The sequence below is a fragment of the Natrix helvetica genome (genome assembly GCF_964273705.1).
Source record: "Natrix helvetica genome assembly, chromosome: 6".
Lineage (NCBI taxonomy): Eukaryota > Metazoa > Chordata > Lepidosauria > Squamata > Natricidae > Natrix > Natrix helvetica.
Genome location: NC_138553.1, coordinates 84066073 through 84351253, shown reverse-complemented (window position 1 = coordinate 84351253; position 285181 = coordinate 84066073). Strand labels below are relative to the sequence as shown.

General features: G+C 43.4%; 10 protein-coding genes across 27 annotated transcripts in view; 7 read left to right on the top strand and 3 right to left on the bottom strand.

Annotated features, from left to right (window-relative positions):
- Positions 1-36396, top strand: part of FAM107B (family with sequence similarity 107 member B) — a 363543-nt gene extending 327147 nt beyond the window's left edge. Inside the window, exon 4 of the transcript XR_014175716.1 lies at positions 36106-36396. The gene's annotated coding sequence lies outside the window, so the exon portion shown is untranslated. The remainder of the gene's footprint in view (positions 1-36105) is intronic.
- Positions 1-61050, top strand: part of FRMD4A (FERM domain containing 4A) — a 336245-nt gene extending 275195 nt beyond the window's left edge. For 8 of the 9 annotated variants that reach the window (XM_081957227.1, XM_081957229.1, XM_081957226.1 and 5 more), the window contains exons 9-23: positions 221-286; positions 873-930; positions 2015-2101; positions 9006-9082; positions 14029-14167; positions 20571-20712; positions 32284-32417; positions 36500-36622; positions 40236-40464; positions 42860-42916; positions 45789-46026; positions 46618-46779; positions 47449-48308; positions 52658-52757; positions 56569-61050. In XM_081957227.1, coding sequence (XP_081813353.1) covers positions 221-286; positions 873-930; positions 2015-2101; positions 9006-9082; positions 14029-14167; positions 20571-20712; positions 32284-32417; positions 36500-36622; positions 40236-40464; positions 42860-42916; positions 45789-46026; positions 46618-46779; positions 47449-48308; positions 52658-52757; positions 56569-56671 — 2575 coding nt within the window. In that variant the 3' untranslated portion in view covers positions 56672-61050. Of the gene's footprint in view, positions 1-220; positions 287-872; positions 931-2014; positions 2102-9005; positions 9083-14028; positions 14168-20570; positions 20713-32283; positions 32418-36499; positions 36623-40235; positions 40465-42859; positions 42917-45788; positions 46027-46617; positions 46780-47448; positions 48309-52657; positions 52758-54047; positions 54123-56568 lie in introns of all 9 variants that reach the window. The other variant, XM_081957225.1, reaches the window with a different exon arrangement.
- Positions 61051-65584: 4534 nt separating this feature from the next.
- On the bottom strand, positions 65585-81611 carry PRPF18 (pre-mRNA processing factor 18). The gene is made up of 10 exons (XM_081957369.1): positions 81478-81611; positions 80764-80841; positions 76615-76719; positions 75436-75549; positions 71582-71728; positions 69981-70049; positions 69551-69691; positions 69362-69433; positions 68252-68407; positions 65585-67549 (listed from the first exon to the last, which is right to left on the bottom strand). Exons 1-10 carry the CDS (start codon positions 81541-81543, stop codon positions 67469-67471), a joined length of 1029 nt encoding a protein of 342 aa, XP_081813495.1. The 5' UTR covers positions 81544-81611; the 3' UTR covers positions 65585-67468.
- A 5905-nt stretch (positions 81612-87516) lies between these two features.
- Positions 87517-119661, top strand: BEND7 (BEN domain containing 7). 3 transcript variants are annotated; one of them, XM_081956893.1, is made up of 9 exons: positions 87517-87984; positions 91857-91940; positions 101663-101965; positions 104751-104882; positions 106513-106760; positions 110382-110607; positions 114000-114119; positions 117955-118002; positions 119116-119661. In XM_081956893.1, the coding sequence occupies exons 1-9, from the start codon at positions 87924-87926 to the stop codon at positions 119157-119159; spliced, it is 1266 nt and encodes a 421-aa protein (XP_081813019.1). In that variant the 5' UTR covers positions 87517-87923; the 3' UTR covers positions 119160-119661. The 3 variants fall into 3 exon arrangements, with proteins under 3 accessions (XP_081813019.1, XP_081813018.1, XP_081813017.1); XM_081956892.1 differs by having other exon boundaries at positions 87518-87984; positions 106516-106760; positions 117952-118002; XM_081956891.1 differs by having other exon boundaries at positions 87518-87984; positions 117952-118002.
- Positions 119662-136778: 17117 nt separating this feature from the next.
- SEPHS1 (selenophosphate synthetase 1) lies at positions 136779-155237 on the top strand. 2 transcript variants are annotated; one of them, XM_081957569.1, is made up of 9 exons: positions 136779-137086; positions 142503-142759; positions 144436-144539; positions 145757-145864; positions 146225-146379; positions 147295-147385; positions 148123-148222; positions 149402-149614; positions 151938-155237. In XM_081957569.1, exons 2-9 carry the CDS (start codon positions 142567-142569, stop codon positions 152150-152152), a joined length of 1179 nt encoding a protein of 392 aa, XP_081813695.1. In that variant the 5' UTR covers positions 136779-137086; positions 142503-142566; the 3' UTR covers positions 152153-155237. The 2 variants fall into 2 exon arrangements, with proteins under 2 accessions (XP_081813695.1, XP_081813696.1); XM_081957570.1 differs by lacking the exon at positions 136779-137086 and adding an exon at positions 137524-138381.
- Positions 155238-158453: 3216 nt separating this feature from the next.
- PHYH (phytanoyl-CoA 2-hydroxylase) lies at positions 158454-173272 on the top strand. The gene is made up of 10 exons (XM_081957573.1): positions 158454-158563; positions 158594-158699; positions 161548-161594; positions 163677-163787; positions 165914-166076; positions 167621-167702; positions 168445-168626; positions 169909-170058; positions 170810-170941; positions 172320-173272. The coding sequence occupies exons 2-10, from the start codon at positions 158619-158621 to the stop codon at positions 172371-172373; spliced, it is 1002 nt and encodes a 333-aa protein (XP_081813699.1). The 5' UTR covers positions 158454-158563; positions 158594-158618; the 3' UTR covers positions 172374-173272.
- A 1821-nt stretch (positions 173273-175093) lies between these two features.
- On the top strand, positions 175094-186268 carry UCMA (upper zone of growth plate and cartilage matrix associated). Of its 4 annotated transcripts, XM_081958651.1 has the most exons (6): positions 175094-175199; positions 179597-179653; positions 179812-179931; positions 182221-182271; positions 183462-183525; positions 185444-186268. In XM_081958651.1, the coding sequence occupies exons 1-5, from the start codon at positions 175115-175117 to the stop codon at positions 183503-183505; spliced, it is 357 nt and encodes a 118-aa protein (XP_081814777.1). In that variant the 5' UTR covers positions 175094-175114; the 3' UTR covers positions 183506-183525; positions 185444-186268. The 4 variants fall into 4 exon arrangements, with proteins under 4 accessions (XP_081814777.1, XP_081814776.1, XP_081814779.1 ...); XM_081958650.1 differs by lacking the exon at positions 183462-183525; XM_081958652.1 differs by lacking the exons at positions 175094-175199; positions 183462-183525 and adding an exon at positions 178525-178711.
- Positions 186269-187391: 1123 nt separating this feature from the next.
- Positions 187392-212181, bottom strand: MCM10 (minichromosome maintenance 10 replication initiation factor). The gene is made up of 20 exons (XM_081957537.1): positions 212069-212181; positions 210959-211008; positions 210100-210414; positions 209270-209374; positions 208524-208661; positions 206934-207105; positions 206070-206235; positions 205139-205306; positions 203773-203889; positions 203056-203255; positions 202295-202395; positions 201738-201842; positions 200887-201004; positions 197334-197562; positions 195645-195783; positions 193482-193600; positions 191000-191113; positions 189974-190119; positions 189317-189359; positions 187392-188259 (listed from the first exon to the last, which is right to left on the bottom strand). The coding sequence occupies exons 2-20, from the start codon at positions 210963-210965 to the stop codon at positions 188176-188178; spliced, it is 2586 nt and encodes an 861-aa protein (XP_081813663.1). The 5' UTR covers positions 210966-211008; positions 212069-212181; the 3' UTR covers positions 187392-188175.
- A 2438-nt stretch (positions 212182-214619) lies between these two features.
- OPTN (optineurin) lies at positions 214620-237372 on the bottom strand. Of its 4 annotated transcripts, none has more exons than XM_081957551.1 (14): positions 237049-237372; positions 232414-232594; positions 231026-231228; positions 230043-230210; positions 227957-228030; positions 226389-226535; positions 224956-225040; positions 223726-223841; positions 222576-222725; positions 221295-221388; positions 219997-220155; positions 218683-218813; positions 216826-216881; positions 214620-215912 (listed from the first exon to the last, which is right to left on the bottom strand). In XM_081957551.1, the coding sequence occupies exons 2-14, from the start codon at positions 232577-232579 to the stop codon at positions 215788-215790; spliced, it is 1674 nt and encodes a 557-aa protein (XP_081813677.1). In that variant the 5' UTR covers positions 232580-232594; positions 237049-237372; the 3' UTR covers positions 214620-215787. The 4 variants fall into 4 exon arrangements, with proteins under 4 accessions (XP_081813677.1, XP_081813676.1, XP_081813678.1 ...); XM_081957550.1 differs by having other exon boundaries at positions 227951-228030; positions 237049-237275; XM_081957552.1 differs by lacking the exon at positions 230043-230210 and having other exon boundaries at positions 227951-228030.
- Positions 237373-255315: 17943 nt separating this feature from the next.
- CCDC3 (coiled-coil domain containing 3) lies at positions 255316-281979 on the top strand. The gene is made up of 3 exons (XM_081957578.1): positions 255316-255771; positions 258496-258670; positions 280522-281979. Exons 1-3 carry the CDS (start codon positions 255395-255397, stop codon positions 280795-280797), a joined length of 828 nt encoding a protein of 275 aa, XP_081813704.1. The 5' UTR covers positions 255316-255394; the 3' UTR covers positions 280798-281979.
- The last annotated feature ends 3202 nt before the right edge of the window (positions 281980-285181 follow it).

The following is a 285181-nucleotide window of genomic DNA, read 5'->3' as shown; positions in this document are numbered from 1 at the left end:
CTGCTAATCCAAGACCAATGCAAGCGCAGAAGTGCCCACACCTTCATTCTCACAGGGGGCTTAAGTACGCAGCTGCAAATGCTCCTCTCTGCTATATTCAGTCGATCACAGAGATCTTTGCGACCTCCCGATCACTGAGGAGCTGCTATCTCCTACTTTCAGCTCTGACTGCTAAATTAAATCCTGGTTATCCCCCCCTCACCCCCTCTTTTTTTCCAAGTGAGGATCGGGTGATTGAGCATTACAAGAAGCTGAATGGACAGACCAGAGGCCAAGCGATTGTCAAGTAAGTCACAAACGGGAATATTGGACAGAAAACTTTGGCCGGTATGAATTCTTCATCTCATGGTGACCTTGGTCTCTCCTGGGTCAGTTTCCACCCATTAGTCCTTGTCTGGCCTTTGGAGAATAGTTTGGCTCCCTCTTCTTTGTGGCAGCCCTTCAAATATTGGAAGACTGTTATCTTGTCCCCCCTGGTCCTTCTCTTCCCTAGACTAGACATGCCCGGCTCCTGCAACCGTTCATCGTATGTTTTAGCCGCCAGTCCCCTCATCATCTTCTCTGCACTCTTTCCAGAGTCTTGACATTTTGTCTGTGTCCTCGGGAGTGGTGCAAATCGTATGTTTTAGCCTCCAGTCCCCTCATCATCTTGGTTGCTCTTCTCTGCACTTTTTCTAAAGTAAAGCATAATGATGTTTAAGTGACATGAATTCCAATTTTTGTGGGGGTTTAAATGATGCAAGGTTGTATTGCAAAGATGGGTCTGGAAGGGTTGCCCAGGTGCCAGTGTGGAGTTTTTTGTTTTTTGTTTTTTTGCATTAACTGCCATGCAGTTTGAGTCTTTGACCTCACATTTTATGTTTCTTTTCTAGTTACATGAGCATCGTAGAGTCCCTTCCAACCTACGGAGTCCATTATTATGCAGTCAAGGTGCGTGAGCTCTGAAAAGTGTAATTTAATTCATGAATGGTTTGACCGTGAACACCTGCAATCATTATTTATGGGGTTCTATTCTGGGTGCTGTTTTGTGTTCAGAATAATAAACGGCCTCCGTGACTTGGTAGGGAAGTAGATCAAATTGCAAAAACCAGATCCCTGAAATGCACAAGAGCATGAAGCGCATGGCATCATGTAGGAGAGAGAGATTCAGCACCCCCTCTGCATTTGAAAGACAAAGGCCACATTTCTCAAGAGAGCAAAGTCCACACTTTGGACAGAGGAGCCCCTGATCAAGGCAGGAAACCCCTGCACCAGTGATGGCGAACCGCCACACAGAAATGTTGTGTGGGTCCATGAATGCTCGGCAGGGTCGCACTCTGGAGAAGCCCAACTTCTGGGTTCTAGCGCACATGCACACCCAACAATCAGCTGGCTGGTGTGCATGTGCACACTGGCTTTCGGCACTGCCACACGTGTGCAAAGGACAGCAGATTGTCGCGCACGCATGCATGCCAGAAACCTGGAAGACAAACAGGCAAGGCCATGCGTGCCAAGCAACATGGCTCCACCTGCCACTTGGGCCACATATGTCAATGGTTTGCCGTCACGGCCCTGTGCCATTTCAGACAAATAGTTGCCCAGTCGCTTCTTTAAAAACCGCCAGTGTGGAAGCATTCACAACTTCTGGTGGCCAGCTGTTCCACTGGTTCATTGTCCTCGCTGTCAGGAAATGCCTCCTTAGTTCAACCCTGTTTCCCTGGAAATAACCTCTCCCTGGATAATAAGCCCAATTGGGCTTTTGAGTGCATGCATTCAAATAATCCTTCCCCCGAAAATAAGCCCTCCCTGAAACAATTGCAACCCAGCAGCAGCCATGAGGGGACCCCACTCTCCGCCTCCTGCACCTCAAAAATAATAAGCCCTCCCCGAAAATAAGGCCAAGCGCTTATTCCGGGGGGAGGTCAAAAGAAAATAAGACCCTGTCTTACTTTCAGGGAAAGTTCTTTCGGTAGGTTAAATAGTGAAATGTAAAAGTAACTAGGTCATTGATTCTGTTTCTTCCCCATCCTTCTAGGATAAGCAGGGGATCCCATGGTGGCTGGGACTCAGCTACAAAGGAATCTTCCAATATGACTATCACGACAAAGTGAAGCCAAGGAAGGTAAGTCGCATCCTATGATGGCGAAACCTCTTGGTTTACAGAAGCGTTGCAGATCTCCAGGGAAAGTGCAGGCCATTTTAAACCTAGTGACGGATCTTCTTCGGAGAGCAGCTCTTGTTCTCAATGGCAAACGTATTTGCAAGGAAATTGCAAGAGATAATGGCACATTTTTTGTCCCGTGGAATAGCTGAGTTTTTGCATTCTACAATGCCATCGGCACCGAATCAGAATTATGATGGTTATTTATTGCTCCAACCATTTGGTCAGGACCCTGCCTTAAAAGAAATTAGGAAGGTGGGAAGAAAAAGGAAATCTGCGATCGTAGCTGCTTTGCCATATATACATTTATACTCTAGGCTGTTGTGTTGATGTTAGTGACTCTTTCTCTGATGGGTTGATCAACCTTGATTCCACAGGAATCGTGGATGGAGGATGGAGATCTTTCTCAGCGGTCCCAAAGGTGCTTTTTTTTCAAGAGGTAACTGGACTTTCTTGGTGTTTCCTTGAAGATGTTTTGCTTCTTATCCAAGAAGCTTCTTCAGCTCTAAGTAGATGGTGGGGAATGGAATCCAATCCAGTCTTCTCTTCTCCTCTCCCCTCCTTTTCTCTTCTCTTCTCTTTGATTCTACTCTACTCTAAATCCTTCCATTCTGCACCATTCAGCCAGAACTGAAGAAGCTTCTTGGATGAGAAGCAAAATATTTTCAAGGGGAGGGGGGAAATCCAAGGAAGTCCAGTTGCCTTTTGAAAAGAACCTTTGGGACCCAGTAGAAAAGTTCCCAGAAGCTCCCTAAACAGCCAAAACTGGCCTTATGTGTGCCTAGATAATAATTAATAAAGTGTCCTTCAGTAGAGCGTTAAGCAGAGCTTCCTCTATGTCAAGCGCTCCCCTCTAGTGTCCGGTTTCATATATTTAGCAAATGATTATTTCAAAGAAAAACCGATGTGCAAATGATTAGCCTTCATACCTATCAACGGCTTTCTCCTCCATGGATTTCTTTAATTGGCTTTCAGTCTGTCCTCTTTGGGCCAAACGTGAACTTCAGGTTGCTGAAACTGGGTAGATAAAGGGTGCCACCCTGGATCGAGCTTCACTTCTTCTGACCTCCACACATTTGACCAGAGGTTTGGTAGAGAGTCTCTGTCGTTGCCCTCCATTGGCCAGCGGAGCTGGCAGCAGATTTGGACAGTGAGGAGGTTGGGGAGGAACCTGGGCCAGTCCTGGAGTCTGGGGAAGGCTCTGATGAGGGCTCTGCATCGGAGGCAGAGAGGGGGCCAGGGCCATCTGACAGTTATCAGCTGCCTTCGGAGTCAGACATCAGTAAGGCAGAAGAACAGCTGGAGCCTGTTCCCAGTGTGCGCATGCGCAGAGCTGCCAAACAAAGGAAAGGAGCTAAAGAACAGGGGTCGACTTGGGAGTAAGGCCACAGGTGGACGATGAATGGCCCCTCCCAGAGGGAATAAAAGAGGAGCGAAAGGGGAGTGGACTTTGCAGGAGACAATTACTTTGCTTAGTTAGTGTGAAGATTTGTTCGCAACTCTCAGAGACTCCTTGCCAAGTATATTCTTGTACAGCCGTTGCGTTTGGAAGATATCTGCCTGGCAGCTCTCCAAGCCTGATAAGGTCTGTGGTCATAAATTCACCCATGAAAGACTGTTTGTCGGGACTTTGCTGGAGGTGAATGAGAGGAATTCGCATGAGCTTCATAAAAAGGGCTTTTGTCGGGACCAGGAGTCTGCTTCGTGCTTTTTTGAGGAAGCCTGGGTCAGAAAAGTCTCTTTGCCCGATCCCAAGACTAGCTTTATCTGCCTAATCTGGAACCCTGTTTTGATTAGATGATTCAGAGATCTACCCTTCAAGCAGATGCTATCCGGGCCCTGATCTAGAACCACATCTGGAGTCCAGACCGATGTATTTGCACACAGCCAACCTGGGGAGACGATTCAGCTCTTGCTTTTCCCCGTGTGGTAGAGCTGAATCATTTTCTAAGGGCTTCCTAAGACTAGGACATTGTGTTCTTCTCATGTTGAGGTCTTAGTGGACAGCAGCCACATCAGATGAAACCACAACTAAAGCCACTGCTCTTGTCCGGCCCAATGTGCTTGTCCCAGAGGAGAATTGATTACAGGGGGATGACCACTTCCTGGTTGTGTAACCCAGAGAGCTGCCCTGCTCCAGTTTGAGTTTCTAATTTTATAAGATGACTGGGAGGAGGAAGTGATCTCACATCTGTCTCTGGGAATCTCTCCATAGATTTAAAAGAGGCTGAATCTGTCCAGTTTATGAGTGTTCAGACCGAGGCTTCCCAAGAGCCTGAAGCAAACTCCTGGTCCCGACAAAACCCCCTTTTATTCATTGACTGTGAATTCTGCTCCTTCACATCCAGCAAAGTCTTTCAAGGGAGGATTTATAGTCACAGACCTTATCTGGCTTGGAGAGCTGCCAGGCTGATATCTGCAGAACTTGGCAAGGAGTCTTGGAGAGTCACGAACCAATGAAGCGAACTGATTGTCTCCTGCAAACTCCGCTCCCCTTTCGCTCCTCTTTTATTTCCTCTGGGAGGGACCATTCACCCTCCACCTGTGGCCTTACTCCCAAGTCGACCCCTATTCTTTAGCTGCTCCCTTCGTCTAGCAACTCTGTGCATGCGCACACTGGGAACAGGCTCCAGCTGTTCTTCTGCCCCACTGATGTCTGACTCCGAAGGCAGCTGATAACTGGCATACGGCCCTGGCCCCCTCTCTGCCTCTGACACAGAGCCCTCCTCAGAGCCTTCCCCAGACTCCAGGACTGGCCCAGGTTCCTCCCCAACCTCCTCACTGTCTGAATCTCCTGACAGCTCCATTGGCTGCTGGTGGGGCCATAATAATGAGCCCCTGAACCAGACATAACAGAGTATAGAGCATACCAATCAAAAGAAGAGATATTTGTTAAACTATGGGGTCCTTGCTGGTCCCTTGGTTGTTTTCTTGCAGGTGTTTCACGACCCAACTAGGTAACATCATCAGTTTACTCTTCATTTTGTCCAGCATTCATCGTAAAGACTCAGAATAAAACTGTGTCAGATTTTTTTTTTTAAAAAATGCTTTGGGCAGGCCTTTTATGGTATGCCATACATCACTGTTCAGGTAATTAAATATCTAGTAAATGAGGTTTTACAGCCTGAGGGGGGGGAACACAAGTACAAGGGGAAGTTGTACATGTTCTTCATATGTTTTCGTTTCCAGTCACCTAATTTTAGCCTCCGGTCTCCTAGGTCTGAGCTCATCCTGAATCCTGTTATATTACCCCTCCAAAAAAAACCAAGACTTCCAGAAAAATAATTCAGAAACCTTTGTTTTAATATCATTACTCATAAAACGAGTTCTCCCTCTTTATCTCCCTCCTTAGCCCCTCACTAAATTGGCTTTGGTTTCTGCATGGTAGGAAAACTGCCTTTAGCTGCACTAAGCACGGTTTAGTCTCAACCTTATCCATGTGTTTCATTTTTCCCCCCAGGGCCTTTGGGACAGAGAAGGGAATCTGTTAATGATAGCCTAGCAACAGAGGTTGTTTTTCCCTGCTGGTTTGTGACTACACAGTGGAAGATTGTGGCTTCCTTGTCCTGCAAGTTAAGAGCAAACCATAACAAAAATTGCAGATATCTGGAGCTTTAAAGGGGGGCATTTCTCTGCATGGCAAGAGACAACTCACTTTTTAGTCTTCTTTATCATCTAGGAAGATTCTCCATCCTCCAGCTCATGGTTGTCCTCAAAGGTCTTTTTTCAAGAGGCAACTGGACTTTCTTGTTTTTCTTTGAAGATGTTTCGCTTCTCATCCAAGAAGCTTCTTCAGCTCTGAGTAGATGGTGGAGTATGGAATCCAATCCAGTCTTCTCTTTCTTCTCTTCTCTTTGATTCTCCTCTCCTCTCCTCTATTCTAAATCCTTCCATTCTCCACCATTCAGCCAGAACTGAAGAACGTAACACGTAACACCTCTCCTGCGCGAGCTGCACTGGCTACCTGTGGCCTTTCGGGTGCGTTTCAAGGTACTGATCACCATCTTTAAAGCGCTTCATGGCATAGGACCTAGTTATCTGCAGGATCGCATCCTTCCACACACGTCCCTGCGACCTATCCGCTCACACAGAGAGGGACTCCTCCTGGTGCCGTCTGCTAGGCAATGCCAGCGGGCGACACCTAGGAGTAGGTCCTTCTCTGTGATGGGCCCAACCCTCTGGAATGACCTCCCCCCCCCGACATTCGAACTACCACCGACCTCCGTTCCTTCCGTCAGAAATTAAAGACTCACCTATTTCAATCAGCTGGCCTGGCACTCTCTTAGTTTACCTCCCGGGATATATCTTAATTGGGTTTGGGTTTTAATTGGGGTGTTTTTAGGGTTTTTTATAGTCTATTTATTTCTTGTACAGCCTTATCTCCTCCATCCAAATGTATTTAATTGTTTTATATTACTATTGTATTTTTATCTGCATTTGACTGTACACCGCCCCGAGTCCCTTTCTGGGAGAGGGGGCGGTTTAGAAATCCAAGAAATAAATAAAATAAATAAATGAGGAGCGAAACGCCTTCAGAGAAAAACAAGAAAGTCCCGTTGCCTCTTGGAAAAAAAGCACCTTTGGGTTTTCTTCCTTATCCTGTACAGATTTCTTTAATTAACTTTCACTCTGTCCCACTTGGGCCAAACGTGAACTTTGGGTTGCCCAAACTGGGTAGATAATGGGTGCCCATCCTGCCTTCTCCTGGCCTTTACATATTTGACCCAGGTGTCTGGAAGAGAATCCGTTGGCCCAATTCCAAGACCAGCTTTCTCTGCATGATCTGGAAGCCTGTTTTGATTAGATGGTTCAGAGATCTAGTGTCCAAGCACATGGTATCTTGGCACTGATCTGGAGCCCTGGCACATGCATTGCGCACAACCCTCAGCCAGGGAGAAAAATCAGTGGTGCAATTCAAACTTTTTTACTACCGGTTCTGTGGGCGTGGCTTGATGGGCGTGGCAGGGGAAGGATACTGTAAAATCTCCATTCCCACCCTCCTCTGGGGCCAGCCAGAGGTGGCATTTGCCAGTTCTCCGAACTACTCAAAATTTCCGCTACCGGTTCTCCAGAATCTGTCAGAACCTGCTGGGTTTCACTCCTGGAGAAAATCCAACTCTTGCTCCCCTCCCATGTGGCTCTGATTCTGCGTGACAAGAGAAAACTCACTTGGTGTCTTCCCTTCTGCTCCTCTTTCACACACTGAAACTGGAAACTTTTACAGACGCAATCCTCTTGCATGTTTTGAATTCCAAAGAAAAGAGAGCGGCAAGAGACCTTGGTGGTTAGATTAGATTAGATCCTCTCTCCTGAAACCCACCGAGCAAAAGCCAAACCACCCTTGTGTTTTGGAAAAAAAATGTAAATGATTTCAGCTCCTACGCCATTCCGATATTTTCTCTAAGAGGCTGCTTGGAAGGTTGCCTTTCAATCGTCCCTAAACTAAGAAGAAAGGGGAAAGGAGAGGAAGTAAGGGAGGGGTAGGAAGAGTAGGAGAGAGGGTAGGAAGGGGAAGAAGAGAGGAGGAGTGGGGGAGAGGGAGAGGAAGAAGTAAAGGGAAAGGAGAGAAGGAAAGAAGGTAGAGAAGGGAGGTTGGGAGGACAGAAGAAGTAGTAACGTTGTTGTAAACTAAGATGGATGTACGGGGTGGCAGGGAAGCGACCCCGATTATATTTTTAAAATGTTTAAATGAATTGTGATAAATGTTAAAGGATAACACATATCAATAGTACTTAAAAAGTTTTTCATTTTTTATTCTCTTACATACCATTGTAAGTATACATTCACATAATTGTTATTCTTCTTTACATTTATCATTCTTATACATTTGTTATTCCATTTAATAGGTTATAATATACAGTTTGAGTTGCTTCATTTACCATCCCTTCCGCCTGTTGTAACACCATCTTCTTTTCCCTTTCTTTTCTTCCTCCCTCCCTTCTCTACTTCCTTCCTTCCTCCTCTCCTTCCCCTTCCTTCTTCCCTTCCCTCTCCCCTACTCCCACTATTCCTCTTCCCCTTCGTACACTCTCTCCTTCTCTTTCTCTCCCTTCCACCCTCCTCTCCTTACCTCTATCTTCCTTCCCTCCTCTTCCTCTCATTCTCTCCTCCTCTCTCTCTTTCTTTTTCTCTTGTTGTAGGTGTCTCTTTCAAATCTCATATATCAATAGCACTTAGGAGAATGTATATTTGTGAATGTATATATGAGAAAGGAAAATAAAACTTTTGAAAAGAAAATTCTTCGGGAAACTACGAATGATTTCCGCTTTGAGAAAGAGGAGGTGAAGGGATCCAAAGACAGTCCTGGTGGGCTTCTGCCTTCTGCCTTTTTAGACTCCGCTGGAAGTAAAGTAAAACTTCACTTCCGCCCCATGGATTTCAAATCAGAACAGAGCTGGAAGGGACCTTGGAGGTCTTCTAGACAACCCCCCCCCTGCTCAAGGAGACCCTAGAGCCCCATTTCAGACAGTCGGGTTGTTTCTTGCGTCCTTCAAGAGTGGAATTGGGCTTCACGCAGGGAGATTTCCCTCCCTCTGCGTCTCCCGTGGGAATCTCCGAAGGGGCGCAAGATCCGGAGCTGTCCGGTGCCTGAAACTGGAGCAAGGCAGAAACGAAGCCGGCTCCTCCTTCGCTTGCCTCCGCTCGGGGAAAGCCGGCGGGGGGAGCCCGAAGCGCTGCCAAGGAAGGCGGGGAAGCAGCGCTGGCTCGCCCGCCCACCGGCCCGCGTGGGAACCAGGCTCCCCCAGCCAAGGGGCGGCCCCGCCTGGCTCTGCCCGCCCCTCCGGAGCGCAGCGCAGCCGGGGCAGGGCAGGACAAGGGCGGCCCCGCTCAACCCCTCTTCTCTCTCTCTCTCTCTCCCTGGTAGATCTTCCAATGGCGCCAGCTGGAGAACCTCTATTTCCGCGAGAAGAAGTTCTCCGTGGAGGTGCATGACCCACGCAGGTGAGGAGAAGGCGCACGGCCGGCAGCGGGTGGGAAGGAGACGGGGCAGCAGGCGGCGGGGGGGGACACAACCCGGCTGAGTTGCCTGGCCCAGCCACTCACGCGTGGGTGGGAAAGTTTTGCGTGTCACGCGTGGGAATTGGGGGTGGGGGTGGGGAAGGGGTTGAGCTATTGCAGCCCGGGAGGGAGAAGGCGGCGGGGAAAGGAAGAGTTTCGGGGTAAGCTTAATGGGGAAAAGCCCACCCGCTCATTCCACCCCCAGCAGCCCCCAGGCAGCGTAGACCGCGGGCGCCCGGTTGCAAATGGACTTTTTTTTAAAAAAATCAAAGCCCTCTCTAATCTTTTGGCCATTGCTGGCGGGATTGTCCCAGTTTATTCCGGGACAAAAGCTTGCAGGACGGTAATTCCGGACTAGCTAAAGATAATGGGGAAAGTATTTAAAACCTCTTGCGAGAATATCCACGCGATGTTTTCTGCCCCCTTGGTGCATCGGTGGACTCATTCTGCTTGCTGAAGCCGTGGCCAGGAATGGGTTTTAGTCCTGAGAGTTGGGGCAACCCTAAATGCGGTTTGTTTGTTTGTTTGTCTTTAAAAAACCCGGTAATTTTCCACAAGTGATTTCAATCCCGTGGTCTCCACCATGCATGCATTTTTTTCCTCTTTAAATTGCATTTTGAATGTATTGCCTACAACAGTAATGTGGAAGCGCTATTCCTATAAGCCATGTGCTCCTTATCTTTAATTTAATTGCTATTATTTAGCATGTGTTATTATTCTAATACCATGCCCTTTTATATCTGTGCTAGCTTTTATTCTTCATCGGGGTTTAATTTTGGTCCAGATAACATAAATAGCAGCTCCACTTTTGGCCAGATAATGCAATAAAAATGCATATGGGATTGTGGTTTTTTTTTTTTTTCAGTCTCTATTTTTTTGCTCTTTGCACTTCCTCTCAAATTATTACAAGGTAGTCCTCGGTTTACAATCCCAATTGAGCCCCAGATTTCTGTCGTTCAGCGTGACAGCTTGGTGAGTTTTGTCTCATTTTACGTCCTTCTGGCTGCAATTGTTAAGCGAATCCCTGCAGTTGTTAAGTTAGTAACGCAAGGTTGTTAAGTGAATCTGGCTTCCCCATTGACTTTGCTTGTCAGAAGGTTGCAAAAGGGGATCATGTGACCCCGGGACACTGCGACCGTCATAAGTATGAGTCAGCTGCCCAGCGTCTGAATTTCAATCACGTGATCATAGGAATGCTGTGTTGGTCGTAACTGGTGAAAAACGTTAAGTCAGAACTTAATTTATTGAGTTCGTGACTTAAGAAACAAGTCAATTGTTTTCAGTGCCGTTGCAAACTTTGAACGGTCACTAAACGAATGTCTGTAAATCAAGGATTTCATTCCCCAGTTTGAGTAGCCGCTTCTACTACAGGTTTCCACCTTGGTGCAAACTGGTTCATAAGCATAAAATCTCCTTCTTTCAAAATCTGAGAATTGCTTATCAGAGCCCGCCAAGGGGAGCATTCGATGTTGACGTCCAGAATGTTTTCGGTTCGTTTTTCAGCCCAAAGAAAGAGTCTTTTGTGTGGCTGTGTGTTCCTTACCGGTTGTCAACTTGTAATGTGTTTCACAGCTGCTTGTGTGAAGCGGGGGGTTCTGTGTATCGTGGTGTGGGGCCGCCCCAGGTTTCTGCAAAAGGCTGGGGATTAAAACTCGGTGAGAAGCAATTGTTGTAGATCCGGTGCACTTTTAATTATACTCTTGTTATGACTAAGCTCTCTGTTGAGTTTGGCCAGAGTCCACGCGGAGACATTCCTGTGTGTAAACTCGGTGTAATGAATCAGCGTAGAGAATGGACAAGGGAGTTTCTGCATTTAGGCCCGTCGAGCTGGGATTTGGGGCGATTGCTTTTGACTTTTGGGGTTTTTTTCTTGACTTCAGAAAAAATACCAAGAACTCTCAAAACATTTCCGGTCTTCTCCCACGGAAGGAATCCACTGATTTATTTGTGCTTTGCTAGCTGTGCTTTAATAGTTCTTGCTGCCTATTGTCTTCCTGGTAGATTGCAAGTAGTCTGATCACAATGGAGCCTTCTGTTGCTAAGTGAGGCTTTTGTCAAGTGAGATTGGCCCCATTTTACGACCTTTTTGCTACCACCGTTGTTAAGCGAATCACTCCAATGGTTAAATCAGCAACACGGTCGTTAAACGAATCTGGTTTCCCTGCTGACTTTAAAGTTGATATAGTTAATTCTCAATTTATGAGCACGATTGAGTCCAAAATTTCCTTTGCTGAATGAGACAGCTGTCATGTGAATTTTGCCCCGTTTTACGACTTTCCTTGCCACCGTTGTTAAGTGAATCTGCAGCCGCTAAGTTAGTGACACGGTTGTTAAGTGAACCCAGATTCCCCATTGACTTTGCTCATCAGACGGTCCCAAAAGAGGATCACGTGACCCCAGGACACTGCAACCGTCATAAATGTGAGTCAGATAAAATCCGATGGATTTCACAACCCCTGGGTTTTGGCCCAATAAGAATATAGCATTTAGGATTTCAGCTCCTTCTGCCAAAAGAAGAGTTACGCAAATGAACAAGGCATGGGGACTCATTTGCATGAATTAATCAGCTCAATTTTTTCTTGGAAGGTGGCATGCTTTCCCTTGGCACAGCATTTTTTCATCTTCCTTTTAAAACTCACCCTCCAACTCCCTTTTTTTTTTTACGATTCTGTCATCTTTTAAAGCGGGGTATTGTCGGGGCAACTGAATGGAGCTGAGCATTTACCGGCCGGATGCCCTTCCGGACGCCTATCCAGAGTTCACAGCAGATTTTTTTTTCCTTTGCGTCCTGAGACAGAAAACATCTGCCACTGCCTAGGATTGGACTTACAACCTTCTGAATGGGAGGCAATGGTCTTCACCACTAGACCTCTTAAATCCCATCCTCTGATTTTTTAAGATGGTGGACTTCAACTCCCAGAATCCCCCAGCCAGCTGGCTGGGGGATTCTGGGAGTTGAAGTCCACCCATCTTAAGAGTTACTAACCGTGAGAAACACTGCTTTCTCCAGGTTGCATTTAACAATGTGCAGACAATTTATCTTTGCTTAATCATCGTAAGAACATTTGCACAGGGTGGCAAGTACACAACCTTCGAGAGGGCAGTAGCTAAATTTATTTGGGCCTGTGATAAGAATTCCAAAAATGCCATCCCCCCCCCCCCGTGCCCTTCTCCAGCAACCATGGGCAGAATCCACAGGAAACGAAACACGTCAGGAAGGGCGAAGCACTGAAGCCAAACGTTGCATTGTGTTTCTTCCCTTCACTCGGATACAAGCAAGCGATTTATTTTGTGTGCTCTGTGCTGTTTGAGGCGGCTTGATTTTAAATTTCCCGTGTCTGTGGAGCCTCTTCTGTGCGTGGGAAAAACACGCCGCATGGATGCGAACTGACTTTTAAAAGAGAATTACGGTATCTAGGAATTAAATTGAATGTATTGTCCACATTGGAGGAGAAAAAGAATATGCAAATAAATGCTCATTAACGCATCCATCAAATTACCGGTCATACCGCGAATGATGGGACCAAAATTTTCGTTGTTAAGTGAGACAGTTAAGCGTATTGTGCCTCGTTTTAGGACTTTTCTTGCCGCTACTGTTAAATGAACCATTGCCATTGTTACGTGAGTAACACGGTTGTTAAGTGAATCTTGACTTTGCTTGTCAGAAGGTTGACCCCCCCCCTGTCAAGACACTTGCGACCGTCATAAATGTGACTAACTTGCCAAGCGTCTGAATTTTGATTACGTGAGCGTGGGGATACTGCAACGGTCGTAAGTGTGAAACACAGTCATAAATCCCTTTTTTTCAGTCCCATTGTAACTTCTTAACGGTCACTAAATGAACTGTTGTAAGTTGAGGACTACCTGGTCAAAGGAAAAGAAATAGACACTTTCAACCATCCTGACCGTCACAAAAAATTCCTCAACTTTTTGAATTTCTACATTTATAATTTTCTCTGAAATGTCCTTGCCTAAGCAGGGGGCTGGACTAGATGACCTCCAATGGTCCCTTCCAACTCCATTATTGTGAGTTGGGAGGGACCTTAGAGATCTTCTAGTCCAACCCTCTGCATAGACAGGAAAACCTACACCATTTCAGACAAATTTATATCATACTCCATTAGAAATGTACCCTTTACATCATCCACACTGGGAAATTAAATCTTTTGGGGTTTATTATAGCTAAGTAGGAATACCTTGAGCAAGTATTTCCTTCCATTTCAAGGGTATTATTTTGGGAAAGCAGTGATATTTCCCAGCAAAAGAATTTCTGGCCTTGGCAAACTTCACAATGTTAAATATTCCAAACAAAAATGGTTCCTTTTGGGGAAATGCAACACCTTAATTTGGCAACCACAATAATAACCAAAAACGTGGCCTACTTAGAATCTTGGCATTTTCCATGTCATTTCAATGATCCAGGGGGAGGGAAAAAAATCCATATTCTGTGTCAAGAAGACATTTCATTGTGCAGCATTTTAAATGTCCACCTTGCTTTTTAAGGATACCAGATTATATTCATATCCACATAGAACGTGTTGACGTAATTAATCCAATAATTAAAAAGAAGAAGAAAAGATTAGCCAGGGTGTATCTGCCAATTAGGAAATCTGGATCCAGCAGGAGCATACTTCAGATTCTAGGCTCTTAGCCAAAAGGGATAGTATTTTAAGATGGAATTGCTCAATGGCTCCGAGATGGAAGGCAAGCTATTGCAACCATGCTGTTTTTAAAATTATCTCTTGCAAAGTATTTCCACCTAGATGCACGAAAGGCTTAGGAGACGGATCTAGGAGCCAACATGGAAGGTTTGGGGAACACTGTCCTACTGTAAGGAAGACTCACAGGTCACTTTCTCCGTTGACGCTGCTCTTCTCTTCTCCTTCTAGGGCGTCGGTGACCAGGAGGACGTTCGGACATAGTGGAATTGCTGTGCACACTTGGTACGCCTGTCCTGCCTTGATCAAGTCCATCTGGGCTATGGCCATCAGCCAACACCAGTTTTACCTGGACAGGAAGCAAAGCAAGGTAAGGACCGTCAGCGGCCGAGGGAAGAGAAGGGTCCAATGTAGACTTTTGTGTAGACCTTCTTCCAACCAGACATCCTGGGAAGAAAACGGAATAAGGAGAAAAGAAGGGATGTAGAAGGACCTCTTCAGAGCAATACATTTCATTCAAAGGCATTAACGGATGCTTCTTCCTTTTAGTCTGAAAAAGTGTGATTATGTTCCTCGTGGTTTTTGGATACAGTGGCCTAACATGGATGTTCTGATGATGTTGTTGTCCATTCAGTCGTGTCCGACTCTTGGCGATTCTGTGAGCCAGGTTTTTCCACATCTTCCGATCTTGCACTGCTTCTTTGAGTTGTTCTTTGGTGATGAGGAAGAGGAGGAAGAGGAGGAAGAGGTGGTGGTGGAGGAGGAGCAGGAGGAGGTGGTTATCCATTCGATCATGTTCCACTGTTGGTGATTCTATGGGCTAGGTCTCTCCACATCTTCCAATCTTCCACTATTTCTTTGAGTTGTTCTTTGGTGGTGGTGGTGGTGATGATGATGATGATGATGATGATGATAATGAGGAGGAGGAGGGAGGTGGTTATCCATTCAATCATGCTCAACTCTTGGTGATTCTGTGGTCCAGGTCTCTCCACGTCTTCCAATCTTCCACTATTTCTTTGAGTTGTTCTATGTTCTGGTTTTGATGGTGTTTAGCCATCGTGGTCTTTGCTGGTCTGGTTTCCTTTGACCGCTTCCTCTTCCCAACATAATTACTTTCTCCAGTCAATTCCCCCGCGTGACATGGCCAAAGTGAGACTCGGTTCTGTGATTTTTTATGGCCGTTCTTCTATTCCTTCTTATGTAACTCACGAGTTGTCAGAACCAAGATGAACTTCCAAATACACGTAGTTGAAATTTGTTCCCTCAACTCTTGAGTCTTGATTCATAGCCAAGGGGCTGCAGGTTCTGTGAGAAATGCGTGTAGCAATACCTGTAGTTTGCAGAACGTGGTGATCTCTTCAATCTACGAATTGGATCATAGTCTATTGGACTTTTCCAGGCCATAAATTGGATCAAATTGTCTAATTGATCTTTTTAAGTCAGAGTGCACTAGAAATCACGTTTCTTGGTATTTCAGGAGTCTAGGGATCAATTGCGCTCATTGTTCCAATGAAGAAAAGTGACCATTTCCATAAAAATAAGCCAAAATCATCCGTAAGTTCCAGAAATCATGGTTTATGGACAAATCGAACGGTTGTGTTCTATGCCCAATGTAGCATTTCTGATAGGCCAGATTCAGGATGAAGATTCTGGCTTTTCACTCAAATAGAATTTCCTATTACATTTACTAATAGAGAATTAGGGATGAGACTTGATCACGCGGTGGCTCAGTGGCTGAAATGCTGAGCTTGTCGATCCAAAAGGTGGGCAGTTCAGCGGTTCGAATCCCTAGTTCAAACTTCAGTTGAACCACACCTCTACCTCAGAACAAACCACGATCACCTAGAGTCAAGATGGTGACCTATGCCATGCATGCCAGAAAAATCAGAAAATGGCTGAAAAACGGCCTGAATCGACTGCTCTTCTTTCCTAGCAGGAGTTCTGCATATAATGGCGTGCTATTATGGCATCCCAAAGGCGCCTTTTCAAAACGCAGGTGGGCTTTCCGTGATGATGAGGTTTCACTCCTCATCCAAGAAGCTTCTTCAGTTTGGGGTGAATGGTGGAGGATGGACAAACTGAAGAAGCTTCTTGGGTGAGAAGCGAAACCTCTTCAAGGAAAAAAAACACCATTTTTTCTCCATTTGCCTCTTGAAAAAAAGCACCTTTTGGGACAACCGTGACCTGGATGACTGAGAATCTGCACCGACATTTAGTGTTATGAAGCCTTCTCTGTCTCTTCTTTGCTCTAAGAAAAGATTTAAAGAGAAGTTGAATCACTCTTCACGTGGTCATTCAGACCCTCACGGGAAATGTAAGCAAGCGTCACCTCTGAATCTTGCTAAATTGTTTGGCTAATCCTGTTTATACCAGGATCTCCCTACTTGTTTAGAGTCTTCTAAACAATGTGAGCATTTATCTTTCTGCTGAACCTGATTTTCCTCGGCTGCTGAGGCATCGTGTTTAATTTTATGGGACTGGGCTGAGACCCCTCCTTCCTGCCCTGGAGATCCTGCAAAGATCCTGTGGCTCAACACAATCACACGGAGTGATGTTTCTTTCCTTCAGAGGTGGCCTTGCCCGTGCGTTTTGATGGATCTTCTTGGCACACTCTGGAAGCTTCTTCAGTTTTTTTTTAAGAAATGCAGCCAAACAAATTCAGCAGGGTGGCCTCTGTCTCCAAAATTATTTAGGAAATGTCTATTGGAGATGCAGCCCCTCGGCTTATGGGTGGGCTGAAAAATGTGCAGTGTATTTACAGAATAACAGAGTTGGAAGGGACCTTGGAGGTCTTCTAGTCCAAACCTCTGCTCAGGCAGGAAACCCTATACCCCCTCCCCCCCAAATGATGGTCAAGAGTGTCCAGCCTTAAAGCTCATTTATGGAAACATAAATTTGCAATCAAGTCATGATGACCTACAGTCTCATAAACGTCTTCCTTGGTTATCTGAAGTTCCAGTGTTTGGATTTCTCCTTTATAAGAAGCTCAGCTGTTTTTTTTAATAATAGTTGTCCTGATATTTGTTTAGTCCAAGCAAAATAAACCTCTGAATTTTTTTTTCAATAGTAATTCAGAGGAATGAGGACTTTTACTGTAACAAAGAATCTAATTATCAAATGTAGATTATTTATTTGTTGTTGTTAGTTGCGAAGTCGTGTCCGATCCATCGTGACCTCATGGACAACGTTCCTCCAGGGCTTCGTGTCCTCTACCATCCTCTGGAGTCCATTGAAGCTCATGCCGATTGCTTCGGTGACTCCATCCAGCCACCTCCTTCTCTGCCGTCCCCTTCTTCTTCTTTTGTCCTCAATCATTCCCAGCATGAGGCTCTTCTCCAGGGAGTCCTTCCTTCTCTTTAAGTAGCCAAAGGATTTGAGTTTCCTCTTCAGGATCTGGCCTTCTAAAGAGCAGTCAGGGTGGATCTCCTCTAGGACTGACCGGTTGGATGGCCTTGCAGTCCAAGGGACTCAATGCAGGAGTCTTCTCCAGCACCAGAGTTCAAAGGCCTCCATTCTTTGGTCCAACCTTCACAGCCATCCTTTGCAACTGGAAAAACCATAGCCTTGACTATGCACACTTTTGTTGGCAGGGTGATGTCTCTGCTTTTTAGGATGCTGTCTAGATTTGCCATCGCTTTCCTCCCCAGGAACAAGCATATTTTAATTTCTTGGCTGAAGTCCCCATCTGCGGTGATCTTGGAGCCCAGGAAAATAAAACCTGTCACTACCTCCATTTCTTCCCCATCTATTTGCCAGGAATTGAGAGGGCCAGATGCCATGATCTTATTATCATGATGCCATGATCTTATTATTTATAGCGGACAAATTTATAACTGGCAAATTCAGACTTTAAAGGCTTATTACAATCAATTATGAATATCTTGAACTGACTGGTTTAATTATTTGTGTATTTACTTACTTCCTTGAACTTGTTGAGTTTACTTTAGAATATGAAGTCAAAAGATCACAGATATCTAATAAAGCATTGCACCTAACATTGCCATTTTATATTCAAAATCATTGATATTTGTTCTTTTTGTAGTAAATGTATATACAGGTTTTTTTTTCACCTTTGGCTTTCAGAAGTTCATTTTCAGACTCCTGTTTTTAGGAAATAAAGATGTTCTTAAGGCTAACTCAGAAATAGTGTGAGTTTTATATAAGAACTGCCTATTATAAGCTTTTTTCTTATTGGAGACATAACTTTTAAGTATGAATAGTCCATCCGAAATGACTCAAACAATGAGGACTAGGAATCCTTTGTAGCTTTTTAAAATAAAGCTGGCTGGAAGCTCATTTTTTTAATGAAATCCTTCAAAACGGGGCTTGGCATACTTGGCTTTAAATATTTTAAATGTTTTTTGAATGAGCAAAGTCTGGAAAAGGCACGGACAATGAGATTTATAGGCGACCCCCTATTGAAAGAAACCATTTTGCCCTGAAAAATAATTGAAATCGCTTATTGGTGGGAATCAGATTTCAAAAGCTTCTCCTAAACCACCATCAATCAAAATGACTCCGTCATCCGGTTAATAATGAATCAATCCACGTGGGAAGGAAATTCCTGTCCTTTTCAGTGGCTGTTTTCATCAAAGCGTGTGTTTATAATTGAGACCTGGAATTTGTTTTGCAGTGTAGGTATTTGTTTAGCCCAAGCAAAATAAATCTTTAGCACCACCGATGGTTTTTTTCCCAGCAGGAATTTAGAGGGGTGAAAACTTTTGCTGTAACAAAGAACCTATAAGTAATGATCAAAGCAGTAATTATTTATGGCTGATTGAAACACCAACAGCTCTTGTTCATAAATCAGCAGTTGTTAGAAATAGTTCTTGAATTCAGTGGCCTTTGGAGTCCGTGATTGGGTTGATCTCTTAATCACGTGATTAAAAATGTTGGATGTTGCAATGATCACAAGGCATTTTTCCCCCCAGGGCTTTTGTAGCTTCAAACAGTCATGAAACAAACGGTTGTAAGTTGTGCACTACATGTAGTGCCTAAACCCCATTCCTTAGCGAGGGGAAATGCAGTCGTCCTTGTTCAGTTGTTGGCTTACAGTCTTGGGATGCTGCTTTCTCTCTTTCCTTCCTTCCTTCCTTCTTTTCTTTCTTTCATTCATACATTCATATATAAAATTTATTGACCACCCATCTTTCTCTCTCCTTCCTTTCTTCTTTCCTCCTTCCTTTTTTTCCTTCTTCCTTTCTTTCTATTATTAATTCCCAGAATACTTTTCCTTTGTCATTTTAAACCCAAGTCAAATGCCTTCTCTTCTGGAGGCAGGGTCCACGTTTGGCAGGAAATCTTCCTCTCCTCTTAACCCAGGGGATTCCTTGTCAGGCGAAGATAAATAGCGAAAGCAGGAAGCAGCGTATGTTTTGGCAACGGAGGTAGCCCTTATTTTTTTATGACAGGAGTGAATGGATTCTATGAAGTGAGACCCTCAGGATCCATTATCTGAGCTGGGGCGAATGCCTCACTTTTACGTTGGGCTCGTATCCCGTTTCGCGTTCCAGAACGAAGAGCAAAACAATTACCAATGGCACAGCAGAGTCAACCCTGCAGCACGCAAAACACCGGGAAGACTAAGAAAGACTTCTGTCTCACTTCTGCCATTTTTTAAAAAGCAAAATCTGCTTCTGCAAAATTTAAGCATTGTACCTCTGCGGACGAAAAGTTCAGTGAAGACGAGACCAAAATATTCCCAAAACCTGCATATTCCTGCCTTGCAAGCACATTTGAGAATTCAGCTTTCCTCTAATTGGAAGGAAGCCAGAGGGAACATTATGGGATTTACTCCTAAGTAAATATAGAGGAGGTGTTTATTGTTATTTTTTTTCCAATGCCATTCTATCAAATCACCCAGGAAGATCTTTGCAGCAAATGTGACATTATGATCCAATTCAGGTCATTATGCTCTCTCACCTTTTGTAGATCCAAATGTTTTCACTTACTCCAGGACAGGGCTGGGTTCCGGCCAGTTCTAACCTCTTCTATAGAAGAGGTTCCACAAATCTACAGGGCCATTTAGAACCGGTTCCAGCTCCCTCCCCCCGCCCGTCTGCACATCATCAAGATGAAGAGCAAGAGGAGGAATTCTGGGAGTTGAAGTCCACAAGTCTTAAAGCTGTCAAGTTTGAACACTGCTGGGTTTTTTTTTCCTAAAGGGTTAGGGGTGCAAAGGTCTTGTAACTTGACAGTTTTAAGACTTGCACACTTCATTGCCAGAGCTCCTGAGACAACATGACTGGAGAAGGAATTCTGGGAGTTGAAGTCCACAAGTTTTAAAGCTGTCAAGTTTGAACACCCCTGGTTTTTTTTCCTAAAGTGTTAGGGGTGCAAGGGTCTTGTAACTTGACAGCTTTGCGTGCTTCAAATGCCAGAGTTTCTGAGCCCACATTTTGGTTGTGAGCACAACCAAACTGGAGTTGGGCATGAGTGTAGATCAATTATGTCATTGATGAATGTAGACTTTCGTGTGATTTTGGGAGTGTAATCCTTGGAATAGGAGCCTGATGAGATTGTTAAGGAGTCACCCACACCATCATCATGATTTAATCACCTCAGGTCTTTCAACATCTCATGTATTTAGCACCAGGGTCATACAGAAGACCCTCCCTAGTTATTTGTGTGAGGTTCTTCCTCCTTTTGACAAATTGTTGTGTGTAGGTGATAAGATGTTGGTGCTGAAACCTTCTGATGACCTACGGAAGGAAATATCCAAGAGAAGGTTTCTGTTTCTTAGTCATGGATGTCTTCATTTCCTTTCTCCTCAGTCCAAAATCCACGCCACCAGAAGCCTGAGTGAAATCGCCATTGACTTGACGGAAACTGGGACTCTGAAGACCTCCAAACTAGCCAACATGGGCAGCAAAGGGAAGATTATCAGCGGCAGCAGTGGGAGTCTTTTGTCATCAGGTCAGTCCTCAAACCCTTTGTAATCGTGCCCACAAGGAATTAGAAAATTAAATAAATAAGAAAATTAGAATAACAGGGTTGGAAGGGACCTTGGAGGTCTTCTAGTCCAACCCACTGCCTAAACAGGAAACCCTTCAGACAAATGGTTACCCAACGTCTTCTATAAAACATCCAGTGTTGGAGCATTCACAACTTCTGGAGGCAACTTCTGTTCCACTGATTAATTGTTCTAACTGTCAGGAAATTTCTCCTTAGTTCTAAGTTGCTTCTCTTTTTGATTAGTTGCTAATCAAGAGAGAACTGGAGTGATAGCTGCCCTTCTCAGTCTCCATCACTCCTCCTGAGGGCTTTATGAACAGTTGGGAGCAACAAACTGAGTATCTGTGTAGTGTCCTACATTTAGTTCTCGTTAGCTACAGGAACTGCACTTCTGTCTCTCTTAAAACACAGCCAAGAAGTTATGTTGGCTGAGGCAGATGATAATTTCCATTCCACTCTTCAGAGAACGAGCTGTCATAGCAGCCATCAAATATTTAAGGGTTCTGATGAGAGCTGCAGTTTGAGAGGGGAACAAATTGTCACGGGAGATGGCATAAGGGCTCTGTCAAGTTGAAGTCCAGCACGACAAACAGTCGTTGAGAGCATTCAACCGGTTTCTTGAATTAAACCAGGGTTGTCCCGGATGGCTCGAACGGTGTGTTTCTACCCTCAGTGCCGCTGTCTAAATATTGAGCGTGGAAAAGCAATTTAGTGAAATTCTATACCAGTCATGGGACTTCATTTGTGAGTTGGGAGTGAGTGGCTTTGGACAGTCCAAGTATAAAATGTTCAGCGTAAGGGGAAGTGAGATTAGAAACCAGTTAAGAATTCCCTTTTGGCAAAGGGCTTCCAAGCAGGGATCAAAACAAACTGGAATAAAACTCTTTCGCCTTCGGATTAAGCTTTTAGCTTGTTATTTAGCCCTCCAAGCACGGAAGAAGGATTTACTACATCCAGGTTACAAGGTAAATTGCTGTGAGAGAGCGTGTGGTCCAAATGGCACTTTCTACGAGGGAAAGAGAAGAGTTGTGGCTGTTTACACAGCAGTCATGATAAACTAGAGCAGGGGTGTCCAAACTTGGCAACTTTAAGACTTGTGGACTTCAACTCCCAGAATTCCCCAGCCAGCAGAGCTGGCTGGGGAATTCTGGGAGTTGAAGTCCACAAGTCTTAAAGTTGCCAAGTTTGGACACCCCTGAACTAGAGCGTGTCCCAGTGTTTGTGGCAGCTGGGCTCATGTTCTGCCCTCTTGTGAGATCCCTGTTTGGGCATCTCTTATGTCCCAAAAGCAGGGGAAGGAAAAGCGGACCAGACCAACAGCTAAAAATCCATTTATTTTCACAGTGGCTAAGAAAGTCTCCGCTAAAGAGCAAATGAAGAGCTAAATACTCTCTTGCAATGGGCAACTTAAAAACTGTAGATTTGGGCTTGTTTGAAGAAAATGCCCATCTGGGCTCATTTCCAAGGGGGGAGAAAAGACACTGGAAACATGGAGGCTGTTTGGAAAGATGGTTTAATGGTGGAGAGGACCTCATGGTTTGAGGTCCTGGGCAAAAGAAAAAGCACATGGGGGTGTGTGAGAGAGAGGGGGATTTATACCCTGGAGCTTCCTGTTCCTGTGTAAGAAATGTATTTTGATTGGTTGTCAGATTCCCATGGGGCCATGCAGGGGTAACCTTCTGGTGTCTTGAGTCCTAGGCTTGGTTGACTCTTGCTGGGTGATGTAATCTTCCCAGGGGCCATGTAATGAGATGGGTAGAGGGCTAATTCTACCCTTGTTGGATCTTGGGTGTGGGCATTTGCTTATGAATAGACCTAGCTGTCTATCTCTTAAGTGCGGACATCTGCTGTCGGCTATTGAGGAGGGTGGGGGCTATTAGGAGTGAGTCCGCTTCCTACCTAAAAAAAATGTTTCTCCGTTTCTCATCCGGGGAAATATAATATTCTGCCTTTTTAATATTTCATTCTTCTAGAGCGGGGTGGGTGCTAACTTCCTACAGGCGGTTGGTCTGAGCTCCGAGACGTTTCGTCACCATTTGAGGAGACGTCATCCGTTTGCTCTGAGTTGGGCTCGTCTCTCCGAGCACTGGCCTTTAAACACCTTTTTTATGTGATGCAAACTGGTGAATGTTGTTTGTACCTTCCGAACCATGAATCAGAGGTATCGTGTTTGTGCATATCGCGACTCATGTTTGTGACGGTCGCAGCGTCCTGGGGTCAAGTGATCCCATTTGGCAACCTTCTGACAAGCAAGGTCAATGGGGAAGCCGGGTTCGCTCAACAGCCATGCTACTAATGTAACCATTGCAGTGATTCACTTAACAACGGTGGCAAGGAAAGTCGTAAAATGATGCAAAAATGGAAATGTTGGGCTTGATTGTGGTCATAAGTCAAGGACTACCTTACTATGTTTCTCCCCGTCCTTAGTGGTAGTGCCTGCATCTATGTCCAGTCTTTTTTTTCTAAGCCCTCTTAAGACGTGTTTGTCAGTTCAAAGCAGGAGTAGCCAATGGCCACCAAAGCACATATTACACTGCCGAGAAGATTGTCTGCCAGAAGTCGAGGCGGCTGAGCGAATGTGCTTCTTGTTTAACCACTAAAATCCTTATTTGGAAATCTCCTCTGGTTTTCATTAAAATTTTGAGATTCCCTCTGGAGTTTTGGTGCCCGAGTTAGATCTTCAGCCCAGGAAATATACGTTTGGGTATCAGTAGGAAGAAAACTAAGCATTGATTCTACTAGCTCTCCGAAATATAATTTAAGGGGAAAGAACAGTGTGTTCTTTTGGGAGAATAATGAATGGCCATAAACCTTGGTCAATTACTTTTGTTTTTATTCAGTCCATTGTTATTCTGTGTCCAGGATAACTATGCGTAGCGTTCTTCTTCTTCTTTTTAAGAAAAGGAAGCATTAAAATACAAACCTAAACATTCTATAACTGAAACGTTAATTTAAAAACGGGAGTGGTGTTTGGCTCCATCTGGAAGAATTCAGGTTGCTGAAACCGAGAGAGAGAAATACAATCGAGGCAGTTCTGGAAACTGGGAGGAAACATTTTGTGGTAACTAGGATACAACAAGCCCTTGCCGTTAGTTGGCTCGTGTTGGAAGTTGTAAACATTGGAACACTCTCTCTAAAAAGGAAACACTGCAGGCCCATCGGTCGTTGGCTGCAGCGTCAAAAGAGGGATTAGCTGTTATGGTCAAGATGTTAGCCACGCACTCTTGCTCTGGTTGGAGAGGAAAGCAGGAGGTCGGACATGGGGAAAACGATGGAGCAGCTACCAAAGATAGATGTTCTATCTGCTTGGCTTCCAGATGTGGCAGTTGAAGGATGTTGTTTTGGATCGGCCATATCCTGCCAAGTCTGGGTGGTGGGTTTTGGGTGGCAGGAAATACTTGGCCTTGGTGATATGATGGCAGATGGGTAGAAAGATCCTAGCAAAGACCTGGGTGTTTGTTTGTTTTTTAAGATGTCCATTACAACCAATGTCTACGGAGATTCTCAATCTTCCAAGTCACGGTTGTCCCAAAGGTGTTTTTTTTCCAAAAGGCAACTGGACTTTCCTGGTTTTTTTTCTTGGAAAACGTTTTGCTTCTCACCTAAGAAGCTTCTTCAGAAGTGAGGAATCTTCTTGGATCACTTTATTGTTCATATGTACACTGAGAGCTTAGACAAATTCATTGTGTGTCCAACCACACTTGGCCAATAAATTATTCTATTCTATTCTACTCTACTCTCTATTCTCTGTTCTGTTCTGTTCTGTTCTATTCTATTTATTCCATTCCACTCTCCATATTTTCTATTCTATTCTACTCTACTCTCTATTCCATTCCATTCCACTCTCAATATTTTCTATTCTACTTTACTCTACCTTACTCTATTCTCTATTCTATTTTCTATTCTATTCTTTTCTGTTCTGTTCTTTTCTATTTTCTATTTTCTATTCTATTTTCTATTCTTTTCTACTCCATTCCATTCTAAAGATCATTGACCAGTTAGCTCAAAGTAATCTGCATTCCAGTTTGTTCTCCTTAGGGGCCTATCAAGAGAAGTATTTTCCCCCCCTCTTCCTTCAGGATTGCTGCAAACAATCTGTGGTTTGTTTGCAAGCTGATCGGGGCCTTTCCGTTTGTTTATTTTGACATCCCCTCCCCTTGATTGTTTAAACAAGATAAGGGAAGCCCAGGAAGTGCCTTTAGGAATGTGGTGTTCTGTTGATTGAATTCCAGGCATTGATAAAATTCACCTTAGCTGCCCCCTTTTCCCAAGCAGACCCTAATTTGGTAAGCTTAAAATCTTATAATTGGTGACTTATTAGATTTTTATCCTGACGTTGGTTCAGGAACCCAAAGTAGAAGGAGTCATTTTTTCTCTTGTTTATACATTTAAAATAAAGGGGATTGACAGATGTGAAAATGCAAACCAAACACCTTGCCCTTCTATTGCCATTGTGATGAAACTCATGAAGGTAGGATTTCATTTAAAAAACTAGAGATTTGGAGGAAAATAACAAAGTCAATTCTAGACAGCAGACTAAAAAGCAGAGACATCTCCCTGCCAAAAAAAAGTGCATATAGCCAAGGCGATGGTTTTCCCAGTTGCAATGGATGGCTGTGAAAGTTGGACCATAAGGAAGGCTGAGTGCCAAAGAATGGAGGCCTTTGGACTCTGGGGCTGGAGAAGAAGACTCCTGCATTGAGTCCCTTGGACTGCAAGGCCATCCAACCGGTCAGTCCTAGAGGAGATCAACCCTGACTGCTCTTTAGAAGGCCAGATCCTGAAGAGGAAACTCAAATCCTTTGGCCACCTCATGAGAAGGAAGGAGAAGAGCCTCAGGCTGGGAACGATGGAGGGCAAAAGAAGAAGAAGGGGACAGCAGAGAAGGAGGTGGTTGGATGGAGTCACTGAAGCAGTCAGCATGAGCTTCAATGGACTCCAGAGGATGGAAGAAGACAGGAGGGGCTGGAGGAACATTGTCCATGGGGTCACGATGGGTCAGACACGACTTCGCAACAAACAAAGGAAAGGAACAGGGCACAAATGTCATTTACAGCTCACATTGTGAGGTAGATAAAAATATGGTGTTAATCTCTGCTCATCTGGATGTTGATTGCTGGGAAGGAGGTGTTGTTGGTCCTTTTGCTTCCTTTTTAGCCTTTTGGTTGTCTCTTTTTGAATAGTGTGTAGACATTGTTTATCTCTGTGTGTCTGTTGATGGCTGATGTCTCTGAATGCCAGGCTTCCAGGAATTCTTTCTGAGGTTTTTGGATTTGGCTTGGGCTAATTAATACATGCTCACTGTTTCCCAGTTGAACCTATGGTCATGGGTTGTGCTATTAATGTGTTTGCCATTTTAGTGAATCAGTTTTAGAAAAGGCTAAAGTCTTCTTTTTAATTATTCTTTCTAGAGTTGGGTAGAGCTAAACTGAATAAAGGATAATAATTCTTTCTTCCATATTCTCCCGATATTCCCTCCTCTTCTTTTCTTGACTCCAGTCCAAGTTGAGAGAAACACAGCTGCTTCTAGAAAAAGATTAGAATCTCGTCATCAAATTATTTAAAGACATGGGACTGGATTCCCAGACATAAATCCATCGCTTGAATGACAGCGTGCATAATGGGACTTTAAAATTATTTCACACATATATTTTTTTGCTAGGGTGTAAGTTTTGCACGAAGTGGTGGAAAACAGTAGATCAGGGATGCAAATATGCAACCATCTGTTGTAAAAAAATAAGAGAATGGGGAATTTACTCGAAATTTATACATTTTGAATGGCAAATTTGTGTTTTCCAGCCAAGGCTGGGTACATCTGAAGCCTAAATTTGTCTCGTGAGCTTTGCACAAAGCAACCTGATCTGAAGCCTCAAAGAAGATTTAACAAATACGGTGTAAACCTGTGTGAACGTTTGCAGAGAGCAGCATTTGTAATAAAAGGATCTGTCCAACTTTAATTCTATCGCCAGTCGTATTTTACTCAAAGACAGATGTTGTTTTCAGTGCCCTTTGTATAGAAAAGCTCCCACATAGGAGAATGAGAAAAAAAGATACACAGCTGGTCCTTGAAATACAGCCCCAATTTGAGCTCAAAATTTCTGTCACTAGGTGAAACAGTGAAGTGACTTTTGCTCCATTTTATGACCTTTCTTGTCACTGTTACTAAGGGAGTTGCTGCAGGTGATCCTTGATTCACAACCACAATTAAGTCCCATTTTTGTCATGAAGCGAGACAGTCGTTAAATGAGTTTTGCCATTTTGTGACCTTTCTTGTCAATGTTGTTTAACGGTCGTTAAGTGAATCTGGATTCCACCCGTTGGCTTTGCTTGTCAGGAAGTCACAAAAGGGGATCACCTGACCCCGGGACACTGCGACCGTCATAAATATGAATCAATGGTCAAGCATCTGAATTTTGATCCCCTGACCCTGGGTATATTGCAACGGTCGTAAGTGTGAAAAACAGTCATAAGTCCCTTTTTTCAGTGCTGTTTTAACTTCAAAGGGTCACTAAACGAACTGTTGTTAAGTCGAGGACTCCCTGTGCAATATGTCGTGTTTTGGGCTAAAAGCAAACGCAACTAAATGCAAACAACTCAACAATCGCCCCAATCTTCTGAAGACCGAAAGTTCCCCCCAGCTGGTCGCACACATAGTTAAAATACTTTTGGTGGGTTTCTTTGCAAGGAAGCCTCACTTAACATTTCAGCTGGCTCGAAGGATCCCGATGGGAATTTCCTCCTGGGTGTTATCCAATGGGCGATCGTTTCTCACCGCCAAATCTTGGACGTGAACTTCCTGAAACATGGGAAGCCCTTCGCTTGATGAATAACACCGGTTGTGCACCGTCGCCAAGGCTGCAGACAAGCACAAGAGAGAGAAATAATATGCGTATCCTGTGCTGACTAAGTCCAGATGGTCTCTCCGCCCTTATCTTGGCCCTCCCCTGCGTAGGAAATCCTATTTGTGAGTCAAGAGTTGTAAGATACGGGCTCTTGGTGGTGACATTTCATGCGTCGGTGACTTCCTGGGGCAGTCAATCATCGCAAAACCATCCAGTAGTGGTCCCTCCAACAAAGGTTTCTGGATTGAGGTCCCACTTTCTCAGGCCTTGGTCATAAGGCCACACTTGGAATGCGGCATCCAGTTTTGGTCACCACGATATAAAAAAGATATTGAGACTCTAGAAGGACTGTAGAGAAGAGCAACAAAGATCATTAGGGGACTTAAACATATGAAGAACGGTTGCACGAATTGGGGACATCTGGTCTAATGAAAAGCAGGACCAGGGGTGACATGATAGCAGTCGTCCAATATTTGAGGGGCTGCCCCAAAGATGAAGGGGTCAACCTAGTCTCCAAAGCAGGGGTCACCAACCTTTCAGACCTCAGGGACCATAAATTTTAAATCCCGCAGACCACTGGTATGATTTTTTAAAAAAAGATGAATAGTATTTAGTGCAATATAAAAAATGCAAATAATTTTTCTGCGGACCACCAAGATTTTCTCACAAACCACAGTGGTCCGCAAACCACGAGTTGGTGATCACTGCTCCAAGACACCCAAAGGCAAGACAAGAAGCAATGGGTGGAAACTCATCAAGGAGAGAAGCTACCTAGAACTAAGGAGAAAATTCCAAACGAGTTAGAACAATTAATCCGTGGACTCAGAAATTGTAAATGCTCCATCACTGGAAGCTTTTATGAAGAGATTGGACAACCATGTGCCTGAAATGGTAGACGGTCTCCTGCCTGAGCAAGGGAGATTGGACTGGAAGACCTCCAAGGTCCCTTCCAACTCTGTTATTCTGTTATGCTGTTTTCCTTCCTTCCTTCCTTTCTTCCTTCTTTCCTTCCTTCTCCATCACTGGAGGTTTTTAAGAAGAGATTGGACAACCATGTGCCTGAAATGGTAGAGGGTCTCCTGCTTGAGCAGGGGGTTGGACTGGAAGACCTCCAAGGTCCTGTCCAACTCTGCACGGGATGCACCTGGATTGCTGCATTAATTGTGCATGGCGTGAGATGTGTGTAACACACATTTTTAAATAACAACTTCATTGAAGAGGCCAGGGTGGGTTGCACATCTGGACTCTAGTGACGTCATCTGCCTGATGCTGGGATATTTCCCTTCTTTCTGAGCTATTGTTCTGTCCACTTCCCCGGAGACACATTTCTTTCATCTGCTCTTCAAACCTCTCATCCCATCTGATATTCTTTCTTCAGTAGCCCTTAGCTCCTGCGAGGAGAGAGAGAGAGTGAGAGAGTAAAAAATCAACAGTGAAATTAGGGATGGGTTGATGGCAAAATGAGTAGCAAAAAAAATCTCTCCATTTTAAGAAAGTTTACGGGGAATATAAACATCAGTTTTCTTTAAGCAGAAAAATGAAGTATTTATTATAAATATTCCTCCCCTTGAAGTCTATCTAATTATCTATCCATCCATCCATCCATCCACCTACTTACCATTTATCTATCTATCTATCTATCCATCCATCCATCCACCCATCCACCCACCTATCATCTATCTATCCATCCATCTATCCAACTATCAATGATGAATTCGTATGATGGACTACAAACCAATTGATAAATGAGGCCTTCCAATAATTAGAACTAATATACAGATTATTCTGTGTATTTTGTAGCAACATATCAACAGAAGGTTTGACCAGCCTTGTCCTATTTGAGTTTATCTTGGAAAGTTGTCATTGTACAAATCATGTTGCTATCATGAACCACATCTGTGTTTTTCAGAGTGAAGGGAATATGTTTTCCATCTAACCATCTCTAAAAAAATAATTAAATGGCAGACAGCGATGGTTCAAATTTATTCAGGAATGCATTCAGATGTCTAAAAATTGCCGTGGTTGGGGGAAGGGGATGTTGGGAAGTTAGAACAATATTTCTCAACCTTGGTAACTTTAAGAAGTGTGGAACTTCAATTCCCAGAATTCCCCAGCCTGCACGAGTAGCTGGGGAATTCTGGGAATTGAAATCCATTCATCTTAAAATTGCCAAGAGTGAAAAATTGTTCTTCAGAGAATGAACTGACAGATCAAATTTTGCGAATGCCTATGCCTATCGATTTGTGTGTGTGTGTGTGTGAGTCCACTTGTGTCATGCTCTCAAATGTGCCTTTGCACAATGAAAAGATGCCTTCCTTTCAGTATTATAATATCATTAAGCATTTGCAACTGATGAGGGTGTTTTAATATGAAATCCTTCTGTTGGGCAAGCCTAACGGAGCGCAACAGACGAAAAGTAATAACTTCTCTTTTTTTTCAAACTGTTTTTATTTATTTATTGTTACATATTTTAACTTCTTTTCTGAACATAATGTTGTCCTGGTTTTCCCTCCCTTTACATCTTCTATTATGCATATTACATTTTACATCATATTTCCATTTTACACTTCAGTCACCTTATTTTTTGCTCCATATTCTCCCGCTTAATTTAATTTTTTTCTTAATATATAAACAATATCCTTTTGCCTCTCAAAGTTAATCAAATTTAACATATCATTTCCATCTATTATTCTGTTTTACTATTAATAACACGTATCCTCAAGTTTAATTTTATATAGTAAACATTTCATTTAATTACTTATCCACAAGTAGTAATTTTAATCTTTATCCCACGCATTTTATTGAATACATATCATTGGCTCTATTTACTAGCTTTCATTCTATTCTACTAGTATATCCTTTTCTTTCTTTCCTCCTTTAAACCATTTTCTCTTAGTCTCTCAGGAGCTTCATTTCTCTCATATTCTCTTCTCTCCATCCATTTGCCTAGTTTTTTCAAAAGTAATAACTTCTGAACATGGAGTGGGAAGATTTAGAGGCTGTGAGTAAGAGAGTAGTAAAGAAGTATATTTAGAGATGAAACCACTAGCACGGTCAACTTCCTCTTGCTGATGTCAGTTTGGCAGAAAGTTGCAAAACATTTCGATGTCAAAGGATCACAACTCCATCTTGCTGGATTCTGACCTTCCTGAAGGACTGCTGATGGCCGTCCGGTTGTCCTGTTTCCTATTTTGAGCTTGCCGGAAGCACTGCTACCTCCGAGTGGAATGTCCCTATGTTTGCTTCATCCCTGTCCTGCACAACTCCGAAAACAAAATGTTTTTATGTCGGGGAATGCACATGTGGCCTCCCTCAAGGATCTCACATTCCTGTTGTGGGAATGCTTGAAGGTGCCAGCTGGATTTCCATGTGGACCACATCCAACGGGAGTGTCTTCCTACACTCCACAGTGTCCCTAATCATGGAAATGCAACTTATATACAAGGCCTGCTTCGGTTATCGCAATGGGGTGTGCGGTAAACCCAGTTTGAGTCAAGAGACATGATTGACTGGCTTGTGACCAGTCAATCAGAATAGAACTGGAAGGGACCTTGGAGGTCTTCTAGTCCAACCCCCTGCTCAAGCAGGAGTCCTGTACCATTTCAGACAGGTGGTTGTCCAATTTCTTCTTAAAGCCTCCAATGATGGAGCGACCACAACTTCTGAAGGCAACTTCTGTTCCAATCTTTTCTTAACTAAGTTTCACGTTGCTTCTCTCCTTGATTAGTTTCCATCCCTTGTTTCTTGTCCTGCCTTCAGGTGCTTTGGAAAATAAGTTGAGCCCCTCTTCTTTGGGGCAGCCCCTTAAATCCTGGAAGACTGCTATCATGTCACCCCCTGGTCCTTCTCTTCTCTAGACTGGCCATATCCAATTCAATGCTCAGTGCTAAAATACGAGATGAAGCTGCAAACGCCTAATGCCGCTTAGCCAAAGTTACTAATGAGAAATTGTAGAGAAGCATCTTATAATGGTTGGCCTGCTTTAGGAGTCTTTGTGACCAAGATAAATCCGTATCTTGCACATGCCTAATGTCAGGGTTCCAAAAAACACCCCCAGCGAAATAAAACTCCAAGGCTTGAGTTCTGGAGTTCCACTTTATTAGAGATGTCATATCGGCACATCTGGGAAAACCTGAATCTGAAAACTTCCAGGTTTGACAAAAGAGAATATCTTCTCCTAGAAATTCACCTACAAGGATCGGGGGATGAAGCAGAGCAACTGACCATGGGGTTAATCCATTCATTGGCGATTCTGTTGGCCAGGTCTCGCCACGTCTTCTGACCTTGCACTGCTTCTTTGAGTTGTTCTGTGCTCTGGTTGGTGTCAGCTTTGTTGGTGTCCAATCATCGTGGCCTTTGGTGGCCTGGTTTCCTTTCATTGGTAACTCTTCCCAGCATAATTGATTTCTCCTGTGAATTCCCCTGCACGACATGGACAAAGTACGTGAGGCTTTTGTGGTTTTTTGCCTCCCAGTGACATGCCTGGTGTTGTGCGCTCCAGTGCTCGCTTGTTGTGTTGGTCACCTCTGCTGTCCAAAGAAGACACAGGACTGCCTTCTCCGGCATCACAGCTCAAATGAGTTGATGCAATACCTGTCCAGTTTGGGTGTCCCATTTCCTGTCCAGAAACTGCCCACCTGGCTGCAGAGGTGTCTCAGCTGCCCTAATGCCCTCGTTGTTTCCCCCACAGGTTCTCAAGAGTCCGACAGCTCCCAGTCTGCTAAAAAAGACATGCTGGCCGCCTTAAAATCCAGACAAGAAGCCCTGGAGGAGACGCTGCGCCAACGCCTGGAAGAACTGAAGAAGCTGTGTCTCCGGGAAGCGGTAGGCGGCAGAGAGGCCTCCTTTGAAAGAATGGCGTTGGAAATTTATCACATTATGAAAATAAGGATGGCAGGAAAATAGGGAAGGGGAAGAGATGGAGAAGAGAGGCATAGGTACAGAGGGGAAGGGAAGGAGAGAAAGGGAAGGGAAGGAAAAAGGAAAGGAAAAAGGGAGGGAGAGAGGAAAGGAAAGAAGAAAAGGAAAGAAGTAAAAAGAGAGGGAGGGAGGAAAGGAAAGAAGGAATGGAAAAGGGAAGGGATGAGAAGGGAAGGGAAGGAAAAAGTTGAGGGAGAAAGGAAAGGAAAGGTCCAACTTTTTCAGCACAGTAACCACAGAATAAAATTACAACCTCATTTTTTTAACTTCACCACTTTAACAAATACTAGCCATGTCTATAACAGCCATTTCTGCACTAATCAGCTAAAACTCAAATGTCATAAGAGCAATGTTGCTCTTATCAAATCATTCAAATAAAATAATGTAAAATAAAATCAGCCCTTCCTTTCCAGAAGACGGAGGAACGAATCAGCTTGGGAATCCCTTGCGTGTTGAGTTAAAATAGGCAATTTAAAAAACAGTGTGGGAAATGAAGCTTTTCACCCCACCCGTTGGGCTCAAACCGGTTCATCTATAAATAGGGAGGCCAAAGGCCAGATTTGACTCTTTAATATACTGCAGGCTTGGATTTAATTGAAATAGATCCAGTTTTATTAGCTGGCTGCAGATGAGCTGATGTTTGTTTATTTATCTGATTTATACTCCGCCTTTCTCCTGAAGGGGCCGGCAGGTGAGAAAATGCTTGAGTTAAAACAGAAAGGAAAATTGGCTAAACTGACAACGCATGGAAAAACAGTTAGACGATCCTTAATTAAAGATGCATTTCACTAAATTGCAATCATTAAATTCCATTACGCTTGCAGACCGACGTAATTACAAGCTTGTTTATATTTGTTTTAAAGGATCGTCCGGCTCATTTAAATTTGGTTTCCGCATGAGACTCAGCAAGTTGTCTACGTTATGAACATGAAATCTATTTGTTTCATCTTGCATAATTTTTTTTCCTAAAAGAGAAACCAGCAAAGATCAGCCAGCTCTTGATTCCTGAAAATCTTGTTTGGTCCTTTCTGAGATTTTCATGGATGAAGCATACATTTTCCCTGACTGGTTACATGTAGTTCTCGATTTACGACCGCAATTTGAGCCCAACATTTCTGTTGCTAAGCGAGATGGTTATTAAGTGAGTTTGGCCCCATTTTATAACCTCTCTTGCTGCCGTTGTTAAGCAAATCGCAATTCGTTCAGTTAGTACCCCGGTTAAGGAAATGTCAGAAGGTCGCAAAAGGGCATCGTGTATACCCGGGACACTGCAACTGTCAAAAGTACATGCCAGTTGCCAAGCCTCTTAATCACATGACCCCTCCCCCAAGGATGCTGCCACAGTCTTAAGTGTGAAACCCTTAAGACTAAGTTGCTTTTTTTCGGTGCCGTTGTAACTTTGAACGGTCACTAAATGAACTGTTGTAAATCGAGGACTAGCTGTATTATCTGTTTCAAAGGGGATTTGACATTTCCCAGAGCCTGAAATTCTATACTTGTAGTGCATTGTGTGACGTTCGTTGCACCTTTAAACACAACACTATCCAAATACAGAAACTTTCTGTTGGTTTTTTTCCCCCCCTAAATCTTTTCTAACCCTGAGCAAAATAATGGATGGAAATTAAAAATAAAAACGAGGAAGTCACTAGAAATACTTGACCAGTTCAAGCTCACAGGGTCATTTCTTTCTTCTTTCTTTCTTTCTTTCTTTCTTTCTTTCTTTCTTTCTTTCTTTCTTTCTTTCTTTTCTTAAATCCTCCTTGGGTTGTAGAGTGTGACAGTGTGAGTCCAGGGGTAAGAGGTCAGCAGAGGTCATCTGAAGGGGAGGCCTTAACATATTTTTTTAAACAACCCTCCTCTTGCATGTCAGTAAATTAATCCTCTAATCCCGCTCTCAACTTCTCTTGTTACTCAGCCATAAATCACTCCGAAGACATCGCTTTTCCTGTGGGAATCGCTGGCTCAGAAGGGGGCTATTAAGTCTGGACCCCCCCGACTATTTGCAAGAGCCAAGCATCGGCTTTCTTAAATTACAGGAGCCTGGATGCTAACAAGCCTTGCATTGTTCCCCCCTCCCCTTTGCCTCTTTTTTAAAAGGCTTCGCAGGACCCTAGCACACACAAAGAGCCCAAGTTCAAGATGAATTGATTTCCTCGCAGCCAGCCCAATAATCTTCCATGCCTGTTTCTGAAACTCTTTTCACCAGAATGTGAAAAGAGCTTGTGCGTTTTAAGAGTTTGAAGGAGTCTAGTGGTTGTTGTTGTTGTTGTTTTTGTTCATCTCAATGATCATCACGTAGAAAAATTAAAAAGTGTAAATATAGACTGTTACCCACAATAGGGGGGGGGTGGAGGAATGGATTTGGTTTTGAGAGCAATGTAAATTGTTTTAAACTGGCAGATTAACTGAGAGGGGGGTTGGGGGGGGGAGGGGCATGATAGCAATGTTCCAGTACTTGTGGGGCTGCCCCAAAGAAGAGGGGGGTCCACTTATTTCCCAAAGCCCCTAAAGGCAGGACAAGAAGCAATGGATGGAAACTAATCAAGGAGAGAAGCAAACTGGAATTAAGGAGGGATTTCCTAAGAGTAAGAACAATTTACCAGTGGAACAGCTTGCCACCAGATGCTGTAGGTGCTCCATCCCTGGAGGTTTTTAAGAAGAGACTGGACTGCCACTTGTCTGAAATGGTGTAGGGTCTCCTGCTTGAGCAAGGGGTTGGACTAGAAGACCTCCAGGGTCCCTCCCAGCTCTATTCTGATGGATTGATTTTATTTGGTCCTCTTTCTATTCCCCTATTCTCTCTCTACTAGTAAATGATTCATCTCTCATGGAAGAAGTGGTTGGCACCTCTGTATTGTTCTCGTAACCCGTCAGCCTGGTCTCCATCTCTTTGCTTGTGATCCTGCCCAACCTCCCTCTGTGCCAACGTCATTTGGAATTTAGCCCTTGATCAAATCAGACACAGAGCCAATGGTTTTACCCTGAATGAAAGAGCCCATGGCAGACAAATGTATGAAGCTATTGTTTTACCAGAGAGACCTATCCCAAAAATGCTCAAGAGGGTTAGGAAAGATATAAATTCTTTTTGAAGTATAATGTAGATGTAAAGTTACAGAGGTATGTACATCTCCACCATCGTTTCTGAGACTGCAAACAATTGATTTAAGCCAAGAGGGAATCAAGAATGCGGGAGCTGGAGTTAAATGAAATCATATAAATTTGACAGACAGACAGACAGACAAATGGGTAGTTAGATATGACAGAGAAAGAGAGAGAGACTTAGAACAACTTTGTCACTTTGAATGTACTCTATAATCGGCATACATTAAAATGAAATTTTGTTCCATGCAGCTCTCGAAGGGAGGGAGGGAGGGAGGGAGGGAGGGAGGGAGGGAGGGAGGGAGGAAGGAAAGATTGAGGGAGGGAGGAGAAAGATGGGTGGTCAATTAATTTTATATATTAAAAAAAGAAGGAAGGAAGGAACAAAGGAAGGAACGAAGAAAGGAAAGAAAGGTGGGTGGGTAGTCAATACATTTTATATAAGAAAGAAAGAGAGAGAGAAACAATGAAGGAAAGAAGGGAAGAAAGAAAGGAAAGAAAGGAAAGAAAGAAAGAAAGAAAGAAAGAAAGAAAGAAAGAAAGAAAGAAAGAAAGAAAGAAAGAAAGAAAGTAGGTACAATTATAGTTTATTTCAGTTGGGTCTTTCAATTGAGAGTTTAAGTCAAGCACAAAGGAGTGGGTCTTTCATCATTCAGTTCTACCCACCGTCTTGCCCCCCTCCCAGCTCAGCCCAGGAATGACCCTGCAGTACCTTGGATCTGGGCGGGAAGGTTACCACCATATCCCTCCCCCTTTCACAAATACATTGGTGGATTCCTGAAGGGTACCAGCAGGGATCCAATGTTCTTGAGCTCATTAACATCCATTAGAGGCAGATTCACAAAGATCTTTGCTAATTAACTCCTGGCTTTGCTGTGTGATTTCAGGAACTTACTGGAAAGTTGCCAAGGGAGTATCCCCTCAACCCCGGGGAGGAGCCCCCAATTGTGAGAAGAAGAATCGGTACTTCTTTTAAACTGGATGAACAGAAAATGCTGCCCAAGGGAGAGGTAATGGCCCACTCTGCGTTACCGTGTCCAAATATTTGCTTGCTACCAGGCTCTGGAAGGTCCAGTCATCCTCTCATCTGTCCTTTTCTGTCCTCCTTCTGTCCATCCATTTATTGCTATACTAAGCGTTCATATTGGCTGGTGAGGGAGCCCAAGCTGACATGAAGCCCAACCCCAAAACAGTTCTTGTTGATCAATCGTGAACAATCCTTGGTGGTCAAGCTCACCTCCTTCTGCTGTTGGCTGAAGGACCAGCCTCACCATCTACCATCCAACGTTCTAGATTAGGAGATGTGGATTTAGCAACCCTTCTCCCTACCTTGGTCAAATCGTGACTGCCCCAAAGGTGCTTTTCCAAAACGCAACTGGACTTTCTTGGCCTATTCTTTTTTCCTTGAAGAGATCTCACTTCTCATCCAAGAAGCCTCTTCCAGTTCTTCAGAAGGTTTTTCAACAAAAAAAACTCCAAGAAATTCCATTTGCCTCTTGGAAAAGCAGCTTTTGGGACAATTATGACCTGGATGATTGAGAATCTCCACAGAAATTTACCCTTGCTTTTAATTTGACTCTTTCTGTGCACTCTGCTTGAGCTACTCTTAATAATCCTAACCCTGAAAAATGCAGCAGATGAGCTAACTGATAGGTGGATCACGGCATGCTGATATTAAAATAAAATCTCTTTTTACAACCCTGTAAATCCCTTAATTCGCAGTAGAGGCAGGGCGACTGGATAAGAGCTGAGCATTTACCAGCCAGATGCCCTTCCCGATGCCTATGGGGAGTTCAAAGCAATTTTTTTTTCTTTGCATCCTAGGAGGGATGCTTTTGTTAAAAGAATTGCATCTAAAGAACTGAGTCTCTGACAATCATATCTTCTATTGTGAATGCGTTCTGGATTTTCAGTCTGCTGGAGAATTCCTTCTTTTTTGTAGAAGTTTGTTTTTTTTTCAATTTTAAAATACATATACATTCCATCTTTCCTTAAGCCATGTTTCTTCTGGGCACAAATATCTGTGCAACATTCTTCCATAAATTATAATGCATTATACAATTAAATCTTGTAAGTCTCTTCATTTCCTTCTTAACATATTTTCTAACATATCTTCTAATATATACACAATAATAACACTGATTATAGTTACTTTCATCATATTCATGCTAACAATTATCATTTTATTCTTATCTCAATACATTGTCTATTCTTCTTTTTATCTTCTTCTTTTATTTCCAATTTCCTTTTTTATTCTTTAACCATTGATAAATTACCTCCCATATCATATAATAGAATCAGATTGTTCTTTCTCCTTAATTGCCAATGTTAGTCTATTCATTTCTGCACATTCTGATATTTTCCTAATCCCCTTCTCTTCATTAAGAATCTCTTCACATTTCCAATATTGCGCAAATACAATTCTAGCTGCAGTTAATATATGGATAATTAAATATGTCTTCTCTTTATTACAGGTTTCAGGTAATATCCACAACAAAAATGTTTCTGGTTTTAACTCAATACTCCGTTTTATCCTCCTTCCCAACAATATCTGTATTAGTCTAGTACTTCTTTGCTTCTGCACAGGTCCACCACATACGGTAGTAAGATCCAGGTAACTGGTGACATTTCCAGCATTTAGCTGATTTTAAACCTCTTTGCCAACCTCGCCAATGGAAAATGGCATCTACAAAGCATCTTATAGAAATTCTCTTCGGAGAATTTCTTCGGAAAAGAAAATTCTTTTCTTTTGAAGGTGTCTCTATCTGCATTAAGGATAGTAGAGCTTTTTTCTCCTGGGATACACATGAATTAAAAAAAGATTTGAAAGAAGTTGATGCTTATATTGTGGGCCTGCCTTTTTAAGACTTCAATCCTGTACCGTTTGCATGTGTGTGTTTTAATTAATTCTGATAAACCACACACATTGCCAAGGCAATAAAATGTTGCTTTGTTTCACATGAAGGAGTATGAGATGGATGGCTTTAGCCTCACAGACATTACATTTTTTAGCTGCACCTCAAACTGGGATTGTAAGTGGGATTGTAACAAACCCATATCCGTTTTTGCAGAATCACATAAGGCTGGTGGGGTTTTTTAAACTTTTTATTTGCTTGGAACGTGCAATGGTTGTAAAGCTTTTTAAAAGCCCTTTTAGAAGTTTTGGACTCTTAGAACTGGGGTGTGAACTTCATCTACAGTTCAAAGATCAAATGCACTTTAAAAAAAAATAAAGCTTGAGTGGTGCTTTTAATCCTTTGGTGCTTTTCATCCTTCGCTTTCTGTGGATGTGGGAGATTTTTTGGGAGGGAGGTAGAACAGAAGTGTAGGAGCGGATGGGAAGGAGGAAACTGGCTGTAGCATTTAGGCATTGTGTGAAATGCATATTTAATCAGCTCACTGTTGACAGAGATTATAAAATCTTCAAAGCAAAACTTTAAGCACCGGCAAATAATAGCCTTTTGGCCAATCGCAACAAGAGAAGAGCTGTAGTCCCGGACTTAAAATAGGGCTGAGTCATCCTAAACATCAAAAGAGCTTTTTGAGATGAGCCAAAGAGAGCCATATTACCTTGATGAAGGATGAAGTCAAACAAAGTCCCTTCTTTTCAGCTGCACATGGATAAACTGAAATAGGAAATATCTCTTTGATGTGCGAAAATTAGTTTCACGTCTTCCAAAACCCACCGCGTGATTAGGAATGAGGGAATCGTTCCCAATCGAGGAGTGAAGCAACCTTAGAACTAAGGAGAAATTTCCTAAAGACCCTCCCCTCCCCCCTCCTGGAGGCCCCCTGGAGGCTTCAGGAGCTTCCCTGAAGCCTCCGGACCACAAAAAAACGGCCCTATGGGCAAACCGGGAGTTCGGGAACAGACTTCTGGTTTGCTCGTAGGGTCAGTTTAAGCCCTCCGGAGGCTTCAGGGATGCCTCCTGAAGGTCCCTGAAGCCTCCGGAGGGCCTCCGGGGGGGAGGGCAGTGGAGGCTGTTTTCACCCTCCCCAGGCTCCTATAAAGCCTCTGGAGCCTGGGGAGGGCGAAAAAAGCATGCAAAAAATGGGGGGGAGCGCCTCTCTTGCGCACATGTGCACTGGGGGGGTCGCGTGTTGCATTATGGGTGTGGCACGCCCGCACACAACCCCCCTGCGCTCCCCCCACTTATGGCACGCGAGCCAAAAAAGGTTCACCATCGCTGGTATATACCATTCCAGACAGATGGTTGTCCAGTCTCTTCTTAAAAGTCTCCAGTGATGGAACTCCTACAACTTCTGGTGGGGAGGTGGTCCACTGGTTAATTCTTCTAAATGTTAGGAAGTTTCTCATTAATTCTGGGTGGCTTCTCTTCTTGATTAGTTTCCATCCGTTGTTTCTTGTCCTGCCTTCAGGTGCTTTGGAGAACAGTTCGACTCCCTCTTCTTTGTGGCAACCCCTGAGATATTGAAACATGGCTATCATGTCATCCCTTTGTCCTTCTTTTCATTAAACCAGGCATAGTTTATATATGATACATGACAGAAGTTTAAAGAAAAGTTCTCTGATAGAGGACAGCCCTGTTTCCCTGTTGATCCACTGGCCCTGTGGGAGACCTTGAGAAATTGGACCATTGACAGTTCTTTCCTCTTGGACAGGAAGCTGAGCTGGAGCGCTTGGAAAGAGAATTTGCCATCCAGTCCCAGATCACGGAAGCTGCTCGACGCCTGGCCAGCGAGCCCAACGTCAGCAAGAAGCTGAAGAAGCAGAGAAAGACCTCCTACCTGAATGCCCTGAAGAAGCTCCAGGAGATCGAAAACTCCATCAACGAGTACCGCATCCGATCGGGGAAGAAGCCAACCCAAAGGGCTTCGCTGATCATTGACGGTAAAGACAGTTGGCCTTCTGTGATCTCCTGAGACTTCCTTTAGAGGGAATGGGGGGGTTAGAGGTTGGTAGATCCCATGGGTCTTGTAGGCCCTTACAATACAATGCAATAGCAGAGTTGGAAGGGACCTTGGAGGTCTTCTAGTCCAACCCCCTGCCTAGGCAGGAAACCCTTATACCATTTCAGGTCGCTTGACGAAATAATGGAGAAACCTCCTAGCTGGAGATTCTCAAAAGTAGGAGTGATGGAAGTCCACCAGATGACCATCTCACGTTCATGGCCCAGCACCTCTTCAAACCCTCTGCAACTAGCCACATGGGTATTAAATTCAGGAAATGACTATAGGAAGCAGGGCTCTAAGGCAATTGCGGATTGCAAGTCTTTTTATGGGTTTGCAGCAGAGGTGAAATGTAAATTTTTTTGCCAATGGTTCTCTGAGCTTGGTGGACGTGGCTTGGGGGGGGTGTCATGTGACTGGGTGGGCGTGGCCAACTTTTTTTAATTTTTAAAGCATTTATTACTACCTATTCGCCAGAACCGGTAGTAAAAAAAATGCTTTAAGAAGTGGAAAAAAAGGTTCAGCTGTGCCATGCAAGTGTGAGAACCTTTCATTTCACTTTTGAAAGCATTTTTAACTCTCTCTTTTTTTTTTTGCTTTTTAAAACATTTTTTCCCCGAAGTGGCCGGGAAAAAAAATGCTTTAAAAAGCTGTGAGCCCCGCGATTGTTGGAAGCGTTTTTTAAAGAAAACTTTTAAAGCTTTTTTTTCCTGCCAGTTCAGGCAAATAGGCAGGGGAAAAAAATGCTTTAAAAAGCAGTGGAAAAGCTTCCGAAGATCACACAGCTCACAGCTCAGACACGCAGTTCTGAGAAGCTTTTTTTTTTTACTCCCGGTTCGCAGAACCAATGACAATTGTCCCTATCGGTTGGCACGAAGCAGTGCGAACCGGTAGCTTTTCACCCCTGGTTTGCAGTCTCACACAAGCAGCTCCAAAGATAAATGGGATTATGACAAACAAAGCCAGGAATGGGATTTCACTGAGCTTAAAAATTCCTCCCTTCTGAAAGATTTCTGTGGAAGAACATTTTTCACCAGGTTTGTGCCAAGAGTTGATGTAATTGCGACACGGGATGAGAGGAGTTATCATTACAACATACACACAAAACGCCAGTGATAAGACTCCATTTTGGACTCTTCAAAATTTTGTCTTAAGATCCCCCCCCCCCCCCCGTTAAAAGGGGGCACTGATTTACAAACCTGTTAAAAATTCACTTCGTCCTTGACTTACAACAATTGGAACTGCTGAGTGATGTAGTCATTAAATGCTCACACCTGATTTTAAGTGAACTGCATGGTTATTAAACAAACCCGCGTTCCTCCGTGGACTTTGCTCGTCAGAGGGCCCCCCCCCGCAAAGGTTGTAAATAATGTTGCTGTGACTTTGTCATGTTGTGCAACCCTCCTAAATCCATGCCGGTTGCTAAACACGCAAATTATCTGATTATCTGACTGCAGTGATCATAAGAGCGAGAACTGGTCGTAAGTAAACCTTTTTCAGTGCCACGTAAGTTCAAACAGTCACTAAACGAATTGTCCTAAGTCAGGGGTTACTTGTGGTCAAATCTTCCATATATATAAAAACGGCTGTGTGTGTGTGTGTGTGTGTGTATGTTCCAGCATAACTCTGGAACCCCTCAAGCAATTTCAACCAAACTTGGTGCACGGATGACTTACTCTCTGGAAACAAATACTGTGGAGGTATGATACTCCTAAAACCCCTCAGGGAGGGGGGGGTGTTCTGTTAAGATACAGCCTGTTATGCCTTAAAAGGGCTTCTACTGTACTGCCATAAAATGGCTTCTACTGTGCAGCACAGTGGAGTTGCCATGGTAACGGCTTCACAGTACTCCACAAGGGGGAGTTACTCTGGTAAGTTGGAAAATCCAACAAATTATGTTTGGTTCGGAATTTTTCCCCCCTATAAATAAATACCAGGTTATCGGCTAGTTAATGATAAATAGGCCTATCAGAGGCTGTTTATCATCAATGAATCTCATTGTTTAGGGACAGAAGTCAAAGTATCATCTCCATGTCCTGCCTGAATTTCCTGGAAATGTTTGTAGATGAGAAATAGGATGCTGGAGAAACCTTGGGGAAATAGGTGGCCTTCCATCTTTGCTGTCCTACATCCTCTAGAGTCCCTGGCCACTGGCAAGACTTGCGAGGGTAGTTGGGAGTTATAGTACAGCAAAACCCAGATGACACCCATCCTTCAGCTAATGGGATGGGTCCGAAGAAAGAGAGCGCATCTTTCATTATCTGGCTTTTGGGGTATCAATGCCGATTCCACTTCCTTGTTGACGGGATCTTCTCTGTGTTCTCTTGGCTTCCTAGATGGGAACATTGCCAGCGAAGATAGCTCCCTCTCAGATGCTCTTGTTCTGGAAGACGGTATGTAAAAAATTGTGGAGTCTTATCATCTTTTGCATTTGATAAGAATCAGTGGTGGGATTCAAAAATTGTTACTGGCGGTTCTGTGGGCGTGGCTTGGTGGGCGTGGCAGGGGGAAGATACTGTAAAATCTCCATTCCCACCCGTCTCCAGGGGAAGGATACTGGAAAATCTCCAATGATCTAACTGTCTCACCCATTTTGGTGTGATCTATATCTTGAGTTGGGTTATAGCAGTGCTTCTCAATTATTTTCTGTCATGCCCCCCCTAGGAAGAAGAAAACATTTCGCGCCCCCCCCCCCCGCGCGACTGTAAATAGTATAATTTGTCTATAAAATTGTTATAAGTACACCTCTGCATAACATAGCACACCGGTCTTTCCTCGACTCCCACCGTAGTCACATGCTTTCTTTCCTCTTTCCCTCTTACTTGTCTATCCTTCCTTCCACCCTCCCTTCCTCCTTCCCTTCCTTCCTGCCTCCCTTCCAGTTCCCTCCTTCCTCTTTCCCCCTGCCTGCCTGCCTTCTTTCCTCTTTCCCTATCCTCCTATCCTTCCTTTCTCCCTCCCTCCTTCCCTGCCTCCCTTCCAGTTCCATTCTTCCCTCCTTCCTTCTGCCTCCTTCCTGCCTGCTTGCCTTCTTTCCTCTTTCCCTCTTGCTTGTCTATCCTTCCTTCCACCCTCCCTTCCTCCTTCCCTTCCTTCCTGCCTCCCTTCCAGTTCCCTCCTTCCTCTTTCCCCCTGCCTGCCTGCCTTCTTTCCTCTTTCCCTATCCTCCTATCCTTCCTTTCTCCCTCCCTCCTTCCCTGCCTCCCTTCCAGTTCCATTCTTCCCTCCTTCCTTCTGCCTCCTTCCTGCCTGCTTGCCTTCTTTCCTCTTTCCCTCTTGCTTGTCTATCCTTCCTTCCACCCTCCCTTCCTCCTTCCCTTCCTTCCTGCCTCCCTTCCAGTTCCCTCCTTCCTCTTTCCCCCTGCCTGCCTGCCTTCTTTCCTCTTTCCCTATCCTCCTATCCTTCCTTTCTCCCTCCCTCCTTCCCTGCCTCCCTTCCAGTTCCATTCTTCCCTCCTTCCTTCTGCCTCCTTCCTGCCTGCTTGCCTTCTTTCCTCTTTCCCTCTTGCTTGTCTATCCTTCCTTCCACCCTCCCTTCCTCCTTCCCTTCCTTCCTGCCTCCCTTCCAGTTCCCTCCTTCCTCTTTCCCCCTGCCTGCCTGCCTTCTTTCCTCTTTCCCTATCCTCCTATCCTTCCTTTCTCCCTCCCTCCTTCCCTGCCTCCCTTCCAGTTCCATTCTTCCCTCCTTCCTTCTGCCTCCTTCCTGCCTGCTTGCCTTCTTTCCTCTTTCCCTCTTGCTTGTCTATCCTTACTCCCTCCTCCCTTTCTTCCCTCCCTCCCTGCCAGCAGCTCCTCCAGCATCCCAGCTGGAAGCAGCAGCACAACAGTCGCCGTTACCAGGGGCGAAGGGGTGGCGGTGGCAAGATCGGGCAACCGCCGCCCCTTTGTCCCTTCCCCAACAGCGGCTGTTGCGCTTCCGCTTCCAGACGGAATCCTGGCGGTGGAGCTGCTGGCGGGGAGGCAAGCTACCTGCATAAAGACGCCGCCGAGGGCATGGCAGAATATATCCCGGCTTGAAGTGGCAGCGCTGGGGACTGCTCAGAGACTCATCAGAGCCGCGGGCTGGAGCTGTGCAAAAAGTCTGCTTGGGCTGGGGGGGGGGGGGGTAGGGAGGGAAGCCTGGGACAGCCATGCTTCCCTCCCTCCCACCCCCGCCCGAGCAGGCTTCTTGCACAGCTCCAGCCCGCGGCTCTGATGAGTCTCTGAGCAGTCCCCAGCGCTGCCACTTCAAGCCGGGATATATTATGCCTCGCCCACGCCGCCGCCGTTGCACCCAGAGGGAAAGGGAGCCTTCGCGCCCCCCTTTACGGAGCCTCGCGCCCCCCCAGGGGGGCGCGCCCCACTATTTGAGAACCGCTGGGTTATAGGAAGTGAGGCAGGAGCTTATCTGCAGATCTTCTAGCAGAGAGGCATCAGTCTAAAATCCTTACGTAGCTACAAGCAAAGTAAACCCAATTCCCTTTGAGTGCTATTGGCCGTTGTCTAACTCTAACTACTGTATTTTTCGGACAATAAGACGCACCGGAGTAAAAGACGCACCTTAGTTTTTGGGGAGGAAAATAAGAAAAAAATTCTGCCTCTGCCTACCAGCATCCATGGTATCCATCTGGCTAGTGTCCTGTCAGTGTGTGAGAGAGTTGAGGGCCGTTTGGAAACAAACAGTATTTGTTGTGTGAGCAACAAGGAAGGAGGCAGCGAGGACCCTGGGCGTGGCTTGTTCTGTACTAAAGCTGCATGCTGGGCTGATATCTGAAACTAAAAGTGAAAGTGAAACTTCTCTCTGCTGAACTACCACTTGGGAAAACCTGCTTTTGGTATTGTATATTTACTTCATGTGTTACACTATATATCAAGAGAAGTTATTGAATCCTGCTGAATCAGTGACTTGTGCTGTGCTTTCTGAATGTGATTGCTGCTGCAAACTCTGACACCTCCTTGCAGCAAATAGCGAACTGCCAGGTCAGTTTCAGCTCATTATTGCAGCCTGATTCAGCACGAGCAGCTGATTGGTGGGTGGATCAGCCTCCTGGAATACCCACAATCAGCTGTTCCAGGCCGCAGGGATTGCCACAGCCTCCTCCGTGCCTCGTGTTTTTGGCTACATTCGGTGTATAAGACTCACCCAAATTTTCACCCTCTTTTGGGGGGTAGGGAAGTGCGTCTTATAGTCCAAAGAATACGGAGGTGCTGACTGCTAGTTGAGAAGATTTCTCTGTCAGTTTGATTGATCCTTCGTGCCTGACCCTGCTTCTCCTTCCATTCCAGAAGACTGCCCGGTTACCAGCACAATATCCCCTTTACAGTCACCTCACAAAGGGCTCCCTCCTCGGCCACCCTTGCACAACAGGCCTCCCCCTCCGCAGTCCCTGGAGGGTCTCCGGCAAATGCACTATCACAGGAATGACTACGACAAATCCCCCATTAAGCCCAAGATGTGGACCGAGTCTTCCTTGGACGAACCTTACGAGAAGGTGAAGAAGCGTTCTTCTCACAGCCACTCCAGGTGAGTCCCGAGCAGGCAGAGGTGGCCCTTCTTTCAATCATTGGAGGACTTTATAGTAATGTTTGGTAGAAATAAAGCAAAGGCTTGCCAGCACATTCCAGGGCCGTGCTGCTGTCTATCTGAAGGTTGAGGGACGCGGTGGCTCAGCAGCTAAGATGCTGAGCTTGTCGATCAGAAAGGTTGGCAGTTCGGCGGTTCGAATCCCTAGTGCCGCATAACGGAGGGAGCTCCCGTGACTTGTCCCAGCTTCTGCCAACCTAGCAGTTCGAAAGCAAGTAAAAAAATGCAAGTAGAAAAATAGGAACCAACTTTGATGGGAAGGGAACAGCATTCCGTGCGCCTTCGGTGTTTAGTCATGCCGGCCACATGACCACGGAGACGTCTTCGGTCAGCACTGGCTCTTCGGCTTTGAAACGGATATGAGCACCGCCCCCTAGAGTCAGGAACGACTAGCACATGTGTGCGAGGGGGGACTTAACCTTTTTACCTGACAGTTGTTCCAGCTGCATAAGTAGAGATTGTGGCCATTTAGCGACCTATGTGAAATAAAGAGGGTGTTTTGAATTCTTCCTTGTCTTTCGTTTGCATTAGTCACAAGCGTTTTCCCAGCACCGGAAATTGTGTGGAAGGGGGAGGAAGTAACTCTCTTCAGAACAGCCCAGTGAGGAATCTTCCCCATTGGAACACCCAATCCAGCATGCCATCGACACCGGATCTACGAGTGCGCAGTCCCCATTATGTCCATTCCACCAGGTGAGTCCTCCCCTCTCTTTCTCCTCTTCTGTTGGTCTTCTGGCATAAACTCTTTTAATCCAGGTTCATAGAAACGGAGAAGAGAAGTTGTACTTGAAATGTTTTGAGATCAACGTGGGTTGTTTCCATCCAGAGCGCAGTGGTGAGAATGTAGTATTGCAGGCTAATTCTGCCAATTGCCAGGAGTTCGATCCTGACCGGCTCAAGGTTGACTCAGCCTTCCATACTTCCAAGGTCTGTAAAATGAGGACCCAAATTGTTGGGGGCAATATGCTGACTTTGTAAACAGCTTAGAGAGGGCTGTGAGGTGGTGCATAAGTCTTAAGTGCTATTGCTAAGTGCTAAGGAAGTGGTGTTGCACAGTGGTTAGACTGCAGTATTGCAGGCCAACTCTGCTGACTGCCAGGAGTTTGAGCCTGACCGGTTCAAGGTTGACTCAGCCTTCAGTCCTTCTGAGGTGGGTAAAACGAGGACCTGGATTGTTGTGGGGGAGAAGAGGCTGACTCTGCAAACCGCTTAGAGAGGGCTGTGAAACTCTGCAAAGCGGTATATGTCTATTGCTATATGCTGTAATTATCCCAAAGGCCAATTTCCACCGAGAGAAATCCCTTTGTAGCGATGTTTAAAATCTTAATTTGTTTTCCGCCTTTCTGTTTCTCTGGCTTACAGATCGGTGGACATTAGCCCTACCAGACTGCATTGTTTAGTTCAGCACTTTAGACACCGGAGTTCTAGTTTAGAATCACAAGGAAAGCTTCTCGGCTCAGAAAACGAGACGGGGAGCCCTGACTTCTACACCCCAAGGACTCGTAGCAGTAATGGGTCGGACCCCATGGATGACTGCTCCTCCTGTACGAGCCACTCCAGCTCCGAGCATTACTACCCGGCTCAGATGAATGCGAATTATTCCACCCTGGCGGAGGACTCTCCCTCCAAAGCTCGCGAGCGACAGAGACAGCGGCACAAGTCGGCTGGAAATCTCGTCTGCTCCAATTCGGGAAGCATGCCCAACCTGGCTGCTGGGAACGGGAACGGCCATCACGGCGTCTACCTGCACAGCCAAAGCCAGCCTTCCTCCCAGTACAGGATCAAAGAATACCCACTGTACATCGAAGGGAGCTCGACGCCAGTGGTGGTGCGCAGCCTCGAAAACGATCAGGAGGGACACTACAGCGTGAAAGCACAGTTTAAAACGTCCAATTCGTACACAGCGGGGGGCATGTTTAAGGAAAACTGGCACGGAGACGAAGTGGACTCCATCCGGTTGACTCCTTCCCGGTCTCAGATCATAAAGACTCCTTCGTTGGGGAGAGACGGCCACGAAAAGGGATCGGGGAGGGCTGTGGTCTCGGATGAGCTCAGACTATGGTACCAGCGCTCCACAGCCCCCCACAAAGACCATAGCCGGTTGTCGCACACAAGCTCCACTTCGTCGGATAGCAGCTCCCAATACAGTAGCTCCTCTCAAAGCACCTTCGTGGCGCACAGTAAGGTAACCAGGATGCCTCCCATGTGCAAAGCAACGTCAGGTAAGAGTGAGAAATTCTGGGCCCAGGTGGCATTTAAACCAGGTTGAATGAATAAATCCTGGGTCTCTCTGATGGGGTAGGGAGACATAATGTCAGGGAATTGTGCAGCAGTTGGCCAAAAATGAAGTCATAGACACTGATATGAACTTGTAGTCTATATAAATAAATATATTTAACATACATATTAATGTAGTCAGGCACAGCACTCCAACACAAGGTAAATCATGAGGTAAATCACAGAGCAGCATACAGGGCACACCCCCTTTTTTCCCGCCTTTTTTCTTAATGTGTGCTCCATATGCTGTTCTTTGATTTACCTTACAATTTACCTCATGACAGAGTGATGAGTCTCCCTGCAACCAATCATAACGTAGATTGCCTCAGCCAGGAGCCCGCACTCTCCAACCAATCAACTATTATGGTGTGTCCTGGCCCATTGTACACTTTACTACTCCAGCTATTAAATTAAACATACCAGAACAACTCAGTGAATAGGCCAAAGTAATTTCTTTATTGTCGATCGCTTCTTTTACAAGAATCTCACCATTCTCCATTCTCTTGGGATCAGGCAGATAAGGGCTTCCCTAGACTGGCTTATGTCATTCCTCCCACAGAGTGACTCCATATTGGCACATCTCTTTATTCCCTTCTCTCCTTTAGCCAACGATTCCGCCACACAATGTAACATAAAAAGTAAAGTCTGTGGAGATTCCCAATCAACCAAATTGAGGTTGTCCCAAAGCTGCTTTCCCAAAAGGCAACTGGGCTTTCTTTTGTTTTCCTTTGAAAAGGTTTCACTTCTCATCCAAGAAGCTTCTTCAGTTCTGACTGAATGGTGGAGAACGGAAGGATTTAGTTAGTTTATTCCTCGCGGTCCTCTGCTCCATAGAGCTAACGACCAGATCAGTACAAGGAATATATTAAATCCTTCCGCTCTCTGCCATTCAGTCGGAACTGAAGAAGCTTCTTGGATGAGAAATGAAACATTTTCAAGCAAAAAACAAGAAAGTCTTGAAAAAAGAACCTTTGGGACCGCGATGCCATTGATAACGAGGAGTTACCTGTCTGCCTTTGGTGTAAAGCAAAATGAGTCTGTGGGAAGTAAGCGGTGAGTCCCTACAAAGAGGTTACTCCTTGGAACAAACGTCAAGGCGTTGCAGAGGCCGGGCGACTTCAAATTCCAATTTTAATTCTGATCTCAAATAAACTATTCTGTCTCAGCCTCGGCTCCTACACAAATCATTGTATATCACGTAAATGACATACCCACTCAGAGCGTTGTTTAGATAAGAAACTAAGTGCTGAGAGCAGTGATTTAAAGCTAGAAGTAGATTAAGGATTGGTGCCACTGCTGTAATTAACAGTTTCTCAAATGTGTAAGAACTTGAAGGTGTTTGAAAGTCACCCACCGAGAGCGATCCCCAAACACAAGCAGCCTCTTAGCTAATAATTACATTCGGTTAATACTTATATATCCAGTCTTTTATTTACACAGCCAATTAGAGGCTCAGCACCCCAGGTGGGGTGGGAGGAATGAGGAGGGAGTAAAAAAACAAAAAACAAAGCCGAAAATGTCCACATTAAATGTGGGAATTAGTCCACATGCATGTAGTATGTCTGGAGTTCCAGGCTGCGTTAACGGAAGGATAGAATCAAGATCACGTGAAGTGTTAGTACCACTTTACAAAGCTTTAGTAAGACCACACTTGGAGTATAGGCAGCCTGGAAAGCCTAAACTTTCTACTGCTAAATGAGACAGCGGTCAAGTGAATTTTACCCCACTATTATATGACTTTTCTGGTCACAGTTGTTAAGTGGATCACTGCAGTAGTAACATGGTTGCTAAGTGAATCTGTCTTCCCCGTTGACTTTCTGCTCTGACAGATTTTTCCTTTTTCTCCATTTGGTGCATATGAAGTGTCTAAAACAACAACCACAACTGCACATCCATTACCCTCAATAGCACACAAACCTTGCATTAAGTAAATTTTGGCTTGCATTAACTATGACCCAGTATTAATTTAACATCATCATCTTCATTTAACGACCCCATAATAATCCCTTGCGGGGAGGAGTCTGGGCAACCGAATGGAGCTAGCAGAGTGTTTTACTGGCTGGATGCCCTTCCTGTCACCAGAACAGTGTTTTGTTTAGCAGATGTAGTCTCATTGTGCCCAGAGCGAGAAATATCTAGGATTGAACTCACAACCTTCTGATTATGAGGCGAGAGCTCCACCTCTAGGCCACCGCACTACTCAGTATCGATTTCACAATTTGCACTAATTCAAATATCGCATTAATCGAACACCCACTCGGTGCGACCCACCTACCTACGCTCAAACATATAGGACAGAGGTGGTATTCAGCAGGTTCTGACCAGTTCTGGAGAATCGGTAGCGGAAATTTTGAGTAGTTCAGAGAACCGATAAATACCGCCTCTGACTGGCCCCGCCCCCATCTATCCTCTGCCTCCCAGTCCCAGCTGATCGGGAAGGAATGGGGATTTTGCAGTAGCGTTCCCCTGCCACGCCCATAGAGCCACGCCCACCAAGCCATGCCATGCGCATCCAGCCACGCCCACAGAACCAGTAGTAAAAAAAATTGAATCCCACCTCTGGTATAGGATCATTAACCATAACAACATTTGATTTGGAAGCTCTGCATCGCTGAAGGACTTGCAGAAATAAAATATGAACTTTTGTGACTTTTATTGTAGCTTTAGAGACCGACAACCCAATTTGTGTGATTGATCAATCCGGTGAAACTCTTAAGTGCTTTACATAAGAGTTTTTTATGCTTTGTTTGCCCAGAAGGCAAACAAGCTTTTTGCTTGTCAATAGCTTCTAAAAGTCCATTTTTTTTGCTGATGAGATTATGCTCTACTAATTCCAGAGCTCAAGGCCCGTCTGGTGCCTCTTGCCATTCATGAAACATTTAGTTATGCCCGTCGTGAACCCATCGGATTCCAACAGCAGACAGCCTGGCTCTGCTGAAGAGTTTGAATATTGTCTCAGCTGTCTGGAGTTAGGGCCGTCGGAGATATTGCTCCTGCTAAAAATAAGCGGCTTTCGTGAGAAATTCGGCCCATTTAATTAAAATTGAGCAGATGCAGAGAGGCCCAGAGTCGCCGAGAAGACCGCAGCAATCAAAGCCCTCCCATTTTGCAATGCAAGATTCCGATCACAGTCACAGCTGCCGCCTCAACTCTTTTGACCATCCTTGAGGGCATGGACAGGAAGGCAGGCAGGAAAACTCTACTCCCACCCCCCACCCAATCAATCAGAATAGAGCTGGAAGGGACCTTGGAGGTCTTCTAGTCCAACCTCCTGCCTAGGCAGGAAACCTTATACCGTTTCAGACAGATGGCTATCCAACATCTTCTTAAAGACTTCGGGAGTTGGAGAATTCACAATCTCTGGAGGCAAATTCTGTTCCACTGATTATTGTTCTAACGGTCAGGAAATTTCTCCTTAGTTCTAAGTTGCTTCTCTCCTTGATTAGTTTCCACCCATTGCTTCTTGTCCTGCCTTCAACTGCTTTGGAGAATAGTTTGACTCCCTCTTCTTTGTGGCAACCCCTGAGATATTGGAAGACTGCTATCATGTCCCCCCTAGTCCTTCTTTTCATTAAACCCAATTCCTGCAACTCCCCCTTGCTATGTCCTCCACCCATCCACCTTTCTATTCAATTACAATTTATTAAATTTATAAACCGCCCCCCTTTCTGGTTATCACATTGATATATTTTCCTTGTGTTCATTTGTCATTGTATACTTTATTCTTCTATTGTTTTACTTCCATTTACACAATGTTTTCATTTTTCTTCCTTTGCATTAATGTTAAACATCTAGAGGTAGGCGAGATAGGCGGGCGAACAAATTTAACGAATAAATACATACAGTTAGTCCTTGACATAAGTCACTCTTTTCAGTACCATTGTAACATCAAAAAGTCACCAAATGAACTGTGGTAAATAGAGGACTATCTGTAAATAAAAAAGGAGGTTGGAACTGCACTGGCTGCTATTTAGTTGAAAGAGAGAGAGTGAGGGAAAAGGAAAGAAGGAAGGAAAGAGAGAGAGGGAGGGAGGGAGGAAGATGGAGGGAAGGAGAGAAAGGAAGGAAGGACAGAGAGAGGGAGGGAGGGAGAGAAAAGGAAGGAAAGAAAGAAAGGAGAGTAAGAGAAGGAAAGAAGAAAGAAAGAAAGAAAGAAAGAAAGAAAGAAAGAAAGAAAGAAAGAAAGAAAGAAAGAAAAGAGAACTTGCCATGAGTCACTTCATATTTAGAATCCCGCCAATAGGTCTTTCACAGACAGGAGAATCTCAACTTGATGTCTCCCTTGTTTTTCCAGCTGCCTTACCTCACCATCCGAGGACTTCAACCACCACACCTAGTGATTGTGGGTCGTTGACCCCCAGCTGCCCACACCACATCTTAGCTTGGCAAACTGGGTGAGTTTTGGGTCCCTTGGGAAGGGAGGGCAAGGGCCGGGCACGGATTTCCCCTGTAAGCCCACCTGTTGGAGATCATGTCTGGGCCAGTGGAGCTCAACATTTTCTCCACCACGGTCCCCCCTTTAAATACCTTTGGTGGCCACAACCACCAACACTCCTCCCAAGACTTAAGATTTAAATCACAGTATTTGTTGCAACCCTGCGACAAAATTGCACACGCACGCACACACCCAGGATTCCACGGACCACAGGTTGAGAAAGTCCAGTGTAGACTACTTGCCCCTTTGCAATAATTTTTTTTATACTTACACTGTGTACTCTCTGAATTAACCTCTAGCGTCTCCAGATAATTGCAAAAGAAGAAAGGGAAAAGAAATCCACCCAAATAATGTTCCAATTCCCATTTTTGTGAGCTTCCCTGATTGTCCCCACAACAACCACAGTGTGGTTGCATCAGGCATGGGTTTAGATCCATGGTGACGTTTGGAAGCCAATGGGAATATTTTGCATGTGGTACAGAGGCTGCTTGGGCCATCAATCTCAGGCGTCCCAGAAAGGAAAGGTGATTGCCCGAGTTTTTAAAATCAGTGATATACCATTTTGCCGGAGTTTTCCAAAGGGGGATCCAGTTTTCTGAATACTGCGATCCTAGCTCATGCGCAAAGTTTCAAGAGAAGGGATCTGCGTGTGAACTTTCCCAACGCTTGATCTGGGTTATATTTGCAGCTGATTGCTAAAAAAGTAATAATACATGATTTTGCACCCTTGGGGAGGAAAAAAAAACCCATCCAGGAATATCTGACCTCTTAAAAAGGAGAACTTTTTTTGCTAAGACTAGGGCAGTCTTTTTCAATTTGAAGAACTTGTTAAGAAGCGTGGACTTCAACTCCCAGAATTCCCCAGCAGGGGAATTCTGGGAGTTGAAGTCCACGCTTCTTAAAGTGACTTAGGTTGAGAAACAGTGTTCTAGGAACTGAGTTGTCTTGTCTAGCCCTCCCCCCACCCCCCAAAAATGTCCTTTTTCTCGCTTTTTACACCCTTCCCCAATTCTTCCCGCGCAACTTCCAGCGTCCTGAACTGTCTCTAAGCAAATTTCCCTCCGTCACTAACTCCCTTTTGTCCTCCTGAAATGACTCCCCAACTCCTTCCACAACAGGTGTGAATTTAGCTCTTTGCGAAGTTGTGCGTCCCTGCTTTTCTTTTAACATGGCTGATTCTGCTCTTTCTTCTCCCCTTCCTTTCTTTCTCTCTCCCTTTCTCTCTCTGCTTTGGTTCTGCTTCGCTCAGAGATGCCAGAGGCAACTCACCCACTATGGATGAGTCTCAATCTCCAACTCAGCCGAGTACCGATGATGATTAGAGGTATAGTGAGAGTTTGGGGGGGGGTGTTTCCCTACTCTGAACCCAGATTTCGTTTCCTCTCTGTTGTCTTGTCCCTTGTTCTTTGTGTCTTGGGCTTTGCACCATTTCTTTCGGGTGGGAGAAAGGGACCTCAAAACAATGTAGGGAATTGGACCAGAGCAGAGTTTCTTAACGTTGGCCAGTTGAAGATGGGTGGACTTCAAGTCCCAGAATTCATGGGAGGCTAGGGAGTTCTGGGAAGCAAAGTTCATCCATGGTGGCTGGAGAATTCTGGGAGTTGAAGTCCACCCAATGCTGGCTAGAGAATTATGGGAGATGAAATTCACTCAAGCTGGCTGGAGAATTATGGAAATTGGTCCCACAATGCCTGCTAGAGAATTATGGGAAATGAAATTCACCTGTGCTGGCTGGGGAATTATGGGAGTTGAAGTCCACACCTCTTTAAATATCCACGGTTGAGAAACACTGGATTAGAGATTGCAACTCAAGAAAGCAGGAGCTCAAAGAAACGAGCAGAGGTCTGGTCACCTTCATAGTCCAGAATATTGAACTGTACTAAGTAAGAGCGCAATTTCCTTCTCTTATCCTGAGTAAACAGCATGAAGTGTGCAGGGAAAGGTTCCCCCTGGTGCCACAACCAAGGTCACCTAAGATTAGCAGGAAGAAACGTAGTGAGGAAATGTTAAGCGTAGAGGAGGAGCAAGAGAAGTGAAAAGAGAATCCTCTAGATTTGCTCTAACACAAAGCCCAGCAAGCGAGTGGGTAGTGAAACTGTTGGTGGAAGTGAACCAATCCACCTGTGAAAAAAGCACTCCCAAATGCATGTTCCACCCTTGACGTGCATGAATCTCTCTCCTTGCTGCCTCTCTCCGTCCTTGCTTTCCATCCCTTGGTGTGTCCTTCAGCTCTTGGCTCTTGCAACCCCCTCTGGTGCTTCTCCCAGCTCGGTGGTTTCCTTGCAGGGGTTTCATTTCAAAGCTAGGTGAACGTCATTCGTGGTAGCACTGATGATGTTCCCTAGTTGGGTCGTGAAATGTCTGCAAGAAGACACCTCCCCCATTCAAGCACGGAGAGCACCGAGGGCCACACCAGTCCAACCCTGAGCTACAAATATTCTCTTCCCTTGGTCACAACCATCTTCTCCCAAAGGCTGAATGTGTCTGTGTTTAGAGAGGAGCAAATAAGGGGGAGGAAAAAAGAGGAATAATGCACGCCAGATTTTTTTGAAGGGGTTTCCCAGATGAATGGCTGGAAGGGTGAAATCCTGCAAGTCAAACAAGACCTCGTTCCACCAGTGGGGGTACCGGTGTCCAGGTGTGAGGGGGATCTGGGTGCAACATCTGTCACCCTCATTGATGGCCAGGGGTTGGGTACCAGCGTTCCATATATGGTTTTTTCCCCCCGTGTCTCTTTCTTAGCTTGTTCTTAGGACTTTAGTTGAAAACATGAACCCTTCTAAACAATGTAAGAAGTCCACCTGCTACAGGGAAAAATAGTCTGTAGAGATTCTCCATCACCCAAGTCCCTGTTGTCCCACGGGTGCTTTTTCAGGAGGCAACTGGACTTTTCTTTGAAGACATCGTTCGTTATAATCTTTGCCCAAAACCGGACATAAACACTGGTTTCCAGCAAAAGCATCATAAATTGTAGTCAGAAGGACATTGCAAATGGCCATAAATGCCAGCCGGTTGCTGAACACCCCAAATGTGGTCCCATGATTTTGGGGGGAGGGGGGGAGAGCGGTTACCAGAATTTCAGAACTGGGTTGTAAGTAGCTTTGGAGGAAACCATTGTGGGTTTGGTCACTGTTGTGATCTATCGGCCCTCGGCCCCTCCAGCAGCAGAGGAGGAGGAGGAGGAGGAGGAGGAGGAGGAGGAGGAGGAGGAAGTGTGGAAGTCAGGGTCAGCATCAGGGCAACCTGGGAGCTCCGCAGGGGGAAGAGGGAATGGAGCTGGCAGAGAGAGAGATGGAGGTAGAGCCTGGTCCATCCATCAGCCCTCAGATGGAGGGACAACTGCCCCCAGGTCTGGAGGTGGCTGATGAGGAAGAGGAGGAACAGCTGGGTCCAGTGCCTGACATGCGGATGCACAGAAGGCAGAGGAGAGGAGAGTAGTGGAAATCTATGGGCTGGTCCTCGGGACAGAAGAGCCACCGCTGCTAGTGAAACCCCACCCTAGCTCTGGGGACAAAAGGCAAGGGGCAGAGACAAATAGATGTGACAAAATAATTTTTTACTTCCACCCAGAAGGACTTGTTAGTCTCTGGGGAGAGAGAGACTTTTATACGGGGGTTGCCAGCACTCCTAATAAAGGGAAAAATTGATTTAAATACAGAGGGTTTGTTGTGTTTGGGGAGGTGGGTCAGAACAGTCACTGAGCGATCCATCATAAGTAGAGGACCACCCATAACGCACACAGACTAACTGCAACTTCCATCTCTCCGTAGGAGCTACAGCGAGAGCTGCTACCTGGATTCTGCCCTTTATCCAGAACTCTCGGACGTCCAGTGGTACGGACAGGACAAAGCCAAGCCTGGGACTCTAGTCTGACCTCAGCTGTTCCGATGCATCCATGCCATTTTGGTGGGTAAAGAAAGAAGAAGAAAATCACCTCACTGCCTCTTCATTTGCCTTATCCAGCTGCCCGACACACCAGCTTCAAGCGAAAAGCACTTTTGGCCATCCGACAAGTGAAAACAGTTATCCCCGAAGGAGCAATTGTGTCAGTAGTGCAAATCTCCCACACACACACACACACCATTCTTCAGTCCTGGTTCTGCACACACTCGTTCCTCCCCCCCCCCCCCAGTGGGTGTCAACGCGAGATAATCAGGGTGTCCAATCCAAACCTTTCCTGGGTTATCCTTCAGCGTGCAAAAACGTACATTCTGGTGCGAAGCGGTGAAATTGAAAATTCCCGATTTGAAACGTAAAACACAAAGCGGCCCCGAAGAAGGATGGCAAACACCCGTTTTGGTTCGAGGGCAGGAGATCTGGCCACGCTTGGACTCCAGAGATGAGTCAGAAGATGGTCAAAGCGATTGGTGGAGGCTGCCAAAGATTTGGGTAACTTGCCCAAAGGACTCTCTTTTCTCTCAAATGGGGGTATTTTTAAGAAGCAGCAATAGTCTTTGTGATGCTCTTTTGAGGCCCGACAAACCTTGAACCATTTTAGATCAGGGAATATGTCTGCTGAACAAAACACCGCTCTGGCAACAGGAAGGGCATCTGGCCATTAAAACACTCTGCTAACTCCATTCAGTGGCCTAGATTCCACCCCGCAGGGGATTATTATGGGATCGTTAAAAGAAGATGAATATAAACCTAGGATCTATTGGGAGAGACCAGTTGGGAGAACCGGGAGGCAGGCCAGGTTATGAGGAAGGGGAAATTTAGTAATGTTTGCAACATTCCTGGGCAAAAAAATGGCAAGAGCACACCGCGATACGGCTTGGGAGAACCGACATCAAATGAAGCGAAAATGCCCCCCAAATGCTCAGTGTTAGCAAAAAAAAAAACCAACCCCATACAAGGGAAGATCTCGAATTAAGGGATGAATTAAGGGAAGGTAGATTGGGAGACGTGGATCGTGATTTCAAAAAGTATATTACGTATTACTAATCATAGGAAAAGGGGTTTGTGATTCCCCCGGGGGAATTTTTCTTCCACGAACAAGAGATTATGGGGCCGAACTAAATTTACCTTCCCTCCATTCCTAAAATCAACCGTCTGACGTTATTTCACCCACATTGAATTCCAAAAACATTGAGACAGAACGAGGGAACAGACACCCAAGCCGTGATTTCTATGAATCTAGAAAGCCATCCAACGTCCAAAAAGCCTCGATAGTTTTATAAAAAAACCCAGACGAGACCTTTGTGGTCCCAGGCTGACCATCTTCGCGAGCCCTCGGGCATCGTCTTGAGCAGTATGAACAAGAGCCAAAATCTGTCTTTTGGGGGAAGGGGGGGGGTGCTTTCATTAGCCACCCCTAATCTGGCCAGATCTTGAAGTGAGCAGGCCACGTCTTTGCCATGGTGCTACTTTGATTTTTTTTATGGCCACTGGACAACCAAGGTCCCTGCCTTTCTTTTTGTGTGTGTGTGTGTTTGTGCGTCAGTTTGGCAATAGCAAAAAATAAAAAAATTCAAGAGAGAGTCCAAAGATAAAAAAAAACAAATAAATAAGAATGCCCACCAACTGCTTCCATTCGTAAATGACGAGGAATAATCAGGAAAGAAATCAGAAGGGACTTGAAAGTGGATCGCTCTTGAAGAAAACGGATCAGGGAAGGGACAAGGTTGAAACTGCAGAGGGCGAACAGAAGAAAAAGTAGAGGCACGCTGTTGGATAAAGGGAGGCTGGTCCTCGACTTGCATCACTTCGCTTAGTGACCAAGGTTACAACCGCACTGAAAAAAAAAGAGAGGCTTACGACCATTTTTCCACACTTAACGATCCCCGCGTGATCGAAATTCAGATGCTTGCCAACCGATTCATATTTATGACAGCCCCGGGGGTCATGGGATCCCCTTTGGCGACTTTCTGACGAGCCAAGTGAGAATGGGGAAGCTCGATTCACTTAACAACCGAGTTACTTGCTTAGCGACTGCAATGATTCGCTTAACAAACGGGGCAGAAAAAGTCATAAAATGGGGCAAAACCCCACTCAGCAACTGTCTCGCTTAGCCAGGGAAATTTCGGGCTCCATCGTTACGACGCTACAACTGTCATAATTGTGGGTCAGCCGTCGAGCGTCCGGATGTCAGTCACATGACCACGGGAGAGGCTGCAATGTTTGTGTGGGAAAACAGTCCCAAGTTTTTTTCAGCAACGTTGTAACTTCGATCACTAAGGGAACGGCCGTAAGTCGAGGACCACCTGTATTTAGGCCATGGACAAACAACGGAGAGATCAAAAGAGGCAAGATGGCAGCTGCCCACCCACTCCAGACAGCCACCCCTGGCAAAGAGCAGGAACTGGGGAGCAATTCCAGCATTTCATTATGTGTTGATTTCCACCCAGCTGGACTATCAAAATATTATCTTTTAAAATCTGGTCAATCATTTACTCATTCGCTCATCCAAACCAGAAAATAAGCTTTTGGGTGATGTCTGAACATCATGAAGACATTCCTTTAAGGTTAAAATAACTTATCACTGCCCCACCTGCCCATATGTCTTTTATGGTTTACGGTATTTTCCAATCTCTGCAACTCTTCAGCTGTGTGGACTTCAACTCCCAGAATCCCCCAACCTGGGCAGTTCTGGGAGTTGAAGTCCACACAACTGAAAAGGTTGCCCAGGTTGAAAAAAATGCTGGTTTTATTAGCATCCTTTTGCTGGTCCCCTTCTTATTGGGGGACAAAACGAACCAGGGTATACGGGAGAGCAAGAATTAGCAGAATTCTCTGCTTCTCCCTCAATCTGTAATTTTTCCAGAGGGAGGGAAGGAACAATCTACTATTTTAAAACATGCAACATGCTTTGAAACATACCACGTCATGGGTTTTTTTTTAAAAAAAAAAGAAAGACCGACTTTTCAGTTCAATCAGCAGCTAGAAATCTTGAATTTATTCTTATTGTTTTTAATTTGAATGCCAAATGAGAAGCCAGAATGCTGGCAGACGACCAGGGTCAAATGGGAAACAAATAAACCAGAGATTCAGGGAGTTTTCGGACGACTACAGAATTGCCAAGTTCACCCCCAGTTAGTAAGTCGGTGGTGTCCAATGTTACCCATCACAATGTTGGCTCACAGCCAAAAATTCATTTTCTGACCACAAGTAACGCCTTCTAGATTTAGTGAGATTTTGGGGTGTGACAACCCCACCACAACCCTGTACCCCTGGCTGCAAAGTTAATTTAAAAGGGGGGGGGAGAGCTCAGATTCTTCAGCTACTTTGCAAATGGTCCTTGGGTGCATTGGTTTGTCGTGGGAGGGGGGGGAAACCGGAGTGATTTCCAAGGTATTTTTTATTTCTTTCGATCAAGGCACTTGTGAGCCAGCCTGGTAGTAAAGACGGAAGTGAAGTAAAACAGGTTTTACTGTTTAAACTCGATTCAGTTCTACGGAAAATGTACATAAGAACGTTAATCGGGAGATCGGAATATAAACAAGGAAGGGGGTTTTATTCATGGCTACTGTATGGCCCCAATCAGCCCCCTACCCACCCTTGAATTCTGCTTTTATATAGAGGAGGAGGAAGAAAGGTTCCTCCTGGTTCTGAAAATGCTTTTAGTCTGTATGTAAAACCTTCCCTCCCTTCTCCCGCTTTGTATATGCATTTGCCCCATGTCAAAATGGTGGCCAGGGTTTATTTTTTAAATGATATTATATGCAGTTGGGTGTTGAAAATGTTGGGGAGAGAAGAAGAAATTAAAGAAGGAAGTTGGTTTTGTTTTTCAACTCAATTATTACTTTGGGAGACAGCTGACTCATTCAGGTGCTATCATGAGGACCAGTTATACTGCTTAGTTAGATATAAAGAAAGGAACATCTGTATCCATATATATACAGTATTGTATACAATACAATTGTATTGTATACAATACAATACTGTATTCATATATATATATATATATATGAATATGCCTATGAGCTCCTTTCTTTATGTCTTATATATATATAGATCGATAGATTGACTCGTTCCACATTTTTTTAAACTGAAATAAAACAAGACAGAACTCTTCTGAAATCGACTGTAAAGCATGTAAAATGATTTGGGCTCGTTACAGCAGCAATCAAGAAAAACGAGATTATACGATGTAGAGTTGCAGAAATTTGTTTTTTGATTTTTTTAAATCCGCTTTTAATTTATTCTTTTTGTATTAAGAATTTGTATAGTTCTCTTTACATTTTGCAAAAACGGTGTTGTAAACACTTCCTTATTAAAGCATTTTCAAGATGAAAATAAATAAATAAATCTGACCCCCGTGTGCAGCTTTTCCCAAAAACCTTCGACCACCCCAGTCCTCTTATTTTAGCAAGTTTTGCCTGAAATGGAAAAAGGAGCAGGATTAGACCCATTCAGTCCTACAGCGAAGAAAAACCATTTCCATATTCCTGCCCAAAAGGAAATATGATATGGACATATCCATCAGGTTTCCAAGAGTCAAGCTGGTTGTTGTTTTTAATACTGAGTCTTGCACAAGTCCCATTGAGCTTTTAAGTTACGCTTTTGAAACTAGTTTTCATGTTTCTATGCATGCAGGTTGGAATCTAATTCATGGTCATTTAAATCTGGGACAATGTTTTTCAACCTTGCTGGCGGGGGAATTCTGGGAGTTGAAGTCTACACTTCTTCATGTGGCCCAAGGATGAAAACCACTGTGTCGGGGTTCCAAATAGCATCCAAAAGTAAATCAGAGTCCGAGGCAAAGTATTGCTCAAAGTTCCAATTTACGAAGAGAGCCACGTTGGCACATCTGGGAAAACCCCAATCTGAAAGCTTCCCGGTTTCCCCCCTCCCAGTTGAAAGTCCAAGATCTTGCCCCCCACACCCACAAGTCCATCCCATGGTCCAATCTCCCACTGCCATGCTGGCAGCTTCCAGACATCCAGTTCCGGTCAGGTGCAGAGACAGAGGATGACCTTGGCTTTCTAGAAAGAATGTTGTTATGGCTACCTATCATCTAACTCCTTACAATCCTCCCTCCCATTTTCCCACAATAGAAAAGGCATAGTAGAATAATAGAAAGTGTGGCAGGCCAGAGACCCAAAAGAAAAGATGGCTGCAGGCCTGACAGACTGGTCCAAGAGGGACCTACCCAAGGGATGTGCCATCTTGCCTCCAGAAGCTGTGGTGCTCCAACACCAGAGTTTTCTAGTATAGCTTTGACTGTCATTGTACATCATGTATACAACGAAATTAGTTTAAGCCTCACCGGTGCAATCCATGACAAGAAATGCAAACAACATAAATAGTATAAAGAATAATCCCTGTGCAAGTAATTAGGAAAAAAGAAAAAAAACTAGTTGTATGTTTCTGCGTTTGCATAAAGTGGTTGTCGTCATGTGAAACTGTAAGAAGAGATTGGACAGCCGTCTGTCTGTAATGATGAATGGGGGGGGTTGGACTAGAAGACCTCCAAGGTCCCTTCCGATTCTATTGTTCTTTCAATGACTGTGAGTTTTGCTTTAACCTATTAGGCCGCTGTGGGCAGGGCCACAATGCAAGCTAGAAACCTTTATTCCTGGGAGGATGGGTTTGGAGGGCGTAAGCCAGGGGTGTCCAAACTTGGGAACTTTAAGACTTGTGGACTTCAACTCCCAGAATTCCCCAGCCAGCCGGCTTGGGAATTCTGGGAGTTGAAGTCCACAAGTCTTAAAGTTCCCAAGTTTGGACACCCCTGGCGTAAGCAAAGAGTTGAGCCAAGGCTAGTGGGCAAAGCCAAAAGGGAAAGTGGCTTTGGAAGAGAATAGAATGAAAGAGTTGGAAGGGACCTTGAAGGTCTTCTAGTCCAACCCCCTGCTTAGGAAGGAAAGCCTATAGTACTACCTCAGACAAATGGTTAGCCAATCTCTTCATAAAAACTTCCAGTGTTGGAGCATTCGCAACCTCTGGAGGCAACTTCTGTTCCACTGATGAATTGTTCTCATTATCAGGAAATTTCTCCTCAGTTCTAAGTTGCTTCTCTCCTTGATTAGCTTCCACCCATTGCTTCTTGTTCTACCCTCAGGTGCTTTGGAGAATAGCTTGACTCCCTCTTCTTTGTGGCATCCCCTGAGATATTGAAACACTGCTATCATGTCTCCCTTAGTCCTTCTTTTCATCTAACTAGACGTACCCAGTTCCTGCAACCGTTCTTCATATGTTTTAGCCTCCAATCATCCCCTAATCCTCTTTGTTGCTCTTCTCTGCGCTCGTTTTAACAATGAGCTAACAGCCAATTTATGACAACTGCAGATTCGGCTGACATGTTGCAATCTATGCTTCCCATAAACTGCCATTCCATGCTGGGCAAAAGGATGAAGTTACTTTCAACCTACATGTTATACGAAAATCAATGTATTGTTTATGAGTTGGAGTAAGGCATCAATTCAATTATTGGACAGAAAGTGCCTTTTTGACCATTCCCCTCTACATCTGAAAGCATGTCAAGAAACAACGGATGGAAACTAAAGAGAAAAGCAACCTAGAAATATGGAAAAAATTCCTGACAGTGAGGACAATTGACCAGTGGAACAGAAGTTGCCTCCAGAAGTTGTGGGGACTCCAACGCTGGAGGCTTTTAAGAAGAGATTGGACAACCACTTGCTCTGAAATGGTAGGTTTCCTTCCTGAGCAAGGGGTTGGACTAGAAGACCTCCAAGGTCCCTTCCAACCCCGTTATTCTATTAACTGCTTTTTTCCCCATCAGATTTTTCTTTTAGTAAAAAGCAAAAAATAAATAAATTACACCACCCGAAGAGTCAATGAAAGGCAAAAACAACTGCTTAGCAATAAAGGAGAAAACTTTAGCTCAGGGTATGAAATAAGGGGTCCTTGGTGCTCTCTAAGCGTGGTTATTTCCTTGCAAGACGTTTCACGACCCAACTAGGGAACATCATCAGTGCTAGTCTGTGGATAATGAAACCCCTGCCAGAAAACAACCAAGCTCAGAGAGCACCCTCCTAACTGCCTACGTTGTCCCCCACAGACGCTCAGGTCATTGCTAAGCAGTCATCCTAGTTGAAGTAGTCAAAAATCAACGCATGGTGGCCAACACAAACAGCGCTCTTGCCCACATAAGTCTCTCTTGCAGAGCAAAATTATAACACTGTAAATCACGGAGAGGCGTTTCTGAATTATTTAGAGACCATTCAACCGAAGCCAAGCTGGAAAACGTTGTGAAACCACTGAAATGAGGAGCAACTTCCAATTCTGTGAAACATTCTCCAAGGTGATGCAATAGAAGCTACGGAGGCTTCGCCCCCATTTCTTCAGGACGTCTGGGGGTTTCTATTTTTAAGAGCACCGTCTGCTGAAGCCCGGATCACACAGCAGCCTTGCGGTTCGAGCTCTCTTCCCTCATCACGGTCTAGAAAGTTTTAGATGGAAGTCCCCACCTGTCCCAAGAGGCTTTGAAGACACCTGGCTCAAAGCGGGAAAAGAACCCACCGAAAGACAAGACAAGCAGATCGGTTCTGCTTTTAGAAAGAAACTTTAAAGTTTTCTTTAAAGTTTTAAAGTTTTTTTAAAAGAAATAAATTGCTGAACGGAATGGAATGGAATAAAAAATAGAATGGAATAGTATATAAAATAGAATAGTATATAAAATAGAATAGAATATAAAATAGAATAGAATAAAATAGAAAATAGAATAGAATATAAAATAGAATAGAGTAGAATATAAAATAGAATAGAATATAGAATAGAATAGATTATGAAATAGAATAGAGTAGAATAGAAAATAGAATAGAAAATAGAATAGGACAGAGCATAGAATAGAATATAAAATAGAATAGAATATAAAATAGAATAGAATAAAATATAAAATAGAATAGAATATAAAATAGAATAGAATAAAATAGAAAATAGAATAGAATATAAAATAGAATAGAATAAAATAGAAAATAGAACTGAACAGAAAATAGAATAGAATAGAAAATAGAATAAAATAGAAAACAGAACGGAACAGAGCATAGAATGGAATGGAATAGAATAGAACAGAATAATAGAATAGAAACAGAAATAGAACAGAACATAATAGAATATAGAACAGAACGTTTTCAAAAAGAAAAAACACCAAGAAAGTTGCCTTTCTTTTTCTTTTCTTTCTTCAGCCCCAACCGGTAGCATTGGGCCCCTGTTTTGGGGGCTTTGCATCTAAGAACTAACCAGGTTCAATCCAAGCCCAGACATGGTCAGTGCAGTGCTGCCACCTACTGGTAGCAACCAACAGAAACCTCTCTACTATGCCGTATTTCAGGCAGCCTTGAAGCTCCCTTTGCAAAGGCCATTCCCTGCACACCTGGAGGAAGAGCTTACCCCAGAGGTCTTCAAACTCTGAAGTCCACAAGCCTTAAAGTTGCCAACTTTGGGGACCTCTTTAATTGCAGCACTTTTAATTTTCAATATATTTATTTTGTTTTCTCGTAAAGAATAAAATATGAAAGAGAAAAAAACAAAAAAGGGGGGGGGGAAACCCCACCATACTTCCAGCACTGACAACAAAGAGAAAGAAAAAAGATGGATGCACGAAAAAGGAGGGGAAAAAATGATCCAAGTACCAAATAAACATTAAACATAAGAGAATCCACACCAGCTGGATACTAAAAAAACAAACATAGATAAATTCTCCTCCCCTTTCAACAGTGGGTCTACAAATAGTCCTAAGAATACTATATTAAATAAACACATATTCCAGGTGAGGGGACTTCCAGCTAATATTCAAATTTAACTGCGGTGCTTTAAGTTTGTAAAGTTATAACCTTGGTTTCAACTACCTGTTCTTCCCAAAGGCATGAAGGAAACTCCTGGTCCCAAGAAAAAAAAACCTTTTATTCATTGACTGTGAATTCTTCTCCTTCACATCCAGCAAAGTCTTTCGAGGGAGGATTTACAGTCACAGACCTTCTCTGGCTTGGAGGGCTGCCCGGCCGAGATCTTCAAAACTTGGCAAGGAGCCTCAGAGAGTCACGAACCAATGAAGCGAACAGATTGTCTCCTGCAAACTCCACTCCCCTTTCGCTCCTCTTTTATTTCCTCTGGGAGGGGCCATTCATCATCCATCTGTGGCTTTACTTCCAAGTCGACCCCTGTTCCTTAGCTGTTCTCTTCATCTGGCACCTCTGTGCATATGCACACTGGGAACAGGCCCCAGCTGTTTGTCTGCCTCACTGATGGCTGACTCTGAAGGCAGCTGATAACTCTTAGACGGCCCTGGCCCCCTCTCTGCTTCCGACACAGATCCCCCATCCGAGCCTTCCCCAGACTCCAGGACTGGCCCATCTTCCTCCCCAACCTCCTCACTGTCCGAATCTGCTGACAGCTCACACTGGCTGCTGGCTGGCCACAGCACCACTTTCCAAAATATTTGCCGACCAAAATCACCTTTTTTTCAGCCTTCAGTGTCACAGAAATAATTCTCCAGACGTAATGGGTAGGAAAGTTACTTTATAAATTAAGAAACGCAGAGCGAATGTAAATATTTGTCGGTTCTGGAGAGCCAGGTGATTAAAAACTGCCTTTGGATGAGCTTGTTCCCAGTTCCCAGAAGGCGCTTTTGTGACCTAATAATCGGAATTATTATTGCCTGTAATCCGTAATAAGTTATTTTTTAAAAATTCCTTTAAAAAGGATCAAGAGTGCTATTACGAACCTTTGTGGCGATGTTTGAGGCTCCTCTTAAGCCGGCCTTCCAGGTTTCACAAACCACAACCCAAATCGGCAGGTGATTGGGGAAAATAGAGAAAGGAAAGAGGAGGGCAGGGTGTTTCAGATTTGAACCCAGAATCAGAGTTTGTCCCAATGGGACAGGATCAAACTTTGGAACAATGTGGCTTGTTTTAAACAGGCTTCAATTTGCAAGTTACAAGTCTTGCACATTGCCAAATCTTGATTTGTTTAGGCAATCAGTGATGGCGAACCTTTTTCTTACGGCGTGCCAAAGTTGCCCACGCACCCACACCAATTCAATCCTCCCTGACCGCCTGCGCATGCAAACCCCCCCCTTCCTTCCCAGGCTCTGGAGGCTTTCCTGAAGCCTGGGGAGGGTGAAAACGGCCACCCCCAGCCCTCCAGAAGGGCAAAAAAATCAGCTGGCCAGCATGCACATATGCGCCGGAGCTTATGGCTGGTGTGCCAGAAATATGGCTCCTCATGTGCCACAAGTTTGTGCCACAAGTTTGTGCCACAAGGGGTTCAGGCGTACTTATGCACAGCTTTGGATTTTAAAAAAATGAAATTAACCCCTCTTTTTCAAGTCTCTCTGTTCCCCTGCATAAGATCACCCTCTTCTATTAATTGACATGGCTTCCCCCGGACATCGCTTCTCTAATCTAATGTGACTCCCTACAAGATTTTCTTTTTAGAGACGATTTCCTATAAAAACTATACAACAACAACAACAACAACAACAAGGTATATACAAGTTGATAGAAGCTTCAGCTGTGGGAATTGACTGCTTGGCCAGAACGTCAGACGGTGTTTTGTCACCTCTGGCAACAGGAAGATCCGTGGACTTCAACTCCCAGAACTGCATGGCTGCCTGGGGAATTCTGGGAGTTGAAGTCCAAACAGCCGAAGTTGACCCACGTTGACTTCAGCCAGTTCTCCCAAGATGCAGAGGCCAAGTTCTCGCAAAGGCTGCTGGTCTCCCGCCTTGCCTGGGTCCCCAAGAGCCGGAAGGAGGTCGCGGCCTGGTCACAAGGCGTTGTACTCCACACACTTGGAGGGGTCAGTGGAGAAGTGCTTCTGGCAAATGGTCATCAGCCTCTTCAAACCCTGCGGAGAAGGACACAAAGTGAGCCCTCTCACCAGCGGTGGGAATTCCATTAGGAACTTGAATTAGGTTATGTTCATCATGCAAATTGTGAGATTCGAAGACTTACTTTGTTAATGGAAAACCGATGGAAAAGAAATGATGAATTGTTTATTTTTTAAAGAGAAGGGAAAAGTACGTGGTTTGCACATGTTAAAAACTAGAAATTGGAAAATAGGAGAAGAAAAGCAAAATGGCTGAAATTGGAAATAAAGGAAATATAATGTAAAATGAACTGTGTTTTTTGTGGGAAGGTTAAAGGGGGGGGGGGAAACGGGCCATTTTTTGCTCATTCCCCCCCCCCATCCCCAGGAGCTCATTGCACATTGCTCAAATCTCTGCAGGCCCAGTTTTTCACAAAAACAACAGGACATGCAGAGGGTTTGAGAGGCCTACAGAGTGCAAAAACTTTTTTTTTTAATTTCCTTCTTCAAAATCTTGGTGCGTCTTGTACTCCAAAAATTACGGTAATCACCATGGTTTCGAAGCTGCGCACATGCTCACGTTTTCGGTGCTGGGCGAATCAGTTGTTACATTCCGTGACGCCCACTTCCCCTTACCCCGGAGCCCAAGGCATAGAGCGGAGGGCTCCAGAGATGCTGCCGTTCAGGTGTTTGGAAACAGTCCCTGAAAGAGACGTCCGTAATTCCCTCCCTCCCCCTTACCTGGATGTATTTCCTCTGAGTCTCGTCGTTCAAAACGTGGGCCACGTGTTTGGAGAAGATCTTCTCACGGCCGGTACGGGCATGGATGCCAACCATGGTGACGCCAATGGGCCAGGGCGCATTCCCAATAGCCATCTGGAGGTAGGCGTCGTTGGCCTGCAGAAACAGCCCACTTGGTATCATGCACAGCAAGGCAGCCATTGGCCTGGAATGGTACAGGGTCTCCTGCTTGAGCCGGGGGATGGACTAGAAGATCTCCAAGGCCCCTTCCAACTCTTGTTATTCTGTTAAGCAGCAGCAATTCCAAAGTTCTACTCTTCAGGGGGTCAATCCTAACTTCTGAAGAACTTTCTGCCCCATGTTCCAAACTTACATTTTAATCACTTGCCTCCAGAAGTGGGTGCTCCATCACTGGAGGCTTTTAAGATGACATTGGACAGCTACTTGTCTGAAATGGTAGAGGGTTTCCTAGTTGGGCAGGGGGCTGGACTAGAAGACCTCCAAGGTCCCTCCCCAACTCTGTTCTTCTGTTAAACAACAGCGGTTCCACTCTTCAGAAACAGTTGGACGACCCTAAACTCTGACGACCTTTCTCCCCCCCCCCCCGTCCCCATTCTAAACTTACATTTCCTAAATAAGCAAACAGATAAATAATATTTATATTGTTTAATTTATATTGTTTTAATGAATATTTATATTGTTTAAATATAATTAATGTATCCAAATTCTGAACCTTTCTGCACTTTAAACTTATATTTTTAAGTATTTAAGTATTAAATATTAGCAATATTTATACTGTTTAATTTATATTGTTTCATATAATTAACCAGTGAAACGGCTTGCCTCCAGATGTTGGTGGCTGTTCTACAACTGGAGATTTTTAAAAAGAGACTGGAGAATCATTTGCCTGGAATGGCCTAGGGTCTCCTGCCTGAGCAGAGGGTTGGACTAGAAGACCCCCGAGGTCCCTTCCAATATCTATTCTGGTAGTCTATTAATATAAATAATATTGCTCTGACATGTACCCTGTTTAGACTTTCAACATCTTAATCCAAAGAAGCTCCAGAGTTCAAGTATCATCTGATTTTTTTCTTTTAAATTGGACAGTACCTTCACGTATTCTCTTTGCAACATGAACTTGATAATATCTGTGATGGACTCCTTGATGTCTGCAGGGAGAGTCTAGAAAGAAAGGAAGCACAAACCCCGAGTGAAGCAAAGCAACATAAAGCATTAAGGGAGGGGTTGTTGTTGTCGTCTTTAATTTCTGATTGCCAGGAATAATCCTGCAGGCCTTACTCTTTTGCGGAGTTTTCTGAAGAGAGGCCTCAGGTACGACTCCGTCTGCTTCTGGGTGGCGCTGTTCAGCTTTCCCTGGACGCCCCGTTTCAAATAATCCTCCCTCGCATTCAGGTCCTTTGCCCAAACTCCGAGAAGAAACTGGAAGACAGCGGAATCTGGTTTAAGCTATCTTTCAACACAGACATAAGACGCTCCGAAGTATAAGGCGCTTTTGGGGAGGAAAACAAAGGGGGGGGAAATCTGCCTCTGCCTCCCAGCAATTTGCCTTTCACATTCGTTTAATAAAAGGGGTTTTGCCAGGACCAGAAATCTGCTTCGTGCTTTTTGGGGGAAGCTTCAGTCAGAACACATACAGATGTAAAATCAAGATTCTCACAGCTTATCGGCAAGGTTACAGCTTTTACGGAGGCCTTGTTTGCCTTTTTACCTTCAGGAATTTAGTGATGATATCCATATCTTTGTGGTCGTCCCCTCGACCTAAGGATTCTCCCAACGCCTGGCACAGAAAGAGAGAGAGAGAGAGAGAGAGAAAACAAATTCAGATATATTTGCAACAACAGACCATGATACCAATGTAGAAAACTGAAGAGCCTTATATTTTAGGGATGAAAGTCCAAGCAAGCAAGGATGTTCTGGGTCTGGAGAAGAGTTCTTCTATTTCTTTAAAAAGTTGGAACCTTTTTTCCAACACTTATCCAGTACGAGAGAAACAAAGAGGATTAGGGGGCTGGAGGCTAAAACACGAAGAACGGTTGCTGGAATTGGGTACGTCTAGTTTGATGAAAAGAAGGACTGGGGGAGACCTGATCGCAGTGTTACAGTATTTGAGGGACTGCCCCAAAGAAGAGAGAGTCAAACTATTCTCCAAGGCACCTGAAGGCAGGACAAGAAGCAATGGGTGGAAACTAAACAAGCAGAGAAGCAACCTAGAACTAAGAAAGAATTTCCTGATAATTAACCCACGGAATAGCTTCCTTCCACAACCTCCATCACTGGGCAGCCATTTGTCTCCTGCTCCAGCAGGGGGTTGGACTAGAAGACCTCCAAGGTCCCTTCCAAACCTCTTACTCCACATTTTATCCTTCAAAGCATCTGAAGGCAGGACAAGAAGTAACAGGTGGGAAAATCAATGAAGAGACACCCAACCTAGAACTAAGGAGAAATTTCCTGACAGGGAGAACAGTTGATGAATGGAACGGCTTCCCTTCAGAAGCTGTAAATGTTCCAACACTTTAGGCTTTTAAGAAGAGGTTGGAGAACCATTTGTCTGGAATGATCATATAGGGCTGTGATGGAGAACCTATGGCATGCGTCCCAGAAGTGGCACACAGAGCCCTCTCTGTGGGCATGTGCACCATAATCAGCTGGTCTTCGGGGGCGCTGAAGCACCAGAGAATGGCCCAAAAAACAGGCCCCTTTTAGCCTGTTTTCCTTCTGTTTTTGGCCTGCAAACAGCCTGGAAAAAGCCCTGAAAACTGCTGAAAACGGGCCAAAAGACGGCCAAAAATGCCCCCCAAACAGGCATGTGCACACTGGGCAGCTGGTCTTCAGGTTTCCGGCACTCTGGCACGCACACACACACGCACACACAGTGCCCAAAAGGTTCCCCATCAGTGATGTAGGATTTCCTGCTCAAGGACTAAAAGACCTTCCAACTCTGTTATCCTGTATTTTATTCCACCAACCTGAGAACAAATCTCTTTCCAGAGCCTATTGAGGGCCATTTTCTTATACAGGGAACAAAACGTTCCCAGAATTGAACCGTGAATAAAGCTGCGGGACGTTTCCTGCATTCCCGAAACCTGCCAAAAGTTCAGGACTCTGTTGACACGGAGGCTGCATTCAATTCTTGATTTGCGTTGCGGATGAAGAGATAACCGGAGGAGCGTAGTTGTTCCTTTGGACTTAATCCCAACCAAACAAGGCACACCTGGTCAATGCAGCAGGAACAGGAATCCCCACAATGTGTAGCTTGTGTTGCCCCGTTTTGCTTGGCGCACTGCCCCCGGGCAAAATGTCACGCCATACCTCCAGTTCTTCAATGGTTGTGTTCTCCTCGTGGACTTTGAGGTCGTTCTGTGCGTCATCCTCACCTTGTTCCTGTCCCCCTACAATCTCGTTCAGGTACTGCTGGTCGATCTTATCCAAAGCTGCTTTCAGGTCGTTCCTCAGCCCCTATGAAGCATTTAAGAATTAAAAAGTTAATGTTACATGTAATAACAGCGGCTAGAATCACATAGGCACAAAATTGGAAAAACAGAAGAATACCCACAGATGAAATGGGAATAAAGAACGAGTGCAGAGAAGAGCAACAAAGAGGATGAGGGGACTGGAGGCTAAAACGTATGAAGAACGGTTGCAGGAACTGAGAATATGTCTAGTTTAATGAAAAGAAGGACTAGGGGAGACATGATAGCAGTCTTCCAATATCTTTGCCCCAAAGAAGAGGGAGTCAAACTATTCTCCAAAGCACCTGAGGGTAGAACAAGAAGCAACGGGTGGAAACTAATCAAGGAGAGAAGCAACTTAAAACTAAGGAAGAATTTCCTGACGGTTAGAACAATGAATCAGTGGAACAGAAGTTGCCTCCAGAAGTTGTGAATGCCCCAACACTGGAAGTCTTTAAGAAGATGTTGGATAATCATTTGTCTGAAATGTTATAGGGTTTCCTGCCTAGGCAGGGGGTTGGACTAGAAGACCTCCAAGGTCCCTTCCAACTTTGTTATTCTATTCTAAATATTAAATTAACAAAAAGATCTACCAAAGTTCAGACTAGATCACCAAGCTGGTGCATCTCGGTGGTTCTTGACTTACAACAGTTTGCTTGTTTTGTTGAGTTCCTTAGAAATACAAGCAGTCCTCGACCTACGACCACAACTGAGCCCGAAATTTCTGTTGTTAAGTGAGACATTTGTCCAATGAGTTTTGCCCCATTTCACGTCCTTCCTCGGCACAGCTCAAAGTGACTACAGCATTGAAAAAAGTGATTTAATGCCGAAGAAGGACTTGAAATTGGGTGAAACTCATTGAACAAATGTCTCACTTAACGACAGAAATTTCGGGCTCAGCTGTGGTCGTAAGTCGAGGGCTGCCTGTATTTCTAAGGAACTCAACAGAGGTCTTCAGCTTCAGTCAAAATCCTGGAGCGACCCAAGATGAACAGCTTCAGTTGGCAGGATGGCATAAAACACACAACATGCACAACCGCAGTGTTCCTGCATCCCTAAAGTCCATCACAAAAATCTGATCAGAAACACAAAGTGGCTCCAGGTTTTCATGCACTACAACGCCTAAACATTCGTTGTGTCAAACCATAAGCCTCAACGTAAACACTGCTTCTCTTTTCAAGAATTTCCACGTAAATTGTAAAGCCCAAACACAGAGCGAGGGATGGAAAGGAGCCTTCAGTTTCACTTCAGCTTTTAAAACTATCTGATAACCCAGCGTAGCCCAGGTGTTAATTTATGGGGGGGGGGGGAGAATATCCAGACCAAATGTAATTTCTAATGTTGGATTTTCCCCCTTACCAGAGGGAGCCCCCCTTGTGAAGGACTGCGAAGCCATTCGCATGGCAACTCCACTGCTCTGTACAGTAGAAGCTATTTTACACCAGCACAGTAGAAGCCTTTTAACAGCACAACCGGCTGCATCTTAACAGAAACATACACCCCGAGGAGTTTTAGGGTCTTAAACACACACATACACCCAGTATTTGTTTCCAGAGACTGTTATCTATGGGCCAAGTTTGGTTGAAATTGTTTAAGGGGTTCCAGAGTTATGCTGGAACACACACAGCCATAGATAGATAGATAGATAGATAGATAGATAGATAGATAGATAGATAGATAGATAGATAGATAGATAGATAGATAGATAGATAGATAGATAGATAGATGATAGATAGATGATAGGTAGATAGATAGATAGATAGATAGATAGATAGATAGATAGATAGATAGATAGATAGATGATAGGTAGGTAGGTAGGTAGGTAGGTAGGTAGGTAGGTAGGTAGATAGATAGATGATAGAGATAGATAGATAGATAGATAGATAGATAGATAGATAGGTAGGTAGGTAGGTAGGTAGGTAGGTAGGTAGGTAGGTAGGTAGGTAGGTAGGTAGACAGACAGACAGACAGACAGACAGACAGACAGACAGACAGACAGATGATAGGTAGGTAGGTAGGTAGGTAGGTAGGTAGGTAGGTAGGTAGGTAGATGATAGAGATAGATAGATAGATAGATAGATAGATGATAGATAGATAGATAGATAGATAGATAGATAGATAGATAGATAGATAGATAGATAAAGATAGATAGATATAGATATAGATGATAGATAGATAGATAGATAGATAGATAGATAGATAGATAGATAGATAGATAGATAGATAGATAGATAGACAGACAGATGATAGGTAGGTAGGTAGGTAGGTAGGTAGGTAGGTAGGTAGGTAGATAGATGATAGAGATAGATAGATAGATAGATAGATAGATAGATAGATAGATAGATAGATAGATAGATAGATAGATAGATAGATAGATGATAGATAGATAGATGATGATAGATAGATAGATAGATAGATAGATAGATAGATAGATAGATAGATGATAGATAGATAGATGATGATAGATAGATAGATAGATAGATAGATAGATAGATAGATAGATAGATGATAGGTAGGTAGGTAGGTAGGTAGGTAGATGATAGAGATAGATAGATAGATAGATAGATAGATAGATAGATAGATAGATAGATAGATAGATAGATAGATAGATAGATAGATAGATAAAGATAGATAGATATAGATATAGATGATAGATAGATAGATAGATAGATAGATAGATAGATAGATAGATAGATAGATAGATAGATAGATAGACAGACAGATGATAGGTAGGTAGGTAGGTAGGTAGGTAGGTAGGTAGATAGATGATAGAGATAGATAGATAGATAGATAGATAGATAGATAGATAGATAGATAGATAGATAGATAGATAGATAGATAGATAGATAGATGATAGGTAGGTAGGTAGGTAGGTAGATGATAGAGATAGATAGATAGATAGATAGATAGATAGATAGATAGATAGATAGATAGATAGATAGATAGATAGATAGATAGATAGATAGATAAAGATAGATAGATATAGATATAGATGATAGATAGATAGATAGATAGATAGATAGATAGATAGATAGATAGATAGATAGATAGACAGACAGACAGATGATAGGTAGGTAGGTAGGTAGGTAGGTAGGTAGGTAGATAGATGATAGAGATAGATAGATAGATAGATAGATAGATAGATAGATAGATAGATAGATAGATAGATAGATAGATAGATAGATAGATAGATAGATAGATAGATAGATGATAGATAGATAGATGATGATAGATAGATAGATAGATAGATAGATAGATAGATAGATAGATAGATAGATAGATAGATGATAGATAGATAGATGATGATAGATAGATAGATAGATAGATAGATAGATAGATAGATAGATAGATAGATGATAGATAGATAGATGATGATAGATAGATAGATAGATAGATAGATAGATAGATAGATAGATAGATAGATAGATAGATAGATAGATAGATAGATAAAGATAGATAGATAACCAACATACTGATGGCTATGTGTACAGTCCAAATTGAATGTCTGTTAACTCAGATCCTAAGACTTTCTACCAACCAATTCATAAGCAGAGAAAAAGTGTTCTGTGTTTCACCAGGGAAGCAAAAATCTATTATGAATCAAGTACTGTTTTGGTAATCTACTGACAGATCCTTTAAAGCTATGGAGAGAAGTAACAAGCGGTTGCTGATAAGGCTCCTGTATCAATCATTTCAGCATTTCATCTCCCTTACCTTGTTCACTTCCGGGGCCAGAATTTCTATTTTTCGCAACCGCTGAAAGGCGTCATAATCTGTTTCCCCAAAGAGTCTGATGGGCTCCCCTCTTTCTCTCAGTCCCCGGATGACCTGAAAACAGTCAGCAAAAGGCTCCGATACATCAGCTGGAAAACACCGATCTGTAAATTTCTGCAAGGAAGGTGGCTCCATCCAGGTGAGGGCTCCATGTGGAGCAACGCCAAAGGCTTTGGAGAAACGTCACAATTGGGGGATTTCACTCAGAAGAGTTTTCACCTCAAACACAGGTGGGTGAGAGGGAGAGAGAGATGATAGATAGGCAAGTAGGGGCAAGTAGTCGGGGGGGGGGGTTGTGTATATACATACATACACAGAGAGAGAGAGAGAAACAGAGAGATGGATGACAAAAATAGACATATTGGATGATGATGAAGATAAACAGGTAGGTACTAGGTAGGTAGATGATAGATAAGAGAGGTTAGATGATGGATGGATGGACAGATAGATACATTCATACATAGATATAGATATAAAGATATAGATAGGGAGGGAGAGAGATTTAGATAGATAGATAGATAGATAGATAGATAGATAGATAGATAGATAGATAGATAGATAGATAGATAGATAGGTAGGTAGGTAGATAGATAGGATAGACAGACATGAGAGAGAGAGAGATAATGTAGAAGGATGGATGGATGGATGGATGGATGGATGGCACAGGATAGATATAGAGAGAGATGGATGACAGAATAGATATACCGTATACAGATGAGATGGTGATGATGATGAAGATAGGCAGGTATGTACTAGGAAGGTAGATGAGAGATGAGAGAGGGAGGTTAGACAATAGACACAGAGAGATACAGAGACAGAGAGAAGCTTCATGTGGCATTTCCAACCTCACCTCGGGGGCATCCAAGCAATCTTAGTAAGATGCAATTGGGGGCAGTGCCAGCCTCCAGCTTCACCTCCCTCCTGGCCCAGAGAAGCCTTGTCCCAATGTGTCCACTGGACCACAAGATCAGCAACTTGTGGTGCTCTCAAAACTCTCCGTCCCCTTTGAGAGCGGAAGGATGGGCCGGACCAGAGTCTCGAGGGTGGTGAGTGGCACGTACCAACTACGACGTGATGCTGGCTAAATAATCTGAACCCATACAAGTCGCTTGGCTTTACCTCCTGCCTGGAAAGAGTCATGGGCAGCTTCTCCTCTGCCAGCTCCAACTCCAGCACCGGATTTGAAGACCCTTGGTTGTCATTCTTTTCGGCCTCATCGCTGACCTAAATAGTGTTGAGGAGCACAATATAAACCACGGCTTTCAATATGAACACACAACACAGGTTTCCTGCGCCTAACAATCTATAGCCGGGAAGAGAGGCACAATTTCCTCTAGAACGGCCAATAAAATGATTTAGTTAGCACTTCCGTTGTTTTTAGGATTGCACCTTTGCTCCAGGCTACCTGAGTCAGGTACAACAACTGGCACAAACCCCATCCAGCTAGAAGGCAACGTATCTGGACCAACTGTTTTGACCAAGGCTTCCCAAGAGCCTGAAGCAAACTCCTGGTCCCAACAAAAAACCCTTTTCATTAATTGACTATGAATTCTGCTCCTTCACGTCCAGCAAAGTCTTTCAAGGGAGGATTTATGGTCACAGACCTCATCTGGCTTGGAGAGCTGCCAGGCAGAGATCTGCAAAACTTGGCAAGGAGCCTCAGAGTCACGAACCAATTAAGCGAACTAACTGCCTCCTGCAAACTCCACTCCCCTGAAGCTCCTCTTTTATTTCCTCGGGGAGGGGCCATTCATCCTCCACCTGTGGCCTTACTCCCAAGTCGACCCCTGTTCTTTAGCTCTTCCCTTCATCTGGCAACTCTGCACATGCGCACACTGGGAACAGGCTCCAGCTGTTCTTCTGCCCCACTGATGTCTGACTCCGAAGGCAGCTGATAACTGTCGGTCGCACCTGGCCCCCTCTCTGCCTCCGACACAGAGTCCTCATCAGAGCCTTCCCCAGACTCCAGGACTGGCCCAGGTTCCTCCCCAACCTCCTCACTGTCTGAATCTGCTGCCAGATATGCTGGTGGGCCACAACACCAACGTCACAAAGAATGTGGACTATCAAACAAAGTTAAAAGTAAATATTTTTTGAGAGGGAACAAATTAAGACTTTGAAGTTAAACCTTGCTAATTCAAAAAATAACAACAATCGACGATTTAATTAAAGGAGGAAGAGAACATAGGAATGCAAGCAGAGGAGGGAAAGCAGAGCCTAAAATTGGAGACCATTTCTGTTGCTTTTACAAAAATTAAAGTACAGGTAGTCCTCGACTTACGACCACAACTGAGCCCAAAATTGCTGTCGCTAAGCGATACCTTTGTTAAGTGAGTTTAAGTGCCCCATTTTACAATCGTTCTTGCCACAGTTGTTAAGTGAATCACACCGATTGTTAAGCTAGTAACGCGGCTGTTAAGTGAATCTGGCTACCCCCTTGATTCGGCTTGCCGGAAGGTCGCATAAAGCGGATCGCGTGACCCCGGGACACGACAATGGTCATAAATACGAGTCAGTTGCCAAGCAGCTGAATTTTGATTACGTGACCCTGGGGTGCAACAGTCGTAAGAGTGAAAAATGATCGTAAGTCACTTCTTTCAGTGCCATCGTAACTTTGAACGTTCACTTAATGAACCGTTGTTAAGTCGAGGACTATCTGTATGCCACCAAGACAGAAATACTGCTGGGGGCAAATAATACAACACCGACCCTTCCCAACTCCAAACCACTGGAGAAAATATGGAGCGTGTGTTGATGTCTTAGGCCAGTGATGGCAAACCTTTTCAGCACCAAATGCCCAAACTGGAACGTGCATGTGCCTGCTTGCACACGTGTGCTGGAGTGCCAGAAACCCAAAGACCAGCGGTGCGCACATGCCTGCATTTTGGGCTGTTTTCAGGCCCTTTTGGGGGCAAAAAACAGCCGAGAAACGGCCATATTGTTTGGCTGTTTTTCGGGCTGTTTTCAGGCTGTGTTTTGGGCCGTTTTCCAGCACTCCAACACCCGCAGAGACCAGCTGGCTGTCGCACATGTGCCTGCCAGAAACCAGAGGAGCAGCTGGCGACAGCGCTTGTGCCACAGCGAAGGCTCTGGCTGCCACCTCTGACACGTGTGCCATAGTTTTTCCATCACGGTGTTAGGCTAACCCACAACTGGTACTACAATGACCCCAAGTCCTATGCTACCAAGTGACCCCAAGCCCATTCAAAGAAACTTCCAAAAGGCAATGACATCTTCAGATATGTAACAAGGCCACATGTTGTGTTAGGATGTCGCAAATATAACAGGTTCATCCATGGAACGGGAAGGCGGCTATGAAAACAGTGGAATTAAGCCCAAGATGGAAAGCAAAGTTGCAAAATCCTTCCGTCGCCTGGAGCTCCCTGCAAGCAATGGGGGTTCACACAAACACAACATGTGTGGTTCCACTACTTTTTGTTGTGTAAGCCAGTCAAGACATTGATCAGCTAAGGCAGTGTAAGCAAAGCAAAAGCATCTACGATGGTATAACATGATCAGGCCCTTGTGCACGGGTAACAAAGGTATGTACAGGTGAGGAACTCTGCGTCATTCAGGTGAGCTGCAACACCTCAAAAAAAAATGCTTCCTTAGAACTTTCTCACAGGAAATTTGATTTTGTCCACACTGCTGGCTATCTGGCCTCACTTTTTTTCCCCAAACTGAACTCCAAGAACTAAACGGTGATCAATTATTTAACCGTATTGTAATACTAGAGATTCATTTGTACTAAGACCAGATCTTTCCCATTAGCATTTTTTCTGTTCCTAAATATAAAAAAACAGCATCCATCTTTTCAACTCTTATCTCATTCCCTCAGAAGAAAAAGTATCCCTTCCTGAATCAATCAATCAATCAATCAATCAATCAACCTATCTACCAACCAACCAACCATTTACAGTATCTGTCTGTCTATTTACAATATCTGTGTCTCTCTGTCAGTCTATCTATTTACAGTATCTATCTGTCTGTCTATCTATGGTATCTGTGTCTGTCTATCTATCTATCTATCTATCTATCTATCTATCTATCTATCATCTATCTATCATCTATCTATCTATCTATCTATCTATCTATCTATCTATCTAAGGCATCTATCCACCTACCTACCCACCTATCTATCTATCATATCTGTCTTTCTGTCTATCCATCCATCCATCCACCTATATCTCTATATGCTTTTCACACTTAACCAGCCCTCAGAGAGGGACTCAGAACAAGGTACAATTCAAATCAATAAAAAAGCCTTAAAAACAGAATAAAATAAGTGTTTCCTAAAATCTGAAATACATAACTGTCCCAGATCAGTTTTGGTTGCCGCTAAGTGAACAGTTAAATTGCCTCAGATTCCACTGGATCCCTTGTTGGTCAGGATAACGGCAGAATGCCTTCTCTCCATGTCTCTTCTACTTCGTGAGAAATGAACCGGTCAATTTCTCTTCCTTCCATCCATAAAGCAGAATGCTAAACTAATCCACCCACATCGCTTTTGTTTAGATTGAGGTAAGAAGGAAAGAAACACCCTCTTTTAGATGATCTGTTTTGAAGTATCCTATATTATTACTATTTTTCCCTAGCCAATCAAACACCAGCTTTTACAGCCCCAAAAGTGCTTTTTCCAAAAGTGCTTTTTCCTTTGAAAAAGTTTCATTTTTCATTCAATCATTGAACTGAATAATTTTTCAAAGAGGGAAAAAATCAAGGAAGTCCAGTTGCCTTTCAGAAAACACACCTTTGGGACAACCACAACCTGGAGACGGAGAATCTAAATAAACACAAGCTCTTTATTCCTTTGTAAAATTGTATCTTTTCGAGGCATGAAAATACCGATCGATACGAGATGCACTTGCTGAGTTCTGGAGGGTTTGACAGGCAAAATAAATCAAGCCAGCAATTTAACAGCTTCTGATCTTGGCTCAAGAGGATTAAATCAGGTCCACCCTGCATGCCTGGTGGGCACAACGTAAAGAAAATAAGAGCATCTCCATTCTCAAGCAGCCTCATGCCCTGGGCACAGGAAGCCAAAGTAAAAATAAAAAACTCAAAATAGCTGCATATTCATGCATGGCACTTCCTGCATTGCAAACTTAGCTCGGGAATTCATACCTCTCTCGGTGGCGTCTCCCTTACTGGCTAAAGTGCAGAAGTGACAGAATGAGAGAAATAACTGGGATTAATATATTTTAATACAGGGTCAAAGAGAAACTGCATAACTAGGGGGCGTGACTGACTTGAATAGCAAGCCAATACCTTATATCCACATCTTTTGAAATATGCCTCTTCGTCCTTCTTCGCCAACTCACTGCGCTTGAAATATTTCTTATTTCCCTGAAAGAGAGAAACGATCTCGTGTTAAGCAAACGCTTCCATTTTTTACTTCTTCTTTTTTAAACAATGCATGTTTAGATGTAAGAGTGATAAACAACCCTTTCCCAACTCTGCAATACATGTAAAGTGAGCTGTAACATTTTAAATGTTCATATTCAATCATCCTTATCCCAAAATATATTTGAATATGAGATACTCTATTAGGAACCGGTTTGTTGAAACAAAGTAATTTTATAGGTGTTGCAGTGTAAAACGTGGTGAAGGATAGATTCCAATCTGCTCCTGGCATAAACACGTGAGGGCTGTTTCAAACAGGAATGACACGTTTTCAAACAACACTCATTCCTGGGTGGGTTTTTGGAGCTATCTGATCTTGGTTGTAGTCTCATAGACATTTCATGACCCAACTAGGTAACATTAATCCGGATTTCCTTCCCCAAAGGCCCTCCCAAGGCGACCTCCAATAACAACCACCCTACAAGGTAGGACAGGCTCCATGCACCCCCAAAAAACCAGGAGAGTTTTTTTTTAAAGCCCTTTAATGGCATCTCTCGCTCTAAACAACCCGAATTTCTTCCTCCTAAGGCGGTCTCTCCTAAGAACGACAACCCTGCGAGGTAGGCCCATCCCCCTCACCGCCAGCAGCTCCTTCTCCTCCACCAGCTTTCGCTTCCGCTCCACCTCCGCCTTGAGAAGGTCCATCTAGTCTTCTCCGCGGGTGAAAAATAAGCAGGCCAAGGCCGCTTCCCGGTCTGACCGGAAGTCTCGTCGCCGAAAAATACCGTCATTTCCGCACAGGAGAGCCGGAACGCGCCGTTTCGGGACATAGAGGTTAAAAATGTGTAGAGGCGCCGCCGCGTTCCACGAGGAACGACTTCCGGGTTCCTTTTAACCCGCACCCTTTGTTTGCCGGAAGGAAAGAAAGGCGGAACTGTCGCGATCCTCCGACTGAGTGAAGAAATGCGCCGCGTTTGGATCGCAACTGGATATTTTTGAAATATTTTTTAAAAAGCTTTGCTAAGGGTTATCCTCAAAGGATTTGGGGCAGAGGAAAGTGGGAAATATCCCATCAATCTGAATAGAGCTGGAAGGGATCCCTTAGAGGTCTTCTAGTCGGACCCCCTGCTCAAGCAGGAGACTCCACTCAGGTCGTCCTCGACTTACAACATGTCATTGAGTGACAGCTTGAAGTTACAATGGCACTGGGGGGGAAAGTGACTTTTGACCGTGTTTCACACTTACGACCACTGCAGCATCCCCATTATTTGGATGCTTGGCCACTGACTCGTATTTATGATGGTCGCTGTGTCCCTGAGTCACATGGTCTCCTTTTGGGACTTTGACAAACAAAGTCAATGCTGAAGCCAGATTCACTTAACAACAGGGCGACTCGCTGAACATCTACAGAAATTCACTAAACGAATGTGGCAAGAAAGGTCGTAAAAAGGGGCAAAACTCACTTAACAGCAAGATGCAGACAAACCTCCAAGTGGCCTCAACAACCCTCTCAAAATGATGCAAATGACCAGCTGTCTGCAAGGAATATAAATCCTTCCATTCCTCCCACCATCCAGTCAGAACTGAAGAAGCTTCTTGGATGAGAAACAAAACGTCTTCAAAGAAAAACCAGAAAATCTTGGGTAAAAAGCACCTTTGGGGTCACTTAACTACTGTCTCACTTAGCAACAGAAATTTTGGGCTCAATTGTGGTCGTAAGTCAAGGACTAGCGGTATTCTGCTTGGGTTGCAAAGGACTTTGGCATATTTTACGTCACATTCAAATATGATCACAATCTCAGTTTTGCTGCCCTATTGTGCTTTCTTAGAGAAATCCAACAATGCAGACACAAGACTTGATTGCATTGTCGCAAATGCTGTTGAGCACAACAGGATGGGAGCCGCATAAATATTGCACATTTGTCTTTAAAAGCTCCAAAATGATTGACTCCCATCTGGAAACCAAGTCAAGGCAAAGATCTCCAACCCATCCTTAAGATCTTAGCATAACTCAGGGGACAGCTCAGATTGGTAAATAAATTCTGCATGTATTTATTTTTAAAATTTGCATGTCTCTCCCGTAAATCAATCCAAAGCAGGTTTTATTCCAGTTGCTTTGTCCAGCTACGAAAATTTGGATGACCCCTAGGTGGTAGCGGGGAGTTTTGCATTTTCTCCATCGCTTTGCTGCCCTCTGGTGGCCCCTTTAATTTCTGTAATCTTAACTTTTGCTATCTTCATAGTCAAGTCCATGAAATTTTGGGATATTTGGAACAAAAAAAAATCACTCTACAGTTTACTTGCAAAAATAATCAGAAGGAAATTAAGATTAAGATTCCTCTTTCTTATATATATTTGTACATTTTCTTCCTCTTCTTGTGATTGAGAGAGAGTGACTGGCCCCAAACTACTCAGTTGATTTTCATAGCTAAGCCTCATTTCACAGATCTCTCTGCTCCTGGCCTTGAACACCACACCATCCTGGATCTCACTTGCCTGCCTTTACTGTGCATAAATACTTCGATTGCAGAATACACTTTGCACGTGCCCAGAGTTCCACCCCCACCATATTCAACAAATTCCTGTCAATCCATGAGCTTCATCCCTGGAGGCTTTCAAGAAGAGACTGGACTGCCATCTGTCAGAAATGGTGTAGGTCTCCTGCTTGGGCCCTGGGGGTTAGTCTAGATGACCTACAAGGTCCCTTCCCACTCTGTTAATCTGTTAAAGTATCTGATCTGCAGGGCCAGTTGTAATGAGGCATGTTTTTCTACATTGGCAATTCTGGGAATTGAAGTCCATTGTCTTAAAATTACCAAGGTGGGAGAACACTGAGTTAAGATATGTGTGCACAGTTATATTAAGCTTATTGGCATGTTATTTCTTGGTGTTGTTATTTTAGCAATTGCATCTATTTTAATCTGGACAGTGCCCCTAAGCCATGGGAAGTTGGCCAATCTTATAAATTATAAAAAAAATTTTTTACAAAAATGCTTTTTTCTTGCTGTACCCATTAGATTTGAATAGGGTCAGCAATTAAACCTTGTAAACAAAAATGAGACTTCCCTTTCCAAAAAGCAGATAGTCATTTTAAAAAGTTCTTTTTTCCTTCAAAAGCTTTTACAAATCACCCAAAATAGGATACGGTTGTTATGTTCATTTCAGGAAAAATGCATTTAAAACACCACAAGAAAGTATAGGTTTTCAAAAAGAAAAAAGCAGTCGGTCATTTTAAAATGTTCTGCTTTTATTTGCTTCCAAAGAAGCCCATGCTTTGCTTGATATATTCATTTTAGGGACTGTATTTATGCCAAAAATCTATTTTAAAACAAACTGAGGCAATGGCCAAGATTTACCCAGAAGGTATATAGTACAGACACAAAAGTCTGTTAATGGCTTAATTTTAAGATTAGAAAGATTTGGGTTTCTTAGGGCTAATGATGTAATATCTGGTACTGAAGAATGCTTTTGTTGTTTATTTTTTTTAATTTGTTTAGTTTGGTAATACAAACTATGGAAGAACCCATGATAAATAGCTAGATAATAGAAGACAGGTGACAGACAGACAGACAAACAATGATAGAGGTAGGTAGGTAGGTAGGTAGGTAGGTAGGTAGGTAGGTAGGTAGGTAGGTTGGTTGTGGAGTAGATGGGGTCCTTGGTGTTCTCTGAGCTTGGTGGTTTTCTTGCAGACGTTTCATGACCCAACTAGGTAACATCATCAGGGCTAAACTAGCACTGATGATGTTCCCTAAATGTTTCCCATGAAACATCTGCAAGAAAACCACCAAGCTCAGAGAACACCAAGGACCCCATCTTCTCCACATCCTCCCTTCTAGCACTGATGATGTTCCCTATTTGGGTAATGAAACGTCTGGAAGGAAATCACCAAGCTCAGAGAACACCAAGGACCCCATCTTCTCCACATCCTCCCTTCTAGCACTGATGATGTTCCCTATTTGGGTAATGAAACGTCTGGAAGGAAATCACCAAGCTCAGAGAGCACCAAGGACTCCTTCATTTCAACCCTGAGTTATAAATATTTTCCTTTATCAGTGATAGATAGATAGATAGATAGATAGATAGATAGATAGGGATGGATGGATGGATGGATGGATGGATGGATGGATGGAGAGGATAGGATAGGATAGGATAGGACAGGACAGGACAGATAGATAGATAAATTGATTGATTGATAGATAGATGATGAATGGATGGACAGAATAGATAGATAGATAGATAGATAGATAGATAGATAGATAGATGATAGATAGATAAAAAAATAAAATGAAAGTTGATTTTTTTTTCTTTTGCCAGGTTCATTTTTCTCCCCATGGAAGACGGAAGGCGGCCGTCTGCTTTTGAGCTTCAGAGCCCTGTTGCTTTGCTCATAACGTATAGGTATAAAAAGTTACTTGATCTCATTCTCCTTCGTCCCCTAGGAAGGCCAATTGTCATGAGAAATGAAGGCTGGCCTGTTTTAGGAGGGGTGCGGATGGGGCAATAAAATTATGGTCTGGAAAGAGTGAGCAAACTTGCAGCAACCACACAAGAGAAAAGAAGAAGAATACATTGGAGTTATAAGGCAAGAACACAACATCTGGCTCCTGCTACAGTGAGGAATTCAAGTCCCCGTAGGTCATTACTAATTTAGTTGACTTTGATGTATTATTGCTTTTGATCTTTCGAATCTGATTGTGTTGAAGGCAATTATGCTCATTAACCAATTTAATTGTAGCGGCTGCTCTAATGTATTCTAATTTTTTTTTATTTTTGGCCCTGTTTTCCGTGAAAATGCTATCTCTGAAAAATGAAATCTTTCCTTGCCATTGGTTCCTACTAGATTTAAAACAACGTACAACTGTGTTTAAAGCATGATGAAATATTTGAATACCTTTTTCATGTGAATAACTTCATTATCTATCAAGTTTCCAGCATGCCCCCTTTCATTCTGGATTTGTAAAATGCCTTTGTAGAAAACAAATGGTTTAGCAAGGCATAAGATGACAAGCGAGGCCTTTTTTTCCTTTTATCTTTCAAACTGTGAGATCGTTCCTTTTTATTTTTTCAAATGTGGAAAACAGGCAGTTATTCCATTTCTTCAGAGAAATGTTGATCAGAGAAGGGATTAAAAAATCCGGCTACTTTTATCTGTTAAATCAACTGACTCAGATGTTGACAGTGTAACTGATGACACAGAGATCAATGCATTAGTTTTGATTAATATAAGCTACATTGTCTCCTTCAATTTCCTTTCTCCCATTTTATGTGTATTGCTTGTATGTTGTGTTTTTACAAGATCTCTCTCTCCTCTCTCTTTCTGTTTTTCTCTCTGTTTCTCTTTCTCTTTTTGTCTCTCTCTGTCTCTATATTTCCCTCTCTATCTGTGCCTATCTGTGTGTGTGTGTGTGTGTTTCTCTCTGTCTCTTTCTCTCTCTGTTTCCCCCCCCCCCTCTCTCTCTGTCTCTGTCTCTATATTTCTGTCTCTCTGTCTCTATCTCTCTCTGTCTGTCTCTATGTATGTTTCCCTCTCTCTGTGTCTCTATTTTTCTGCCTCTGCTTCTCTCTCTCTCTCTCTAAGAGAGAAAAAGGAGGGGAAATTTCCAATGTGACTTGAATATTTGGGACCCGATTTCGATTTTTCTTAGAGGACTTTCATTTTCTCTCCCCTCTCAGCGTTCTAGGGAGTCAGACGGAGAAGTGAATGTCAACCTGCTGAAAAAGCACATTTCGCACCCCAACAGGAGTCAAAAAGGAAAGAAAAAAACCCCGCCCTCTTTGCGCGTATGCTCAGACACGTGTAAAAGGGGCGGGGCTCCGACCACGTGGGCACGGGCCCTTCCCCGGTTTCTCTGCATCCTTTCCCTATGGACCCTCCGTCCTCCCCCCCCCCGCTGGTTCGAAGTCCTTTCTCAAGAGACCCCCCAGTCCTTCCCAAAAAGTTTTCCCCGTGGTTTCTCGCGTGGGCCGTCTTCCAAGGGCCGTTTCAGGATGAAGCTCCCGCCCTTTGGACTCTACACGTGTGCACAAATTGCAAAAAGAAAAAAAGGGGGAGGAGAAGACCCCACGGAAACGCAGCCTTGGAACCCAAAGTGGCCCGGGGGGGTCGTTGGAGACCCTTCTTTTCCCAAGCTCAGCCAGAAGGCTCTGCGTCGCCTGGAAAGGGACTGCTGGGCAGAAAGGGGGGCATAGAGGCCCCCCTCTCGCTAGTGCACCCCCAAAACCCCTTCTCGGGGCTCGGCTTTCCCGCGTGGACCGGAGAGCAAAGCGCCGAACTGTCGGCCAGCTGAGGGGAGAGAGTGGAAGGGCGCGCGCGGTTCCTGCCGGGGGGGGGCAGTTGGGGGACCTCCCCCCACTTTCCTCGCCGGGGCAGTTTCCCCCCCCCCCGCGGTCCTGGCCAAAGAGCCCCCGGCTGGTCCAAGCGAGCGAAGGCTGCGCTCTTGCCAAGGTGCCCGGGATGGAGAGGCGGAGCGGCGCGCTCCCCTCTCCATCCTTTCGGCTTTCCCTCTCCGGGGGGAAGAGCCCCCTTCCCCCGTGGGCTCTGCCTCCCCGGGGGTGTCGGCCAGCCCTGGCTCTGCCCGCCGGGCTCCGGAGCCGCCACGGGGTGCGCTGTGGTGCCTGGCAGGCCGGCTTCCCCCAGCAGGTGGCACCGGGAGCCCAGGCGCAGCTCCGGCAGGGCCACCCGCGAGCCATTGCGGCGCCCTGCGCAGCCCCAGCCAACCTCGCCTCTCCAAAGCCAGCCGAGCGCTGCCCTTCTCCGCCGCCCGCCCAGGCCCCGAGCAGGGCGAGAGGCTCCCGCAGCATCGCCCCGGGCCAAAGTTTGGGCTGGATGCCAGGGCGGGCGAGGCGCCGTTGGGGAAAAGTCCCGAGCCAAGTTGCCGGCGGGGCGCGCGACAGAAGCCCCGGGGCACCTCGGCCCGTTTCTTGCCAGGGGCCGATGAGAGCCCCGCGGCCGGTTCTGCCTGGCTCGGCGGCGGTGCCCGGTCCTGGTGGCTCCCTCCCGCGACCCTTCTGAGCCTCCTGCCTCTCTTCCTCCCTCCCTTTCTTCCTCCCTTCCTTTCTTCCTTCTCCTCCTCCGGCGCGCCATGGAGTTCTCGGCCAGGAAGCGCAGCAGGAAATCTCAAAGCTTCAAACTCATCCATCCAGGTGAGTCTTTGCAGGGCCCCGAGGGAGGAGGGATGTGGGGAGGGGGCAGGAAGGGGACGCCAGGGTTAAGGGTGGGGTCCCCTCATGCTGCCCCTCCTCCTGCCAATTCTCCCCAAGGGGTGGGTGGATTTGGGCAGGGCTGCAGCAGCTCCCCTTTCCGTCCCGTCCCCCCAAGAGATGCGCACCCTAAAGTTTCAAAGGCGGTGAAATGGGGGTCTCTCCCTCCCCCTCCCCAATCCACCCTTTTCTTTTTAAGATCTGCTGCTCTCCCGGAAGAATCCCAATCCGATCCCGGTGCCCTCCTTCCTGCCCCTCTCCCACCAGCGCTTGGGACGGGGTCGGCATCGCCCTGCAAAGCGCCGAATTAATTTGGGGAGGTGGGCCATTTAAATAGTTGCAGTTTGGCCCTGTGGGGGGTCGAAGGGGAGTCCGCTTTCCAGAAGGGAAATATAGATATATAAATAAAAAGCTCGTGCAACGCCGTCTCCGTCTCACTTCGTTTTCTGTGTTGTATAACAGGTGTTCTTATTGGGGGGGGGGGGATCCTCAGTTTAATTTGAGTTTAAAACATGGCTGGGAAAAGAAGCCTTGAGACAAATATCTCCAGGAACTGCGGGTGTGGCCTGAATGCTAGGTTCAAGGCAGGTAATTGTGAGTTTAATCTCACTATCACAGGATGGTTGTTCTGATTATTGTTACTCACACTTAAGGGGACTGGGTTCTTTCTTGGAAATATTTCATAGAGTGGAAAACCGTGAACAAGATATTACCAAATGAAAAAGGGAAGGGGGGAAAAAAGAACATTATTGTCGGGAATCGAAAATCGCCCAAAAGATTGGTTTAAAAAAAAAAAAGTCTAAGGCTGCGTTTATAACACAATGGCTACGTTGTTGGGTGTTAACAATCTAGAAATGACACAAAAAATTTTCCCAGAAGGAAAGCAGGATTAATTTATTTCTGAACTTTCTGTTTTGTTTTACAACTTTTAAATGAAGTAGCCGTGTAAGTTAATGGTAGATTTAGGAAGGCCAGGTAATATACAGGTGAACTTACGACCACAATTCAGACCCAAAATTTATGTTGCTAAGCGATACATTTGTTAAGTGGGTTTTGCCCCGTTTTTACAACCTTGCTTGCCACAGCTGCTTAGTGAATCACTAGAGTTATTAAGTTAGATACACGGTTGCTAAGTGAATCTACCTTCCCCGTTGACTTTACTCATTAGCCAATTGCCAAGCCTCTGAATTTTGATCGTAAGTGTGAACAATTGCCATAAGCCACTTTTTATGGTGATGATGTAACATTGAATGGTCACGAAATGAACTCTTTTAACTCAAGGACCTTCCTGTACAGAGAAAGTGCTGTGATTATATAGGATATATACTATGTATATGATCCTTTAAATTCCCATCATGTAAGGAATCCCAAGGAATTAATTCTCAGTAAGAAAATAATAATAACGGCTCGAATTAAAGGAATTTACACCCATCTAGCATTTCATCTTGCTTTTACATTTTCTGCAAACGTTCCTGTTGTCATAATCTGGGTGAAAATTCCTTTGGAAACTGAAACCGAGTGGAGGCTTAGCGGGTTTTTTAAAAAAAAATACAACGCTTTGAAAATGTGCGCGTCTTGTTTTTCTGTGTCATATCCTATATGTGGATATATGCAGAATTTTGTACTTATTTTGTCGTGTTTATTTATGTGGTGCATATTGGAGGTGGGTTCTGGCAGCCGCTACTGCAGGTTCGCTCGTGGTCATGTAGCATGCGCAGGCCTATGTGCAGTACTACAAAAATGCTCCTGTGCATGCGCAGAAGCCAAAAACAAGATAGGCACCGCCGGGAGAACCAATTCAGGCACAGCCAAACCGGGCCAAGCTGGTAGGAACCCCCCACAGGTGGTGACCCTTTGAGAGCTGCATGTAATGAAATTTCCTTTCAATGTATGCCGATTAGTGTACTTTCAAAGTGACAATAAAGTTATTCTGTTCTGTCATGTCCCATCCTATCCACTATTCCATTTTCTATTCCATTCCATATTTTCTATTCTAGTCTGTTCCTGTCCTGTCCTATCCACTATTCTATTTTCTATTATTTTCTATTCCTATTCCTTGTTCTATTCTATTCCACATTTTATTCTATTCTGTCCTGTCCCTTGCACAGAGGAGCATTTATTTTCCCCATCAGTGTGCATTGGGAAGCATTTCCGCAACAGAGGGCCGCCCAGGCCTTTCTCCTTCAGCCATAACCAGAGTCTCTGAGGCCATTGCTTGCTGTCACTTGCAACAGAGGCACATGGCTCTCCAGGGCCCGAGCTTTAGCATCCCTGAAAAATAAGAGGCCATGCCCTACTACTCATTGACTGACTCATAAATTGGGGGAGTGTGTGGCGCGCATAGCTGCAGCCTTAAATGAAGCAGCCACATTGTTTCCAAAGGTTCATGGAGGGCAAGTGAGTGTCTGGGACGGTAAATAAATAAACAGGCTCTCGGCTGATGTTTTGATGCGCATCCTGAACCAACCTGAATTGCTGCCTTTATTTTTTATTATTTTTGTATACGTCCCTTCTTGGGAATAATCTGACGTTTCATGACGAGGGACAGAGGGAATCTGGAGTCCCCCACTGACTTTGCTCGTCATAAGGTCGCAAAAGGGGGATCATGTGACCCCGTTACAAAAATGAGTTATTAGCCAAACGTCTGAATTTGGATGACGTGACCACGGAGATGCTGCAATGGTCATAAATGTGAGGAACGGTCATAAGTCACTTTTTTCATTGCCGTTGTAAGCTCAAACGGTCATTAAATGAACTGTTGTAAGTTGAGGACTATCTGTAAAATGCCACAGCGCCACCCTTAGGATGCCCCTGGCATTTATGTTGGTTTCGTGTTGATGGTCCTGTCGTCTCTTATATCATGAATTCGATGTCAGTTCTGCTGTTTGCTTATTGATCTCAACTGTCACTCATGTCATAAATCATCTCTTCTGCATTCTACAGTGGCTCCTTATGACATAATAATAATAATAATAATAATAATAATAATAATAATAATAATAATAATAATAATAATAATAATAATAATAATAATAATAATAATAATAATAATATAACAATAGTTGAAAAAAAAGTTTGGTTCATTGATATTGCAATACCTGGTGATTGGTACGAATTGAAGATAAACAGCAAGAAAAAAAATCAGAAAATACCAGGACTTGCAAATTGAGGTTGAGCAACTGTGGAAAAAGAAATCATGTGTTGTCCCAATTGTAATTGGAGCCCTTGGAGCAATAATACCTAAAGGGCTACCTCACTATTTGGAAATTCTAAATTTACCTGACTTGAACATTCTGATTCTACAAAAAACCTCCCTACTTGGAACAAGTTATATCCTTCGACGTTACCTTAACAGTTCCTAAGTCCTTGGTTAGGACTCCAGCTGTTAAGCTACCAACCAGCCCCAAAGGCTGTGGATCTCACCAAAGGTTAACCACATAATGATAATAATCCCCTGGACACTGCAACGGTCATAAGTATGAGTCAGTAACCAAGCGTCTCAATTTTGTTCAGCTCATCATGGGGTTGTTGCAACGGGCATAAGTGTGAAAAATGTTCCTTTTTTGCAATGCCATTGTAACATTGAACGGTCACTAAGCGAACTGTTGTAAGTCAGGGACGCCCTGTGTTTTTATTTTTAATCAGTCCTGCTTCAGTGGGTGTTTTTCTTGGCTCCTCCAATTTGCATCAGATGCATCGAAGATGCCTCCGTAACTCACGAGAGAGCTATCCGGTCCTGAGCTCAATGTCCATTTTGTTTCCCCTTTTGCTCCCAGTTGCTTTCTGATTTCTTTCATTTCTTTCTGGAATTCCAGATTATCATCCAGAGGTTTACAAGATCCCCGACTACAGCAACGATGTGAACGGAAATGCCAAAGAAGTACCACCACTTTATTTAGGTAGGTTTTCGCGGGGCTTCGTTTCCGGGTGTGACATTGGTGTGGAACGAACGACGTGTGTGTGTGTGTGAGAGAGAGAGAGAGAGAATGAGAATTGCACAATTGGAAGCATTTCCTCCTCTTCCGATAGCCAGTCCTTTCCAAAGGCTGGGTGTTATTATTATCTCTTTTATTCCTTAAACATGAAACTCAGTCAACTGAACATTCAAAAACGCATCTCAAATACCATTGACTGGCGCTGATGCTTGATCCAGGTGGCTGCCAGCCTCCTAGGGATCAACCAGGTACCTTCTTAAAATATACGATGCTCCGAGGAGCGCAGTTTTTTGCAGCTCCGTTGGTGTTATTGCAGGAAGCAGTAATGTTGTTGTTGTTGTTGTTGTTGTTGTTTTCGCAGTTTGCCAGCATACCTTTTATTAACATTATTTGCTAAAAAAAATATCGTTTGAATGTAAGATGCAAATGGAGCTAATTGTCACTCACCCGGAAAACCAACGCAACCAACGCTGACTGTGCATTTTGCAGCCCTTGGCTTAACCCATATTTATTTTGCATATTTGCCGGCGTGCTTCACTTAGCAGAAGTCTGTGTAATTGGGGGCATTACGTCTTTGACATCTGGAGAACAGGAATTCAATTTCCAAGAAGTCACTCGTGGTTTGATTTCTGCCACGGCCACCGAAGGGATTAATGGGTTGTCTCCATGCAATGTTCCCCCCCCCCCGCTGCTTATCTCCCTTGCAGCAAAAAATTAAATTTAGTCAGCTGTCCAAAGGGGACAAAGAAAAATATTAGACATATTATATGGGTGATCCTTGACTTACGACCGCAGTTGAGCCCAAAATTCATGTTGCTGAGAGAGACAGTTGTTACATGAGTTTTGCTCCATTCTTTTTTGCCACCATTGTTAAGTGAATCACTGCAGTTGTTAAGTTAGTAACCTGGTCGTTAAGTGTTAAGGTTGTTAACTTAACAATCAGGTTACTAACTTAACAACTTAACAAAAACTCACTTAACAAATGTCTCACCACAATGGCTCAGTTGTGGTTGTAAGTTGAGGAATACCTCTCTATAATTTTCTCAAGCACCACAATTCAGAGCCGTTAATTTGGTTTTTTCCCGAGACTCTCTGATAGTCCAGGTTTCACACCCGTGTGTTACAACAGGGAAATCTTACACACCTTTGTGTCCCTACCTGTTAATATTTTGTCTGGATATTTTTTCCCCCCGTTTTTCTACATCCAGGAACAGATGTCTCTTTATTTTACGGAGTCTGTATGGCCAATTAGCAATCCCTACAACGGTTTTATCTCCATTATCCGCTGGTCTCAAAGGAGATATTACATCTGCTTCGAAAAATAATATTATATTAAATGGTAACGCCGAGCGTATTACTGTAACAGGATATCTCCTCATTTTAATTTATGAAAGAGCTATTATATTCTAGCCTTCAATAATGCCAAAATAGATTTTACAGTCCTGGGGAAAAAAAATGACTGCACTTTTGTTGTTCCTTCTGCGTTTTTAGGGTTGCATTACTTTTCACGAGCATAAAAAGGGCCCAGCCCTCTCTCATACGGGTAAAATGGACTCGTAACAGTTCATTTAGTGACCGTTCGAACTTACAGCGGACTTGTGACCGTTTTTCACACTTACGACCATTACAGGATCCCCACGGTCGTGTGAATGAAATTTGGACGCTTGCAACCTTGGCAATTTTAAGCCACGTGGACCTCAATTGCCAGAATTTCCCCAGCCATGTTCAACTTATCAAAGTTGAGAAAGGCTATCTTACAACAACCTTCCAGGGTAGGCCAACCACAGCATTTTCAGGGAGTCCTCAACATACAACCATTTGTTTAGCAACTGTCGGAAGTTACAACAGCACTGAAAAAAAAAGTGACTTTCGTCCGTTTTCACACTTTTATGACTGTCGCAGCATTCTCTACAGTAATCAAAATTCATCTGCTTGGCAACAGGCTCTCGTATTTATGACCATTGCCGTGTTTTTGGGGTCACGCGATCCCCCTTTTGTGACCTTCTGACAAATTTCCTTAACAACCGGGTTACTAGCTTAACAACTGCGGTGATTCATTTACAACTGTGGCAAGAAAGGTGGTAAAATTGGGGTGGGGTGGAGAATACGTTTAATGAATGTTTTGCTTAGCGACAGAAAGTTTGGGCTGGAGGACTTCCTGCAAATGTTATTTTACAATGGTTCTTAACCTGGATTCAGAGCTTGCTTTTGAAGAGTTCATGCAGGGAAATCATTAGGCAGTTCTGGCATACAAATTGTGTGAGATCCGTGTAATTAACAGTGAAAAGTTTTAGGGTTTTGTAAAATACGATGCTAGAAGGCAGTGAGCAGCCTTCCGTGGGCATTTTATTTCAAGAACTGCTGAAAAACATACTTTTATTATGGATATAAAATGGGAGCCAGGTATCTTGTGTTTTTTACAACATTTTTCTCTTGATCAATTGGACTTTGCCAGGCCATAATTTTATGTTTCTCTGACAGGGAAGGCGTGTATATAAAACAAACCAGGGCTTTGTAAAACAACTCTTGCTTAATTTCCTACGGATCGATGTAGAAATCAGCCCTGTTAAATCCGCTGGCATTTCGCTAGTCATGAAGGATAGAAAGTGGAAGCCTCAAAGAATATGGTGATATTTGTAGCCGTCATCAGAAGAAGGAAAAAAGATATCTGGAGTGTGCATACCATAGTTGTCTAATCAAAGACAACGTTGACTGACAGATGGTCACAACAGTTTATTTAGTGACCATTCAAAGTTACAACGGCACTGGAAAAAAAACCTTTAGAATCATTTTTCACACTTATGACCGTTGCAGTATCCCCTCGGTCACATAATCAAAATTTGGATGCTTGGCAATTGACTCACAATTATGACGGTCGCAGCGTCCCTGGGTCACACGACCCCTTTATGCGACCTTCTGACGAGCAAAGTCAACGGGGAAGCTGGATTCACTTAACAACCGGGTTGCTTGTTTAACAACTTGCAGCGATTCACTTAATAACGGTGGCAAGAAAGATCGTAAAATGGGACAAAACTCACTGACTCGCTTGGCAACATCAATCTTGGTCTCAAGTTGAGCCCAACACTTTCAGGGCTGTTGTAACTTCGGACAGTCACTAAACGGATGGATTAGTGAGTTGAGAACTAAATGTAATTTCAATGGATCTTAAGCACGAATAGTTTGCGGAAGAAGGCGAATCTACGTCTCCCAGGATAATTCATTTAATTCCACTAAAATGATTCTGGACTGGCTGATGTTCAACAGTGCTGAAATTGCTGCTCTTCAAAAAGATGCTTCTGCTACTCCTTCACTTCTTCCACAATCGCTGGAGCAAGAACAACCATGTTTCAATCGTTGTCTGGAACAAACCAGCTTTGTTTTGCTGGATACGATTTGGGTCGGTCACCAGGACGGGAGGTTTTGTCTTCCGTGCTTTCGGACTCGTGCTGGAGCCCATCCTCAGGGGGCTTCTCTCTAGCGGACTGTGTGCTTTGGACTATTCTAGGAGTAGTATTTACGTGGTGCCTGGTTGTGTGTGACGTTTTAGTTGTTGACTGGGGTGTTGATGGCTTGCTTTTAAGTCGTTTGCTTGTGCTGCCCAGTCCTCACTTCCTAAGTCCTTGATAAGCTGGTGGTAAATCAGCACTCCTGTTCCCAGGCTTCAGTCACTTCCCTGGCTGTTTTTGTCCCTGCTCGTCCGACAATCTGAGTAGCTGCAAAATGGAATGTATTTCCTTGTTCGTTACAGTGTGAGGCTACCAATGAGTTCTGGTCTCCTCGTTTGACCTCTTGCTTGTATTCTTGCAATCTGGTGGTTAGCTTTCTCCTCGTCTGTCCTACACGGTCACAGGGCAGGGCAATCGGTATTTGTAATGTTATTTGCTGTTGCTGTTATAACAACGGCCTGAGCTGTTAGAACATGGAACTAAGCTGGCTTTGAGAAGTGACCCATCTTCTAAATAGTCGGGAAGGTTTCCTTGCCGTTGATGTCTTTTTGAATCCTTCCCTGCTCTGCCAAGAAGATGAGAAGAGGGAGGGGGCTGGACGCTTGAAAAAATCTTTTGCATTTTTCTTCCAAGCATGACTCTTGTTCTTTCGAATCGGAGTTGACTCATAAGCTTTCTTGGCACAGCTCGTTGATCGGATCGGATGTGCAAAAGATACTCGAAGGTGAAGGAGAGCAGAATTTCTCTGACTTAACTGCAAAGCAACAATGGCAACAGCACTTTTGAATGACCCATCTCTGCTTTTGGTACATAGGATTTCTCTTAGTTGCTTAACTGAATTGTTGGGTTCCCAGATCCATGGTTCTGTTTGTGGGGCGTCTAGGCCCAAGGTCCTGTCGTTTTGAACTAAAGCCTCTCCAATTCCTTGCTAGTTGTGTTGTCACCCTTGTTGACCCCAACTTCATGGCACCTTAATATATATATATATATTAAGAAGAGACTGGGCAGCCACTTGTCTGAAATGGTCTCCTGCTTGAGCAGAGGGTTGGACTAGAAGACCTCCAAGGTCCCTTCCTGCTCTATTCTATTCTGAATGCAATAAACAGCAGGGGTATTGATGGGGGAAAAATTGTCCTACTTGTCAGACCAATGCTGGTCTGCTTGCATTATAGGTGCCACATTCTAACTTTATGTTCAGTGTAGATTTTCCATATTTATTTGTTATATTTGGAATAAGCCAGTGTCCACAATCCAAACAAGAGTTCAGCATCTTTTATTTCCCAGGCACACATATTTCATTGTACATCAGAGCTGCATAAATCGTTAAACATCTGTGGTGCTAGTCTTAAGTTTGCAAGCTCTAATGCTTCCCTGTGTTCTGCCCCAGGAGGCACCTATTTAAGAATATAAACCCTAGCTGAATGATAGCCAACACAAAATAGCTCAATAACAGAGCTGGAAGGGACCCTGGAGGTCTTCCAGTCCAACCCCTTGCTCAGGCAGGAGACCCTATCCCATTTCAGACAACTGGTTGTCCAATCTCTTCTTGAAAGCCTCCAGTGATGGAATACGTACTTCTGGTGGCAAGCTATTCCACTGGTTAATTATCCTCACTGTTAATTGTCCTCACTGGAATTAAGGAGAAACTGTTAGGCCATTTCTCCTTAGTCCCAGGTTGCTTCTCTCCTTGATTAGTTTCTATCCATTCCTTGGTAGAAACCAACCAACCTTAAGTCCTGCCTTCTGGTGATCTGGAGGATCGGTTGACTCTCCTCTTCTTTGCCCAAGACAGGGGATCTGCAAAATTATTAATTCTGTTTCCATCTTTATTTTCTCCTGCCTCCTTTTAATGCGATGCCTGTTTTTCTTCCTAAAGCGTAGTGACACTTTTTCCGGACAGCCTAAAGAGCGACCCAGGGTGACTGTTTGAATCAGGCTTCCCTTTTCTCTTGGGCTGCTGTGATCTCCACTCTTCACTTCCTAATTCTTTGGAAACTGTTCTTGGGTCTTTAAATCTGCAAGGGATGCTGCCGTCTGTTAAAACACAGTTTGCTTTTAAACTGTAACGGAATATTTATTTATTTATTACATTTTTGTCCCGCCCTTATTACAGATAGTCCTCAACTTACAACAGTTCATTTAGTGACCGTTAGAAGTTCACAACGGCACTGGAAAAAAAGTGACTTGTGACCATTTTTCACACTTATGACGATTCAAGCTTCTCCATGGCTAGGTAATCAAAATTCAGACTCTTGACAACTGACTTATATTTATGATAGGAGTCATGCAGTCACATTTGCATCCTTCTGACAAGCCAAGTCAGTGAGGAACTGAGATTCACTTACTGACTGAATAACTGCCATGATTCACTTAAGAGTGGCCAGAAAGATCGTGAAACCACAACAACCGTCTTGCTTAGCAATGGAAACTCGGCTGCGGTCGTAAGGCAAGGACTGCCGGCATAGTCCATGGCTACCCAAATCACTGCCTGAATAGGTTTTGCATTGTGTCGATAGGCCACTATTAATTGATTATTCCACTGGGGTTGATAGAGTATAAATATGGCAATAAATACATCGGAATAAGCCAAGCAAATAGAGGCTTAAAGCAGTTATTTCCAAAATTGTAAGAGACTTCCCAGCATGCATTTGCTAGAACAGAATAATAGAGTTGGAAGGGACCTTGGAGGTCTTCTAGTCCAACCCCCTGCTCAAACAGGAGACCCTCTACCATTTCAGACAAATGGCTGTCCTGTCTCTTCTTAAAAGCCTCCAGTGACGGAGCCCCCCAACTTCTGGAGGCAAGGAGTGATTGTCCTCATTGTTAGGAAGTTTCTCCTTCATTCCAGGTTTCTTCTCTCCTGGATTAGTTTCCACCCATTGCTTCTTGTCCTGCTTTCAGGGCCTTTGTACAATAGGTAGACCCCCTCTTCTTTGGGGAAGCCCCTCAAATATTGGAAGACTGCTATCATGTCATCCCAATCGCCTGGACATCCAGTTATGCGGCCCCTGTGATTCCCCCATAGAAGTTCTACCTATAATGACATAGTCTGCTGCGAATATATATTTACTTCTCATCTGTCGTGTTCTCATCATATGCCAAGTAATAATGGCATCACCCCTAGGCCTCCTTTTCATTAAAGGCTACCTTGCGCCAAGAGGAATTTGCTGTCTGTGAGTGTGAAGAGGCCCGTGGATAAAGAAACCCCATTGGTTTGGACTTTCAAAGAGCTCGAGCAGGAGATGTTCTGTCGATGGGTCTAGTGATGGTTCGCCAGAGGGGAGAGGAACGCAGTCGGAGCGCAAAGGCAGCATGAATGAAAACGAAAGAGGAAGTGGGATTTGCCTCCCTCGATAGGCAGCTTTCTCTCGTTTCTTTAGGCGGCTTAGCAATTCCGGTGAATTCTCCGTCTTCTTCGCTCTTCAGGCTGAGCAAGGCAAATATTTGCTTTTGTGCTGACATGGACACAACTGATTGGGTCACACACACACACACCACAACACAGACAAGCCATTTTTGCGTTCACGTTGTCTAATCCGGGAATCGCTTTTTAATACAGGGGGCAGAAAAGAAAGAGGAAATTTGAAGGTGAAAGCAATGGGAGGGGGAAAAAAAACCCCCACCAGATTCCTCCCAGTGTGTCGCCTGTACGTGGACTGGTGTGAACTTTATGACTGTCACGTGCCAATTCCACACACACACACACACACACCTCCTCCAAAACATATTCTTGCCATTCCTAATTTAAAAGCTCCTGTCCTGGTTAACAGTGTCCGCCGTAAGATTGGGGTCAAAGAAAAATATATATAACAAAGGCAAAATAATCAGGTCGGGAGGAAAGATGTTTGTTCCTGCCCTGGTTTTTTTTTTTTTTTTTAAAGATTTTATTTAGCCTTTTACTTTTCTCCTTCTTGCTTCTATCTTTGCAAAATATTTAAGGAAGTCCTCGACTTAATGGCAGCTCATTTAGGGACCGTTCAACGTGACACCACCAATGAAAAAAGTAACTTGTGGCTGATTTTCGCACTTATGGCCGTTGCAGCATCCCCGTTTGTCACGTGATTGCAGACTCAGAGGTTTGGCAACTGACTCGTATTTACGACGGTTTGTAGCATCCCCGGGGTCACGTGATCCGCTTTTGCGACCTTCTGAGCAGCAAAGTCAAGGGGGAAACCAGATTCACTTACCAACCGGTTTACTCATTTAACAACTGCAGTGATTCACTTAACAAACGTGGCAAGAAAAGTGGTAAAAATGGGGGCTAGACTCGCTTAAGAAATGTCTCGCTTAGTGACACAAATTTTGGGCTCTGTTGTGGTCTTAAGTCGAGGACTACCCTGTATCTGGATCCAAGAGGCAGCAGCCACCAGGCTAAAAAAAGGTATTAAAACAGTCGATCAGATGGAGGAGATATGATTTTATGCACGGAGGAAAGATTTCGGTGGGGGAAATCCATCTTGTACGACAGCAGTTGGTTTCCAATATCCATTTTCGCTCATGCTTAAAATGCTTGATGGTTTTTCTCCTCGTGAGTTTGCGTCCCGCTAATGAAATGTGTTTCCATGCCCCAGCAGGCAAAACAGCAACCCTCGGCTGCAAACATGCCGAGACGCAGAATGAAATAAGTAGGATCATAAATAAAATTAATACTTAAATGAAGCCGGGGAAGTAATTGTTTTTAAATGGGCCATTTTGTAGCTTGCTTTTTTCCCCTTCTTTTTACATTAATGCATCAAAGGCCTTGGACGGATGCTGTCTTCTGGACATTAAATAAAATGTGGTTTTCTTCCCCGCCACACACAACTATTAAATTTGCTTTACCTCCTCATTTGATGTACGACCCCTGCTACCTATCCAGTTACTCCCGGGTCTTCTGCCGAATAGTACCCATATTTTCTTAATTTTGACTAGAATACGAGCACCGAGAGATCTCTGTCAGTTCTCGTAACAAGAGCAGGCTTCGGTTTTTAGAGAAATGAATCAGGTTTTCTTGACGGCAGAGAATAAATGGCAGGGAAGGGTTTTCAAATGTGCATTCACAGAGTCCTTGACTTACAACCGTAACTCAGCCCAAAATTACAATCGTAAATTGTGCTGCTTTGTTAAGCGGCTTGTCACACGACTGATCCAGTTTTAAGACCGTCGTTAAGCAAAGCCCTTGTCGATCATGGGTGCTTTTTGCCAGAAAGCAGGAATAAACACCTACCTTGGCGTAAACAATTTGACCAATTGACCGCCGGACGCTGCAAATCGGTGTAAAATGTGGGCCAGTGACGAAGGGCGCAAAATGTGAACAGGTGACCGTGAGGGATCGGCCATCAGAATTTCTAATCGGGGTCATAATTTTGGGACGGGCTTTTGCCATTTCAAATAACCACTAATGGTGACTGGTCGTAAGTGAAGGACATTCTTACCAGTGTGTACAGTGGCAAATACAGTTAATCTTCGGCTAACAACAGTTTGTTTAATGACTGTTTGAAGTTAGGACGGCACTGAAAAAAGTGACTTGTGTCCATTTCTCACACTTATGACCTTTGTCACATCCCCAGTCAGGTGATCAAAATCTGAATGCTTGGCAACAGGCAGGTATTTATGAAATTGATTCGCTTTACGACCAGTGACCCACTTTACAACCATTGTAAAAACAGTTGTGAAATCAAGTCTGGCCTCCTAACGCCTCGACTTATGACCCCAATGACTTACCATTGAAATTCCAGGTTCCTCTGTGGTCGTACGTCGACAACTACCTTCATAGGTATATAAAACCCTTTTTCTACGGGATAGAGTAAAAAAAAAAGTCATTTGAGATGTATTAAACACAGAAAGTTCTCAACTTACAACCACAACTGAGCCCCAAATGTATGTTGCTAAGTGAGACATTTGTTCAGTTTTGCCCCATTTTACGACCTTTCTGGCCACAGTTAAGGTCGTTAAGTGAATCACTGGAGTTTTTAAAGTTAATAACCCAGTTGTTAAGTGAACCTGGCTTACCCATTGACTTTGCGTGTCAGAATGTCGCAAATGGGGATCACATGACCGTCACAAATACGAGACAGTTCCCAAGCATCTGAATTTTGACCCCGGGACCTTGGGGATGCTGCGACGGTCGTTAAGTGTGAAAAACAGCCCCATTGTAACTTCGCGCAGACACTAAGCGAACTGTTGTAAGTCGAGGCCTGCCTGAAGAGCCAATGTTATCGTATTCCCCAACTTACAGCCGTGTGTTTTGTTTGATTCTAGGCGACGAAAGTCAGGAGATTAAAAAACAGATCACGGGGATGAGAAGATTGCTGAACGACAACACGGGGCGGATCTACCAGCGAGTGGGGAAAGAAGGAGAAAAGTTGAAGGAAGAAGTCCAGGAATTGGACCTGGGATGGACTCCCCGTCTGAATCCTCCCGCGGACACCTCCGGACACCTCCAGCCATTGGCGAGCGGGGCCTGGAACGAATTGTCTCCCCAGGCTGGACCCTATTCAGGGCAGTACGGCACCCGCTCCAAAACCTCCTTCCAGAACCAGGCCAGGAGCCTGGGCGCAAACGGTACGATGTAGATCTTAGGTTTCCTAACCATAAACCACGATTAATGGGGTTTTTCACTACGCCAAGTTCCTGGGTCACAAAGGAAGACGAAACCCTTGGTAATATGGAAAACTCCCGAGCTTTTTTTACCTTCCCCTTACCTGACAGGTAGTCCTCGAATTACGATCAAAAATCGAGCCCAACATTTCCATTTCCGTGGTTAAGAGAAGCATTTGTCAAGGGCCCCCGTTTTACGACCTTGCTCGCCACGGTTGTGAAGTGAATCACTGTGGTTGATAAGTTAGTGAATCTGGCTTCCTTGTTGACTTTGCTCGTCAGGAGGTCGCAAAAGGATACTGCAACGGTCATAAGTATGACTCAGTTGCCCAGAAATCTTGATCGTGTGACCGTAGGTTGCTGCAACGATCAAAAGTGTGAAAAATGAATCTCAATTATTAAAAATGAACGTCTATAAAAATTAAAATTATGGTACCCACATAGCTGACTTGTTGATTGGGAGGGGTCTGGTGGACTAGAGGGGGAGCTCTGGCCTCAGAATCAGGAGGCTGTGAGTTCGATCCTCGGTAGAGGCAGATATTTCTCTCTCTGGGCACAATGAGAATATATCTGCCGAACAGAACTCCTCACTGGCGACAGGAAGAGCATCTGGCCAGTAAACACTCTGCTAGCTTCATTCAGTTGCCCAAACTCCACCCCACAAGGGATTATGGGATCATTAATAGAAAATGATGATGATAGCTGACTTGACTGAAACAAGCTATGAGAATCAAAGATGGAGGGAATATTATGGGATGCTCCAGAGGGTTTTATGAACCTCAACATGGTGCATTGAAAAGCTGGAGACTATGGCTCTGATGATGCAAGTGGTCCCTTCTCTGAACATTAAAAAGTTTGCCACTTTGAATGTCACAGTCTCCCTTTTAGCAGATGCCACTTGAAGGGCCAGGATGGAGTTCAGTTTATATCGGTTTCTCTTTATGACGAGAGAGAGGCCTTACTGCCCTTGCTTCTTGAGTTAAACATCTAATTGCATTTTTAAAAACTTAATATACAGGTAAACCTCAACATACAACCCCAATTGGGACCAATGTTTATGTCGCTATACGAGAAAGTTGTTGAGTTTTGCGCCATTTTACGACTTTTACGGGCAGAATCGTTTAATGAATGACTGCCATGAAGTTTGTAACACGGTCATTAAGTGAATCATTGAAGTTGTGACATTAGTCACACGGTTGTTAAGTGAATCTGGTTTCCCCATTGACTTTGCTGGTCAGAAGGTCGCAAAAGGGGATCACGTGATGCTACAACCGTCATAAATATGAGTCAGTTGCCAAGCGTCTGAATTTTGATCAGGTGGCCATGGGGATAGTGCAACGGTTGTAAATGTAAAAGATAATCCTTTTTTCAGCCCCATTGTAACTTTGGTCACTAAACAAACCTTTGTAAGTCAAGGACTGCCTGCATTATTTCAATTGCCATAAATGATATAAACTAGATAACACAATGACGTGAAGTTGATGTAATGCAGTCTGCTCTAATCTTCCGAAGAAAGATTAAACCAAAAAAAGTTCATAAATATGTATGATGTGAAGAGAGCCCTGCTTTTGACTTAAAATATTAGCCGTTTTCTTTCCTTATTTTTTCTCCTATTTATTGTATATAAAGGAGATTTACATGAGTAATTTCTGCCGAAGCTAATGGGAATGAAAATGTAATCCCTCCGTGCCCCACTGGGAAAACGAACGTTTCACTTATTTATTTTTCCTCTTTGGGGGTCTTTGGCGCTTCACACCCTCATTAGGAATGCATTATATTTGTCGCAGAAAAAAATTAATTCCAGCATATTTGGCTTCGTGCAAACGTGGCCACCGTCCTCATCAGAATATTAAGGAGCAGGAAGGATCAATACGGATAATTTTGGGTGACAATCCTAAGGGGGACCTTGGATTTCTATTGCTAAATTGAGCGGTTCTTAAGTAAAATGTCATGTAACTGCACCGCTTAGCAACTGTGGATAAGCAGGAACCGTGCAGTTGTTAAGTGAGGACCTCATAGCAATGGCAAGAGCACTTGGAATTATACAGTAGTCCTCCATGTACGACCACGATGGAGCCAGGAATGTCTGTTGCTAAGTGAGAAATTTGTTAAGTGAATTTTGTCCCATGTTACAAATTCTCTCGCCATGTTTGTTAAATGGATCACTGCAGTGGATAAGTTAGTACGACCGTTGTTAAGCGAATTGGGCTTCCCCCTTGATTTTGTTTGTCCGATGGTCGCAAAAGGGGATTGCGTAACCCTGGGATGCTGCAACCGTCATAAATACGAATCAGTTGCCAAGCGTCTAATTTGGATCACGACAGTCATAAGTGTGAAAAGCAGCCCTAATTCCCTTTTCTCAGTGCCGTTGTAACCGAGTGGTCGCTAAAGAAACCGTTGTAACTCGAGAACCACCTGCCTTATGTCGTATTCTCAAAAGCCGGACCAGCAAGGGCTGCTCGTGTAAAGGAGGTGTGGCTGCGACTTCCGTTGTGCTCTCTACGAACTACGCTCCACAACGCAAAGGCAGCCCGCTGCATGTTTTGACGAGAGTTGCCGTTTTTGTGGCCTCCTCTGCACATTTACACAATCCGAAGAGGAAGGCAATAAATCCAGGCCTGTCACAAAGTCACAAAGCTGGAAAGATTGAATTTTGGGTTTTGGCTGCTTCCCGGCTGCAAGTAGAAGCCCCTGGAGACGTTGCGTGGGGCAAGGAGGGCTAATGGCGTGAATTTCTTTCATTTTTCAGGAGAAACCCCGGTGGCCAATGCCGCCCCCTCCTCTTCTGGATCGAACTGTTGCACTTGCAATTGTCAACCTGCTCTGCAGGCCATCCTTCAGGAGCTGAAGACCATGAGGAAGATCATGCAGATCCAAGCCGGTAGGACAGGCGGTGGTTCAAACCAACATACAAACGGTGTTTGTACATACAAACAACATACATACAAACATACAGACCCTCTCTCTCTTTCTTTCTCTCCTTCCCTCTCTCTCTCTCTCTTTCTCCCTTCTCTCTCTCTCTCTCTCTTTCTCCCTTCTTTTTCTCTCTCCCTCTCTTCTCTCTCTCTTTCTCTCCCTCTATCCCTCTCTCTCTTCCTCCCTCTCCCTCGCTCGCTCTCTTTCTCTCCCTCCCTCTCTTGCTCTCATTTTACGGGGTTGGCCTCAAAGAAAACGTCTATGGAGATTGTCCCAAAAGTCCCTATTTTTCCCCAAGAGGCAACTGAACTTCCTTGGATTTTCTTTGAAGAGGTTCTGCTTCTTCAGCTCTGAGTTGATCTGAACTGAACGGAGGAAGCTTTTGGGATGAGAAGTGAAGCGCCTTCAAGGAAAAACCAAGGGAGTCCAGCCGCCTTTTGGGAAGGCGTCTACGGAGATTCCCAAACATCCAAGCCATGGTTGTCCCAGAGGTGGCTTTCCAAAAGTCTTCCTTGGTTTCCCCTGAAGACGTTTCGCTTCTCATCCAAGAATCATCCAGTCAGAGCTGAAGAAGCTTCTTGGATGAGAAGTGAAAGTGAAAAACAAGACAATCTAGTTGCCTCTTGGAAAAGAACCTCTGGGACAACTGTGACCTGGATGACGGGGAATCTCCATAAACACACAACTTCATGGCTTTCTTTAATAATTGTCTATGGAGGTTCTCCGTCATCCAGGTCACCTTTGTCCCAAAGTCAGCTGGATTTCTTTGGGGGGGGGGGTGTTCCCCTGAAGAGGTTTTGCTTCTCATCCAAGAAACTTCTTCAGTTCTGAGTTGATCTGAACCGAACTGAAGAAACTGAGGAAGCTTCTGGGATGAGAAGCAAAACCTCTTCATGGAAAAACAAAGTCCAGCAGCCTTTTCGCAGGTGAGGGGGAAGCACCTTTGGGGTCTCAAAGAAAATGTTTATTAAAGAAAAGTAGGGGTGGTTTGTGGGTTTTTTTGCTTTTTATCGACCAAGTGTCCCTGGCAGTCCTCCATTTACGACCACAAATTCATCAGTTTTGCTTGCCTTCCGTTCCACAGAAGACATGTTGCTTTCTTTAGATGACTTGGCAACTTGGAAGATGTGTTGAGTTGAATTCCCAGAATTCCCCAGCAAGGGGAATTCTGGGAGTTGAAGTCCACAGGTTGATGTCCACGGTTGGACATCCTTATGGACCAGGTTCATCCCAAGCATTAAGTCACAAAGCAGCTCAGCACAATTTGACTTAGAGCAGAGGTGTCTTAAACTTTGACAACTTTAAGACCTGTGGACTTCAACTCCCAGAATCCCCCCCCGACTAGGGAATTCTGGGAATTGAAGTCCACTGATCTTAAAAGGGGCAAAGCTGAAAAACATCGCTTGAGATGTTCTTTCGACATCTTTGCTCATGGAGATGCTTGCAGAGATCGCTCCCTGCATCCCCATCCTTGTTTCCTTCCGGGACTCTGTGGAAGCCGTTGGGTAGAGGTGATGATGCAGAGATGGGAAGCAAAATTTGTCCTCTGATAATCCAATTTTCTCAAACTTCTCACCTCTTTTTTTTTCTTTCAGCAGCTGCCCAGAACCGACCACAGCCGCCAGTTCCTCCGGCTACCTTGCAGAAACCCACAGTCTCAAGGAAGAGGAATAAAAAGAAAAAAGCGGCCCCAAAGACTGTTGAGCCCCTGACTGTGAAGCAGAAACCGGGCGCTGTGGAGGACGACAGAAAGTTACCTGCGAATTCGGGCAGGTTGAGCGTGGAAGGGGCGGAGCCTCCGGTTTCAGGATTCGGCATCGTGCTCGAATCTTCGTCTTCGGATGTAAGTGGACGAGATGCGATGGATTGCAGGCAATCCTCCACTTAATAACGGTCTGTTTAGCGACTGTCCAAAGTTACAACGGCACTGAAAATAGTGACTTGTGACCGTTTCTCACACTTACGACCGTTGCAGCATCCCCGTGCCCGCGTGATCAAAATTCAGAGGTTTGGCAATTGATTCATATTTATGACGGTTGCAGGGTCCCAGGTCAGCGATCCCCTTTTGCGACCTTCTGATGAGCAAATGTCAAGGGGGAAGCCATATTTCACTTAACGTCCGCATTATTAATTTAATAGCTGCAGTGATTCACTTAGCAACGGTGGCAAGAAAGGTGGTGAAATGGGGTAAACTCACGATGAATGTTTCACTTAGGAAGTTTCGGCTCAATCGTGGTTGTAAGCGAAGGACTACCTATATTGAAAACCTTCCATCTTTTATTAAATAATAACAATAATGTTCACGATAATTCTGGGCCAGTGTCCTCCATTTTCCTAGCAATTCTTAGAATAACGTTGCTTTCCCAAGGGACATTTCATTCATCCATCAGACGGAACATCAAACCTGATCGAATATATGCTGTATATGTCCCACATACATCATTTTTTTCCCTCGGAAGAGATTGGTGTGCACTGGGTGACTTTGGGCCAATCACCAGGAGAAAGGGAGTTCTAGTTCCGCCTTAGGCATGAGACTCAGCTGGGTGACTTTGTAAGTGGAGGACTAGCCATAGCTTTGCAAGGGCACTATAAGAGCTGGAAAAGGGTATTTGATATATCCCCCCCCCCTTTTCGAATTGGACATTTGTTGAACAATTGTCTGGGAAGGCGAAAAAAACCGCTTTGGATCTTTGTTGGAGACAAAGTTGGCAAAGTTCACGGGGGAGGGAGAAGCCGAGCATTCATTTCTACAATGGACTTTCCTCCCCCCCCCCCTTTTCGAGAAGACAGTTTCCAATTTCCTAAATGCACCCAGAACACAGAACCTAATTAAATTCGGTATCAGTGATCGTAAAGGAAGGAAATTGTGTAGAGGATACGGTGCCTTTCTATGGAAAAGTGTAAACTAATAATGCAAAAGAAGGAGCAGTCTGATAATTCACTTACACGGAGGCCAGCTATGCCTGGTAATCAGATTAGTATCTCATACCCCTAAGATCCGTATCGCAGTCCATAGTAAAGGACTTGATGCATTTTTGTGTGTGTTGCTGGTGCTGTAATTAAAATTAAAATGTCTGGAAGGAGGAGGGGACCGGGAACTTATTCTTTAGTTTTACGACTTAAGTCTGAATTTTATTTTAATTTCGTTTTTAATCAGAATTTTGAACACACAGGCTCCATCTTTTAAAGCACATGCATGCAAAATTGAAGTCTGATTGAAAATCTTGGTTTTCTAGACTTTGCTCTTGTTGGATTTTCCAATTTTTGGATTTTTTAAAATAAGTTTTCATCGGGTACTTATTAAAACACGGTGTTAAGAATATAGTTTTGGGGCATAAATGGACAATATTCTCAATGAAGATTTCACAAGTGCTATGATGTTTGTTTGGGTTTAATCTCGAGAATTCAGCCTTATGGTACTTTGAGTCCAGGAACTGATGGACAATTCTCCTTCTAAATATATTTTCTGTTTATTTCAATAAAAGGCTAATAATATGTCGAACTGGCAAAGAGAGTAACTGTTAATCAATTACAACATTTTATAAATGCTCAGGATTAATTCTAATTGGCGGTTTACTCATTTTAGCCCAACAAAGTTGAACAAATATTAGTGTTAATTATATACACAATTGCCTTGATTATTTTCTGTCATCAAACTCTGTTTAACTGTAAAACCATACTTGGAGAATGGGCGTGGGAAGCTCAATCGGGTACTGATTGCTTGCAATTGAAGGATAACTCCCCACTAAAGGAATCTGGAATAAATCAGCATTTTATTTTATGTGACCGGAATACAAACGGATTCATTTAGGAAACATACACAAAGAAAATTGCAGATCACTTTCATTGGATCTCTAATTGAAGCCTGATCTTCCCTGTGCAGAACCTTGATGAAGAAACTTATTTCAATCTTTTTCTAAAATAAGATTTTTGACAGATTGATGGTCCAGCTTTTTTCAGGATTATTGTTGTGACGATGGGATAATCTGCTCCTTAGAAACAGCAGTTATAGAAGATAATGGGTGCTTGCTACAGAAGATTATCTAATTTTATTCTGAATTCTGACACTGCCTTGGAATTCATTAATTACGCTGTTTTTAACCTGGTTTTGGTCTGCCAGAGTGGAAGCTGAAGTGACTAACTTAATCTCAGATCAAATCTGTAAAATTTACAATTGCCCTTTGCCTTGGATAGTTAATTGGCTGATTATTAATAGACAGAGAAAGGGACAGTTTACAATCCAGGGCTTTGTGCAAGTGTCTCTCCAGTTAAGTGTGTGTGGTTGTGTCTCAAGGGCAAGTGGTACTTTTTCTGGAAAGTTGTGACTTCCAAACTCACTGAATGGTTATTTACTAGTTAACTGTTTTGTCCCCTGCAAAATGCATACTACTTCCAGCTGTCACAAATCCTAGCATTTAAGTAGGGTTTGTAGTAACTTAAGGTCAACTAGTCCTGGTACAGGAAATCCTTGACTTATGACCCCAATTGAGCCCAATATTTCCGTTGCTAAGCGAGACAGTTGTTAGGTTTTGCCTCCTTTTACAACCTTTCTTGCCACAGTTGTTAAGAAAATCACTGCAATTGTCAAAGTTAGCCACTTGGTTGTGAAGTGAATATGGCTTCCGCATTGATGTTGCTTGTCAGAAGGTCGCAAAAGGGGATCACGTGATGCTGGGACGCTGCGACTGTCATAACTATGAGTCAGTTGCCACGCGTACGAATTTTGATCACGTGATCACCGGGATGCTGCAACAGTCGTAAGTGGGAAAAACGGACATAGGTCACTTTTTTCAGTGCGGGTGTAGTTTCAAATGGTCACTAAATGAATGGATGCAAGATGAGGATTATCCGTAAACATGAGACGCATACACATAATCATCTGCTTGAAGGATGAGATAAGATATATGATATAAAACATAAATTATTGCATAGGATATAAGATACAAGATATAAGTTATAAGTTAATCTTTATTGTCGCTTTTTTCTGTGAAAACACACTGTGAAGACAGATTAAAAAATAAAATGATGATGCTTGCTCTCAAAAGAAAATAAATGGATGCTATACACATACATGTATGCACATACATATGGTTATCTATCCATCCATCCACACATGTACATCCACACACAAACACACACATATCGATACATATATTAATTGCAGTCCATTTTGAATACAGAGCAAAAAAAAAGTGTCTTGAGAGTTAACAAGATTTTCCCTGATTCCTAATATTTATTAACAATAATAATGTGTTGACCTGATAGGGAATGTATTATTTCCCACTCACGTTTTAAATGGAGGGTTAACCTTGTCAATCCAGTGAATGAAAAGTCTTCTGGCACCAGTTTAATATATTTGTGTCGGTGGGTAATACGGCCCAACTCCTGCATTTGCTTCGCCCTCAGAATGAGGATGCTGTTAATCCTGCCTTATTATTCCATTTTTCCCCCTTTTTTCTGATAGCCAGAAGTACAGCTTGCTGAAGGTTTTGACGTTTTTATGCCTAAATCACAACTGGACTCTATCTTAGCAAATTACACTCGCTCAGGAAGTCTCCTCTTTCGAAAACTGGTGTGCGCGTTTTTTGACGACAAGACGTTGGCCAACTCTCTGCCGAATGGCAAAAGGAAAAGGGGCCTCAATGACAACCGGAAAGGATTAGACCAAAATATTGTGGGTGCAATAAAAGGTATTTATTTTTCCCTACTTTTTTATACCCCTCCTTTTCCAAAGTCTTCTCAACATGGGGAGGAGGTTTCGCACCTGGTAGCCCTGTCAGCACAATTGAGTCCCAAATTTTATGGCTAAGCGAGACAGTTGTTATGTGAGTTTTGCTCCATTTTACAACCTTCCTTGCCACAGTCGTTAAGTGAATCGCTGCAATCGCTAAATTAGTAGCACAGTTGTTAAATGGATCTGGCTTCCCCTGGACTTGGCTTGTTGGAAGGTCCCCAAAGGGGATCAAGTGATACAGGACACTGCGACTGGCATAAATATGAGTCTATTGCCATCATTTACAACCGTTCAAAGTTACCACCTCATGAAAAAATGGTGATTTAGGACTATTTTTCAGACTTACGGCCGTTGCAGCATCCCCATGGTTACGTTATCAAAATTCAGATGCTTGGTAACTGATTTGTATTTATGACAGTTGCAGGGTCCCTGGTCATTTTTTGCAACCTTCTAATAAGATGAGTCAATGAGGAAGACAATTCACTTAATAACCGTGTTACTAACTTAACAAGGAAGGTCATAAAGCATGGCAAAACTCACTATCAATCATCCATCCATCCAAAAGTTTCCTTTGCTAAGCATCTTGTTTAGCAACTTTGAGCTCAATTGTGGTTAAAGACTGTGTGTGTGTGTGTGTAAATGAGCTCAACTGTGGTCCTAAGTCAAAGGCTACAAGCGCGCACACACACACACACAGACACATCTCAAGTATGCCTCTGAAGCAGTTTTCAGTGCCATCCAGCTGCCAATCTCCCTCAAGTGGCACCAGTAGGCACCACTCTGACCAGAAGGCTCCTTTTATTGACCTGCCGGTGAGGAAGTCTTCTTGGCTTCAGCAGGGTCTCTCCTAGCAGGAGTAGGAAGCGATGCCGTGGTGGGACTCCGCTCCGCCTGGCTCCATTCACCCAAGTTGACTTTGCAAAGCTGTTCTTCAGGAGACTGTAGTCCCATTTATTTCTTCTGCTGGCTCCGTCGGCCTTCGGTCCCATTCAGAATCAGAAGGCCTTGTTGTCCACTTGGCACCATGAAGAGATGCTTTCCAGAAGATCTGGCCCCAGACTTTGCACTGCTCTTCCCCGCGAGTCCAGAGGGAGCAGGTTCTGCCCGATAAATCAGTTAGGGGGGGGTGCAAAGACTTTTGGGAGATATAATTCATTTCATTTCCAATTTCCCTGTGGATGCTTGTTTTACTACCAGAGTAAAACTATCAACAAAGAGGATGCTAATAAGGCCATTAAAAGCATTGTCGTTGAGTGGAGTTTTTGATGTCAAACCTGGCTTGGCTTCCAAACTGATTTTTTTCCACATTTTTCCCCTTGTCTCTGCTCCTTGCCTCAAATACACCCTTAAGTCAGATCTCAGCTTCAGAGGTCTGGTCTAAAACTTATTTTCTCCTTAAGTTCCCTCCAGAGACAATTATGAAAAAATATGGTTGCATATCTTTCTACACCTCCTCTTTCCAAAAATGGGATGGGGGGGGGGACCCTCAAACCTGGCTAAATCCACATGATGTGATGTGACTCCTGCCCAAACAACCTGAGTTGTGGTCCTCAAAGATGAAAAGCAGGCTCGTTCCTACCCAGTCCCGTTCTTTTTAAACAACCATGTTAGATAGTTTGCTGGAGCTCATGTTTTCCTCTGTTTCTGAAATGCTCCTTAATTAAGGAAATATATTGGCCTCTGGCTTCCTAAAACGTTGAAACGTACTCGTAAGCCAAAGAAAGGAATCGTTGGTCTGTTGGTTGAGGACATCATTCGTCATTCTCTCTCTGATGTCTTTTCCAAGTGGATCCTTGGTTGTCTCTGAGCTTGGCGGTTTTCTTGCAGACGTTTCATGACCCAACTAGGGAACGTCATCCGTGCTAGAGTGGAAGAGAAGGAGAGGAGAAGGACTGCGGGGTTCTTGACTGGGTGGCTTTGTTGCAGACGTTTCATGACCCAGCTAGATAACCTCATCAGCGAACCCCATTCCTTCTAGCACTGATCAAGTTACCTAGTTGGGTCATGAAACGTCTGCAAGAAAGCCCCCAAGGGTGGAGGGTTCGTTTTCCGAGCTTCTGGGTTAGTTTCCAAATGTTTTGTTACCAGGCTAGGTTCCATCTCAGGGGAATTGAGGGAACGTCAGCTTATAAAGACTCGGTGTGGTCAGTGGGTCTTGTGATGGGGAGATCATATCAGGTGAGGATCTTGTGGTGGGCCAGGTGTGGGTCGCATCAAGTGAGGGTCTCACTTGCTGCAACCCACACCTGACCCACCACAAGACCCTCACCTGAGGTCATCTCCCCATCACAAGACCCTCACCTGACACATCCAAACCTGACCCATCACAAGAGCTACTGACCACACAGAGCCCTTATAAGCAGAACAACATCAACACTGACCTCCTCCCAACTCCACTGAAGACGTTACATAGCCTGGTAATGAAACGTTTGGAAACCAACCCACAAGCTCGGAGGTCGAACCCCCACCCACATTCTAACCCTGAGCTATAGAAATTCGCCCCCATCGCAAAAACCCCAAGTGGTCAGAGAGCACCAAGGACCCCACAGATCAACCCTGAGCAGCCGAGGGTCGAAGCCCACACTTCTTCAACATTTCTCTTCTCCTCCAAGTGAAAGTTCAAAACGTCTCCTTCCTCTGGTGGCTTTCTCTTCCTCAAGGGCTTCTTCTTGATTTACATGTCTGTGAAACAGGATGTGAGAAGCGGTGGGTGGAGAGCAGAGCCGGGGGGGCATCTGGAGAGCAGACCCAGGGGGGCATCGTCTTAGAAGAGATTTTTTTGTGGGTGTTTGCTCGGAAGCTTTGCAAGTAGCCCTTTATATTTATATTTTATATTTTAGGAAATGTATACATGGTGACTCAAGGCGGCTTACAAGAACATGAAAACCTCATATATATAAAACAATAAAACCAATAACTAATTGGCTTACAACAGTTCATTTAGTGACTGCTTGAAGTTACAACAGAGCTGAAAAAAGGGAGTTGTCATCGTTTCTCACACTTATGGCCATTGCAGTATCTCGATGGTCATGTGGTTTACATTTGGATGCTTAACATCCGACTCACATTTATAACGGCCACAGTGTCTCGGGATCCCCTTTTGCGACCTTTTGACCAGCAAAACCAAGGGGGCAGCCAGATTCACTTAACAACCGCGTTGCTAACTTAACAACTGCCGCGATTGGCTTAACAACTCCGGCAAGAAAAGTTGGCAAAACGGGGCCAAACTCACTTAACAAATGTCTCGCTTAGCAGCAGCCGCTCAATTGTGGTCGTAAGTCGAGGACTGTCTGCCTTGTTCGGTTTTGCTTCCTCACTTGCTTTGTTCCTTTGTTTCCCCCCTTGCAGTGTTCACAGAGAAATACTGCACTGTAAACCACGTGGATAAACTTCCTGGCCCCAGGGACTGGGTGCAGATTCTGCAGGACCAGATCAAGCTGGCCAGAAGGCGGTTGAAAAGAGGATCCGGTGAGTGAGGAGAAGCCCGGAGGGAGGGGAGGGGAGGGGAGTAGGTGGAGCAGAAAGGCAAGAAGACCCCGAGGATCCTGTCGTGAAGTTTGAGGAAGCGGGGGGGGGGGGTTATGCCTGGGACATCTCTCTCCTTCCTCCTCCGTGTTCTCAGCCTGGAGTGAAGGTGGAAATCACCTGGATCCAGAAGTTCTCCTTTCCTGGGGTTGCTTTCCATGGGCCTAAATCTCAACTATCTTGCAGGGTGGGCTGAGAGAGCTCTCGGACTCTTCGTCTGCAGTCCCCTTTTTTCAGTGCTGTGGTAATTTTGAACGGTCAGTAAACAAACTGTTGTAAGCCGAGGACTATACAACAGTTCATTTCGGAACTGTTCAAACAGGACTGAAAAAAGTGACTTGTGACCATTTTTCACACTTACGACCCTTGCAGCATCCCCGTGGTCATGTGATTTGCATTCGGGTACTTGACAACTGACTCACACTTATGACGGTCGCAGTGATCCCCCTTTGTGACTTTCTGACGAGCAAAGTCAAAGCGGAAGCTGGATTCACTTAACAACCGGCTTACTAATTTAAGAAACATAGTGTTTCACTTAATGAACGTGGTGACGAAGGTCGTAAAATGGGGCAGAACTCACGAAAGAAATGTTTTGCTTAGCAGCAGAAATGTTGGGCTCCATTGTGTTCATAAGTCGAGGACTACCTGTATTTTAAAAGTCTCAATATCCCATCATCCTGAACTGGTGGCGCCTTATGGGGGTTGCAGTGCAAAAAATGGAGAGCTACGGGTTGGGGAAACGCCGGCTAGTTTCTGTCTCACCTCTAACTCCAAAATTCTAGCAGATAATAATGAGGCTACGGAGCATTTAAGATATATTTTTTTAAAATTTATGCATTTGATGCCCTTTGAAGTTAATCCATCTCCAGGATTAATGTTCCCCAGGTAACGTTTCAAAGCAAAATACACAACTTCTCAAAAGAGCATCATTCGCATTTTCAAAAAAACGTTTTTCCCCTTTCTTAAAAGAATAGGACACACACGGGATTAAGTAATCCCTGCCACATTGACATTTCAAGCAGCAGCAGCAGGAGGAAAGAGAATAAAAATGGTTTTTAAGCCCATCAAAAGAGGGAATAACAGAGCTGGGAGGGACCCTCAGAGGCCTTCTAGTCCAACCCCCTCTTCAGGCAGGGAAACCCATACCATTTCAGACAAGTGGCTGTCCACTTGTCTCTTCTTAAAAATGTCCAGTAGAAGAGATGTGTGTAATCACAGGTTCTCACAGGCTGCTTTTACCCAAAGAATGGGAACGACATCACAAAAGTTGTGTTGCAAATTCCAGCCCTTCTGGGTAGACAGGTAGTCCTCAAATTACAGCAATTCCTTTAGTTTCAAAGTTACAACGGCATGGAACAAGATGACTTAGAGCCCCTTTTTTCACACTTATGACTGTTGCAGAGCCTCCCTGTGGTCAGGCGATGAAAATTCAGACGCTTGGCAACTAACTCCTATTTGTGACGGTCGCAGTGTCCCGGGGTCACGTGATCCCCTTTTGCGGTCTTCTGAGTCAACGGGGAAGCCAGATTCACTTAACAACTGTGTTACACACTGAACAAAACTGCAGTGATTCACTTAACAGCCGTGGCAAGAAAGGTCCTAAAATGAGGCAAGGCTCACTTAACAGACATCTTGCAGCAGATAGTTTGGGCTCAATTGTGGTCGTAAGTCGAGGACTAAGGCGAAATGTTGCAGAGGAAGGAGCGATTTAGCCGAGATGCCAGCCGGCTCTGCCTCCGCTGGCATCTCCAGAAGCATTTTAGGAATGAGAAGACAGGCGGGGACACGTTTGGATCAATCCTTAGAGAGAGAGAGGAGGATTTTGCAGCTGGGCCTTGGCCGTTAAGGTTTTCAATGGAAAATAATCTCAGCTAGGCCGAATCCCTATGAAACCAGTCAGGCGATTTAGCATTGCTTCCGTTTTAAAATGACAAAGGCCAGGGCAGGAGGCAGGACAAGAAGCAACAGGTGGAAACTCATCCAGGAGAGAAGCAACCTGGAATGAAAGAGAAGCTTCCCAACAGGGAGGGCAGTGAATCAGAGGAATGGCTTCCCTTCAGACGTGGTGGGGGCTTCATCACCTGGAGTTTTTAAGTTTTTAAGAACAGCCATGTTTATCTGGAGTGGTATAGGCTAGAGTCTCCTGCTTGACCAGGAGGTTGGCCTAGAAGACCTCCAAGGTCTTTTCCAGCTCTGATTGACCGAGCGACTCTTCTGATGCCCCTAGTAACACCCCTGCTGCTCTCTCTTTTGCTTTTGAAAAAGTACTTTGACTTTTCAGTGTTTTGCGTCATTTTGTCAAGCGGTAGTTACGCTCTGCTTTGTACCTTTGTTTTCAAAGTTTGGCCTTTTTCCTAGAATTCATTGCAGCAAAGAAAGGTTTGGCTGAGAAAAAAATGTTATCAACAAAAGTGCACTGAAGTGGATTTTTGGAATGCCGCTTTACGAATTTAAAGTCATATTTTCCACTTTGTATCCTTAATGCAGTGGTGGGTTTTTTTTAAAAAAAATGTAATTAAACTATTTTTTATGTGGCTTGGCATTTTTCCTGCTCAGTTCAGTTATTGATTTACACCCGAAAAGGATTTCACATATTAGTGTGTGGGTGCATTATGCCGCAGTAAAATCCTTTCCACTTTAAAAGTTGATCAGCCTTCGGTCAGGGACAAATGTAATTTTGGTTGAAGCAGCTCTTCAACCCGAATCCCCTTAAGCAGAAGTCACAGAGGAGCAGTGCTCAAGAAAAGAGGTCAAGTCGGCAACTGTACAACTGAAGCTCTGCCTTCTTCTTACACGCATGGGTTGGGCTTTTTAACGTCACTGGGTGAGAAGTTTAAAAAACAAAATACACTAAACTAAGCTAAAGAAAGTGCTAAAGTACTAAAGTATTAAAATTGTAAACAACTGTTTACAATTACAAGAAAAGGATTAATCACAACCGATAACCAACAAAACAAAATTCTAAGCAATCTAAACGTATCGCTTATATATCAAATCAGAGGTGGGTTGCTTCCGGGTTGGGGAGGATCGGGCGAACTGGTTGTAGCGGCAGCGGGAAGCTCCACCCACCTGCCTGGATGCTTCTGCACATGCGCAGAAGTGTCGCCTGCACATGCGTGAGCCCGCCTGAACCGGTAGTAAAAAAATTAGCAACTCATCACTGTCTCAAATGTTAAACAATATACAATATACTGATGAGATTACCTAGTTGGATCATGAGACATCTGCAAGAAACCAAGCTCAGAGAGCACCAAGGGCCCCACAGTTCTCCTCCTCCCTCCTCCTGTCTGCAAACCCTTCTCCCTTCCAGAACTGATGATGTTACCTAGTTGGGTTATTAAAATGTCTTGAAGAAAACAATCAAGCTCAGAGAGCACCAAAGTCCCCACAGTTTTCTTCTTTCTCCTCCTCCTTCTCTTCTCTACAAACCCCACCCTCCTCTAGAACAGACGCTGTTACATACTTGGGCCATGAAATGTCTCAAGCAAACCACCAAGCTCAGAGAGCACCGAAGACCCCACAGTTCAACTTTGAGCTAGAGGGTTGAAGTCAACTCATCTTAACGTTGCTGAGGTTGAGAAACACTTTAGAAGTGACCAGCTTGGTGAAGATGGTACCAGGGCGGTCTCTGGAAAAAAAGAAGAAGAAAAAAACCTAGACAGGCTGTTCTTAAATAAACATCCATGATTCATTTCTTTTCTGCATTTACTCTTTTTTAAACTCCCAAGTAAAATAGTTGTAGAATAATTTTCTTTTCTTCCATACCTGTCTTTAGCAGAAACGGCTGATGGTGATGAGAAAGTGGACATTTCTCTGCTAGAGGCAGGTAAATGGCACCGAGGTTTGTTTCCTTGTTTAACTTTGTTTAATGTGAGATATACTGTACCACTAACTGCCGGATCTTCTTGGCAGCTTAGCAATAAAAACAAATTTAAAATCAAGAACACTTAAAATAAACAATGGAAAGCAAGTAAGCCCCAAAGCCTGTTAGAAAATAAGTTATTCTGAGGATTTTTTAAAAAGGAAATAAAGAGGGAAGGCGTTCCTGGGTCTTGGGCTGGCAGCAGAAAAAACAAAGAAGGTTGCCCCCGGATGACCTCTCAACCATCCCTTGGGATCCTCTCCAGGAGCAGAGAGGTTCATGGAGAAAGAGGTCCTCTCTCTCAGACCCCCTGCAGCTGAGCCATGGGGGGGGAGATGGGGGCTTCAGACCTAATGACCAACGGTCCAAGAAACCAGCTGGATCAGATTACTGTATCCTCTGGGTTTTCCTAAGAGCAGCTCAGCGGCCAAGTCAGGTCCTAGCTGAAGTTTCTGGATTAGATGCTTGTCAAGAATATGCCTCATATCAATAAAGGAGAATATTTGTAGCTCAGGTTGAAATGTCTTTGGTGCTCCCTGAGCTTGGTGGTTTTCTTGGGGACATTTCATGAACCAAGTAGGTGACATCATCATTGCTAAAAATGAGTGGGTTATATTGTAAATAAACAGAGAGCAAACCCCACTCCCTTCTAGCATTGATGATGTTACCTAGTTGGGTCATGAAATGTCCGCAAGAAAACCACCAAGCTCAGATAGCACCAAGGACCCCACAGTTCTTCCTCCTCCTCCCCCCTCTCCCCCTCCTCCTTTCCACAAACTCCATTCCCTTCTAGCATTGATGATGTTACCTAGTTGGGTCATGAAATGTCCACAAGAAAACCACCAAGCTCAGGGAGCACCAAGGATCCCACAGTCCTCCACTTCCTCTTCTTCTTCCTCCTCCTCCATTTCTACGAAACCCGCTCCTTTCTAGCACTGATGATGTTACCTAGTTGGGTCATGAAACATCCACAAGAAAACCCAGCAAGCTCAGTCAGGGAGCATCAAGGACCCCTCAACATGCATCATAATTATAGTTCCTAAAAATGCTAATTTTCAACTTTTAACTCTTTTTCAGGTACCCTCCTTGAAGCCCCACCTTCTGCGCCAGTGTTTCATTAGCATATTCAAACCTTGGTTTGAGACGATGCCAGCAACCTTTCTAGATTACTTCACTATCCGTGCTCTCCTGTTTCACGATCTCCGATCCATTTTTTTTTTCATGCTTTTCTAACGTGGATAATAATTAAGTGACAAATCACTTTTCCTTTTGGATTTAATCAAGATAACTAGATTTGTTCGTAGAGAGGCTCTAGTGCAATTAGTCTGGTAACTAATGTGATAGGATGAATTTTGATTTTATGATGGCATTTTCCCTGCGATTCTAGGAAAAAAGAGAAATTAAAGTCTCCTCTTAATCTTACAAAGAGCTCCTAACACCTCCATTTCGTGTAGAGTTTTTGGTGCCAAAGTCATGGGATCAAAAATAAAACTTCTAAGTCATTTAAGGAGTCTTTAATGAGTTTCTGAGTTGAGTCTTTCCTTCCATCCCCACAAAGCAAATTTCTACTTGACTAAAATTATTATTTTTTTCAGAAGCAGAATTGCTCTCATTATATTTGACCATAAGCAGGGCCGGATTTTCCTATAGGCTAACTAGGCTTCAGCCTAGGGCCTCAAGATCAAGAGGGGCCTTTTATTTTTATTTATTATCCGTGCCACATTTTTTATAAAGGTTAGTACCAATTACAACATGTTTCATTTAATATATTGATATATATCACAGTAATGATGTATTTTATTATCTCTCATGTAATTTACAAACTTAAAAATGGGAGGTGAAAGGGCCCCATAAGGGGAATAGCCTAGGGCCTCTTTTCATCTAAATCCGGCCCTGACCATAAGATATTAATTAATATTACTTGCGATGTCACATTTAATCCAGATCAAATACTCCTTGGATGCGTACAGGAGTAACAATTAATGTATTTTATTCCCTCGTTGATGAACTAAAAACCATCAACTCTGTGTGCTTAGATTCCATTCTCCTTTGTTTTGCTACTTTATGGGGATTAGGAATTCTGAGAACCTTTTGGAGGATACAACTTTGAGAAGATTCCTTACACATTTCCTCTCCTTTTTCCACCCCTTCAGAGCTGAAAAGATATTTGGGGGTTTATGCTAATATTTCTCTTTTCAAACAAAAGCCAGCAGTATGGCTAGCAACTCTCCACTAATCTTCAATACACTCCGATATCTCATAAACACTATCTGAATTTATTTGCATTTTTGTTACTCCCAGTATCTCCTACGTTCTACATGAGAAGGTCTCCTCATACCTTAGATCAGAGTGTCCAACCTTGGCCACTTTAAGACCTGTGGACTTCAATTCCCAGAATTCCCCAGCCAGTCTTGCAAGGCTAGCTGGAGAATTCTGGGAGTTGAAGTCCACAGGTCTTAAAACAGCCAAGGTTAGACACCCATTTTACATGAAGGGTTAATGCCACATACATGACAAATTCATTGATACCGTCATAAACACCTCTAGCAGAGTCTAATGGTGTGTTTAGGAATCCTCTTCTTCAGCTTGCTAAAAATAATCATTTCTGCAGTTCAATAATGTTTTTAAATAAATTTTTAAACTTAATGCATTACAAACAACTTACCACTGGCTGTCTTTTCTTGATGCCTTGACCAACCTGAGCTACTGTTGTAGCTGTCTGTAAGGATCCCACATGCTCTTTCTGAGGCCGAGGGGATTTTCTTCCACAAATGAAATTTCTTGGTCTTTTCCATAAATCTACAAAGCGTATGTATTGTAACCATTAACCCACAATCAGCAGTCTTACGAATCTTTAAAAACAATTGTACTTGTGTTGGCTTTAACTGTGACTACTATTAAAACTTTTTCCCGGACGTCTTTTTTTATAGGTTTTATTAGGAAAAATATCATCCCATATTTAGGTAAAAGTCTCAATCTTATGTATATATGTTTTATTAATATGTACATATTTAGCTATTTTTTAAATTACTATGTTCTTAATAAAACCAACAAGGGACTAGTTGTGAAATGGTGCATTAAGATTGTGTCGTGTTATCAATCTCTGGGAATCTTTGTCAAGTTCAGCAAAATAATAATAATAATAAATTACTCTAATTTAATCAGAGTCCTTATACTTTTTTCCCACAGATTATTTTTTAAATTATTTTACATGTTTCTGAACAAATATACCTGTGTCTGATTCCTTCATGTCAGTATCATATTGTTATTAATGTAAAAGGGTGATTAATGCATTGTTTTATCAGCCAGGAAATTAGCAATAAGGCTAAACTGGCAGCCCCAAAGGCAGGATTAAATTAGCAGCCGTGCTTTGCTTGTTTGTGGAAGGGATGAAATTTGTTATTAATTTATAACATGGGAATGACTCGTCCATGTATCACAGGATGGGGAACAATTGTGGTTTTGTTTATTTAAATAACGGCACACCTTGATTGTGTGACACGTAACAAAAGGCAAGATATATAGGTAGTCCTTACAATAGTTCATTTAGTGATCCTTCAGAGTTATGACATCAGGGAAAAAAGTGACTTATGACCATTCTTCACACTTACAACCGTTGCAGCATCCCCACAGTCACATCAAAATTCAGACATTTGGCAACCGACTCATATTTATGACGGTTGCTGTCACGTGATCTCCTTTGCAACCTTCTGACCAGCAAAGTCAATGGGGAAGCCAGATTCATTTAACAATTGTGTTACTAATTTAACAACTGCAGTGGTTCACTTAACTGCGCCAAGAAAGGTCATAAAATGGGGCAAAATTCACTTAGCAACAGAAAATGTGGGCTCAATTATAGTTGTAAGTCGAGGTTGTAAGAGCCCTGGTGCCACAGTGGTGAGAATGCAGTATTGTAGCCTAACTCTGCCCACTGTCAGCAGTTCGATCCTGACCGTCGTCTCATCCTTCCATCCTTCCGAGGTCAGTAAAATGAGGAGCCAGATTGTTGGGGGCCATATGCTGACTCTGTAAAACCGCTTAGAGAGGGCTGTAAAGCACTGTGAAGCGGTATATAAGTCTAAGGGCTATTGTTATTGCTACCTGCATTGCAAGTTGAGAGCAAAATCAGTAATACTTGGGAGAAGATCGCCTGCAGAGGAGGAAAACGTTTGACCGGCTTTCTTGGAAGCTAGCCAGCAGCCGAGTTAATGGAGAGGGGATCGAGAGGATTATAAACAGGTTTGGCAGGTAGTGTGCCCCGAGCATCGCAACGTGGCCATCACTGGACCAACCGGTTTGTAATGTCATCTGGTAATGCCAGCTATATCGCCTCCTGTCTTAAAATTAGCCATTTTGTCAGATTGCCCTTGCACTGGGCTCCCCTTGGGAAAGCTTCAACAGAGAGCAAGAAGAGTTATTTTCATCCAGAATGGGACAGAGAACAAGAAGTGTCTCATCTGGGAACATCAATAAGAATTCCAAGTTCTGAAGTTTTGCATTCCCACCTGGATCAATTTTGCAAAACTGTCTGAGCTACAAGTACACAGTAGCTTCCTCCCTAACTTTCCTTTCTCTGTTTAGAGACTCCTGCAGCCAAGAGACCAAAAACACTTCGTGCTTTGCTTCCATCCGGGGACAATCCTGAGTTTTGAAACCAGACCTGCTAAGTCTTAAGCCAATATCTATTTCCTTTGTCTTATTTTCTGCCAGCGTTTCCTTGTTTTTCTTTTGGCTTGCCACTTTTGTGGATGCCTGGGAGACGTTATGCATTTGCCACAGAAACAACAATAGCACGAAATAAGGTGAGACAGAAGGGCAGCACTAAAACTCACAGGGAAAACACAACGGCCACTTTGCGTTCGAAGGTGGGGTGGGTGTGGTTACCCAGCAAGCCCACTCCTCTATTGCTCAAGGTGTCTGGGTGTTTTTTTTTTTTTTTTTTGCGTGCAGTCAGTAACTCAGGATCAATTACAATGGTGGGCACACAACAGCTTTGTTCCATATAAATTAACCTCAGAAAATCAATTATGGAAAACTCGTCTCCCTGCTCGGTCTGTAATCACAGCAAATGAGACAACCGAGGGGATTTATTTGGAGAATACCAATATAAAGGATTTAGAATATATATTGGCAGGATCCACAGGGGAGATTAACATAGCCAAATTGGTAGCCACAATTTATGAACTTACAAATTACTGGAAGAATACGAAGTGATTTAAGGGAAAAAAGGAGCATTAATCAGGATGACAGAATTTGAAGAACAGGTAATTCCTCATGTAACTACCGTTTGTTTAACAGACGGCAATAGCAATAGCATAGTAACAGCGCTTGGACTTATACACAGCTTCACAGGGCTTCAATGCCCTCTATGAGCAGTTTACAGAGTCAGCCTATTGCCCCCAACAATCTGGGTCCTCATTGACCTCGGAAGGATGGAAGGCTGAGTCAACCTTGAGCCGGTCAGGATCAAATTGCTGGCAGTCAGCAGAGTTAGCCTGCAGTACCACATTCTAACACTGGGCCACCAAAGCTCAGAGGAAGAGAAAACAGGAAAGGGAAAAGGAAGGGAGGAAAGGAGAGAGAGAGAGAAAGGAAAGGAGAAAAATATTGCAATAGCAATTATCTACCGCTTCTTGGTGTTTTTAAAGCCCTCTCTAAGCAGTTTGCAGAGTCAGCCTGGGGCAATACTCATTTAACAAATGTCTCACTTAGCAACATAAATTTTGGACTCAATTGTGGTTGTAAATCGAGGACTACCTGTAGTGTCCTCTATTCTATTCTATTTTATAATACAATACAATACAATACAATAGTAGAGTTGGAAGGGACCTTGGAGGTCTTCTAGTCCAACCCCCTGCCTAGGCAGGAAACCCTATACCGTTTCAGACAAATAGCTATCCAACATCTTCTTAAAGACTTCCAGTGTTGGGGCATTCACAACTTCTGGAGGCAAGCTGTTCCACTGATTAATTGTTCTCACTGTCAGGAAATTTCTCCTCAGTTCTAAGTTGCTTCTCTCCTTCATTAGTTTCCACCCATTGCTTCTTGTTCTACCCTCAGGTGCTTTGGAGAATAGTTTGACTCCCTCTTCTTTGTGGCAACCTCTGAGATATTGGAACAATGCTATCATGTCTCCCCTAGTCCTTCTTTCTCTTAAGCTAAACATACCCAGTTCCTGCAACCGTTCTTCATATGTTTTAGTCTCCAGTCCCCTAATCCTCTTTGTTGCTCTTCTCTGCACTCTTTCTAGAGTCTCCACATCTTTTTTACATCGTGGCGACCAGAACTGAATGCAGTATTCCAAGTGTGGCCTTACCAAGGCATTATAAAGTGGTATTAACACTTTACGTGATCTTGATTCTATCCCTCTGTTGATGCAGCCTAGAACTGTGTTGGCTTTTTTGGCAGCTGCTGCACACGGCTGGCTCCTATTTAAATGGTTCTCCACTAGGACTCCAAGATCCCTTTCACAGTTACTACTACTGAGCAAGGTATCACCTATACTGTACCTGTGCATTCTGTTTTTGTTGCCTAAATGTAGAACCTTACTCTTTTCACCATTGAATTTCATTTTATTAGATAGTGCCCAATGTTCAAGTTTGTCAAGATCCTTCTGTATCTTAAGCCTATCTTCTGGAGTGTTGGCTATTCCTGCCAGCTTGGTATCATCTGCAAATTTGATGAGTTCCCCGTTTATTCCCTCATCCAAATCATTGATGAAGATGTTGAAGAGTACTGGGCCTAAAACAGAGCCTTGGGGTACTCCACTGCATACTTCCCTCCATGTAGATGCAGTTCCATTGAGAACTACACGTTGAGTGCGGTTGGTCAGCCAGTTACGAATCCATCTGGTGGTGATGCTGTCTAACCCACATTCTTCTACTTTATCTAGTAGTAGGTTATGGTCTACCTTATCAAAAGCCTTACTGAAGTCCAAGTAAACTATATCAACGGCATTCCTCTGGTCCACTAATTTTGTCACATTATCAAAGAATGCAATAAGATTAGTCTGGCATGATCTGTTTTTGACAAATCCATGTTGGCTTTTGGCTATTACTTTGTTTGCTTCTAGGTGTTCGCAAATTCGTTGCTTGATTATTTTTTCCAGAATCTTTCCTGGTATTGAGGTTAGGCTGATAGGTCTGTAGTTTCCTGGATCTAATTTTTTCCCTTTTTTGAAGATGGGAACCACATCAGCTCTTTTCCAGTCCTCTGGTAGTTCCCCGGTGTTCCAGGATCTCTGAAAGATATAATTCAGTGGTTCTGAGATCTCGTCTGCTAGTTCCTTCAGAACTCTGGGGTGTAATCCATCCGGTCCTGGTGATTTGAACTCATCTAGGGTAGACAGGTGCTCACTTACCATTTTCTTCCCTATTTCAATTTGTGTTCCTAATTTTGTGGTGCTGCTTTTGATAGGTTGGACTGTTTTATCCCTTTGTGTAAAGACAGATGCAAAACATGAGTTAAATAGTTCTGCTTTCTCCCTGTTGCTTGTCACCTTCTTGCCACTTTCTCCTAGCAATGGACCAATTGTTTCCTTAACTTTTTTCTTGTTTTTAACATGTTGGAAGAAGCTTTTTTTGTTAATTTTTACTTTTGTGGCAAGCCTTTCTTCATTGTGAGCCTTAGCTTTCCTCACTTCATCTTTACAGGCTCGGGCTATTTGCTGATATTCTGCCTTAGTTATGTCCCCCTCCTTCCACTTTTTATACTTACTTTTTTTGTCTTTCAGTTTGTCAGATAGTTGTTTATGCAGCCATGCTGGTTTCTTTTGGGAGCTGTTGTTTTTCTTCTTCATTGGTATTGTGTTAGACTGGGCTTTTCTAATCTCATTTTTCAAAATTTCCCAAGCTTCTTGAGTTGTTTTCCCCTCGAGGATTCTCATCCATGGAATTTTTCCCAAGCTCTCTCTAAGTTTATTGAAATTAGCTTTCTTAAAGTCCAAGACACTAGTTTGACTTTGTTCTACTACTTGTGTTTGGATAATGTTGAATTCCAATATTGCATGGTCACTTGCCCCCAGGGTTCCTATGGCTTCAACACCTTCTATCATTTCCTCTCTGTTAGTGAGAATTAAGTCCAGTATGGCTGATCCCCTTGTTTCCTTCTCTACTTTTTGGAAAACAAAGTTGTCTGCTAGGTTTGTTAGGAACCTGTTGGATCTTCCACTTGGTGCAGAGTTTGTTTCCCAGTTGATGTCAGGGTAGTTAAAATCTCCCATTACTATTGTGGTGTGCTTCCTACATACCTTAGTTAGCTGACTAGCAAAAAGTTCATCTTCTTCCTCTGCTTGGTTGGGTGGCCTGTAGTATAGACCTATGGCAATGTCATTTCCCCCACAACCTTTAATATTGACCCAAATGCATTCAAGATAGTTCTCATTATTGTTGTGCTCTATTTCTGTAGAGACATAGTTATTTCTTATATATAGTGCAACTCCACCTCCTCTTTTATTTGGTCTATTTCTTTTAAATAATTTAAATCCTTCTAGCTGTATGTTCCATTTGTCAGTTTCATCCCACCAAGTTTCTGTAATGCCAATAATATCATATCTGCCCTCTTTTACTTGAATTTCTAATTCTCCCTGTTTATTCCTCATACTCTGTGCATTGGTATATAGACATTTGAGTCCATTTTGATTGACCTTGTGTTTACTGTCTACATAACCTGTATTATGCCTTGTATGTATTTTATTCTAATCCCATTCCATTCTACCCTACCCTATTCTTCATTCTGGAGTTTGGAAGTGTCACTTAGAAATTGGCACAAACGCAAGCAGATATTTGTGCGAGACAGTTTCCCTTTCATTTCCCCGCCCTCCTGGGGAAAAAAAAATCTGATCATAGGAAGTTCATAGATGGGATGTTCCAATTGGTGTTATATTTAGTTACGAAGGGGTGAGGTACCGTCTGAATACAATAGATAAAGCCAGAGACTTTTATCATGGAATACTCAAGAAAAATGCAACCCCCCCACGTACATCTACACCAACACCAGTAGATTTGGATGTCTTAGAGCAGAGGATGTTTGAGAAAGAGACAGAAGAGCAAAGAATGCAGACACAAAAAGAGGAGGAGGGGCAGGGTGCTGTAGGTGGAGTCGACCCCTCTGGATCTCTGTTGTGCTCCTTCTTGGAAGAAGGACCTTCTAAGTCTCTCACTGAAATGCCGATATTTAAACCTGTCGAACAACGTATTACCAGATCCACGACTAGACAAATGTTAGAATCTCATAAGCGCGTCGACCCTCAAATACAATGTGCTAAGAAAGAAGCTAAGAAGCAAACCGGAGCCATGGGAGGAGCAGGGCTGGAGATTGGTTTTGTGGAGAGAGATCTTCAGCAAATGCTTTCAGCGCTTCAGACCAGATCTAAAGATGCTTAAGCTATTATCTTGGAACGTGAATGGAATGAACTCTCCACAAAAAAGGAAAAAAATATTTTATTATTTGAAGCAATTTAATAATGATGTTGTTTGCCTTCAAGAGACTCATATTAGGCTGCAAGACCAGAAGTACTTAGTGAATTCAAAACTGGGAACATTTTATGCTGCCTCTGATTTGGTAAAGAAAAATGGTGTGGTGATATATATAAATAAAAGATTTTCAACTAAAGTTATAGAGGCAGATGACGCTGGTAGATATATAGCAATTCAATTTGATACAGACTTCGGTTCCATTTTGGTGCTAGGAATATATGCTCCTAACCAATGCCAAGAAAGTTTTTATAAGATGCTCCATTTAAAAATTTTAGACTGGAACTTTAAGAGTATTCTAATAATGGGAGACTGGAATGGAGTGATTTCTCCAAAGATAGACAAGAGTACAAAGACGAAATTCACTACCAAATTACCAAAGGCTTTTTTTGATTTACAAGACGATTTGAAATTAAAAGATGTTTGGAGGACACAACATCTAAATGAGATGGATTTTTCTTTCTACTCAGATAGACATAAATCCTTTTCAAGGATTGATTTCTTTTTGTTAACACCGGATCTACTTCCTAAAGCCAAGAAATCCAAGATTTTCGCCAGGTCACTTAGCGATCATAGTCCGGTGTGGTTACAAATTGAATTAGGGATGAGGCCAAGAAGGTCTTGGAGAGTAAATGAAAATTTATTTAGATATGAAAAAAATGTTGATGAACTTAAAAAACACATGAAGGAATTTTTCAGTTTTAATATGAATAAGGGCACTCCCATTGAAATAGTTTGGGATGCAAGTAAAGCTTATATGCGTGGGGTCCTGATACATATGAACTTTAAACACAAACAAATTAGACAGAAAAGGAGAATGGAATTGGAAGATGAAATAAAACGTAAAGAACAGCTGCTTATAATAAACCCGAATGACCAGGCGCTCCAGATGGCGCTAAAGCTGTTGAAAGATCAATTTCAGATGCTTATAGCAGAACAAACAGCAACCAATTTGCAATTTGCTAAACATAACACCTTTGCCAACGCTAATAAACCTGGTAGATGGTTAGCATATACTTTGAGAAGGAATATGAATGATAGAATTATTGATAAAATTGAGTTTCGAGGGAAGATGGTATATCAACAAGAGTTGATTAAAAAATCATTTGTGGACTATTATACTAAGCTATATGTACAGGATAATATACAGAACAAGTTAATAGATGATTTTTTGGAAGGAAAAAGGGTTGCAAAAATTTCTGTGCTTCAAAAGGCAAATTTGGAACGTCTTATAACCGCTGATGAGATCACTTTAGTTATAAATCAACTTAAATTAGCTAAGGCTCCAGGGACTGATGGTTTGACTGCAATGTATTATAAAACTTTACAACTGGAAATGATTGAATATCTTACACAACTATTTTGTAATATACAACAAGGAGGTAAAATACCTCTCTCATGGAAAGCGGCTTTTATCTCATTGATACCTAAAGATAAAGAGGGCCCTAAGAAACCAGAGGATTACAGGCCGATATCTCTTCTGAACACAGATTATAAAATATTTGCTAAAGTATTAGCCAACAGATTGATGCCGGTTATTCAAGAGATTATTCATCATGATCAAGCAGGATTTATTGAAGGCAGACATATGAAGGAGAATGTAAGGCAACTCATAGATTTAATTGACTATCTTGATAAGAATAAGCAGATCTCTGCAGTGCTGGTTTTCTTGGATGCAGAGAAGGCCTTCGATCGAGTGAATTGGAACTTTCTAACCAAGACTTTGGAAAAGATGGATATGGGACCACGATTGCGGCAGGCGATTGGAGCAATTTATCAGCAACAAAATGCACAACTTATTATTAATGGAAATTTGTCAACAACTTTCGAGATACAAAAAGGCACAAGACAAGGTTGCCCATTATCCCCATTGTTATTTATTTTAACTTTGGAAGTCTTGTTGAACGCAATTCGCGACTCAAAATCCTTAGATGGCATAGCTATCAGGCAAAAGGAATACAGAACTAGAGCATTCGCCGATGATCTGGTTGTTACCCTTTCACATCCTTTGAAATCAATAATCCAGATGAAAAATATCATAATAGAATTTGGCATGGTGTCTGGGTTTAGACTAAATCAAAACAAAACGAAAATGATGGTTAAAAACATGACAGAGACTCAAAGAAAGAGACTTGTAAGTTTAGCAGGTTTTGAAATAGTTTCTAAAGTTAAATATTTAGGAATACAAATTTCAGAATCAAACACAAAACTTTTCTCAAATAACTATGAAGTGTTGTGGCAAAAGATACAGAAAGATCTTGAAGCGTGGAAAAAGTTACAATTGTCTTTGCTTGGAAGGATCTCAGCAATTAAAATGAACATTCTACCTAGATTTATCTTTCTATTCCAGATGATTCCGGTGCTCAAGTCAGATAAAACCTTGTTAAATTGGCAAACAACATTAAATAAATTTGTTTGGAAGGAGAAAAAACCGAGAGTAAAGATGAAGATTATGCAAGATACACGTGAAAGAGGTGGCCTCAGACTCCCAAACCTTCGATTGTATTATGAAGCTGCGGTATTAACGCATGTAGCAGATTGGTTTGGGAAAACAAAAATGGAATTGCTCAATATAGAAGGCCATGATCTTGTTCTGGGATGGCATGCATATCTTTTTTATGAAGACAGGGTGGATAAAGTGTTCAACAACCATGTTCTCCGTAGTGCCTTGATGAGAATATGGAAGAAGCACCGGCCCAATTGGGATTATAAAATACCGCTTTGGTTGGATCTTGCAGACACCATGGGGATTATGAATATTAAGTCACTCGGGGGTTGTTTATATAAAGATGTGCTTATTGCTGATGGGGGCGAATGGAAGTTAAAAACTTTGGAACAGCTGTTGGAAGAAGGAATTACTTTAAATTGGTTACATTACATACAGCTTCAGAAGAGATGGGAAGAAGATCGCAGGGTCGGCTTTATGGATAAAGAAGTGGAACTGATTAAGCAGATAAAAGAGACTGGTCCAAAACAAGTTAAAAGAATATATAATGTACTGTTAGAAAGAGACTCAGAAAGTGAATTGGTTAAGGATTGTATGATTAAATGGGCTCAGAATTTTGGGGAAGTGGTTATGTTGGAAACGTGGGAAAAAATATGGGTTCAGAATGTTAAATTTACACAGTCACAGAATTTAAGGGAGAATTTTTATAAAATGTTTTACAGATGGTATTTAGATCCTAAAAAATTATCATGCATGTACCCAAATGTTCAACCAAAATGTTGGAGATGCGGGTGTCTAGATGCTACCTTTTTTCATGTATGGTGGACTTGCAACAAGGTTAAAGCTTTTTGGATAAAAATATGGTGGGTTATGCAGAATGTATTTAAGAAAAGAATACAATTCACTCCACAAATGTTTTTATTGGGTATAGTTAAGGATTTTACCAAAGGGGAAACAAAATTGGCCTTGTATATGGTTACAGCAGCTAGGTTGTTGATTGCGCAACATTGGAAAAAAGATTTTTTGCCAACAATTGATCAATGGATTCAGAAGGTGGCGGGGTTCGCTGAAATGGCAAAAATTTCAGCTTTCTTAAAAGCTCAGAAACAGGAGGATTACACACAGGAATGGGCAAAATGGATTGATTATATACAGAATAAATACCAGACTAGGAGTTATTATCTAGCCTTCAGGTAAGAATGTTTAGACCGATAGATGATCAGAGTAAATAGTATATGGGATGTTTGGAATTATTAGAGTGGTATACAGCGGAAGTCAGGGGGGTGGGTTTGTGCGGGAGGTGGGGGAGGGTTAGGGTGGAGGGTGGGGCAATATATATGTATGAATAAATTAGAAGATGGGACTAATGAAACATTGTTAGGCTAGGAGAAATTTATATTAAGAGTTATAGATGTTAAATTAGCTTAGAAAATGATCAATGTGTTATTATTAATTTAAGACTAATCTCTATAGTTTTTGTTGGGAGGAGAGGGGTTATGAGTAATCTATTTTAAGATGGGGGGTGGGGAGGGGGTAAAGTGTTTGGTATAATATTTGAATGTGAATTTTTGCGGGGGGGTATAGCATTTGTATGAGACTTATATTGTATGGAGGGGGGGGGGTGAAAAGGGGGAAAATTTGTTTGTACAAAACTCTTTTAATAAAAAAAAAAAAAAAAAAAAGGAAGTTCTTCCCTATCTGCAAATGAAAGAGCAATTTTCTCTTCTCTAATAAAGCCCAACGGCAGCAGCATCTCCAGCCTCTGCTGCAGCTCCTCCTGATGGCAAATGGCTCTTCAGCTAATGCCATCTTGTGGCACCTGACCTGTTATGCATTCATTTTACCTGTAATGGTCTCCTTTCGAATACTCCCAGGCAATTCTGAAAGGAAATGGAAACGAATTAGAAATGCCTACAAGAGACCCATTAGCATAAATCCAATCAAGAAGGCTTTGTTTAAGTTGTTCAGGAGGGTTTTAACTTTGCAGCCCTGTCAAGGGCTGTAAAAAGGGTTTTTTTGCTTGCATTGCTTAAGATTGGAAACAAAGATGCTTTTAGGTTTATGTAATTCTCTTACAGAAATAATAGCAATGCAGAAAATAGGTAAAAGGTGTAAAAACCACTGGAAAAATCATACCATAAGAGAACAGCAGACAGATAATCCTCAACTTAAAAGGGTTTCTGTTACTAAGTGAGACATTTGTTAAGTGGGTTTTGCCTCATTTTACAACCTTTGTTAAGTTGTTAAGTGAATCGCTGCAGTTGTTAAACTAGTAACCCGGTTGTTATGTGAATCTGGCTCCCCCATTGACTTTGCGTCTGAATTTTGATCACATGACCATGGGGATGCTGCAACGGTCGTGTGAAAAATGATCGTAAGTCCCTTTTTATTAGTGCCATTGTAACTTTGGTCACTAAGTGAACTATTGTTAATTGAGGTCCCTCTGTATTACATATAGAACATGGCTTATAAAGTGTTCTTCCCTGATTCTCCCTCCCAAAATAATTTAAATATTAATTAACACTCTTACCAACCACTTACTGCTGAAAACAAACTATAAATTTCTCCACATGTGCTATATCACAACCTCGCCTCAATTCCCCCAAACTACTGCAAGTGATTCTCGGTAAATTCCAAATGGTGGGAGAGGTCATTTTTATCACTAAAGCACAAACTGTCATAAAGCAGGTTTCATAATATGATTCTGAATGATTCTTATCTCTACATGTATCACTCAATTATGGCCACTGGCTTCTCAGTTAAGCCATGGTTTAGCAAATGCATTGCTTTTACAAACCACAATATCTTTTGAGTTCATAAAGCACATTAAACAAACAACTTTTGGGTTTAAAGATCTGTGTCTGCTCACTGTGTCATCTCTTTTGTTAGTGTTTAATGCCTCGGTTCTGAAGGATGCTCTAGAAAGGCAATTTTTTGGTTGTAACACCTGCATCTGTAGGTGGCTGTGGCAAATTGCTTCAATCATCTTACGTTTTCAATGGACGCCTTGGGAGAGATTTAGAATGCATTGCTTGATTATGTCAAGTTGACAATGTCAGAAAGTTGGGCAGAGGGAGGAGGAGGAAGGGAGGATGGATGGATGGATAAGAGAGGGGGAGGATTTGGTGGTTTTTAAAAATATATTTATACATGTTTTTTATAATAGAATTGCAAGACATCCTTTGTAAATAATAAGGCTCTCTTATCCAAGGTCTAATAGGCGTGACTTGGACACATTTTATTAACAATTCCTCTTTTTGGCACATTCACCTTCACCAGAGACTTGAATGTTTTACTAATTAACATAGAGAAATTATGTAGTTTGCCAGCCATTTCCCTGAGTGGAGATGTACCTGGGACTGCAACGCTGATTTTGTCACTATAAAATACAGTATACAGTAAAAACCAAGCACAAGAGAGGGAAACAAGCATTCGTTTAAATTGGATTATTTTTCTCACTTATACCTCCCTGTCTTCTTAGCTGGAGACTTTGTTATCTTTTCCATTTAAAGAGTAACTTTTAAGAAATCATTTCCTAACTCTGCCATTCCATGGACGGATCTATGTTCAACTTGACCCCAAAAACCTGCTTGACACACAATGGCCCTCACTACAGAGAAAGCTGACAAAAGAAAGAAAATTTGCTCAAGAATTTCATATCCCACTCAAGTAATTACTTAGGGCTGTTCCACGAACCAAATACGGAGGGAGTTCCAAATCCTAATCTTTGTGGTGGCTGATCTGATGTTTGTTTGTTTTTTTAATCTATTAGTTGAAAAGGCCAAGTTAAAGATTAAATACCCCACATTAAGCCTCGGTGACTAACTTTTTGTCCCATCTGGAATTTCAGATGGCAAAAGGTGAAGTCAACAGTCTGAGGCTCAGAACCAGCATTGGCACTTATGGCAAATTAGTAGGAAAGATTGAATTAAAGTCCAGTCCAGAAGCCAACAAAAACAATTCTGCTTATCTAAAAGTTCAAAGCTTCAGAGGATAAAGTTGTAAATCGATGACCATCTATGTGATTGTTATGAACTGACACTGATTTCATGACCCATGAACTCAAAACGCTATCAGCAGCTCCATAAACCTCCGACTTAAAATTTTACATGCAGTCTAGAAATCAGCTCCCATCAAGTCTGAATTAGCTGAAAATCTATATTTAAAACAAATATTTTAATAGAAAACCTGAGTCAGAAAAAAAAAAACCTGTCACTTGATTCCTTGAAACTGGGTTCACGAATTGTATTAAGCACAACTGTTTAATGGCTGTTAGCTGAATTAGCTGAGGTCCCTACAAGATTTAAAATCAAACCCAAACTACGTAATAATAGCTACAGCTTCTGAATTCAATAATCTAGCCACAAGCAGGATCCCGTCATAATTTCCTTGGTGTCTTGGCAAAGGTGTAAACTTTCTGTACAGTGGCCAAAATAGAAAGACAATGGAAGAAAAAAGGAAATGGGCACACAGGGCTACTTAATGACTTTCTATAAATTGGTATGTACTTTTAAAATAAAGGTGGGCCATCTTTTTAATCTGGGAAATCAATGAGCAAGCTGTGAGGATCTTTTAAAAACAACTTTTCCAACATTTACAGTCATATATTTAAATGGAACAAAATTATCCCCACATATTTTCTTTGCTGCTTCAGTTCCGGTTTATATTAATTACTCAGGATGTATTTATTGGTTTTAGGGTTTGATTTATGTCTGGTCTATAAGAGCTGTAGCAGATTACTTTGGGATCGCCCTTGTTGCAACTGAAATCCTAACAAGGAGACTGAAAGTGACTGGCCCCAAACCATCCAGTTAAAGGTAGTCCTTGACTTAAAACAGTTCATTTAGCGATGTTTCGAAGTTACAACGGGACTGAAAAAAAGATACTTATGACCGTTCTCGACACTTACGACATTTGCAACATCCCCATGGTTATGTGATTTACCTCTGGGTGGTTAGCAACTGGTTCATATTTATGATGATTGCAGTGTCCCAGGGAATCAAGTGATCCCCTTTTGCGACCTTCCGACAAGCAAAGTCAATGGGGAAGCCAGATTCACTTAACAACGGGGGCAAGAAAGGTCGTAAAGTCACTTAGCAAATGTCTCGCTTAGCAATGAAAATTTTGGGCTCAATTGAGGTTGTAAATCAAGGATTATCCGTAGTATGCATGTCATCAAGACCAGATCCAAACATTGTACTAAAGTTGCTGAATTAGGGACAGTTCAGCAGTCAGTTTGGCTGGGCCTTTGCAATTTGGCAAGGCTAAAAATTCTGCATTTGAAAATCCCAGAGCTGCATTGTGCAAAGTACAAGAACTATTTTGCTTTGCTTTCTTTTTTCCCTTCTTCTTTGCCTACTTTGGGAGAGGAAACGCACTCCGGCAACAGGCAGAGATTCTTGGCAATCCCGCATCCGTATTAAAGGGTTGTTCCATGAGTGCCCTGGATGTGCTTCAAAGAATTCAGCCTGAACTGCCAGCAAATAAGGTCAGCCTGTCTCTTTCAGGCTGGAAGTGCGTTACACACACAGGTGCACTGAGAGCCAAGCATTCTGGGTCTGCCATGCAGAAGCCCTCTGCACATGCTTAGAAGAATTCAGCCTGAGGAAGACAAGTAAAAAAAGAGTGGGAGGGCTTATTTGCCTGACTTCAAGCGGCTTCTTTGAGAATAGAAATCCACCACAGGTAGGTGAGGTTTAGTGATGTTTGAGATCCCTTTTTAAATCCAGCTGGACTCCTAACATGTCCTGCATGGTCACATCATGCCAGTACTTTCTTCTCTTCCCTTTTTTTCTTTCATTTATCTATCTATCTATCTATCTATCTATCATCTATCTATCTATCTATCATCTATCGATCATCTATCTATCTATCTATCTATCATCTATGTACCTACTATACTCCTTTTTCTTCCATCTATCCATCTATCATTCCTCTCATCTCTATACCTTCCTTCCTTCCTTCCTCTATCCATCATCTATCATCTACATACCTATCAACTTCCTTCCTTCATCTCCTTTCCTTTCTTTCCCTCATTTGTCCTTTTCTTTCCTCCTTTTTCTCCTTTTCTTCCCTTCCCTTCCCCTAACTTTCCTTCCCTCCCTCCCTCCCTCCCTTTCTCCTTTTCTTCCCTTCCTTCCCTTCCCTTTCTCCTTTCCTTTCCCTTCCCTTAACTTTCCTTAGTCTCAATTTACAACAGTTCATTTAGTGACCAAAGTTACAACAGCCTCAGAGGGGAGGAGGGAGGCTGCCGAAAAAGTGATTTCTGACCATTTTTCATCACTTAGGACCATTGCAGCACCCCCCCCCCCATGGCCACGTGATCAAAATTCAGGTGCCTGGCAGCTGATTCCTATTTATGACCGTTATAGGTGTCATAGGTATGTGTGTGTGTGTGACATGATTCCCCCTCTTGTGACAAGCAAAGCCAACGGGGAAGCCAGATTCACTTCACTTCACAATCGCCCCTGCAACAATTCACTTAACTGCTGGGGCAAGGAAAGTGGTAAAATGGTGCAAAAAGAAAATTGCGGTGGACAGCTGAGGGCTTGCAAATGTTATTATTAGTTCCCCCCCCCTTAGTTGCAATTAGAACCCCGGGATCACCCGGTGGCCTCCCATCCGCCCCGAAAGCGAGCGCGTGTGTGCGTGCGTGAGAGGTGGGGGGGAGGAGAGTCTCCCCTGAGGCGGCCGCCTTTGCCCCGCCCTTCCCAAGCTCGAAACGCCTTAGCGTTTCCCGCCTTTTTCCTGCACAGGCGCCCTCGCGGGGGAGGGTGTGCGCGCGCGTGTCGTGCGTGCGCGTGCGCAGGGAGGGGGGCGGCGCCCTCCCTCCCTCCCTCCGAGGCAGCACTCGGGTGCAACCGTTACTCACTCTCTCCCCCCCTCGCACGGCCGTTTGAGGGAGGGGAAGGAGGCGGGGAAGATTAACCCCCTCGTGCCCGCCCCGACGCTCCTTTCTGGTCTATCTCCCCCCCCCCACTCCTCCTGCGACTGAGGCGGCGCTGAGGGGAGAGGGCGAGCGCGAGCCGGGGCCGGCCAGGCGCCCCGGTGCATTGTGGGACGGAGTAGGGGGGCAAGCCGGAGCGGCGCGGGGAGTCCCGTCGGCGGGCGGGAGAGCAGCCGAGACGCGGTAAGGAGAAGGCCGCGAGGGGGGGGGAGGAGGAGGAGGGTGGAGAGAGAGAGAGAGTGAGAGAGGGAGGCGGGTGAGGAGCGCTTAAAGGGGAACGCGCCCCCCAGGGTGAGGTGGGGGGGAGCGCACGGGAAGGGGCGGTGGGGGGGCATGTGTGAGGAAAAAGCGGTGGGGCCCCCTTAAATAAGGCGCTCTTTTTAAAAAAAAATTCTTGCCCGCCTCCGGAGGGGAAGGGGTTAATCTTTCCGCCCGCCGACATCTTTCTTTCCCCTCCTCCCCTCAGTCCCTCCCCGGCGGGCGGGGGGAGCGGGAGGCCCCGCCCATGCGCACTGTGCCTGGAACGCCGGCCTGGCTTCGCCTCGCTCGCTTTCTCCGCCGCGGCCACGCCCCTCGGGGGAGGAGCGAGGGTCGAAGCTTCGCCCCTTTGCCCAGCCGGGCCTGGAAGAAGGGAGGGAGAAGGCGGCTGGGATGGGAAGGAAGGAGCTCCCGCCGCCCTCGGCTGGGCTCCAAGCGGCCGGGCTTCCCCGCTTCCCCCGAAAAGGCAGGCAAGGACTTCCAGCCTGGCTCTTGCTTCGGAGCGACTCCGGATGAAGCGGGTGGTGGGAGCACGACTGCTGCAATTGGGACTGGCCAGAAGAAGCCACCTTTGCCCGGTCTACAGAGAATCTCGATCCTGGTGGTCCCAAAGGTCTCCCTGCTGGAGCAGGGGGTTGGACTAGATGACCTACAAGGCCCCTTCCAACTAATCTCTTCTTTTCTCTGTCCTTTTCTATTGTTCTATTTCTATTCTATCCTGCTTTTCTTCCAAAAGGCAAATTGACTTTCTTAGGGGGTTTTTTTCCCCTTGAAAATGTCCTCAGCCAAGAAGCTTCTTCAATTCAGTCAATTGGGATGCCTGTAGAGCAGTGATGGTGAACCTTTTGGGCACAGAATGCCCAAACCGGAACATGTGTGCGTGTTTGTGCACCCAAAGACCAGCTGGAAGGCCTCGTTTGTTTTTCGGGCCATTTTCAGGATGTTTTTTGACCATTTTGGGGGCGTTTTTCGGGGCAAAAATGGCCTGGAAAACGGCCCCCAAATGGCCTGGAAAACACCCTGGTTTTTTGGCTGGTTTCCAGGACGTACAAAAACCAGAAGAGCAGCGGCGATGGTGTGCTTGCCCACGGAGGGGGTTCTGTGTGCCACAGGTTCACCATCACAGCTATAGAGTCTCAATCATCCGGGTCATGGTTCTCCCAAAGGTGCTTTTCCCCCAAAAGGCAACAGGATTTCCTTGCGACTGAAGGCAAATGCAGGTGGGCCTCGACTTACAACAGTGTGCTTAGTGACTGTTCAAAGATACAATGGCGCTGAAAGAAGCGACGGGATCGTTTTTCACAGAAATGATGTCCCGGTGCTTGGAAGCCGTTCCGGTCTGGATGGGGGACAACAGACTCAGGCTCAACCCTTCCAAGATGGAGTGGCTGTGGCTACCGGCTACCGGCGCCCCGGTTCAACCAGTGGACTCCATCGCTGGCCATAGGGGGCGAGCAACTGCCCCCCGTGGAGCGGGCGCGCAATTTGGGCGTCCTCCTTGATGCCCGGCTGTCGATGGATGACCATGTGGCAGCCGTGGCGAGGGGGGCGTTCCACCAGGTTCGCCTGGTGCGCCAATTGCGCCCCCTATTGGACCGGGACGCCTTACGCACAGTCACTCATGCGCTGGTGACGTCTCGTGGTCGCCGTACCTGTACTGGACTTTATTGGTTCTTTTTTTCCTTGAAAACACTTCGCTTCTAATCCTAGAAGCTTCTTCAGTTCTAAACTTCTGTTTTCAAAGAAAGAAAAGCAAAGGTCCAGTTGCCTTTTGGGGAAAAAGTACCTTTGGGACAGTCATGACCTGGATGACTGAGAATCTCCATAGACATCCCAATTGACAGAATTGAACTGAACTGAAGAAGCTTCTCGGCTGAGAAGCGAAACATTTTCAAGGAAAAAGAAACAAGAAAATCCAGGGTTTTTTTTGGGGGGGGGGGAAACACCTTTGGGGCCTGGTTTGCTGGATCTCTCAATCGCTTGGGTTCCTCTAATGTACATTGTAGCCACAAGTATTATATAAACTCAGAGCTGGTGTCTCCACCCTTCAGTTGGCTGGAAAAACTTTCTGTTTAACTTTGTGGCTTTTCCAAAGAGCCAGGATGACACGCTTGGGATTCTGTAGTCATCTCCCTAAAATTTTGTTACATTCCTGATGTGTTTGTGTATAATATTGTATGTGTATAATGCCTGGAAGCTCCATTGATCTCATAAGTCTACAAGGAAGGTCATGAAGAGCTTGCTTATCTGGAGTGTTTTGTAAAGGAATGGTGGTGCCTCATTTGGGAAAAAGAAGAAAATGGTTAAAATATTGCTCCTGTTTATTAGTCTTAAGATGGTTAAAACTTCAGCTGTACCCTGGCATGATCCAGTTGAATGTAAATGTGTATGTAATTTTCTCTTAGATTTAACTGGCTTCTTAAAATGTATTGACTTTGTTTTAAATTCATATTGAATGTAATGTATCTGTTCAGAAATATATTAAAATTGCAGCATGTGTTCAGGTAGGGAATCCAGCCCTTGCATCCATCCCTTGTTGCAGAATATATCAAACATATACTTTGGTAATAATGTATAACTATTTAGTTATTTAATAACATAATAATAGAGTGGTAATATTTTAGGTAGTAATGGAGATTGGATATTCTTTTGGAGGAAAATATAAGCTTAAATAATACAGCAGTTCCAAATATAGTTTGATTACAAGTATTGCTTTCTTCATTGAAGTATTTCAATTGTGTTCCTTTACCAATTTACCTGGTGCAACTCAATAACATTTTCTCCTAAATATTTCTGTGACTGTGATTTCAAATATTTTACAACTCTGACATTTATTGGAAGGAGTTTTAATTGAATTTAATTAAAGTATGTGATTACTAAATTCACAAGTATTGGGAGATTATTTTGATGTTCAACTAATCACTTATTTATGCATATACCTATTTACGTGAGCTACATAAGCAAACCAGAAAATAACGATCTTGTGTTTTCTGTAAACTAAAAAATGTTTTCCGCCCTCTGAATGTGGAATGAAACAAATGAAATTGTTCATGTAAGTAGTTATTGATACAAAATAGTAACTCATTGATTGCCAGAACTAATCTGCAGTGTAATGTTCACTCAGACTTTTGATTTGCAATAATAGAGTTACATCTATTTATGTATTTGACCAGGTACCCATAGCTGAGTAGTGTTTCTGCCAAACCAGAGTTTGTGAACAGTTTTATTTAGGGGCGATATCAGTAGCAATCTTGATACAGGCTCTAGTTAGATGTTACTTGTGGCCCTGTCTGAAGCAGTCAGACCTGGCCAATAATGTTCATTTTTTCCCCTCGGTATTCTCTGGTTCTCCAAATTCATATGCAAAGGATCTTTTCACAATCATAACCCTAATAGCAAAATACATACGCATTGGGGACTCAATGCTTGGACCATAGTGGTTTCTAATTGGTGAATAGGGATTGATTATTTCAAATATTTTACTATAACTCACTACAGTAAAGAGAATTGTTAACTTAAGCATTCAGACTTAACAGTGATTGAGTAAACAGTATTCAAAGGCAGTACACGTTTATTTTATTCACACACTGGCAGAGTTCACAATATAGAACATCAAAATTAGTGGGGGGAGCAATCTACAGCATTGTGTGGTCTCCAATCTACCTCTAAAATATGTGGGATCAAAGTATTTGTATTTTTTGGTGTTTGGTGAATGATCTGTCAACTATGTTTGTAGCTGATTAGATCATGTTCCCCCACTCTGTTTTAACAATTTAGGCAAAGAAGGGGAAACCAACATTTGCCTCCCCATTTCCCTTCTGAATAACAGAGTTGGCTAGCCAGAAAGGCAGATAAAATGATGATCTAATAAATATAATTAACTAAATAGGCAGTTAGCACATACACTGTCACTAAGAATGTGGCAAGGAAAGTTTATTTGCTTCCCCCATTTAATGTACAGTAAGTTGAAGTTTTCCAAATTGTTTATTGCTGGCCCATTGGATCAGCATTCCAGTTTTGAAAATCTCTTTGGTTGCGTACCATTACAGAATATTTTACAAAATTCTTCATATCCAGTGCCCTAGTTTCAAGTAATAAGAGATGGGTGTAGCCACTATATTGTTTGATATCAAGGTCTAGATATCATCTGGTAGCTGTCATTTTTCAGATAGTCTTGAAGACTATTGCTTCTCCGGGATTCATTCCAAATTGGATCCATTCCAGCTTGTTGTCTTGTCTGAATTTAGAGTAGCAAATTAATTGAGCCCTATTGATAGATGATATAGATCCCAAATTGATATGATTGGCATCATTCAGGGCCTTCCTTATTTCACTTAAACTGCTGGAAGAAATAATCCAGAAGCTTGGACTAAAATGCCATCATTGTACAAACTTACTTTGGGCAAGACCCAAATGTTATGGGTGGGGCATTCTCAGTGTGAATGCAGAAGAGGATCTGATAGATGTGGTCCTTATCATGGAGACAAAATGTTACCAGGAATATTTTCAACAAACAAAAACAACGTGTGAGTGGTTGCTCAACTGCAAGTGTGAATTATATACAAGATTTACCAAGTTTTGAACCTTTGACTGTTTAGCTTTAAAGCTATTTTTATGTTTTAACAAACAAATTGCATAAGATTTCTGAATTATTCTGATATGACCATCAGTAATTCATTTGTCTCTGACTTCATTGCTCTTTTTCCTGTCAACCCCTGATAATTCCACATCCATGCACTAAATTAAACCGAATTGGTCTCTTGGTTTATATTTGGAGTGGTCTCAACAATTCTTCTTAACCATCGCAGTTTGGCATGGATTAACAAAGAGGTCTTCAAACTTGGCAACTTTCAGACTTGTGGACTTCAACTCCCAGAATTGCTGGCTGGCTGGAGAATTCTGGGAGTTGAAGTCCACAAGTCTGAAAGTTGCCAAGTTTGAGGACCCCTGGATTAACATCTACAAAACGTGTACAGGCTAACTGAAAAGAAAAAGGTCATCTGCTTGAACAGGCATTGCATTTTGGTGTTCATAAGGAATTTCAAAGTGTTTATAGGGCCTTTTATTTCTAAATTATATGTAGTGTACTACAAATGCAAGGATTAAGAACAAAAGTCAGTTTGTAATTACATATAGTAAGATCACAGTGGTTTCATTGGCGAATTTAACGCCACTAGAATGTCACTGTACAATTTAGCAGACAAAATGAAATCTAATAGGCTGTTTCATGAAGACTTTTGATGTATTTTCCATACAAAAACAGTTACATTTTTATATAGAATATGCGACTGTCATAAAAGACAACTTTTATGCTATATGTTTGTATTTTTTTTAAACACAGGATAACAACCCGACCTATTTAACAAAGAAGAAGAAAATCTGCCGTTACTAACAGTGTAAGAATCATGTCTGTTCGAGAGTCCTTTAATCCGGAAAGTTACGAACTTGACAAAAGTTTTCGGTTAACCCGATTTACGGAACTTAAAGGCACCGGCTGTAAAGTGCCTCAGGACATTTTGCAGAAATTGCTCGAATCTTTACAAGAAAATCATTTCCAAGAAGATGAACAGTTTTTGGGGGCTGTTATGCCAAGATTGGGTAAGAATACTTTTTATTGCTGGTTATAATTATTTCTTGGGACTCTGATGCACGTTATTGAAGAGTGGAACATAGAGATTTCACACTCTATGGTCCTCTCTTTAAAAAAACCTTCTACCTACAATTACAGGGGAACATTAGCAGTCGGTATCAGTAAAATGCTCTAGGATTTGGGGTCTGGCTCAGTCCTAAAGAGGCTTCATTTAGTTATGCCTCAAATAGTGAGATGAAAACTGTTGGATTCTACAACATTTTAAAAATCATTTGACTTTCTATTTTATAACCACAAGCTTTTATATGCCAGATTATTGCCTTAATGTATCAAAATGCTGTTAGCGTAATTTTTTTAATCTTCATGGGTATTTTTATTATTATTAATTTTAATATGGGTATCTTTTTTATTGTTTCCTGCTAATGGCAAATTTAATTCAGGTTAATTATTTTTGTGTTTTTCTGATTTTGGTGTATCTGACTTAGAGACACAGCAGTGAAAAAGCAAACAAAATTAAAAACCAAAACCATCTATTGGCTTTTATTTTCATATTCCAGATACAGGTAGTTCTCAACTTATGACCATTTATTCAGCAATTGTTCAAGGTTATGATGATCCTGAAAAAATAGACTTGCAACCCGTGCCCAAAATTATGTCTTTAGCAATACCCCTATAGTCCTATGATCAAAATTTATGCACTGGCAGATGAATTCCATCTGAAAGCTAAGGCAAAACTCATGTACCTATCTATTTTATTTTACTAACTATATAATTTTCCTTCAAGGGAGCAATTTTGATGGAGGTCCTGACCTTTTGATTAATTTCAAAATGTGCTTTATATTGCTTTATAGAGTACGGAAAATCGAACAGGTTTGCATGACAAATCCGTGTCTTGTTAAATTCATCAGGTAAAGAGGGAAGTGGAGTCTCTGATATAGAGAAAGAATTGTATTCCTGGTCGTGTAGTTGTCAGGCGATTTAAGAAGCATTTGTACGGCTGTTGCGGCAGGAGGAAAAACTGAAACTTCTTAAAAGAAAATTTGCCTTAGTAGATCTATTTACAGGTGGTCCCTGACTTAATCACAGTTCATTTAGTCACCCCTCAAAGTTACAATGGCCTTGAAAATAAGTGACTCATTTTTCACACAACCATTGCAGCATTTCCGTAGTCACAGGATTTACATTCAGATGCTTACCAACTGGCACATATTTATGACACTTTCAGTGTCCCTGGGGTCACATGATCCCCTTTTGCGACCTTCTGACAAAGTCAACAGGAAAGCCAGATTCACTTAGCAACCGTGTTACTAATTTGACAACTGCAGGGATTCACTTAACAAATGTGGCAAGGAAGGTCATAAAAATGAGCAAAACTCACTTAACAAATGTCTCACTTAGCAACATAAATGTTGGGCTCAATTGTGATCGTAAGTCGAGGACTGCCTGTATAATCACTATGCAGCCTGGTGCATGTTGCCCTTTTTCTGTGAAGAGTCCTTGGGAGGACAGCGCTGAACAATGCTGCAGCATCGATGAGAAAAGAAACACTGAACTCTCATTCAGAGTCACACTAGGACATGCAGGATTTGCGTGGCCCCGTCTGCCAGGAATATGTAGAAGTAGAAAGGCAATTACAAAGGCAGGCCAATATCCTGAAGAATAAAGGGAGTTCCTTTTATTACAGGGATTGGCATGGACACTTGCGTCATTCCTTTGAGACACGGAGGTCTGTCTTTGGTCCAGACAACAGACTACATTTATCCCATTGTGGATGACCCTTATATGATGGTAAGATGCCTTAAAATGTTGGTCACTTTTTGTCAAATCAAAACTTTGGAGGAAGGGGGATGGATATCAAGCTATCGATTTCACCTGGCTTTGGTTTGGTGGTCTTTCTCGGTTTTGTCTGGAACTAACAGGCCTTTGAAGAAATCCTCCCCCCCCCCTCTCCTGATCTTGGTTTGAGCATTTAAATTATTTCTATTCTTAACTAAATGAATGATGACAGTCGTACCTTGGTACTCAACTCCCTTGAAATTCATTGCATTTAGTACCCAACACGTTTTGACATTAAAAATTTGTCCTGGTGCTGATTGTTTATTTGGTACTCAACCCACGTTGCTGTTGGCTGCCTTGTGAATCATATTACATTATTCCTTATGGGGGGGGGATTGTTTGGTACTCACTGTTTTAGTGATCATCGCACCTCCCAGGCTAATGATGAGTACTGAGGTACCGCTGTATAGGAATTCAGTAATATTCTACAGCATTCATCTAAGCAGTCAGAGCAGATGGTTTTAACAATTTAAAAAAATCAGAATTTATTAGTTTACCCAAAGGAAGATAATATACAAATCACTCTATTGATGCCAAAATTTGGGTATCTTGTCTGTGATGAGGCCTGTGGAGCATAGAACTGGGCAAAATACTGAACGAATGTTGATATTAGTGTCAACCCCATGCATTTCTTGTGGTGTCCCCTGGACAGCTGCTTTGTTGTGCCAGGAGAGATGTCGTATGTGCAATGAACTTACACAATGTCTGAGAAAGCGTTTTGGAGCAATCGTTCTGAGCTTTCTAAGACGGAGCTGCCAGAGCGATTTAGATAATTTTTATCCCCTTACACTTAAATGCTTTGCACATTCCTGTGATGTGTTTTTTGTTTAAAACAAATCATTTTTTACATATGTTATTTTTCAGGGCTTGTTGGTTTTCTTGTTGGTTCTATTTAAGATTGCTTTAATGGTCAAAACTTTTGTATCCCAATAAGTAAATAAATTGGGGTCGTGCTTAGTCTGCTCAGTATACAACAGAGCTAAATGCAACAATAATAGCAATTCTGTTAATTTGTTTCATTCATTACTTTTGCTTCTTCCATCTGCCACCTCAAATTTCAGTTGGTAGATTTCGTGATCTCGCCCAGTCTCTTTTTAAGGTTAGCTTGGGAAGCAGGTTAAGCATTAAAACAGCAGTTCAATGAGAATTGTTTGTGTTGCTTTTTCCAGGGACGCATCGCATGTGCCAATGTCCTTAGTGATCTTTATGCCATGGGAGTCACCGAATGTGACAATATGCTGATGCTTCTTGGCATCAGTAATAAAATGACAGACAGGGTAAGTTCCTTTAATTGTGTTGATCTGGGGTTGGGGGGGGTCACTGCTTTACTATAAAGAAGAATTTACCAAACTTGACTGTTCTCATTTAATTTGCGAGAACTGGCCTCATCCAGCCTTTTGAGTGGAACCTACTGATATCCAGCTTTTTTAACTTCACAGGGGTTCAGGGAAGAGTAAGTTTCAGTTAGCAGACTATTTCTCTGTGTATATAGGCAGGTGTGAGGGGATGATTCAACTTTAGCAGTTGTTGAAATATGACTTCCTTTGGGGTGGCTTGTAAGCTGTTAATGTATTCGGTAGATGCTTGACTGGGCCATTGATTTTTCCTACTTGGGTTTTGTTTTGTTTTCTCTAAAGGAAAGGGATAAAATCATTCCCTTAATTATCCAAGGATTTAAAGATGCCGCCGAAGAAGCAGGAACATCGGTGACTGGTGGTCAAACAGTATTAAACCCTTGGATTGTTTTAGGAGGAGTGGCCACAACTGTCTGTCAGCCTAATGAGTTTATAATGTAAGTTGGAGCATTTTATGCCAAGGAAAAGGTGCTGAAAGTATTAAAAGAGGTAGCTACTTCTAAAATTCTGAATTGTTTCTCTTATGTGTTGTTAACTGTGAGGAAATTAAATGCTTGCCTTTGGCTCTGGATTGGGGATTTTAATAACGAGGCATGTTTTTTCTGGTGAAGCTTTGCAGATTTATTAAGGGCATTCATCTTGCCCAGACGCAGTTGGTTTAATCGTGACTTGTTTAAAAAGTTACACTTGGTCAGGCTCATCCAGGATGCCAAATAGTCAATTGTGTTTTGCAGTATTCAGTGTTTGGATTAAAATAATGCTGTAAACAAAACAAAGCGAAAAATCAGCTTCAGTGCTAACTTTAGAACTCATTGTGATAGCAGTTCTACAATATACTGTGGTTATATTGAGTTTCTGTGTGTTCACTGATGAGAACCACGTAGGTAGCTCGTCTATTTCATCCAAGTTGGAAAAACAGTGTGACTATAAATCATTTCATGATTCCAGCTGTTAAAAGTCCGAGCTCTGAAAATCTGCCTTATTTTCAGTCTCTAAAATAAAGGCAACAAAATCTTATCCAGAAGACTTTTTTTATATATACAGTATATAGAAGTAGCAGACACTGAAACTAGTAACAATTTCCTTTTAGGGCAAAATTGTCATATTAGCATTAAAGGTGCCTCAGATAAAACTCTACCAATTATCTTCACTATATATTTGTAAGCCTTGATTATTATCTGTGGATACATGAAAAAAATGTATTCATTTAAGAAAACTAAATGAGTACCTTTTTTGGTTGTATTCATTCTAAATAAGATATCTGGATAATATTAAATAAACTCTGTGGAATAATTACTGAAAAATAATGATGGCATATGTGCTTTTTAATAATACATGTTCATTACTTCTAGGCCAGATAATGCAGTCCCGGGAGATGTATTGGTGTTAACCAAACCATTGGGAACACAAGTAGCTGTAGCTGTCCATCAGTGGTTAGACATCGTAAGTGAATCCCTTTCAATAGAAATCCAACAAAGGGGCGGCCGTTTCCTGTGACTAAGCTATGCCAAACTTTGAACAAAGTAGGCTAGATGTAATGCATTTAATACCAACCTCTTCGGCTGGTTTATATTCTTTTCATATATATTAAATATGTGGAGATAACCTTGGAATATGGTTTTATATATGTATGGAAAGTTGTTGTAAAAACAAATTTCTGGATGTACATTGACTATGTAGAAATCTGTTTCACACAAAAAAAAAACTTTTTTGTGTAGAAAAACAATAAAATAGCCCTGTTTTTCCAGTTTGCCCTTAGAAATTCGTTGTGTAACTGGAAATAAAATGCATTGTGAAACTGTTTCAGGTGCTATTAATTCTCCTTGGTCCTCATCCAGCAAACAGAAAAAGCAGTTGGTTTATAAACAAAAGAGATGTTCAGATAGTGAAAATCAAAATGGAACAGGAAGTGCTTCAAAGGATTTCTTCAAGTTGGGAGAATTGGCACTTAATGCTGTTCAAATAATAACTGCACATGTAGATTGCTGAGCTTGAATTGGTGTGCAACCAAGAAATAAATCTCGAGCATTCAGTAAGAAGATCGTGCTAGCATGCTGCTAATACGTGTCAAATCCCACCCTAAGATCATCGGGAAAGGATAAAAAGTAACAGAATAAAAATAAAATAAGATACCACAATATAAGCCGTATGTAGCCTTTCTCTTTCCTTCTGTGCCTTAGCCAGAAAAATGGAATAAAATCAAGTTGGTTGTGACACAAGAAGACGTGGAACTGGCCTATCAAGAAGCAATGATGAACATGGCAAGACTCAACAGAACAGGTAAGGGAACGGGTGGCCAGTTCGTTTCGGTCAGTGACCAGGGAAAAACCAGGCTCTACAAGGGGAAGGTCTCTTTAGGTTGCTAGAAGGTCACATGGTTAAAATCGCTCCCTGGAATGTTGTACAGAGAGTCCTACAACAGTTCACTTAGTGACCGTTAAAATGGCACTTGAAAAAATGACTAAGGGCCGTTTTTCACACTTACGGCTGTGGCAGCATCCCCGTGGTCACGTGATCAAAACTCAGATGCTTGGCACCTGGCTCATATTTATGACGGTCGCGGTGTCCTGAGGTCAGGTGATCCCCTCTGGCAACCTTCTGGTAAGCAAAGTCAATGGGGAAGCCAGGTGATCCCAACAAATGCAGGGATTCGCTTCAGAACTACCTGTGCTGATTCTCGCTATAGAAGAAAGGCGTGTGGATGCAGGGGTAAAGGCCTCAGGACCAGAAACCTGGAGGATATGAGTTCTAGCCCTGCCTTCGTGCTGTCTTAGGGCCAGCCACTTTCTTTCCATTTAGGAAGAAGCAGTGCAAGCCACTTCTAAGAAGGTTGCCAAGAAAAATGTGTGGGCTTGTTCAGGTGGTCACTCAATCATTCACTCTCTCTGTCTCTCCTATCCCTCTCTCTCTCCTTCTCTCTCTCACACACACACTTTTCTCATACTATCTGTTACTACAGATCTATATCAGACATGGTTGTAATTTTTTTCCAAAGAAGAACATGCAACTATTCATGTTGCAATTGGAAATAAACATTTGGAAAGGGGGGAAAAACATTCCTACGATACATTTTCAGAAAATTCAGGGCTATCCCACTCTTAACTGCAATTGGAAATATATATATATGTATGTATGTATGTATGTATGTGTATATATGTATGTATATATGTATGTATGTATGTATGTATGTATGTATGTATATATATATATATATATATAAATATATAAATCTTCTGAATCATTATAAATTGTTTGGTATTTCCAAATGATTTTGCCCAAAGGAGATCAGGAATGGATTGTCCATGTGCAGGAATCCCCCCCCCCCCAAGTAGGAGACCCTACACCATTTCTTCAATTTTATTTGAAGGGAGCTGGAAATGTAAACTCTGATTTAATACTGAGAGATGGGCTGAACTCTGAAGTTGCAATAACCTTTTTCTCTCTTTCTCTCCTCTCAAGCTGCAGGGCTCATGCATACGTTCAATGCTCATGCAGCCACGGACATCACAGGCTTCGGAATCCTGGGACATGCACAGAATCTAGCAAAGCAGCAACGCAATGAAGTGTCCTTCGTTATTCACAACCTCCCCGTTCTAGCCAAAATGGCTGCAGTTAGCAAAGCTTGTGGGAATATGTTTGGTCTTATGCATGGGACTTGTCCAGAAACATCAGGTAATATGTGTGTGTGTGTGTGTGTTTAATTTTTCAATCTATTTCTTTCCCTCTACAATATGGGTGGACTTCAACTCCCAGAGTTCCCCAGCGTGGTGTCATATAACAATTTCTTCAACATTGGCCCTTAATCTCTCCCCAACAGGAATATGAAAGAAGGACATGAATCAGCGGTCAATAGGAAATTTGATCTACCGTATTTTTCAGAATATAAGACACAACCACCCCACCCCACCCACCCAAAAAGTGGGTGGAAATGTTTGTGCGTCTTATACTTCAAATATTGCGTCTGGGGGAGGCGGGTTGGTGCGGCGCCGATCAGCTGGACCGCAGTGGTGGTGAATGGGCTGTGGCGAACAGCCAGTGGCAGCGGCGAATGGGTGGCGGGAATGGCCCATGATGAACAGGCAGTGGCGAATGGGCGGCAGTGAACGGGCCCTGCCGAATGAACAGCGGCAAGCAGGAAGCAGCTGCAAATGGGCCATGGCAAACAGGCCAAAAGAATACCAGATGGATGCTGGGAGGCAGAGGCAGACTTTCCCCCCCTTGTTTTCCTCCCCAAAAGCTGGGTGCGTCTTATAGTCCGAAGCATCTTATAGTCTGAAAAATACGGTATATAGAGAAGCCGATTTCTTGTTCTGCAGTGTGTAAAAAATACTTGTGTAAAAAAGTCGCCTTTCAGGTCAACTGAATTTTCATAATGGAAGATACTATCTTTGCACCCCTTTGCCCGGTTACAAATAGAATACTTTTGAAAGAAAATGTGCAACACATTATCCCAGGATGTCCCTGCCCCACAGTGGTCATTGCGCTGCTACAAAATAAAAGGTTCCTTAGAGATTCTTGTGAATGGTCAGCGGATGGCGCTGTTCCTTCAGATAACCCCAAACAACTAGACTGCATCTCAGAAACCTGTGCTGAAAAAAAATCTGCCTTTGACAGATGGTGGATTTGGCTATATACACATAAGACACAATGTTGTGCATGTCAGAAATTCTGCCCCGCAAAATAAATTCCTAACTATTGCCTTTTTTTTCACACTGTGTGTTAACATCGCTTTGCATTGGAAGTTGTAATAGTAGATTGTCCACACTTCAGAATGATCCATGGTGATAGTTTACGTTCCTTTGAATTGGGTGCTTACTGGATGAGTAGGCATTGCCATTGAATGTTTAAATTATAAATTTAAATTGTATTAAATTATGTGAAGAATCTGTATTAAAATATACCATCGGCATAGATTTTACCTACCTTCCTGATGGGGTTTGGATGCCATACCATTCAATTTAGTGGCTTTGCTCAAGGTTTTCTCCAATTTGTCACTGTCCTTTTCAAACAGTTACGCACTGAACCCAACTTAGAGTTGCAAACAGGGTTTGATCAGGGAGAAGTAGAATGAAATAATTATACTGTAATTATTTGGACTCCACATTATATATTAATCCATCCCAAGAACAGCATTTGCCTTTTTACCAGCTACTTTTACCTACCGGCTCACTTCACGTTTTTCCCTGTTCACTTCCATCCTATTCTTTTTCACCCTGCTGTTAATGGCCTGTCTAGATTATTTTTGTTAATCTCCTGCCAAATATCAGCCGTTTCTCCCAATCATCTGCAGACCTGATCCAAGTCTCTGATAGAAAAAGTTTGGGAATCGCACTAAGCCCTGCGGCATTCCGTTCAGTTTCTCTCCACAGTGCAAGTGGAAGCCATTAAAGAGCCTTCTGGAATCTGGCTGCTTCAATGTGGACCCCATCTGAAAGCATGGAAAATGGAATAGAATAGAAAATAGAATAGAATAGGGAATGGAATGGAATAGAACAGAATAGAATAGAATAATGGAATAGAATAATGGAATGGAATAGAGAAGAGAAGAAAATAATGGAATGGAATGAAATAGAGAATAGAATAGAATAATAACGTTATTATCACTTTGAATGTACACTAATCGGCATACCTTAAAATGAAATTTTGTTGCATGCAGCTCTCAAAGGGTCACCACCTCCAATATACACTACATAAACATGACTATATAAATACAAAAATTTGCCAATCCACATATATGACACAGAAACCACACAGACTAGTTCGGATGTATAGGTAGTGCATAGTAAGAAAAATGAATCTTATGAGTTTACCAGACGGCCGGCTGGCCGGCCTACGGAGCGAAGCTGTTATAGAATCTGGTCATCCTGCTAGGAATACCATCACAATTGGTGCCAAGTTTAATCAGTAGATAATGGTTAAAAATCCGAATAAGCCAGGCAACCACTTTGATTTGACCCTTGAACGGGAGCTAATGCTGTCCCTTCTCCTTTTGCAGGAGGCCTCCTTATCTGCTTACCCCGGGAACAAGCAGCACGTTTCTGCGCTGAGATCAAGTCTCCAAAATACGGCGAAGGTCACCAGGCATGGATTATTGGGATTGTAGAAAAGGGAAACCGCACGGCCAGGATTATAGACAAACCACGAATCATCGAAGTTGCGCCCCAAGTAGCCACTCAGAACGTAAACCCGACACCGGGGGCAGCTTCTTAATCCTAGACGAAATAGGATTATTTCTCTCTCTCTTTTTTTTCTTTTTGGTTTTGTTTTGTTTATTTCATTTTTTTTAAAAAAAACAAAAAATAGATCTATTTCCTTTATCATCTTACAGCCTAAAGAACTGTGTGAAAAAAAAAGAGAAGAAACACATTGTGTCTGTGCAAATCTGGTGGCCTTAGGTTGGTTGGAGCGAGTGAATTTAACCCTCTTGCCTTTCCCCCCCCCCCTCCCCCCTGTTACATGAACTGAAGATGCTCCTATCTCGAGGCAGCTTCTGAGTTGAGAATGATACTGTTATCCAATACTGTTGATTCATTTTGAATCTTTAGACACTGATCTCTCGCCGCACGGGCTCTTCAAAGGTGCTTTCACCTAGCGTCAGGCATTACCCCTTCGTGGTATCAAATGCAGTTTGTGTCTTTTTTTACAAAATAGGTATTATTATTATTTTTTGGAGGCTATATGTATATTTATCACTAGCTCTAATTTCGGATGCCTTGAATGAAATTCCAAAAGGCAATAAAATTTGGATGCACAAGGAGCTGAACCCGGAAGCAAAAAAGGGTTGCATGTCTACCTATGTTCCATCTTTTCATTTAGACGATACAGTCGCCTTCTCCGCAAAAAATCTACGGCCTCGGACTTGGCGTGGTAGTACGGTCTGTTAACGGAGACACGCGAGTGCTGCCTTCGCACGGAGAGCACGCCTAGAGTGTGAAGGAAAGAATCATTTTGTTAGCTCAGACAATGTTTTCTTTGCATTACCAGTAATCACTTCCTTTTTATGGATGGTATAAACGGCATAAATCAGTTTTCAGAGGGACGGGGGATGTGCTGAGGAGCAGCAGAATATTGCCAACTGAAGGGGAGGGTATTCTATAATCATTTACAATTCACTATATAATTACATGAATAATTCTTAAAAATATAACCAATTTTTTTTAAAAAAAAAAAACCTGTTCTGTGGATGGTAGTGTTTAATACATTTTATATTTTGTATAGTGATTATATTTTTTTGCTTTTCTTAAAACCGGCTGTCTAGTAGGATTGCTTAGTATTTTTGTTTGGCCTACATTCTTGTGCACGCTTTTGTGATGTGTTTAAAAGCTACATTGCCAACCTTGCAGCCTGAACTTAAGCTTATTATTTGAATAAATATTTAATTTTTTTATTGCTCTTGTGCAAGTGGATGACTTTTTAACTTTTATGCCTAAGTCCTACTGGGAAATGAGGACAAAGCGTTTAAACCTTTAAACTCACTACCATTAAGTTTTTTTTTTAAAAGGTTTGATTTTCATCTAAAGCAATATAGTGTTTAATTCCCAGTACCATAATGTAAAATGTGACTATTCAAACATCATGATAACAGGCAATATGAATACCTCTTCCTGCTAACAGTTGCACATATGCAGTAAATGTTTCTGATTCTGAAGCGTTTACTGAAAACCTGGTTGTGTATAAAAATGTCTTTAAAAGAGATTGTAACAGGCATCTTTGCAATAAGAACCTTTTCTTGTGCTTATAGTTTTGAAAGAATGAATGAACCTGAAATAGAGTTTTTCCTGGAAGATTCCCATACATGCAACAGGCTTTTTCGAACAAAGATAGCTACTTGTGTTCTTTGGCGGTTGGATTTTTAACCTTTTTATTTTATTTTTGTATGCAATAATTTGGTATTAACACTCTTCCACATTGTGAACTTGTCCTTAAATTGTCATTACGTAATTTTAAAACACAAACATTTCACATGTGAGGGTGTGCCATATTGAGAGAAACAGCAGCAATACATATGGAAGTTCCTATGTATTTCAGTTCCTATTCCGTATTTCTCCACTTGAGAATACACAATTATTGAAACTTGTACTACTACTACAGGTAGGAAATCAATGCAGGTAGAAGTGAATGTTTGTAGCTCAGGGTTGAGCTGGCAGGTGGGGGCTGCACCTTGGTGCATTCTAAGCTTCAACTGTTTTCTTGCAGGTGTTTCATTACCCAACTAGGTAACATCATCAGAGCTAGAAGGAAGTGGGGTTTGCTCTCTTTTTATATATATATATATCTTATATCTTTTTATATGCCCTGTCACTGTTGGCGGGATGGTTGTTTCTTGGTAATTCTTTGTTTGGGCTCTTGTGTATTGCAACAACTCTAAACGTCAGGAAAAGGAAAGCAGCGATCTAATCAACATCTCCCACAAAGTGGATACCTACGCAACTTTATCGAAGAGTGCCTCACCCCTCGAACCATCAGAAGTTCTCGACTTGACAACAGTTTGTTTAGTGACTGTTCAAAGTTACAACAGGACTGAAAAAAGGAACTTATGACCATTTCCCACACTTATGACCATTGCATCCTCCTCCTGTGGTGGTGTGATTTACATTCAGACGCTTGGCAATTGACTCACATTTATGGCGGTCACTGTGTCCCAAGTCACGCGGCTCCTTTGCGACCTCCTGACAAGCAAAGTCATTGTGGGGAAGCCAGGATTCACTTAACGACGGTGTGACTAAGAACTGCAGAGATTCGCTTAACAAATGCAGAAGTCGTAACGTGGGGCAGAACTCCACAAATTTCTCACTTAGCAACTTAAATTGTGGACTCAATTTTGGCCGTAAGCCGAGGACAAGCAACACAAGCTATGAGAAGGATAACGCTGTGATATATTTCGAAAACATCCGATTGTAACATCCTCATGGTATCACCATATCACACCCACCCAACTCCATCAACAGCTGCAAGGAAACAGCTAAGCTCAGAGAGCACCAAGGAACCCTCAATCAATGCAAAATGACTCTGAATATAGTTTATATAGCTTGCTAACTCTTCATCAACTTCCTCTGTACTTTCTTTACTCCTCATGGCAAACATACTCTCAAGAAATCCTTTGTTATTTGCAATCTGGAGTAGCTGTTGAGTAATTACTGGGTGGCAAATGAATTTTAGCAAATCTCACCTGGCAAATGCCTGTTGGGTGGCACAGGTTAATTTAATTCTTCTACAGTGGGCAGTTGAAAATATAGAGCAGATTTTGCCAAAATTATTTGGCATGTAGGTCTTTTTTGTCCCACTATCTTTTTTTTTAACAAAAATGTTCAGAAAGAGACATTTCAAACGAGCAATTTTTTTTTAAAAAAAGTGTAATGTTTGTGTGTTTTGCAGAAAATGCGGTGGAATAAATTACCAATTCAGTGATAATGGAACCTGATTTCTGTAGTTGAATAGTTTGTTGATTTGAGAAAAATGTCATTTATTCCATAGAAGGGCTTCTCGAACGCAAAATACATAAAGGGATTTTCTTCCAAACACAATTCTTTGATTCTTGATTCTGCTATTTTGCAGAGACAGCAAAATACAATACGAAATTATTTTATCTACCACATTTATATACAAACAACTCTTATCATGTTTCCGGACATCTGTTAAAAATTCCCCTAAAAGCAATAATACTTCATGTAGGAGCAGAGATGCTTAAATTAGTTCAATATTTCTGCATAAATATGGCCTAAAGTGAGATTTGTTTTTCACACAAGACCTAAAACTCAAATCAAGAGACCCAATTAAACAAAGGAGTCAAAAACATGATACTTGTTCATTTATTTATGGAGGAAAATGATTGAAAGCTACATATTTGTGTAGTTTGTACATTTCTTGTAAAGACGACAAAAGTTGCAAAGACAATCAAATTTTCAAAGTGTAGAGAAGGAACTGAAGAGAGATAGCAGGAACAAAGGATACTTGAGACAAGCGCTTTGTCTCTAGAACTGGAAGGGGGGAAAAAACAACGAAAATATTAGTTTCTCAAATGTTTTAAAACTTCACGAGCTTAGGACAAATTCTGAGTCAACGTTCAATATTTGGATCTCACATGTAAGGGCCAAAATACCTTTTGAAATCAGTGAATCCATTTTCAAGGTCTTAAGTATTTTCCTTTAGATAATGAAATTTAGAAGACGAATTTGGTTGAATTGCAACCTATCTTAATGTAACCGTAGAGCTAAATTAGTTTCCCTAACAAAGTCTAAAGCGGATGTGGAATTGAGATGGACAAATAGAATAGAACAGAACGACAGTTGGAAAGGACCTTGGAGGTCTTCTAGTCCAACCCCCTGCTCAGGCAGGAAACTACACCACTTCAGACAAATGATTATCCAACATCTTTAAAACTTCCAGTTTGGAACATTCACAACTTCTGGATGCAAGTTGTTCCACTGGTTCATTGTTCTCACTGTCAGGAAATTCCTCCTCAGTTCTAAGTGGCTTCTCTCCTTGATTAGTTTCCACCCATTGCTTCTTGTCCTGCCTTCAGGTGCCTTGGAGAATAGTTTGACTCCCTCTTCTTTGTGGCAACCCCTGAGATATTGGAAGACTGCTATCATGTCTCCCCTAGTCCTTCTTTTCATTAAACTAGACATACCCAGTTCCTGCAACCGTTCTTCATAGGTTTTAGCCTCCAGTCCCCTAATCCTCTTGGTTGCTCTTCTCTGCACTCTTTCTAGAGTCTCCACATCTTTTTTTACATCGTTTTCAAAAAGGAGTCTGAAAATGTTAAAAAGTTATGTGAATTTTCTTTATTAATGTCTTCATTTGTTTGTGGTTTTTATATTGCAATGTTACAAGCAGGGAACAGTATCTTAAAGTCTAGCTGGATGGTTACGGCACAAATATTGCCGGTTTATGAGAAAGGAATTAATAAGGAATAATGAAAACAGTTAAAAAACAATGATCTTTTGTGGTTTTTAATAAATCTGTGTTTAGGTGTGGTGTGTGCATTTTTCTACTGATTAACCTGACAACCGTAAACATTGCTTTTGTTTTTGTTTTTTAATCTGTAAGAAGTTTAACGCTTTCTAATAAACTTTTTGCTTAAGCAGTCAGAATCTTCTATAAACTTTAATGATATACCATGAGAAATGTATTTTGGAACAAAACAGAAAATTAGGATAAGTTATTAATAGCCTTGTAAATGAAAAAGATAGTTGTGAATAGAAGAGAATAGCAGAGTTGGAAGGGACTTTGGAGGTCTTCTAGTCCAGCCTCCTGCTCAGGCAAGAAACCCTATACCATTTCAGACAAACGGCTGTGCAATCTCCTCTTCAAAACTTCCAGTGTTGGAGCACTCACACACACAATCCAGCCAGCAAATGCTCAGCTCTATCCGACTGTACCCCAAATTAAGAGATTGCAGGGTCGTAAAAAGGGACTTTAAATAGGTATGAAATAAGTATCGGAAGCCATGAAAAATCCAGAGACTGAAAAACAGTAGCAATGGGAGAGAATGCTAGAGCTTGGGGTTGACATGAGAAGTCCTTGGTGCTCTCTGAGCTTGGTGGTTTTCTTGCAGACATTTCATGACCCAAGTAGGTAACGCCATCAGTGTTAGAAGGGAGTGGGGTTTACTCTCCAGCTTTTCCTGTTGATATTGGTCGTCGTTCCTGGATTAGGCTGTTGTTTATTGAGGGGTAGCTCCTTGATTGGATATTATTTGCTCCTTGATTGAGATTAATCTAGATATTAATCTCTGCTCATCTGGATACAGCTTGCTTTGATATTTTTGCTTTCTTTATTGCTTCCTTGTGGTCTCTTTTGAATTGTACATAGATGTCATTTATCTATGTTGACGGCTGTTGTGTCTAATGCCAGGTTTTTGGAAATTCTCTAGCATTTTTTCTTAGACTGAGCTTTTGTTCAGGTCGCTCACAGTTTCTGTCCCTGCGTTGTGCCATTAAAGAGTCTTTTGATTGCTAGTTGGTATTCATGGATGCACTCTGCTTGTCTTCTGCTGGCTAGGGACTTCTGGGAGTTGAAGTCCACGCATTAAAATTGCCAATGTTGAGAAAGGTGGCTATAGAGATACAATATATTTAACACTCTAAGGCTGTTCAGCGCTGCCATCAAACGGAGGGAATGGAACGGAATGGAATGGGAGAGGAGAAGAGAAGGAACGTCGGCTAGGATAGGATAGAACATAGGGAAGGGAAGAGGAGAGAAGGAATGCAGGATAGGGAAGGGAAGAGAAGAAAGAAGAGAGAAAAGGAGGAATGTAGGATAGGGAACGGATTCTTAGTGGCCAAGTGTGAAGGGCTTAGTCTCCGGGGCAGACGCGCTCAGGGGCCATCCAAGCAACAAGCGATAAATCCTGATCCCAGATCCAACCCTCCTCAACCCTAAGATCCAAAGTCCTTCCTGCGTGGCGCCTTCTCCGCTCAGAGCAAAGCCCAGCCTGGCCTTGGTGCCCGCAGGCTCTTCTCTTCTGCCCTTCGCTTCGCTCCTTTACGCGCGGGGAAGGGCGGCCACTGGGGACGTCTCTGGCCGCCGACGCCGCCTCCGAGCAGCTGGGCTGGCCCACTCGCCTTCTCCGCCCCTTCCCGGCTGTAGCCGAGCACGAGCAGCGGCCTCCGAGAGCCCAAGCGGCGGGGCTGAGCGGCAGAAGCGCCCGGCTGATTCGCCAAGGACGCGCGCCATGGAGAGCCTCGGGAAGCAACGCAGCGCGCCCCTCCGGCTGGGCATCTTGCTCCGGCACCTGGGGCCCCGCGCAGGATTCGTATCCTTCTCTTTCTCACCTGCAACCTCTGGGTCGCCTTTCCCCCGGGACTTGGCACCGCTTGGGCCCCGGCAAAGCCCGCCAATTGGAGCTGGCAGCCTGGAGGGGAAAGCTCAACCGGTTGGGGGAAGACTCCGGGGCTCCCTTGGTGCACTCTGAGCGTGGTTGTTTTCCTGGAGACCTTTCATGACCCAACTAGGCTATGTCATCGGTGCTGGAAGGGAGTTGGGTTTGCAGGGAGGAGGAGGAGGGCTGTGGGGTTCTTGGTGCTCTCTGAACTTGGTTGTTCTTTCTTGCGGACATTTCACAACCCAACTAGGTAACTTCTTCAGTGCTAGAAGGAAGGGTTGTGGAAGGGAGGACGGTGGGGTCCTTGGTGCTCTCTGAGCTTGGTGGTTTTCCTGGAGACGTTTCACGACCTGAAGTAGGTAACTTCATCAGTGTTAAGAGGAGTGTGTGTATTCCTTTCTAGCACTGATGATGTTCCCTAGTTGTGCCATGAAACATCTGCAGGAAACCCACCAAGCTCAGAGAGCACCAAGGATCCCTTACAGTCCTCTTCCTCTTCCTCCTCCTCCTTTCCACAAACTCCATTCCCTTCTAGCACTGATAATGTTACCTAGTTGGGTCATGAAACGTCTGCTTTGTAACTTTGTAACAAACCCACCCCCTGCTTTGTAACTACTAATTAGAAATTAGCAAGATATACTAATCTATGCATTGTGCAGATGTTATAGTTTATATATGTATATACATTTTTTATCACATCTTGCCATACTTTACGATGACATATTCTTTAACTATCCTTATGTTTGTCTATTATCTATTTCATTGATCATCTTTCTTTAATGATTCCTTAATCTTTGTTTCTATTCTCTAACCCAGAGGTCTTCAAACTTGGCAACTTTAAGACTTGTGGACTTCGAATTCTGGAAGTTGAAGTCCACAAGTCTTAAAGTTGCCAATTTTGGGGATCCCTGCTCTAACCAGTTGCACCATACATATTCCAAACCAAATATATCATTTATTTCCATTGTCAGCCTATCCATCTCTGCACATTCTAGGACTTTCTTTATCACCATTCCATCAGAAGGTATACTTTCATTTTCCCAATTTTGTGTGTAAACAATTCTGGGCGCTGTTATTATATGTAGCATTATATATTGGATTTTTAATTGTAGTTTTTTATTAATATGCCTAGTAGAAATACTCCCGGTTTTAATTATTTGTTGTTTGGCCACTTTCCTATCCTTACCCAATATTTCTTTGCTTCTGGGCATGTCAACCACATATGTTCCCTGCTTCTGTTTACATTTCCAACATTCTGTTGATCTATTTGGAAACATTTCTGCTAATCTTGCTGGGGGTAAATGCCAACAATAAAGCATTTTGTATACATTTTCTTTGTATGCAGCCGACTTTGTCAATTTATAATCCCCCCCCCACACACACAATTTTTCCCAGCTCTCTAATTCTATGGTTGTATAGCCGAATTTTTTTGCCCAGATTATCATGGTTTTTTTTTTACTATTTCTTCTTCCATTTTGAATCTCAATAAATAGTTGTATGGTTGTTTTTTAAATCATTTTTTCCTCTGTCCCCTGTAACATTTTATCCAGCTCTTGTTGCTCTGTATAGAAATTATAGTTTTCTGCATCTTTTTTGTATCTTGGCTGGATTTGCATGTAAGGCCACCAATCTATATCGATTCCCTAGTTTTTTAATTCTTGCTTTGTTTTTAATTTTCCTTGGTCGTCTAATATATCTTTGTATCTTGCTATTTCGTCTAGGTCCAGCATTATTTGGGTATATTAGTGCTCCTATAGTTGATATACCAGAACGGTATTTTATTGTAGTGGTTCTTCTTGATTTTCCCCATGTTTAATAACAAGTGCTTGTAATTTGGTGCCTTTGAAAATTAGTATGTGTTTTGTTTTTTCCTTCCCCTATGAATGCATGCCAACCTAATTGTAAGACGTAATCCTCTATTGCCAGAATCCTTTTGTTTTTTTAAATCTATCCAATCTATATTATCCATGTCAGCGCTGCTGCTTGATAATATAACTCCCAGTCTGGAAGTCCAAAACCACTTGGTGTTTCTATTATCTTGTAGTAGTTTTAATTTTATTCGTGATTTTTTCCCTAGCCAAATAAATTTTGATGTTAATTTGTTGAAATCTTAAAAAAAAAATTCTTTCCTAATGTTTGAAATAGAAATAGAATTTTTGGTAATATATTCCTTTTAATTGTGGCTATTCTTCCGGTTAATGAGAGTTGTAGTTTTTTTTCCAGTTGTCCAAGTCCATTTTTATTTGCTGAAGTATTTTATTGTAATTATCCTTTTTAATCAATGAGCATTTCGCCAGATTTCCAGGTATTTGACTTTCTTGGTTATCTGCATATCCATTTTTCCCTCTAGTTCTCTTTTTTGTTTATTGGTAATGTTTTAAGTTATTGTCTTGTTTATTTTAAGTCCAGCCACTTTGCCAAATTCTTCTAATTTTTGAACTAGTTTGGGTCCATTTTCCAATAGTTCCTCTGGGATAAATACTAAATCATCCGCATATATTTCTTTATGTAAGAAGGAAATATCCCAATTGAGCCAAAAAAAAAGGAACATTTTCCAGCTCCTTCTTTATCCATCAAGCCTTTAAATTTCAAACTGGTCCCAGCTATAAGATAACTCCAGAGGGAGGTGGGTAATTTAAATGGGAAGACGCTATATTATATTTAATTTATTTCTGTTTTATGAGAGCAACTCCCGTGATTATAAATGTGTTCTGAGTGCATTTCTCACAAGATCTGCCATCAAAGCAAGCTTTTAAAATTTTCTTAATTTGATGTCAAGACACCTTTTCCAACTTCAGCCCTTCTGAAATGCCCAATGCAGTTCCGGTAAGTAGAACTTTACTCTGAGTTTAGTCTTGGATGAAAACACAGATTTAAAAGTTTGCTTCATTTTGCTTCCTTCATGCATTTAGCAGTATGTTTATGTATGTGTGGTTCAGTTGTTTTTAATTTTGGTTTGTGAAGTTAATTACTTATCTTAAACTGGTCTTTCTGCTGGTGATTTTCTTGCAGTGTAATACATGAAGTATTAACGTAATTACCCTGTTTCCCCCAAAATAAGGCCTCCCTGGATAATAAGTCCAATGGGGCTTTTGAGCGCATGAGCTAAAATAAGCCCTCCCCGAAAATATTGCCACACAGCAGCAGCCATGAGGTGACCACACTCGCCGTCTCCTGCACCTCAAAAGTAATAAAACTTCCCCGAAAATAAGGCCAAGCGCTTAGTTCAGGGGTCAAAAGAAAATAATTTTATTTTCTTATATGTCTTATTTGTTGGGGAAAACACAGTGAGTAGTTTAGAGTTGAGGCAGGGTGGTGTTTTTTTTTATGAACATCTCTCATTTTCAGAAAATAACATGCCACTTCATGCCACAGTAACATGCAGAAGGTGCTGTTTTTCAGAAGGTAACTGCACTTTCCTTTTTTTTTCTTTTGAAGACGTTTCGCTTCTCATCCAAGAAGCTTCTTCAGCTCTGACTGGATAGTGGGGAATGTCAGAAGCTTCTTGGGTGTGAAGCGAAACGTCTTCAAAAGAAAAAAAACAAAGAAAGTCCAGGTGCCTCCTGAAAAAAAAAGCACCTTTGCGACAACCAGGACCTGGATGACGGAGAATCTCTACTGACTTTTAGCTATGCATTTGGGATGGACACCCTCGGAATGGGGTGGGAGAAGGAATAGATTTCCAGAGGGAAAAAATTGCAGACTACAGGAACCATTTGCACCACTCAGGGGACCCTGAGGACACAGGTAAAGCTCCAAGTGGCCTCAACGACCCTCTAAAAGGATGCAAATGAACAGCTGTCTGCAAGGAGTATAAATCCTTCCCTTCCCCACCATCCACTCAGAGCTGAAGAAGCTTCTGGGAGGAGAAGCGAAATGTCTTCAAAAAGAAAAAAACCAGAAAGGTGCTTCCTGAAAAAGCACCTTGGGGACAACCAGGACCTGGATGACGGAGAATCTCCACAGGCATGGCGAAAGCATTGGGCAGCACAATTCCAGCTACACAAAAGAGAAGACGGTGGATGCCATGCAAGGCTTCTCTTCTTCGGAGGGAGCAAATTTCTCTCGCTTTGCAAAATGCGGCCAAAGATTCACACAAAAGCCTTACAATGATGGTTCGAAGTTACAACAGCACTGACAAAAAGTGGCATGACCATTTTTCACACTTAAGGACTGTTGGAGCATCCCTGGGGGGGGGGGGTCACGTGATTTAAATTTGGATGCTTGGCAACTGACTCGTATTTATGACAGTCGTAGTACCCCAGCATCACGTGATCCCCTTTGGCAAATAAAATCAATGGGGAAGCCAGATTCACTTAACAACCCTGTCACTAATTTAACAGCTATACTGATTCCATTAGAAACATGGCAAGAAAAGTGGTAAGATTGGGGGGGAAATTTACTTGGCAAATTTCTCACTTAGCAACATTAATTCTGGGCTTGATTGTGGTCATAAGTCAAGGACTTCCTGTTCTGGTTCTCCTTCTCTAATTTCCCTTCTCTTTAGGACAATGAGCAAAATCTTCAGAAATACGAACTGTTGTCACCTACGACCACCATTCTCCTTTCCTTCTATTTATTCCCCAGCCAGGGAGGGGCCATGCAGCATCCAAGCTTGATTTGCTTCCCGAGTTGACTCCTTGTCCTCCATTGTTCACCTCTCATAAATGCTCTGCACATACGTGCATCTCCGGGGGCTGGGAAATGTCGGACATACCTAGCTCTATCTCTCCAGCACTGGCCCAAGTTTCTCCCCAACCTCCTCCACATCCAAGTCTGTTGCCAGATTTGCTGGCAGCTGGCGGGCCACGACATTTTGTATTTATTGCATAATTCTGTAAAATATCCCAAGGTTGCAAGTTTTAATTCCATATCAATTTAAAAAATCAATATTTCATGTTCCCACAGTTACACCTTGGCTAATGACATCCTAACTCTGGAGCAAAGACGTTTCTATGAGGACAATGGATATCTGGTCATCAAAAATCTGGTGGCGGATGAAGACATTGAGCGCTTCAGGTAAAACAGAGACAGGTATCCTTCGCCCATGTAGTTAAAATCATTCAACCCTACACCTTGAAGTCCACAACTCCAAGAATTCTGAGAGTTGAAGTCCTCAACTCTAAGAATTCTGGAATTGAGGTCCACAACTCCAAGAATTTTGAGGGTTGAAGTCCTCAAGTCCAAGAATTCTGAGGGTTAAAGTCCTCAACTCCAAGAATTCTGAGGGTTAAAGTTCATAACTCCAAGAATTCTAGAAGTTGAAGCCCACAAGTTTTAAAGTTGCCAAGTTTGGAGACTCCTGCTCTATAAGAGTTCTGTTGGAAACCATGTCATTTGAGCAAGCTAGGACAAGTGAGCAGTTAATTAACTATCTCACTGCAGTTCGAGCTTCTGTAACTCCCGAAGGTGGTTGCAACCGTCTCGTCTGGAATTGTGCAAAAAGGTTGATTTTCCCTGTAATTCCGAGGGGGAAGTTTAAGTTATTTTCTGTGTGGTTGTTATTATTATTATAATGGTGGTGTGGGAACTTCCAGCAGCATGCAGAATAAACAAGCAAGGAGACAAGTGTAGGTGGCAGATTACAATGTACAGTGGGAGAATTGTTGACAGATCTTGTAAAATTTCAAAAATGGATGTCTTGGGACATAGAATCATAGAGCTGGGAAGGAACCTTGGAGAGCTTTTAGCTAGACAACTTAACAAAATGAAGAAGCTTTTTTAAAAATAAATGAAGAGGCCCAGTGCTATTGCATCTTCTTTTAAATAGCAGAGAATAACTATATTTCCAGAAAGCCACATCAGTTTTAACAGCTTCTGTACAAGGATAGTTTGAAATGTAACACCACAAACAGTGTATATCAGCGGTTCTCAACCTGTGGGTCGTGACCTCTTTGGGGGTCGAACGACCGTTTCACAGGGGTCGCCTAAGACCATTGGAAAAGACATATTTTCGATGGTCTTAGGGACCGAGAGACCTGCTCCCAGTGTTTGGAGCCAGGGGAGAAGCGGTGGCGGTGGGCGCTGCCTTGCGAAAGGGAGGGGCTACCTGACAGGAGTGGCGGTGCGAGGACAGACGGCGCCCAGCCAATTGCGACACTTGATAAATCATAAAGAACCGGTAGGACAAGATGAAAAATAGGAGGGGGATATCCAACCTAGTACTGTATTTCTCTTTGACCCATTTTTTTTACTGTCTGTCTTCTCCGTTTTATTTTTATTTTGTTACCAACTGAAATGTTTCATGGACTTTTTGTAACAAGGTTAGAGGTTATATTATATTATAATATACATATTATTTTCATTAGCAAACCATTTCACAATATATAATTGCATATTCTTTTTGGGATTAATCACTATGCTTTAATTATGTTCAATTTGTAATAATGAAAATACATCCTGCATATCAGGTATTTGCATTACGATTCATAACAGTAGCACAATTGCAGTTATGAAGTTGCAAAGGAAATAATTTTATGGTTGGGGGCCACCACAACATGAGAAACTGTATTAAAGGGTCGTGGCATTGGGAAGGTTGGGAACCACTGGTCCAGAACAATAATAAAGCAGTCTTTAAAAAATAAGTCTAATCATTTGAACATTCTATCGGCATTTATAGTTGTTGACTTACCTCTTTGCAGCAAATGGCCTGATTAGCACAAGAAAAATAATCTGCCTCCCAGCAATTTGCCTCCTGGAGCAAACAGCCAGTTTCACTTTCAGTTTCAGCAGGGGCCTCCCGATCATCAGCTGTTTCAGGCTGCAGGGATTGCTTTAGCCTATTGCAGCCTCCGCAAGCCCCATTTTCCCCGTTTGGTGCAAGGAGGTAAATTGCTGGGAGGCAGAGGCCAAAGGGTGGGGGCCGGTGGGTGGGCAGGGCTACATTCAGTGTATAAGACGCACCCAAACTTTCACCCTCTTTTAGGAGGGAAAAAGGTGTGTCTTATACTCTGAAAAATAGGGTACCTTGCTCCTTCGCCTGTTCATTGTACAATTTAGCCTCCCAATATTCTGGGAGAATTCCTTTTTGACTCCCAGTGTAAAGTCTTAACGTGGAATGGATGCAAAGGTGGATGCGTTTAGAAGCGTTCTGGATGCCAATTTAAAATGCTTTCCCCTTTTCTTTCTTTTAACCCTGTTTTCAGGGAGGAGTTTGTCAAGATATGCCGAAAGGAAGTGAAGGTACTTGGAATAACCATCATGAAAGATGTCACTATCTCCAAGTCTGCAGCTGATGAGAATACCGTTTCAAAATTGCAGGATTTCATGTTGAGCGAAGAGCTGTTCAGATACTGCACCTTACCTCAGGTAAAAGCAGGACTACTCCGAAATCCTAAACCTTTGCATAAACATCTCTCTCCCCATCTCAAAACAACTTACCTTATGGGCGGCCAGAATCTGAAGAAAATACACTGTTCATTAAGCATTTATTTATGCATATCAAGGGAAATAAAAAATATAAATATTTTTTTTAAGTGGGGGGTATCAAAGTGCAGAGTTCCAAAAACAAATTATTACTAAAATTTGATAAAAGCAATTTAAAATGGAATTGGATCGAATACAATTTAAAATGAAATTGGAATGAAACATGATTTAAATTGAATTTGGAATAAAACACGACTTAAAATGAAATTGGAATGAAATACAATGTTTTAAAATGCAGATAAAATATGGTAAAATCATATTTCGGTGTCACCCCTGCCATCTACCCCAATCAGTACCACCTATGCCGATCTCAATCGAGGCGTTTTGCTTAAGCACTGTGGGCTTTGTTAAATGTCATTATCTGAGTCAATTTGCTTATACAAAATAATAATAGTATGACTAATAATAATAGTACTAACAGTATGTACTAATAATCTTTCATCGTCATTTACTTATACATATCGACAATCTTTTCTCTTCTAATTTCTCCCTCTTTTATCCAACCACGGATAAAACAAATCCTAAGTTATAAAAATACTCTGTTTCTTCCTTGTCTTTTATTTTGAATGTCAATCTATCCGTCTCCCCTCAATCTAATATTTTTCTAATTATATTTTCATCTGTAGGGGGTATCCTTCTTTTCCCAATATTGTGCAAATGCAATTCTTGTTGCTGTTGGCACGTGTCGTATTAAGCATGTAATCCCTTTATTCAGTGGTGAAATTAATTTTTTTTGGGGCCACTGGTTCTATGGGCGTGGCTTGGTGGGAGAGTCATGTGACTGGGTGGGCATGGCCAACTTTTTTTTCACTTTTTAAAGCATTTTTTTCCTACCTATTCGCCAGAAACGGTAGTTAAAAAAAAGCTTTAAAAAGTGGGGAAAAAAGGTTCTGTGAAACTCACCTCGCGATCGTTGGAACCTTTTTTTCAGTTTTTAAAGTATTTTTTGCTACCTATTCGCCAGAACTGGTAGTAAAAAAAGTCTTTAAAAAGTGGAAAAGTTTCTGACGATAGCGCAGCACAGGTGAGGGTCACGGAATCTTTTTTTCCACTTTTTAAAGCTTTTTTTTTTTACTACTAGCGAACCTTAGCATTTTTTGCTACCAGTTCTAGCAAATGGGTCAGAACGGGTAGCATTTCACTCCTGCCTTTATTATAGTTTTCGGGCATTACACCTAACAAAAATATTTCTGGTTTTAGATCTTATGGGTTGCTTTGTCATTTTCTCCCCCTAACCTTGGATGTACCCCCACTTTAGGTCTGGCTGCCATAAAAGCGAAGCGGGGATGAAGCGCCATGGTCGCAGATCTGATCATTACCGCTGGCGATTTCGTACCGCTTTTTTGTTCTTAATCACACCATTGTAAGGATTTGTGGAGGGTTTAAATATCTCTTCTTTTCTGAGCTGTTTTTCCCCCCCCCTTTAGATCGTAAAATACGTCGAGTGCTTCACAGGGCCAGACATTATGGCTATGCACACCATGCTGATCAATAAACCTCCCGACACAGGTGAGACGCAGAAGTGAACCCCGAAAAAGAGCTGACAGGGTTACACCTGTTCACGGATGGGAATGGCAGCTTTTGTTGCTCGGAGTCGGGAGAGGAGGGGATCTGCTTTTTGACACGAACAAGGGCAGATTCCCCAGTGGATAAACAATCAATCAGACCGAATAGAAGCTGGAAGGGACCTTAGAGGTCTTCCAGTCCTCCTCTTCTTCCGCTTCCTATCTCCTCCTCCTCCTCCTCTCTGCGAATCCCACTCTCTTCTTAGCACTGATGATGTTACCCAGTTGGGTCATGAAACGTCTGCAAGAAAACCTCCAAGCTCAGAGAGCATCAAGGACCAGACAATCCTCATCATCATCATCATCTTCCTTCTCCTCCCTGCAAACAGCACTCCCTTCCTAGCGCTGATGATGGTAATTAGATGGGTCATGAGAGGTCTGCAAGAAAATCACTAAGCTCAGAGAGCAACAAGGACCCTACGGTCCTCCTCCTCCTCCTCCTCCTCCTCCTCCTCCTCCTCCTCCTCCTCCTCCTCCTCCTCCTCCTCCTCCTTCCTGCAAACCCCACTCCCTTGTAGTACTGATGATGCTCCCTAGTTGGGTCATGAGACGTCTGCAAGAAAACCACCCAGCTCAGAGAGCCTCGGGGCCCCTTTGTTTCAACCCTGAGCTACAAATCATTCTCCTTGATTACCAGCGTGAATCCCTTTTTCTGAGACCAAGGAGATTCTCCTCCTTCTTTCCAGGAAAGAAAACTTCGCGCCATCCTTTGCATCAGGACCTTCATTACTTCTCCTACCGTCCTGCCGACCGAATCGTTTGTGCCTGGACTGCAATGCAAAAGGTGGACCAGAGGAACGGATGCTTGGTTGTGTTGCCGGGGACTCACAAGGGCTGCCTGAAGGAGCACAAGTACCCGGATTGGGAGGTAAATGATGGAGAGGCAGAGCGGGAGCTGGGCAGCAGTGAGGCAGAGGAACAGCTGGAGCCTGTTCCCAGTGTGCGCATGCGCAGAGTTGCCAATAGACAAGCACAGCTCAGAAAGGGTCGATTTGGGAGTAAAGCCACACCTTGGAGGTGATTGCCCCCCCCCCAAAGGAAACAAAAGAGGAGCTCACGGGGAGGGGGCTTTTGCAGGAAACAATTAGTGACCGTTTGTTCTGACCTAGGCTTCCTTAAAAAGCAAGAAGCAAAGTCTCGGTCTCTGCAAAACCTCTTTTATTTACACGACTGTGAATTCCTTTCGTTCACAGTCAGCAAAGCTTAGGAAACAGTCTTTCCGAGGAATGTTTATCAACACGAACCTCATCTTGTCTGGAGAGCTGCCAGATAACTAGTTTCCAAATGCAGAGCGAGGCAACACTTGGCACAGAGTCTCTTATAGGCACAAACAGAACTTTCCACTCTTGAAACGACCGAAGGAACGAATTGTTTCCTGCAAAAGCTCCCTCCCCGTTCTCTCCTCTTTTGTTTCTCATGGGAGGGGCCAACCACCTCCAAGGTGTGGCTTTACTCCTAAGTTGACTCTGCTTTCTTAGTTGTTCTTGTCTTCTGGCAGCTCTGCGCATGCGCAAACACTGGGAACAGGCTCCAGCTGTTCTTCTGCCTCACTGCTGCCTAGCTCCCTCTCTGCCTCCGACGCAGAGCCCTCCTCTAAGCTTTCCTCAGCCCCCAGGACTGGCCCATGTTCCTCCCCAACCCTCCTCACTGTCCGAATCTGCTGCCAGCTCCACTAGCTGTTGGCGGCCCACAACACCGTTTGAAGTGCCAAAGGCAACGGAAAAAGTGACTTATGGCCATTTTTCACTCTTACAACCTTTGTAGCAGCACAACTGTGTGTCTACCTTTACAACTGCACCAGGTTCAGGGAACACCAAGGACCCCTCATGTCAAGCCTGAGCTATAAATATTCTCCTGAATTCGGTCTGTTTTGTGTCTCTCAGGAAGATCAGAAGGAAATTTCTACCGTGTTTCCCCGAATAACAAGCCCAATTGGGCTTTTGAGGGCATGCGCTAAAATGAGCCCTCCCCGAAACTATTGCAACATCGCAGCAGCCATGCAGTGGCCACGCCCGCTGCCTCCTCCTGCGCCTCAAAAGTAATAAGACCTCCCCGAAAATAAGACCAAGTGTTTATTTCGGGGGTCAAAAGGAAATAAGTCCCTGTCTTATTTTTGGGGAAGCAGTACATTGTTTTTTCCCCCCTCCCAGGGTGGCGTAAACAAGATGTACCACGGGATCTATGACTATGACAAGAGTCTTCCCAGAGTCCACCTCCCCATGGAGAAAGGAGACACTGTCTTTTTCCACCCCTTGCTCATCCACGGCTCCGGAAGAAACCGGACAGAAGGATTTCGGAAGGTAATCCAGACGATCAGCTGGGTGTCTGAAGGTCCCCTGGGATCTTTCCTGCTTGGGTTCAAATCCAGGAATCTCTGGGTGTTACCTGAGCATTTGGGCCTCCCTTGTAAGGGTGTTGTTTAATAAGGCTTGGCATGGGGCCAATGAGCATTTCACAGTTGTGATGAAAAAATGATGAAACTTCTCTCTGTCTCTTTCCCTCCCTCCCCCCTCTCTCAATCTTTTTCTCTTTCCCTCTCTCTCCCCCTCCTTCTCCCTCTCTCCCCCGTCCTCTCCTTCTCTTCCTCTATTTCTCTCTCTCTGCCTCCCTCTCCCCCTTCTTCTCCCTCTCCCTCTCTCTTCCTCCCTCCTTCCCTCTCCTCTCTCTCTTCCTCTATTTCTCTCCCTCTCCCTCTCCTTCTCCCTCTCTCCTCCTTCCTCTCCCTCTCTTCCTCTATTTCTCTCTCTCTGCCTCCCTCTCCCCCTTCTTCTCCCTCTCCCTCTCTCTTCCTCCCTCCCTCCTCTCTCTCTTCCTCTATTTCTCTCCCTCTCCCTCTCCTTCTCCCTCTCTCCTCCTTCCTCTCCCTCCCTTTCCTTCTCTCTCTCTCTCTCTATCCTCCCTTCCTCCCCCTCCCTCCTCCCTTCCTCTCTCTTTTCCTCTCTCCCCCCTCTTTTTTCTCTCCCTCCCTCCCCTCCCCATCGCCCCCTCATTCTCCCCCCCTCTCTCCTCCTCCCTCTCTCTTTCTCTCCCTCCCTCTCCCTTTTAATGCAGGCTATTTCTTGCCATTACGCCAGTAGCGACTGCTACTATATTGATGTCAAAGGGACCAGCCAGGAGTTTTTAGAGAAGGAATTGGAAGAGATCGTAAGGCAGAAGTATGATGTAACGGATTCATCGATGAAAGTAAATATTTTCTTTCTTTTTCTTTTTTAAAAAACACCCTGCTCAGAAGGCCCTGTGCTTCTCTAGTAAGGTGTTAAATCATTCTCCATAGTTTAGAAGTGCCGTATTTTTCAGACTATAAGATGCACCGGAGTATAAGATGCACCAAGATTTTGAAGAAGTAAATTTTTTTAAAAAAATTGTTTTTGCACTCTTTAACCCCTCTGCATGCCTTGTTTTTTTTCAAAAAAAAAAGGGGGGGGCATGCAGAGCTTTGGGAGGTTCTTAGAGTGCTCCTGGGGGCTGCCCCCCCCCAAAATTGAGCAAAAAAGGCCCATTTTTTGCTCATTTCTGCCCTCCCCAGCCCCCAGGAGCACTCAGGAGGCAATGCATGGCCATTTTGCTGAAGGGGGCGGGGTTTTGGGAGGCCAAAAATGCTGTATTCAGTGTATAAGACGCACCCAGATTTTCACCCTCTTTTGGGGGGATAAAAGTGAGTCTTATACTCCGAAAAATACATGTAAGGAATACCATTTCAGTAGAAGTAGAAGTTGTTTATATGGGAAGACCATTTGATGCCGAGCTTGTCTGCTTATCGGTATTTCTTCTCTGATTTTATGAACTTTGCCTGATTTTATGACCTTTCTGGCCACAGTTGATAAGGAAATCACTTGCCGTCATTAAGTGAACCTGGCTTCCCCCACTGACTTTGCTTGGCAGAAGGTCGCAAAAGGGGATCACGTGACACACACACATTCCCCCGGGGAAACACTGCGGCCGTCATAAATGCGAGTCAGTTGCCGAAAGTCTGAATTTTGATCACGTGACCACGATGAGGCTTACAACAGTCGTAAGTGTGAAAAAACATCCCTAAGTTGCTTTTTTCCAGTGCCGTGGTCACTTCGTATGGTCACTAAATGAACTGTTGGAAGTCGAGGACTACCTGCTGTCAGAGTTTTGGCAGCGTGACTATTACTATGAGATAAACCCAGGAATAAAACACAGCACACAGAGCCTTTAGACAATTAATTGTGGTTTATATACAAATATATACAGACATATACATGGAAGATAAATCCCTTACCACTCAGCTATGGACACAAGGAGAGAAATGCAATACACGATGAGAAAGAGATGCCCTCTAATGGCCACATATATATATAGACACCTCATTGCATCAGCCTTGCCTTACATTTCATCGACTTACAAATTACAGCTTGCAACCTTTCATCAGCTGGCAGCTATTAAATCCTCTGTATCTTGACACCTGCATTGCGTTCCGAACGGGGGGAAATCTTGTTTTTTTAAATGAACATTCATGGCATTAACTAAACTTAACCCATTTATACCTTCCCGTGTGAATCAAGATAAATCTCAATATTCCTGTTTCGTTTCTCAGGCAATTTCGATGATACGGTGTCGACTTGTGAAAGGAGAGAGAAAAAATCTTTAAAACACTGTTCAGATCCATTCTCCAGTCAGCGAAGAAACCTCGGAGAATTCAGCATTTATTTTTTCTTACTCTTTGGGGGAAAAGGCTGTGCAATTAGTAGTAATCTCAAAGCACTTTGAAGGCTATCTGCATGTGGAAATCTATTCAAGGCTGAAATTCTAGGCACGTAAATTGTTAATTACAATTAATACAGTGAAATTTATTTCTGAGTAAAAAAAAAAAGAATGGTTAGAATTTAAGCTGCAATTCTACGCCAGTTTTACTTCGATTGTAAGTATTTAAATTGGTGTCCTAGTCTTGTTTAATAATGAAACCTTTAGCTGAGCTCAGATGGACTTTTAACTATATGTGTATAGAATTATATATTTGATTTAACAACTGTAACTGATATATGTAAGTAATTTAAATAAATTAAATTTTTGCAGCATTTCGAAAAACCTCAAGGCCTCTTTAAGCAAATTTAATCAGAATTCGAGCTAGGTTTTAGATTTTTCTTTGAAGGAAAATCTTTACTTTAATCGCAAACATTTATTATAGGTTTTCACCAGAGTGCAGAGCTTTAGATAGTTTTTCCGGTTTTCAAGAGTTAGAACGAGCTGTTTTATTTGAGAAGAATATCATGGATTGCAAAAGGTAGAATAAAGAATCAAGCAATGATTGAAAAAGCAGATTTCTAGTTTCTGCATATGAGCTTTTTCTTACATTAGAAGCAAAACAGCTAGAAGATGACATGAAAAATGGATACGTTTTTTTCCTCTCTTTTGTCTTGTTCCTCTTCAGATAAAGTTTCTGAAATATTTCTTCCAAGGGAGACTTTTAAGAGGAGGAGCAGGGAAAATCTTGCCCTAAGCAGTGAAGAGATATAATTGTGATGCCAAAATAAAACAATAAAGAACAAACATGGTTTCCCTGTTTTGAATAATCTTACAAATAAATAAACAAAAGGTATCATTGACAGCCACAGGATTTTGAACATAGTTCAAAGTTAAGTTAACCAGGGTGAGGGCTAGATTTTGATTGTGCCATCTTGTGACCGAGTAGCATAGAAAATTGGTGAAATGGAGATCAGTCCTTTATCCCCATCCTTCTTGAGAGAGAAATCAATCTCACAAGAGATAAACAAAATCAAGCTAAATATAGCATTTTACAAGATGCAATAGTTTGCACTGTACAGTAGAGACCACAAGGTGGCAGTGGTCTGCTAAAAGTTGAAAAACTTTCTGTCCAAATTATTACTGATCCCTCTGAAAGAATTCCAAGGATTACAGGTTACACGGTACAATTTATAAAAAAATTAATGCATCAGGCGCCGATAACGTACTAGCCATTGAGAATGAAAGAAAATGAGACTTTGTACCACTTAGAAAAATAATAATAATGAAAACGCGGCTGAAATCCCTGACTCTTTGCAGTTACGTATTTCTAAAGAAATCAGAAGTATCCTAAAGCAATTGCCTGACATCTTTTGACTTCTACAAGAGTTGCATTATTAATTCCTGACGGCTGGATGATAGAAACCCGTTTATTTAACCAGCTTCTCTCTGTGTTAAAATTACCAAGCCGTTTTTACATGCGGCAGGGACTGGGATGAGCTGATCCTGTGCGAGACAAGGAGCCATTTCTTACTCGTAGAGGTCTGCATTGTGAGCTTTTGTGTGTATAATTCAGAAGAATTATTCATGAGGCATCTTGTTTCTTTTGCTGGAAGAAAACAAGCTGTAGGCACACAAAGCACCAGGTTAGTTTTATGCAGAGAAGAAATATCGGCTCAGACAGCTTTTTTGTGCCACCTATAGATGATCTTAGGTCTCACTGCAATGCTTAACGTGAATAAGGTCTGGAAAAGCAGGGATAGTGATCTAAATAAACGAAACAGGCTAGTTGGAGCAATACTTCCTTCCACGGGGGTGAAAGTTGGGACGTTAGGAAAGGCCGATCAAAGAAGAATTGGTGCTGGTGTAAATGGTTGCACATACCATGGACGGGTGGAGTCACCAACAGAGAAGTGTTCAGTTGAATGAAACCAGACACATTGCTAGAAGCTAAAACTACAAGGCTACATCTGGTTTACTTCGGCCATGTCAAACTCCCTGGGAAAGTCCATTGTTCTGACCCAGCTCCCCAAACATGAGAAACCCTCTGAAGTGAACTCAAAGATTCCTTTATGAGGAGCGCCCGCAGCCCCGGCAAAAAGTTTCTCTTGCAGGCTAACAAGTCTGTCCGGCCGAGAGATTAATAGCTGTCTACCACATCTATTTATCTCGGTCCCCTGCCTTTTATCCCCAGAGATAGGGTGGGGCTTTGCTAGCAGCGGTGGCTCTTCTGTCCCAAGGACTGGCCCATAGATTTCCGCTGCTCTCCTCTCCCTTCTGCGCATTAGGTACAGGGCCCACCTATTTCTCTTCTTCCTCATCAGCTACCTCCAGACTTTGGGGTTGTTGACTTGCCATCTGAGGACTGACGGACAGCCCAGGCTCCCTCCCTCTCTCTCTCTCTCTCTCTCTCTCTCTCTCTCTCTGACAGCTCCATTCCCTCTTCTCCCTCAGAGCTCTCACGCCGCCTCCTCCTCCTCCTCCTCCTCCTCCTCCTCCTCCTCCTCCTCCTCCTCCTCTGATTTGGCTGCTGGGGAGGGGCAGAGCAGTGGTGGGTTCTAGCTCCTGTCGCAACCGGTACACTGTGCATCGGGCCAGACATCCTCGTCGGGCGCGGCCGCTGTCTACGCAAGCACACTCCACCGCCCTATGACGGCCAGCTGCTCAGCAGAGGTCACGCAGGCACCACCCGCTGTGCGCGTGGGCACAAATGGCCTGGTTGCTTCGAAAACAGGTAAGGAACGCGGGCCAAACAAGCCGCCATACTGGTCCGGTGGCCGCTGCTCTGGGCTAATACCGGTACAGCCGTAGGAGGTCGTACCAGCCGGAACCCACTACTGGGCCAGAGGCCAACAAGCCACAAGATCTCTGTTGGTAGGAATGGTCAGTGGAGCAAGGAGAAGGGGCCAGCAGAGAACATGCTAACTGCTGATACAAAACTGACACCAAGTTGGACATCCAACAATGGAAAGAAGCCGTGGTTGTGACAGGGTGTCACAGGGAGGAATTGGTTCAAGCAGCAACACACACGTTACTGAATCAGTAGAGGTGAGGGGGCCGGGAACTGTGAGACCACTTCCCTTCAGAAGTTGGAGATTTTAAAGAAGAGACTAAAGAGCTATTTGGTACAGGGTCTCCTGCTTGAGCAGGGGGTTGGACTAGAAGACCTCCAAGGTCCCTTGCAGCTCTAATCTGAGTTGAACTACATGGTTCAAACAACAACACAAATGTTGTTATATAAAGAACGGTTGCAGGAAGTGGGTCTCTCTGGTTTTATGAAAAGAAGAACTAAGGGGAGACAGGATAGCAATCTTCCGATATCTCAGGGGTTACCACAAAGAAGAGGGAGTCAAGCTATCTTCCAAGGCACCTGAGGGCAGCAGAAGAAGCAATGGGTGGAAACTAATCAAGGAGAGAAGCAACGTAGAACTAAGGAGAAATTTCCTGTCAGTTAGAACAATTAATCAGTGGAACAGAAGTTGCATCCAGAAGTTGTGAATGCTCCAACACTGGAAGTCTTTAAGAAGAGGCTGGATATCCATTTGTCTGAAGCAGTATAGGATTTCCTGCCTAGGCAGGGGGTTGGACTAGAAGACCTCCAAGGTCCCTTCCAACTCTTCTCTCTTCTCCTCTTCTCTCCTATCCTATCCTATTAAAAGGAACCAGCTTTCGTGAGCTGCAACGTCGAAGGAAAGGGGCTTTCAGGTGATTCGAACTCATTCTCACTTGCAGAACATCAAGTGTTTCCCCAAGAAACACCTGGGACATTTTGTCACAGTAGCTCAGAAAGAACAAAGGTATATTTAAATCACAAACTCTCCATTCACTGCTCTAATCACTCCTTAGTCAAGAGCACAGGGGCTCCTTGTTTCCCCTGCTATCTCCGAATTCCATCACTGGCTACCTGGGGACGCTTGAACCTTCACAGTAATTTTAACTCACCTGTACAGCAGCACCTGAGCTGAAATTCTCTCTTAACCTTTTCTCTTTTTGGGACACTTCTCCCTTTCTTTGGGGGGGGGAGGGGGGCATCTGGAATGGGAGGACAGTTATCCTCAACCCACGAACACGATTCGGTTGATCTCAAATGGCCTGGCTAGGAGTGGCCACACCTTTAATTTCTCTTATCCATTGTTTTCTCACCGTTGGAAAAAAAAAACCATCAAAGAAGAAAAGGTTGGGGAAAACAAGCTGTGGAAGTCTTTTATGAATCTATGCAGAGCACGTGGGAAAGAAAATGTTGTATTGCCATGTTCAGTTTTTGAGTGTGAGATGTAGACCATGTTCTATCTACTGCTTGAGCAAGGGGTTGGACTAGAAGACCTCCATCACTGGAGGCCTTCAAGAAGAGGTCGGGCAGCCATTTGTCCGGAATGACATAGGGTCCTGCTTGAGCAGGGGGTAGGACTAGAAGATCTCCAAGGTCCCTTCCAACTTTGTTATTCTGTCATTCTGTTTTCCTTCCTTCCTTCCTTCCTTCCTTCCTTCCTTCCTTCCTTCCTTCCTTCCTTCCTTCCTTCCTTCCTTCCTTCCTTCCTTCTCCATCACTGGAGGTCTTTAAGAAGAGACCAGACAGCCATTTGTCTGGAATGGCATAGGGTCCCGCTTGAGCAGGGGGTTGGACTAGAAGACCTCCAGGGTCCCTTCCAACTTTGTTATTCTGTCATTCTGTTTTCCTTCCTTCTTTCCTTCCTTCCTTCCTTCTCCATCACTGGAGGCCTTCAAGAAGAGACCGGGCAGCCATTTGTCTGGAATGGCATAAGGTCTCCTGCCTGAGCAATGGGTTGGACTAGAAGATCTGGCTTAATCTCGTCTACTTGTGGCTTGTAGGCCTACTGGTTTTCAAAGCTACTTCTGCATTTCCAAGTGGAACTGCATTCAGGAAATCTACCTATCTCCTTTCTTTTTGGCCTGGGTGTGCAGCTGGAGGGGAAATTTGGAAGAGGTGATGAAAGCTCAGCTGGCTTTTTCAAGGCTGGGTAAGCTAGAGGCTGCCCCAAACGAGAAAAATGATCCTGCGTTAGCTAATAATAAAATGGGATGGTTTACCTGCCATTCTTGGAGCAGCTCTGAATGAAGAGGGCCTTTGCATTTCCCTGAACAAATATCTGTTTCTCTTGGAGCCAACAAACGGTTTGGCACCATCCATCTAAGGAGGCTTCAACAGGTTTTGAGATTATAAAGACAGAACTAAAAATTTGGGGCATGTAATGATGTATAACTGTACAATGTTATGTTGAGAATAGCTGGGAATTGTGATCAGGTCCACATTCCGGCCAAAAATAGGTTTGGTGTGTGTGGGGGGGTTTGTTTTAAAATATAATTGCTATATGTGTATACTTTTTTTTTCTTTCAAAAAAAGGAGGAGGAGGATATTTGGTAAAATTAAAGATGTTTATTGAAATGAAATTATCAACACCATCAAGATAAAATGGAGCTACTCAGAAGCTGAAATGCACCAAGTAAATGAGATGAAGAGTGGGAAGCAGAGGAGGGAGGTAAGGGAAGAAGAGAGGGATGGGAGAGAGAGGGATAAGAGAAGGAGAGAAAGAAGGAGTGGAAAGGGGAGAGAGGAGAAAGAGAGAGGAAGGGGAAGTCGAGAAGAGAAGGATGACAGAGGGAAGAAAGGAGGTAGGGAGGAGGAGGAGGAGAGAGGGAGAAGCAAGTGATGGGTAAGATACAAATATGGAACATATGGAGAGCAGAAGAGCCAATAATCTTTTTTGGGGGGTTGATGATAAGACGAATTGATGTAAATATTTAATAATATAAAATAATGTTGGTTATGTAACAATATACATGTGGTTATTTGTTATGAAAATGGAAAAATCAAAAACTTTATAATTAAAAAAAGACAGGTGTTGTGCAGAGGTCTCATCTCTCCATCACACCTGTTGCCAAAGCATCTCTCTCTCGCACTCTCTGTGGGCTGCGTGACCCCTTCCGATTCTTCTCCAACTCCGAGAGCTCCTACTGAGCAACCCAGAGTATTTGCACAACAACACACGGAGCCCGTTGAGACTTTGTGCCTTCTTGGTCCTGCCCAGCGTGGCCAGGAGTTGCCAACTTTTTCCCAGCCCTTCCCTGTTTTAAAGGGAAGATCTCCCATTTCTCTGCTCAGTCTCTCGCTCCCAGAAGTCACGGTGACCCCTTCCTTGCTGATCGTTGCGGCTGAGAAACGGCGGAATATGAACTGGAGACCCACATTGTTTCTCTCCAGCTTCACGGTTTCTTTGCTTCTGATTGGTACGTACGGCCGGCACAACCAAGACTTAAGGAAAAACGTAGGCGACTGCAAAAAGCTTATAGAATTTGGATTCCATCACATTGCGCGCGCACACGCACACACACATATACATACATAGATAAATAGATGAGAGAGAGAAAGAGAAAGAGAGAAAGATGGATAGATTAGATAGGTGTGTGTGTGTGTGTGTGTGTGAGAGAGAGAGAGAGAGAGAGAGACTGGTAGATAGGTAGAGATAGATATGATAGCTTGAATGAGAGAGAGAAAGAGAAAGAGAGATAGAATTTATATATATATTGGAGAAGAGGCATATATATTGGAGAAGAAGTATATATATATATATATATATATATATATATATATATATATATATATATATATATATATATATATATATATATATATATATATATATGAATTCTGTTAATATTTATGATCCGTTTTCCTGAGGGATGCTATTTCTTTTAAACTTTTTTTTTTTTTTTGCTAAAGTTCAAGATTCAGGGCTCCTTCCATCTGATAAAGTTGCAGAAGATAGAATAGAATGGAATATAATAACGGAGTTGGAAGGGACCTTGGAGGTCTTCTAGTCCAACCCCCTGCTCAGGCAGGAAACCCAACATCACTTCAGACAAAGGGTTATCCAGCATCTTCTTTAAAACTTCCAGGCTTGGAGAATTTACAACTTCTGGAGGCAACTTCTGTTCCACTGGTTAATTATTCTAACTGTCAGGAAATTTCTCCTTAGTTCTAGGTTCTCCTTGATGAACATATTTTCGGAAAGGCCAGAAGATGTCCTGATTTTAAACATGAACCTTCAAGTTCCTCCTTCTTTTCAGAACGACAAACCACAGTTTACGCTCCGTTCTTTTTTATTTGCCTAGTTCCAGACGGCAGGCGTAACAGCGTGAAGGCCATCATGAGAGGCTTCAGCGAAGAAAGTAAGTGAAGAGACACCGATGTCAAATCTTTTGGGGAAGGGAGGAAAGATAGCAGCCCCCCCACCAAAATAAAAGGGAAAGAGGAAGGATGTAACCTTCTTTAGCTTTAGATCCAGTTCTCCTTTCTTACGAGTAGTCAGATTCACGTATTCCTCTAGTTCCAGGTTCATGGGTCCCTCTAGTTCGGAAGAAAAAGCTCTTTGTGCAGAGACTGGATGCTTCAAACTTTTTAAAGAAGCAAGAGATAAGATCTGTACGCTCCAATGCGGAATCTGACGGTGAGACAGTCGGCGGGATTTTAATGGGAAAATGGCTGGATGCGTTGGTTTTTTTTTTTTTTTAAATTAAATATATCTATATATCTCCGGTGCATTGTTCAATTGTACGACCGATTCTGAAAATAGGCCCTCCGTTGGTCAGTGACGATGAAGGCTTCCTCCTCTTTTGACTAACTTGGATGTTGGGGAAACCTTGGATAGTTATGGCACTTGTTTTGCTGTGGAAACTGAGCTATCGGTAGTGGCGGGATTCAAATAATTTAACAACCGGTTCTCAGCCCTAATGATTTCTTCCAACAGCCAGTTCACCCAACTGCTCAGGAAGTTCACAACCGGTTCTCCCAAAGTGGTACAAACTGGCTGAATCCCACCACCAGTACAGGGGTCACCAACCTTTGGACCTAAGGGACCACTAAATTCATTGTTTAAACCCCGTGGAGCGCTAATATGAATTAGCGACGGAATGGGGACCCCTTGGGCACTTAGTTTGTTAGCGGAGAGAAGCACCCGGGGTCAACCCTAGTTTTGCTGTCTATAGCACCTGGGAATCTCAAATACGGCCAAGACTGAATGTGTGTCTTGTAGCCAGGCTGGGCACTAGATTGGCTCCCTGCAAACTTGGCCGAAGTTTCGCACACTCTTCACCAAAGTGCCTGGACTCCCAGGGAGGGAGGGAGGGAGGGAGGGAGGGGTTGGAGCTACTAAACAGGCACCAAGCTAAGTGCCTGAAGGACCCCATAAGTATAAGTAGAATCTTTATTGTCATTGTACTTAAATACAACGAAATTGGTTCCCATCCCATCCCATCAGCGAGGGGGAGTAATTGCTCCCGGGGGGGCGTAGTTTGAGGAAAACTGATTTAGTGCAATATAAAAAATGCAGAAATGCAAATATTTTTCTGCGGACCACCAAACTTTTCTCGTGGACCACCAGTTGGTGACCGCTGCCTTAACTTACAACAGTTTGTTTAGTGATGGTTTTGAGTTGCAACGGCCCTGAGGAAAGCGAATTAGGGACATTTTTTTTTACACAGACCCCTGCAGGTCACATGTTCAAAACTGAGACGCTCGGCAACTGACTCGTATTTGTGACGGTCGCAGTGATCCCCTTCCACACCCTTCTGATGTGTAAAGTCAATTCGCTTAACAACCGTGTTACCGACTGAACAGCTGCAGGGATTCACTTAGCAACAGTGGCGGCAGGGAGTGGGGGTGGGCCCTGAGGCGTTTTTCTTTCCATGCCCAGGAGCCCCAAAGGCTTCAGGTTCTGTTTTGGGGGCAGCAGCCCCAAGCCCTTAAAAGAGGCGGTTTCTCAACCTTTGAACCCAAAGCTCAAAGGGTGATTGAGTTTTGCTTACGGAATCAGCTGCAGTTCCCTGGACACAAAGCGCGTCCAGAGTTCCCTCCCCAGCCGGACCTTTGGAGGGTTGGGAGAACGAGAGATGGAAGAAATATCGAATAATCCTTCCTTCCATACTTCCTTCCCTCTCCTTCCCTTCTTTCTCGCTCACTAATCTCCTCCATTCCCTTCCATCCTTCCCTCTCCTTCCTTTCTCCTTCACTAATTCCCTCCATTTCCTTCCCTCCTTCCCTCTCCTTTCTTCCTCTCCTTCCTCTCCTTCCATTCTCCTTTGCTAATTCCCTCCATTTCTTTCCTTCCTCCCTCCCTTTCCTTCCCCCTCCTTATTTCCTTTCCTCCCTCCCTATTTCCTTCCTTCCTTCCCTCTCTCCTTCCTTTCTCCCTCGCTCGCTAATTCCCTCCATTTATTTCCTTCCTTCCTTTTCTTCCTTCCCCCTCCTTATTTCCTTTCCTCCCTCCCTACATCCTTCCTTCTCTCTCTCCTTTCATACACACACACACACACACACACACACACACACACACACACACTTACTTTAAAAAGAGAGAGGACATAGCTGGTTTTTGAACTACAAACTTTTAATATCTTCAGATATTCTTTTCTTTTCTTCTTTTCCTTTTCTTTTTTCTTTTCTTTTCTTCTTTCCTTTCCCGAAGTTTCCTTACACTGAGGTATTTCTTCTGCAGTTTTTTTTCCTGGGGAGAATTTATTTGGGTTGCATCAGCTCATGGGTACCCTTTTCAGACAGAAATTCTTCTGACAATCCCATCCCCCCCCCACCGCCAGCCCCCTGGGGATGCGATCCGCTCTCGGTTCAGGAGAAAGAGAGACGCAGCGATGAAACGCAAGCGGTTTGTGGAGGAAGAAACGAGGGGCGTCCCTTGACCCCCACCCACTAACCTTAAGCCCCTTCCCTTCTTTCCCAACAGACCGCACCGACTCGGCATCGGAATACGAGAGCAGCAGTGAAGACTGGGAGGGTAAGGACGGACGCAGAACGAGACACAAAGTCTCTCTCTCTCTCACACACACACGCACACAATGGAGAGATTTCCCATCTTCCCTCTAGAACGGCAAGATTTTGAGAAGCCCCGTTCAGTGACTGGCCATCCTTGAACTCCCGACCGTTCGGTTCAAACCATCAGAAGTTGTGATGGCGCTGAAAAAAAGGGACTTACGAGCGGTCCTCGTTTTATGACGGTCAACAGCGTCCCCACAATCGCCTGAACCCAATTTGGGCACGCTGGTTGCAGGCTCCTGGGGTCACGTGATCAACATTGGTGAACCTCCCCAGGTGGTGTCCAACAAGCGAAGTCCATGGAGGAAAGCGGGATTCACTTAATGACTGCACAATTCGCTTTACGACCGTGGCAAAAAATATATCCTAAAATTGGGTGCGACTCATTTAACAACCATATCTTTTAGCAACAGACGTTCCGGTGCCAATTTTGGTCGTAAGTCGAGGCCCATTACAATCCTTTCATCTTCTAATCCATTTTCTGGGGATTCCACATACGTTAGACTACAGTTTTCAGGGACTGCATTGGCTGGGGATTACGACCACAAATTGAGCCCAACCTTTCTGTAGCTAAGTGAGACATTTATTAAGCAAATTTTTCTCTATTGTGATACCTTTCTTTCCACGGTTGTTAAATGAATCACTGCAGTTATGTTAGTAATGCGGTTGTTAAGTGAATCTGGCTTCTCCCTTGACCTTGTGAATGTTGTTAAGTGAATTTTGGCTCATTTAATGAACTTCCTTGCCACAGTCGTTAAGTGAATCATTGAAGTTGTTAAATTAGTCACACGGTTGTTAAGTGAATCTGGTTTTCCCATTGCCTTTGCTCGTCAAAAGGTCACAAAAGGGGATCACGTGATCCCGGGATGCTGCTGGGACCGTCATAAATATAAGTCAGTTGCCACGTGTCTGATTTTTTGACCATGGGGACACTGCAGCCGTCATAAGTGTAAAAAAGGGTCGTTAGTTACATTTTTCAGTGCTGTTGGACCTTGAATGGTCACTAAACGAATCATTGCAAATCGAGGGTTGCTGAAGTCTAAATTCTAATCTGGTGTGTGTGTGTGTGATCGGAGGATGGAAACAAAATATTTTTGGGGCAATTGAAAGGCCGAGGAGAAAGGAATCTTTCTTTCTTTCTTTTGGCTGCAGATTTCAAACGTCTCCATTTCAGGCGAGGGAGTTCTCTTCACTAAATTCTGTGGGTCCTTAAAAGGTGAGCCTGTCACAAGAGACACAACAACAAGAAGTGCCTTCTTGATTCAGGCTGACAATTGTCCGGCTGGGAAAAAAGAACACAACTCAGCACTGAATCCCCTCCCAAAACTTGGAGAAGTTTTACAGACCTTTACAGCCCCCCCCCGTTCCCCCCGCATGCCATCCCTCTGCTAAACAACTAATTCCCACAAGACTGTCAAACTATTTGCTAAGACTGTCTTACTATTCTTCTTCTCATCCTTCCTATTACCTACCTCCTCCCACTTAGGACTATAACTTTGTTTGCGAGCATCCTTACGATTTATATTTCTTTATTTGGCTTCCTAGTATGATTTGATTGCTTATCATTTAGGATGAATGCATTTTTATGAACACTGAGAGCTTCTGCACTGGAGACAAATTCCTTGTGTGTCCAGTCACACTTGGCCAATAAAGAATTCTTTTTTTCTTTCTTCTTCTTTCCCTCCTCCTCCTCTTCACCTTCACCTCCTCCTCCCTTCCTCGTCCTTCTTTTTCTCTTCCTCCTCCTCTTCTTCACTTCCACCCTCTCTTCTCCTTGACCTTCTCTTCTCCTCTTCTTCACCTCCTCCTTCCCTCCCCCCTCCTAATCCACCTTCGAAGGAAATGGATATCTTGAGACACCTATTAAATATGGGCCAATTATGACAATACCACTTTTAATTGAGCCCTGCCAGAGTGGAAGCATCGCTCCAAAATAAGATTAAATTCAACAAGTGTTTTTTATTTATTTATTTATTTATTTATTTAATTAGATTTCTAGACCGCCCCCTCTCCCCAAAGGGACTAGTTCCTAGTGTTCCCCCAAAATCAGCTTCTTTTATTTTTTTCCTGGATCCATTGAGTTTGGATAGAAAAAAATTCAAGAAGCGTTTGCATAAAAACCTGTTTAATGAATCCACTGCCGTTGTTCAGTGAGTCACCTGGACGTTAAGCGAATCATGCTTCCCCATGGACTTAGTTCATCAAAAGGTCACAAGAGCAGATCATGCAACCCCCGGGGGATGCTACGACCGTCATAAATATGAGTCATTGGCCAAGCGGTTGAATTTTCATCACATCACCGTGGGGATGGTATAACGTTCCTAAGTGTGAAAAATGGTCCTAAGTCCATTTTTTGTGCCGTTGTAACTTTGAACGATCACTAAGCAAACTGTCGTAAGTTGAGGACTAGATGTACATCACAACATCAGAGTCCTCTGAGGACACGGATAGGAATTCCAAAAAACAACAATTACTGGATAATTTCCTATTCCTTTTTTATTGTTATTACTTTTGCTATCCATTCTTTCGGTTCTTGAAAATAATGGAGCTTTACTGATAAAATCAGCCCAATTTTCCTCACTAGAAAAACAGGTCCTTCCATTTGCGTTTGAAAAAGACGAAGGGAAACAAATTCTTTTAAAACGCTATCACAATGGATTCTTTGCAAAAAAAACAAACAAACCACACACACACAATCAAATTTCCTGACTGGGAGAACAATTAGCCAGCTGAACAGAAGTTGCGAATGCTCCAATGCTGGAAGTTTTTAAGAAGAGACTGGATAGTCAATTGTCTGAAATGGTGTATGGTCTCCTAGTTGAGCAGTGGGTTGGACTAGAAGACCTCCAAGGTCCCTTCCAGCTCTGTTCTGATTCGGAAACTTTGGAAAGACAACACAGCTCTGATCTGAGCTTAAAATTTGGGATCACCCAAATAGATCCTTTCAAACGTGGGATGGGGGGGGGAGTGCAAATTCAAAATATTTTCATTAAAACACGTATTCTAACTGCAACCTATTCATCGCTGTCTTTATATGGCAGAGGAGGTAACAGCCAGTGGGAGGGTTATCTATCAGCTGCCTATTCCTACTGATATTTACCATGGAATGTTTATTGTTTTTTTCCCCCTTCTAGCACGGGAGGAGAGAAATCGTGGAAGGGGTTGGCCCGAGTATGAATTCAATGAATATGACTAGCCCAAGGAAGAAATGCCGGCAGAGGAAAATCAAATCTGTTGAATCGAAAACATTATTTTTGCAAGGCCATTCTTTAACACGCCTACGTCAATTAATCTTTTCATGTTATCAATGATTTTGCTTGTAATTGCCTCTTGCTTTCTGACACAAATATGTAGAAAACCCTGAATATTGATCAAGACTAACCCTTTAAGAGAAGTGTGTGTACCTATTTACTTACCAACATGCATATTAAAGCTGTAAGATACTATGGATTCAGTTGCCAAAAAATGCTTCCATTGGAAAGATCACAAAGGCGCCATCTACCTACAGCTCTTGAAAGCAGCTGCATCTTTATCCAGGATGTGGAACTGCCCTCTGCTCTTACTAGATAAAGAAGTAGCTGCTTTAAAGTTACAAGGTGCAGCTGTCGTCATGATCCCATGCGGTTCAAAGTACCTTTTCCAAATTATTTCTAAAGTTCTGCAGGCTGCCAATATGCCTGTTTCCATTCAGAAGAAAATTCACAAGCATTATGCTAAAATAATAATTAGTATTTCGATAGGAATGCTTGAAAAGTAATCGTTTTCTGATCTCTCTCTCTCAAATGATCTTAGAATATGGTTTATTAGCCTGTGAAAATTTACCTGTTTATAAAATGTATTTTAGCTTTGTTAATATTGAAAAATACCAGCATTTTGAAAATGTCTTTAACGCTCGAGTATTTGCAGCTGACTCTGTGTGGCTAAAATGAGATGAATATTTTGAAAATTAAAATGATAGATTAAAATGTCTCTAGATTCAGGGTGTCTGAGTCATTTGGATTACGCAGTGAAAAGGAAAGGAGAATGAAGGCTCTAAAACCTTTCCTTTCCCCTTCCTCCTTTCCCTTGCCTTCCTTTTCCCCCTTCCCCCTCCTTCTCTTTCTCCTTTCCTTTATTTCCTCCTTTCTCCATTCCTTCCTTTCCCTTTCTCTTCCCTTATTTCCTCCCTTTTCTCCTTCCCCTCCCTTCCCTTTATTTCGTCTCCTTCCCTTCCTCTTTCCTTTCCCTTATTTCCTCCCCTTTCTCCTTCCCCACCCTCCCCTTCCCCTCCCTTCCTTTCCTCTTTTCCTTTCCCTCCCCTCCCTTTCTCCTTTCCTTTCCCTTATTTCCTTCCCTTCCCTTTCTCTTTTCCTTTCCCTCCCCTCCCCTCCTTTCATAGATAGGACTTGCAACAAGCGCTTTCTGTGGCATCTTTTGGGATGAGATGTGATTTGGGGTGAAGCAGTTCCTCAGTATCCCGGCCCCCATGCCTCAAAGGACTAAGGTCCTCCTTTGCCACAACTACTACTTGTTCCTTGAGGAAGAGTCATGAGTCTTGAAGGTCCCCAGGGTCTGGGGCAGCGCCACCCAATTCGTAACTAAAGACGCTAAATTTCCCAGATCCCGGTGGCTCCAACACCCAAAGTCCCTCAGCCTTGTCAGGATTGAGTCCTTGTTTCCTCTCTGAAGCCCCACCAAGAAACGAGACTGGATGTCAACAGCCTCCATCCCTTCACTACAGGAGAGATACAAAGCTGGGTATCTTCAGCATGCTGATGGCATCTCATCTCTTGGCTGCAGACCAACCTATGGCCTTACTCAATGGTTTCATCTAGACCAGAGGTGTCAAACTCAAGGCCTATGGACCGGAGCCATCCTGGAAAATTCCCTCCTGGTTGTCCTTCATAACTCTCCATTCATTCCTTCGGGGTTTGAAGTTTCAACTTTGTAAACTTCATTAAAATGCAACATTCAGCTGCCCTTTCTAGTATGGCTGCTGGTGGCAGTGGACGTTGGGACTTGTAGTGTGCAGCTTCTGAAAAGTCATCAGCAAAGAGATGTTACGTTACTGGATTAAAACAGAATTTTAAAAAGTGAAGCGCGTAAAACACTCTTGTTTTATTAAAGCTCTCTTGGTTTTATTAAAAACACAAGGGTCTCCTTTCAACCCCTTGGGTACATGTATCAATGCTGCTAGGGTGAAATCCAACAGTCACACAGGTGTGCTGTTCATAATCCAACATGAAAGCAGGAGGATTTTTAAAAGATCCTATTTCAAGGGATGACGAAGCCTTAACCTTTAGACCAGGAATGTCCAACTTTGACAACTTTTAAGTCCTGTGGACTTCAACTCCCAGAATTCCCCAGCCAGCCATGAATTCTGGAAGTTAAAGCCTCAAAACTGCCAAGGTTGGACACCTTTGCTTTACGCCAGGGGTGTCCGAACTTGGGAACTTTAAGGCTTGGCTGGCTGAGGAATTCTGGGAGTTGAAGTCCACAAGTCTTAAAGTTCCCAAGTTTGGACACCCCTGCTTTAGGCGAAGACCTATCAGGAGAAGTATATCTTCAGATACAACTGAAACTCAGAAAACAAGAGTTCAATATTTTTTCCCCAGCCTCATCCTAAACTTGCCAAAATCTCAGAGAAACAGACTTCACCATTCCGTTCTAAATACGCCATCAACTATCCAAGACAGCATTTCTTTCCCAAATCCAATGAAAGGGCGAGGATTAGACAGACACCCTTCCAGGTTTCAAAGAAACAGAAAAAGTTATTTGGATCGGATTCTCAGTTCAGGGTAGGAAGATGGCTGTGGGAAAACGTTGCACGGGAAGGGAGTTTCTCCAGATGGGGAATTCAATAGCCGAAGACAGGATCCATCCGCCATTATTTCATGCTGTTGAGAAACTGGCCGTGTTCTTCCCCTCTTGGCAGAAGAGTTTCTGCCCCGATTTTGGGACCTTTCTTCTCCTAGAAAACAAAATGCTCCGATAGCTGTGATTAAAGGTAAAGGCTCCCCTCACACATATGTGCTAATCGTTCCCGACTCTAGGGGGCGGTGCTCATCTCCGTTTCAAAGCCAAAGAGCCAGCGATGTCCGAAGACATCTCTGTGATCATGTGGCCGCCATGACTAAATGACAAAGGCGCACGGAACGCTGTCCCCTTCCCACCAAAGGTGGTCCCTGTTTTTCTACTTGCATTTCTTTACGTGCTTTCGAACTGCTAGGTTGGCAGAAGCTGGGAGAAGTCACGGGAGCTCACTCCATTACACGGCGCTAGGGATTCGAACTGCTGACCTTTCTGACCGACAAGCTCAGCGTCTTAGTCACTGAGCCACTGCGTCCCTATAAGCTGGGAATGCTGCCCATCAAAAGAGTTTCAATCCATCACAATCCTTCCCATCAAAAAGCTTCAACCCATTAGCCCATAATTAACTGTAGATAAGGCAATGGTGTCACCCAGGACAAGCTAGCTTCTAACAATAATCACACCCAAATGCAATTCCAATTTCAAATATTTTTCATAAATTCTCCCTGAAGTTTCTTCCTTGAAATTTTCAGGCCATAAACTTCAGACTTCAGAGTCTGGATTTTTCTGAGAGCAGAAAATAATTTCCAAAGCGAAGGGTTCTTATACAAAAGAATATTTGTAGCTTGGGGGCGAACCGTGGGGGTCTTTGGTGCTCTCTGAACTTGGTGGTTTTTTTGCAGATGATTTAATACCAAACTAGGTATCCTCATCAGTGCTAGAAGGGAGAAGGGTAAGTAAGGGGAGAAGGATGACGACAACAACTGTGGGGTCCCTGGTGCTTCCTGAGCTTGGTGGTTTTCTTGCAGATGTTTCATGACCCAACTAGGTGACATCATCAGGGCTAGAAAGGACCAAACCCCACTCCTTCTAGCACTGAGAATATTACCTAGTTTGGTCATGAAACGCCTGCAAGAAAACCACCAAGCTCAGCGAGAGCACCAGGGACCCAATATATGACTTCCTTTCTAATCCAATTTTGGTAGCAAAAATCTTACCTTGAGCATCCCATCACGTTCCCATTTAAAGAGGCCACAATTACTGAAACAGGAAGAAGGCAGAAAAAAAAAATCAAGGTTTACTTCGTGTCTTAATAATAATAGGAGGACAAAGCCAAGATCATTCATAGAAAGTCCGGCACTAAAAACAATGCCCTGATTTTTCTTTAGTTTAAGAGACTGGACAAGGGGCACCCCAATCTTCCACCAAGGATAACCTCTACCTTGATGGAAAATATTCCATCAAGAATAAGCTATTTTATTTTATTTTATTATAATATATTTTGCCAGTGACACTTCATGCACTTGAATGCCCTTCAGGATATGTGATCATTTAATCCAGTTTAATTTATTTGTCAAACCATAATAGAAGAAATATAATGGTATCCAAATAGTTGCTCTGTATTAATGACATTCTTTAATGAAAACTCATAATTATAATGGAACTTGGTTTTCACTAATTGCCTTGCTGAATTCTACAACTTGTTTTCTTTGCTCTAAAATATTTATTGTACAATGTAGCTTGAACCCCAATTTTAGTAGGCTTGGAATAATTGCATATGTCCAAGAATAAAGTCGTATAAGATTGTTTTCTGCAAGAGGAAAAAAAAAGCCATTTTTCAGGGGTTGCAAACAAAAGGAAGACCCCCCACGTACCTGCAGTGTTTTTTTGGGAGTTTGTCCAGCGAAATAGCTCTGTTCCCACAGACACACTTGAAAAATCTCTTCACCCCGTTGTGCCAGTGGTAAGTGTGACCTTCTGCCACGCACGAATCCAGCAGTTTGAAATAGGTGTAGTTGCACTTTACGGGTGAAAAGAAAAAAAGAAGAGATGCAGTTTGGAATATATATAATCTTGCCACAGTTATCATATGCCCATATATATATATATATATATATATATATATATATATATGTATGTATGTATGTATGTATGTATGTATGTATGTATGTATGTATGTATTGTGTCACAACCCCTGGTATGCCCAAATATCTTGCCAGTTATCATATGCGTATATATATACATATATGTATGTATGTATGTATGTATGTATGTATGTATGTATTTTGTCACAACCCCTGGTATGCCCAAATATGGCAGGGAACACACTGCTTCCCTTTTCTGTCTTTCGGCTCACTCCAGGAGACCATCCAGGCAGAAAACCGTATTTTTAATGTTGCCTTTGTTACATTTGTGTTGTATTTGTCCTGGTATTTTATTTATAATACCTTTATTTATTTATCAGCACAAATACAAAACTACACACACACACACACACACATATTTGTATGCACAAAGATGGAAGAATAATGAAATATCTAGAATAGAGAATTGGATTAGGAAATTTATCGGGGTTGCAGAAACAGCCAAGGTAAACCAGTTTGGTCAAGGAAAAAATAATAAAGACTCTTCTAGAAGAATGGAACAATTATATAGGGACTTTTTACTGAAAAGGACTGATAATTTATGGGAATCAAAAAGGGTCAAAAAAGAAGAGGGAAGAATAAAAAGATAATTACTCAATAGAAGAAAGGTGGAAGTCATAATCCTTCCTCCCTTCCTCTTTTTCCCCCCTTCCTCCTTTTTCTTTCTTTTTCTTTCCTTAATTCCTTCTTACTTTTCTTCTTTTTTTCTTCCTTCCTTCCTTCCTTTCTCCCTCCTTCCTTCCCCACCTGGCTTACCGTTTTGCACGTTGCCACACGACATTTCATTTCTCGGATGTTCCTCATCTTGTCTTCCATTTGTTCTTTCTTCACCAAGGGCTCGAAGTACCTTTCCTGCATCTCAGCCTCAAACTGAGATATGGGAGCAAGAAAGAGAGATTGAACTGGAGATTCTAAAGTTTTAATCTTGCCAGGTAAAATAAATGGTATAAAAAACATGAGTTATGCTGAAGGCAAATTTCCTTCCTTCCCCATTTCACTGATGCTGTTTAGGGTACAAAAATTAAAACCACACCACCACATCTGAACTATGACACCTTAGTTAAAACAGGAAACTCCCCAAACAGAATCCCAGCATCAGACTTCACCTAAAATCCTAGCTCAAATGCCTCGGGGGAATAGTTATTTCTATTATTTTTACAAATAAGGGGTTGGTAAAGAACCTGAATTAGGAGGTATATTTAGAAACCGTAAGTAAGGGTTAGTAAAATCTTCGCCTAAACATTTAAGATGCATGTAGCAAGGTTTCTATGTGCAACTTGTACCTATTACATGTGGTAGACGTGTAGTAAAGCAAGAGAATATTGGGAGAAAATACAAAACTGGCTGGAAATGATAATCAAACAGAATATTGAGTTGAAACCAGAAATATATTTTTAGTTTTACACATACTGAAAACAGCAAGGATCATATATGCTAAACATTGGGAAAATGTGAATACCCCACCAGAGGAGGCTATAATCTGAAGATTTTTTTACTGTGTCGAAATGGTCAGATTAACCTTTAAAATTAAAGATCAAGAAGATACAGAATATTAGAGGATTTGGAATAAATTCTATGAATAGGTAGAAGCAAGAGGTAGGAATTAGAGAAACGTAAGATCATAAATGTACGTACTGAAAATAAGAAGGTAAATAATTACATTATTTTAATGTAAGAAGAAACTTAGCTAAAGGCTTTTTGGTTATATTATTGCTATTGTTACTATATCATTATGATTGTTATTAGCTCGTATGTCAATGTTTAATACCACTCTTACTTTTTGGTCTTTTTTATTTGTAAATGGTATATCCTGACAATGCACAGTTTTTCAAAAAAGTATTCATGAATAAAATTTATTTTAAAAAAAAGATGCACGTACGAGGAAACATTTCAGTTTTTCCTTGTTTTACCGATTTGTGAAGGTTTTTAATTTGAGGACTGCTTACAGGTCTGCACAGATGTAAAAAGTCATTGGAAAGTTACATTTGCTTCAGCATTACAGCATGGTTGAGGCAGTTGCTAAACAAGGACCTGTGTATTATAATCCCAGAGTACAATCACTGTCTCAGAACCAGGTCATAAACACACACACCTGTGTGCAAATTTCCTTGAGATATGCCAAATTTGAAAGGAAAGTCCCGTTTGTCAAAAAGAAAACTGGAAAAATGTCTAGCTTAACATATGCCATATTTTTCGGAGTATAAGACGCACCTTCCCCCCCCCCCCTAAAAGAGGGTGAAAATTTGGGTGCATTTTATACACTGAATGTAGCCCTGCCCACCCACCGGCCCCAACCCTTTGGCCTCTGCCTCCCAAAAATTTACCTCCTTGCACCAAACGGGGAAAATGGGGCTTCTGATCGGGAAGCCCATGCTAAAATTGAAAGTGAAACTGGCTGTTTGCTGCAAGGAGGCAAATTGCTTGGAGGCAGATTTTTTTCTTCTTGTACTAATCAGGCTGTTTGCTGCAAGGAGGTAAGTCAATAACTATAAATGCCTATAGAATGTTCAAATGATGAGACTTATTTTTTAAAGACTGCTTTATTATTCTAGACAGCTGAACAAAATGAAGAAGCTTTTTAAAATAAATGCTTGATCTGAAGAGTGCTATTGTATCTTCTTTTAAATAGCAGAGAATAACTACTTCCAGAAAGCCACATCAGTTTTAACAGCATCTGTACAAGTATAGTCTGAAATGTAACACTACAAACAGTGTATATTGTCTGTACTGTTTGCTGCAAGGAGGCAAATTGCTGGGAGGCAGAGGCAGATATTTTTCCCCTTATTTTCCTCCCCAAAAGCTAGGTGCGTCTTATACTCCGAAAAATATGGTAATCAAATCACTTTAGTGTTTCCCCCCACCCCCTTTGATAGGTACAATTCTCACTTCCTATTTTACTTGCAACCAGGACCTCAAGTTCTACTGTAAAATTCATTCAAATTGGATCACCAAAGTTTTTTTTTAAAGTTAAGAGTTGTACCCTTCCAAATCACCCAACAGAGTTCATCCTCGTTTAGCAATGTTTCATAATTGTTCCAGTTATGACAGTGACGGAAAAGGACCTTTACGATCCAACCTACCAAATTTAAAAGCGTCTGGATGTTTACAAACTTTCACAAGTCCGCAAAACAAAGGAAAACGGATAGCGAGAACCTAAGCGCAGCCACGTTTGGGATCTGTTGATTCCTCGGCTGATTCCTGGCCGCTCTCCAGGCGGATTTATGTAGGATGGGCTCACCTCCTTAAGGACCCCGTTGTGCCTGGAGCGAGCATTCCGGATCTCTTGAAACTCCTCCGATTCCAGGTATTCCAGCTGCTGGCGCCGCTTCTTTTCCAGGGGCTCTAATGCTCCCCCCTCTGCGGAAACCCATGCACACAGACACACAAATTCAGACTTCTGTTGTGTAGCTGGGCAAGAGGATTCCTTTAGCTAATCTTTGTTAGCCAGACTGAATTGTTCTGAGGATCTGTTTAACTTTGCTGTTGTTTAACCGGTCAAACTATTTTTTCTTTTAGATATGAAATCTCTCTCTCTATCATCTCATCTATCTATATTAATTATATATATACATATCTCTCTAATTATCTATATCTATATCTATCTATCTATCTATCTATCTATCTATCTATCTATCTATCTATCTATCTATCTATCTATCCATCCATCCATATCTAATATCTATCTATCTATCTATCTATCTATCTATCTATCTATCTATCTATCTATCTATCAATCATCTCTCTCATACAGTATCTATCTATCTATCTATCTATCAATCATCTCTCTCATACAGTATCTATCTATCTATCTATCTATCTATCTATCTATCTATCTATCATCTATCTATCATCTATCTATCTATCTATCTATCAATCATCTCTCTCATACAGTATCTATCTATCTATCTATCATCTATCTATCTATCATCTATCTATCTATCTATCTATCTATCTATCTATCTATCTATCTATCTATCATCTCTCTCATACAGTATCTATCTATCTATCTATCTATCTATCTATCTATCTATCTATCTATCATCTATCTATCATCTATCTATCTATCTATCTATCTATCTATCTATCAGTCATCTCTCTCATACAGTATCTATCTATCTATCTATCTATCTATCATCTATCTATCTATCATCTATCTATCTATCATCTATCTATCTATCTATCAATCATCTCTCTCATACAGTATCTATCTATCTATCTATCTATCTATCTATCTATCTATCTATCATCTATCTATCTATCTATCTATCTATCTATCATCTATCTATCTATCTATCTATCATCTATCTATCTATCTATCTATCTATCTATCTATCTATCTATCTATCTATCTACAGTATCTATCTATCATCTATCTATCTATCTATCTATCTATCTATCTATCTATCTATCTATCTATCTATCTATCTATCTATCTATCTATCTATCTATCACACTTAGACTTATATACCGCTTCACAGTGCTTTTACAATCCTCTCTAAGCAGTTTACAGAGTCAGCATATTTGCCCCAACAGTCTTAACTAACTTTTAACTTAACTTAAAAGGAATACACTTGAACCCCACAAGAATTTCTCTGTGATTGAGAGAGATTCTTGTGGGGTTCCGGTGTGTTCCTTTTAAGTTTATAAAACCAGCCCACTCACAAGGTTACACGAATAAAATCAGAAAAACAATGAAGTCCAAAGAGGAGGAACACAACTTTGAACCCACGGGGGCAGTCCTTGACTTACGACCACAACTGACCCCCCCCCCCCCAATTTCTGTTGCTGAGCGAGACAGCTTTTGAATGAATTTCATCCCATTTTACAACCTTCCTTGAGGCAGTTGTTAAGTGAACCTGGCTTCCCCACTGACTTTGCTTGTCGAAAGTCAGGCAACCTTGAGAGATTTATAAAAATAATAACGGTGGCGTAGGAATTAAGTAAATAAATTCAGGGAGTCCTTGACTTACAAAAGTTCATTTACTGACTGCGTGACGTGACAACAGCCCTGAAAAAGGGACTTATGGTTGTTTTTCACACAACCGTTATAGCAGGCCTGTGGTCAAGTGATCAAAATTCAGACATTTGGTGACTCACAATTATGACGGTCACAGCATCACGCGGTCCCCTTTGGCGACCTTTTGACAAGCCAAGTCAACGGGGAAGCCAGATTCACTTAATGACCATGCTATTAACTTACCAACTATTCAATGCTAAGTGATTCACTTAATGACTGTGGCAAGAAAGGTCATAAAAACGGGGCAAGGCTCTCTTAACAAACGTCTCGTTTAGCCACAGAAAGTTCAGGCTCAGTGGTGGCCGTAAGTCGAGGACCACCTGTAAACAGACAAAACAAAAGTAACTGTTGGATGACTGTCATTGAATCTAGAGTTTCCCGCACCTTCTAATTCAGTGATATTTTTTTCCACTCTTTCGGAAATCCCTGGGACGTCAATATCTGATCGTTTCCGTTTGACGCTGTTGGGATCTACTTTGGAAATGATCTGGCCTTTGGCGCGCAGTTTCTGTATCGCTGCCATCTAAAAGAAAGCATTAGAAACATAGTCAACCCTTTTAATTAAATCTCAGACGAAAAGCCAGCTCGACAACAGGAAGTTGCACCCCGAACATCCGATGGAACCAGGCCTTTCAGAAACCTATAATTTCTAAAAAGTGACACACGTCCAGCACTCACACATTTGTTCCCCACAAGTTAAAAATGTGAAATCGTAGGTTATAGAACAAGATATTTAAATCGCCCAAGGTGTGCCACGTATCTTACATTTCCCTCCTCTGAACAAAAGACAAATGGGGGTAAAAAAGGCTTGTGCCATTTAGCATCCAATTCTCCATCTGTGTTTCAAGTAGAAATTTTGGGGTGTCAGGGTGGAAATTCAGCCCTGTTCCCCTCCTGGGGTAATTGTATTTAATGAGGGATGAACCGTGGTTTTTCCTTGAAGTATACTTCATAATTAAGAAAAATATACCCGAGATATATTCTAAGAAACACATTTTATTGTAAAGAAAATGAAAACAAAACTTACTAGCTAACGATTACATTTTGGTAGTGTTCCTGCCTACCTTTCTTGGCAGGCGAACAAAAAAAAAATTAAAGAAATGTGGACATGCGTAGTGAGCTTAGTGATGAGAGTCGGATCAGTCTACCGTATGTCTTAGAGTTTAAGCACAGCTGGCAAACAAACAAAAACAACGCAGTGACATGGGGGAATTCTAGAAGGAACCCCAATTATTACGTAATAAGTCATTGAAACCAACAAGCAAGCCAATTCATGGTTTGGAGAATTGGCAGAAAGTTTATTAAAGTGGCTAAAAAAATGTTAGCAGGCAATGGTGGGAAATCAAGATCTTAAAAAGACCATATATTAACCAATTCCTCCTTCGCTGTAAATAATTAGAATTAAGGAAAGAATATGCATTGATTTTTTAAGACTATTTATAATTTTAAGACAGTTTAAATATTATTATTTAAATTAAAGAACAATTGTTTTATGGTATTTCTCCTTCTCTACTTAAAATAAGTTGGAAGTCACTTTTGTTATATATTTGATGGATTATTTGGTCGCCAACGGTACCGTTCTGTTATTCTCCTCCTCCATTTTCCCTTTATGTTAGCTTGTATTTTAATGACTGTTTTTGAAACTTTTAATAAAGACATTTATTTATATATATAAAAATGGCTGCGTGTGTTTGAATGTTCCAGCATAACTCTGGAACGCCTTGAGCAATTTCAACCAAACTTGGTACACAGATGACTTACTCTCCGGAAACAAGTACTGTGGGGGGTAAGACACCCCTAACACCCCTCAGGGTGTGTGTTCTGTTAGGATACAGCCTGTTGTGCCTTAAAATGGCTTCTACTGTGCAGCGCAGTGGAGTTGCCATGGTAACAGATTCACAGTACTCCACAAGGGGGCTCCCTCTGGTAAGGGGGAAAATCTAACATTACAAATTGTGGTGTCATGGAAGGAGGCTTGGAATACACACACACACACACACACAAAGAAACTGTTTCATTTTATATCCTGCCTTTTTGGACATAAGGGAATTACGAGTCGGGGGTCCCCATTACCTTTTTGGCTTCTGCCGAGCGGCTCAGTTTGGGGGCCGGAGGGGGGCAATCGTCAAAGAAGAGAACGTCGTCCCCTTTAGAGAGACCCGAACCAAGTCTGGGGGTCTGGGGGCTGGACAGTCGTCCAGCTTTAGGAAACTCGGCCGCTGGTGTTGGAGACTGCAGCACAGCCTGCCCCACAGAAGTGGGTGAGACTGGGGTCTTTTTAACAGCAGGGTCCTGAAGAAATCTGCAACGAAGGGTGAGAATCAGAATTCTAGTTTTGGGTGAAGGAGATGAACGCCAGGAAGCATCTGCTCCAACAGCTGTTTTTAGCACTTCTCGGGAAGGGATGGAGGTTTATTGATGACAATTTCCAAATCCGGATCAGACCTTTACAGTTTCTTCCCCCAGGCCGTCACTCTGCCAAACAACTAATTCCCACAACCCCGTCAATCTATCTAGTAAGGCTGTTACTATTGTCCTTCTCTTCTTTCCTTGTCTTCTTATGACTGTAACTTACTTGCTAGTATTCTTATGGTTTATATTGATTTATTTAGTTTCCTAGTATGATTTACCGTATTTATCGGCGTATAACACGCACAGGCGTATAACACGCACCTTCATTTTAAGAGGGAAATTTCAGGGAAAAAAATTAAATTTCAAATAAAGAACTTTGAAGCATCTTTTCCCTGAAGACTCGTGTTTAATACATTCAGATGCTTTCTTTCCCCTTTCCCTCTTACTTGTCTATCCTTCCTTCCACCCTCCCTTCCTCCTTCCCTTCCTTCCTGCCTCCCTTCCAGTTCCTTCCTTCCTCTTTCCTCCTGCCTGCCTGCCTTCTTTCCCTCCTGCTTATCTATGCTTCCTTCCTTCCTTGCACCTCCCTCCCTTCTGCCTGCCTGCCTTCTTTCCTCTTTCCCTATCCTCCTATCCTTCCTTTCTCCCTCCCTCCTTCCCTGCCTCCCTTCCAGTTCCATCCTTCCCTCCTTCCTTCTGCCTCCTTCCTGCCTGCTTGCCTTCTTTCCTCTTTCCCTCCAGCGTGTCTGCTTTTCCTGTGTGCGCGCGCGCGCGAAAAGGAGGTGGTGGGAGAGAAATTTGAAAGGTCTTCTGCTTTTGGAACTCGGAAATCCCCCCCCCACCCCCCTTTTCCTCCAGCGAGCACGGAGCTTGAAGGAGGAAAAGGGAAAGGAAAAGCCGAAAAGGAGGTGGTGGGAGAGAAATTTGAAAGGTCTTCTGCTTTTGGAACTCGGAAATCCCTCCCCCCCCACTCCCCTTTTCCTCCAGCGAGCACGGAGCTTGAAGGAGGAAAAGGGAAAGCACGAAACGGAGGTGGTGGGAGAGAAATTTGAAAGGTCTGCTTGCCGTGGGCGGGCTGCATTTACATAGAGCAGGGAGGGCTGTTAAAGGGCCGTATTAAACTGTAAAAACATGGCTTCTTAACATTATATCGGCGTATAACACGCATACATCATTTGCCCCCTATTTTTCAGGGGAAAAAAGTGCGTGTTATACGCCGATAAATACAGTATGTTGATTGCTTACTTAGCATCCTATGCCTATCACTAAGCGTTCTATCTTATGATTTATGACTAATGTGTTTTTATGATGACTATGAGCATATTTATCACTTGTTACTTGCATATACAGAGAGCTTCTGCCCTGGAGACAAAATTCCTTGTGTGTCTAATCACACTTGGCCAAATAAAGTATTGCTCTGTTCTGTTCTATTCTCCCATATTCTATTGTATTCTATTCTATTTTCCTATATTCTATTCTATATTCCAATATTTATTCTATTCTATTCTATTTTCTATTCTGTTCTGTTCTATTCTCCCATATTCTATTCTGGTTTATTCTATTCCTTTTCTATTCTATATTCCAGTATTTATTCTATTCCATTCCATTCCATTCTATAATATTCTATTCTATTTTCTCATATTCTATTCTATTCCTATTCTATATTCCAATATTTTATTCTATTCTATTTATTTTCTGCTTCAATGACTTTCTTATTCTGTGTATTTTTTGTTTTGTTTTGCAAATTATTTTAACAAAACGAAAATATGACACACAGCCAGCTGTTTTCTTCCATCATCAACAGTTTTCTACGCAGGGAGTCCTTGACTTATGATTGGTTCCTGAGCGACTGTTTCAAAGTTATGATGGACCAATGGGGAGACTACTTACCGCTCGGATTCAAAGATCCGACGGTCGCCTACCCTGGGGGGTGGGGGTGGGGTGTCATATGACCAAACTTTGCAGCATTCCCCCCCCCCCGCCAGTCACGCGGCTGCATTTTATGCTAGTTTTGCTGAAAACCAGCACTTATATACTATTGGTTGGCTTAACGACCATGGCATTCACTTAACAACCGCTGTAAAAGAAAAAAAGATTGCAAAATTGGGATTGTAAAATTTCATGTGTGACACATTTTATGATCAGCGTGGCTTACGACCGTGACAGCTCGTCTGGTCATAAGACGAGAATTGCCTGTACATAATTTTTTTTTTTTGAAAGACACGAAGTTTGTTTGATAGAAGGTTCTGGAAGCTTCCCATATTGTGTAATTTTCTAAGCAAACTCCACATGTTAAATCCTTGAAGTCTATCAATGCAAAGAAAGTGGACCAATATCCAATATTTGTCTGTTTGTCAGGAAGATCAGCTGAAGCGATGGCAAAAACGGGAGAACTAAAAATCCATTCAGAAACGAATTAGAAATGAAAAAAACGGGCAGATCTTTCCTCAAAAACAGCAACGACAACCCCGCATAAGACGCGCGAATGGACGGAGCGCTGGGCCTGATGAAAATGACTTTGATCTGAACGAGCCGGAGAGAAAACAAAACATTTTAAATTTACATCAGAATGGTTGATTGGCTCCCCTGTGGAAACAATGGCTGAGGGAATTTGTTCAGTAAGCACTGCAGCTGTGTCTATAAAGCCTGCGAAAGAACGTTCCGGCACGTTCTGGAATACGGTGTTCTCTTTCTGGAATGTGCCACAACTTCTCCTTCTGGAAAAAACCCAATGGCCCTGGAAGGCTCAGCCAGATCATTCTGGCACAGAAACAAAACGTTTCATTATCACCTCAGGGAGAACGGCATATATTGTCCAAATGTTGTTGTTGTTGTTGTTATTATTATTATTATTATCCATCAGAGATAGTTATTATCTCCCAAAAATGAGGTTGCCTAAAATTTCATACAGTTTGTTCACAACTGTTTAAACGTCTCCGGTTTAATACCTTCACATGGCTATCCACCACTGCGGTTGTTAAAGGAATCATTCCGTCGTTAAGTGAATCTGGTTCTCCCCCATCTGTAATGGTGGGGAAGGTCACAAATGGGGGTCACGTGACCCTGGGACCCTGCAACCATCATAAGTACATGCCAGTTGCCTGAATTCTGATCACGTGAACGCGGCCACGGTCGTATAAAGTCACTTTTTTCAGTAAAGGGAACAATCATTAAACAAATGGTCGTAAGTCGAGGACTACCTGGATAGTCTAACAAAATGATGGGAGCATCAAGCCATGTCTTCCTACAGAACAAAACAGAAAGGTGTTGTTACCTCCTCTCGATTTCGTCAGATCTTCGCTTCCTGGCTGCCAACATTTGCTGTTTCTGTAGCTTCAGCAGAGCTGAAGGAGAGATGGATTGGATAGCTGGGGTGGGCTTCCCTGTAGATCCTGAAAAAGAAGAAAGAAAGAAAGAAAGAAAGAAAGAAAGAAAGAAAGAAAGAAAGAAAGAAAGAAAGAAAGAGAGAGAGAAAGAAAGAAAGAAAGAAAGAAAGAAGAGAAGGAGAGAGAAAACTGAAGATGTGACATCCGAAAGCTGCTTTTTCAAAAATCAATTTTATTTTTCTTGAAGACATTTTGTTTCTCATCCAAGAAGATTCAGGAGGGGAAGGGAAAGGAGAGGAGGAAGAGAAAGCAAAAAGGAAGACAAATACAATGCAAAGAGGAGGAGGAGGAGGAAGGAGGTGAATAAGAAGAAGAGAAGAAATCAAAAAGGAAGAAAAATACAAGAACTAGAAAGAGGAGGAAGGAGGAGAAGGCGGCAAAAAGGAAGAAAAATACAAGAAATACCAAGAGGAGGAGAAGAAGGAAGCAGGAGAAGAGGAAGAGACGGAGAAATCAAAAAGGAAGAAAAATACAAGAAATACAAAGAGGAGGAGGAGGAGGAGGAGGAAGAGGAGGAAGCAGAAGAAAAGGAGAAGAAAGGAAGAAAAATACAAGAAATCCCAAGAGGAGGAGTGAGTAGGAGTAGGAGTAGAAGAACCAGAAGCTTCTGCTGACAGTGATCTTTTGAGAAAAGCCCCTTTGGGACAACCATGACCCGGGTGATGGAGAATCTCCATCGGCCTGACAGCTCTTCTCAAGCCACAAGCCAGCCTGTTCCCCATGTTCCTTCCCGACGTACCTAATGCGCCTCCTTGGGCGAAGTGCTTGTGGAGGTTACGTGCTCCGGACGAGGGCATCGCCAAGAGCTCCTTGAATTCCTCTGAACAGGGAGGCTTTCCCAGACCTGAAACGGAACCACAGATGAGATGGAGGGAGCTCTTCAACTTTCAGGTAGTCCTCGACTTACAACACTTCATTTAGTGAACACCCGAAGCTGCAACATCACTGTAAAACGTGTTTTGTGCCCCTTATTTCACAGGTTGCAGCATCTCCGTGGTCCAAATGCGAACGCTTGGCAACTGGCATGTACTTATGTCGGTTGCAGCGTCCCTGGGTCATGTGATGCCTTCTTACGACCTTTGGACGAGCAAAGTCTACAGGGATGTCAGATTCACTTAACAACTGCAGCAATTCACTTAACAATGTTGGCAAGGAAGGTCGTAAAACGGGCCAAAGCCCCCTTAACAGCTGCCTTGCTTAGTCACGGAAAGTTTGTGGTCGTAAGTTGAGGCCAAAGAACGAGGCTGGAAGAGCCTATCCAACATGGGATGCTTCCGAAAACAGAAGAGAAGTTACCCAGTTTTTCTGTGGTTTCCTGCAGGATCGCATCGACTCCTCTCACAACCAAATTTGTCAAAGTCGTTTGGACTTTCTTTTTGGGAACGGCAGCTGCGGCCCTGAAGGGGGGGGGGGGGGACACACAAGAACACAACTTAAGGGCTGGAAATCAAACCCACACTTGTCTGTGTAAAACATTGCACTTAATTCTGATTTTACAGAGAGAAAAGTTCTAGGTTGGTTCTCTCCTTGATTAGTTTCCATCCAGATAATCTAAACTTTATGGCAGCTCCTGAAATATTAGAACTCTGCTCTCCTGTCACCCCTGGACCTTCTTTTCATGCCTAGTCTAATAAAAAGGAGGACTAGGGGAGACGTGATAGCAGTCTTCCAATAGCTCAGGGGCTGCCCCAAAGAAGAGGGAGTCAAGCTATTCTCCAAAGCACCTGAGGGCAGGACAAGAAGCCATGGGTGGAAACTAATCAAGGAGAGAAGCAACTTAGAACTCAGGAGAAATTTCCTGACAGTGAGAACAATTAACCAGTGGAACTCCTTGCCACCAGAAGTTGTGGGTGCTCTGTCACTGGAGGTTTTTAAGAAGAGATTGGACAACCATTGGTCTGAAATAGTATAGGATCTCCTGCCTGAGCAGGGGGTTGGACTAGAAGACCTCCAAGGTCCCTGTTAATCTAATCAAATCTAATTAAACCAAGATTGGGACAAGCAAACTCCAGAGATCAGGTCAGAAGCCCAAAAAGCACGCAGACACATTTTCTTACACGGAAGCAGCGTAAGCGGCCGAGGAAACCCCTCCGTAGTAAAAACCGTCTTGACACAGCTTCTCTTTCAAGCCCAGGTTGCGTTTGGCTGTCCGTTTCGGTGCCCGGGTGGTGGAGAAAGAGGACTGCAGGTCGGCCCTCTTCGAGCTCCGTTTCCGATACTCGGATTGTATGTGATACTGACAATATTCACACTCGCTCTGCAACAGGAGACACCAAGGAGTCCGTGAAACTGATATGCTGATTAATAATAATAATAGTAGCAGTAGTAGTAGTAATAATCAACAAAGTTTATGACACATCTTTAAATGTTTACTTGACTGAGTTTCATGCTTAATCAATAAAAGAAATAATATTTTTTAAAATAATACAATATAAATTAATTATAAATGAATAATATAAATGAATAAATAGATAAACTCCATTTGCAGCTAGCAGGGATTCCCCTCAGAGGATGAACAGCAATTTTAAAGTGGGGCAGAGGAAATTACTATTTATTTACTATTTATTTATATCCCGCTTTTAGACAGTTCTCAACCTACAACCGAGGAGTCCCTGTGTTATTTTTATGAAGGAAATTCGTAGCCGAGAGAGAGTTCTTGGCCATCCGTGGCGGGGGATCATTTACCTTTAAACATTTTAATGACCCCCCACCAACTGTAATTTGCAGGTAGTATCTACCTGTATGAAAACCTGGAGCCCAAACACCCTTTTTACCTGATTAACGATCTGCGTGCAAGGCTCCCCATTTTTCTTCCTCGCTTTACAAGTCCCCAAGTCCATGGCTTCCCCCAAAATCAGGATCTTTTGGGGGTGATCGACGGAGAGACACACCTGAGAAGAATGAGAGGGACAAGTTTTGGCTTTCAGGAAGCTGAACCAATCTATATCCAACACTGTGACAGAGGAAAGGCCCTTAACAAGCAAATATTGTCTCAGCCGTTTTAATCACATTTTTGTGGTAGAAGGAAGGCGAATATCGTAGCTCAGTTTCTTGGGAAAAGGAGATGTGATTTTCCCACACCAAAGGCCTCGTGGCTGCCCGACAAGGAAGATTTAATTCCTCTAAAATGATTCTGGACTCATTTTCAGCAGTACTGAAACTGCTGCTCCTTAAAGTGATGTTTCTCCTACTCTTCACTTCTTCCACACTCACTGAACAACTGTGTTTCAATGTTTATCTGGAACAAACCAGCTTTCTTTTGCAGGATCTGATCTGGGTCGGTCACCGGGACCACCAGAGGTTTTGGATTCATAATGGAGCCCAACTTCTCCCTAGCGGAGCGCAACGAACAAGGACACACATTCAATTTTGCAGCTAACTAAGATTGTTGGATGGGCAGGGACAAAAACAGCCAGGGAAATAATTGAAGGATGGGAAACAGGCCCCCCATCAGTCAACAGGAACACCGATTTACTACCAGCTTATCAAGTACTTAGGAGATGTGGGCTTGGCAATACAAAGAAACAACAGCCAACAATAGTCAACCATCAACACCCCAATCGCCAACAAAAACACCGCCATACAAATACCACGCAAAGAGCAGCAAACACTCCGCTAGAGAGAAGTTTCATGAAGATGGCCTCCAAAAGTCCAAAAACGTGGAAGACAAAACCTCAGTGACCGACCCTGAGTGGATCCCGCAATGTTATCCTGGAACACGTGGATTTCCCTTCATTCAACTTTATTTTCTTTCTGCGGACAACTCAAAACACTCAGATTGTGTCCAGATCACCCAAAACTATCTGTTCTGTGCACGGAAAAGCTTGTGAATGGAAGGACCTTCTCAAGGAGGTCCTCTTGTAAGGAGACAGCCCAGTTGCTCCTCAACACTGTTCAGAGAACTTTCTTCTTCTGGCCTTCAGCTCAGGGACCTTCAAGGATGATAGCCGACAGGAGAGAGCTCTCCTACTTCACTTCAGGACTGGTTCCCGAGTCAAGAAACGCTCAGAAACCCAGGAGAAGCTCACACAGATTTCTCCTTTTCTTCTCCCACTAGGAAAATCCACGTTACCCAAAACAGTTACGAGGTGTTTGTTGAGGTAAAGCTCTAGAGGCCTTCATCCCCAACCTTCTCCATACCTCCTCTGATCCTTCCTTGGGCTTCATCTGGTTAGCGTTGAGGAGGCCTACAGCAGTGCCTTGATCTGTCTTCCAGTGTTCCTTATGAACGTCCCCAAAGAGGAAGAGGGAGATGGACCTGCTGAAGTCACGGAGGTCATTCAGGTGCCAGATGCTGAACGTTTTACCCTGGAAGAAACACAGAGAACAAGCGTCTCCCTATTTCTTTATTTGCAATCATCAGCTTTCATTGGTGGTGCAGTGGTGAGAATGCAGTATTGCAGGCTAAACTCTGCCCGCTGTCAGGAGTTGGATCCTGATCAGTTCAAGGTTGACTCAGCCTTCCGCCCTTCCGAGGCCGGTAAAGCGAGGACCCCGATTGTTGGGGGCAAGAGGCTGACTCTGTAAGCCGCTTAGAGGGCCGTAAAAACACTACGAAGCGGTATATAAGTCTAAGTGCTAGTGCTATGTTATTGCTACACTTATTCATCTCCGCCCCCTGCCTTTTATTCCCAGAGCTAGGGTGGGCCTTTGCTAGCAGCTGTGGCTCTTCCTTCCCAAGGACTGGCCCATATATTTCCACTGTTCTCCTCTCCTCTGCCTTCTGTGCACCCATGCATCAGGCACTGGACCCAGCTGTTCCTCCTCTTCCTCATGAGCCACTTCCAGACCTGGGGGCTGTTGACTCTCCATTTGAGGGCTGACGGACGGACCAGGCTCTGCCTCTGCCTCTCTCTCTCTGCCAGCTCCATCCCCTCTTCCCCCTCAAGGTTGCCTTGATGGTGACCCTGATTCCCACGCCTCCTCCGATTTGGGTGCTGGAAGAGCCGCCGGTCAACAGGCCACAACTAAATATGACAAGTGCAAAATTCATAGGACTGTATGGCTTTGATCTCTGGCCAGCCAGGGATGGAAATGGTCAACCGATGGCCGAAGACATTCAAGCACTTACATTGTTGGTGCTTTGAGGAGTCCTTTTCTTTATTATGACGCCAAAGGTAACCCAATCCATTTCTTCAAGATTTGCCGATCGGAGTTTGTCTTGTACTTGAGACAGCCTAATCAGCTTCCGCCCGGACATTTTCCTTTCCATCTCGGCCGAAGAGACGCGAGGTTTTCTGCAAAGGAATCAGAAATCCCCATGAGAGGACGGACGCCTGAACCACCCATCGCTCGACACAACCTAGAGGCCGAGCGACAAGAGAAGGAAGGCGCTTCCAACATTTATCAAAAATACTCAGGCTAAAAAGTCTTGCCTATCAAATTGGGCTTCTTTTTTTATATAGATATAATTTTATTTATGTTTTTTTCTTCAACATATAGGAGTGCTTGGTGGGTTCCAAGTTACAATAGCAGTGAAAAATACTGAGAATCATTTTTTATACTTAACAACGGTTACAGCATCCCCGTAATAATCAAGTATTCAAAATTCAGACGCTTGGCAACTGACTCATATTTATGACGGTCTCAATGTCCCGGGGTCATTGCGTCGACAAGCAAAGTCAATGGGGAAGCCAGATTCACTTAATAACCAGGTTACTAACTCAACAACGGCAGCATTCACTTAATAACTGTGGCAAGAAAGGTCGTAAAACGGGGCGGAATTCACCTCACAACTACTTCACTTAGCAACAGAGATTTTGGGCTCAATTGTGGTCATAAGTCGAGGTCTACATGTAATGCATCCCGAATAAAATGATGCCCTTGGTGTCAATGACCGAATTGTCCTTAGCAAGAAATGTACATAAGTAACCATGTGGTCCACATATCATTTAAAAATAATAATAATTAAGTTATTCCAGATAGATTTGCTAACCTTAATTTCAGCCCAGAGTAGATTTCCATGGAAACATTTTGATTTTTGACCTCGGCATTTTTTATTATTGGAATTTTCTTACTGGAATCGGCAGTGGGTCTATTTCCAACCACAGATTTAAGTGGCTGAGAGAGCAGACTAGACGTAACTTTTGAAGCGTGGCCCTTATTCACTAAGGAACAGAAGACAAAGAAGACACCATTATCTCAGAAGAAAACAGAAAAAAACAATATGGAGGAAAAGACTTAAAAATGTAAGCTTTTTCTCAAACTTCTGTTCTGACCTAGACTTCCTCAGCAGCACGAAGCTGAGTCCTCGTCCCGATAAACCCCTTTTATTTAATTTACAGTGAATTCCTCTCCTGCAAAGTCTTTCCTCTCCCACAGTTGGCCAGGCCAATATCTTTCAGACGCCACAATACTTGGGAAGAATGCAGGAATGAACTAATGGTCTCCTGCAAACTCCACTCCCCTTTCGCTCCTCTTTTATTTCCTCTGGGAGGGACCATTCATCATCCACCTGTGGCCTTCCTCCCAAGTGGACCCCTGTTCTTTAGCTGTTCCCTTCATCTGGCAACTCTGCGCATGTGCACACTGGGAACAGGCTCCAGCTGTTCTTCTGCCCCACTGATCTTCAAAGACAGCTGATAACTGGCATACGGCCCTGGCCCCCTCTCTGCTTCCAACACAGAGCCCTCATCAGAGCCTTCCCCAGACTCCAGGACTGGCCCAGGTTCCTCCCCAACCCTCCTCACTCTCCGAATCTGCTGCCAGCTTTGCTGGCCGCTGGCTAGCCACAATAACTTCTCTATTTAACAATAAGTAACTAATTTTTCCCAGGGAAATAAAATTGCAAATCAGCCACCATCAATTCTGCCTTCAGGTGTATTTTTCCCCCCAGAAAATATTTTTTTTAAAAAATAACAGAAGGTGCTGACAGCCCCAAAACACAGATAAATATTTTTTTCATGCATGAATAAGTCATTCTGATTTACTTTCCTCTTTCCTGCAACAGAGACCATGCTGAAAAAAACATGTGTCCTCCTCCAAGGTCTCATTTATGACGACGTCTTACATTCCAGATGTAGAATATAATCTGCACCAGCCTATTTGCAATTTATATCAACTCATCTTCACTCTTTCAAAGATATGAAAGCAGATTTTATAACAGAATAACAAGAGTTTAACAAGGGACTTTAGAGGTCTTCTAGTCCATCCCCCTGCTCAGGCAGGAGACCCTCTACCATTTTAGATAAATGTTTGTCCAATCTCTTCTCAAAGACTTCCAGTGTTGGAGCATTCACAACTTCTGGAGGCAAGTTGTTCCACTGATTAATTGTTCTAACTGTCAGGAAGTCCTTAGTTCTAAGTTGCTTCTCTATTTGATTAATTTCCATCTGTTGCTTCTTGTCTGTCGTGCTTTGGAGAATAAGATGACCCCCTCATTTTTGTGGGAGCCCCTCAAATACTGGAACTCTGCTATCATGTCACCTCTAGTTCTTTTTTTGATCCAACTAAACATACCCAATTCCTGGAACCATTCTTTTAGAGCACTCTGCCAGAAATCAAGCAGAAGGAATGGCTAATATACCTGCAATCATAGATTTTGATTTCTGGAACTGGCTTTTTGGCAGCGGTATAGCAGGGCTGGCCAGCTGGGCTGAAAAAGATGGGCACATTTGAGCCTTGGAAGGAGTCCTTTCCTTAACGACACAACCGGTTGATTTACCTGATCAAAGAAATCAAAGAATTGATTAAGGAGTTACGCTTTCAGGTAGACTATATCACAAACAGCCTCAATGCATTTACAGTGGTACTCTGGTAAGGTAACGGTAACGGTTCCCCTCCCACATAGGTGCTAGTCGTTCCCGACTCTAGGGGGGCGGTGCTCATCTCTGCTTCAAAGCCAAAGAGCCAGCGCTGTCCGAAGACGTCTCCATGGTCACGTGGCCGGCATGACTAAATTCCGAAGGTGCATGGAACGCTGTTTCCTTCCCACCAAAGGTGGTTCCTATTTTTCTACTTGCATTTTTACGTGCTTTTGAACTGCTAGGTTGGCAGAAGCTCTGGGACAAGTCATGGGAGCTCACTCCGTTACGCGGCGCTAGGGATTCAAACCGCCAAACTGCCAACCTTTCTAATCCACAAGCTCAGCGTCTCAGCCACTGAAATTTATACACGACATCAAAATATTGCCAGCATTTTAGCTATTCTGTTGGATGTCAGTGTTTGTATAATCTTAGCAAATTGCTCGGGGTTACAAACAACATCCATGGAATAAAATGCAAGCTTGCATGATGGAAAGCAGACCTGTCGAAAAGGGAAAAACGCAATTACCGGCTGTTTTCTTGCAGGGAACAGAATCAGCTGGATTTCCTATTGCCGTCCTTCCCAACTGCTCCTGCAATTTTTTCATCTGTTCTTGCAATTTTCTCAACTCATCTGGGAGGCGAAAAGAAGAAGAGAGACAAATCTCATTGGAAGCCCAAGGTTAGGTAAATTAAAAATTCGGGAAACAGCCCCCCCCTCCCGCATGATAAACCAATATTTAATACGCCAGGATACATCTGAACGGTTTTGAGTCTACAGTTTCGACTCCATTTCTTTAAACTGTTACGTTCTGACCCAGCTCCCAAAACACAACAAACCCTCTGTATTTAAACCAATTATTCCTTTAATTAGGAGTGTGGCAGCCCCAGCATAAAAGTTTCTCTCCCACTGCAGGCTAACAAGTCCCGCTGGCTGGAAGATGAACAGTTGTCTGGCACATCTATTCATCTCCGCCCCCCTGCCTTTTATCCCGAGAGTTAGGGTGGGGCTTCACTAGCAGCGGTGGCTCTTCCGTCCCGAGGACCAGCCCATAGATTTCCACTGCTCTCCTCTCCTCTGCCTGCTATGCATCCGTATATCAGGCACTGGACACAGCTGTTCCTCCTCTTCCTCATCAGCCACCTCCAGACCTGAGGGCTGTTGACTCTCTATCTGAAGGCTGACAGATGGACTAGGCTCCACCTCTGTCTCGCTCTCCCTGCCAGCTCCATTCCCTCTTCCCCCTCCTGAGTCTGCTGCTGGAGGGGCCAGGCCACAACACGTTGAAGATTTTTGAGACAAAACCTCCAGTTTAGACAACTTCTAACCATCAGAAATGTAAGAAGGTTTCAAGAGACCTTGAAGATCTTCTTTGGAAGGTTCTTCCACTCGATCAGGAACTACAGGACGGGATGACTTCTGAATGTTTCCTTCTTTCTTCTCTTCCTCCAACAGGTCACTCACATCCCCAAACAGCTCAGCAAAGTTTTCCTGGCTGGCAGTGGAGTCCTCCTTTTCCTCTCCCACCTCCTCGGTGTAAGACTCGTCATCTTCTGCCTCAAAGAGTAAGTCATACTCATCCTGATGGTCAGCTGCTCTTTCCTCCTCTGAAGGATCCTCTTCTGCTTCATTGTCCTCCAAGAGGGAAACTAAGAGGTCTAAGTCATCCTCGCCTGGAAGGAAATGGATAACGGCCCAGTTAGCAATGATCCACAGCCTTTACAAACACTTCCCCCTCCAGCTATTTAAACCAAGGGAAACATAAATATAGTTACATCCCTCAAGAGAAAGTTTCCTGTTGTCCTGTACTACTCAAAAGCAATGCCAATTTGCTGTAGATATCAACTGAGGGATGCCAGTTCAATTTAAAGCTGTCCTGGAACAGATTTAACAGATTAACAGAGCTGGGAGGGACCTTGTAGGTCATCTAGTCCAACACCCTTCCTCTCCCCGCTCCCCGCCCAAGCAGGGGTTCCTACACCATTTCTGACCAATGGCGGTCCAGTCTCTTCTTGAAAGCCTCCAGGGATGAAGCTCCCACAATCTGTTCCATTGAATATAGAATAACTGTTGGAAGGGACCTTGTAGGTCATCTAGTCCACCCACCCACCCACCCAAGCAGGAGACCCTACACCATTTTTGACAAATGGCAGTCTAATCCTGCACTGTGCTAAAAGAGTTATGATAATTTTTTTTAAAAAAGAATTCAGTACTCACCGTCCATTCTTTCAGCAAGACCAGGAAAGATTTAGAAGAATTCTTGTTTTCTGAGAATATAAAAGCAACAGGAAAAACTAATAAGTATAATCTTTTGTGGACTCTCATAAAAAGTACATGGATGAGGAAGAAGAGCATAGAAATATATGCGAAGCTGCTGCGAAACCAGGTATAAAACTGAGTGTTTTGAAATAGGGAAGGCGCTGGAGGAGAATTTTAAGTCAAAAGAGCTGGGGGTTAAGCTTCGCCGAGCCTTTATTTTAAACTGCAATATATAAGTAACACAAGGAATTGAAAATTGCCGCAGAGGTTATGATTGTTGGTTTTTTTTATGCAGTTTTGGAGAATTTCAGGCGAGGTCAAATGGGAACAATTAATTAACAAGGCATAATTGATAATTAACAGATACTTAACAAGACATAACAGACAATTAAATTTTTTAGATTTTCTGCTTTTATGCCGTGTAAGATTGATATTTTGGATAGTGAGATGGCTGACATGTAAATTTATCAAACAAATGAATATATTTTTAGTGTGTAACTAAATCTAGAGAGAATGAGAAGAGAAAAATGCAGGTGGCAAAAGATGGGAGGGGAGACTTCAATTCCCAGAATTCCCCAGCCAACTGGCTGGGGAATTCTGGGAATTGAAATCCCCCTCCATCTTTAAAGTTAAGATAGAGAATCATTGCAATAAGCTAAAAGAGCATCTCCACCCTTGCTTGAAAATCAACCCCAATAATGAGATTTCAAATTTAAATGTGACATTTCCCCCCTCTTTTCTTGCACAACCCCCATTCCTCGGATAGAAACTCATATTTTTTTTACACTTTGTTTAGGGGCAAAGGCTGAGATTGCCCCCCCCCCCGCTCCCCTCCAACCCTCCCATACATTTTTGTACATTTTTAAAAATGGGGTGTGTTTTTTTCCTTTTTTCCAACTTTTGCAATTGCAGCTTCCCGGAGGCGTGCAAAATCCTTGCAAATGTAACTGCTTGCAAATGTAATTGCCCTGCCCTCCAAACCTCTCTTTCTCCCCCAATGCATTGGCTGCATTTCCCTTTTTTTGCGGCCTGTTCCTCGCTGTTTTGGCGGAGCTGCGACTTTCTTACCTGGATTGCAACGTTTCCCTTCCGCCACAGAAGAAACAGCGCTGAAAACCCGCCAAAAGTTTCAATTCCGACCCGCCCCCGACGCCTCTGCACGCAGTTCCGGGCATTAACTAGATATTTCTTTGTTAGTATCTCTATGGAACTCCATGGGGAAGGATAGGAAGAGCGAGGCCGAAGTGGTTCCGGTGTTCATAACTGCGCATGCGCACATGGCTGTGATTGGCGCGCTCTACGGCCTTGCGAGCCAAAGAGATAAGAATATTAAGAGTCGCTCCTCTGATCCGCATGCGCAGTTGCTAGAAGCGAGAATGTAGGGATTTTTAAAGCGGGATTTATCAACCCCCAATGCAACTACCAGGGCAGAGGTTTAGTTCAGACACGTGAAGGCGTGGAGCTTGTATTCACACGTGCTTTGCTTCCCTTAACCCGATTTCCTCCCCACCCCTCCCCTCCCTAGTAGCTTAATGCATTGGGCAAGCAACTCACTGGATTTACACGTCACCCTAGGTAAAACTGGGTTAATGCAAGACACAGATTAAGCATGTTGTGTGAATGTAGCCGACACATCCTTCTTCAATAAAGATTTAAAATGCATTCACAGTATTGGTGTACATGTATGTACTTTGGTGCAAAAGCCACCATTTAGGAAAATGGTGATAACAGGCAGTTAAGCCTGCGCAGCTGTGCTGTATAAGGAGACAGGTTCTTGCTGAAAAAGCAATTAATTCTGCACATCTCCAGGCTTGAATTAAGACAGGGTAAAGACACCAAAGCTATATATTGGCTTTTAATATTTTAAGGTTTTATTTCCATGTCTGTAAGCCGCCGAAAATCACCTCAAAACGAGATGGGCAGCAAACAAATCTAATAACTTTCGTTGCAATTAAGAACCACACTAAGATATCAATAAAGGAGAATAAAGGTTGAAATGAGGGGTCCTTGGTTCTCTCTGAGCTTGTTTTCTTGCAGACGTTTACCCAACTAGGTAACATGCTGTTTGCACTCCTTACTAGCACTGATGATGTTCCCTAGTTGGGTAGTGAAACGTCTGCAAGAAAACAAGCCTGCTTAGAGAGCACCACGGACCCCTCACACCAAGATAATATAGCAATGAAGATAGTGAACAGATCAGGATCTAAATGTGGAGGCAAACTGCTTATATTTGGGGCAGTTCCCTTCTTTCAGCCCAACCTGCTTCACGGGAAAAAGGAGCTTTGCTGGTTTGCACTTCTTGGGGGAAAAGTAGTTGGAAGCCCCCCTTTCTTTGTGATGTCATTGTAAATTCTTTGGCAGAGTGGGGGCTTCCTAATATTCTTCCTTGTTGATAGCTTTTTTTTCCCTGTACAAGTCTGAATCTGATGAGACAGTCTGTATTAATCCATGTTTCTATTATCCAAATACTAGTCGGTTGGATACCCATGTTTCGCTACGGAATTATGTGATTGGGCTTGATAAATTGACAGTTAAGGCTATCCCTCTTCTCCCCCTCAGGCTGACCACATTGATCCTCTCCTCTCCCCTTCTCTTCCTCAGGCGTGCCCCACAGAGGCCACTCCTATCTTAGCCCCTTCTCTTCCTCAGTCTAACTCCTTAGCATCCGTGTTTTTCAGGTGGGAAGGGGGGAGTAAATGTCTAAACTCTCAGCTGCAGGCTGGATGAGTCACGTGCTGGCCACGCCCAAGTGGCAGTTGGAACAGAGTTCTTTTCAGGTGGGGAGGGGGAGTATAACTCCTTAGCATGAGAGCATGTTAATGATATAAGAAATATAATGATCTGATGGTCATTTCAAAAAATCCTTTCTTAGCGAGCACCTAGAAGCCAAGAGGAACATACATGCCAAATTTCAAATTTGTAGGCTTTACGGTTCTGGAGATTGTGATGATGTGTGAGTGGTATTTCGCTTTTATATATATAAGATTGTAAACCCTTAAAATCCCCGTAGCACGCACCAATAGCAAGGATGTTCTGTAATCTTTAGGAGGGTCTTGACTGCTTGCTAAGTAGAGAGGACAGAAATAGATAAAAACCAAACCATTTATATTTAGGAATCCTTGCTCATTAAGAGGATGAATTTCCCCCCTGGAACCAAGTTGTTTGGGGACAATAACAATAAAAATAAACTTTTGTTTAGATTCAAGTTTAGTCGAATCTTTAACTACGTTAGTATGACTATGGAAGAATTGTAGGCACAATTTTGTCTTTTAGGGTTGGTTTGCCATGATGTCTATTTTTATGGTTGGTTCATAGTGATGTACGCTGTTCAAAATTATGTAAAAAAAAGGGGTTGTCTCCCAGCCAAGTTTTGCCCATTTTGTAAGCTGCTTCCGGACAAGCTTTCATTTGCAAATAAAAGTTTGAATCCTTTCACCTATCTGGTATAGTTATTGGGCCCGCAGGATGGATAAACTAAGAGGAGCTTTCTAGGAAAACAGATCGGATTAAGAAATCTCTTAAGTGTTTAAAATATCTTGTCTAGTTGCACTCTTGAAAACACTGTTTTAAAAAGCTATCCAGGTCCTCTAAAATCTTCAGTTAACTTTCAAACAAAATATTTCAGAACATGGCTTTATTGGTTTTTTTCATTCATACAATTCGTTTATCGCTTGTGCCATAAAATCTTTTTTTCTTTCAAGTATAACATCCAGACGATTCTTGAAACAGAAATCTCAAACATAGGGGAGCAACGAAATATTTACTGGGCAGTTAATCAATTTAATCTTCATTTAGCTTAAAGGACGCCACTCACTCACTGCAAAAACTAAGGTGAGCGCGTGGGACCCACACAAATATTTCCCTTCAATGGTTTCCTAGCTTTGTTGTAAACTTTATGTTAGTAAGGTACTTGTGGAACAACAAGAGGTACAAAATTAAGCTTCAAAATAAACATGAAAAATATGTTATTGAATTACATCACTAGTGACTCCTGCCCCGTTTAATCGGTTAAGCAATTCGTGATTTGTTTGATTCATGTTGAAATAATCACAATTTAAGCAGGAATCGAATGAATCAAAAGCACAAGTAAAAATCAGCATTCTTATTATTGCTCTCGCTGTCTTTTATCCTTTACAGAAATGCCACCAATAGCAGCAACGGCTTTTGGACTAGAATCACATGCATCCCAGTGTAAATGTTTTCTCAATTGGCAATCAACACCCTTTTATTTTACCTGTTGGTCAACGTATTTCATCAAGGCACCTCTCTCCTTCAGTGCCACATGGAGGGCCAAGCACAAATTTTGATGGGGCAAAGTTTAAATCCTCCAAATTCCTCTTCTCATTTCACCAGAATCTGACTATAAAATGAATCGTTTCGGTCGAAACAGCCACAGAAAGGGTTCCACCTCAAAAACCTTTCACACCCTTTTAAAATACGCGATTAAATAGAAATAGGCAGCTTTGAAGCTGCCCGTTAAGACTGCAAATGCTCCTACTGAGCAAGCTGCGTTAAATAACCCCCACTGTAAAATGTGTTGGTTCCTAGCGATTACGCAGCTGACATATTTAGCTGCAGCTAGCTGGAAACAGTTTGTACGGATGTACGTTATAGTTTTTGTTAAGGTCAATTTTGAATGCCTAACTAAACCCTAAACCTCCCTAGGGAATTCCTTGGGAAGAAGCTGTTGAGGTCTCAAACGCTTCCTAAACCAAGGTGCCTATGGACACACACATATATATTTTTTGTACAAAGTGCAGATTTCTGAGCATTTCTGAGAACGTTGTTTAGATGATACAGTCCATAACATGAATTTGAAGCGTATCTATATCCGGAAGAATTATACCACATTTCGGACAAGAATGTATAGGAATATCTCTGGGTTGCTGTGGCTGATTTTGGTCTTCAGCTCCTGCATTTTTGAAAAAAAGAAATATAAATATGAATTATACTTTGAATAATAGTTGCATTATACATACACATAGTTCTCGACTTACGACCACAATTGAGCTCCAAAATTCTGTTGCTCAGCGAGACAAAGTCAATTTTGTCCCGTGTTACGGCTTTCTCTCAACACATTTGTTAACTGATTTACTGCAGCGGTTAAGCTAGCCACACGGTTGTTAAGTGAATCCGACTTCCCCGTTGACTTGGCTGGTCAGAAAGTCGCAAAAGGGAACGGCGTGATCATGGCAACCGTCATAAAGTTGAGTCAGTTGTCAAGCATCCGAATGAAAATCACGTGATCGTAGGGATGCTGAGTGTGGGGAAAAAATGTTCCACTTTTTTTCTGTGCCGTTGTAACTTTGAACGGTCCCTAAAAGAACTGGTGGATGTTGAGGAGTAGCTGTACGCAATTCAATTCAATTTTCTTTTTATGCTATCATCCCCTTTCAGAGTGATACAGCACCGAGCTCAGAGAGCACCAAGGACCCCACCATCCTCCTCCTCCTGCTCTCCACAAACCCCAAAACCCTATTAGCACTGATGAGGCTCCCTAGTTGGGTCCTGAAATGTCTGCAAGAAAGCCACCAAGCTCAGAGAGCACCAAGGCCCCATAGTCCTCCTCCACCTCCTTCCTTCCAACACTGATGATGTTGCCTAGTTGGGTCCTGAAACGTCTGCAAGAAAGCCACCAAGCTCAGGGAGCACCAAGGACCCCTCAGCTCAACCCTGAGCCACAAATGTTCTCCTCTATTGGTAAAACCACTTCTGCTCTCAAAACGGAAGGTTCCCACCAACCCAGTCTGGATTTGTGGTCTAAACCAAGACTCCATTCTGTACAATTTTTTTCCTACCTTCCTGCGTGGACACAGGTGAATTACCTTGTTCTGAAGAGAGTCTGCTTCCGTGACGGGTTTGCATTTCTGCCAAGGAGCACCTGAGGGGGGAAGGGGAGGGCATGTTGGGGGCCAATTCTCCACTTCCACAAGAGGAATTCATTTTTAAAAAAAAAAATATTAAAAAGACTTCCTTGGTTGTTGATCTCAGGGCGCGACGATGGACGGACTAGCGACAATTATAGAACAAAAACTCAATATAACTGGCTGGGTGGGCGTGGCCAGAGGGTTTGACAGGCACCACGCGGCTTCCTCCATCCCCCTACAAACAAAAATGGGCCACACGCCCCATTTTGGGCCTAGGAGGCTTCCCTGCAGGCTCCTGGGAGCAAAAACAGGCTGTGGGGGGAGGGGCACTGTGCCTACTAGGCCTCCCTGCACTTACCTGGGAACCGAGACGGGGCGTGTGGCGACTCCAGTAAGGGGCCAGCCAGCAATTTAACAACCGGTTCGACTCAACCGGCCTGAACCGGCTGAATCCCACCACTGTCAATAGATCAAATAACAACAGTGGGAAGCAACAATAGAATGCCATGCTGCCAACATCTGACTCAAAACCTCCCTATGATCTATCAACCAAACCAATATAAACCAAGTTCACTGGATATTGTGGCCGATATTTGGGGCAGCTCTTAAGGCAGGGATCTCCAAACTTGGCCACTTTTAAGACTTGTGGACTTCAATTCCCAGATTTCCTCAGCCAGCCATGAGTTGAAGTCCACAAGTCTCATAGTGGCCAAGTTGGGAGAGGCCAGATTTAAGGCTTGACGGAAAGTCCTCGGGACCTCAGGAGAAACGACCTTCTATGACAGAGAACCTGTTCTTGGATACTGTTAGATGACACCGTTTCACAGAAGGGGTCTGGGAGATACCTGCTCTTCTAGAATGGTCAGAAAGACTTGGAGATAAGTAGCCAAGGAAGTAAACCAACCCTCTGCCAGGAAGGACTTTATGGAAGGCCACCAACAATTTGAAATGGACCAAGAAGCCAACTGGGAGAAACCACACCATGCAAAGGAGCGGAATTAACAAGGATATCATGTGGTGGACCCAACATGGCTCATGTCACTGACTTCTAGATCTACTGAAACTTCCAAACGCTCTTCAAGGGCAGTGATTGGCCCACCAGCGGCCAGTGGAGCTGGCAGCATATTCGGAGAATGAGGAGGGTTGGGGAGGAACCTGGGCCAGTCCTGGAGTCTGGGGAAGGCTCTGATGAGGGCTCTGTGTCAGAAGCAGAGAGGGGACCAGGGCCGTCTTGACAGTCATCAGCTGCCTTCAGAGTCAGAGATCAGTGGGGCAGAAGAACAGCTGGGGCCTGTTCCTGATGTGCACATGCGTAGAGCTGCCAGAAGGGAACAGCTAAGGAACAAGGGCCAACTCAGGAGTAAAGCCACAAGTGGACCGTGAATGGCCCCTCCCACAGGGAATAAAAGAGGAGCGAAGGGGGAGTGGAGTTTGCAGGAGACAATTAGTTCAATTCATGAGGGTGAAGGTCTGTTCCTGACTTCTTGCCAAGTAATTGCTGCTACAGCTTGGAGTTTGGAAGATATTGGCCTTGCAGCTCTCCAAGCCTGATAAAGGTCTGTAGTTGTGAAATCTCTTGGCTGGGACTTTGCTGGAGAGGAATTCCCTTTAACCTAAATAAAAGAGGTTTTATCGGGATGAGGAGTCGGCTTCAGGATCTTGGGAGGCCTGGGTCAGAAGAGGCAGGCCCGTGTAGAGTGTATTATAGTAGTCCAATTAACTGGACAAGGTGACAAGAACCTTGATGGAGAAAGGTTTTATTTGAGTCTTTCTTTGCTAGACATGGGGAAAAAATATCCTTCATTGGTCCCTCACCTGCCAAGATCTCCACGTTCTTGATCTTCAGCCAAGAAGTACGCCAACTGTGTGGCTAGTTGTTCTTTTTCCTCATGGATCTTCTCCCTCGCCGCTCTTTCTGCGTGGAAATCGGAGCAGTAGACCTCCACCTGATCAGGAAAATAATGGTCTCACTTCAAATATTTTCATTCTGAAGTCTAATCTTCAGCCCTTGCTCATTTTAAGAGCCCTGGTGGCGCAGTGGTCAGAAGGCGGTATTGCAAGGCAACTCTGCCCACTGCCAGCAGTTCGATCTTGACCGACTCATGGTCGACTCAGCCTTCTGTCCTTCCAAAGTCGGTCGTAAAACCGCTTAGAGGGCTGTAAAGCACTGTGAAGCGGTATATAAGTGCTATTCCTTCCTTCCCTCCCCCCCCTCCTTCCTTCCTTCCTCTCTTATTCCCTTTCTCAATCTCCTTCTTGGTGGCACAGTGGTTAGAGTGCAGTTTTGCAAGGTAACTCTGCCCATAGCTAGGAGTTCAATCCTGACTGACTCATGGTTGATTTTCAGCCTTCCGTCCTTCGGAGGTCGATAAAATGAGGACCCAGATGTTTGGGGGGGGGGGCATAGGCTGACTGTCAAGCAGTAAAGCACTGTGAAGAGGTATATAAGTCTAAGGGCTATTGCTATCTAACCAGGCTGGCAGCATCTGGCTGACTTGGTTTGGACTGGGAAGCTAAATAGTTCCATGCCTGGTGCGGACTGGATGGGAGACTACCACGAAATCTAGCTTTGACTGAGAAATTGCAAAACACCACAATGAGATTGTCAGGTTTCCGAAAGATGCCCTAATTGATTCATGAGCCTCGAGCCAAGTTTCAAAAGAAAACCAGTCATTTATTAGAAGCACCATTTCAAGCAATACTCCATTGCAGTCAGATCTAAACCTCATTTGAATTATGGCTGACCTTTACCCCTGTTCCTTCCCTCCCCTCAGTTTGTGTCATAAATCACATTCCCCAATGAGGTGTACTCCTCCCAAGCCTGCTGCAGTAATCTGAGATCCGACTCTAGCCGAAGGAATGCGTGGAATGCGTCCCCCCCCCTTTCCTCAGCCTGGCAACTTTATGAGTTGATATTTCAATCCACTTCCATGCCAAAAAAAAAGCTAGGTGGACATATCCATAAAGCCATCAGGAGTTGATGTCCAGTGAGGAAGATTTCCCCTACTTTTTTCAGGTGATGGGACCTGACTGGACGTAGCAACCAAGCCGGGCCAGTCCCAATCAGGATGGAAGACCACCAGGGAATCTCAAGCTCCAGACTGGAAGTTAAACCCTGTTCGACCATACCTGAGCTCGCAGGACAGCCACCGTCTCCAGCTCCTCTTCCTGCTTCATAAGCGTTTGCTTCATTTTGTCGATCTGCAGCTGCTTGGCGGCTAGCGCCTGTTCGGCAAGGTCTAGTTTGTGAATTAATTCGTCCAACGTCGCCTGGTCGGCCCTTTGCACCTGCAGGACGACGAATCGGAAATGTCACCGGTTGGATTCCAGGGGTCCAGTCACCAAGTCGATCTTGGCTAAGCAGGGTTAGACCCGGTTCTTATTTGGATGGGAGACTATCAGGAAATGTAGAGTAGGCTGGGAAGATGAAAAACATCCCATATGGAAGGAAGAGGAGGAGGAGGAGGATAAGGAAGAGATAGAAGGAGGAAGAGGGAGGAGACAGAGGAAGAGATAGAAAAAAGAGCAGGAGGAGACAGAAGATGGAAGAGGAAGAGAAGATAGAAGGAAGAGGAGAAGAAAGAGGATGAGATAGAAGGAGCAGAAAGCAGAGGAGGAAAAATGTAGAAGGGGAAGGCAGAGGAGGTGATAGAAGGAGGAGGTAGAAGAAGGAGGAGATAGAAAAAAAGGAAAGGAGAAGAAAGATGAGCTAAGAGGAACAGCATGAGGAGGAGAAATTGGAGGAGAAAGAGGAGAGAAGGTGGAGGGGAGAAAGTGGAGGAGGCAGATGGAGGAAGCAGAGGAGGGGATAGAAAAAGCACAGGAGGGGATAGAAGATGGAAGAAGAAAAGGAAGAGAAGATAGGAGAAGGAAGAGGAGATGGCTTTAGTAAGAGGAGGAGGTGGAGAAGGAACAGACAGAAGAAAGAGGAGATAGAAGCTGGAAAAAGTGGAGGAGGCAGATGGAGGAGGGGACAGAAGATGGAGGAGAAGGAAGATAGGAGGAGGAGGAGATAGAAGATATGAAAAGGATAAGGAAGAGAAGATGGTATTAGTACCAGTAGGAGGTGGAGAAGGAAGAGACAGAAGAAAGAGGAGATAGGAGGAGGAGGTGGAGGAAGAAGGGGGGTGCAGAGGAGGAGATAGAAGAGGAGGAGAAGGCAGAGGAGATAGGAGGAGGAGGAAGGAGGAGGAGGAGGAGGAAACCCAGTGCAGGTTTAAGGAGTAGCCATCCAAGATGGCTTCCCATCTTAGCCCAACCCGGCTGTTCTCAGAGGGGCTCAATACTCACAGCCATTTCACAGCCGGTCCAAGATCAGAGCTTTCTAAATCTCTGCCCGAGCGGCAAAACGGAAGCCAACCCGTTTCTCACGCGAGCCCCCCCACTCACTTTCTACTACGGCTTTCCTAGTCCAGGGCAAAGCTCACCTCTTTGACTTTTAGTTCTTCCACCGTCTGCAAAGCCTCCGCCAGCTCCTTTACCACCTTGCCGTGGGCATCCTGGAGGCCATTGAATTTGGCCCTGGGGGAGGACGAGGAAGACCAAATTTAAGCCCCAACAGAGAGTCTCTCTCTCCCACTCCCACTTTTCCCCTTCGCAGAAAGCCAAAACGAATTTCAGAGGAGCCAAAGAACTGGGATCTCTAAATCACACCAGACTCCGGATGGGTTTCTCCATCCTGGGGAGAGGATGAATACACGTTCGGAATATAACTACAAAGACAGAATACGGGAAGAAGCCACAGGAGGACAATAAAAGAGATTTATTATTGTAATTTTTTTTTGCTTTTCATCCAAGAAGCTTCTTCAGTTCAAAGAGGGGGGGGGGGTAACCCCCAAGGAAGTCCAGTTGCCTTCTCCAAAAAGCACTTTTGGGATAACCACAACCTGGATGACAGAGAATATCTATAGACATTTGTTTTCACTCTCACACTGAGTGACAGGTCTATGGAGAAAGTCTTAACCATCCAGCCCACGGTTCTCCCAAAGGGGCTTTTTTTGAAAAGGCAACTGGACTTTTGTTTTTTCCTGAAGACGTTTCGCTTCTCATCCCAGGAGCTTCGTTATCTCTGCCTGGACTTCCTTTGTTTTTCCTTGAAGACATTTCGCTTCTCACCCAAGAACCCATCTTCAGTTCTTGACTGAATGGTGGAAAAAAGGAAGGATTTATATTTATAGGATTTTATGACTGCAAGGGATATAAAGCCTTCCTTTCTCCACCATCCAGTCAGAACTGAAGAATCAAACTGCTGGCAGTTGGCAGAATTAGCCTGCAATACTGCATTCTAACCACTGTGCCAAGAGGAAGGAGAATGAGAAAGGGAATAAGAGGGAAGGGAAGACAGGAAGGAAGGCAGGCAGGCAGGCAGGCTGAGCCAACCTTGAGCCAGTCAGGATTGATTTGGTGGCAATCGGCAGAATCATCCTGCAATACTGCATTCTGACCACTGCACCACCACGGCGCTCTTGTTTCACTTCTCATCCAAGAACCCATCTTCGGTTCTTGACTGAATGGTGGAAAAAAAGGATTTATATTTATAGGATTTTATGACTGCAAGGAATATAAAGCCTTCCTTTCTCCACCATCCAGTCAGAACCGAGGAAGCTTCTTGGATGAGAAGCGAAACCTCTTCAAGGAAAAAACAAAAATCCAGCTGCCTCTTGGAAAAGCACCTTTCGGACGGGGAGATGTCCCAAGGCGACACTCACTTCTCGTCGTTGGTTTTTGCCTGTTCCAGCTTGATTTCTGACTGCATGCTCTCCACCTGCAACTCCAGCTTCTTAATGGTGTACAACAATTGTTGCTTCTCATCCAGGTCTCCAACAGTGGCGGGGTGTTCTCTTTCAAGGATCTGACACCTGGGGAACGGAGAGATCATAAGGGAAGAAACAAGGTTAAAAATCTGAAGGAACTGGCAGCATCTTTTCGGATACAGCGCCGTGGTGGGGCAGTGGTCAGAATGCAGTATTGCAGGCTAATTCTGCCGACTGCCAGCAGTTCGATTCTGACTGGCTCAAGGTTGACTCAGCATTCTGTCTTTACTTCTTATTCCCTTTCTCATTCTCCTTCCTCATGGCGCAATGGTTAGAATGCAGTATTGCAGGCTGAGTCTGCTAACTGCCAGCAGTTCGATCCTGACCGGCTAAAGGTTGACTCAGCCACCCATCCTTCCGAGGTTGGTAAAATGAGATCCCAGATTATTGGGGGCAGGACGCAAACAATGCTTCCACATCGTAAATCAACCAGAGAGGGTTGTAAAGCATTATGGGGCGCGGCATACAGATAGTCCCCGACTTACAACAGTTCATTTAGTGACCTTTCAAAGTTATAACGGCAGTGAAAAAAGTGACTTATGACCATTTTGCACACTTACACCTGTTGCAGTATCCCCGTGGTCATATGATCAGTATTTGGATGCTTGGCAACTGACTCAGCTTTATGACGGTCGCAGCATCCCCAGGATCACGTGATTTTTGCGACCTTCCGCTGAGCATAGTCAATGGGGAAGCCAGATTCACTTAACAACCGGGTTACTATCCCAACAACTGCAGTGATTCACTTAACAACAGTGCCCAGAAAAGTCATAAAATGGGGCAAAACTCACTTAACATATGACTCACTGAGCAACAAAAATGTTGGGCTCAATTGTGGTCGAGAACCACCCGTATATGACTTTGAGGATGTGCAGCTGTAAATCATGTTTCCTGAGGCTGAGGTAACTTTGAACCACCGTTAAACAAGCCGTCGTAAGTCAAAAACCTTTTGTATTGCCAAGAAATACTACCTGGATGTGTCCATGTTCTCTCCCGGAGTTGCGTTTGACTTAAAAAAAGGCATTTGACAGTATTCGATGCTTACTTTTCGTTCAGCTTTTTCTGAATTACTTCTGCTTCTTTTAACTTGGCGTGGGTCTCCTGAAGCTCTCTGAAGAGGGCAGATACTTGCAGGTTCAGCACTTCCACTTCACTGCCCACCTAAAAGAGCGAAGTTAACAAGCGAAAAACCGATTGTGTCTTGCTGGAAACATGACAAGGCACAAAAGAATGCGGCTGACAGCACGCAGGAGTCAAACAGGTATCTGACTCTAAATGAATCACCCACTCAGAATTTAAAACAAAACCCTTGCTGCGCACAGTATAACAACAACACACTGCACCCCTGCTACAAAACCAGTGTGTGTGCCTGGCTGATTCTGCAAAATATACGCCATAGGAAGAGTTTTCTGTTTAAGTACGGGGCAGCAAAGAAGAGGGTCAGTTGCAACTAAGTTTAAAACACACACCGTTTTGAAGTGGTGCGTGCAACACCATCAGTGCTAGAAGGGAGGTGTGTGTGTGTGTGTGTGTATAAAGAGGGAGGAGGACTGTGGGGGTCCTTCGTGCTTTCTGAGGTGGAGTGAGGTCACCAGGCAGCGTCCTGATTGGACCATGTGACTGATTGTTTGGGGTTGAACAGAAAACTTTTACTTTTAATTAGATGAAAACCGCGGGAAACCTCAGAGTCGGTTTTCACTGGATCTGGGCCAATGTGACATTTCCTTTTCCTTTGAGGAATTCACCTGCCTCGGAGTTTTGCTTGCTACTATTTGGATCCCTGACGCTACGTGTCATAATGGAACACTTTGTGATGTCTGCAAGGCCTAAGATGTTTATGCAAAAAAGCTCTCGGGTTCAAGCGAGGGAAGGAAGTTCATTTTAGTAACTTTTTGCGTTTCGGAGGAACTAAAATGATAAAATCCCTGCTGGGTTTGGGGCATTGACTGTGACTAAATGAGTAGAGGCATCTTTGGCACTTGGGTGATTTCTTGCAATTGTTTTATTACCTATCTAGACAACATCTTGACAAGGTGAGTAAGGTAACATTTGCAAGAAAACAACCAAGCTCAAAGAGCACCAGAAATCCTACATTTGTCATGGTCATTGTCCTCCTCTTCCTGTCCTCCTCCTCCCTTCTAGCATTGAGGATGTTCCCTAGTTGGGTCATGAAACGTCTGCAAGAAAACCACCAAGCTCAGAGAGCACCAAGGATCTCATAATTCAACCCTGAGCAGCAAATATTTTCTTCTATTGGTAAAGGAGTAGTACTTACACTTTCACTTCTCTCTTCTTTCTTGTTGGCTTCTTCTTCCGTTTGAGTGCCTTTGTCGTCTGTTTTCCTTTTCAAACTCAACAGCCTGTGAAAAGCAAGGATTCCCGTGAAACATTGATCTAGAATGTCTTATCAAAGCACATTTAGCTTGAATATTTTTTGGACAATTTGAAGGACGCGCAAAGGGATGTACATGTAAACAGATGTACAAGCTTATTCATTTTGAACCTGCTTTGCAAGCGGACAAGGTACTGTTACAACAGATTTGTTGGTGTTTAATGGGGGAATAATATATATTTTATCCTTTGTTTTTGTTTTTTAAATTCACATTTTTTTCAATGTTTTTGTTTAGTTCTGTTTTATTGCTCTTTTAATTTATCCTCGTTTTGTATTTTAACCTTGCGAAATAAAATAAAATAAGAAAGATTTTTAAAAAAGATTTGCAGGACGAGCTTGTTTAACTCAAGTTGCAGCTTAAATCGCTGAGAGCCATGTCATAAACCTCTTATATTACGGTCATATAAGTGCCCAAGAGAGGGACGCGGTGGCTCAGTGGCTAAAGACACTGAGCTTGTTGATCAGAAAAATTGGCATTTCAGCGGTTCGAATCCCTAGCGCTGCATAACAGAGTGAGCTCCCATGACTTCTCCCAGCTTCTGCCAACCTAGCAGGTTGAAAGCAGGTAAAAATGCAAGTAGAAAAATAGGAACCCCCTTTGGTGGGAAGGGAACAGCGTCCCGTGTGCCTTCAGCGTTTAGTCATGCCGGCCACATGACCATAGAGATGTCTTTGGACAGCGCTGACTCTTCGGCTTTGAAATGGAGATGAGCAGCGCCCCCTATGTGCGAGGGGAACCTTTACCTTAAGTGCCCAAGAACACGCTTCAACATTTTTGGGGACGCTCAAGAGCCATAGTGGTCTGATCTGAGCACTTTGGTAGCCTTAACACCGTTTTACAAAGCCTTGGACTACCTGAAATAGGTGCCACCTTTCATATGTCCATGAAGCGGAAGACCTTCCAGCCATTGAAAAGGGGTCAACTCTATGGTTTGGCTCTTATTCGACAGGAAAGGCTACAACAACCATTGTCAGCGCTTCCTGTGGAGAAGCCCAATGGGACGACTGACCACTGGTGGGCTTCCGCCTACTTCCTCCAAGCTTAACATGCTTGCTTGGGTTGCTTTCTTCGCATTTGTCCCACCACAACTGGGTGGCCCTCCCTACTTCCGTTCTCACGGAAGTAGGTGAGATGAAGTTCAACTCCATCTCCATGTTTTTGGTGCCGACTGGCTGGAGGGCACCAAACCTTGTTCGGGGCAAGGATGCCAAGATACTACAGAGTTACGCGCGGAAGCGAGAGAACCATTACTGGGAAAGGACAAAGCTTGAAGCTGGCTGGCAAAGATGTCGGATGCAAGTAGAAGAATACAGACTGTTGGCATTTGTCCTTCAGTTCCTGCATCTTGTTCTCGAGGATTTCCCTCTTCTGGGTCTCGCTCCGGAGGGAATGTAGAAGTTGGCTGACGGTTAATTCTTCTTTTTCCAAGCATTTCCTGGCTTCGTCCACAGATTTAGTCCGGCTTTAACAAGATAGAAAAGACACATTTGGGGTGAAATGATGGAGACTCCCTTTTTCTAAGTCAAGGAAAGTTGAAATCCTGATTCAGTTATGTGTTCTGACATGGGCTTCCCCAGCAGCACGAAGCCGAGTCCTCGTCCCGATAAAACCCCTTTTATTTAATTTACAGTGAATTCTGCTCATTCACCTCCAGCAAAGTCTTTCAAGGGAGGATTTACAGTCACAGACTTTATCTGGCTTGGAGAGCTGCTAGGCTGATATCTGCAAAACTTGGCAAGGAGCCTAGGAGAGTCACAAACCAATGAAGCGAACTAATGGTCTCCTGCAAACTCCACTCCCCTTTCGCTCCTCTTTTATTTCCTCTGGGAGGGGCCATTCACACTCCACCTGTGGCCTTCCTCCCGAGTCGACCCCTATTCTTTAGCTGCTCCCTTCATCTGGCAGCTCTGCGCATGCACACAGTGGGAACAGGCTCCAGCTGTTCTTCTGCCCCATTGATTTCTGACTCCGAAGGCAGCTGATAACTGGCATACGGCCCTGGCCCCCTCTCTGCCTCTGACGCAGAGCCCTCCTCAGAGCCTTCCCCAGACTCCAGGACTGGCCCAGGTTCCTCCCCAACCCTCCTCACTGTCCGAATCTGCTGCCAGCTCCCCTGGCCACTGGCTGGCCACAATATTATGGAGCCCTAACCAATATCTGGCACCGAATAAGTGAATTTGTGACTGAATACAGATTTCAATCTAAATCTACTCATCAAGTAGACCACACCAGGAGATCAATTCCACCACAAGGCTAAGGCTACTGTTACTACTACTACTATTACAACAACAACAACAACAACAATAGAATCTTGTAAGTTGCTTACACTGTACCTCCCAGCACTTCTTATACTCATGTGAAGTAGGGAAGGGTATGTCTTCAGCCTCCTCCAGATACAGATAGTCCTCAACTTGCAACTGTTCATTTAGTGACTGTCCAAAGTTACAACAGCACACATAAAAAGGGACTTACGACCGTTTTCCACACCTACAAATCATTTCAGCATCCCCATTGGTCAATGATCAAAATTCAGGCGCTTAGCAACAGATTCATATTTATGACGGTCGCAGCGTCCCCAGAGTCTCCTTTTGTGACCTTCTGACAATGTCAAGGGGGGGGAGGCCCGATTCGCTTAACAACCGGGCTACTAACTTTTCAACTGCAGGGATTCGCTTAACGACAGAGGCAAGAAAAGTCTTAAAAACTTACAAAGCCAATGTCTCACTTAGCAATGGAAATTTTGGGCTCAGTTACGGTCATAAGTCCAGGGCTACCTGTATACTTAGAATATTCTCCTTTTCAGCAGCTGTTGGCCGACCTGGAAAAGGATGTCAGGACAGAAGCAGATGTTGGAGAGAGTCAAGAAAATCTACTCACACGTACAGGGCTGCGTTCCCGTTTATCCTTTTCACATCTGCATCCTGGTGTTCTTTCAAAGATCCCTCCGCTTCTCCTTCCTGTGGAAAAACAACCAATGGGCCTTGTCACTTCCATCGACTGGTTTCCCAGCTCCAAATAAACACACTTTATGTATTTACACTACCGTATTTTTCCAAGGTTTTGAAGAGGCAAATTTTTTAAAAAAGTTTTTGCACTCTGCAAACCTCACAAAAAGGAGCCTGTTTTTTTTTTTTTAAAAAAAAGGGCATGAATTGCATTTAGGAGGCTTGTAGAGTGCTCACGGGGGGGGGGGGGCAAAAACAAGCAAAAAACGGCCCATTTTTTGTGAAAACGGGGCCGTTTTTTGTCAAAAGAAGGACACGGACAGTCTTTAGGAGGCTTATAGAGTGCTCCTGGGGGCTGCAGGGGGCCACAGCTGAGCAAAAAAGGCCCGTTTATTGCTCATTTCTGCCCTCCCCAGCCCTCAGGAGCTCTCTGAAAGCCTCCTAAAGGCTCTGCACGGCCATTTTTGCAAAGGGGCCAGGGTTTCGGGAGGCAAAAAAATGTTGTATTCAATGTATAAGATGCACCCAGATTTTCAGCCCCTTTTTTGAGGGAAAAAGATGCATCTTATACTCCGAAAACTACGGTATGTGGAGACTCTGAACTAATTCCCTGCTTGACTTTTCCTCTTTGCTCTCTCTCTGACATCCAGCAAAAATCATGGATAGTGGGAGTAGGGGAGAGGTAAGGGAAGAAGGAAAGGGAAGGAGAGGAGGAAGCAAGGAAGGAGAGAAGGCAAGGAGGGAGAAAAGAAAGGGAAAATAAGGTGGTGTTACAACAGGCGGAAGGGATGAGAAATAAAGCAACCCAAACTGTACATTATAGCCTATTAAATGAAATAATAAATGTATAAGAATGACAAATGTAAAGAATAAGAATAATTATATGAATGTATACTTACAATGGTATGTAAGAGAACAAAAATTTAAAAAAAAATCTAAAAATAATAATAATAAAAAAATAACACCACCAATTTGCCCTGTTCGCTTCTGCAACTTTTTCAGGATGACAGTAGTTTGCAAACAGGGCTTGTCTAAAGAAGGGCTGAATGGAGAGTCTCCCAAAGCCGGCCCTTGGCTCCCTACAATTTCACTTCTTTCTCCTTTGCCCCTCCTGCCCCACTCCCAAACCCTCCCGGAGATTAAATCATCAGGACTGCAATCTCTGAGGCTATGGGTAATCCTCGCCTTACGGCTGAAGCGGAATTTATGTCGCTAAGAGAGACATCTGTTAACAAGTGAGTCTTGTCCCGTTTTACGATCCTTTCTTGCCACCGCTGTTAAGCGAACCCCTCCTGTTGTTAATTACATTAGTATCGTGTTTCCCCGAAAATAAGACAGGGTCTTATTTTCTTTTGACCCCCGAAATAAGCAAAATTGGCCTTATTTTCAGGGAGGTCTTATTATTTTTGAGGTGCAGGAGGCGGTGAGCGTGGTCACCTCATGGCTGCTGCTGGGATGCAATATTTTTGGGAAGGGCTTATTTTGGGGGGAGGGCTTATTTCAGTGCATGTGCTCAAAAGCCCAATTGGGCTTATTATCCGGGGAGGTCTTATTTTCGGGGAAATGGGGTAATTACCTTAATACTTCATGTATTACACGATTATATTAATAATCACCCGGGTTTCCCCCAAAATAAGACTGGATCTTATATTAATTTTTGGCTCCAAAAGACACATTAGATCTTATTTTCCAAGTAGGTCTTATTTTTGGGGAAACACGGTAGTAACAGACTTGTTAAATGGATCAAGGTTTCTTGTTGACTAGGGAGGTCAGAAGGTCGCCAAAGGGGATCAACTCCGCATTGGCAACAGGAAGGGTGTCCGGCCAGTAAACACCCAGCTCCATTTAGTGGTTCAGACTCCCCCCGGCAAGGGATTATTATGGGGTCGTTAAATGATGATGGTGTCTGAGTTCATAAAGCCCATTAAGCAAACAAGTTTGGGGTTTGAAGATCTGTACTTAAGATGGAGGAAACTCCCCGCCAGTGACCGGATCCTTCTGGAAGAGGATCGGAGGCTGCTTACATGCATTCGGATCTCGACGAAGGAGTCTTCGGCCGCAGCCGAGTTGAGCTTCAGCTGCAGCTCTGAAATGATGGCGACCAGATCCGCCTTTTCGGCCTGCAGTTTGGCCACCTGGGCCTTCAGTTGCTCCACCTCCTGGGTCATCTCCTTCCTCGAAACGGGGGCGTCCTAGGAGAAGAAACCCAGGTGTGACTCGCCTTCCGGAGCGGCCAAGATTTTACGGGCCAAACGCCGGAAAGGTTCCAAGGTTTATTGCCATACGGCAATAAATACAGAAAGTCCTCAACTTACAACAGTTCATTTAGTGAGCGTGCAAAGTTACAACGGCACTGAAAAGAGGGACTTAGGACCGTTTTTCATACCCCGTTTCCCCAAAAATAAGCCCTCCCCGGATAATAAGCCCCATCGGGCTTTTGAGTGCATGCGCTAAAATAAGACCTCCCCAAAAATATTGCAACACCGCAGCAGCCATGAGGTGACCCCGCTTGCCGTCTCCTGCACCTCAAAAATAATAAGACCTCCCTGAAAATGCCAAGGGCTTATTTCGGGGGGGGGGGGTGTTGTCAAAAGAAAATAAGACCCTGTCCTATTTTGGGGGAAACACATGACCTTTGTAGCATTCTCGTGATCAAAATTCAGATGCTTCAGCAACGGGTTTATACTTATGACGGTCGTAGCATCCCGGGGTCACGGGATCCCCTTTGGAGACATTCTGACAAGCAAAGGCTAGGCGGGGAAGCCAGATTCACTTAACAACCGGGTTGTTAACTTATAGGCTGCAGTGATTTGCTTAATAACGGCGGCAAGAAAAGTAGTCAAACGGGGTTAAAACTTAAACCAATTTCTCATTTAGCGTCATCAATTGTGGTCATAAGTCAAGGACTACCCATAAATGGTTTTTTCTGGCTATTTTTTTCAATTTGGGAGCCCTCCCTCTTCCTTCTCGACCCCAGACAAGTCCAAATCTTGATTTTTTCACTTACCATGCTGCTCCTTCCTTCTTTCTCTTCCAGACTTTGGAGCTTCTGGTGGAGACTTTCGTTCTCCAGACACTTGGCTGCCAAACACTGCCGGGCGTCCTTGAACATGGATTCGTAGAATTCCCGCTCTTCCTTCAACTTCTCCTTCCAAGCAGACAGCTCCTCAAAACGATCCTTCATGGCTTGATTGCGTTGCCTCATGGCTTCTGGTTGACCCCCAAGAAATAGCTTGTCAGCACAACCCGTTCCCTAAAACATGCAACGTGGGGGGGGGGGGGCAGGGAAATACTTTGGGGAGGGGGGAAGGCCTTGACCATCTACCAATATTGCAAAAAATACCGTATTTTTCAGAGTATAAAACGCTCCAAAGTATAAGACGCACCTCGCTTTTGGAGAGGAAAACAAGACCAAAAAAAAAATCTGCCTCTGCCTCCCAGCAACCTGGAACTAAGGAGAAATTTCCTGACGTTGAGAACAATTAATCAGTGGAACCGCTTGCCACCAGAAGTTGTGGGGGCCCCATCACTGGAGGCTTTTAAGAAGAGATTGCAGTCATTGGTCTCTAAATGGTATACAATTTCCTGCTTAAGCAGGGGTTGGACTAGAAGACCTCCAAGGTCTCTTCTATTCTATTTCTATTATTTCTGGTCCTGTCCCTGTCCCTGTCCCTGTCCTCTCCTATTCTGTCTTAGTCTTAGTCTATAGTCAGTCCACTGATTGATTGTTCTGTTAGGAAGTTTCTCCTTAGTTCTAGGTTGCTTCTCTCCTTGATTAGTTTCCACCCATTGCTTCTTGTCCTGCCCTCGGGGGTTTTGATACCCTCTTCTCTACGACAGCCCTCCAATATTGGAAGACTGCTACCATGTTCACCCCTAGTCCTCCTTTCCATTAAACTATAGAAAACAATTCAATACAATTTCATCAATTGCCTATGTCCCCAAAGATCAGAGGGACTAGAATGATGGAAGGCCAGGGCACTGACGGCGAACCTTTTCAACACTGAGTGCCGAAAGGGGCACAGCCATGCTCATCTGGGATGCAACTGGGCAGAGGAGCAGCCGAGGAGATAAGCGCTTGCGGGAAAATGAAGTTCCGGATTCTGACGGGCGCATGAGCAGTGGCCGGCTAGTCTTCTGATTACTGGCACGCACGCTCACCCCGGAAAACGGAAGGCCAGCTCTTCCAATTTTCCCGCACTGTTCGTGCACACGAAGGCCAGCTGATCAGCGCACGGGCCTCCATGCCAGAAACCCGGAAGAGGAAGGGTCCCCATGACGGGTCCAGGGCATCTTATGCCTAAGTGTTTGGTAGCAATTCTTACTACAGGGTGAAGAGACCCAGAGGCAGTGGAAGAGAAGAGACCGGAGAAGGACCTGCTGTTGAAGGTTCACCTTTAAGCTCATTGTTCTCTGTGATGAGTTCTTTCATCTGCTGAACCATCTCCTCCACGCTGGAGGTACTGAGGGTCGGTGGCATCACGTTGGGGTGCCCATTCTCCACTTCGGCCTTCTCTGACTGCCCGTTTTCCAGAGGGACGTTTGAAGTCTTCTTCAACATGGCTCCTGTAGCTTCCTTTTTTTAAAAAAATAAATAAAAAGGAATGGAGAGTAAGTAAAATAATAATAATTAATTCAAGACCCTAATCTAGAATGGAAAGAGCCGAGGTGGCGCAGGGGTTAGAGTGCAGCACTGCAGGCTACCTCAGCTGACTGCTAACTGCAGTTCGCCAGTTCAAATCTCACCAGGCTCCAGGTTGCCTCAGCCTTTCATCCTTCCAAGGTGGGTAAAATGAGAACCCAGATTGTTGGGGGCAAGAGGCCAACTCTGTAAACTGCTTAGAGAGGGCTGTAAAACACTGAAAAGCGATATATAAGTGCTATTGCTATTCCTCCCTCCCTCCAGCCCTTCTTTCCTTCTTCCCTCCTTCTTTCCCTCCATCCCTTCCTTCTTCTCTTATTCTCATTCTCCTTCCTGGTGGCACATTGGTTAGAGTGCAGCATTTCAGGCTAACTCTGCCCACTTCCAACAGTTTGATCCTGACTGTCTCTCGATTGACTCAGCCTTCCATCCTTCCAAGTGGGGTAAAATGAGGACCCAGACTGTTGAGGACAAGAGGCCAACTCTGTAAACTGCTTAGAGAGGCCTGTAAAACACTATGAAGCAGTATATAAAGTGCTATTCCTTCCTTCCTTCCTTCCTTCCTCTCTTATTACCTCTCTCAATCTCTTTCCTGGTGGTGCAGTGGTTAGAAGGTAGTATTGCAAGGTAACTCTGCCCACTGCCAGCAGTTCGATCCTGACCAGCTCAAGGTTGACTCAGCCTTACCTCCTTCCGAAGTGGGTAAAATGAGGACCCAGATTGTTTGGGGCAAGAGGCTGACCCTGTAAACCGCTTAGAAAGGGCTGTAAAAGCACTGTGAAGAGGTATATGTCTAAGGGCTATTGCTATAGAACAGTGTTTTTCAAACTTGGCAATTTTAAAACGTATGGACTAAAACTCCCAGAATTCTCCACTGAGAAAATGTCCCACTGGGATTTTTTTTTTTTAAGTAGGGTTAAAATTGGATAGGCGTTTTTTAAACTTGGCAATTTTAAGAATTCTCCACTGGGGAACTGTGGGAGTTGAAGTTTACACCTTTTAAAATTGTCAAGTTTGATAAACGCATCTAACTATCCAATTTTAACCTTTCTAAACTTTTTTTTTTAAAAATGCTGTTTCCCATCTACAACTTCCTGCAACTTCCCTTCTAACTTAAGTTACGGAGTTTGCTATCCAAGTCCTAAATATGGTTTAATCCGCTAAGCTTCTGAGGTCACCATAATTATACAAGAGTTTCCCCTGGCTAATCTAAGTTATGCACAGCTATTTCCAAAAGAGCGAATCCTTAGAATCATATTCATATAATTTATATGTTTATTAAAATAGTATCAGAAATCTGTCTGTTTCAGACAAGTTGGACAAACTATAAATAGCAATATGTTTTGTAACCAGAGTCCAGAATCTTTGCATCTACATTAAACAACCATATTGGTCTATAATTCTTTCTCTGAATTTTCCTCTGATTTTAGCCTGGTACTATAAGCCTCACAGAATGAAAAAGGAATTTTTTAGTAAGATTAAATAATTCATTAATGACTTCTGCTAATAAATCTATAAGGGTTTTACATTCAATGGGGATTTTAGGGCAGGAACTTTCCTTCATTTTATAGATCCGTTGATTTCTTGTTATTAGCTACCGTTAGGCCAAATTGCTTTTATGTATTATACTTGAGAATTTTCTTCCCCACAAATCGGTTATTCAGTTTGTGGTTCAATCTGATTTATATACAGTATTTGAGAATAAGAATGAAAACAAAAACCTGGTGATTAACAGACTGTCTCTCTGAATACAATGACAATATATGAGTGGTTTTGGCCTGAATTCCAGAAATATGATTCAGATGTTTTGATTGTTGCAGTGAACAGATTAGGAGATTTCCAGTTTTCATATGAAATTGACAATATTTTTCTTCTGTGCATTAAAAAAAAGTACTTACAGTATTCATAATACAATTGCCCCATTTTCCCTTAGCTTTACATTCATGCTTTATAAGATTCCTCCACATGATTTCTGACATAAAACAGTGATAGATATTTAACTATTTTCTCCCATATGTATAAAACTAAAATTGACAGGTTTCTTCCTAGCTGTAGCAAACATACATCTTACAATAGTCCCAAAGAGTTAAAAGTTTAATGGAATTTGCATCAAGAAGGTTTTTAAAAAATATATATTTACCAAATTTATTGGCCACCTATCCACAGGGTATTATGTATAAATAACTTTTTAATAAAGCATTCCAAAGTCATCTGAAGTTATTGTGGTTCATTTTAAAGCTCCATACAGAATATTGGAACATATCTTTATTTTTTCCCTCGCCAGCCTAACATTAAATATCTATCAGGTTCTAGAATATATATGCTTTGAATGTATTCCAATTTTACAAATAAGACTTTTTTTCTTAAGGGCCTTTCTGTTCAACCGGAAGTTCTTAACAACATTAAATTCTCCTGCATTCATTACTTGTAATTTAAATTAAAAAGCTTGGGAAAACACCTATTTCAGGATTGTTCTTTGTGGAAACTCATAAATGAATTGGAATGACACTATAATTAGCTGTATTAATAATAAAAAATCATTAAATGCCCTTCGTGATCAAAAGATGTTACAATTTTTGGATCCCAACAAGGAACTAAGTACTTTCTTGTTCACTTTCACTATAACTAGTCATTATCAAAGCACTCATATTCCACGTTCATTATAATAAGCCTATTAAGCAAAACAATGCCTCTAAGCCTTTTACAGGTTCTATTAATATACGGTACACTTTGTAGTTCCCTAAAAAACACTTTTTATTTGGTAAAACATGATTCGTGGAGCAAAATTAAAACAGACCGTTAGTGTGCTTAGCTCAACATTTCCCCTCTCAGTCTCAATGGCCTTAAAATTCCCCCAAATTATCTTCAAAAACCTGAAGTCACAATTTTTCTTCAAGATAAAATCTCAAATCATATATGAGCCTTCTAGGCTATTTCCAACAATTAAGCAATTCCAGAAAGACGAGAATATGGATCCAATTTTTTCTTAATGTGACAAAACCTCAAAAGTGTAACCAAATTAATAATAAACACCTCTCAACTGTTTTTACTAACTGTAAACGAAAGGAAAATAATGTTTAATGTAACTGCGGATGGAAACTCAGGATGCCTTCTTCCTATTTTCAAGGAATAAGAAATCTTGCGCTCATTATTAAAACAAATTTCTCAGTAGACCAAAATGTTGGGTATTTTTCTCTCTGCCAGCATTTTAGGTTTTGGCAAAATTTTTGTGCAAAATAACAGGTTTTGGCCAGGACTGATTACCCTGTTAAAGTCTTCGCCTTTCTCTACAGACAGTTTGTTTTCAAACTTGGCAGTTTGAAGTGGATTTCAACTCCCAGAAGTCCTTGGCTGGAGTGCTGGGGAATTCTGGGTGCTGAAGTCCACACAGCTTCTCCAGCTTTCCTCAAGGATTCTGGGAGTTGAAGTCCACGCCTCTTCCAAGTTTTCCAAGTTTGAAAAACGCTGCTTTGCACTGGCCGGTGAGCTGCAAAAAAACCTACTGAGATTATAAAAATACTTTTGGAGTTTTATTGTATTTGGAATCGCTCCATCCTTGGGCCTCTGGAATTGCAAACTGAAAATCACAGGAGCAGAAAGATGGCTGGGAAAAGCTTCCTGCAGTTTACCTGTTCCTACTTATAGGAAAGTGGGTGGTTTTTCCATGATTTGGGGCGCAAATTTTCCCCAAAGTAACGAGTCCCTTTTTCCTGCTTGGATAACACCTGTTGTCATTTCAGGAAACCGTGGTGGGTGCTCCATCAATGGAGGTTTTTAAGAAGAGACTGGCAAAATGGCATAAGGTCTCCTGCTTCAACAGGGGGCTGGACTAGAAGACCTCCGAGGTCCCTTCCAACTCTTATTCTGTTTAAGTAGATATTGATTTTTGTGGCAGGAAGGAAAGACCTCTCACTGTAACTGAATCTCGGTAATCCTCGACGTACAACCACAATTGGGCCCAACATTTCTGTTGTTAGGTGAATTTTGCCCCGTTTTACGACCTTTCCTGCCACCGTTGTTAAGCGAATCACCGCAGTTGATAAGTTAGTCACCCGGTGATTAAGTGAATCGGGCTTCCCCATTGACGCTGCTTGTCAGAAGGTGGAACGCTGCAAAGGTCATGTGAAAAAACGGTCCTAAGTCACATTTTTCAGCCCCGTTGCAACTGCGAGCGGTCACTAAACGAACCGTTGTGAAGTCCAGAATTGACCCGTGCTGCTGTCTTACATTTTGGAGAAATCCAAGCTCACCTTTGCGGGGCCCAACCGATGACGCCGCAAAGCAGTCCCGTTGCAAGTCGAGGACCACCCCCTCCGTGCACAGGCGAGAGGGGCGTCGCAAGGGCTGGGGGGCTGGGGGGTGCCAGGCCCTTCCCCAACCTTCCTTACCTTTGCAGAAGCGGCTGGGAGCAACAGGGCGCAAAGGAGACGCCGGGCTTCCCCGGGGCTGCGGCTCCCCCCGCTGCAGGGCTCTCCCCGCTGGGGCTGTGGGGCAAAGCGCGGAGGGCGGCCGGGCGGTGCGTAAAAGCGCAAGCGGGGCGCAGAGGGGGCGGCAGGGAGGCCGGGCTGGGAGTCGTGGGCCCGCTGGGTGCTGGCTCCGGTCAGCTGACGAGAGGAAGAGCCTCCGCCCCGGCTTTTCCGGGGAGTTGACTCGCTCCGCGGCCGCGGCAAGAAGCGAGGACGCGCCTTTGGGAAGCTGCCGGGCAGCGCCAGTCCTTTCCCCTTCTCTCTCTTTTTTCTCTCTTTCCCTCCTTTCTCTTTCTTCCTCCTTTCTTTCTCTCTTTCCCCTCTTTCTCTTGTCTTTTCTCTCTTCCCCTTCCCCTCTTTTTTCACTCTTTTCTCCAGAACAGGAGGATGAACCAGTTTGGGGTGAAGCTATTTAATTGAATGACTTCTGTATGTTTAGAGTGAAGATTGAGGCTTCCTTCTTTCTTTCTTTAGTCCATTTATGTTCCTCCTTTCCATCAAGAGGCAACTGGGAAGGTTGCAAATAGAATAGAAGAATAGGATGGGAAGGGACCTTGGAGGTCTTCTAGTCCAACCCTCCCCCTCCATCAAAGCACCCTACCCTTCCAGACAAATGGTTCTCCAATCTCTTCTTAAAAACCTCCAGTGTTGGGGCATTCACAACTTCTGGAAGGAAATTGTTCCACTGATTCATTGTTCTAATCATCAGGAAATTCTCCTTAGTTCTAGGTTGCTTCTCTCCTTGATTAGTTTCCTTCATTGCGTATCCAAATGATCTTTGGATATCAAATTATCTCCATGACTAAGTCCATTCTAACCATTACATCATTTTCTTGTAACTGAGCCGTTTGTTGCTGCTTCTAGCTTGTGATCTCAAGTGGAAAGTGTGATTAAACAAATTAATGGGACGTACAGATGTCCTTAAGAGCCTCCCAGCTTCCTTTTGCTCTTTTCCCCAATCACTTTTAAGACGGGCATATATGTTGCCAAGGAGAACAGACCAAAATTGGTTGCAAGTCCTCCCTGAATTCTTCCTAATTTGGACAACTTCCGGAGGTGAAGATTTTCCTTCCAGATTTTTCACCTGTTGACTCCTCCAAGAAGCTGAAAATTAGAGAAGAAGGACTTTGGGGGGGGGGGGGAATAGCTAGTCAAGAGATTTTTGTAGCAAATTAAGGATAATCTTTACTGATCAAAGGAACTAAGAAGGATTAATTTTTAGAAAAAAAAACCTGGACACCTGCAATCTGCGTTGGCTGTTTACTTTTGAACTGGCAACGAAGCAGAAAGATTTAATTAATTATTGTTAGGCTCAATCAAGCTTAATGTGGCCTTTAAGAAAGTCTGTGAGGGCGAACCAATGACATGCGTGCTATAGGTGGCATGCGGGGCCATTTCTGAGGGCAGGTGAGGCATTGCCCTGTCAGCTCCAGCACACGCATGCTGATTTTTGGGCATTTTTCGCCCTCCAGAAGATTTCCTGAAGCCCCCGGAGGGAGAAAAACTGCCCAACATGCAAACCGGAAGTTCGTTGGGCGTTTTTCTCTCTCCGGAGGCTTCAGGAGGCTCCTGAAGCCTCCTGAAGACTGCGGAGGGCGGAAAACAGCCCAACGCGCCTCCCTGAAGTCCGGAGGCCCTTCCAGAATTTTAAACACATTTTCCTCTCCTGTGCCTCTCTTCAGGGCTCCTAACCAGCCAGAGGATGGATGGAGCTGAAATCCCTTGATTTGCAGCCAAGATAAATGCCTGAGTCTTGGCCAGATTTGCTGACTTCAGTCATATTTCCAACAGCAGGTGACTTGAAAGCACCCTAAAGAGCTGCCACTTTCAAAGTTAAGAAGATTAAACTCTGGGAGGCGATTAGTGCTGAACATGGAGAAGTCTCCCCCCCCCCCACTTAGCAGAGATGCATCTAAATGTCAGCCCCGTTGCACGAGGAAGCGGTGTAACAAATGCACATTTAAAAAGGAGCTGCCCTTCAGGTACTCACACAGCTGGTTGTTACGGAGGAAAGTCCAGAGGACTATGGGCTCCTTGGTGTTCTCTGAACTTGGTGGTTTCATTGCAGACGTTTCATTACCCAACTAGGTAACATCATAGGTGCTAGGAGGGAGTAGGATGTGCGAGGAGGAGGAGGAGGACTGTGAAGTCCTTGGTGCTCTCTGAACTTGGTGGTTTTCTTGCTACATTACCCAACTAGGTAACATTCTCAGTGCTAGTCCCTAGTAGGTAGTCCCTATTAGCTCTGAGTATGTTACCTAGTTGGGTAATGAAACGTCTGGAAGAAAACCCCTAAGATCAGAGAGCACCTAGGACTTTAACATTCCTATGGCCAGGCTACTGGGGGTAATGGGAGTTGTAGTCCAACATGCTGGGAGAAAGCCAGCTTTGGAAGATGGTTATACATGTTTACTTGTAAGTCAGTCTGGCTGCGGTTCCTTAAGTCATCCTGTTATTTTGTTTGATTATGATCATGATTTATCACTTATGTGTATGTACACTGAGAACTTACACTCTGGAGACAAATTTCTTGTGTGTCCAATCACACTTGGCCAATAAAGAATTTAATTCTCTCCTCTCCTCTCCTCTCTTCCTTTCCCTTCCCTCTGCCTGCTCCCCTCCCTCCCCTCTCTTCCCTTTTTGCTCCTGCTTATCCTATCCTATCCTATCCTATCCTGCATTGTATTCTATTTATTGCTATGCTATTTTTATTCTATTCTATTCTTCCCTCTTCCTCTTCTATCCTATCCTATCCTACATTCTATTCTATTCTATTCTATTTTGCAATCTGCTCTATTCTATCCTACCTTATTCTATCCTATTCCTTATACTATTCCATTCCATTCTTTATTCTATTCTATTTTATTCTATTCTACAATCTATCCTATCCTATCCTATCCTACATTCTATTCTATTCTATTTTATTCCTTATTCCATTCCATTCTTCTACTGTATTCTTTATTCTATCCTATCCTATCCTATCCTATCCTATCCTATATTCTATTCTATTCTAATAATATCTAAGAAGAGCAGAGATCCTTTCATAACTTTGCAGACAGAATGTTTCAAGTTCCCCCTTGGAGACTTTCAACTGAAGCTTTCAACTGAGCACTGAGGGGGCTGCGAAAGACCACTCTTTGTGCCTTCGGAGGCAACTAGGAAGTGATTCTAGCGGAGGAGGAACAATTCAAAACAACAACAACAAAAATCAAATCCGCTTTACATGCTCCATTAAATATCTAAATGTTATATGGGTGTATTTCCAGCAGGGGGCAGTAGCGCCTTTGTGGTGGTTGGCCAGGGAACTTGGAAAATGGAGAAAGCAACTACTGGACTTTGTTATTGTGGCTGGTTGCACCGTCATCCAGATGTTGAGATTGAATTTGGCATTTTGGTCCAGCTACCGAGTCCTGTCCAAGGACCTGGGATAGGCAGAAGTTCTTCTTTCGTGGTGTTAAAGATACCACCTCAAATGTGCAGAGATGGACAGAATGACCACGGAGTTAAAAGAAAGAGAAGAATCGGATTATTATAAAACATGGAATGGAATTTATAAGTGGCTGGAAAAGAGAAGCCAAAAGAGGAGATAGAAGTCTTTTTTTTTTTTTGTCTTTTCTAAACTAGTATTGAATAAAAGAATTAACCAAAGTTACTAATTACTATCAGACTTAAAGTATTGACCCACAATGTAAATACAATGGGGATATGAACAAATTAATATGATTACAACTGTGAGTACACCTGTGCTTTCAACATTACAGAGGTTAAAACTGATGGGAAGGCCACGTAGAATAGAGAACTACAAAGGCAAAACAAGTATACCCATACAGAAGGCTATTTTATATTGTTATGTTTGTCTTGTTTTTTCCTGTATTTGTTAGTCGTCCCCCTCCCCCCGTTTTTAAAGGCTAAAATGTTTAATAAAAACTATTTTTAAAAAAGAGGCCATCTCAGCAGAGGTGGGTATTCACTTACTTTCCCTACCAGTTCGCGAATGTGAGAAGGAAGGAAAAATGTGAGTGCGCATGCCCCATCCTCACATGCACTCAGCCTTCCACGCATGCGCTTTGGCTTGAAAGCATGTCTAAATAGGACGGCGTAGCGCCAGGCCCACCCGCGATTTCCACTACCAGTTCCGGCGAACCGTCCCAAACCAGCTGAATCCCACTTCTGCACCACCGATGTAAGCCGTTTCAAGTAAAGACGCCTTTTGCTATTGACGGATGGCGAGCGTGTGAATGCTGACGGTGTGTGCTCCAGATATTGTGGGATTGCACTCAAGGCGCCTATGGCTGTTGGCGCTACCTTTGCTTTCTCCTGCCACAGTCGTTCTATTTCTTTTTAAAAAATTATTTTTATTGATTTTCTATTAAATACATTTCTTGGGGCTTTATAAAGATTGTGTGGCATGCTGAGGTTGTCGATCAGAAAGGTCAGCAGTTCGAATCCCGAGTGCCGCGTAACGGAGTGAGCTCCTGTTCCTTGTCCCAGCTTCTGCCAACCTAGCAGTTCAAAAGCACATTAAAAAATGCAAGTAGAAAAATAGGAACCACCTTGATGGGAAGATTAACAGTGCTCCATGCGCCTTAGGCGTTGAGTCATACCAGCCACATGACCACGGAGACGTCTTCGGACAGCGCTGGATCTTCGGCTTTGAAACGGAGATGAGCACCGCCCCCTGGAGTTGGGAACGACTGGCACATCTGTGCGAGGGGAACCTTTACCTTTACAAAACGATTGGTCAGAGAGTTTTAAGACCATTTCTTGGGGGGAAAAGTTTTCTGCAGCTGCTAATTTGATAGCCTCCATCAATATGAGGTTAGGCAGAAGATACGTGGAGTTCCCAGAAGCCTTGTGGAAGCTGTTGGCTCCAGTTTGTCCTTTATAGCGCTTAAAAGCAATGGGCCCTTTTCTCACTGTCTGCTAAACAACCCCACAACAGCACTTAAATGCCACAATCACCTACCATAACTTCTTAAAAGGATCACACAGCCCCAACTGGAGAACTTTGGACTGCTTAGATAGGTCAGCCTACAGGAATAGCAGGGCAGATGTTGCAGATGTGCTGGGTGACAGCTGTGATCACCATCCAGGCAAAATGATCATTGACCAGAGGGGCTGAAGGTGATGCAACCTGTAAGGTAACATCTGGCGAAGCTGGGGTTGTTTGTACTATGCAGAATCCTGGAAGCCTCTGGAAGGAAGGAGGGAAGGAAGGAAGGAAGGAAGGAAGGAAAAAGGAAAGGTAATTGAAGAGAAAGGAAAGGAGGGAGGGAGGAAGGAAGGAAGGAAAAGGGGGGAGGAAGGAGAAGGGAGGGAGGAAGGAAAGAAGGAAGGAAAGAAAAAGGGGAGGGAGGGGGAAGGAAGGAAAGGAAGGAAGGAAAAGGGGAAGGGAAGGGTGTTAGATACTTGTTCTAACCACAGTGGTTCCCACCAAGGTCCTCTGTGCCCTCTGTTTAATCCTATTGGTCGAAGGGCCTGACAGCTCCCTATAAAAGGGCTGCTGTCGGACTCAACCTTCGCTGGATGGTTCTCCCTTGTTGTACTTAATAAAGAGCGGTTGTTACCGTTGAGCCTGTGTGTGCCTATCCATTACCCAATCTAACAAAGGGAGAGGAGGGGAAGGAAGGAAAGGAAGGAAGGGAAGGTAGGATGGAAAGAAGGAAAAAGGAAAGGTAATTGAAGAGAAAGGAAAGGAGAGAGGAAGAAATGAAGGAAAGGGGGAGGGAGGAAGGAGAAGGGAGAGAGGGTAGGAAGGAAAGAAGGAAGGAAGGAAAAAGGAAAGCTAATTGAAGAGAAGGGATGGGAGGGAGAGAGGAAGGAAGGAAGGAAGGAAGGAAAAGGGGAAAGGAAAGGAGGGGGAAGGAGGGAGGGGAGAGAGGAAAGGAAGGACAGGAAGGAAAAAGGGAAGGGAAGGGAGAGGAGGGGGAAGAAAGGAAGGCATTTCAAAAATGCCTGCCTTTGTTTTGCAAAAAACGGCCCGTTTTCTACCCATTTTTTGCAAAAAACGGGGGCATTTTTGGCTCCCCCCCCAGCCCTGCTGAAGCCTGCAGAGTGTTCTTGAGGGCTGGGAAGGACTTCCCTTCTTCTCTTTCCCATCTCCTCCCTCCCTTCCTTAGTTTCTTTCTCTTTCTATCCATCTATCATTTCTCATCTCATCTGCATATTTCCTTCCTTCTCCTTTTTTGTCCTTCTTCTTATTCCCATCTCCTCCCTCCCTCACTTAGTTTCTTTATCTATCCATCATCTGTCATCTGTCATCTATCATCTACATACCTACTATCTTCTTCCTTCCTTCCCTCCCTCCTTCTTTCTTTCTTCTCCACCTGGCCCTTGCATGCAACTGCTTTTCAAATCTCACAGTTTGCATTTTTTTTACACCTTTCAGCTTCATCCCCGTTCTGCCTTTTTCTGTTTCTTCCTACTAGCTGCACCCAAATCCCCTTATCCTGCTCTCTGATCACAATAGCGATTGATTTGATCTGACATCTTGGCTTTCAGCTTGGCACACGGTGCGAAGGCATCTGAGGGATTGCTCCGAGCGTGTTGGCAGTGCCAAACACCTGGGAGATGAATCACGTCCACCTGGCAAGGGCGATGGGGCTGGAAGGACTTTGCAGAAGAGAATCGGTGCCAGGGGAGAGCGGCTCATGCAGGCTTTTTGGGGGGAGGGTGTGTGTGTGTTAAAGCTTCCAGAGTTGCCTCAAGGTTGCTATCTGTCACTTCATTGGCTTCGGTGCTTATTCAACCACTGGATTTGCAAATTGCTTACAAAAGCATCCACAGTGAACCGCACACCACTCCTGCTAGTATCCTTGGCGTAACCACGTGCCTATTTCCTGGGCACTGGATGCATCTCTAATGCCCACTTCAATGTTTTATTTATTTATTTTTTGGAACAACCTGTTCTGACCGAGGCTTCCCAAGATCACGAAGTCCTGATAAAACCTCTTTTATTTAGGTTAAAGTGAATTCCTCTCCAGCAAAGTCCTGGCTAACAGTCTTTCAAGAGAATTCACAACTACAGGCCTTATCAGTCTTGGAGAGCTGCAGGCCGATATCTTCCAAACTCCAAGCTGTAGCAGCAATTCCTTGGCAAGAAGTCAGGAACAGACCTTCACCCTCATGAACTGAACTAATTGCCTCCTACAAACTCCACTCCCCTTTCGCTCCTCTTTATTCCCTGTGGGAGGGGCCATTCACCGTCCACCTGTGCCTTTACTCCCAAGTCGGCCCGTGTTCCTTCGCTGTTCCCTTCGATCCACAATCCTGAATTGAGCTTGATTTAAATCAAGGCCTTTCCAGGCTCCAGTTGTTTTTTGAAAAAGCAGCTTCTGAGAGAATATTTGAGGTTCTTGTTCTGGGTTTTGTGCCAGTTTCTCTGTTTTTCTCTCGATTAAAAGAGAGAGTTGCTTTTCTGAAGAGCCAGTAATACCACCATAAAATAACTAATGGAATACTTCATCTTCCTCATTATTGATAAGAGGATTACTCTTATTATAAACGGAAGGGGGAAAAAAAACTAGGCTTAAATCATAACGCTAACAATACGAAATGCATGAAGAAGTTTCTTGGATGAGAAGCGAAATGTCTTCGAAGAAAAACTAGAAAGTCCAGTTGCCTCTTGAAAAATGCATCTTCAGGAAATGGATCCTTGTTTTCTCTCAGGTTACCTATTAGCTGACCTGTAGGTGGCAGCAAAGAGCTAGATTTTTTTTCTGAACCTCTTTGCCTCCCTCTAATGGTCAACCCGAGTCCGACAGTCCAGTTATTGTGCTCTTCTTGGCATTCCCAAAGGGGCTTTTTCAAGAGGAAACTGGACTTTCTGGATTTTCTTTGAAGAGGTTTCGCTTCTCATCCAAGAAGCCCCTTCAGTTCAGGGTGAATGGGGGAGGATGGAAGAACAGAAGAAGCTTCTTGAATGAGAAGCAAAACCTCTTCAAGGAAAAATATTTTTTTAAAATTTTGGCAATAAAAATCAAAATATCAAATGCAAGCTGGGCGGAAACGATCTAAAAGATGACCCACGCTCTGTCAAAGACCTAGAGGTACTCATTTTGAAAGACCTAAACCCCAGAGCTCACTGTAACAACATTGCTCAAAAGGCATTTCAGAGTTGTCAACCTTATTTTACGTACTTTTCTCTCTGGAACGCTATGCTGCTAACTAGGGCCTTAAAAAAACCTTTGCCAGACCTATCCTTGAATACTGCTCACCTGCCTGGAACCCCCACTGCATTTCGGACATTAAAACATTAGAGAGGGTCCAGAGGTATTTCACAAGAAGAGAACTCAACTCCTCTGCTCGTCATAAAATTCCGTTTGCCACCAAGCTTGAAATTTTAGGCCTGGATAACCTTGAACTACGCCATCTACTTTCCGAGTTTAGTGCACAAGATAATCTGCCACAACGTCCTCCCTGTTAATGACTATTTTGACTTCAACCGCAGTAACACAAGGGCTATCCATAGATACAAACCAAATGTCATCTGTTCTAATCTTGATTACAGGAAAAGCGATCTCAGTAACAGAGTAGTAAATGTGTAGAACACCCTACCCGATCCTGTTGTTGGTTCCTCTAACCCCCATACCTTTTACCTTAAGCTGCCTACAGTTGACCTTACGCGTTTCTTAAGGAGTCCGTAAAGGGGCCGTGCATAAGCGCACCAGTGAGCCTACCGTCCCTCTCCTACTGTCCCCACTGATATGTCCCCTTTTTATGTGCTTATGGCTATGTTTTGCTTTATTTATATCCATTTATTTGTGCCATTTTTTTCCATGTGTTTTCATACTTGTCTCCCTGTACTTGTTGACAAAGAAACAAATGGAACGAAATGAAATAAAAGGGACAGACAGACAGACATAGATGATAAACAATAGATAAGATACGAACAGTAGTTAGAAATGATAGATGATAAATGATATAGACAGTAGATGGATAAATGATAGCTAAATACAGACAGTAGATGAATGACAGAGAATAGATCATTTATTTATATCCATTTATTTGTGCCATTTTTTCCATGTGTTTTCATACTTGTCTCCCTGTACTTGTTGAGAAATAAAAAAATAATAAATACATCAATACATAATAAATAAATAAATACAAAGTCCAGTTGCCTCTTGAGAAAGCACCTTTGGGGCAACCATGGCACTGAGGATTGAAGAGTCTCCATAGATATTTTTCTTGGTATTCTTTGCAAAGTGAGTCGGATCCACGTCGGCATGAAAATGGCGCTCGCTTCTATAACAACAGTTGCCCTTTTCAACCAGCTACATAGATCTGCTTTGCGGATTAGAGCGAAAAGAGGTAATTGCCGGTGAGCAGGAATGAATTCATGTTCCTGGAAGGCACATCGGCGCATGGGGAGAGCTGCGGGTCATAAAAGGTATCTCAGCAGGCAATCAGCGACAATGTTCTGATCCTTTTGGAGGGAACGGAGGGGCTCCTGCCGGGTGGAAACAAGACTCCCCTGGGAGGTGTAGGGGCGGCATTATGCTCCAATGTAAAAGCTTTTGACACAATAGAAGGCACTGCTTTGGCTGTACGCAACAATTCTCCAGCCAAGGTCAGGCGAAGGGAGCGTTCGTTTAAGAACACCTGTAATATTTTTATGGCCAGAGAATGCCTAAGGACACCTCCCAGCTGGCACCCTATTATTCTCCGTGGTGGTCAAAGCTTTGGGCTCATCTTTGGATGACACCAAATGGATGGAATGTGCATTTTGCTCCAAAATGGTAGCTTTTTTGGATAAAATAAGTTTTCTTTTTTCACCTTGGATCCTAGCTTCGAAACACCCATGATTTAAGGTTGTTTTCTCGCAACGTTTGAAGGCAGGGTGGGTGTAAGGTCTCTTGGGTGGGGGTTTGGAATAGATGACCTACAAGGTCCCTTCCAACTCTGTTTATCTATCTATCTATCTATCTATCTATCTATCTATCTATCTATCTATCTATCTATCCTGTCCATCCGTCCATCCATCATCCATCCATCCATCCATCATCTATCCTGTCCATCCATCCATCCATCATCCATCCATCCATCCATCCATCTATCTATCTATCCTGTCCATCCATCCATCCATCCATCCATCATCTATCCATATCTCTCTCTCTCTCTCTCTCTCTCTCTCTCTCTCTCTCTCTCTCTCTCTCTCTCTCTCTCTCCTATCTCTCTCCTATCATCTATCTATCTATCTATCCATCCATCCATCCATCCATCATCTCATTTTTCCTGTGTTAGAATTTTGTCACTTCCATTTTAGTTCAAACACAGGAAACCAACCCAATTATATTAGGGTGCATAGACTATCATTACCTTGATGGTAGGAATTTCACAAAGTACCAGTAGAAGAGAATATTTGTACTTCTGGTTTGAACTGTGGGGTCCTTGGTGCTCTCTGAGCTTGGTTGTTTTATTCCCCAACTGAGTAACATGTTCTTGGAACTGATGCAGTTACCTAGTTGGGTAATGAAACGTCTGCAAGAAAACCACCAAGAATCCCATAGAATGAAGACAACTTTCCCATCAGAGGAATAGGTTCCTAGGAGGTCAATTGAAATTGAGTTAACTGAAATTTACTTCAATCCATTGCAATCCATTTTAAAAGATGTTTGTTTTGTGGAATGAAAGAATTCTATTGGAAAGCACACACCAAGAGCTTCACCCACACCATAATTTCCCCACTGCAAAGGCTGTTAATCCTCAAAACTTTGTGTTTATCATTTCCAACAATAGTAAATACCTTTAAAAAGGTTTACAACGTTAGCATGCCTTTAAAATATGCACGTAATTGCATTGTAATGCTATCATTACTAAATCAATCTGGCTTTAGTTACTACTGAGATCTATCCAGATTTTGAATTATATTTGCATATTCATCTCACTAAATTGCTAATTTGCTTTCCTCAATTGTCATCTGAAAGATATCTGTCTCTTGACATTTCCCCCTTTCTCTTTCTTGTAAATAAGGAAACTTAATAATAAGAAAAAGAAAAATGAACGTAGGCATATCATTTCTTTATTCATATTCTTTATTAGGTAGATTCGTTATCTACCTAAGATAACACTTTATCTTCAAATATTGCTATGCTGTCTATTCTCTAAAGAAATCCCAACAGCTCAGGATGAATATTGAATATGTAAAAACCAAAAACTTGTATAATCCTTGGGAAATATTGGATTCCATCTCCCATCACACACAAGGGAAGTTCCATAATCCAGGAGAGAATCAACCTGGAATTAAGGAGAAACTTCCTGACACTTAGAACAGTTAACCAGTGGAATGACTTCCCTTCAGAAATTGTAGACACTCAATCACTGGAGGTTTTTAATAAGAGATTGGACAACCATTTGTCTGAAATGGTAGAAAGTTTTTTGTTTGAGCAGGGTTGGACTAGAAGACCTCCCAGGTCCCTTCTGACTTTGTTATTCTGTTATGTTGTCTTCCTTCCTTCCTTCCTTCTTTCCTTCCTTCCCCATCACTGGAGGTTTTTAAGAAGAGACTGGACAGCCACTAGTCTGAAATGGCATAGGGTCTCCTGCTTGAGCAAGGGGTTGGACTAGAAGATCTCCAAGGTCCCTTCCAACTCTATTCTGATTATCTCCCCACTTTTTCCACAGATGTCTTTCCAGTAGGTGGCAGTATGAAGGAAGCCAAAAAACACCAACCTATAAGGAAATAAACCGATGCTGGTTTATTGATGCGGTCATCATGCTTAACAGTCTCTTGAAAACTGTAGGTAGATTTACCACTCACCTGATGCCTTCTGGAAAGAAGCAGAGCTGGAGATAATTACCAGCTGGTATTCAAGGCATTATTTTTAGATGAGAAAACAGCTGGTAGTTTCTTGTTAACGATAGCAAAAGTTAATTGCTTTAAAAAAAAGCCTTATTCCTTACTTGAAGTCTTGTTTAGGGGGCCCGGCATAGCTTTTGGTGAAACAAAACTGGCTCCAATTCACCATCAATGGAAAGTGTGAGAACCTCCGCTCTGGCGACAGGAATGGCATCTGGCCAGTAAACACTCAACTCCAGTTGCCCAGACTCCACCTCCACAAGGGATTATGGGGTCGTTAAAAGAAGAAGACGATTGATTTGTTTCTCCATGATAAAGGTCTTTGCATTTCTTTGAAGCAGTATATCTCTGTTACATTCAATTTTTTCTTTTAATGTTTCCTCCTAAGCAATGCCTTTTCAATATTTTCCAGGATATTTCATTCTTCTAGGAGAGGGGTGGGTGCTAGCTACCTACACATGAATTATGTTGCACCGATTCGCCTGGGCAGCAGGCAAACTATTATTTTTAAATTAAGCAAATCTAATTGATGAGACTGCTCATTTAAATGCAGCCCATCATCAATTAAAAAGGTGCCGTAACCACTTGCACCTAACCACAGGACGAGGGTCCTAGCCTTTGAAGGACAGCTTAATCCACCCCCAGACTAGCTTTTTTTTAAAAATCAAAACCCTCTTTCGTCTAACGTCATTTCTCTTCTGACAGCTGCTGTCATTTCATGGGCGAAGAAGGAAACCAAGCTGAAGAAACCATCAATTTCTCTCCTTGACTTGCTCAGCCCAATGGGAATGAAGTCACTGCTGTTTGGCAGACACCCAGAACAAAGTCACGAAGGCCCCCGGTTGAGTGTCTTATCAACTCAAAGCAAGCTGAATTGGCCCCAATTAGGCAGAGGGGAAAAGCACACGCACAAGTCCTGTTTCATCTTTTCTAATTGGAAGAAAAGGATTCAAACGTGTGTTCTCCTTAAAAATTATTCCAGCTTGACTGTTTCCAGGGGATTAAACACCGAGCTTGTCTTAAGCACTGGTGATATATATACAGGATAAACAAATGCACAGAAGTTAGATGCTTTGGGCCATTGTTTCTCAACCTTGGTTGCTTGAAGATGGGTGGACTACAACTCCCAGAATTCCTCAGCCATCCGGGTTTCTTGCCTTTGACTTTTGGAAGACAAGTGGACTTCAACTCACAGAATTCCCCTGGTTGGAGAATTCTAGGAGTTGAAGTCCACCTCTCTTCAAGCAGTCAACTTTGAGAAGCCTTGCGATGCAACAATACGCTTTCAATGACATTAGTAACAAGCAAGGCTGGGGTGCCCGAAGGCCCACTGTGCAAATCCCTGTGCAAGGGGGAACTGATTGAATTAGTATGCATGCCTGCCTTTCCAAAACAGACCAAGAGCTATGCAGATTTCTTTAAATCAAAAGGGCAGGGACATCACCGATGGCTTGGCATTCTTTCCCCTCAAAATTATCTTACATCTTCTGGAAGCTTTCCTTGACCATGGAGAAGGAATTTCTCCAACATCTCTATTTATGGTAAAGTCATCTTTGGGTTGAGTTTAACTCCTACTTGACCTCAAAGAGAGGGCCATGTAACTTTTGGGGTCCCCCCCCAAGCGGTTTTATTCATTTATGCATGTGGGAAGTTAAACCCACCCCTCTCCTAGAAAAATGAAATATCCTGGGAAATATTGAAAAGGCAGAATATTATATTTCCTGGGATAAGAAATGGAGAAACGTGTTTTTAGGCAGGAAGCAGACTAAGTTGCTTCTCTCCTTGGTTAGTTTCCACCCGTTGCTTCTTCTCCTGCCTGCAGGGGATTTGGAGACTAGCTTTCCCCCCCTCTTCTTTGGGGTAGCCCCTCAAATATCAGAACAGGCTGGGATGGTGATGGTTAAAAGCACAATGACTATATATGCATACTTTTTGTTCTTTTTTTTTTTTAAAAAAGGAGGAAGATATATGTCAAATTAAATATGTATATTGAAAAGGAATTATAAATCCCATCAAGATAAAATGGAGCTCGCTCAGAGGCTGAAATACACCAAGTAAATGAGATGAAGAGTGGGAAGTAGAGGAGGGAGGTAAGGGAAGAAGAGAGGGATGGGAGAGAGGGCAGGGGAGGAGAGGAGGAGAGAAAGGAGGAGTGGAAAGGGGAGAGAGGAGAAGGAGAGAGGAAGGGGAAGTAGAGAAGAGAAAGACGACAGAGGGAAGAAAGGAGGGAAGGAGGGGAAGGAAAGAGGGAGAAGAAAGTGATGGATAAGGTACAAATCTGGTGTATGGAGAGAAGAAGAACCAATAATTGTTTTTGGGAGCTGATGGCAAGACGAATTGATATAAACATTTAATAATACAATACGATGTTGGCTATGTAATAGTATAAATGTGGTTATATGCTATGAAAATGAAAAAAATAAAAAAACTTTATAAAGAAAAAAATATCAGAAGACTCGATACGCAGAAACCGGGAAGCCCCCACTTCTGCAATTTTAATTTCAGCAGAATGATAAGCATAAAAGGAAACAGATGTCAGGGTTTCATAGGAGGGGGGGAAAAAGGATGCCAAGACAGCTGGAACCACTCCTGTTTCACGGTATTTAATGGTTCCTGTCAAAACAGCCAAGAAGATACCAGTTTCTGCAGTAAATCATTGGACCCATCCCTGAATCGAAGAATACAGGCAGTCCTTTGATATCTGCTCACAGCAACTGTTGTCGGGGTGGGGGAGAGCCCTCTTTTTATTCCTTTAAGAGGGGCAACGAATTCACAGGGGGAACATTTTCATCTCATCGCAGGCCACGTTGGCAAAGCCACCCAAGAAAAAGACTAGGGGGCTCAGGGTATAATAATAATAATAATAATAATAATAATAATAATAATAATAATAATAATAATAATAATAATAATAATAATAATAATAATAATAATTTTATTTGATTAGCCGCAACCCTCTCCCAAAGGACTCGGGGTGGCATACAATCAAAACGGATAAAAATACACATAAGACAAACATATATACAAAAAGAACAGAGACATATACATATGTGCATGGAGGAGAGTTGACTTATAAGTGAAAGACAGTTAAAAACACAATTTAAAATCCCCTTAAATAAAATTACTAAATTAAAAAACCCATCAGGAGCGATACGAAGTTATGGTTGAGCCAGGCCAGCTATTTGGAAAAGGTGGGTCTTGAGCTTGACACGGAAGGAGCGGAGGTCAGTAGTGGTCCTAATATCCGGGGGGAGGTCATTCCACAGGGCTGGGCCCGCCACAGAGAAGGCTCTGCTCCTAGGCGCCGCCCCATGGCACTGTCTGGTGGACGGCACCTGGAGAAGTCCCTCTCTGTGCGAGCGGATGGGTCGTAGGGATGTATGGGGCAGAATACGATCCCGCAGGTAACTAGGTCCTGAGCCATGGAGCGCTTTAAAGATCGTAATCAAGACCTTGAAACGCACTCGATAGACCACAGGAAGCCAGTGCAGCTCGCGCAGGAGAGGTATCACATGGGAGTACCTAGTACTCCCCATAATCACCCGCGCGGCCGCATTCTGGACCAACTGCAGTCTCCAAGTGCATTTCAAGGGAAGCCCCATGTAGAGAGCGTTACAGTAGTCCAGGCGAGACGTCACCAGCACATGGGTGACTGTGCATAGGGCGTCCCGGCTAAGACATTGAGCTTGTTATTCAGAAAGGTCGGCAGTTTGGCGGTTCGAATCCCTAGTCCAGGTCTCCAGCATGAGCAGGGGGGTTGGACTAGATGACCTCTAAGGTACCTTCCAACTCTGTTACTGTTTACAAAAGACAGAACTTTATTCCGGCCACAGATCAAGAAAAGGGCGATTCATAAAAGGAACAAGGCCGAAGTATCTCCTGACAACAAGGACTTTTAGCAACCATTTGTGGGAGAAGCTTAGGGATGATGTAGCAAATCTGTGAGAATGTTTGTAACTCACGGTTGAATTGTGGGGTGCTTGGGGGAGTTTGAGAGGGGAGTTTGAGGAGAGGAGGAGGAGGAGGAGGAGAACTGAAGCTTCCTTGGTGCTCTCTGAGCTTGGTGGTTTTCTTGCAGACGTTTCATGACCCAACTAGGGAACCTCATCAATGCTACCTACTGATGGTGTTATTTAGTTGGGTCATGAAACGCCTGCAAGAAAACCACCAAGCTCAGAGAGCACCAAGGGCCCCACAATCAGGAACGTTTCAGGACCTTGGACAGATCTTGGATGTCATTCTTATTTATACCACTGAGTTGACAATGCCTTCTAAGCTCCGCCCCTTTCCCTAAATGTACAGAAGCCATGAGGCTAAAACAGCCTTTCATTGCATCTCAATGCTTTTCACTGGACTTTTTCATTGGTTAATGACCCAAGCTAGTTTGGCGTGTAGTGGCTAGAAAAAAAAGCTTCTGATGATCGCGCAGATCAGCTGACCCTCTCCCCACCTTCTTAAAAGCATTTTTTAACTACCCATTCGGGCGAATAGGTAGTTAAAAATGCTTTAAAAATTAAAAAAAGTTGGCCACGCCCACCCAGTCACATGACCACGCCCCCGCCCCCGCCAAGCCACGCCCAGGGAACCAGTGGCAAAAAAAAAATTACGTTTCACCACTGGTATGCATGAAATGATATGAATACAAGGGGATATCAGGACAGGGGCGGTGGGAACGCTGGTGAGCTTATGCATGACCCTTGCAGACCTCTTAGGAATGGGGTGGGGTCAACAGTGGACAGCCTAAGGTTAAAGTTTTGGGGGTTTAGGGAAGAAACCACAGTGTCAGGTAGAGCATTCCAGGCATTGACCACTCTGTTGCTGAAGTCGTATTTTCTGCAATCGAGTTTGGAGCAGTTTTATGTTAGGACTGGATCACATCCCTTCAAAATCAACACCCAAAAGTCTTGCAATCTTATTCATTCCAGCACACTCACACTTCTTAACATAAGTCACCCAATTCTATTTCAAAAACCCAGTTATGAAAGAGGATTGATTTTATTTTTTATAAAAGGAAAAGAGCAATGGAGCTTTAAAAAAAAGGAAAACAGAAATGGAGCGCAGAAGGAACAAATCCCTTTAACAAAAAGAGAAGATTAGATTGTGGGTTTTTTTCTTTTCCAAGGTGGGTTTTGGGGAAGTTAATCCTCAGGCATTGTTGCATGATTGCCCCATTTTCTCCCTCTCTGCATTTAACTCCTCGTCTTCCACCGAGCTGTCTGGGTAGCAAAAAATCCCAAGGAGTCTTCTTGCACCTTTTCCAATGAATTTTATCTGAAAGCATTGCCGGATTTCCTGAGCTGAAACTTTTGCCTTTTAATGCAAGGTATTAGTCAGTAAAGGTGCAACTAGACTCCTCCTAACTTTCTTAAAATATGAGTCTTCGTTAAACTCTCGATATTGAAAGTCTCTTATAAAGAACATATAAAAAACGGGTGCTGGGATTGGGTATGTCTAGTTTTTTAAAAAAGCAGGATCAGGGGTGACATCATAGCATCCTTCCAGTATTTGCGGGGCTGCCCCAAAGAAGAGGGAGCCAAGCTATTCCCAAAGACCCCGAGGGTAGAACAAGAGGCAATCAAGGAGAGAAGCAACTCAGCAGAACTTAGGAGGAATTTCCTGACAGTGAGAACAATTCATCAGTGGAACAATTTGCCTCCAGAAGTTGTAAATGCTCCAACACTGGATGGTTTTAAGAAGATGTTGGAGAACCATTTATCTGAAGTGGTGTAGGGTTTCCTGCCTAAGCAGAGGGGTTGGACTAGAAGACCTCCAAGGTCCCTTCCAACTCTTATTCTATTCTATTCTTTTTTCCCCTATTCTATTCTATTCTTTTTTCTTTTCTATTCTGTTCTGTCCTGTTTTGTTCTGTTCTGTTCTAATTCTATTCTATTCTTTTTTCTATTATGTTGTGTTCTGTTCTATTCTCCCATCCTATCCTACCCTTATCCCCCTACCTATCCTTGAGCCTTCCCATCCCTTCTCCAATTTCTTCCCTCTGGGTTTCCCCATGCATCCCTCTAAATCTTTGCAACATCAGTGTGGTTTTAATCCACTGCAAAACTCAAGCAGGACGAGATGCAACAGGCCAGGAGCCATTTTTCCAGCTCTGGTGCTTTTTGTTTTTGTTTTCCCCAGTTCGCTCCCTCCCTCTTCCCTTCCTTCTGCTCCAGAAGTCCTCAACTTAAGGCAGAAACATGGCAAAGCCCACTCCCCCTTTTTTTTCCTGCAGCCACTGCCGAACACGGACTAAAGAAACTTTCTCGGGTCTCCAGTTACTGCCCCTCCCTCCCTAGGAGGGAGGGTCCCCATTGGCTAAATGGGAGCCAGGGACCACCTCTCCGCTTCTTGCCAATCGGGTCCTGCATGTCGCAGGCATCCTGTATCATAAACTTAGCCTCCCTTTCGCCCTGCGTGCTTTCAAAAACTGCTCTGGGCAGCCTGGAGCATCCAAAGCTGAACCCAGCACCCATCATGGAGCAAGCACGCCTCCTGCTCAGCCTCCTCTTCCTGGGGGAGCAGCTGAGACCCAACCTGGCTTGCCAGCTGCCTTCTGACTGGAGACCCCTCAGCGAAGGGTGCAGAGCAGAGCTGGCGGCCACCATCGTCTACGCCAAAGTTTTGGCCCTGCACCAGGATCCCTACAGCATGTACAACTACTTGCCCTGGCAGTACGAGGCCTCGGACGGGGGGCTCTTTTACTCCGCCGAGATCGAGATGCTGTGTGACCAAGCGTGGGGGAGCATGCTGGAGGTGCCGGCAGGGTCTCGGCTGAACCTCACTGGGTTGGGCTACTTCTCCTGCCACTCCCACACGGTCATGCAAGATTACGCCTACTTCTTCTTCCTCAGGTGAGTCACCTTGGCTCCTCTTTAGAGAGACAACCAGGCCTGGAGGAATTAAAAAAAAGCAACATGGCATGGATTTTGTGCCCAGGTCGTCTGTGGAGATTCTCCCTCGTCCAGGCCCTGGTTGTCTCGAAGGTGCTTTTGGGAAGACAACTGGACTTCCTTGGCAGCCCAGTTGTCTGTTTGAAAAACATCTTTCGGTTGTGTGTGCAGGTTGCAAGTGGCTTGCTAGTCGCTTGACTGCATCCCTGTTGCTCTAGAAAAAACGTCTCTTTGGCTTAAGGGCTTTTTTGGGGAAGTTCAGGATGGGGAGAAACCCCACTCAAATATAATGTGAGGAATGGGCAGTTTTGCCCTCTGTGTATTATTTCAGACTTCAGGACCTGGAGTGTGGGTTTGAATTCCTAGAACTGTAAGGAGAAACTTCCGAACAAGGGGGACAATTAACCAGTGGAACAGAAGTGGCCTTCAGAAGTTGTGGGGGCTTCAACACTGGAGATTTTTAAGAAGAGGCTGGACAGTCAGTTGTCTGAAATGGTAGAGGGTCTCCTGCTTGAGCAAGGGAGATTGGACTAGAAGACCTCCAAGGTCCCTTCCAACTCTGTTATTCTGTTGTGCTATTATCTTCCTTCCTCCCTTCCTCCCTTCCTTCCTCCCTCCCTCCCTCCCTTCCTCCCTTCCTTCTTCATCACTGGAGGTTTTTAAGAAGAGTCTGGACAACCACTTGTCTGAAATGATAGAGGGTCTCCTGCTTGAGCTGGGGGTCCCTTCCAACTTTGTTGTTCTGTATTCCTTCATTCTTTCCTTCCTTCCCTCTTTCCTTGTCCATCACTGGAGGCTTTTAAGAAGAGAATGTACAGGGTCTCCTGCTTGAGCTGGGGGTTGTACTAGAAGACCTCCAAGGTCCCTTCCAACTTTATTGTTCTTCCTTCCTTCCTTCCTTCCTTCCTTCCTTCCTTCCTTCCTTCCTTCCTTCCTTCCTTCCTTCCTTCATCACTGGAGGTTTTTAAGAAGAGACTGGACAGCCACTTGTCTAAAACAATAGAGAATCTCCTGCTTAAGCAGCGGGCTGGACTGGAAGACCTCCAAGGTCCCTTCCAACTCTGTTATTTTGTGTATGAAGTTAAAAGGACACAACAGAAAGAAAGCCAAATCTTCCTGGCGTGCACAGAAAGATATTTATGTAACTTAAAGGAAAAATTTAAAAATAGATAAAGGCACAGATTATGCACATTACCTGCCAGCAATCTGAGGTGAAGAGGACAGTCATTCTACCAGCTCCGCTACCTGTCCTACTCTCAGCTGTTGGATTTTAACTTAGTTTAAAGGCTGACAGGCTGCGATTCAGGTGATGAGAGCTTAAAACTCCCACTTGAACTGTGAAAGACACCCTCAATTCTTTATTGGTGATTACATTTACGTGCCAGTTTCTATTTGAGTAACGAGTAAGGATTTTCCCCACTGTTCTTATTGTTATGAGCATTTGGGAAGTGTGCTAGGCGGAACACTTTGTCTGCGTAAACAGAGGGATAGAATCAAGATCACGTGAAAGGTTAATACCACTTTATAAGGACTTGGTAAGGACACACTTGGAATATGGCATCCAGTTTTGTTTGCCACGATGTAGAAAAGATGCTGAGACTCTGGAAAGAGCTCAGAGAAGAGCAACAAAGAGGATTAGGGGACTGGAGGCTCAAACATATGAAGAACGCTTGCAGGAACTGGGTCTGTCTAGTTTAATGAAAAGAAGGACTAGGGGAGACATGATAGCAGTCTTCCAATGTTTGAAGAGCTGCCCCAAAGAAGAGGGAGTCAAACTATTCTCCAAGGCACCTGAGGGCAGGACAAGAAGCAATGGGTGGAAAATAATCCAGGAGAGAAGCAACCTAGAACTTCCTGACAGTGAGAACAATTGAACCGTGGAACAACTTGCCTCCAAAAGTTGTGAATGCTCCAACACTGGAAGTTTTTAAGAAGAAATTGGACAACCATTTGTCTGAAATGGAATAAAGGTTTCCTGCCTGAGCAGGGAGTTGGACTAGAAGACTTTCAAGGTCCCTTCCAACTCTGTTATTCTATTCTCATTTATGACTATTGATAACTTGTCTTTTTGAAAAGCTAAACATTGTGAGTTCGATCGTAGGTAGAGGCAGATGTAGGGTGTCCTGCTTGGGCAGGGGGTTGGACTAGATGACCTGCAAGGTCCCTTCCAACACTGTTAATCTGTTACCTTTCACTATCGCCTTTCAGTTTCTAACCTTCCCTCTTGTTCTTTCATTATTTTAATGTGTAAGTACACACACACACAAACACACTATTATTTCCCTCTTATTTCCACTTTTCTTAGTTATTCTTGACCAGCTGAACTCAGCAAGTGCTGAGACCTGAGGAAGCTACAAAACCTCAGCTCATAAAATAAGTTAATATAGAATAGAATAACAGAGTTGGAAGGGACCTTGGAGGTCTTCTAGTCCAACCCCCTGCTCCAGCAGGAGACCGTATATGATTCCGGACAAAAGAATATCCAATCTCTTCTTAAAAGCCTCCTGTGACCGTGGCGTTATCCTTCAACTGAACTCATACAAGCTGCAATCATATACTTTCCCCCCTTTTTACAACTGTAGTATAGAAGTGTTTTGCCACTGCGAATACATCTGTCTGAGTATTATTTCCCTCCAGTCTAATCTGCAACACCGTTAAGCCTTGCTCCTTCCTCTTTTTTCACAGAATGGATGAGAATTACAACCTCCTTCCACACGGGATAAATTTCCAGGATGCGATATTTCCGGATACGCAGGAAAACAGGCGGATATTTTCCAGCCTTTTCCAATTTTCCAACTGCAGCCAAGGCCTCCATGCCGTCATGTTCTCCAGCGATTGGGAGGTCCAAGAGGACAACCGGGTAAGGCGATCTGGGTTTATGTGTTTCCCAGTTAACCAAAAAGAAGATTGTTGGATGCAAGTTACTTTTCAGCTGGCTGAGATTCTCCGTCCTGCAAATCCTGGTTGTCCCAAAGCTGCACCAGACGGCAGGACAAGAAGCAATGAGTGGAAACTAATTAAGGAGAGAAGCAACCTAGAAGATAAGGAGAAATTTCCTGACAGTGAGAACAATTAACCAGTGGAACAACTTGCCTCCAGAAGTTGTGAATGCTCCAACACTGGAAGTTTTTAAGATGATGTTGGATAACCCTTTGTCTGAAGTGGTGTAGGGTTTCCTGCCTAGGAAGGGGGTTGGACTAGAAGACCTCCAAGGTCCCTCCCAACTCTGTTATTCTATTCTAATTTATGACTATTTATAACTTGTCATTTTGATAAGCTAAGCATATTATTGCCAGCTCCTTTAGCTATTTTTAAACATTTAAACAAAAAAAAAACAAACCCCAGTATTATCCAAACAGATTAATTCATTATTAAATTGTACCACCAAAGCAAACAGCAATCATAACACCGAACTCCCTTCCTGAGATGCAAAATGAACACACATGTCACCCCAAATACATCACATATTCATTTAATCATGTCATAATAATATATCAAACTCTGCAGGAAAATAAGGGTCCCTTCTTGTAAAAAAAATACCACAGCAGTGCGGAATTCGTGCCATAAATATCTCATGGTCATTTTTTTTTAAATTAAGAAAGTGGGAAATCTTTTTTCAAAAATGGATAAATTGCACCTGTCACAAATCTAGAACTTTGAACTTCCGTTTCACTATTTCTGAGATGGCTTAATATAGAATAGAATAACAGAGTTGGAAGGGACCTTGGAGGTCTTCTAGTCCAACCCCCTGCTTAAACAGGAAACCCTACATTACTTCAGACAAATGGTTGTCCAATGTCTTCCTAAACATTTCCAGTGTTGGATCATTCACAACTTCTGGAGGCAAGTTGTTCCACTGATTAATTGTCCTCACTGTTAGGAAATTTCTCCTTAGCTCTAAGTTGCTTCTCTCCTTGATTAGTTTCCACCCATTGCTTCTTGTCCTGCCTTCAGGTGCTTTGGAGAATAAACTGACCCCCTCCTCTTTGGGGCAGCCCCTGAGATATTGGAACCCTGATATCATGTCTCCCCTAGTCCTTCTTTTCATTAAACTAGACATACCCAGTTCCTACCACATTTCTTCATATGTTTTGATATCTTTCGTCTGAATTCACTCCAAATTTCTCACTGTCTTTTTTGAACTGGGACAGTTCTTAATGAGACACAAATTCTTCACTTCTTTGGGCAGAAATATCTACCCTGGCTTTGTAGAAGAATCACGGTATCGTCTATCTAAAGTTTACTATTCTTGGCTACTCTGACATGGCTGAAACTTCTCCCAAGGGAGAACTCAGTGGGAAGGATTGAATTCCATTCCTGACCCTTCCTTAAGCTCACTTCAAGTCAAGGCCATTAACTATTCCAGCGACTTTTAAAGAGCAGTTGTCCAAAATCCAAGTGCTACAATTGGAAACCGAGAAGTAAAACGTCTTACAGACTAAGAAACAGCTGTCTTGGGCCTCCTCCGGCCTTTTGCACCTGCGTGTAAAGCAACGGTTCTTAAGGATCTATATTTAAATAGAACTTTCTGCCACTTCTTTGCAAATCTTCTAGCAGGCTCCTTCTTCCTAAAATATGCAAACTTTGGTCGCATCTTTTTCCCAATCGCAGAGATGCCACAGGCCGTTTGCAAGCTTTCTGCTGGTTGTTTCTTAAGACATTCTAATTCATTCATTCATGGTGGATTTGACGATTCTGATGGGTGATTTATTCCTGTATTTAAATGTGGAGAGCCTTTTGATTGGTACTATTATTATTTTAAAAAAATTGGTTGCCACTCCAGTTACTTGGTGACAATCAGAATCAGAATAGAACTGGAAGGTACCTTGAAGGTCTTCTAGTCCAACCCCTTGCTCAAGCAGAAGACCCAAAGCATTTCAGACAAATGTCTGTCCAGTGAGGGAGAAGGAAGGAAGGAAGGAAAACAGCATAACAGACTAACAGAATTGGAAGGGACCTTGGAGGTCTTCTAGTCCAACCCTCTTGCTCAAGCAGGGGACCCTGTACCATTCCAGACAAACGGTTGTCCAATCTCTTCTTTAAAATCTCTAGTGTTGATCATAACAGTCACAACTTCTGGAGATAAGTTGTTCCACTGTTTAATTGTTCTCCCTGTCAGGAAATTCCTCCTTAGTTCTAAGTTGCTTCTCTCCTTGACTAGTTTCCATCCATTGCTTCTTGTCCAGAGGATGGTAGAGGACAGGAGAGCCTGGAGGAACGTGGTCATTGGGGTTGCAATGGGTCTGACATGACTTTGCAACTAACAACAACATAACATGACTAGATAGAAAATTCTGGCAGGGCAAATCCACCCACCTTAAAGTTTCCAAGTTTAAGAAATGCTGCAACGAGGCATCACAAGTTGTCCAGTTCAAATGTTCAGCAAGCAGGACCTAAAATGGCTCTTTAGAAAGCTGACGGTTTCTGTCGGTGGGACAAGAGCCAGCCAGCCTTCATCAACAGGGCATTCCGTTCACTTACAAATTCCCCTCATTGTGTTTTCCACACAGACAGCCAGGGACTTCGTTAAATGGCCATGAGATGAATCAAGCTGGCAACGTACAAATTTGATAAATAATGCAGTGCGTCAGTCAATGGTCTGTTTTTCTTCCATTAATTCCGTCCCTCTGCCTGTTTTCTTCTCTGTTGGCAAACTTTGGGATATACTTAAAGTCATCTGATTCGTCTTCCCTTATAAAAGAACGGTGTTGTTTTAGTTGGTCTAAAGATTTAGGGAGGATTAGTTGGGAAAAACATTTCCTAGAATTTCTGCCAAGGTGGATTTTTTGGGGGGGAAGTCTGGGTACAAAGCAAAATAGCAGGTTGTACACTTCTGAAGAAACAGAAAAAGAATGCACCTAATAATTTGCAACTAGGGATGCGGTGGCTCAGTGGCTAAGACGCAGAGCTTGTCGATCAGAAAGGTCGGCAGTTCAGTGGTTCGAATCCCTAGCGCCGCATAACGGAGTGAGCTCCCGTGACTTGTCCCAGCTTCTGCCAACCTAGCAGTTCGAAAGCACGTAAAAAATGCAAGTAGAAAAATAGGAACCACCTTTGGTGGGAAGGGAACAGCATTCCGTGCTCCTTCGGCGTTGAGTCATGCCAGCCACATGACCACCGAGACGTCTTCGGACAGCGCTGGTGCTTTGGCTTTGAAACGGAGATGAGCACCGCCCCCTAGAGTCGGGAACGACTAGCACATATATGTGAGGGGAACCTTTACCTTTACCTTTAATAATTTGCAAGGGTGCGTCTGTTTTTTTAAAAAAACCTCCAATCTTGGAATAAAGTGACACTTGGAGTTTTAAATTTGCTATTCATTTAAAACCATGTGGCCTTTGTTAGGATTTACGCAGTACAGAGCGTGATACTGTTTTCTTTTAATTATTAATGTTTTATTAGCCAAGGAAAAACAGTCAATTAGTTCCAATATTTAGGAAATGCAACTTTTCCCAGTTTACAGGCAGTTCTCAACTTGCATCCACAACTGGGCCCAAAACTTACGTTGTTAAGTGATAAGTTTATTAAGTGACTTTTGCCCCATTTTACGACTTTCCTCGCCACGTTTGTTAAGCGAATCGCTGCATTTCTTAAATTAACACACAACACAATTGTTAAGTGAATCTATCGACTCTGCTTGTCGGAAGGCCCCCAAAGGAAATCACGTGACTCCGGGACACTGCGACCGTCATAAATGCGAGTCCATTGTCAAGCTTCCACGTGTAAATCATGTGACCGTGGGGGAATGCTGCAACAGTCATAAGTGTGAAAAAAAATGATCATAATTCGTTGTTTTCAGTGCCGTTGTAACCAGTGGTGGGAGTCAAACATTTTAGCAACCGATTCTCTGCCCTACTTGGGCTCCTGCACCAGGGTGGGGGTGCATTTCTGCCCTCCCCGGGCTCCGGAGGCTTAACTCGAGCCTCCGGGAGGGCGAGGACAGCCTCCCCCGAGCCCGTTTCCAGACTTCTGGAACTTCCGGGAGGCCCATTTTTCATACTCTGCGTGTGCCCTGCACTTACCTTGCATCCAAAGCAGACCGCATGGAGACTCCTGGGAGGGGCAGGGGTGGGTGGGCGGGGCCATCCAGTCCTTGCAAAGACCAGTTCGGCGAACCAGATGTAAAATTAGCATCCAGTTTGCCCAAACTGGTCAGGACCAGCTGAATCCCACCCCGGGTTGCAATTTAGAACAGTCATTAAACCAGCTGTTGTGTATTGTCCCCACCTTCCAATCAAAAGTATTCTAAGACCCTAACCCAGTGAAGGCAAACCTTTTTAACCTTGGGTGCCAAAAGCATGTGCGGGCACACTATTGCACATGCTCCTGTGCCCACCCCCATAATTTAATGCCCCCCCTGTGCTGTGCCCTCTGCGCATGCACGCGTGACCTCCCTCCCCTGCTGCCCCTCTCATGCACGCACGGCTTTCTTGGAGCCTGGGGAGGGCGAAAAAAGGACCAACACGCAAACCGGACGTCGGTTGCAGTTTGTGTGTTGGGTTTCACCTTTCAGAGCTTCAGGGAATCAAGGCTGAAATCAGCTGGCCAGAGCCCACATCTGCGCTGGAGCTGACAGGGCAACGCCTCGCCTGCCCTCAGAAATGGCTCCACCTGCCACCTGTGGCACGCCTGCCAGAGGTTCGCCATCACAGCCCTAACCCGTTTCATTGAGAACGCAACAGATGTTCCTTTAGTGTCTTCTGAAGGAACACGGCGAAATGTACCGCAGATAAAGTTAGAAAAACAAGACATTCCTTACCCAGAAGAAGTCTTTGGAAGTCTTCAGCTGTCGCCAAAGTAAACTAGTTTAGATAATTCAGCTTGCCTCATCAAGACCAAACAACAATTATTCATGGAATAAGAGCCAAAAAAAAAAAAATGACATGAGCTACCAGAGAACCTCTGGGAGAAAAACCTTGCCTAGTTTGCTCTTCCTAAAATTCGCCGTGCTATCGAAAACGCGTCCGTTCCACGGGAGATTAAAAACATCTTCCTGTGATGTTAATTGCAAACTCCAGATGTTACTCCTAAGCAACTGTTTGCATGCCATCTGTCATTTAATTGGAGGGATGAGACACTGAGAAGATTCTGCAGTAGAGATTCTGTGTGTTTACTTAGAAATAAACCCATTCACTACTGCCAAGAGTATTGGTGCATGCACATGATAAACAACCTGGAATATGTGTGCAGGGTGGAAGGGTGTCCCATAAAGTTCCACAAAGAAATTGGTATTTTATGAAATTTAAAATCGATAGTACGAGAGTCCCACCACAATACACCTGTCGGTAAAGGAGAATATTTCTAGCTCAGGGTTGAAATGAGGGATCCTTGGTGCTCTCTGAGCTTGGTGGTTTTCTTGCAGACGTTTCATGACCCAACTAGCTAACATCATCAGGGCTGCAAGGGAGTCCCTGTCACTGCGTTAATTATTTGCTGGCTGTGCTGAGATATTACTGCACAGGTCATAGGTCCTTATCAGCAATGATTTACTGCGCATGCTTAACACGTTTATAATACATCACACATTCCAGAGACTTCTTTCCTTTTGTTCTTTGTTCGTTTGCCAAGAAGGTGGGCAACAAACTGCTCTTGTCAAAATGTAACAATTAGATAGATTTGTTTTATTTCTATTTTCTTATTTTTGTATTAAAGCTTGTTTTTAATTAGAACTTGTTCTCGGTATTTTATTTTTCGCACTCTTGAAGATATGCTGTCTGGAAAAGTCGTCGGTCTAAGACCTCATTAGTTCAGGGTGAAATTTCCCCTGACAGTCCCTACCAGCACTGATGACATTACCTAGTTGGGTAATGAAATGTCTGCAAGAAAACCATCTAGCTCAAAGACCACCAAGGATACACTTGTTCCTTCTTCCATAATTCAACTAAAGCAGATTTCTGACATACACCTTGGAGTCTTCATAAGACACCCCCCCACACACACAAAAAGGTATTCCAACCATCCTTGAATGCCTGCGATGTTTCTTTCTAGCTCCATCTGCTCCTCGAGAGATAATTAAAATAGATGGGATTGCCAAGGTTGCGTCTAGTCGCAGAGAATTCCTGCAGGTGCCAATGTTGTGTTTCAACAAGGCTTTTGAAGTGCTTCCCAAGCTCCTGTTTGAAACGGAAAGTTTGGGATGACAGCTTGCATTACAAACACCTTTGGGCTTTCTATTCTGCATCTCCTCCAGGGGTCTTCGATTTGTACCCTGTTTCCTCCCCCCCCCCCGTGGATCTCTAGAAAAGGGGTAGCTCTAGAGTGAGTCAATTCCAACTCCAAAAGATCAGCAAGATATCATAGGGAGCGGATTTGGTGGCTAAAATCACAGCGCTTTCTGTTTTAAGCTGCCCCGGTGTGGATGATGGAGGAGGAGGAAGAGGAGGAGGAGGAAAATTAAGAGGAGGAGAGGAAGAAGAGAAAGGAGGAGGAGGAGAAACATTAAGGAGGAGAGGAAGAAAAGAAAAGGAGGAGGAAAATAGGAGAGGAGGAAGAAAAGAGGAGGAGGAAAATTAGGAGGAAAAGAAGAAAAGAAAGAAGGAAGAGGACAATAGGAGGGAAAGAAAAGGAGGAGGAAAATTAAAAGGAGAGGAAGAAAAGAGAAGAGGAGAAAAACTAAGAGGAGGAAGTTCCTTTCCATCTCTAATTTTCTTTTTCCTTTCTGTTACCATGATTATCTTTACTTTGTTGTTTTGCACCTATGCTGAGAGCTTCTGTGCGCAGACACATTCCTTGTGTGTCCAGTCACACCTGGCCAATAAAGGAGAGTGTATATTGTATTGTAAGGTTTGCAGCCTGCCGAACCAGCTAGGTACAGTTAAGTCCCACGGCCGCCGGGAGCTCCAGTTAGCCTGCGGAAGGGTTGATGGGAAATGCCCTCCTTCTCCACTCCAGGGGTTGACTGCTGTTTTCTTGCTCCAGTCCACAGGTAATTTCCCCTCTTTAATCCTGTTGTGTAAGGTGACCAACTTTTTTACAGTGAAAAGGAGGACAAAACACGTTCTATTGTCCAAAATGCTAAGGTAACCAACTTTTTTACAATGAAAAGGAGGACAAATAAATTGGAAAAAATATATGTAGTGTAGTGTAATATTTAATTGTATAATATGTGCTTTTTTATTTATTGTACGCTGCCCCGAGTCCCTTCGTGGAGAGGGAGCGGCTAACAAATCTAATAAATCTAATCTAATCTAATATGGTAAATAAAAGAAATATTTTATTCATTGCAACAATAATACACTAAAATATGATATATGCATAATAAAAACATTTGCAACATTTTATATTGTAATTATGCTTACATCCTGTTAATTATTATTTAAATGAGTACTTTTCCATTGAATTAATATTTTTTGTCAATGTATCATCATAACAATATATTGGAAATATCTGAACAAGAAATATCCTTCATATTGAATTTTACGGCAAGTGCTGCAGCTAGAGTATCAACATTCAATCTCGATTTCTCACTTGTCGAAAAATCATTGGCAATTGAAAAAAACTCTTTCAACTGCTGCATTAGTTCCAGGGCAGCACAAAGTAAATTGAACAAGTATAAATAAATGTTCACATGGAATATGTTCATTTTTGAAATGGCTGAAAATATCCACCCATCTTTTATCAATTTCAACATGTTGATTTTCCCATTGTATTAATTTTTCAGAATTTAAATATACCGTACATTCAGTCTTCTAATTTCTTCAAAGAGACAATTGTCGTCTATTTTAATGTCTAGCATTTCTTTAGATAAAAATTCTTGAGTCTTGACGAATTGTCATGTCAAATACAAATACGTCACATAACGCGCAACAGATTAGTCTTCAAATATCGAAAAGGAGGACATATAGGAGGACACTTTTCAAGGGAGGACAGAATTTACAAAAGAAGGACTGTCCTCCCTAAAGGAGGACGGTTGGTCACCTTACTGTTGTGCCAAACAGGAGCTCCTGGCCTGCTGGGCTGTTTCCGATCTTCACTGAGAAGGAAAGGGAGTGCGCATAGATTTCGTTCAGCCTCTGCAGGTTTGTCTTTGTAAATCTGCGGTGGGCGAGCAGGAGATGAGTGATTCCCGCCAGGCTAACTCTGCACATTCCATACTTGTTTAGATCCAGGACATTCGCCCGGGATGGCGAACCTATGGCACGCTTGCCCAAAGTGGAACACAGAGCCGCGTGGCCTGGCACGCGTGGCCTCACCTATTCCTCTTCTGGATTTCTGGGGCACATGCGCCAGTCATGATCAGCTGGACTTTGCACTTGTGGCAGTGCCGGGAATCGGAAGAGCTGGTCTCCGGGCTTCCAGCGTGTGCATGCGTGCCAGCCAGCTGATTGTCGCACACGCCTGCTGGCTGGTGCACATGCGCACGCTGGAAAATGGACGTTTATTTCCCGGTGCATGCATGCTCCCTGGGCAGCTCCTCTTCCGAGTCGCAGTCCCAACGAGTGTGTATATGCATGCGACCACTGATCTAAGTGACTGAAACTCTTGGAGGATTTATGTATTAAACTTTTTTTTTTTGAGGATTCAGAAGCTAAGCAGGCCAAGCCCAGTTCGTGTTTGCGTTGGAGACTGACGGCGGTGAGACCAAATCTGGAAGCTCTAAAGTTATCCCAGAAGAAGCTGGCAAAAAAAAATATTTTTTGCATGGTTCAAGCCAGGAGCCACACGCAGCTCAAGGATGTCAGAATCAGACTCAGAATAGAGTTGGAAGGGACCTTGGAGGTCTTCTAGTCCAGCCCTATACCATTCCAGACAAATGGTCATCCAGGCTCTTCTTTATAACCTCCAGTGATGGAGCATTCACAATTTCTGGAGGCAAGTCATTCCACTGGCTAATTGTTCTCCCTGTCAGGAAATTTCTCCTTAGTTCTAAGTTGCTTCTCTCCTTGATTAGTTTCCTTCCATTGTTTCTGGTCTTCTGAGGCTTTGAAAAACAAGTTGACGCCCTCTTCTTTATGGCGTCTCCTAAAATACTGGAAGACTGCTATCATGTCCCCCCTGGTCCTTCTTTTCTGTAGACTGGCCAACACTAAATCCTTTTGTGTACTGTTTTCGTGTTGACCTCTGAAAGAAGTCCACAGGCTGGTGCAAGACTTCTCTGGGAGAGCAGAAGACCTGGGGAGATATGGAATAAGCTTTGTGAGGAATTTCCATCAAGAGGATGACTTATGAAACTGCAACCTTTCCAGAGCTCTTCATCTCCATTTTCCAAAGGGAGGTTCTGGGATTTGAGATTCAGGAGAAATTAGTGTCATGGTGGAAACACAACTGCCTGGTGTGACAGTGTCTTTAATAAATCTGAAACACTCTTTGGTTTCATGGTTACAGCTTCCTGGTAATAACTGGTAGAGGAATTGTTACCAGTTTAACTATGTTCTATCAGAGTTTCTCAACCCTGGTAAATTTAAGACAGGTGGGCTTCAATTCCCAGAATCCCTCAGCCAGCCATGTTGATATCTACCCATCTTAAACATGTCAAGGCCGAGAAACACTGTTCTAGATGCTACTTGTGGTTCTGCTAATCACAGACCTACTCTGGAACGAACTCTTATCCAGGTTGGAACAGGTCACGAGTGAGACCATATTGGGTAGACATTCTAGTTTAGCACCAGGTTACGGAAATGTGAAATGGAAGAGCTGATGATGAAGATGGAGCAGGAGGAGGAGGAGGAGGAGAAGAAGGAGGAGGAGGAAGAAGAAAAAAGAAAGAAAGAAAGAAGAAGAGGAAGAAAGAAGTAAGAAAGCGGAAGAAGAAGAGGAAGAGGAAGAAGAAGAAAGAAAGAAAGAAAGAAAGAAAGAAAGAAGAAGAAGAAGAAGAAGAAAGAAAGAAGAGGAAGAAAAAGGAGGAGAAGAAGCAGAAACAGTAGTAGTAGTAGTAGTAGTAGTAGTAGTAGTAGTAGTAGTAATAGTAATAGTAATAGTAATAGTAATAGTAATAGTAGTTATCCACTCAGTCATATCCAACTCTTGGTGACTCCATTGGCCAGGTCTTTTCACATCTTCCGACATTTCATAGGTTTCTGATCCAATTCTAGCTTCAGCCAAACCTGGTTTCCATTTTGCTCACATGGCTTCCCAAACCTTATGTGAGAGGAGAATCTTCTCCATTTAAAGGAACGCTTGTTTATTCTCTCGGGGGGCTGTTGGGTAGCAGCAGACATCTCGGAAAAGAAAGATGGATGCAAGAGTCAAAACAGCAATAGCCATCCCCGACATTACAGATACGTAGCCGAGGATGGGAAAAAATAACCCCTGGGATTCTGCTGGACTCACAATCCCGACTACCATACAACATCTGTTTGACTTTATTGTGTTCCTGGCACTGTTTACTTTGCCTTTTTAACCTGCTGAGAATTTGGAAAAACAAGAAAAGGAGCCAAAATCAGGACGCCAGGGGTTTGCTTCTACGGAGAACTAGCAGGAAAAGCCAATTATTTGGAGTGAATTTTGGAAACGTCTTCCCATGAAGCACGGTCCAGGTTTTTATTTTTAAGAGGTCCCGTCTGCCTCTTCCATTAGCAACTGTCCCATGGATGCCAAGGTGGAACTGCCAAACCGCCTTTTAAACGTCAAAAGACAGAAAGCAGAATGAAACTCGGCTGCAGCTGATTGTATCTCCCTTAAGCCTCAGAAAACAACGAGGTTCCAGACGAATTTGCAAGTCTTGTTTATATATATATATTTTATATTGTATAGGTGGTGTGTCTTGTTGGTCCTTGTAAACCTCTCCAGATGTTCTATGAAAGTCCCACAAGAAACAAAAAATGAATCTTTTACACTGGAAAACAGCAAGATCCCCAAATATTTCCTTTTAGGGGAGCATGCCTGGCCGTGCAGTGTACACAGAAGGATGCAACTTCGGATCCTTTGAAAAGGAGTTGTTGCCCTGTTCTTTTGTAGAAAGGTAGCACCCACCTCTCTCCTAGAATTATGAAATATTTTAGGGAATATTTAAAAGGCAGAATGTTATATTTTCCCTAAAGGAGAAACATGTTTCTAAAGACAGAAACTCAGAGCTTCAGCTCTCTTCCCCTTTTTTTTATTAAAAAGTTTATTTATTTTTTATTCTCTTACATACCATTGTAAGTATATATCCACATAGTTATTCTTCTTCTTTACATTTGTCATTCTTATACATTTGTTATTCCATTTAAAAGGTTATAATAATTTGGGTTGCTTTATTTACCATCCCTTCCGCCTGTTGTAACGCCACCTTATTTTCTCTTTCTTTTCTTCCTCCCTCCCTTCTCTACTTCCTTCCTTCCTCCTCTCCTTCCCCTTCCTTCTTCCCTTCCCTCTCCCCTACTCCTACTCTTCCTCTTCCCCTTCGTACCCTCTCTCCTTCTCTTTCTCTCCCTTCCACCTTCCTCTCCTTACCTCTATCTTCCTTTCTTCCTCTCCTGCTCTTTCCCTTTCTTCTGTTGTTATAGGTGTCTCTTTCAAATCTCAGTTTATGTTTTCTTGGGATGGTATTTCCGCAAACCCAAATATACTTTAGTATCATTTCTTATTCCCTTCCCTTCGCTAATCTACCCTAACTATGTTCCCGCCCCCTTTATATCTCTCTCCTGAGTATATACTTGTATGTTTAGTACTGCCCCCAGAAGATATTTGGCCATCCTTGTGTACAAGACAAAAGATCTTCAACTCCAGGATGATGGGATTGTCCTTCAGGGCTAAGCCATCCAGCCAAAATAGGAACTGCATTGCACCAGCCCAAGTTTCCATCAAGCTGACTCATAACCTACACAATCAGCTATGACCCCTGCATCCTATCCTATCCTATCCTATCCTATCCTATCCTCTCCTGTCCTATCCTGCTTTCCGTTCCATTCCATTCCATTCCGTCCCACCCCACCCCATCCCACCCATCCCATCCCATTCATTCAATTCCATTCCATTCTACATTCTATTTTTTTCTTTTCCTATTTTCTATTATTTCCTATTTCCTTTCCTATTCTATTCTATTTTCTATTCTATTCCCTATTCTACTCTATTCTACTTTTCTATGGAGATGGGGTATTTCTCTGCCAGGTAACTTTACCTCTTTGCAGAGTTGCTCAGTTCACCCACCACCAAAGTCTTCAGAGAATTGTTTTAACCGGCTAGTCTTTTCAAGTTCTCTCAGCCTTGAAGGAGGATGACCTGTGGCCAGCACCACAAAAATTATACTTAGCATATAAGGCAGCACCCTGTTTTTATTGGCTTTCTAAAAACATATCAGAAATTGTGACTGAATTAAAACAACAACAACAACCACATGTCTTGCTAGCAAGTCATTTCAAAAACAAAAAGAGTTTGTAACGTCTCATTTCCACCAACTTTGTGGTGAAATGTAAGATGACACTAATTATATCCCATGTCTGAGGGCAGTTGGAGATTTATCTGTGTTTCATAATTAAAACCATGTTTCCCCTCTAGCCATTTTCCAGAGAGAAGCTAAAGAAATCAAAACACATTGTTGCGTATTTGGATATGTGGGGAAGAATTCAAATTTTCCTGTTTTGTTTCAAAAATGGCTCTGCGTGATGTTTGTTGTTGTTGTTGTTGTTAGTTGCGAAGTCGTGTCTGACCCATCACGACCCCATGGACAGTGTTTCTCCAGGCCTTCTCTACCATCCTCTGGAGTCCATTGAAGCTCACGCTGGCTGCTTCGGTGACTCCATCCAGCCACCTCCTTCTCTGCCGTCCCCTTCTTCTTCTTTTGCCTTCCATCTTTCCCAGCATGAGGCTCTTCTCCAGTGAGTCCTTCCTTCTCATGAGTGGCCAAAGTCTTTGAGTTTCCCTTTCAGGATCTGGCCTTCTAAAGAGCAGTCAGGGTTGATCTCCTCTAGGACTGACCCGTTGGATGGCCTTGCAGTCCAAGGGACTCAATGCAGGAGTCTTCTCCAGCACCAGCGTCCAAAGGCCTCCATTCTTTGGCGCTCAGCCTTCCTTATGGTCCAACCTTCACAGCCATCCATTGCAACTGGGAAAACCAGAGCCTTGACTAAACACACTTTTGTTGGCAGGGAGATGTCTCTGCTTTTTAGGATGCTGTCTAGATTTGCCATAGCTTTCCTCCCCAGGAGCAAGAGTTTTTTTAATTTCTTGGCTGTAGTCTCCATCTGCGGTGATCTTGGAGCCCAGGAAAATAAAACCTGTCACTACTTCCATTTATTCCCCGTCTATTTGCCAGGGATTGAGAGGGCTGGATGCCATGATCTTAGTTTCCTTGTGTGATGTTTGCCCTGAATTAACTAGCATAGCTGTAGTAGAACTTCAGGTCCGTGGTATTATGCCACTACTGGGATGTGCGTGCCAGTCCATAAATTAATTCTGCTCTTTAAAATAAGACATTTGAAATATCTTTAAAGTATTGAAATATTTAGTGGCTGTTGACTTCAGGCTTCCTGAGACAGTAAAAAGCACACACTTAGTCCCCAAAACCCTCTTTTTATTTCAAAGGCTGTGAATTGTGTTCATTCACAGCCTGTAATGAGTCCCAAATAATTGTATAAAGAGTCATACAGTAGTCTGCCAAAGTCCTTCGGGATAAGGCTGATAAGCACCCACCTTTATCTTCCCTGAAACACTGCCAAAGTCTTTATTGGCAATTAGCTTGGCAAGGCCACATGGAGCAAAGAGTCAAGACGGAGCTTCAGAAGGTAAACTGACCACCATGAACCAAGTTGCTTCCTGCAAAGGCTCAAGTGCCTTTGCTCCTCCTTTATGTTCTGTGGGAGGGGCCAATCACCTCCAAGCCTTACTCCCGAGTCGTCCCTTCTGCCTTAACTGTTCTTGCCTTCTGGCCACTCTGCACATACACACACTGGGAACAGGCTCCCCCTGTTCCTCTGCCTCGCTGCTGTCCGAGTCTGGAGGCTCCGGAGATAGCACATAACTCCCAGATGGGCCTGGCCCCCTCTCTGCCTCCAACGCAGAGCCCTCATCTGAGCTTCCCCAGACTCCAGGACTGGCCCAGGTTCCTCCCCAACCTCCTTACTGTCCAAATTGCTGCCAGCTCCACAAACCACAACATCAGCCAGCTCAGAAAAATCCAGTCTGGATTGCTGTGAATCATAAATGGCAAAATTGTGTATCTGTTCCTCCCAACCCTTATGAGGTTAAATACACCATACTTGAGGTAATATTTGTCTCAAGCCCTATTAAATGGTTGGCTTACTTCAATTTAATATCGGATGTTGAAGCCCAGAATGGGATTAAGTGATCAGATTTTAGCAGCAGCCACAATCGTTTTATTTCCAGCAGGGCTAAATTGAGAGAGGGATTTCTGAATGGCTTCTCTTTAATCTCTCGCGTGTTGCTTAAAACCATCTTCAGCTCAAAGAAGGTGCAGCTTAATCAAAGGGATTTCTCTCAAAATATGTGTTTTCCGTAGAAATGATCTTCCCAACCAGTAAAGACATGGTTTGATGTTTTATTTGTCTTACTAGTCAATGATCAGGCATTGCCTGGGTATTTATTTATAAGGGGGGGGGGGGAGAATGTCCGGACCAAACGTAATTTCTAATGTTTTCCCTCTTACTAGGGGGAGCCCCCTTGTGGAGTACTGTGAAGCCGTTACCATGGCAACTCAACTGCAACGTAGAAGCCATTTTACGGCAGTACAGTAGAAGCCATTTTAAGGCACAACAGGCTGTATCTTAACAGAATAGAGCTCCCAAAGGGTGTTAGGGGTATCTTACCGCCACAGTATTTGTTTCCAGAGAGTGAGACATCTGTGTACCACATTTGGTTAAAATTGCTCGAGGCGTTCTAGAGTTATGCTGGAACACACACACACACACACACACACACGTATATACATATATGATTGTCGTGGTGTTGGAAGGGAAATCCGTCTGGTTCAGTTTCAAGCTGGGAGAAAAGACACTGGAAACAACATGGAGGCTGATTGGAAAGAAAGTTTAATGATGAAGCAGAAGCCCCGTGGTTTGCGGTACTGGGGCAGCTGACAAAATGGTTGAACGAGTGGTTGGCTCTTGATTGGTTTCCATGACTTTGAAGTTTGAACTGTTCTGGGGATTGTGCAATGAAGGGGTTTGTATTCTGAAAGTGTGTCGGGCTATTGTGGCTAATTGGCTTTTGTCCTGTGTTGGGTGAGGGGCCACTTGTTCTAATCCCACCACTCTGCTTTGGTTAGCGGTCAAACTTCACTGCAAGGGATTTTGAAATATCTTGCCTTGCATGGATTTCTGCCTGCAATATTTGCTTTGCTTATGAATGGAGCCATTTAGATAGTCACCTTCCTCTTTCAATAAGCTCTTTATCTCTTTAAGTGCTGGCATCTGCTGTGGGCTATTAACAAAGATTGGGGACTGCTTCCTGCCTCTCAAAATCATGTCTCTCCATTTCTCCTTTAGGGAAATATAATATCCTGCCTTTTTAATATTTCCCAAAATATTTCATTCTTCTAAGAGGGGGGGAGGGCTTACCATAAGGGGTTTGTTTTATCTCCTTTGGGCATGTTGCCTGCACAACATTTAACGCACCTTGAATGAAATGAAACCAACAACTCAAAATTGAAGCTTTTTGGGCGACTATAAAAATCCCCTTTTCCCCCTCTCCATTCATCTGTGCACCCATTAGAGTAGGAGAGCAGAGGTTACTATTAAATTATTTTGTCAGGTTAAGTGTAATGTAATTATGCTCTTTAATCTTTGTAGAATAGGTTAAGAGGATTCTCATTTGTCAGCCGTGGCTCTAATGAGACTTTATCAAAGCCATCATTTGGAGTTTGCTGGGTGCAAATTAAATAAAAACGTTCACTTTATTATGGCAAAGTCAAAAGGATTCCCTCTCCCCCCATCCCCATGGAGAAGATTCTCCTTTTGTCCCTAAGCTAAGCTAAAATCCAGAATTACTGGATTTTCCCAGGTTTATTTTTCAAGACTTCACAGTTTTATTTACTACCGATAGGCCACAACTTACAACAGTTCATTCATTCAGTGACCATTTGAAGTTACAATGGAACTTGGAGCTAGTACTCATTCTTAATCTAACCCAGTTTTTGTCACATTTGGCAACTTGATAGGTGGACTTCAACTCCTTGGCGGGGGAATTCTGAGAGCTGAAGTTCACATGCTTTGCTCTTCATAGATTGCTCTAGATAGACCCAAGGAACCAAGCTCCATTCAAGAGCTCGTTGGAAGAAATTTTCTGGCGTTGGTTCCCTAGTTGGGAAGCAATCATCTGAGAAGAAATGGATGCAGAAGCCAGTTGCCAGAAAGCGGAATTCTTTTAATGTAGGAAGGCAAGAAGCAAACAGTGAAACAGCTGGAGCTTTCCTGGCTTGCAAGCAATTTGGGAGTGTGAATCTGAGTCTTAATTCCCCTTAGATGTTCCTGTAGTTTGCTGGGTTTTGATGTGTTTCCGATTGCCTGGATTTTGTTTTCCTGTTTTTCCTGGGTTAATCTTGGTCCCAGATCTTTTGTTTTTCCTGTCTGTGGGGTTTAATTCTGTTAAGGGCAGGAAAAAGGGAGTTTCAGTTTACTTCGGGGAGTTTATTTTTAGTCTGATTCCCCTTATCTTAATGGCTCTACTTAAGTATTTCTGTGGTCAGCTTTGTTACTTTTGTAACAGCCCTTCCTTGCTCTGAGTTTTCCTTCCTGGTGCTTCCTGGTTTTCTTAAAGGGGGAAGGGCTGGCTTGAGTCTCTTGGCACTGTTTTCTGAGGTTTCTGGTGCTGTCCTTTTGGGGTGTTACTTCCCACATGCCGTAACTGTTCATCACTACAAATGCCATAGACTAGTTTTATGTTGTATTAGGAAATCCAAATTACACAGAGCGCCTATTCCAGTGATGGCTAAACTTTTCTGGACCGAGTGCCCAAAGCATGCGCGAATGCACGTGCCTGAACCCCCAAAATGCAATGTGCATGTGGCCCTGTGCATTCGCCCCCCCATGCATGCATCCTGTCGCTGTGCATGCGGCCCACACATGCGCTGCCCACATGCTCCACCCCTCCACATATGCACATCCCCCTGCACACACCCTGCAATGCACCCCCATGTGCACCCCGCGCATATGTGCATGCCCCCCCACGCCCCACACCCTGCACATGCACGGCAGAAACCCGAAGACCAGGTGGGAGGTCTGTACATGCGTGGCAGAGCTGAACGGGGGCAACAGCTCATGTGCCCCCAGAGAGGGCACCGTGTGCCACATACATGCCATAGGTTCGCCATCATGGCCTATTCTGTCATTCGTCCAGGATTTGCTTCCCTGGAGCCTTTGAAAGTCCCATAATGGATTTCCCTACAGTTATTTCTTCAGCCAAGCGTTGCATAAGCCCTTCTTGTAGAGAGCTTGTTGGGACTTCTGTTAAACCTCTCTCCCTTTGCTTGTAGTTTCCAGACCTGATAATTGCAACCGAAAAAAACAAAAACAAACCATGCACAAATGCTTAAAGGCAGCCCTCCCCTTCTAGTGACGGCGCGTTCCCATGGCAACTTGGCATGTCGGAAGACATGTATGAGCTAAGGCACATAGCAAGCCAGCTCTGGGAGATGGGAGTGCTTTTAACCGAGGCAGTTTAGATCAAGGTTAGAGGTGAGGGAGCCTGAAAGATGGAAAGTCCTTTGTGAAAAAAAAAGTTCCATCAACTTTAAGCTGATTTTGTGTCTTCCTTTTTTTTTTGGCAATTTAACTAAAATCTGGATTTAAAAAAATAACAATGCAAGGAATAAACAACACTAGCCCAAGTAGCAGAGGGCTTACAGTAACAACGGATTTTTATCCTAAACTAAGTAATTGCCTTTTTTCCCCCAGTTAAAAGGGTAGGATTTCACTGCAACAAGCACCAGCAACCAAAAACCTGCTCTCAAGTATTCTCCCCGCATGTTTAACAAACCATCTGCAAAACAAGTTATAAAATTGAAGCAATTATAATTTTAAAATGCTCACATTTGGTCAAGAGAAAAGACGACGATAAACTAATAGAGGAGAATATTTGTAGCTCTTGGTTGAACTGTGGGGTCCTTGGTGCTCTCTGAGCTTAGTGGTTTTGTTGCAGACGTTACATGACCCAACTAGGTAACGTCATCAGTGCTAGGAGGGAGTGGGGTTTGTGGAGTGAATAGGAGGATTGTGGGGTCCTTGCTGGTCTCTGAACTTGGGGTTTTTCCTGAAGACGTTTCATGACCCAACTAGGGAACATCATCAGTGCTAGAAGGAGAGAAGGAAGAGGAGGACTGTGGAATCCTTGGAACTCTCTGAGCTTGGTGGTTTTCTTGCAAACGTTTCATGGCCCAACTAGGTAACATCATCAGTGCTAGGAGGGAGTGGGATTTGTGGAGTGGAGGAAGAAGAGGAAGAGGTGGTGGTGATGAAGGGGAGGAACAGAAGGAAGAGGAGGAGGAGGAGGATGCCTGTGGGGTCCTTGGTGCTCTGATCTTAGTGGTTTTCTTGCAGACATCTCATGACCCATCTAGGTAACATCATCAGTGCAAATATGGTCCAAATAAAAGGCAAAATGTCTCACTCTTTGCCAGTGCAGCATATGGCTTCTGGACAATAGAATAAACCCATAAAACCTGCAGAATGGGGAACTAAACCTTGGGTTTCATATTACTTCTTGGGGAGGGGACCGTAAATCACATCTAGATGAGGTCTAAGTAGGTTCACTTACGTTCTCCCTTTTGGAGCTAATGCTTCAAAGAGGGAATACATTTGCCACGATCTAAATAAAAAAAGTATTCCAAAGTTTTGATTTACAACATACGGTCGCTCAGTCCTGAATTACCAAGCCCGCTATAAATTTCTGTTCTCCAGGCAATCGTAGGATTAAAGATCTCAGCAAGGGGACATCTACCACGACATCCACCAAGCATTTCGCTTCAGACTTAAAACAAGACAATGGAAGCTTCAGTTGTCCACGGCTCCTCCAGGACCCCAACCCAATCATTAAAGTCCTTTGAACTTTGACGCGGTAGAAAAAAGCTGAACGACAACAATTCGTTCTGTACGACGTTTAGCACTGGGTACCCCTCAAACATAGGGTTGCGGTGGCTCAGTGGCTAAAGATGCTGAGCTTGTCACTCAGAAAGGTTGGCAGTTTGGCAGTTCGAATCCCTAGCGCCGTGTAGCTCCCGTGACTTGTCCCAGCTTCTGCCAACCTAGCAGTTTGAAAGCACGTAAAAAATGCAAGTAGAAAAATAGGAACCACCTTTGGCGGGAAGGGAACAGCGTTCTGTGCGCCTTCGGTGTTTAGTCATACCGGCCACATGACCACGGAGACATGTTCGGACAACGCTTGGCTCTTTGGCTTTGAAACGGAGATGAGCACCGCCCCCTAGAGTCGGGAACGACTAGCACATACAGTATGTGCAAGGGGAGCCTTTATCTTTACCTCTCTGGAGTATTGATGCAAAAATATAAAAATCTGATTCTTTGCATTTGGACAGCTGAACGTTTACAATGTATTTGCACTGCTGGGAACTTGTCATTTATCTCTAGGGAACTTCAGACGGATAGAATTTCATCCTGGCCTCCTTGACAATTCAGGGAATTGAAGGCCACACATCTGGAAGTTATTCCAATACTTAACAGAATAACAGAGTTGGAAGGGACCTCAGAGATCTTCTACTCCAACGCCCTGCTCAAGCAGGAGACCCTAGTCCATTTCAGACAAATGGTTGTCCGGTCTATATAATAGTTGAGCCAGCGCTGTGCGAAGACGTCTCCGTGGTCATGTGGCTGGCATGACTCAACACCGAAGGCACACGGAACGCTTTTCCTTTCCCACCAAAGGTGGTTCCTATTTTTCTACTTGCATTTTTACGTCCTTGCAAACTGCTAGGTTGGCAGAAGCTGGGACAAGGAACGGGAGCTTACTCCATTATACAGCACTAGGGATTCGAACCACCGAACAGCCGACCTTTCTGATGGACAAGCTCAGCGTCTTAGCCACTCAGCCACCGCGTCATGCATTCTGGAATATTTTTCCAGAACAGGTTTTTCAGCTTTATCCTTCATCCTTTACCAACTGCCCAAAGAACTCCAGTGAAAGAAAGACTCTATTTTTTTCAATGAATGAGTCCATTTTCTAGGGATTAAAAAAAAATCTGCAGATCTCAGGACTTTTTTTTTCCAAAAAGAAAAAAAAAGGTTTACTGTATTTTTGTCTTTCTGCTGAATCAGTCCATCCTGGGAAAACCAGTAACTACTTTGGTTTCAAACCTGCAATTTGGTCTCGTATTTTTTTTTTATCATTCATCACAACATGATATGCAGCAGCCAAAAATGTTGGGGAAACTGTCCAGGAAATGAGCCACCCCACAGTAAACTAATACCCAAGAGAAATGGGAATAAAATTGCTCTTAATTGCACCCCAGAGTATGAATTTGTGGCCAAAAACTATGGAGCATTTATTCATCACATAAAGACAGTGAGGAACTCCAAACTTTTCAGGTGCACCTGGACGTAGAGGAAGTCCTCGATTTATGACCACAATTGAGCCCAAAATTTCCGTGACTACGTTCAAAAACATTTGTTCAATGAGTTTGTCCTTTTTCCCCAGAACTTTCTTGCCACAGGTGTTAAGTAAATCACAAATCAATTCGTCAAACTGTTGTAAAGCGAGTCTGACTTTGCTTGCAAGAAGGTCGCAAAAGGGGATTTACAAGCAATCGTTTCTAGGAGAGGGGTGGGTTTTAACTTCCTACACTTGGTTTCTGCAGCAGTTTCTGGAGTGAGGGTAGGTGGTATCCCTGCAGAGAACTGGGGATTTAGCAAAATATCACAGCAGTTCAGAAAAGACTGACATATAAATCATCATCTATGAATGGCAGCTTGGATGAGTCACTACCCCCCCTCCCCCTGCTTTGAAATAAATCAGCATTCTTTCGCTTCTGAACTCTTCCCACTTGTTAAAAATAATAATTACGAAACCGGGAACGCAGAAAGAAGACATAATAACTTGCATTATCTCAGCAAGGGCGGCTGGCAGGTTGCAACCTCTACAATGCACCTTTCGGAGAGATATGTTAGAAAACTCTGTGTGCTAGGAGGAGGAGGAGGGAACTAAACAAGAAATAAACCTTGACTGTAGTACCATGAGTAGTATTTCACACCTACGCAATGGTTGAGTAAGATTTTGTGTGTCTAAGGCAAGTTAAGTTATTTACTGTGCTCTTCCGTTGCTCAGAATGCAGAATAGAATTCAGACAGAGGTGGGTTGCTAATTTTTTTACTACCGGTTCAGGCGTACGGGCACGATGCTTCTGCACATGCCCAGAACCGTCTGGCCGAGTGGGTGGAGCCTCCCACTGCCGCTACTACCGGTTCGCCCGATCCGGGCCAAACCAGCAGCAACCCACCTGAATTCAGAGTAACAGAGCTGGAAGGGACCTTGGAGGTCTTCTAGTCCAACCCCCTGCTCAGGCAGGAGACCCTATACCATTTAAGAAAGATGGTTGTCCAATCTCTTCTTTAAAACTTCCAGTGTTGGAGCACCCACAGCTTCTAGAGGCAAAGCAGAAGACCCCCAAGGTCCCTTCCACCTCTGTCATCCTACATCTTCTATGCCTATGGTTTTCTTACCAGTAGAGAGTCCACGTTCCTCCTTGAGTTCAGGCCCTGAGCAGAGGGACCGGCCTCCTAGAAACATCTCTTAACCTCTGGTGACCAGGTACAAGCTGATGGAGCAGGTAAGAGCAGAGAACCGCTTGGATTTCGGTGACTTGACGTCCCTCTGTCTCTTCTCGCTTTTCAGCTCATGTGCTCCTCCCTCCAGAAGGCCTTGTTCGACGAGGAGGACCACGTGAAGAAGCTTCAGCAGAAAGTGGCCGCCTTGGAGAAACGCAACAAGCAGCTACAAGTCCGAGTGAAGAAGGTCAAACGTTTGCTGAGGCAAACCAGGAAGAACGGCCGACACATGGAGCTGATGAACCAGAAACTCAATGAGAAGCTGCCTTCTATGGGGTCTCAGTTCCCCTACGCGAATGCCTTAAAGCAAGGCCGTTCTCATGCCCCCTACCTGAAAGTGTGAGAGCAACTTTGGCCCTTCAAGCTACACATTTTAGTGATCCAACGGCGTCTCCTTCTCCACCCTATCTTACCTTAAGAAAGACTCACCAGGCGTTCAAAGTCTTTGGCTTTTGACCATGAAGGATTTTGGACCTCAAGTGAATATCTCACTGGCTTCGAACCGAGTTCAGTTTCAACGTGATTCGGTTTTTCCCTTGGAGGGAAGCATGGACCGTTGCCTTCAGAACAGTTGGCTTGAGACCAACTAAGAATGGGTCTAAGGGCCATAGTTAAGGGGAGGAGGTTGAGTCTTGGATGGGGATACAGGATTAACGGTAGTCCTCGATTTACAACATTTCGTTTAGCGATCGTTCAAAATGACAACGGCGCTGAATAAAGTTGTGTGATGTCCTTTTGTGACCTTCTGACCAGCAACGTCAAGAGCGAAGACGTAGTTAATCTTATTTAATTAATGTCAATTAATTCACTTAATTAAGTTAATTAAGATTCACTTAACAACCAAATGACTAACTTAGGCAATGTCTACAGAGATTCTCCGTCATCCTGGTCATGGTTGTCCCAAAGGTGCTTTTTTTCCCCAAGAGGCAAATGAGCTTCCTTGGTTTTTATTTGAAGTTGTTTCCCTTCTCATTCAAGAAGCTTCTTCAGCTCTGACTGGATGGTGGTGGCAGAACTGGTCATTTGCATCCTTTTAGAGAGCCCTTCAGGCCCCTTGGAAGTTTAAGACCTTAGTGAGACCTTAATGAGACTCTCTGAAAGGACGCAAATGACCAGCTGTCTGCAAGGAGTATCAATCCTTCCATTCCCCACCATCAAGTCAGAGCTGAAGAAGCTTCTTGGATGAGAAGCGAAACCTCTTCAAAGAAGGAAACAGAACGTGAAGTTGCCTCTTGAAAAATCACCTTTGGGGCTAGCTTCATAATGTCCATCACTCCCTGAACCACTGCGGCAAGAAATGTCGTAAAATGGATCAAAGCTCATTGAACAACTGTCTCACTTAACAACAGAAATGTTGGGCTCGATTCTGGTTGTAAATCGAGAACTACCTGCAGTCCAGTAGCTGAAGCACTGAAGGGAGGTTGAACCTTCTCCAAATGGTGGGAGGAGAAATGACCAAGGACTCCATGCAAACTCATTGAAGAAGCAGAAGCGTCTAAGTGTAAATAATAAAAGGTTTATACCATCCCGATCCTGAGAAAGTCTTGGTATTAATGCAAAGGGATTCTACTACACCATATCTGAAAGGAAGCTCCCATGGGGCAGGGTTTCTTCTTCTTCTGCTGATTACCATAACTCTAGTTTTTTAAAGCTACTGTTTTTTTTTACATCTGTTTTATTGCATTTTAAATCACACTAATCTTCATGCCACAAATGTAATTTTCACATTCTTTCCTTACTTTTGGAAACAATTTTACCTGTTTCTCTCTCCCTCCCTCCCTCCCTCCCTCCCTCTCTCTCTCTCTCTCTCTCTCTCTCTCTCTCTCTCTCTCATCTACCTACCTACATACCTACCTACCTATCAAGATCATGTGAAGGGTTAATAACACTTTATAAGGCCTTAGTAAGGCCACACCTGGAATCCTGCATTCAGTTTTGGTCGCCACGATGTAGAAAAGACGTGGAGACTCTAGAAAGAGTGCAGAGAAGAGCAAGAAAGGGGACTGGAGACAAAAGCATATGAAGAATGGTTGCAGGAACTGGGTATGTCTAGTTTAATGAAAAGAAAGAAGTTGTGAATGTTCCAACACCAGAAATTTTTAAGAAAAGTTTGGACAACTATTTGCCTAAAATGGCATAGGGTCTCCTGCCAGAGCAGGAGGTTGGACTAGAAGACCTCCAAGGTCCCTTCCAACTCTGTTATTCTCTTATTCCGCTAAATTAGGCTCTTAAATAAAACAGCTTACATAAAGGTAAACCGATTGATACTCCTCCAATATTTTCCGGCAGTAGAAAGCAGAAGCCAAGTAGTAATCACAAACAGCGTCACACTGGCTTTGCACTCTCTGTTAGCGCTTTCTCTTTTTAAATTATTACTGTAAAGTTTCTAAAAGTGAATGTGTTAAGTCTTCTGCTTCATACCGATGGGGCAGGAGACTTTAGAATTACAGATCAGGTGGTGAAAGCATCTTCTCTTGGGTAAGATCATCATACCTGTCTGATAAAGAAAGGGTTAAGATTTTCAGACAACTTTGGATATATTTGCCAGCCGTTAAATGTTGCCAGGAGTTAGCAGTTGGTCCTGGAGTTAGAAGTGAGATGAAAGTTTGCAAATTTTTGTCTGTCGCCTATTTAGCTGTCCAATCAGCTAGTTTCTAGATGATAGATAGATGATAGATAATGATAGATAGGTAGACAGACAGACAGACAGACAGACAGACAGACAGACAGACAGACAGACAGACAAACAGATAGATGATATGTAGATAAGATGAAAGACAGATAGACAGACAGACATTGATAGATAGATGATAGATAGATGATAGATAAATGACAGACAGACAGACAGACAGACAGACAGACAGATATATTTAACCTCTTGTCTGGCAATCAAACTCTCTTTCGATGTGTAGCTACTGGTCAAAGACAGGTCCTTAAAAGTACCAAATGTTTCTTCCAAAAACCTCAACGCAAAAGTTGGTACCCTCCTCGTCTCCTTTTGCACTGATGTCTCACGGACTCAGGGAATTCTCAGCACCTCTAGAACCTCTGCCAAACTTTGCCCGGGAAGCAAAATAAATGGAGCTGAGATGCTTGTCTTATTCCTTTCCTACCTCCTTCCCGTCAGAGTGTGAGAGTTGCCTGTGGGACGTAGTTCTGCATTTTTAGCTGCTCATTACAAATGCAGCTGTTTTATGGGTGTAAATCAGGTGTGGGATTCAGCCGGTTTTGACCAATTTAGGTGAACCTGATGCTAATTTTACACCTGGTAGTTGAAAGAACTGGCTGGCCTCACCCACCCTGCTCCACCCCTCCCAGGATTCTCAACGCACCCTGTTTTGGATGCCAGGTAAGTGCAAGGGCCACGTGGAGGCCCTGGGAGGGCGAAAAATTGGCCTCCCGGACATTTTTGGTCTCCGGAGGGCCTCGGAGCACGGGCGAGGCTGTTTTCACCCTCTCAGAGGCTCAAGGAAAGCCTCTGGAGCCAGGGGAGGACAAAAGCGCCCCCCCCCCAGTGCAGGGGGCCGAACCGGCCACGCCCACCATGACCACACCCATCCAGCAACCAAGCAGAGAACTGGTTGCTAAAATGTTTCAATCCCATCCCTGGCATAAATCATCCCTGGGAAATAAGATCTGAAAGAGGCATTTAATCAACAATGGACAGGATCCGAACGTTGATCTTTTTTGGTCACTAAGTCACAAGATTCTAGACAAGCTTGAAGGAATCTGACTGTAACCTTGTTCCAGGTCCCTTTTTGTCCACCCACTGAACCTTCCTGCATATACAACTTACTCCTTGTGACTATCTTGACCGACACATGGAGCACATGTTCTTCCAAATCAGAGAATAATTGGGGTAGTTCGTTGCAAGTGCAAATGCAAAGAGAGCAGAGAAGAGCAATGAAGATGATTAGGGGACTGGAGACTAAAACATATGAAGAACGGTTGCAGGAACTGAGAATATGTCTAGTTTAATGAAAAGAAGGACTAGGGGAGACATGATAGCAGCGTTCCAATATCTCAGGGGTTGCCACAAAGAAGAGGGAGTCCAGCTATTCTCCAAGGCACCCGAAGACAGGACAAGAAGCAACGGAAACTAATCAAGGGGAGAAGAAACCTGGAACTAAGGAGAAATTTCTTGGCAGTGAGGACAAATGATCAGTCGAAGAACTTGCCTCCAGAAGTTGTGAATGCCCCAACACTGGAGGTTTTTAAGAAGAGATTGGAAGAAATGTTGGAATAAATATCCACCTGGGTTCAGTTCCAAGTGGGGAAAAAGACAAGTGGTAACATGGAGACTATTTGGAAAGATGGTTTTAATGGTGGACAGGATCACATGCCTTGAAAATGTTGGATGAAGGGAAAAAAGGGAAGAGATACTGAGAGTTCCTGAGTTTGATACCCTCTCTGGACTTTTGAATTTCAGCTTGTATTCCGATTGGTTGACAGAATCCCATGGGGCCCATGCAACTCTATAGGCTGTCCTGAGCCCCAAGATTGGTTGACTCTTGCTGGGCGATGATGTAATGAAAGGGCTTTGGGCAATTCCTACTATGGCTCTGCCTGAAGGGGTACATCTTTCTTATGTAGAATAGACTAGCCCAGGCCTTAATGGCCCATTGACAAAGGTGTGTGTGTGTGTGAATTTCTGCATCCCTTTTAGGGGAAAATATTCTGTCATTTTCATATTTTCTAAAATATCTCATTTTCCTAGGAGAGGTGCA

Excerpts from the sequence above, each read along its gene's own strand:
- PRPF18 (XM_081957369.1), bottom strand. The coding sequence starts at position 81,543 with ATGGACCTTCTCAAGGCGGAGGTGGAGCGGAAGCGAAAGCTGGTGGAG. Across the intron at positions 76,720-80,763 it reads TCAAAAGATGTGGATATAAG|GTCAGCGATGAGGCCGAAAA; the intron begins GTATTGGCTTGC and ends AACACTATTTAG. Across the intron at positions 70,050-71,581 it reads CAACCATTGAAGAACTGGAG|GCGTTGGGAGAATCCTTAGG; the intron begins GTATGGCGTGAC and ends TTTCTGTGCCAG.
- BEND7 (XM_081956891.1), top strand. The coding sequence starts at position 87,924 with ATGGAGTTCTCGGCCAGGAAGCGCAGCAGGAAATCTCAAAGCTTCAAA. Across the intron at positions 110,608-113,999 it reads TATTGTGGGTGCAATAAAAG|TGTTCACAGAGAAATACTGC; the intron begins GTATTTATTTTT and ends CCCCCCTTGCAG. Across the intron at positions 114,120-117,951 it reads GCGGTTGAAAAGAGGATCCG|CAGAAACGGCTGATGGTGAT; the intron begins GTGAGTGAGGAG and ends ACCTGTCTTTAG.
- SEPHS1 (XM_081957569.1), top strand. The coding sequence starts at position 142,567 with ATGTCTGTTCGAGAGTCCTTTAATCCGGAAAGTTACGAACTTGACAAA. Across the intron at positions 144,540-145,756 it reads TGGATGACCCTTATATGATG|GGACGCATCGCATGTGCCAA; the intron begins GTAAGATGCCTT and ends TGCTTTTTCCAG. Across the intron at positions 145,865-146,224 it reads GTAATAAAATGACAGACAGG|GAAAGGGATAAAATCATTCC; the intron begins GTAAGTTCCTTT and ends TTTTCTCTAAAG.
- PHYH (XM_081957573.1), top strand. The coding sequence starts at position 158,619 with ATGGAGAGCCTCGGGAAGCAACGCAGCGCGCCCCTCCGGCTGGGCATC. Across the intron at positions 163,788-165,913 it reads GAAGACATTGAGCGCTTCAG|GGAGGAGTTTGTCAAGATAT; the intron begins GTAAAACAGAGA and ends CCCTGTTTTCAG. Across the intron at positions 170,059-170,809 it reads GGACAGAAGGATTTCGGAAG|GCTATTTCTTGCCATTACGC; the intron begins GTAATCCAGACG and ends CTTTTAATGCAG.
- UCMA (XM_081958650.1), top strand. The coding sequence starts at position 175,115 with ATGACGGCCAGCTGCTCAGCAGAGGTCACGCAGGCACCACCCGCTGTG. Across the intron at positions 179,654-179,811 it reads GAGAGGCTTCAGCGAAGAAA|TTCCAGGTTCATGGGTCCCT; the intron begins GTAAGTGAAGAG and ends GTATTCCTCTAG. Across the intron at positions 182,272-185,443 it reads CAGCAGTGAAGACTGGGAGG|CACGGGAGGAGAGAAATCGT; the intron begins GTAAGGACGGAC and ends TCCCCCTTCTAG.
- MCM10 (XM_081957537.1), bottom strand. Across the intron at positions 207,106-208,523 it reads ATCAAAATCTATGATTGCAG|TGAATAAGGGCCACGCTTCA; the intron begins GTATATTAGCCA and ends TCTGTTCCTTAG. Across the intron at positions 195,784-197,333 it reads GCTCGGCAGAAGCCAAAAAG|ATGGCAGCGATACAGAAACT; the intron begins GTAATGGGGACC and ends GCTTTCTTTTAG.
- OPTN (XM_081957550.1), bottom strand. The coding sequence starts at position 232,579 with ATGTTGAAGAAGACTTCAAACGTCCCTCTGGAAAACGGGCAGTCAGAG. Across the intron at positions 225,041-226,388 it reads CTGAAGGACAAATGCCAACA|GCTGTTGAGTTTGAAAAGGA; the intron begins GTCTGTATTCTT and ends TGCTTTTCACAG. Across the intron at positions 223,842-224,955 it reads AAGAAGAGAGAAGTGAAAGT|GTGGGCAGTGAAGTGGAAGT; the intron begins GTAAGTACTACT and ends TCGCTCTTTTAG.
- CCDC3 (XM_081957578.1), top strand. The coding sequence starts at position 255,395 with ATGGAGCAAGCACGCCTCCTGCTCAGCCTCCTCTTCCTGGGGGAGCAG. Across the intron at positions 255,772-258,495 it reads GCCTACTTCTTCTTCCTCAG|AATGGATGAGAATTACAACC; the intron begins GTGAGTCACCTT and ends CTTTTTTCACAG. Across the intron at positions 258,671-280,521 it reads AGGTCCAAGAGGACAACCGG|CTCATGTGCTCCTCCCTCCA; the intron begins GTAAGGCGATCT and ends CTCGCTTTTCAG.